Source organism: Crinia signifera, chromosome 4 (genome assembly GCF_055691185.1).
Source record: "Crinia signifera chromosome 4, ASM5569118v1, whole genome shotgun sequence".
Classification (NCBI taxonomy): domain Eukaryota; kingdom Metazoa; phylum Chordata; class Amphibia; order Anura; family Myobatrachidae; genus Crinia; species Crinia signifera.
In genome coordinates, this window is record NC_139220.1 from 46,357,445 (window position 1) to 46,645,802 (window position 288,358).

At 45.7% G+C, this 288,358-nt stretch overlaps 5 protein-coding genes, 2 non-coding genes and 3 pseudogenes across 10 annotated transcripts in view; 3 read left to right on the forward strand and 7 right to left on the reverse strand.

Moving 5' to 3' along the window:
- The window catches only part of LOC146072307 (uncharacterized), a 2,111-nt gene extending 107 nt beyond the window's left edge, over positions 1–2,004 (forward strand). The window contains exons 2-6 of the mRNA XM_083179609.1: positions 32–79; positions 568–621; positions 1,240–1,396; positions 1,478–1,506; positions 1,601–2,004. Coding sequence (XP_083035735.1) covers positions 32–79; positions 568–621; positions 1,240–1,396; positions 1,478–1,506; positions 1,601–1,635 — 323 coding nt within the window. The 3' untranslated portion in view covers positions 1,636–2,004. The remainder of the gene's footprint in view (positions 1–31; positions 80–567; positions 622–1,239; positions 1,397–1,477; positions 1,507–1,600) is intronic.
- A 13,861-nt stretch (positions 2,005–15,865) lies between these two features.
- On the reverse strand, positions 15,866–34,340 carry NIPAL4 (NIPA like domain containing 4). The gene is made up of 6 exons (XM_083181709.1): positions 34,132–34,340; positions 23,257–23,505; positions 22,552–22,608; positions 22,322–22,412; positions 19,946–20,106; positions 15,866–17,564 (listed from the first exon to the last, which is right to left on the reverse strand). Exons 1-6 carry the CDS (start codon positions 34,163–34,165, stop codon positions 16,951–16,953), a joined length of 1,206 nt encoding a protein of 401 aa, XP_083037835.1. The 5' UTR covers positions 34,166–34,340; the 3' UTR covers positions 15,866–16,950.
- Positions 34,341–48,524: 14,184 nt separating this feature from the next.
- CYFIP2 (cytoplasmic FMR1 interacting protein 2) lies at positions 48,525–129,122 on the reverse strand. Of its 3 annotated transcripts, none has more exons than XM_083181710.1 (32): positions 128,867–129,122; positions 118,319–118,387; positions 108,011–108,178; positions 105,599–105,688; positions 103,524–103,601; positions 102,404–102,505; positions 98,104–98,285; positions 96,563–96,659; positions 94,356–94,484; positions 92,894–92,998; positions 90,739–90,830; positions 83,265–83,382; positions 82,022–82,141; positions 69,541–69,666; positions 68,936–69,102; positions 68,385–68,532; positions 67,759–67,912; positions 66,293–66,449; positions 63,455–63,551; positions 62,132–62,208; positions 61,855–61,963; positions 59,889–60,008; positions 57,838–58,037; positions 57,039–57,126; positions 56,492–56,635; positions 55,941–56,031; positions 54,872–55,002; positions 54,600–54,672; positions 53,498–53,592; positions 52,553–52,821; positions 50,028–50,175; positions 48,525–49,782 (listed from the first exon to the last, which is right to left on the reverse strand). In XM_083181710.1, the coding sequence occupies exons 3-32, from the start codon at positions 108,125–108,127 to the stop codon at positions 49,615–49,617; spliced, it is 3,792 nt and encodes a 1,263-aa protein (XP_083037836.1). In that variant the 5' UTR covers positions 108,128–108,178; positions 118,319–118,387; positions 128,867–129,122; the 3' UTR covers positions 48,525–49,614. The 3 variants fall into 3 exon arrangements, with proteins under 3 accessions (XP_083037836.1, XP_083037838.1, XP_083037837.1); XM_083181712.1 differs by having other exon boundaries at positions 52,553–52,791; positions 128,867–129,120; XM_083181711.1 differs by lacking the exon at positions 128,867–129,122 and adding an exon at positions 127,785–127,857.
- A 7,713-nt stretch (positions 129,123–136,835) lies between these two features.
- Positions 136,836–196,181, reverse strand: ITK (IL2 inducible T cell kinase). 2 transcript variants are annotated; one of them, XM_083181713.1, is made up of 17 exons: positions 195,932–196,181; positions 190,626–190,730; positions 187,243–187,324; positions 181,379–181,507; positions 175,902–175,936; positions 174,354–174,499; positions 173,037–173,102; positions 170,861–170,915; positions 168,651–168,730; positions 167,130–167,263; positions 157,288–157,362; positions 147,991–148,162; positions 146,326–146,542; positions 146,134–146,198; positions 144,934–145,052; positions 143,983–144,140; positions 136,836–139,257 (listed from the first exon to the last, which is right to left on the reverse strand). In XM_083181713.1, the coding sequence occupies exons 1-17, from the start codon at positions 196,067–196,069 to the stop codon at positions 139,186–139,188; spliced, it is 1,848 nt and encodes a 615-aa protein (XP_083037839.1). In that variant the 5' UTR covers positions 196,070–196,181; the 3' UTR covers positions 136,836–139,185. The 2 variants fall into 2 exon arrangements, with proteins under 2 accessions (XP_083037839.1, XP_083037840.1); XM_083181714.1 differs by having other exon boundaries at positions 190,626–190,726; positions 195,932–196,032.
- LOC146077303 (5S ribosomal RNA) lies at positions 154,744–154,861 on the reverse strand (annotated as a pseudogene).
- Positions 155,780–155,898, reverse strand: LOC146076234 (5S ribosomal RNA). Its single transcript, XR_014473712.1, has one exon. It is a non-coding gene; the product is annotated as a 5S ribosomal RNA (ribosomal RNA).
- Positions 196,182–203,089: 6,908 nt separating the features above from the next.
- On the forward strand, positions 203,090–206,024 carry MED7 (mediator complex subunit 7). Its single transcript, XM_083181715.1, has 2 exons — positions 203,090–203,241; positions 204,756–206,024. Exon 2 carries the CDS (start codon positions 204,776–204,778, stop codon positions 205,457–205,459), a length of 684 nt encoding a protein of 227 aa, XP_083037841.1. The 5' UTR covers positions 203,090–203,241; positions 204,756–204,775; the 3' UTR covers positions 205,460–206,024.
- A 4,892-nt stretch (positions 206,025–210,916) lies between these two features.
- Positions 210,917–210,998, reverse strand: TRNAS-UGA (transfer RNA serine (anticodon UGA)). The gene has a single exon. It is a non-coding gene; the product is annotated as a tRNA-Ser (tRNA).
- A 31,564-nt stretch (positions 210,999–242,562) lies between these two features.
- Positions 242,563–242,681, reverse strand: LOC146077305 (5S ribosomal RNA; annotated as a pseudogene).
- A 15,348-nt stretch (positions 242,682–258,029) lies between these two features.
- LOC146077307 (5S ribosomal RNA) lies at positions 258,030–258,148 on the forward strand (annotated as a pseudogene).
- Positions 258,149–288,358: the final 30,210 nt, after the last annotated feature.

A 288,358-nucleotide genomic window follows, 5' to 3' on the forward strand; every position in this document is an offset into this window, starting at 1 on the left:
CAATTGTTGGTGTTTTCTTATTTTGCTCCAGATTCATCCGCGGACGGCACAGTGGAGGACTATCTCCCATCACAACAGAGTAAGTTATTCAAATAATCCCTCTTACTGAGTATAACACATCATACAGTACAATGGTGGTTATGCCCATTTCTATAATAAGAATATGATAGCGCTACAGACTGCAGAGCTGTAATAGTGCAGGCGATAAATATTGGGAATGATTGAAAGTAATGGCCTGAAGCAGATTGCGCAATAGAGCCCTCCAGCTGTATTGGAACTATACATCCCAGCATGCCCAGCCATAATTGTGCTATTAGTGGTATGATGAAACATTGACAGGACATGCTGGGATGTGTAGTTCCACAACAGCTGGAGAGTCACATGTTGAACACCCCTGGCCTAAATGAAAGTCCAGAGAGCGGCTCCTCAGCGGATTACCTCAGCCCATGTTACAGAGGTGACAGGAAATGGAGCCGCTTCTGTGTTACACCCATGGCTGTACAGTTCTTATGTTGCAGATATGGGATAACAAAATTACTTTAATGTATTTCTTCTTATGTGTTTCAGAGCGTCCCGGTGATACAAGGTCATCAGCGATATTAGTCATGGACATCGCGCCAGGTAAATAATCAAATGGTTAATAAGAAAATAAGAGAACCTGATGGATTGTGTTCTGTTGTGTGTTGCACATATCAGTCATATAACATATGTGGCAGGTCTGTGCGCTATGCAGAATGAATGTACGTACACAGTGGCTGATATAATGTACATGGGTGGGTGATACAATGTGCAGGAGCAGCACGGATGGTGTAATGGTTAGCATTACTGCCTCACAGTGCTGAAATCATGGGTTCAATTCCCACCATGGCCCTAACTGTGCGGAATTTGTATATTCTCCCTGTGCTTGCGTGGGTTTACTCCGGGTACTCCGGTTTCCTCCCAGATTCCAACAATATACTGGTAGGTTAGTTGGCTTCCAACAAAAAATAACCTTAGGCTGTCTGTGTGCGCATGTACATGTGGTAGGGAATATAGATTGTAAGCTCCACTGGGGCAGGGATTGATGCGACTATGATGTGTTAATAAAGTATATGGGATCAGTTTTAATTTATAAGCCCCATTGCAGTGAGAAAGGGTTAATGGCAGTGGTTCCCAAACTGTGTAATTAAAGAATTTCAGCCTTTATTTAAAGTACCATTTTTATGAATTAACGAGAGTCATCTTTTTGTACCATTTCAGTAATAAAAGGCCTGGAAAAAAGACTCATCCACCTCGAGGAAGAACTCAAGAAGCAGGAAAAATTAAACTTATATACACTCTTAAGTTTAATTATCATCATCATCCTGTTCTTCGTAGCAGGCCTGCTGTTCTTCCTCTGCTACCGGGCATGCTTAAGGTAGGGATTGTGTTATATCTTTTATTGTCCATTTATAAATGTTCAACCTGAAAATTCATTTATCTCTCTATTTATTAACAGATCAGAGGACAGAGATATAGACATCGAAGGTGAGAAAACCTACAGTTATCTATATGTGCCGTACAATTGCAAAAAATGCAGACATCCAGAAATATAATGTTATTTATTTATCTTTCTATCTAGATCCTTCTCGTGGCGCCGATTCAACTGGCAACTAAGAGGATGCAGGCCGTGTGTGCGCTGTCTGGTTCTAGTTGTGAGGAACTGCTGTAAGAATGTGTTCTTGTATGAGCTATTAGCTGTAGCATATGCAAGAACCCATACTCACAGCAGTTCCTTACAGTACATCTAGACCAATAGTGCTTCATCTGAGGTTCTAGTTGTGAGGTATTACTGTAAGAAATTGCTCCTGTATTTGCTATTAGCTGTAGCTATTGCAAGAACCCTTTCCTACAGCAATTCCTTACTTGTAGAGCCATAGCACTTAATATACAGAGTATTCTCCGGCGCACACTTCTACCAACGGCGTATTATCAACATCAAAAGCATCAAGTAACATCCGCTCTTATAACATCAATTAAGATCTGCAGTTGAATAATAAAAAAAAAAAAAAAATATGATTGTGTTATTTGTTGATCTAGTACTCGGTATTATAGAATAATATAAATGTACACAGTGGTGCCTGGATAGTGGCCCACAATGGTTCAGAAGCGCTCTAACACCTTATGAGCAATTCTTGGGATCCTATTCTACAATTGCTAGAGATTCTCACCATGGGACTGATTCACACCCAGTTGTAGTGTGGTGAGAATTCAGTGGGGTAGTGCTGCAGCTTCACCTATCTGCCAATGTGACAATGATTAATAGTGCTGACCATAGGAAGCCCAGGCACACTGACTGCACAAGTGTGCAGTGCATTACTGGGAGTTGACTTAAGGTGCGTACACACGGGGCAATATGATCGCTAGCAATATATTGCTCAGCAATCATATTGCCCCGTGTCCCGTTTTCATCTGCGACCAGAGATGGTCGCAGATGAAAATTTAAACACTGCTGGGTGAAGAGGCAGGGGATGTCGCTGGTCGGAGGAGCATGGAAGGTTTGTAATCAGAGGCAGCGTTGAGCCTGTGAGGTCTCCTACAGTCCTACAGAGTAAGGTACAGAGGGACACGCCAATAATAATAATAATGGCGTGCAAGAGGACTCCTCTGTCTATAGTGGCCTGGGCCCCCCCGAAGGCTTATTCCAGCCCTGCTCCCAACTATACCAATTTAAGTGGGAGAGGAGCTTTTTGGGAGGCAGAGGGAGGTTGGAGTAGGGATGACCATTGACACATCCTACATCGATGGTTGCCATCGATAGTTTTTAAGGCAGGAACCATCGATGGCTATAAAACATTCTATCGCCTGCCATTGATGGTTCCCGCCATCACTTATCCGTGCATGCGCAGAATCATGAGTGACAGACTCATTAACTAGCGGCAGCCAGCAGCAGCGCGACTTCAGACCACTGCAGTTCACTCCACGACGCGACCCGCTCGGCAGCAGTGCACGAACGCGCACATGTCCTCACAGTTCAGCCGCAGCACAGCAGGCACGTCATACGCACACACGTCCGGGCGGCCAATTAAAATGCGTTGTCACTGAGTCGACCAAGACCACCCTGTGAGTGCCGATCATCACTGGCCCTGGCAATAGAAGACCAGATGCCGCGGCGCAAACTGCAGTGACAGAGAGTGAGATGATAAGTGGTAGTAGGGCAGCAGCAGACAGTGGCAGGGGAAAAAATAAAAAATAATCACCATCGGTTGCCTTCCATCGATGGAATAAAACTATTCAACCCTCGCCTATCGATGCCCAAAACATTGAGCACTAGGTCCCGACCATCAATGTTTTGTGAACATCGATAGTTGATGGCCATCCCTAGGTGGGAGGGGAAACTCTGACATCACTATGGAAATGTGACAGCTCTGGGATAGGATGGAGGCTGTCTTGAACCTCCTGCAGCAATGGTCAAGCCCCCACAGCATTATAAAAACGGATGTGGCCTACTGTATCCTAATTCCCTGTGAGGCCACGCCCATTACCACTTCGGTTTCAACTTCATAGAAGTTGACAGGTGTGGCATAAACTAGTAATATGTATGAAGGTAATGTTTAGACATTAAGGAGTAAAAATAGGTGATATCTGATCGCAGTACAATTTTGTTCTCAAAATGATCACTGCAGGTGGGACACATATTCCACAGCACCTTTCACAGAATATTCGAACATTCAGTCTCTGGCCCTGTGGAGTTTACAATCTATAATTCCTACCACATGTACAAACACACACAGACATTCTAGGGTTAATTAACCTACCAGTATATTTTTGGATTGTGGGAGAAAACCGGAGTACCCGGAGGAAACCCACGCAAGCACAGGGAGAATATACATACTCCACACAGGGCCATGGTGGGAATTGAACCCATGACCTCAGCGCTGTGAGGCAGTAATGCTAACCATTACACCATCCGTGCTGCCACAAGCAGAGTAGGAATAAGAGTGATCACAGAATAGATCAGATGGTGCAGTAAGTGCCATACATTCACCGATTACCATCAGAGCAATAGTCATGCTGATTTGTGGCAATTACACCCTGCAGAGTCCAATGCTTCTTGCAGCCAAGATGGTGAATCAATGCTAAGGATACAAGTTATAGAGAAGGGGGGTCAGGTGATTGCCCAGGTGACGGATGCCCTGGTGCGGATGGAAGGTAGTAGAGCGAAGTTTGTGGTTTCTTTTCATTCTGTCTATCCGGTGGTGTAACTTCATTAAAGTTGCCCAGAGGCAAGATAGGGTATCCGGACTGATCATAGCCTGACTCATGTTAGACAGCCATATGGTCGACCACTAATGGTCGACAACCAAAAAGTCGACAGGGTCAAAAGGTATACAGTCAAAAGGTCAACAGGGTTTAAAGGTCGACACACAATAGGTTGACAGGGTCTAAAGGTCGACATGGTCAAAATGTCGACATGAATTACAAAGTTTTCAGCCGACATGTGCGGACAGGCGGTATTTCATGCCCTACCATCCACTAGGGCATGGAGGGAGAATAAAATAGTGTACCAAGAGCAGCGAGGGGAGGCGGTACACTTAGACAGTGCCCATGTCGACCAATGTCGACATAGACACCCTAAAAACATTAAAAACTAATCTTGACCTTTTTCCATGTCGACCTTTTGTCTGTCGACCTGTAGACCCTGTCGACCTTGTGACTGTCGTCGACCATTAGTGGTCAACCATATGACTGTCTATCATGAGTCAGTCTATGTTTTATACCATAACTGAATATAGATAGCAACACCAGCTCAGGCAATGCGGAGGCCATTTTGAAATGTTGACCGCAACCTGACTACTTCCCTCCGTGCACTCAGATGACTGCTGAGAACATAGAAAAATCAAATCTTTTACCAGGCACACAGACACGGTTGCTGAGTGTGGTGTGCTATCGATCCTTGCAAGTGGCACCTGGGGCGGAAGGGCAGGTTTGTACTGGGGGGGGGTTCTATCAGGAAGGAAACACTAGCATTACCTGCCCCACAGCAGCAGCAGTGGTGGTCTCCAGCAATCCCCTAATTAATAAATTCTCCTCCGGCTCAGTCTATAGCCAAAGCAAGGTGGATAGTGCACGTTCCCTCGTCAGAGCTTGGTGCCCGACCGAGGAGTTCCGCCACTGTGTCAGATTCAACCAGTGGCTACTATCATTTTAACAGGCCACTGGTTGGCCAAGAGACAGCCATTCTCAGCCAATCGGTTGTCTGTTACCATGGTAGCGGCTGCTGATTGAATTCGACACAGAGAAGCGAGACAACTTTCAGGACCAAAACATCATATAGTAAATCTTGTTTTTGGATCCTAGACTAGATCCACACATAAATGAATAAAAAGTAGATTCTGAATGGTTGTCCATAGCAACACCCCATGTGATATAGGACTCCCGTCTTAGTAAATTCCCCCCCCTAGAGTTCCCAGTGGTGGGGGAAACTGAACCCACTGAGCAGCTGCTGGAGTGGGAGAGGGAGGAAACGATAAACTGGAGCTTGAATTAAATAATTTTATTGATAAACTTGAGGCAAAACTGGAATTCATCTGGATATAACAGTGCCTATAAGTGGAGGTAAAACTAGTGATAAACTAGAGCTATAACAGACACATAAACTAAAGGCAATAGTCCTGCTAATCTGTCATAAACTTACGTAAAACCGGTGATACATTGAAGATAATTCTTGAGCCATACAGAGCCAACCATTACAAATTTGATGCCCTAGGCAAGATTGTTGTTGATGCCCCCTAGCAGATAATCCCACCACCTTCATTGTGACGGACCCTGGAGCAATGCATCACTAGTTCAGCCTCTGACTCATTACCCAAAACCCATTAATCCATAACCCAATACAACCCCCAAATACACAACTAACTCCCGGCGGCCTGATTTCCGTCTGACAGTAGTCCGACATCGGAATCCTGACTGTTTAACTGCCCGACAGTTGGGATCCTTACTGACAAAGATAATTCTCCCTAGTGGGGTTCCACAAACCCTATAGAGCACGGGTGTCAAACACAAGGCCCGCGGGCCAAATCCGGCCCGCCAGACCTCGTCATGTGGCCCGCGCAGCCGCCACCCACCCCCGCCTGGCGCCGATTACATTACTGTGGGAAGACATCACAGTGTGAGTGTCACATCACATTCAGTGACACTCACATGACGACTCGAGACTGAGAGACATACCTAACAACGTGAGGAAGCCGGGTGACACAGTCACTCCGCCGCGGCGCTCGCTGGGAGGAGGAGGGAGGCAGGACAGTGGACACAGACTTGTTAGTGTCACTGTGTGACGTGCCCGACTCCTCCCCGGCTCCTCCTGCGGGCAGCGGCTACGGCGCTGCCATGTGTGACACACGCCCGCCTGACAGCAGTGCCAGTGACACCGTGACGTGCATGCTGCTGCTGCTGCTGCCTGTCGGACTTGGACGCTGGCCCGGCGGTGAGCTGCCTCCTGCCTGTGGTGCCGCGCTGCGGAGCAGTGGCATCAGTTGGTTCAGTATATTTACTGTAAGTTCGGCAGTGGGGTGGGCACAGTTGTGTTGTCTCTTGTTGTCCAGACCAGTCTGTCCAGTCCAGAGTCCGTGGCCGGGCAGGCAGAGAGCCAGGCCAGCAGCAAACAGCCGCAGCCTGAGCCCACAAATCTGCAGTGCGGCTGCCTGTGTCCAGGGTCATTATCATTATCTGTCCCACTGTCACCACCAGTCCAGAACTCTAGCGAGAGTCCTGCGAACCCAGAGGCCCAGGTCACCTGCTGGGCGATCTGACGTCATGTCACTGTGCCCTGTCCCAGGCCCCCAGCCAATCTCCCTGCTAGTTATTACTTACATTATTACAAAAAACAGTAATAATTGAATGCAGTGACAATTTATGATAATAAAGAGTGGACACATAGTTCTACAGATACAACCGGCCCTTTGAGGGTGACCAAACTGCTGATGCAGCCCCCGATGAATTTGAGTTTGACACCCCTGCTATAGAGGGAGAATAGAACCAGTGGTGAGCGAAGCAAGCCACCGAGCCCGCAAGGGGCTTCATTGCGCTGTCGGAGTACTGGCAGTCTGGATTCTGATGTCAGTATAATGACCATCGGAATCCTGACTGTCGGTCCACCTTACCACAACCGTTCCCCAAATAATTCCCATATCCATCTACCCTCCAACACACCCTGCACTCCCTGTCAGTTTACTGATATTGGTATTTCCAGCAAACCAAAACTCATTCTCCCCACTTATTTATTTTATTTACAATTTCTTATATATCACAGCATATTCCGTTGCGCTTTACAATTGTAAACAACAGGGATTAAACAAACTGGGTAGATACAGACCGACATGGAGGTAGGAGGGCCCTGCTCGCAAGCTTACAATCTATAGGAATAATAGGAGGGATACATAAGGATAGAATTCCATAGCATGGCAGTCCCATCAGATTACAAGACAGTCCTGATGGGATGCAATTAGATATAAATGCTACTGGAGGTTGTGTGGGGTTCCTGAGTATGATAAGCTTGCCAGTAACTGGGAGCAAGTAATGAGTGTGGATGAGAGACGCAGATCGTGTGCAGAGCGGAGAGGTCGGTGGGGATATATTTTGAGAATTTTGTGTAGTCAGAGTAATGGCTTTGTATGTAAGTAGAAGTATTTTATAATGAATGTGGTAATATACAGGCAACCAATGGAGGGACTGACAGAGCGGATCAGCAGACGATGAGCGTCTAGCCAGGAAGATCAGCCTTGCAGCATTCAACATGAAATGTAGTGGTGAGGGTTTTTTCTTAGGAAAACCAGTAAGGAGGCTATTGCAATAGTCAATGCGTTCTATAATGAGTGCATGGATTACAGTTTTTGCAGTAACATGATTTAGAGACAGATTGAATGTAAGGAATGAAGGAGAGTTCAGTCGAGAATGACCCCTAGGCAGCGAGCTTGTGGAGTAGGATTAATTGTAATCCTAACGGGTGTTTTCAGGGGTTTAGCCGCAAATATGGTTTGATAAATGGGCCCCTCTGAGCGGCTCTTTATCACAGGCACGCCAGTTTGTAGTCTGAGGCTCCCATTGCTAGCGGTGGAGCTTCTGGACTACAAACTACGAGTGGGTCCCCAACAGTGAGTTGCCTACTTAATAATCAGAATTTGCCTATTGGAGAACTTATTTCTATCTACAAGAATCAAGGACATACAGGTTATATATGCCATTCATTTAATTTTTTTATGTTTCTGTTGGTCCTTCACGGATGTATTATATGCTAGCATAACCAATTAATACCTTATACATTATCTTATGTACTATTGTATTTGATTATACACATTTTATATACTTTTCTTTGCTTCTGTCTTAATAAATGTTAAAAGGATCATGCATAGTTTTAATTATAATACTAATAACAAATAGTAATCAATACCTGTCTTCCCAGATGCAGTGCGCACATAATTTACATTAAAATAGCACCTTAAATACTGTAGTTCAATGAGGGGACAAATAATTTGTGAGTGCTAGCGGCCTCTGGCATCCCAACCACATGAACTGAGAAACATTCTTGTGTGAAAAGCATTTCTGCCATCTAGTCCTCCTCGGAGAGACACGAACAGCTGCTCACAAAAGGAAACAGACCCAGCTGCCAACACTAAATATAGGGGCCAACTTCTATAAAGGCAAGAGTCGGTCTTTGTGAATGAGATGATTAAGATCAGTTAGTTCACAACTGAGGTGCCTTTAAAAAAATTTGTATGTGTCTGTGTCTGTGTCGGGATCTCTACAGTCTATCGGGGTGATTCTGGTTTATTTGCTCGGATGCAAATTCGCACCCTTGCGAATCCACCAAACACCTCCTTGCAAATGGTTGGCTGCCACCACCCATTCGCAAGGGCGACTCACTCGCAGTAACATCCATTCGCAGGCCAGGGGGAACCTCCCACATTTTTTGATGGTCGCTGACCATCTAAAAGATATGTAAGGTTGACATCCGAGCGCTCGGATTTTGATATCGCCGGGAGACTAGATTAATAAACCCATCACCAATCCCGAATGCTTTCATTGCCCCCCATAAAAACTTCCATTCCACACAATCAAACGCTTTATGCGCATCAAAAGAGGCAATCACTGCGTCCAATTTCTTCTGCTCTATACATTGAATATATGTGAAGACCCTACGCAGGTTGATCATGGTGGACTTGCCCGCCATAAAACCCGTCTGATCGGGATGGATAATCTGACTGATCACCCGGCTCAGTCTATTCGCAAGGATCTTCGCATATATTTTTACATCTGTTATTATGAGCGAGATTGGTCTGAATGAATCAACCCGGGCTAGATCTTTACCACCCTTTGGAATCATGATTATTGTGGCCTCTGTCATTGAGGGGGGGATTGTTCCCACTGCTAACATGTCCTGAAAAACCTCCAGCAATTGGGGTCCTAATGTTTTTATATACTTCTGGTACACTTCTCCAGGGATCCCATCCAGCCAAGTACCCAAGTAATCCTCTATTTCCTCGTCACTACAGCTTAATTTAGATTGATAAATTTCTTTGAAATATGCCACAAATTCTGCTACTATTTTAGGGGGTTCTGTCAGTGTTTCACCGGATTCATTCCTAATTATGGGGATAATATTAGAGGGCTTATCCTGCTTGATTAGGTAGGACATAAATTTCCCCGCCCGATCAGCTTCCGAGTACCATTTATGAGCCCCAATTGCCATCTTGCGGCAGGCTATTTCTTGCAGATACTCCAACCATTCACTCTGTGCCCTTAACCATTCGGACCTGGCCTCGTCAGATTTGCTTACAAGAAAAACATTTTCTAGTGCTGTCATCCTTCCCTCAAGTTCTAGTGCCCTAGCTCTATGTGTTTCTTTTAAAAAAGCGATTTTTTTTTATAAAGACCCCTCGTATAAAGGCTTTACAGGCATCCCAAACATACCCTGCTTGTGTTGAGCCCTTGTTATCCATCATAAAACCTTCTATCATTCTTTCCAGCTCTTCCTGTTCTCCCATCTGAGCCAGCCAGAAGGGCTGAAGTTTCCAATACCGGAAGCCTACAGGGGTTACCAGGTCTAGTTGGATAACAAGGGGGGAATGATCTGAGATCCCACGGGGTTTATATTCAACATGGGTAATTTTATTAAGAAGTCCATCAGAGACCATAACCATGTCTATTCTAGAAAATACTTTATGCGCAGAAGAATAACATGAGAATTGTTGAAGCTCTGGGTTTCTAAGCCGCCACGGTTCCCTCCATCCCACCTACCTCATAAATTCTGCAAATCTATTTCCCTCCCTGGATATATCCTCCTCCGATCTATTCCACCTGTCTAGTCTGGGTGCCAGTACTTTATTGAAATCTCCTAAACATAATACCATATTATCAGGGTACTGTCCCGCGAACTCTACAGCTGCTTTTATCACTTCATAGGAAAAAGGGGGGGGGGGGGATATACACAGCCAGTAGACATATACGAGTTTGTTCTATGCTACATTCCAAAAATATATATCTTCCCCCTGTGTCAATCTTCACCCTTCTACATTCAAATACCAAAACTTTCTTCACCATAATTGTTACCCCTCTCGAACTTGAGGAGAAGGGAGCATGATATGAAGGACCAATCCAAGGCCGTTTTAAGGAGACCAACCGTTCTTTACTTAGATGGGTTTCTTGCAGGCAAATAATGTCTGCCTCCATTGTTTTACACTGTTTGAGTACCAGAGCTCTTTTTACTTTTTCGTTCAACCCCCTGACGTTCCAGGTCATTATCTTAACCATAATAATCTATTACTATATATACACACCACAATGTTTTAATTCATGAACACTTATTTTTAGGCATGTAGGGGAACCTAGGGTTTTTTTTTTTTTTGAAGGGGATCACATGTTTTTTCTTTTCCCAGCATAGGTACTTCATGAACATATATACGTTATTTTCAAACTTATAAAGGATCATATGGTACTTTTTAAGCATGTAGGGATTCATAGGACCCATTAGGGGCCTTGGTCCGGGCATGGATACTTCAGGAACATACATAGACTTACACTTACACATACACTTACCCCACCCCCTCCCCCACCCTGTATAACCTATCCCCCTAGGCATACCTGTCCCCCCACCCCACCACCTTATACCGTTATTGTGACACCAGAGGCAATAAACTAATGGCCACCACCGAGGCCCGCTCTTGCCCCCCCATGCCTGTTTTCCTGCTTTGAATTATACCATTTTCATTACTTTTCCCCGCCCACCCACCCCCCCCACCCCCCACCCCCCAAACCAAGTTCCCCAGCCTTTCACTATCACATATATCGAAATTTAGGCATGTATATCAGACATTATTTCACACAATATTTGCCTCCTGGCCAATATACATAAAGCCCCATCAATATTCTATCTGATCACGTTAGTTAATACTTGTTTTCTGCCTGGATATGTGCTATCCAACCACTGCGCTGCCTCTTCTGGATAAAAGAAAAACTTTGTAGCACCCTCCGCAATGACCCGTAGTTTTGATGGATATAACATTGAATATTTAAGATCAAGTTCTCTGAGGCGGATTTTAATGTCTCTGAACTTAGCTCGATCTTTTTGCACTTCAATAGGAAAGTCTGGATAAGTCGAGATCTTCTAGCCATTAAATTCAAGGTCTGCTTTGTCCCTCGCCATCCTAAGGATTGAGTCCCGATCTTTAAAGTGCAAGAGTTTTGCTATCAGGGTACGTAGGGGACCCCCTGGGGGAGACGGCCGACCTGGGATACGATGTGCTCTTTCTATTGCAAATTGTGCCGAAAAGGCCTTGTCCCCAAAATTTTGTAACAGCCATCCCTCCAGAAATTTCTCTGGGGCATTCGCCTCTGCTTTTTCTTCAAACCCAATGAAGCGCACATTGTTGCGCCTAAGCCTTCCTTCAATATCGGACATTTTGTGGCGCATATCAGACATTTGTCCGGTTAGGGCTTTAACTTGAGTCTGCAAAGGCGCAACAGTGTCTTCCAGCGCCCCTATCCTGGTTTCCACCTCCGTGACTCTCTCGCGAATTTTTTGTGCATCATTCCTTAGGAGCATGATATCGCTTTGCACTTTATTAATTTGTTCTAAAAGACGAGACTCACAGGTGTTTATGGCCTCCAACACCTGTTGCAGAGTCACCTCAGGGGGCTGCTGGGTTTTGCTCTCTTTCACAGGAGTGGTGAGTGGGGTACTGGTTTGTGAGCTACTGCCTGCTTGCTGTCTAGCATATTTCTCTAGCCGTGTGGCCACAGCACTTTGTCCCGTTTTCCCCATCTTCAGGTGTTCCAGTCACAATTTTACAGGAGAGCTGCCTGCACGTGCCCCACTAATGATTCCAATAAACACCCACACAGTTAGAGTTTGTGCGGGGCACAGATATTTCACCTTGCTACCTGCAGCGTCCAGGGCCAGATAGTATTCCCACCTGGCGCTACACAGCAGTCCACTTTATGGAGTATACGACTTTTTATATATGCAGTCAGTGTAATTTGAAAAAACGGTATTTTGCTTTACCTTCTCCAGCCGTCTCTCACATAAATGTATATGAGGCAAGGGATATCCAGCTAAGTACCTTAGCGGTGAGATAGACTGCTGTCCTCTTTCCCACCTGCTTTGTATTGCAGGTGCTGTAGTGAGGGTGCTTGGCGCCTTATCCGTTTGCCCAACAGCTTGCTGGGTCGTTGCCTGTGTCACATGGCCACGTCTCACACCCGTGCCCGGGCTATCAGGAGATGGCGGAGGGGGAGGGAGTATTCCAACTCTCTACACCCAATGTCCTCCGGCTGCTGGGGCTGCGCTGTGTTACGGCGTAGTAGCCCTCTTCCTCCCACCAGACGCTCCTGGGTCTCCGACTGTGCTGTATTGCCCGGCGCCGCGTCACTCACCCGCGCCCGGGCTGACAGGAAGCAGGGGAGCTGGAGGGGATCGCTCCGTCACTACCGGTCCATACGTCCAACGGCCACCGGTGCCGCAGTCTCTCTCGGACCTCAGCACGCCTCACCGCTCTCCCGGCGGTCGCTCGCCTCCCAACTCACTGCGGGTAAGATTTCTCCAAGGGGCTCAGGGGGGGGTAAAGACAATGTTCCCCAGGCTAGGTCACTTGTATTCGAGCATAGGGGAAGGCTCCATAAGCAGCTGCAGACACAGGGGAGCTCGAACTCGCGCCCTTACTCACGTCCTGCCGTGGCCACGCCCCTACTAAGATCGGTAACTGACCGGGTCTGCATGTTGTAAACGTTATATTACTGGTTAATTACCGTTTTTGTGCCTTTCACATTGAACCCATTGTGAAAAGGTACAAATACGGTAAATACTGAAAGCCAAAACTTGGTAGACAACATTTCAGCACCTTTCTTGTGGTCACCTAATGTAAGTTTACCACACCATAAAAAAGGGCCAGTGCAAGAATTATAGGCACCCTAGGCAAACAAACCAACCCCCACCCCCGGTCATCCGCAGCGGCAATCTGCGGGTAGCGCCCGCGTACAGCCCCCCAGCAGCGTGGGTGGCGCCCGCTGTCCACCCCTAACTTGAAAAAGCATTCTTAAATTATTATGGTGTGGGGCAGATTAACCTTGACTAGCTGGGGGAGGGGGGTTTGCAGATTGCCACTGCCAGCAGGGTGGAAGGCAGCGGGCGCCAGCCGCGGATTGCCTTTACCAGCACAGGGGGGGCAGCAGGCAGCCGCTGATTACCGATGTCCAGGGGGGGGGGGGGGGGGGGTCGCTACCCGCCGATTATATCTACGGCTGGCTCCAGGGTGGGTGGGTGCTGGCGCAGATGACCAGGAGGGTGGGGAGCAGCGGGTGCCACAGATTAACACTGATCCATGGGCGGGCTCAAGGGAGGGGAGGAGGTACGCTCACCTGCTCCCTGCTAGAATAGCTGCTGGCTTGGTACTTGGCTGGAGCTTTTCTGCTGCAGACCAGTACCGCCCTCCAGTGGCCAGCACCCTAGGCAAATGACTAAAGCTGCCTAGTGGTGGCACCGGCCCTGACCATATACAAATCATGCAACACAATAGTAACCTCCTTATACTGTACTGCAAAAATTCACACCAAACGAGCCAAAATTCAAACTATGGCACACAGATGGAGTCAAAATTTACGTTATTCCAAACAGATGAAGGCAAAATTAACATGTTGCCCCATGGATTGAGCCAAAATTCACAATACGCTTTACAAACAGGGACATTGCGCACCAAAGGCGCACATTAAAAATGTACACCATAATGGCCATTACATGTTAAGCCACACACATTATTTCCATTATGTATTATGCCAAACACCAAAATGCCTATTAAAAATTATGCTACATAAGTGCTGCTTACCTACGTGCTCATTGCCAGGGGTTCCATACTCATTGACAGGGCTTCCATGCCAGTTGACATGTGGGATTACATGCTTGCGGTAACTGGGGGACAGCCGCCGCTGGGCAGAAGTGACAGCCATTGACAGCTGGGCAGAGAGCAGGGGGGCTGCCCGGCTGTATTCAGAGCACTGCTGGTGCCGGCTATTTGAAATAATACAGGAATATGGTCCCAGGATCATGCAGAGACATTCCCGGGCTGGCCCCTTTCACACCAGCCTAGTCCCTGCAGAACCGCCCCTTAACCGGCTATATCTTCAGAACCAACTGATTCATTTGCATGTAAAGTATCAGTATCATATTGAGGAACTGCCCTCAAAGAACATGAACAGCCATGAAATTACATTTCAGCAAGAACAAAAAAAATAAAAATAAAATTGGGCCTATCCGCAATATCTCTAGAACCAATTAACAGAGTTTTGGGTTCAAATGAGATCAACCAATGGGATCGTTGGAAAGCCCCAGTCCCAGTCCTCATCTGCAAAATGGGCCTATTTGGAGAGTGGGCCTGGAGCTGCAGCTCCATCAGGCCCATTATTAATCTGGCCCTGCCACCAGGTACACGATTGAAGAAAAGCATGCTATTTCATCTTGGATTTTATCAACCAGTGACTTGCTTACTTCCTTTCCGGAGCCCTTTGCCACTTTCTCCTTATTTGACCCGACAAGTGAGGATAAAGTATCACTCTTCTCATCCTCCTACTCCACTACCTCTCTTCTTGATCCTATACTCTTACAAGTCAGTAAGGCTTGGTCTCCCGTGCTTATCTAAAATCTGCAATCTCTCTACCGGTATCTTTCCTTCTCTGTTCAAGCATGCACTTATTACTCCCATTCTGAAGAAACACAATTCTGATCAAAACTGTCTCTCCAACTACCGTCCTATCTCTCAGCTCCCATGCTTCTCCAAGGTACTTGAGAGACTTGCCTACACTCGCCTCACACACACACACACACTTTCTTAAAGGTGCCCATACACGTGCTGATTCCGGCGCCGCGATGTGTGCGTTGAGATGCGCGCTCCCACGGCATCTCATCATACAGTACAAAAAGTATGTGCTGCACATCCTTTTTGTACTTGCTTTTTATCGCATCGCATGCAAAACGCATGCACAAGGCATGCAATGCTATTTAAGCTCAAAACACACGGCCGTATCGGCACGTGTATGGGCACCTTAACTCCTACAACTTATTGGACCCACTTCAGTCAGGCTTTCGCTCTCAACACTCCACAGAGACAGCACTGACTAAAGTAGTCAATGATCTGGCCACTGCTAAATCGAAAGGCCATTTCTCACTTATTATTCTTCTAGATCTCAGTGGCAGCCTCCTCCCTCCTACCATAAGGTACGAGCCGCCACTGGTGATTTATAATGTTGTAATGGCACAAGTGTCCTCCATATTAGTGTGACAAAAACAGCAATTAAGGGGTGATGTTCCACTAAGATTATTTGTGTTTACACCAGGTCATTGAATCAAGTTTCTAGGCTGCAGTCATAAAAGGTTTCCACCTTATATAGGAACGTTTATTTTGTACAGCAATATAAACACAAAGCTACGTTACACATACAGGTTGTTTTTTTCTCGTTAGTGCAATTAGTGATGAACGTGTGAAACTAGTCAGTGCTTGATTAAACATTATACAACCTGTTCAGGTACTAATAAGAGTTGTAATGCATTATAATAGCCATACACAAGGGGGCACTGTTCTATTATATCCCATAGTACGCTAAAAAAATACAGTTCTATCAATACTGACCTTTTTTTTTTTTTTTTGTACGTTCCTTAAATGGCCAGTTCTGACTTGTTACTTTTAGGCAACGAGGTCGTGCAATGCTATAATGCAGGATTTCAGGAAGGAAATGTATATTTTGCGCATTCCCCATGGGAGTTATAAGCAATGGTAACAACTCCACAATTAAACACAAAATGAGACATCTCTTTTGCTTATTTAAATCTCCACATTAAGGGAGGGAATTTGAATAAAACTATCCGTAGTCACTACCTTTACTGACATACAGTGGCAACAACAGAACAGTCCTAGGAATATACTTATCTGCCTTATTACAAAGCAATTTGAACGTACTCCAAAAATCAATACACCAATGAACTGCAATGTGCATCTTAAAAAAAAAAACACACTTTAAAATAGAACAAAAAAACATTTCTAAAATATTCACAGATTAGCCAACACTTGTGAAAATAGTCAAAAATAATAAATTAAAGGGACATCCTAATGTCATTACATTATTGTTAGGTAGGTACTCTCCAGCTCCAGAAGGCAGCCACAAGACCATTCCAATATCATAATGGAAAATTCACTGACATGTAACAAGTCCAGTCCCATCTAAAACCATTCCATCTCTATTCTCTCTGATTACTTCTATCCCAACATCGTAGATGGTCAGAAGAGAAAAGGGAAGTTTAATCAACAATAAAATTCCCCCGAGACCACCTTCTATAGACTTCTGATCCATCGTTCATGAAGGGCCTTGTTCGTTGACCAGATGAGTTGAGTTTGGAGAAGAGACATTGTTTAGATTTCTTTCATGCCCCCTCCAGTTAGAACCATGTACAGTTTATGTATAAATCACAAACACTTTGGGAATACTGCCAGTGATCTCAGCCTCCATGTTGTCTATTAAAGTTATCTTGTCCTCTTTTTTGGCTTTTTTTTGGGTGGGCACCGGTGTTGGGTTTTGCAATTGATCCTGAAGACTTTTAAGACTTACGTCAAGGTTATTGAAAGCATGGAGCATGAAAACACCCAAGATGATAATGAGAAATCCGCAGACAGCTCCCACGGCATCCAGCGGGGACATAGATACCCATTCCTTAAAAAGGATGAGAGATGTAGCAATGACGACTGTTGTGAACAGGACATAGTAAATGGGAAAGACCAGGGAAGTGTTGAACACGTCCAGCGATTTGTTGAGGTAGTTAACCTGGGTAACGACTGATAAAACCAGGATAAATATGAGAATCCAAGGCAGAGGATTCTGGACAACAGGAAGGCCGGCGAGGAGGCCCTTTATCGCAATGCCCAATCCTTTCACAGAAGACACAGAGAAGGCACCCAAGAGGGAACATATTGCCAGGTAGACAAGGATGTTTGTGTGGCCAAAACGAGGAGAAATAATGAATATTAGGACTAAGCAGCAGAGGAGCAGCACACTAATGTAGATGATGAAGCCTGTGGAAGAAACAAAAACAGCTTTTAGATTTGTATCTAAAAATCTGGTACTTGTGTAGTTTCAAGGCGCCAGCATGGCGCCGTGCTACTTCCGGGTTCTACGCTCACCACAACTATCTAAAATAAACTAACTTAACTCCATGCCAACATGGATAGTTCATACCCCCACTATCTATGTTGGCATGGAGTTGATTTTAAATAGCGTGGCGTCATGCTGGCGCCGTGAAACTACACAAGTACCAAAAATCTTGTTATATTATTGACAAACAAGATAGGGGTAGTATAGGGAGGATAATATATAGAGGAGGTAGATTAGGGATAAGGGGCAATGGACTCTCATATGGAGGGGAGGGAGGAATGGCAGGAACTTGTATGTTAGGTTTTGTTTCGTTATGTCATACAGATAAAGTATATGTTATTTTTTATACATTTACTGAAATATTTGATATTATTGTCTATTGAATGTTATGAAATTATAAATAAAGACTCAATTTAAAAAAAATCTTGTTATTAAAAAAAAAAAAAAAAAAGGCATACTTTATGCAGATTCTTTAATCTAAAAGCATGAACTCAGAGAGCACTGCAAGGTCCCTACGTTTGGAAATGGGGATATTCTCAGCTCTTATAAACAAGTTGAAAAAAAAAAATACCCCTTCCACAAAGAAAAGCAAAATGATTGGGTTAAAACAATCCTAGCTGGTAATCTGCGGTTTAACACGGGTCCTTTTCTTGTGTGAAAGGGCCAACCCGGTTCTGCATCCAAGGAATTTCAACTAGTACTGAGTCCTAGCACAGAAGAAATACCCAATTAGCAAATTACTGGGTAGAAATGTTAAAACCGAAAATGTGCTTTTCAGCATGGGAGCACTCAAATGCTAGGTAAAAGACAGAATTTACAGACTGTTCTTTGTGAATTTGTCAAAATAAGTCTGAAAATTGGCAAGAACTTTTGTACTCATCCTAGGTACCTGTAATGTTACCTTACCTTATGGATATACCTATTCTTACACAACAGGTATTATTTGCATTTATGTAACAAATGTGAGCGATGCTGACATTTGTAGCTGATATTTTGTGCAATGTTCCTACCCTAAATAAGGCCTTATCTAAACATACTGTATGCAGGGCCTCATTTATTAACAATGCATAACCCCTATAGTACTTATGTAATTTTATCAGCAGTATTCAGCAAACAGTGGTAAAATTTAAAGCTTTTAGCCCATGTACTGCTCTCAACAGCTATAGATAGCTAGAGCGATATGTTCCCCATTGCGGCAATAGATACCTGGTGCTACCTTTAGGCTTCAGCAAAGTCTTCTGGGTATTGCCAGGAACCTGCTGAGTAAAGTTTTCATGCAGATGTGCAGGCTGGAGGTTGTGCATGACAGAAGAAGATTCAAGGACCTCGCTGGAGGGGTAAGTATCGCCAAATATCAGTTGCATTTTTGTTTGTACAGATGGAGCGCCTCTCAGCTAGCGCTGGGAATCACCAGATTCTTTAGCTGGCGGAGAGGCTCCATCTGATGGGGACACAGGAGCATCTTACACGCACATGCGTCCCCGTCAACATGGGGAGCTCTTTCCCTGACCATCTCCGCTTCATTTTTGTTGTTGCATGTTGACTTGTATTGTAGAACATTGCATCCTGAACCACCCCCCTTCCTTTAGAAAAGAGAAAAAAAATTAAGTTACCAGTAGGGATGCATTGCCAGTCCCAGGGCATTTTATCAATAGCCCAATAAAATCAACTCCACGCCGACGTGAATAGTTAGGGTATGAACCGGTCGGGAGGATGCGTACCACATCTCCGCGATGGCCTCGCGGGCCGACGAGGATAGTGTGGGTTTGAAATGGAGGCATTTGCCAGTATGTGACATGGAGCACTGGCAAATAGCGTAGCCAACGGTATTCTCAGCGAACCCGGATGTAGCGCAGCACAGTGCCGCCATGAAACTACAAAAGTAGTAGCTACAAAATGGTTTCACTACATAGCCGTCCATACGCACAGTGCGAGCCGATGTACGCACAGTGCGAATAGACGGCTTACACTGACAGCGTAGCCAACAGTTTTCTCTGAGAACACATCAAAACGCACACGAGGATATCATTAAACCCATTTATTTAAAAGGGAAAATGGCTCATCATTTTTGTCCATAGTTTCATGGGCTACAATAAGAAAATATCCTTGACTAAGTTCAGAGGCTCTGTTGTTTTCTGGGGTGGAATCTATGATAGATTTGCCAAAATGTGCTATTGAGGAGCATTAAAACACTCAAATCGTAAAATGTAAATAAATAAATTATAGAACAACATGGTAGCCAAATCCATCTCCGGGCACACAATATGAGCCATGGATATATCTTCACGTTAACCTTTCTTACCTGCATCTTTAAGCTTTGAAGTCATGTCTTCTAATGTGTTCACTTCTTGTTCCTCAGGGGAGTGGATTACTAGGACAGTGCTCCCTAACACGCTGAGTGTACACCCTAACTTCCCCAAGATGTTTAAGCGCTCCCCCAGCAGATAAGATGACATCACAGCACTGCATGAGAGAACAGAAATATAGCCATGGTTTTAATTCTTGTTTCACATCTAGGGATGGCCAACAGTGCAGTCGCCATTGATGGTTTCTATCGATGGAAATTCTGAAACCAGCTTTCGATAGTCGTAAACTATCTGATGGATAACCATCGATAGTTTTAGCTATTGACGGTCATCCATTATCTTTGACTGAATGGCCTGTGGGCCAATTAGAACTCGGGGGCGGGACTTCCAGGTGCCGGAGACAGCGCTATGCTCCGTGTCCCGGCACCTTGAGAGAAAAAAAAAAAAGGGAAGAGGAAACATTGGTTCTCCTTTGACATCAATGTAGGGAAACCATCTGGTTCGCCCACAGATGGCAAAAGTATTCAACATTGGTCATAAACCATCAATGATTTCAAATCATCAATGGTCGATGGCCATCCCTATTCACAACAAACTTTGCTATGTCAAGGAAATAACCAACACATCAGGAGTTGTTGTTCAATCAGATATATGCCCAAAAGTTAGCTAAAAAGGGAACCAGCATAGACTGTTTTACCACTTTATACAATCAAGCCATGTTTTCTCTCTTCACGATTAAAAAAAATCTCTCTCCAACTGTTTGGACCTGCCTTTTAAGATCACATCAGGAACAATTTAGGGTACTTGTGTATTATAACGGGCCCCGATTTAATCCAAATCGCATCAGATTTATCGGCCGATTTGATCTGCGATGCGATTTTGCGTCCGATTTGCGTCCGATTTTCGGCCATTTCCTGATGATTTGCATGTTATTCCATCCTTGCACACCCCCAGGTACTATGCGATGGTATGTGATGTGATTTTCGGGAAAATGACCCTGATTGTACAATTAAATATCGCATAGCAACGCATGCCAGCAAGTGGCATGCGATGCGATTTGCAATGTTAAATGCACCCCCATTGTTAACGCCACCCCCACTATCAACGCCAACCCGAAGCGTGGCGAGCGCGCGAGGGGCGGCGGCACGCGTCCTCCGACCTTTTCATACCCCCACTATCCACGTCGGCGTGGAGTTGATTTTAGATAGTGTGGCGAGCGCAGCGAGCCCCGCGGATTACTTTACATGTATTCCGCGTCCCCTCGCCACGCTTCGGGCTCGATGGCTCGCTACGCTCGCCACGCTTCGGGTTGGCGTGGATAGTGGGGGTGGCGTTAACAATGGCGGTGCATTTAACATTGTAAGCACCCATCAGGGTGATTGTACAATTACAAATCGAATCGCATGGCATGCATCACATGCCACTATATTGCATGCGATGCACTACGATGGAAATTGGGGGTGTGCAAGGTGTGCAATAATGGAACAGCATGCAAATTGGCCGGAAAAAGTGAAAAATCGGTCGAAAATCGCCCGCAAAATCGCATCCGATTTTTCCATGCGATTTGCGGTCGATTTCGTGGGCGCCGTCATAATACACAAGTACCCAATTTAGTTTAAAATGGGCAATTTCTAGAATGGGAGCAATATGAACAAGTCAAGCTTTTAGGATTTATATCTGTGGTAACAGGTGGAATAATGGCTAACCCAGCCATATAGATCAGCTCGCCTACACTATATGGGATATGGTCATTGGGTCTACAGCAAGTTGGTCGACAAGCATTGGGTCAACATGGGTCAAGGTCGACACAAGCATTATGTCGACAGGGTCTAGGTCGACAGTCAAAAGGTCGACATGGGGTTTTTCATTGTTTTCTGAGCCGACAGGCGGTATTTTCATGCCCTACCATCCACTAGGGCAGGCATGTCCAACGTTGGCCCTCCAGATGTTGTGAAACTACACATCCCAGCATGCTTTGCCACAGTTTTGCTATTAGAGAATGCTAAAACTATTGCAAAGCATGCTGGGATGTGTAGTTTCACAACATCTGGAGGGCCAACGTTGGACATGCCTGCACTAGGGCGAGATGGGAGAATAAAGTAGTGTGCCCCAAGCATTGCAATCGATGCAAGGGGATGCAGTGCACTGGAAACTGTGTCCATGTCGACTGTGTCGACATTCGGGTAAAAAAAAAGTGAAAAACCCTATGTCGACCAACTTGCTGGAGACCCAACGATCCCAACCCCACTATACATGAATAAATAAGTCCAAAAAACAACCTGTTGAAAGCATATTGGGGACTGGAGCGGAGAACTACTGAGTTATACAGTGGTCAGTATGACATATCAATCATTCTGTGTGTAGGACGATACCTGATTAGGACACTGAGAGCCCCCAGCGGTGTGACAATGGTAGCTGGCGCAAAGGCATAGGCAGCAAAATTTGCACCTTCTCCACCTCCCACTGAAATTAGACAATAAAATGAACTTAACATTAAAAAAGGATAGAAAAAGGAGAAAATGAGCTGGAGCACGTAACACATGTAGCCAACATTACAGATATTGCATTATACTGTAAGAAGAGTTATGGAATTGTAGCTTACTTGTTAGAAGACCAGCCCACCACAACCAGTCCTTCAAGTAGCCATGTCCACCAGCACCTAAAAGGGAGAGAATAACCAGGTGACAAATATGCAACAAGGGATGGCATTGAAAATATTATACTACATAGGACCGAGGGAACAGCGTGTGGCACTCCACCTGCTGTGGAACTACAAATATCAGCATGTCCTGCCACAGCTGCACTGTTAGGGCAGGCTGGGATGTGTAGTTCCATGGGTCAAATGCACTAAGCTTCAAAGTGATCAAATGGAGAGTGATAAACAACCAACCAATCAGCTCCTGCCTGAGATTTTTCTAACAGTCTGTGACATGTCAGGCAGAAGCTGATTAGCTGGCTGATTATCACTCTCTATTTCATCACTTTTGAAGACTAGTGCTTCTGGCCCAGGACTGCTGGAGTACTGGACAATGAAGGAATATTAAATCTGGAATTCCCAGTTCAGGTTTAAGGTTATTGATTCTTCTGTAAATGGGAATCAAACAGCGTGTATAGTGTTTCACCATAGTATAGTCCATTTGTCATACAGGATTATATATTCAGCTGAAATATTACCTTGGCATCGGATATGCACACAGGCCTCCCAACCCAAAAATACACACAGACCTGTTTGTACACATTCTATTTATAAAACTTATTTTCATGGAATTTAGAGAAGAAGAACATGCTCTTCCCAGTTCAGTCATACCTGCACGTGTTCTTCCCTGCCCAGACAGGCGCAGGAGTCCTTTCTTTTTCAGTATGACACTGCTGCCTATGAGTATGCTGGAGAACACAGCCAGGGCCAAACCAACAAGGAAATTATAATTGGTGTTTGCTGCGGAGGACCAGCTGGTATCAAGAGTCAGATTGTTGTAAATCAAGCTGTTCAGATCAGCCCCACTCAGTATCTGACAGATCACCTGGTGTGAAGGGCAGGTGAGGGTAACCAGGGTGCCTGCAGAGAAGAAGGACAATGGTGTTAGCCCACGGTGAGAGGTGAAGAGCTGTAAACCAGAAAATAGCGATGACAGAATATATATAACCCATGCAGTGAGGAACATGCCAAATTCAAGGAGTTTCCCTTAAATCAGAGCTAACTAAAATCAGTGAAGGTAATAAGCATGGATCCTTTACAGGAGGATAGCCAGAATGTTTTGTTTTATCATCTAACTAATACATTTGTATGGGGTAGCTTTACCATACCTTCCAACTGTCCGATTTTCAAAGGATAGTCACGATTTTTCGTGTCTGTCCCGCAACTCACCCGAGTAGGGGGTGTGCATTGGCAATCCCCGTCACCCGCAGTGAATAGACCCTTTTCTGACTGAGTGAATGGGGGCATGGCCAGCAGCTCTCAGGAGCACTCGCCATGCCCACATAGTGATGAAAATGGGGCTTAGCTCACCATCTAGGTAGACATGCAGGAAAGATGAGGGTAAAAAGGTCGACAGGGGGTTTTTCACCCGAATGTCGACACAGTAGACATGGACACAGGTTAAAGTGCACCGCGTCCCCTCGCATGGCAAACTGCGCTCACCATGCTTCTGGTTCGGTGCACTATTTTATTCTCCTGCCACGCCCTAGTGGATGGTAGGGCATGAAATGGCACATGTCGGCTAAAAAAACAGTGAAAAACCTAATGTCAACCTTTTGACTGTCGACCCAATGACCGTATCCCATGTAAAATATCAACTAATGTGTACAATCTTTACACCATGGCTCTATCTGTGCAGAGTTTGTATATTCTCCCTGTACTTGCGTGGGTTTCCTCCCAAAACCAAAAAACCCAAAAATATACTGGTTGGTTATTTGGCTTCCAACAAATGAACCCTAGAATGTCTATGTGCGCGTGTACATGTGGTAGGGAATATAGAGTGCAATCTCCACTGGGACAAGAAAGAGAGGAACACTACTATTTCTTCCTCACACCTTATAGACTGCTATTGGTAATACAAGTTAATGGGGTGCAAATGAACTCTCCCCCATATCCGTAAAGTGGTACCCTTTATTTTCAGTTTACATGCATACAGTGTTCTAGCCATTCCCACCAATGCAGTGCATACAGTTCATTTATTGCAGGTTACATATATTTAGATATTGTCATTGTGGCAGTGAGAGATCCTCAAAATATCCACTAAAAATGCCAGCATCGCTCACAGCCACTGTTCTTATTTTTAGTATCAAATACAAATACAGCCAAGTCAATTAATTGAAGTTTAGTTAAATAATGCACACAAAAAAAAACAACAAACACAGCCGCTTTGAGCGGAACTGGCCGATGTTTACCGATAATCGACCGAAAATCGGTCGATTTTGGTCCGATGCGCGCTCCCGTGGATCTTTAGCTGAATCTTCTGATCTTACGTGCTGCACGAAAGATCAGAAGATTTAACAAAAGATCCATAGGAATGCACACGGGATTTTAAGAAAAATCTTTGGTAAAGACGTGCGCTTGCCTGAAATCTTTTGTCCAGGACTGAAAAAAGATTTCAAGGCTAATTTATGCGCACATCTTACGATCGCAGATCTTTCTAGTGTGTGGGCACCTAGAGCCTTCTCCATCAGTGTGCCAATGAAGCATATGTATTTGGGAACAAGCCCTCTTATTTATTGTGCTTGATGTAAGATGCAGGGCCGGCGCTGGCCGCTCAGCAGCTCCTGCAAAGCAGGGAGGCGCCATGGTGAAAAGGTGCACTCTCCCTGCTCTGCTGCTAAAGCTGCCAGCCCGGCCCCTCGCCTTCACTGTCTGCCTGCATGCCGCCCGCAGCGCTTGTCTGACAGCGCCGGGCGACAGTATGGAGAGTAGATGACTGAGAGATCATGGATGCTGCTCCCTGCGCCGGGTGCGCCCCGCTGTGTGCGCACACAAACCCTCCAAGTCCGACTTCTACAAAGTCCGCCTCCTCCTCCTGCCTCCTATGTATAACAACAGCAGAGACAAGTGCAGTCACGTGACGTGACTCACGGCGGTGCCTGGCTGTTTCCCCCCTGCACCAGTCTCCTAGTACAGCCTGCGCAGTGCGACGCGCTCACTCGGATATCATTCAATATTTATAATAAATGCTACTACTCTCTGACTGTGCTAGTTAGGTACTGGCTGCCGCAGCCTGTCAAATATTATGACAGGCAGCCAGCGGCACCAGCTACTCCCCTCACTCACCGACACAATGCCTGATGACGTCATCATGTCAGCCCCCTACCCATTGCTCCCCAGGCTGTCAATCAAGTGAGCAGCACTGCAGAGCCTTCTGGGTCTATGTGTGGAGTGGCCAGTGTCAGCCATCTACACTCTGCCCCCTCTATCTCCTCCTTCTCTCCCCTCCTTTCCCCCTCAGTCACGAGAGGGGTGAAATGGCGTCCTGGTCCTGCCTACGCAGATAGAAGAGGAGGGACTGGTCTGCACAAGATTTAAACAACAGTGAGTCTTTTATAATACATGTTATAACATATTTTTAATAATTGCATATTTTTTTAACCCCTTCATGACAGAGCCAGTTTGTGCCTTCATGACAGAGCCCTTTTTTTCAAATCTGACATGTCTCACTTAAGTGGGGATAACTTTTTTTTGCTTTTACTTATCCCAGTGATTTTGAGATTGTTTTCTCGTGACACATTGTACTTCAAGTTAGTGGTAAATTTTGGTCGATACAGTCTGTGTTTTTTTGTGAAAAATACCAAAATATCGTGAAAAAATGGAAAATTTAGCAATATGCAAAATGTCACATTTTCTGCTTGTGAGACAAATAATCATACCACTCAAAATAGTTAATAACTAACAAAGACCATATGTCTACTTTATGTTGCAATCATTATTTCAACCTCCTTTTCATTTTTTTGGACACTAGGAGGCTTCAAATATGACTAGCAAATTCTCAAATTTTCAAGAAAATTTCAAACACTGATTTTTTTTAGGGACCAGTTCAGTTCTGATGTGACTTTGAGGGACTTGTATGTGAGACACCCCCATAAATGATGCCATTTCAAAAACTGCACCCCTCACAGTATTCAAAACAGCATTTTGGAAGTTTGTTAACCCTTTAGGTGTTTCACAGGAATTAAAACAAAGTGTAGGTGAAATTTCAAAATTTCTTTTTTTTTGCAGAGTTTCAATTTTAATACATTTTTCTAACGAATACAGTAGATTTTACTAGAGAAATGTGACTAAAAATTGATTCCCCCAATTCTTTTGTTTTCAAAAATATCCTATATGTGGCCCTAGTGTGCACGTTGACCAAACCACAGGCTTCATAATAGAAGGAGCACCTACTTAATTTTGGAGCCTCCTTTTTATGAGATTTTTTTTTAGGCACCATGTAGGTTTCTAGGCACCATAAGTGCTAAAAGTTAGGAACCTCCCCCACAAGTCACCCCATTTTGCAATCTACACCCCTCAGGGAATTCATCTAGGGGTATAGTGTACATTTCAAACCCCCAGGGGTTTCACCAATTTTGGTACAACTGGGATGTGAAAATGGAAAATTACATTTTTTTACACAAACATGCAGTTCTGGCTCAAAATTTTTCATTTTCACAAGGAATGAAGGAGACAAAGCACCCCAAAATATGTGCCCCAATTTCTCCCGAGTACGGCAATGCCTCACATGTGACCAAAAAATACCAGTTGGGCGCATGGCAGGACTCAGAAGGGAAGGAGTGATTTTTGGATTTTGCAGCACAGATTTTGGTGGAATAAATGGTGGGTGCTATGTTGCACCAATACAGTGGAACCCCCCCACAAGTCACCCCATTTTGCAAAGTACACCCCTCAGGGAATTCATCTAGGGGTATAGTGTACATTTCAAACCCCCAGGGGTTTCACCAATTTTGGTACAACTGGGCAGTGAAAATGAAAAATTACATTTTTTTACACAAAAATGCAGTTCTGGCTCAAAATTTTTCATTTTCACAAGGAATGAAGGAGACAAAGCACCCCAAAATCTGTGCCCCAATTTCTCCCGAGTACGGCAATGCCTCACATGTGACCAAAAAATACCAGTTGGGCGCATGGCAGGACTCAGAAGGGAAGGAGTGATTTTTGGATTTGGCAGCACAGATTTTGGTGGAATGAATGGTGGGTGCCATGTTGCATTAGCAAGACTCCCAAAGCACCAATACAGTGGAACCCCCCCACAAGTCACCCCATTTTGCAAAGTACACCCCTCAGGGAATTCATCTAGGTGTATAGTGTACATTTCAAACCCCCAGGGGTTTCACCAATTTTGATACAACTGGGCAGTGAAAATGAAAAATTACATTTTGTTACACAAAAATGCAGTTCTGGCTCAAAATTTTTCATTTTCACAAGGAATGAAGGAGACAAAGCACCCCAAAATCTGTGCCCCAATTTCTCCCGAGTACGGCAATGCCTCACATGTGACCAAAAAATACCAGTTGGGCGCATGGCAGGACTCAGAAGGGAAGGAGTGATTTTTGGATTTGGCAGCACAGATTTTGGTGGAATGAATGGTGGGTGCCATGTTGCATTAGCAAGACTCCCAAAGCACCAATACAGTGGAACCCCCCCACAAGTCACCCCATTTTGCAAAGTACACCCCTCAGGGAATTCATCTAGGGGTATAGTGTACATTTCAAACCCCCAGGGGTTTCACCAATTTTGATACAACTGGGCAGTGAAAATGAAAAATTACATTTTTTTACACAAAAATGCAGTTCTGGCTCAAAATTTTTCATTTTCACAAGGAATGAAGGAGACAAAGCACCCCAAAATCTGTGCCCCAATTTCTCCCGAGTACGGCAATGCCTCACATGTGACCAAAAAATACCAGTTGGGCGCATGGCAGGACTCAGAAGGGAAGGAGTGATTTTTGGATTTGGCAGCACAGATTTTGGTGGAATGAATGGTGGGTGCCATGTTGCATTAGCAAGACTCCCAAAGCACCAATACAGTGGAACCCCCCCACAAGTCACCCCATTTTGCAAAGTACACCCCTCAGGGAATTCATCTAGGGGTATAGTGTACATTTCAAACCCCCAGGGGTTTCACCAATTTTGATACAACTGGGCAGTGAAAATGAAAAATTACATTTTTTTACACAAAAATGCAGTTCTGGCTCAAAATTTTTCATTTTCACAAGGAATGAAGGAGACAAAGCACCCCAAAATCTGTGCCCCAATTTCTCCCGAGTACGGCAATGCCTCACATGTGACCAAAAAATACCAGTTGGGCGCATGGCAGGACTCAGAAGGGAAGGAGTGATTTTTGGATTTGGCAGCACAGATTTTGGTGGAATGAATGGTGGGTGCCATGTTGCATTAGCGAGACTCCCAAAGCACCAATACAGTGGAACCCCCCCACAAGTCACCCCATTTTGCAAAGTACACCCCTCAGGGAATTCATCTAGGGGTATAGTGTACATTTCAAACCCCCAGGGGTTTCACCAATTTTGATACAACTGGGCAGTGAAAATGAAAAATTACATTTTTTTACACAAAAATGTACTTCTGGCTCAAAATTTTTCATTTTCACAAGGAATGAAGGAGACAAAGCACCCCAAAATCTGTGCCCCCATTTCTCCAGAGTACGGCAATGCCTCACATGTGACCAAAAAATACCAGTTGGGTGCATGGCAGGACTCAGAAGGGAAGGAGTGATTTTTGGATTTTGGAGCACAGATTTTGGTGGAATGAATGGTGGGTGCTATGTTGCATTACCAATACAGTGGAACCCCCCCACAAGTGACCCCATTTTGCAAACTACACTCCTCAGGGAATTCATCTAGGGGTATAGTGTACATTTCAAACCCCCAGGGGTTTCACCAATTTTGATACAACTGGGCAGTGAAAATGAAAAATTACATTTTTTTACACAAAAATGCAGTTCTGGCTCAAAATTTTTCATTTTCACAAGGAATGAAGGAGACAAAGCACCCCAAAATCTGTGCCCCCATTTCTCCAGAGTACGGCAATGCCTCACATGTGACCAAATAATACCAGTTGGGTGCATGGCAGGACTCAGAAGGGAAGGAGTGATTTTTGGATTTTGCAGCTCAGATTCTGGTGGAATGAATGGTGGGTGCTATGTGGCATTAGCAAGACCCCCGAAGCACGGTGAAATGATGAACCTAATAATCCATAGATGTGTGGTATATTTTGAAACACTCCTTTATACATAGGCCGGGTTTGTCGGGGCAAGTTTCACAGTGGAAAATAGTTTCCTTTCTTATTCCCTTTTTATAGCAAACTTTGCACCTTTTTTGTGTCCTGCCCTTTCTTGCAGTGGAGGGGATTTCGTTGGGAAAATGCTGCCCTGGTACAATACGGGGGCCAGTACTAGAAGTACTGGGGCCCTCTGCCTGCTGGTTCCCAAATATTAGGCCCTTTATGACTTCCTCTTGAAGGTGCATAAATGTCCCCCTCTGGCCGGTAGAACGGAATAGCACGTAAGCGTTATACAGTGCCATCTGGATGATATACACGACCAGCTTCTTGTACCAGATATTTGTTTTCCGCAGGGCACTGTACGGCTTCAGTACCTGATCTGAAAGATCCACTCCGCCCATGTACTTATTGTAATCTAGGATACAATTTGGTTTTGAGGTGTGGGTACTGGTACCTCGTACAGGGATGGAGGTGGTACTGTCTCCATGAATTGTTGTCAGTATAAGGACATCCCTCTTGTCCTTATATTTGACCAACAACATATTTTCGGTGCATATTCCCCTGCTTTCACCCCTTCTCATTACTTGGGCAATGTGCGTTTTTGGGAGGCCTCTTTGGTTCTTACGCACAGTACCGCAAGCTGCTGTACCTCTTGAACCAAGGGCCTTAAACAGGGGGATGCTGGTGTAAAAGTTATCCACATAGAGGTGATAACCCTTATCCAGGAAGGGGTGCATTAAATCCCAGACAATTTTTCCACTAACACCTACGAGGGAGGGGGGGCATTCTGGCGGTTCAATTCTTGAATCCTTCCCTTCATATACCCTAAACTTGTGGGTGTACCCTGTGGTGCTTTCACACAGCTTATACATTTTTATGCCATACCTTGCCCTCTTACTGGGAAGGTACTGGCGGAATTTAACCCTTCCTTTAAAATGTATAAGGGACTCGTCGATGCTAATACATTTATCAGGGATGTATAGCTCTGCAAATTTGGCACTGAAATGATCAATGACCGGCCTGACTTTGAAAAGCCTGTCAAAGGTGGGATCATCTCTGGGTGGGCACTGTGCATTATCGGTGTAATGTATAAATTTATGGATTGCCTCAAAACGAGTCCGAGTCATGGCCATACGGTAAAATGGGGTGCTGTACAGAACATCTGTACTCCAATATTGCCTAATTTGTGGCTTTTTTACTATGCCCATATGAAACACCAGACCCCAAAACGTCATCATCTCTACTGCATCTACAGGGGTCCACCTAGCAAATGATGACGTGGGGTTTTGAGCAATAAACTGCTGGGCATATAAATTAGTTTGGTCCACCATTAAATTTATAAAATCATCAGAGAAAAATAATTTGAAAAAGTCAATTTCTCTGAGACCTGTGGAATCAAATTGGATTCCTGGGATGGCCAAAAACTCAGGAACCTGGGGCTCAAAATTGTCTGGTGGTGGGGTCCATACGAGATCAATTATTGTGGGGGGGGGGGTCTCAGCTGCTCTACGGGGGCGTCTTTGAGGGGGTCCCTCATCACCAGAGGAGGAAGAGGAGCTTGAGACGAATCCTTCAAATTCCCCGCTTGCCTCACTGGCTGTGTCAGAATCAGAAGCAAGCATGGCATATGCCTCCTCCACTGAATACATTCTTCTGGATGACTGGGATGACATTTGGGATGACATTTGGGATGACATTTTTATTTTTGTGTTACTGGTAGTGAAATGTTTCAACACGTGTATAGTGTAGGGGGGGGGGTACAAACTTTATTTCAACCCGGGGGGTATGTAGTGTGTAGTGTGTATGTAGTGCAGAAAAAAAAAATACTTTATACAAAAAAAAAAAAAAAAAAAAATTGAAGGGGTTAAAAAAAAATAAAAATTGAAGGGGTTAAAAAAACAGAAAAAAAAGGTCCTGCGCCAAAAATTGAGCACAGATGTTGGTCAGTAACGTCCGTCACTGAACAGCGCTCAAAGGCAACAGGAATTTGATCAAAAAAAAAAAAAAAAAATAGATCAACCCTGTGCCGAAAAAGCTGATCAGTGATGTACGTCACTGATCAGCGCACAGTGGCCACAGGACACCCACAAAATCACAATGTGTGTATAAAAAAAATTAAAAAAAGACCACACAGCACCCACAAAAAAAAAAAAAAAGGTGATCAGTGATGCGACACTGATTACCAGTGAGGGGCAGCAGGTGCACAACCTTTGGTGCAACTGGCAGCAACTGACAGGTATATATAAAAAAAAAAAACCTCTGCGCCCCCAAAAAGTTGCTGATCACCTCAGATATAGTGATCAGCACAAAAGGTGGGGGTAGCAGACACAAAATATACACTCTCTATCACTCTCTGTCACTATCTCTCTCTATCTCTCACTATCTCTCACTATCTATCACTATCTATCACTATCTATCACTATCTATCACTATCTATCACACTGCAGCAGCAGCACTGACAGTTATATGTATAAAAAAAAACCTGCACCCCCAAAAAGGGGGGGTAGCAGACACAAATCTCTCTATCTCTCACTATCTCTCACTATCTCTCACTATCTCTCACTATCTCTCACTATCTATCACTATGACACTGCAGCAGCAGCAGTGACAGTTATTTATATATAAAAAACCCCTGCACCCCCAAAAAGGGGGGGTAGCAGACACACAATATAGCTCTCTCTGTCACTATCTCTCTATCTCTCTCTATCTCTCTCTCTCTATCTCTCTGCAGCAGCAGCAGGAAGTCTCAGGAAGTCAGATCCAGGAAGCGTCCAGCACGCTACAAGCAGTGATCAAGTGATCAGGTAAGGTATTTGCAAGGATCAGGTAAGTATTAGCAAGGATCAGGTCAGTATCACGGCAGATAGGCACGATGACCGCTCTGCACGCTATTCCAGACCGGAATGGCGTCTGCAGCGCAGTCACCGTTAGTTTAAATGTCGCGCCTTGGCTGTGATTGGTCCGTGGGTCCCACGGACCAATCACAGCCTTGGGGGCAGGTGGGGTGAGGGTGGGGTGAGGTGTCATCGTCACCGATGACCCCCTCATGCCCCCTGACGCCCGGCGGTGATTGACACCTGTGTTACCAAGCGTCTGATTCGCTGGTAACACAGGAAAACGCTGTGAATGGCTGTTCACACTGAACAGCCAATCACAGCGATCGCCGACGGGGGGGCGACATCGCAGCCCCCCCTGGGCATGCAGGGACATGTCTGCTGTCAGGGACAGCAGACATCGTCCCTCTGTCACTGCGTCTCGAGACGCAGTGACAGTTTAAAGTCATGACGTATATATACGTCATGTGTCGGGAAGTACTTCCCGGCCATGACGTATATATACGTCAAATGTCGTGAAGGGGTTAATATTAATTTAGACAGATAATGTACTTAAATCATACTTGTCTACCTGAAAATACTCTGCTCCTGGACTTGCCATCACCGAATGTCAGCTGCCAGCCCATTTCCTGCCAGCGTGCACGCATATGTAAGTGACTTAAAAGTCACTTTTATAGGTGTGTACCTTCCACATCTTTCGATGGTTGCTGACAGGATATACATATGTGTCCTTAAAGGCTTATTGGCCTTAAACTTAAAGGCTTATTGTGGCAAACTTACAATTAGTGTGCAAGCAGGTGTATGTATACATGCACCAAAGATCCTTCATAGGATCCCATGGTGCATACGCTCGCACAAACGGGAGGCAGCTTGTTGCAATGGCAATATGAAAGGGCGCAAAATTTATGGTTTGCAGGAGGGTGCCGGACACCCTAGCACCGGCCCTGGTAAGATGTTCACTATCTGCAGGTATCATGTTGCAATTAGCATAACACAAATGCACCATAGTCTGCTTCTAAAAACACAGGGTTTCCCACTGATGAAGTAAAAGGTAAACCGTACACAATTGTAGACGAGAAACAAGCTACTGTATGTTCATATAATGTTAAAGTTGGCAAAAACAAGAAAAAGTCACTCTGGAAAGTACATCATCCCAACTCAGACACAGGCACCTAGATCACATTTACATTAATATAGAACCCATATATAACACTTCCTCCCCATCATCACAAGCCAATTCTATTACATATCCCAAAGACTAATCACTACACAAACTAGTCAGGTATACTCCTGTTTTCTCTGGTCAGTGGTCAGGTGAAACAGGATTGTTGTACTAAAATCATTGTCCAGACTGTGTAACCACATTATTTGGAAATAAACTGGAGAACATGAAGATGCAAACAAACATTTTCTGTGGGATGAATAGAAGCTTGATTTTAGCACATTGGAAGAAGTTACTTACTAAAATAATATACAAAGTTTTAAAGTAACAAAAAAATAAAGTCCCTATAAATAAATATGAAGCAAAACAAACCCAAATCCTAACTAAAAAGATTTTAAAGGAAATTGTGTGCACTGAGGGAATTGCTCATTCAATATGTGGCTCAGTGGCCTGTAGTAATACTCACCATTGGCACATTTGTGGTTCGGAAGAGTAGCCATGTAGCAATGCCAATCACTGTGTTATCATCAGACTGTGTACATCCCAGGTGCAATCCTCTCAGAGCCTAGATTTCAGTGTGAACATGCTGCTCCCTCACCTGATAAGGGGGAAGTCCCACTTACACAGTCTGTAGTATCAGCTGACTCCTCCCTGTAAGTAGGTTGCACACACCTTCTATTCAAAGGAGTATCGCTCACTTCTCACTCTTGTTTCAGTGCTGAATGTCCCATCATGCTTCCAAACCAGTCACTTTTATTCACTGGAGGTCATCTACAGGGAATCGGTACATCTGTCAGAATGAACTTAGGTCTACAGTCATTAGGTCGACCCCACTAGGTCGACTGGCAGGAAGGTCGAACTGATTTAAGGTCGACATGGGCCAAGGTCGACATGACTTAAGGTCGAATTTGCATAAAGGTCGACATGAGGAAGGTCGACTGGTCATAAGGTCGACATGGGTTTTTCACTGTTTTTTAATCCGACTGTCGACACAGTCGACATGGACACAGTTGGCAATGAGAATCGGACCCTCGCATCGCTCGCTTCGCTCGCAATGCTTCGGGCACGGTGGCTCGCTTCGCTCGCCACAGCTTTAATAACCTCCTCCACGCCCTAGTGGATGGTAGGGCATGAAATACCGCCTGTCGGCACATGTCGGCTCAAAAAACAGTGAAAAACCGCATGTCGACATTATGACCAGTCGACCTTCCTCATGTCGACCTTTATGCAAATTCGACCTTAAGTCAGGACGACCTTGGCCCATGTCAACCTTAAGTCAGGTCGACCTTCCTGCCAGTTGACCTAGTGGGGTTGACCTAATGACTGTAGACCTAAGTTCATTCTAATAGATGACCGCTTCCATCTACAGAGCATACACAGTGCAGGTTGTGCAATACCTTGGTTTTGCACCCAATTGCCTCAATGGTTTATCCAATGAACATCAACATACAGGATTACTATCGGCCTTAGGAGTCTTCTTTGTACACAATAAGTGGGCATCAATGAGGGGAGAGAAAGAAAAGTCCTTTGGCATAAATGTGTCCCCAAATGATGAATACAGCACTGTAAAGGTATCCTATGAGCCAGGTGCAGGGGCATATGCAAATTGCTGAATACATCTCAGAACGTAACAGGGGGGGGCACTTACACAAATAATGCCCCCTGTAGTGCTGCTTATACACATAATGCTCCTTGTACTGCCTCTTACACAAATCATGTCACAGTGTTTGTGATAGCTACAGTTGGTGCGTCCAGTTCATACACTATATTGTCTGTCTCCTTTTAAATGAGTCTTGTTCATGTACTCTGTGTTTTACTTTGGTCTCATTCTTTGGATTTCTTATACCCTTTTACACCGCCACAAAAACCCGGGTCAGCGGCGGTATAAATGGGTCAAGCTGTGTCCCTTTATGCGGACTGCTACCCAGGTCCTGACCTGGGTAGAACACAGCTAGGACCTGGGTAGAGGGCAGTGTAAACGGGAACGGCGGGTCATCCGACCCGGCTCCCGTTTACATCAATGAGGGGCGTCCAACCTGCGGACCGCAGCGTCCGCAGGTTGGACGGGGGGGGGGGCACAGCCTCTGCTGCTGTCTGCTGTACTCTGCAGACAGCATTGGCGGCAGCAGAGGAGGTAAATGGATGTCTGTGTGCGGCATCCACTCGCCTCGCCTTGAGGATGGGAGGATGCACAGGGGCTAGGGGCATCCCAGCAGTTTACCTTGGTGCACAGCACAGAGATCGGCGGTCCCAGTGGGGATGATCGCGGTCTGGCGCTTGGAGATAATGTCATTTTCAAGTGCCGCCTCCGTCTAAACTGCCGGTAGGCACCACAGTGTAAACGGTGAAAATCCCGTATCCAACCTATTTTGGATCCGTGTTCCAGATGCAGGGTTGGATCCGGGATTTATGGTGTAAATGGGGTATAAGATTTAACTATCAGTTGTAGGAAGACTTGCATGGCCAAGGAAACGCAATTTCAATGCAGTCCCTGGCCTTGCCAGGTCCAGGAAACAGGGGTATCATGTCCCTGTGTTCCCGAACGCGGACCATACCTATTGCACATATCAATGAAATAATGTAACTAGGCCACAGCAGCTGCACTTATTACATCATCTATATTCCTGGGAGGGAACAAAATGCACTCAGCCAATCAGAGCTGGCTGCCTTTTATAATCTGTATTCCATGTTCTGCTTCTCTAGGCATAAAGAGGTGCAAGTGCAAAATGTTTCCAAATCCATACCGGTAACTCAGTATTATGGCCTTGAGCTGAATTCCCAGTTATGGGACAATCTGTGTGGGGTTTGGATGTGTTCCCCATGCTTCTGTGGAATTCCTGTGGGCACTCTGGTTTCCATCCACGCTCCACAAATACACTGGCAAGATAATTAGCTTCTGACAAATAGACTAAAGTTGCATACACACTGTACAATTTTTTTGACCAATTTCGTTCATTTCTGCCATCCTGAACGAATGGCCATTTCTGCCATTCCAGCGTGAATGTGAGGAACGACAAATGATGATGCGCATACCCGCCAGTTGTTCATCAAGGTTGTTTGTCAACTGTGCATGCAGCTCAATTTGGATATCTTTCAAAGAGCTAGATCTTTCGTCTGTCGTCAACATCTTTCGTCCTGGACACCAGGTTCAAGGGAAATTGGTCATCAATGTCTTTCAACAAAATTGGTCAAAAAATTGTACAGTGTGGATGCACCTTTACAATTAAATAAAAAATGATTAATATATTTTTTTCAGTGGTCTCTTCTGCAAATACCACCCTGAGATAGCGACGGGAGTACAGGTAATACAATGATAATAAGCAGGCTCCATCATGGGGAACCCTTCCCTGGAAGGAATACGGTCGCTAGGTCCACACGGGATGCGGTCATCTATTAGAATGAACTTAGGTCTACAGTCATTAGGTCGACTGGCAGGAAGGTCGACCTGACTTAAGGTCGACATGGGCCAAGGTCGACATGACTTAAGGTCGAATTTGCATAAAGGTCGACATGAGGAAGGTCGACTGTTCATAAGGTCGACATGGGTTTTTCACTGTTTTTTGAGCCGACATGTGCTGACAGGCGGTATTTCATGCCCTACCATCCACTAGGGCGTGGTGGGAGAATAAAATAGTGTGCCGAGCGCAGCGAGGCACCGTGCCCGAAGCATGGCGAGCGAAGCGAGCGATGCGAGGGTCCGATTCTCATTGCCAACTGTGTCCATGTCGACTGTGTCGACATTCGGATAAAAAAACAGTGAAAAACCCATGTCGACCTTATGACTAGTCGACCTTCCTCATGTCGACCTTTATGCAAATTCGACCTTAAGTCATGTCGACCTTGGCCCATGTCGACCTTAAGTCAGGTCGACCTTCCTGCCAGTCGACCTAGTGGGGTCGACCTAATGACTGTAGACCTAAATGCAGTCTGACGAATGATCCCATTCCGTCCACACTATGATGGTTGACCACTAATGGTGGACATGGCTTAGGTCGACAGAGTTGGAAGGTCGACACAAGCATTAGGACGACAATGTCGACAATCAAAAGGTCGAGATGAGTTTTTTTACATTTTTTTTCCAAAAATTCAGTATTTCATACCCTACCATCCACTAGGGCGTGGAGGGAGAATGTAATAGTGTGACGAGTGCAGCGAACACAAAGCATGGCGAGAGCAGCGAGGCACCATGCCTGAAGCATGGCGAGTGGACGCGATACACTGATAGGTGTCCATGTTGACTTACATCGACATAGATGTGAAAAAAAACATGTTGACCTTCTGTGGACCTTCCCATTGTTGACCTAATGCTTGCGTCGATCTTCCAACCCTGTCAACCTATTTCATGTGTGGACCTTTAGTGGTCGAATGGCAGATGTTGTAAATGAGAAGTCACATCTGCGATGTAAGGCTTGTTACAGAGTCTTGTTCAGAGTCTATGACAAGCATGTTTGGACAGTTTTTATGGAGTGTACAATTAAAAAAATACCCGCCCATTAGCAATTAACACCTCTAACCTGTTCTGTATCACAATACTACGTGCTACTACTAGGTATAGTCTGTGGTAATGGAAAAACACGTCATTCTTATAGAGAACAAATGTCGGCTTTTGCTGAGTTTTGAAGCGGAGATGTATTTCCATTTGTTACACATGAGAGGGGTCTGTTTATCTGGCTCCAGGTCCTTTGTCTTCTATTGTCTTCACACAATGGCCGGTTCAGCAGGGTTTTCAGGTTGTACCACATGGAAACGATGGTCATTCCCCAGGTGAGAGGGAGTGCAATAAATTCCCAGGCAGCAATAGCCGCCTACCCCCCAGGAAACCAGGACTACACACATTTAACGCATAAGCATACAGAAATGGTTCTATTATTAGCACAATTTACCTAAGAGCAGTGCTCAAGCATAGATATCCTGTTAGGACTGTTAGTGTGCCTTAAAGGCAGTATCTGATGATAGGTCAACACCAAAAGGTTGACATTCATTAGGTTGACATTGACAAAAGGCATGCTTGCCTACTTTTGAGAACTACTTTCAGGGAGATTATAGTTGGTAGTAGAATTTTGCACAGAGCCCCTTTGAGGGGGCGTGTCATGCTCCACCCAAAGGGCGTGTCTAGTTCCGTATATGGAAGATTGTGAAAAAGAGATTGTGAACATGGCACCTAGAAGCGTGGGTGTGTACTGCTACATCTGAGAGGAAAATTTTAAAATGACTTATATCCAAATGTAGATGATCCCCAAAGCAGTTAGTAAGAGATACTATACTTGGTAAAGTGCTGGGAAATGGCGCTGATGATTCAATGTAAATGTATCTGTCTCTCATTCATTTCCCCCCAAAAATGTAATGAGGGAGATTGCTAGACTAATGAGGGAGAGAGGGAGATTGCTGCTATGTCAGGGAGTCTCCTGCAGAATGCAGGAGGGTAGGCAACTATGACAAAAGGTCGATATGAGTTTTTTTTCTTCATTTTTTTGGACTTTTTCGTGCTTTACGTTCCACGTGGACTTTGACAGGGAGCGACAAAGTCCCAAGCATAATGGATGAAGCGAGCCATGAGAGGGTACGCGCTATTCTAATTGGGGTTCCGCGTGACAAGGTGTCTACATTGACACCAAAAACCGCGTCAACCTTTTCATGTGTCAAACTTTTGCTTATGTTGACATTTTGCCAATGTCCACCTATGGCATGTCGTCCTTTTGATTCACACCCATATTATTTTCCATAGACTTGAATAGAACAGTATAGCACAGCATCGCAGGTATAGGAAAAGCTTTAACATAGATATACTACATAAATCTAAAGATCTAACCATAGGTAAATCTAGGGGGTTGTCTGGGGGTGCACCGGAACACCCATTAGCTCATTTTGTAGCTTTCCAACGAGCCCAGCCCCGTTTCTCTAGCCCCCTGGGAACCAGAGATACTGCCAGGCAAAGCTGGAACGTTTTCCCTATAGGATAACATGGAACCTGCTAATTCCGACCCCCACCCAGTTCAACGGCTGCCAGTTTCCCCTTCGGCATCACTGAAGCTCGAGGTTGATCTCAGTCGAACCCAAATCGCAGGGCCTTCAATTTGATACTAGGCTGGATCCATATGGGTTAATTGGTTCCAGGGATATTGAGGTTAAACCATTTTTTTCATTTCTTAATTGTAATTTCATGACTGTTTATGTCAGGGTTGCCGACCCTATACATGTTACATCTACCCCCCTGCAGTGCACATGATTTTACCCATTTTGAGAACAAATTTGTACTGCGATCAGATCTGAATAAGGGCCAGATTACCCCGATTCCTGACCGCACACTACTCCTCCGCTACTCCTTAATATAAAGACATGCATACTAATCAGGGCCGGTGCTAGTGACCACAACGCCCCAGGCGGGGGGAGCGCTCCGACGCTAACCCGCCCCCCACCCGCCGCTCACCGGCTGGGGGGGGGAGTGATGCGTCCACCGCCGCTGCCGGGTCAATTGACAGCGGGGGCTCAGGAAGCGCTGCTCTGCTATGATGGTGCTTGTGCTGATAGTGAGACAGCGCAAGTTCAGTGTCCCCACGCGCTGTGTGTCCGATGGCACCATCATAGCACAGCAGCGCTTCCTGAGCCCCCGCTGTCAATCACCGCCCAGGAGAGTTCCTGCACAAAGCTGCCGGTCATAACCATCGCTCACCTGCTGTACGGTAGGGGTGGGGTAGTGGTGCGGGCGCTGCTGCAGCTCACCTCACCTGGGTCCAGGGTGGGAAGGGGGGTGGACTGTGACCTGCTCCATCCAAAGTGCCGCCCTCCAGTGGCCGGCGCCCTAGGCAAATGCCTAGAGCTGCCTAGTGGTGGCGCCGGCCCTGATACTACTCACTTCCACTCCACTCATTAGTAATGTGGATATTTCAAATTGAGACGAGGGGTACTCATATATTTTTTGCCTAATGAAGGGGTAAGGAAGAGGAACGTTGGTTGGGAACCTCTGATCTAGAAAAATGGCTACAATATGATTGGTTGCTATAGATACAACTTTGCTTTTCCTAACAGAAGTAAATTACCCCCTATCTCTGCCATTATATATCCTGTTTTTTAAACACTCTTCATTTTACTCCTGGTAAAGATGACTGACAAAGGGAGTGAAAGCTCCCGCACATTCGGGACAAAAAAAGGTGAAAAATTCATGGAGACATTTTGAATGTCGACCTTTCCATTGTCGACCTAATGCTTGTGTCGATCTTCTGACCTTAGCCATGTCTACCTATTTCAGTGTCGGTCTAAGCCCTGTTGACCTTCAGTGGTTGACCTAATGTATGTCGTCCTTCATTGAGTCGTTCCTATGAACCATACCCCCCTCTATATGGGGGAAGTTCTCTTTTGTGACGGCTATATTCTTTGTAAACATGGTTAAAGCATAGAGAATGTGTTACACAGCATCTGCTGGTTCTATTCTGTCGTTGTTGTATACTCTCTCATTAAGGGCCAGATGTGTCAAGCTTCAAAAAGTGATAACATGTAGAGTGGTAACAGCCAGCCAATCAGCTCCTACCTGACATGTCACAGTCTGGCTGGATTGAAAAATGGCAGTTGGGAGCTGATTGGCTGGTTGTTTATCACTCTCCACTTTATTATTATTTTTTTACGCTTGATACATCTGGCCTTAATCTTTTATTAAACCATTTGTATTATCCTTTGTGACTAAAGGGCCGTATTATCACACTCCCCATCTGAAGATGAGCATGTGATGAGAAAATAACCCCCCCCAAATTGCTTACAGGTGTAATATTAGCCTTTATTGCTTATGCTTACTGATACAGACACCCCTTACTGACACAGATTACAATTACTGACACAAACACACTGAAACACTCCTTACTGACACAGACACACTTACTGACAGACACCAATTATTATTGCACGAATATTTAATGACAGACACCCCTTATGTGAACCTGGCGATATAGGCAACGGAAATATTGGCACACTCGCTGGCGGAGATCTGCGGCATCACGCGCGAGTGGGGGAAGGGGGGTGTCAAGCAGGCACTCACTGATGTGCTCCATCATCTGTACATGCAGGACGACTGAGGACATCATTAACGACTCGAGTGAGTGCACATCGCTGACGATATTGAGCATACACACTAAGCGATATTATAAACAATATCGCTCTGAGAGGGCAAAATTAGTGGTATTTAAAATATGGCTTAAGCTCTGTACACACAGAGCAATATGAATGCCAAGGGGGCCTATTTAGGGGCCTATTTTAGAGGATACCCAGGAATATTAAGTATCCCCTTAATGTACCATAGAGGGAGTAAAGCTGATATCTCCATATCTGCTGCGGACCCTCCGATTATGACAGCAGGCCGCAACCACTATAGGTTTCTATGAAAGATGTGATGCGGTCAGATTTACCAAGCTCATCATCTGAGGGACGTGCAGAGAGGTAAATCTCTGAGGAGACACTGTCTAGTGCCAGAGCCAGGTTTTCACACAGTGGGGCCGATCCTATTAACCCCGAAGGGTGCGAGTTGCCATTCGGGTGCCGTTTTCACGCTGAAAACGGCTCCCGAATTAACCCTAACTCGCACCCTTCGCAGGGCCAAATTCACTGAAAATTGCTCACACCCTACGGAGGTGCGAGCACTTTTCAGCTGATTCGCCCCGCTGTAAAGTGCACCCGGTGTCGTGATGATTCACACTCGGTGAATCATCTGCAGGGTTAATAGGATAGACCCCATTATATGAGCCCAAGGTTTCATGTCAGCAGCAGTGTACACTGCTGGAAGTTTGGGGAGTTTTGATAAGATATATGCGGAAAAGGTAGCCAGGTGAGGCACTGCCTCACCTGCCATAGACTTTTTTACTCCAGTTTTGATAATAAAAATTATTAATCATACAAATAAGACATTTTTAACATATTCTTTGTATTTTCCATAAACTTTATATATTCAAAACTCCAGCATATACATGAGTATGCCAGGAAAAGTTCTGCCTCACCCCACTGCCGCCACGGCTAAAGATGGCGCTAGATGCTGTTGCTTTCTCTACACTCTCAACATATATAATTTCTTATTGAATAGCGCTGGTATGAAATGACAATTATAAGGTCTAAAACCCCCCCAAAAAATCATAAATATGCCCCCTGGTGTTGGCGGAGAGCTCTCCACAACTGGAAACATATAGAACTTTAGAGTAATAGAAGAAATGTTATAAAAAATAAAATAGTAAACAATTATGCAGGATTTTAACATCTTGAAATTTGCCTGGTTGAGACTCATGCATGTTTGCATTGGGCTAGTTCATACATACGGACTTGTTACAGTCACTTTATTTACTAAACAGGGCGTAATGTAATGCCACCCGAATTCGGCGGCAGTACGTGATGGCGGATGATCTTGGACGTTTTTTTTTTAAGGGGCAATAACATACTTATAAAAACGTACCTGTAAGCGATAGCCCCCTTAAATAAAGTCAGAGTTCGGGCGGAATTCAGCACTGCCACCGAACTTGGGCGGCATTACATTCCGCCCATAATTTTCGTATTTTTTTTTACCTGGCACAATAGTATGGAATCTAAAAACAGGAGATGGGATGATTTCTCATCTCTCCTAGCTCACACTCACAAGTTCGACACAAGTTTTTCATGTTTTTTTTTGGTGGTACTTATGAGTTATCTGGGCGCCCGATTTTTTGATTGTATGCCTTAAGTTAAGGCATACAATCAGATGCGATGCGATGCGATATCTCATCGCATGCGACCATCGGATGCGATGACCCGATTTTTCCATAGGAATCAATGTTAAAATGGACTGAGTCCATTTTAACATGGAATTCAATGGGAAAAAGGGGTCCTTTTCATACCCCTACTATCCAAGTGGGCATGGAGTTGGATATAAACCTGTGGCGAGCGTAGCGAGCCACCGAGCCCGAAGCGTGGCGAGCGAAGCGAGCCCCGCGAGGGGACGGTATTCTGTGTCCCCTCGCGGGGCTCGCTACGCTCGCCACGCTTCGGGCTCGGTGGCTCGCTACGCTCGCCACAGGTTTATATCCAACTCCATGCCCACTTGGATAGTAGGGGTATGAAAAGGACCCCTTTTTCCCATTGAATTCCATGTTAAAATGGACTCAGTCCATTTTAACATTGATTCCTATGGAAAAATCGGGTCATCGCATCGCATCGCATCGCATCCGATGGTCGCATGCGATGCGATGCGATGTGCCCGATCCGACACGATTTAGAAATCGGGCGCCCAGATAACTCACAAGTACCTTTTTGGTAATACCAACTTGGTTCATACTTTACTATCCAAGTGGACATAGAGTCAGATTATAATAGTGTGCCGAGCGCAGTGAGCCACCGTCACAAAGGGGATGAGGTACACTTATACAGTAACCATATGGACATAGACACCAAAAAAACGTGAAAAACTTGACCTTTTGAGTGTCGACCATGTACGTGAACTTTAAGCTTGTGTCGAACTATCATTGTCGACTATTCTTAGGGGTCGACCACTAGTGATCGACCTAGTGACTGTTGACTAAGACAGCGTACACCCATTATCCCAGAACCACCCAGATGCAGGTGAGAACAGTATGGCCATATATGGGACAATACACTATAGGACACTGTATGCAACTAGCTCGTCTCTTTACACTTGAATGACAACACCTAAAGGTTGCAACCTCTCATTCATTCGGATCTGCACAACACCAGGTAAATCTGAATGGCAACAGGATGTTGACTGAGTTTTTGTTACCTAGCAAGTAACATGTCCAAAGGCCCTTATTCTGATTGAGTCGGATGGCTCCGCATGCGGACAGACGGCCGATGGTTGGTGTTTGCGCATGTGCAGAGGCGTATCTGCGCATGTGCGAACGCCGCGCACGTCCGAATACGGCGTAAATTCTGTACAGAAAACGATCGGTTGGAACAATCCGAAAGGGGGTGGAGGGGCGTGAAGGGCTGTGTGGGCAGATTACCATATGCGTACGCCCCACGTTTCACGGGCTTTCCCATGAAAACGCTGGGCGTACGTATGGTAATGCGGCTGTGACACACGTGTGGGGGCCGGACATATGACATAGCCGGATGCCAGCTGCCCGAGTGAGAAATGCCCGAGTGGTCTGGAGCACTCGGTGCTGCCTGACCACTTGGTCCAGCATTCGATGGTCGTGACCATCAAATGATGGGGGAGGTTCCCACAGATGGAGGAGGTGTGCACATGAAAAATCCACTTGTGGTCCGTTCGGTCGGCATTTTACCGCATTCGGTGTGAGCGATCCGTACGGAAGGCGGGGCAAGAACACTCGGTTCCTGTCTGAAAATACACATCCAACCGAATCAACTAGAATAAGGGCCAAAAAGTTGGGATGGGGAGAATGGGCCTTCATAAGGATAGAGCAGGACTTGAGCAATGAGCAATGTAACAAGTCTGTACTAGTTGCATGAGCAGGTTATCTCTCATCTGCCTGCACTGTGTATTGGTTACGCGCGGGTCTTTACCTCTAGTTTCCTTATGCGGAATTGCTGGCTGCCGACAATTGCAAAGAACGACATTTGGAATATTTGTCCCAGAATGTTTCTGAGTTTTGTAGTAATCTCTTTTCTCCTACCAAAGGAGCTTCTATTCTACGACATGTGCAGCAGTTAGAGGTCAGTGGCCTGAGTGCCCCCCACTACCACTGTGATCCAAGGGGGGTGTGATCTCAATCCCCTTACTCAGCAGCATCCTCACCAAGTGATACTCTCTCCAGTCACTAGGGCCGGACCCTAAGCTTAGAACTCTTGGGGCCCTTCTGGCTTAGACAAAGTATTATAAAATGGTACTAGAAAAGGCTTTACTTCTGCCTTTAAATGATTGTAGATTCAAAAAATATATAGTTGTTGTACTATACTGCTATAGGCTGTATCAGGATACATATGGATGACAGCGGTCAGAATACCGACACCAGCCTCACGAAGAAGGGAATCCTCCCCCCTAGTTCTCTCTCACCACAGCCTAACATCCCTTCCACATATCCTGACCCAATCCCCCCTGCACAGTGACTAATCATACCCCCCTGTACCGCAATGCTTTAACCTAACCCCCCAATGGTGCAAGTAAGGGGGTACAGCATACCAGTAAGAAATAAATTGCGGGTACGCCTTATCACCCCGACCCACAGCTACTACTTTTGCACGCCGTCTCCCCGGGCAGAACGGAAGCGATGTTACAGCCGGCCAGAGAGCGGTGGGCTACCCGGCTGTTTTCTGAGCAGGCCCAAGGCTATTTGAAATATTGCGCCGGATCGCCAGCAAATAGGAGCTTGCGGCCCGGCAGCCAATCAGGAGCGGCTACAACCCAGCGCGATATTTCAAATAGCCGTGGACCTGCTCAGAATATAGCCAGGCAGCCCACCACTCTCTGCCGGGCTGTAACATCGCCGGCTAATTAGTTCTGCCGGCTAATCAGGGGGAAGTGGTACGTCGTACCTGCAATATATTTCTTACAGGTTGCCGTACCATGCCGTACCCCCTAAGTGTGTAATCCTTCCTCCTTGCAGCCTAACCCTGGACTTTTTTTTTAACGCTTTACCATCCATGTGGACACTGAATGAGAACAGTAAGCATGGTGTGCGAAGCAAGCCATGTGAGGGTACGCACTACACTAATTGGGGGTGCTGTGGTGTTATTAACACCATTTAAAAAGTTTTTGATTATCTACCTTTTTGTCAACGTTGATTTTTTGAGTGTCAATACTGTATTTTGGTGTTGAGCTATTGTCTGGGAGCTGTATCACACCCTGTAAGAACAGACTCTTCATTCAGCAACAGACAGTGCCAGCCACTAGCACTTAAGAGGGGCAAAGTGAGGAGCCAAGTATAATTGGTGCCAGAACATTTAGCAATCTAGGACACCAATAGCAGAGCTGCCTGTCCGCAGAGAGAGGAGCAGCAGTGCCCTGATTAACACTGCAATGGGGGGGTGGGGGGGGTGGGGGGGGGGGTGTGGGTGGTGTCACACTGCAATGGGGGGGACGGGACAGTCACATCATTCATCATCATTCAGTGATTCACAGGAAGAGGATAATGAAAAGTCAATTGTTGGGGTACATTGAAAATTTAAAGAACCCACTGGTTCGCAATAAAATTATTGTTTGTGTGTCAATACAAATCTGGGTACTTGTGTATTTTGGCGGCGCCCATCGCATACCATAACGCATACGATGGTATGCGATGCGACGCGATATCGTACGATAGTGCACGATGGCATACAATTTTCAAATTGTATGCCATTGTACATGGCATACAATGCCATACGATGCGATGCGATTAAGCATTGTATAAGCACCCTAATGGGTGCTTACAATGTTAAATGCACCCCCACGCCACCCCCCACTATAAACGTGAACCCGAAGCGTGGCGAGCGCAGCGAGCCCGCGAGGGGTGGCAGTACGCGTCCTACGACCTTTTCATACCCCCACTATCTACGTCGGCGTGGAGTTGAGAATAGAATAGTGTGGCGAGCGGACGCGGATACCTGTGAAGCCCGCGAAGGGACGCGTTTACCTGTGAAGGTATCCGCGTCCGCTCGCCACGCTTCGGGCTCGGTGGCTCGCTGCGCTCGCCACACTATTCTATTCTCAACTCCACGCTGACGTGGATAGTGGGGGTATGAAAAGGTCGTAGGACGCGTACCGCCGCCGCTCGCCACGCTTCGGGTTCACGTTTATAGTGGGGGGGGTGGCGTGGGGGTGCATTTAACATTGTAAGCACCCATTAGGGTGCTCAAAAGCACCCTTTAGGGTGCTTATACGATTTTTTATCGTATAGGGGGTCAAAATCGCGTCGCATCTCATCGCATGCCATCGGGTACATGGCATGCGATGCGATACGTTCATCGTACGATGGACATCGGGGGCGCCGCCAAAATACACAAGTACCCAAATCTGTTGACATTTTGGGTGGTTGAAGACTTTTATAAGCCACTGTATATTCCAATATACAGTAGGTGTTAACTTGAACTCACTGCTGCCCAATAATAAGCTTTGATTGGTCCTGTAGAAAATGCTTAATAAATAAAGAAAAGCTATAGGCTGGAGCCACACAAAACAGTGCTGTAGAAGAGCCTGCACACCGTGCCGCACTGTGTAACACTAGAAATCCGGTTAGCAGTGGCCGGATCCTGTTGTGCATGATCCGGCCACAGCGATGTATGTGACCCCACACAGCCTCCTTGTGGCCAAGCGGGTCCATTGGCCGTTATGTGTGGTCCAGCACTTAATGTAACATATGCAAGGACTGATTCAACCAAATATATAGAAGCTTCTGTTGCACTTGATTACCTGACATGTAGGGCCTCTTCCAAATGTTTTTCAGAGGATACATACACAAATCATTATGTTAATGAGAGAATGCCGACACAGTTGTAATGTTATTAACCCTTTGAGTTTCACGTGAATTTGCCAAAATTGGTGTGGAAATTGCCAAACATTTTTATTCATCGCGATGGCCTGTAATGTTCACCTTACAAAGGAACCATAAGCTTTTTTTTTTTTACACATTTTTTTATTTGAATGGATATAACAAATGTGAGCGGCGCTGGCATTTTCAGCAGATGATGTTGGCACTCAAAGTGTTAAGAGCATTTTAACTGTGTCTGCATTCTAACGTTAAACATTAGACACGTTTAAAGTAGTAAAACCGACAAGGTAAGAATGCTCAGAATAGCAATACAACCCTGCCGGCATTCCTCTGTCGGCATAACACTAATGTCTACCACATAACTACGTCCCATCCGGTGGTGATCTTTTTCAGACTTGGATAAAAGAACACTCAATCAGTAACATGGGTGATGGTGTAAATAACATCAGTCAGGGATCTATATACCAGAATTTAATTTTTTTTATTCACTGGCAAAAAAAAAAAGCAAAATAATTTAACATAATGTTTTTTTTGGGGGGGCTAAAACAAATAAGGGGAAAAAAAACCTATAAAAACATTTCAAAATGTCGCCACGGTACATGAATATATAAATCTGTTATAATGAGAAAAAATGAGCAATACAGGGCGTAATTCACAGGTGGACGCTATGTCAATGTTAGCGCAGTTGGACTGTTTTGCACTGGGTGACGGTTTACCAATGGCAGTCGCAGTGATAATTTAGACACGGAGTGATTGGCAGTCAGTGTGCATTTATGGGAGGCGATGGGGGAGTGGCTAGTCAAACATCAGTATGTTGCAAGCATTTTGTGGATGCGTCGACTCGAAACCAGAGACTGCATCTGGCCCCGTCAACTAAGTTCTGACGGACATCCTAAGCAGCCATAGGGTTTCTCAGGCATTTATTGGTACGTCTTTGCACCACACGTGGTGGATTATAAACGCAGCCATTGGGCATCTCTATATCAATGAAAGCGGCAAAGATGCAGTCGTGAATGAATTAGCGTCCACCTCTGAATCCGGGCCCCAGGGTGAGGCTGTATGAACAGCAGTCAGAGAAAACATATGGTCGGCTTCCTGTCCACACTAGTAAGCAGAGCTGGTCGGTCACATGTATAACTAGATAACACGGCCAAACATTCTCCAAGCAGATGAGATTACCACAACACTGTACAATAAATAGATTGATAGAACAAATCTGTGACCACACACACACTAGCCCTGGGCTAATGTCTGTTTTATTACAGTAGATCAAAAAAATACTTAAAAGTAGGTTCAGACCAGTATAAAACCATTGATACTGCACTCTCTTCACCAGACTTTAGCAAACACTGGTGGTGATTTCATCATTAGTAATGAGTCACCGCAGACAGATCCCGGCAGGGGTGGGGGTCAGCCTACACCCACTGACATGGCTACATCCTTGTACAGTCCTGCTGTTTCCATAGTGTCATGGAGGTGTACGGTGAAAACAGGACAATCATGCACCACAACATTACGGAATTAGTCTGAATTGTCCGTGAGATCTTCCAGCGGTTTCCGTTTCCTCAGCAGGTGGTGGCCAATGACTGGTGGATAGGAGGCTGGAAGCATCGGACATGTTCCACCGTGGAACTGTCACTCTCTACTGACTTCATGTATTTATTGAGGACAGCAAATATCTCATTGTTCAGTATTTGATACTTTCGAATACGATCTGCCATCTTCTTCAGGGGCTGTAAGAATTAGAGACGAAGAAAGTTACACATAGGCGTCTATCAGAGGAATCTAGAACTTTAAGCATCTCATAAATATGGACTAAATTTCATTTGTTTTCAACTGTAACTCCTATCAGTCTAGACTGGGCGGTGCTGTACAGGGACTGGGTGGTGCGGTTCTGTATACTGTATATCGAGAGTGAAGAATTTTCTGTAATGATAGAAAAGCTCTGCTCTGATTGGCCGGAGGAGGCCACACTCACCACATTCTTTATAATTTCATCCTTCCCGTCCTGTCTCTGCACTTTCAGAAGGTGATAGCAGAAGTCAAAGAGATCAAACCGGCGCTGTTGGCCCAGTAGCACAATGATGGCGCATCCCGCCCAATTTAAGCCATCTCCAAAGCACTGTCTGCAGAAGGAAGCACAAGGGAATTGGGGAATGTGGAAAAGAGCGTAATATAATTATTGATAATAAAACATAGAAAGGAAAAGAGTATGGGCCAGATGCAGAACTCTGGGAGGCAATGGAGTCATCTGCCGCCAGGCTCCTGCTCCCAAGGGGGCACCTCTCCTCCCCTGCAAGTTTAAATTAGGTAATTGAAAGCCAACAATATTGCTTCTGTTTCTGAGTTCTGAGAAATATGTGTGTTCTCTCCTCTCTCTCTCTATAGAGAGCGATATAGATATATATTGAACACATATATTTCAGAACAGACATATATTAGGTGGTGGGGGGGCACAATATATATATCTTGCCTCCGGGCAACTGGAGCGAACTTACGCCACTGGCCAGATGCACTAAGTTTCAAAAGGGATAAAATGGAGAGGGATAAACAACCAACCAATCAGCTCTTGTCTGACATTTTTCAAACACAGTCTGTGACATGGCAGGTAGGAGCTGATTGGTTGGCTGTTTATCAGTCTCCATTTTGTCACTTTTGAAGCTTAGTGCATCTGGCCCTAAACTAGTAAAAATCTTTCAGTTTTAGCTTTTCGAAATGTATGTACAGTAGTATCTGAATGATATTTATTAACAGTATCTTATATAGCGCAGCAAATTTTTGTTGCACTTTACAATTGAAACCAGTGAACAAACAAGGAAGTTACAATCAACACGGTAGGAGGGCCCTGCTCGCAAGCTTACAATCTATAGAGAAAAAGGTATTAATACACAGGGACAGGTGGGTGCTATCTATTGTAAAGGTTCTTAGTGGACTGAATGATACGGTGTCGCAGCGATGTTGGCCAGGAGGATTTGGAAACTGAGAGAGAAAGTAAATGGGGGTGTGGTTGGACTGTACAGTGGGGATATAGTTGGATGGGCAGCACGGATGGTGTAATGGTTAGCATTACTGCCTCACAGCACTGAGGTCATGGGTTCGATCCCCACCATGGCTCTAACTGTGTGGAGTTTGTATATTCTCCCTGTGCTTGCGTGGGTTTCCTCTGGGTACTCTGGTTTCCTCCCACAATCCAAAAATATACAGGTAGGTTAATTGGCTTCCAACAAAAAAAATAACCCTAGAATGTCTGTGTGTGTGTGTACATGTGGTAGGGAATATAGATTGTAAGCTCCTCTGGGGCAGGGACTGTGAATGTTAAAATATTCTCTGTAAAGCGCTGCGGAATATGTGTGCGCTATATAAGAAACTGTTAATAAATAATAAATAAATAATAGGAAAGGTTTATGACGGTTGTGCGGGTGGTTTCTAGAATTTGATAAGCTGCCTGAAGAGGTGAGTTTTCTGGGAACGTTTAAAGGTCTGGAAACTGGAGGAGACTCTTATTGTGCATGGGAGGGTATTCCACAGCCCAAAGAAGTCCTGAAATCTTGAATGGGTGTGGATGAGAGAAATAGATACCGTGAAGAATTTGGGTTGGGGGATATTTTGAGATAAGAGAAGAGATGTACATTGGTGTAGTTTGGTTTATGGCCTTCTGTGTACGTAAAAGTATTTTACATTAAATATAGTAGAATACAGGTATCCAATGGAGGGACTGATAGAGTAATTTTGCAGATGATGAATGTCTGGCTAGGAAGATTAGGCTTGTAGCTGCATATACAATGGATTGTAGTAGTAAGAGTTTGTATTGTGAAAGAGCAGTAAGGAGACTATTGCAATAATCAATGCCAGAGATGATGAGATCATGGATTAGCAGTGGCGTAACAATAGGGTTATTGTTACGCTGCACTGCTCGGGACCAGCAGCCTGCCTTAGCCCCCAAATGTGACACCACCGCTGGGACCCGCAAATCTCTTTGTCTACAGTTCGGGTCCCGGCGCTCCTCCTGGCTGCTGCTTGAAAATGACCATCACAAAATGTACGCCACCTCCTCTCAAAAAGAGTTTGTTGTAAGGGGGCAGCCATTATGTGATGGTCATTTTTTCAAGCAACAGCCAGGAGGAGCGCCAGTACCCAGACTGTAGACAAGGAGATTTGCGGGTCCCAGCGGCGCTGGCACATTTGAGGGGTAAGGCAGGGTTGGGGGGAATATTTATTTTACGGAAGGGGATGATTTTTCACCCGTGCAGCCGCATCCGAGGGGATGTGCAAGCGTACACATCCCCTCACTTGCTGCAAATGCGGGGATTCATGCTGCGGTGGTGGTGGTGGGGGGCGGGCTTCGGGTGGCATTTACTGTTAGCTAGGCTGCGAACATACGCAGCTTAGCAAACAGATCTGAATCAGGCCCCGGTTTGGGGTTTGGAAACAGCACCTGTTGCTTTACATTTGATGGTCACCTCCTACTAGTGAGTCTATATGATGCATTGCCCAGGTACTCACTCTGCTGTAAATTCATTGGTCCCCACGGGAATACAGTAGACAAACTGCATGGCGCTCCAGAGCCGATGGAACTCCACACATTCATCCACATGCATTACTCCGTTGGTGGGAGGTGGCCCGCGCCAGATGGGATCTTGCAGGTAGCTACGGATCCGAGTCAGGATGACCTCAAACATGGAGAGACCACAGCACAGCCGCTCTTTGGTAAGGAGGTCTCCCTCCCGGGCAATGGCAATTTGCTGTACGAAAACATGTGAATGAGCATATCTCTAAAATGCAATACAAAGATCGTTAGCTGCTCAGGTGTCTCATAAGTAAGAGCACCATGACGTTCAGAAAAACACGCATTAGAGTATACTTCATTCTGACCCAATAAATTGAAATGATTTACTCGCTGTCCTAAATGTAATAATCCATCCCAAATACCTAGCATATCACATTAATCTATGAGACTGGGGCGGCGGTAGGGGGTGTGACTGCGTGGTACACCTGTCAGACTAACGCAGGTGCCCTAAAGCTGGGCTCAGGGAGAACAGAAACCTCCCGTGAAGCAGAAGGGACAGTAATAGCCAGCAGATTACAGTAGGAAATAATCCACAACACATCACATTGTTTATAATGAACCGAGTAATAAAACCAAAAAGTTACAATATAGTTCAATGTCTGTCCATAATTTATTACAATTATTTTATATTGTGTATTTATTGTTAGTATGATTCTTATTACTCACATACAAAATACACATTCATTTAATTACAGGCCAATTAGCCTACCAGTGCTGTGGGATAAAATGCCCAGGGGTAACCCAGCAGGGGAGGACTAAGAACCCTGCCCGTATTGGAACTGGACCCTGGGCATCCCTGCCAATCTCTCTGTAACATTCTTCTAAAACCTTTATAGTACATCTTATAACCCACTGCAGAACACTTATTTCTAGGTCCGTACCTGTGGTGTGCCAAGCCTCTCTATTAGAGGGACAAGGTGGAGTGGAGCGTATTTGGCCTCAAGACGTTTCATCCTCACCTCCAGGCGTTCCCCCTCTGAGTGACAAAACACCAAGGACAATAAGTTAGTTGGACTGGCACAAAATGGAACATTGTAACCAGTGGCGTAACTATAGTCCCGCAGCCTCCTTGGTGGCGGGGAGGCGCTGAGAATGTGTGGGCGCCAGGGGGGTCTGCGGGGCTATAGTTACCCGCTGCCATTCTGCCCCTGCCGCCGGCGCTTCTGTCGGGTCCCGGCTCCTGCAGCTAATAAAAAGTGACAATCAGAAAATGGCTGCCCCCATACAGCAGACTGTTTTTAAGGTTGCTAGAGGAGGCCGCCGGCTATTCTAGCATCCTCAAAAACTGTCTGCATTATGGAGGCAGCCATTTTCTGAGTGTCACTTTTTATATGCTGCAGCCGGGAGACTGAGAGCCGGGACCTGACAGAAGCGCCGGTGGCAGGAGGTACCGGCTGCACAGGGAGGGGTGTTTGGTAACCATAAAGAGGGGGTGCTGCCCGAATTGCGGCAGGGGGACGCAAATTGAATAGTTACGCTACTACGCTCGTAGTACTTATGCGCAAGGCCATGCTCTGAGAAAATCCTGCTTTCTTTTTTTTGTTAATCGCTGGCCATACGCAAGTTGATGACAGGAAGGAGTGTCAGGGGAAACGCAGGCGTCCACAGGCAGTTTAAGGGAAGCCATGTGACGTCAGCGCCAGCCGGGATCAGCCTGTTTCTATGGCAAAAGCCGAGTAAGTCCCGGGCTACACACAGACGGCACACACTGGAAACAATCATTTGATGCTGAGCGTCTTGTGTATGGATTTGCTGCTAATCGCCGATCGGCGTAATTTGCACTTGGATTAACAGCATTGCACAGGGCGGAATTTCACTCTTGCTGGTCAGTGATTACCTCATCGCAGGGTTCTGCAAATTAGCAGCCCAGCGACCAGGTCTGAGTAACCCCCTAAGTCACAGACGGGACTGCCACAAAAGATGCAAGGAAGGCCTCGGTTATGTCTGACCCAGAATCAGGCACTATGTGTTCCCCAAAATCACCTTTGATGTAGACGCGCGGTAATATATTCTGGAAGGGTGCAGCATGAAGGAGATCACACACCTCCTCTTGGGACTAGAACCGGAAAGAAGAGAGAGGGGATGTCAGATATACATAAAAAACACACAAAACAGATAGAGAACAACATAAAACTAATTGAAGATGGAAATGGTGATTTGTGGTCATAATGCTACTGAAACTGGAAGTTCCCAGAATCTTTAGACAAGACATTTCCAAAAATGGAGTTTTTTTCTATTAGACATTAGATTCTTACCAGAGCCTGTTCAATAAGCAGACAGAAGAGCACTGCGTTTCCTACTTCCCGCAGGCTCTGGAACACATCCGTCTTTAGCTCAGCGTACTCAATGATGTCCTTTAGCTGGTGGTGGAAGAACTCTAGGATCCCTGAAAGTGATCACAAATGGAACAGTTAGTCCCCACTACACTCTGCTCTTTCACATATACTCACACATTCCCTTGCTAGATTCCTCCTCTATTACATAGTGCTGCTGAAGAGGGGAGGTACTGTATAAAGGGGGAGCAAAGAGAGGAGGTACTGTATAAAGGGGGAGCAAAGAGAGCAGATACTGTATAAAGGGGGAGCAAAGAGGGGAGGTACTGTATAAAGGGGGGAGCAAAGAGGGGAGGTACTGTATAAAGGGGGGAGCAAAGAGGGGAGGTACTGTATAAAGGGGGGAGCAAAGAGGGGAGGTACTGTATAAAGGGGGGAGCAAAGAGGGGAGGTACTATATAAAGGGGGGAGGAAAGAGGGGAGGTACTGTATAAAGCGGTAGCAAAGAGAGGAGGTACTGTATAAAGGGGGAGCAAAGAGGGGAGGTATTGTATAAAAGGAGAGGAAAGAGGGGAGGTACTGTATAAAGCGGTAGCAAAGAGAGGAGGTACTGTATAAAGGGGGAGCAAAGAGGGGAGGTATTGTATAAAAGGAGAGGAAAGAGGGGAGGTACTGTATAAAGCGGTAGCAAAGAGAGGAGGTACTGTATAAAGCGGTATCAAAGAGGGGAGGTACTGTATAAAGAGGGAGCAAAGAGGGGAGGTACTGTATAAAGAGGGAGCAAAGAGGGGAGGTACTGTATAAAGGGGGCGCAAAGAGAGGAGGTACTGTATAAAGTGGTATCAAAGAGGAGGTACTGTATAAAGGGGGAGCAAAGAGGGGAGGTACAGTACTGTATAAAGGGGGGCGCAAATAGTGAAAAACTACAGTCCTATCACCACAATACTAATAGAGAAGGTGCGCACTTTACAATGTTAGCAGAATAAGTAAAGTGGCTCTGGTCTGGTAAAGTCTGCTGAGCTTGATACGTGTGCCAAGTCTTGTACCTTACCTGGAGATCCGTACTCATGTCGAGGCAGGCGACAGATTTTTGGCATGACCTCGATAAGAGTTTTCACATACTGCAGTATAGTTCCCTGAAGCTGTTGAAGACAAGACCCAGAATGATGAACAGGTCCTAGACTGTGCACACTGCAAAGATGGAATGTAGGACCAACCTGTGGGGTCATGCGGGATTGTAGGATAGCTAGGTGCCCTTATTGGTTACACAATGACACATGTGAATCGGAGGCAGGACTTGACCAGATTTTCATTTGGTCTAATAAAACTCTACTGCAGTGATAGGCCAAACCTCCAAAACTGTTCTTCCACACATACATGTCTATCATTACACAACTGTATAGTAGTAATCATTTAGATAATGTCTCCTCTTTTCAAAGACTGTACTTTTATGTGTTTATGTGCAGCCTTGTACTTATTATTCATTCATTGCGCATGATAATTGTCATCCCAGTGTGCTATCGGTTACCCCTGCGCTGAACAGCATCTGCCTCCCCAGTCTGTGAGAGGACCCTTCTTCCCCCACAGCATTCTCCCTCTCACCAGGCTCTTGACGATTTTCAGCAGTTCCTCCATCACCACAGCAATCCCCTGATAACCCAGCAAGCGGCAGATGGTCTTGAAGTGGGGTGGGCCCACAAAGTTGCGATACGAGCTGTATATGTGGCTGTAGGCAATATTGAGGGGCTGCAGACCAGGTTCACAGGCAAAAAAAAAAAAAAACAATAAATATAAATTGTTAAATTTAAAATAATTAGAACCGAAAACACAGATGACTCAGAGATGTCCTATATTAATTCTAGGTTCTCTTCCACAGCAGTAACTTATGCATGTGTAACCGGAATGTGCCATCTCGTAATTTAGAAATAGCCTACTGACTACCATCACAACATAGCCCCTTCTGGGAACCACTCTGGTGCCAAAAGTTCTCTTTTCCTGTCCAACTAATTAGCAGAATTTGGAAACGTACATCTCAGTGTCGAAATCTTGAGGAATGCATACAATGCATTCCTTTTTTATATTACATACCCCTCGGCCATTATCCCACTGTTATTTATTATTGTCCCTCCTTAGTTCACTCCTCACTGACCTTTGACCCATACAGATAATATGGCTGAACATTTGCTGGCTTGTCCCTCTGTGGCTCCTGGGTAAAAGGGATTGCCGTACGGACAAACCTGCCAAAAATATGACATCAGTAAAAATAGAAAAAAAAACACCCAGTGAAATAAATAAATGAACTGATCTATACAAATGAATGAACAAACACCCAAGAAAAAAATCAATGAATGTTACTTTGTAGAATGTTTGGTAACATATAGGGTGGTATTTAATTGTTTTTCAACAGCATATCAGCTCGCTATACCCGGGGGGTGGGAGCTGAAATGCGCGAATGCATGGCTAAACCTGACCATAATGAGCACGGTATGCACACAAAAATTGAATATTGCCCTACAATCTCCCGTCAATTTAGACAGGAGACCAGGCATGATATAACAATTGAATACCACCCAAAGACTGATTCAGAGTTGGGAGCAAATCATATTAAAGGATCAGCTTTAAACAGTGGACAAACCATGTTGCAATGTCAGGGGTGCAAACACATTTTTGCATATATAATGCCGGCTGCTATTGAATGTAGTCTACTAATATGAACATCTCTATATATTTCCACTGGAATTTAGAATTCAGCTGGGACGCTCTCCTTCCAACTGTTAATCTTTGCCCATCTTGGGCCTGATTTAAAGATGTACACTACGAAGGCATGCTCAGCTGAGATCCCACAAGCAGTGGATGTGTGAAAATATGCTACTGCTGTAGCCGCCTGTACAGAAAAACTCACTGCTAATTGAATATCCATCAAACTCCACCACAGGATGAAAACTCACCGGTTGGTTGAGCCATTGTAACAATAGTTGGGTAAGAAGTCAAAATTGAGCTCCCAGAAAACGTGTAGGGTATTTCTCCCATAAGGAGCAGACACGTTGTGATTGGCTTCTCGGAACATGGCATCAAAACTGTCCAGGGTCAGGTGCTTGCAGAGGAGCCGGTGGGTGAGGCGGTTAATGTCAAGCAGCCACTCCAGCTCCTGAGGCAACAAGAGTAACAGAAGAGTGAGATGGGTTACTACAAAGGGCAATTCGGAAACTAGTGCAAGGAAAAATGTGACTTTTTTTTTTGTAAAGTGTTTCAATAAATGTCCTCACTCTGATCTGCTCTGTTTTACTGTTTATATGGATTTCATAACCGCATGTTAGTGCAGATGTGATCCTATACACGTTTCCATGCTATGACAGAATGACTTGATGTGAGCTGTGTTCTCTGTTATCAGTGTCGCACAGGCCCATTTATCAAGCAATATTTGCGGTTAAACCCCCGAAAACATCAGTTTTCGGGGGTCAACCGCAAATATTAAGTATCAACTAAATGTATTAAAGGGGACCGCAGCAGGAATCTCCGATCTCCGATGCAGCGCCGCCGGCCGCATCCCCCATAGGTTTCTATGGGGGATGCGAAGCTGCCCGATGTATCAACATCGGGCAGCCCGGCATCGAAGCCCTGGGCTATCGCCATTCTGATATGGCGATAGCCCATTGTAGCCTATGGCTACATATCGCACTCTGCCGGAGCGGCAGTGCAGTTAGCGGGGTCGCGCGGGGGGGGGGTGTGTGTGTGTGTGTGTGTCAGCGCATAACCGCGCATGCGCTGACCTCCCGGCTTCCGGCATCGCAGGGACTGTCCCTGCGTCCTGGCAGGTCATACATCCCGGGGATATGATCGCATTTTACAATGCGATCCTGGGCTGTAATATATCGCCCAGATCGCATTGTAAATGCAATCAATGATAAATGGGGGCCTTAGTCAGAGATGCCTACTGTCTGAATGCTGCAAACTAGCGGGTGGGTGCTCTACCAGCCAATACAACTCTCTTCTCACAATCATAACTTTATGGAACTTTTACATGTATGTTATTAGTAGCTCTACTACATGACATCTTCTTCATTTACCTCGTCGTGCCAACCATCCTCTCCTTCCAATTGTCCCACCTTATGCTCTTTCCACCCCACCAGACAAGGAAGTTCACTACCTCATCTTATCCTCTCCCCCCTCCATCTGCACACTTGACCATCCCCCTCCCACCTTCTCCTCTCCCTCTTCCCAAGTGCCTGCTCCAACCTTGCTCACCTCTTCAACCTATCACTCTCTACCGGCATCTATCCCTTCCACTCACACATGCTCTTATCTCACCTATTCCATAACCCTTACTACTCAGCGACTATAGCCAAATCTCCTCTTGCTCAAAACCATACATCTCATCCAATGGCTGCCTGCCCCTAGCAGTACGCCAACTCATTTTTTTCTTCCCTACATCTCTATGATGTATTGTGTACTGAGAATTGTGGTGCTAATAGTTCACTATGCTCTGTTTTTAGTATTTAGTACGGATGGTGTAATGGTTAGCATTACTGCCTCACAGCGCTGAGGTCATGGGTTCGATTCCCACCATGGCGCTAACTGTGTTGAGTTTGTATATTCTCCCTGTACTTGCGTGGGTTTTCTCCGGGTGCTCCGGTTTCCTCCCACAATCCAAAAATATACTGGTAGGTTATTTGGCTCCTAACAAAATTAACCCTTGAATGAATGTGTGTGCGTGTACATGTGGTAGGGAATATAGATTGTAAGCTCCACTGGGGCAGGGACTGAAAAGCGCTGCAGAATATGTGTGCGCTATATAAGAAACTGTTAATAAATAAATAATAATGTTAAGTTGTGTGTATCCTGTATGGTTCTAATGTGCCCAATATACAGCGCTGTAAACCTCTTGTGGCGTCTAATAAATAAAATATAATAATAATATATAATGAGACATGGTTTGTTTTACATTATGTGATTCTTTACAGGCTGCCAACTAATATGACTGTTGGAGGGACACACTCACCACAATCGAGGTCAGATCCTCACTCTCGAAGCGACTGATCGCCTGGTCCAAGGATTTGTACATAGCAGCTGAGATCCGCTGAGTGATCAGCCTGTTCAAGTCGATGGATCTGCCTAACAGCTGTGCGGACGGTGAATGGTAAAACAAACATTAATGAATGTGACGTATCTTGGATTTACTTCAATGATTACTTTATCTTATCATATTCATAACAGCATTTAATAAGTATGGAAGGAATAAACGCAATATCCGGTAACTGAATTTCCGGTAAATGAAGATTTAGGGGTCTATTTTTAAGCATTTAGTTTATTTTGCTTATTCTTCATGTCGCTGACAGGTGAATGCAGCACGGGCCGCTTACTGTACATTACCAACATAACAGCGGGTCAGTAAGAGGGATGCACAAGCAATGCTTACTTCAGCCATCACACAAGCTGCATTCCTCTTCTCTGCTCTGTATCAAAGATATGAGTCATGCATTGGGTCGAACAATGAAAGTCGACATGGCTTATGCCAATGCATGAAATAGGTCGACATGGCTAAGGTCGACAGAGGTGGACAGTCGACACAGGCATTAGGTCGACAATGGGAAAATCGACAGTCAAAAGGTCTACAAGTTTTTTAATTTTTTTACCTGAATGTCAACATAGTCGACATGGACATCGTCTAAGCGCACTGCGTCCCCTTGCATGACTCACTGCGCTCGCCATGCTTCGGGCATGGTGCCTTGCTGTGCTTGGCACACTTACTCTCCCACCACGCCATAGTGAATGGTAGGGCATGAAATACCGCCTGTCTGCGCATGTTGGCTCCAAAAACTGTGAGACTCATGTTGACCTTCCCATTGTTGACCTAATGCTTGGTTGACCCGATTCAAATATATATAACAAGGTACAGGTTGGAGACATTCTTCACAGGAAGAGGAACACCAGAACACGAGGACATGCACTGACACTAGAGGGAGGAAGGTACAGGTGGGAGACATTCTTCACAGGAAGAGGAGCAGCAGAACACGGGGACATGCACTGACACTAGAGGGAGGAAGGTACAGGTGGGAGACATTCTTCACAGGAAGAGGAGCAGCAGAACACGAGGACATGCACTGAAACTAGAGGGAGGAAGGTACAGGTGGGAGACATTCTTCACAGGAAGAGGAGCAGCAGAACACAAGGACATGCACTGACACTAGAGGGAGGAGGGTACAGGTGGGAGACATTCTTCACAGGAAGAGGAGCAACAGAACACGAGGACATGCACTGACACTAGAGGGAGGAAGGTACAGGTGGGAGACATTCTTCACAGCAAGAGGAGCAGCAGAACACGAGGACATGCACTGAAACTAGAGGGAGGAAGGTACAGGTGGGAGACATTCTTCACAGGAAGAGGAGCAACAGAACATGAGGACATGCACTGACACTAGAGGGAGGAAGGTACAGGTGGGAGACATTCTTCACAGGAAGAGGAGCAGCAGAACACGGGGACATGCACTGAAACTAGAGGGAGGAAGGTACAGGTGGGAGACATTCTTCACAGGAAGAGGAGCAGCAGAACATGAGGACATGCACTGACACTAGAGGGAGGAAGATTCAGGGGAAATCTGAGGTGGAATTACTTCACAGAAAGAGTAGTAGATAAGTGGAATAGCCTCCCATCAGAGGTGGTAGAGGCAAATACAGTAGTACAATTTAAACATGCTTGGGATAGGCATATTGCTATCCTTACAAAGAAATAAGGATCAAATATGGTTTGAGGTAACATGTTTAAAAAAGGGGCAGACTAGATGGGCAAAGTGGTTCTTATCTGCCATCAAATTCTATGTTTCTATGTCCTAAATAAGGTCTGCCTATTGATCGTATCCCGCACTAGCATGTGGTCCTCACAGTGATCACCCGGTGAATGCAGCATTCGGTAACACACACGGGAGGTTTTACAAACAGGAGTGAGTACATGAAAAAAGAGAACTGACCTGGACGTGTCGCTGTTTGAGCAGTGTTTCATAGCGATTGGATGGTGGGTATGGAATGATGACGCCATAGTTCTTACACTCTGCTCGGAAGCGTTTATCCAGCAGAACACTGCAACAAGGGGGAGACTCAGTCAGGCTTGTGTTTATAGGAATAAGGACCTTGTGCAAACACCCAACACCTCTCTTCTCTGCATCAACCAAAGCCACCTTTATTCTACGCTCCTTTTCAAGTACAACAATAAACACATCCAATCCACGTGTAGGGATTTGTTCATACCTGCCAGACATAGCTTTGTAATAGGCAAAGATCTGATCAGAGAGCTTATACACAAATTGGTCAAAGCACAAATTCACCTGCAAGAAAATAAATTCAAATTCACAATTAAAAAGGAGAAATGCAGAAGATAACTGCCAAATGGTTTAATAGAAAAAAAAATATTGACAAGAGTTTACAAGCATAACAAAGTGTCCACAAGGTGGCAGTATATTACAGAACATTTGAAGGAATTGGGTTTGATTTAGCGGTAGACTTATGCTTAACTTATGGCATGTGTTCCAATGGTCAGCACTGGCAAACATGTATCGGAACCACATGAAGATACATTCTTGTGCCCTAGGTATAGAGTTCTGGTCACATCCCATTTTATACTCTGTCACCTGCTGCCTTGTGCAATGCATTACCACCCAAGACTATGACCAATTTGTTGTTATTATGAATTATTATTATATTTAGATTGTACGCTCCCAGTGGAAAATGTTACTCAGACCATAACCCCCACCCATCTGTACTTATTCATAGATCCCACTGATATTATCTATGTCTTTTTCTATTGTACTGTGCATTTTTAGGAGTTTAAACGCTGGGAAAAGACGTGAGATGTTAAGGTGCCCACACACTAAAACGATTTTTTGGCCGATTGTCCGATTTTCGATAATATATCGTACGATATTTACCGATAATCGGTCGAAAATCGGCCGATATCGGTCCGATGCGCGCTCCCGTGGATCTTTAGCTGAATCTTCTGATCTTACGTGCTGCACAAAAGATCAGAAGATTTAACAAAAGATCCATAGGAACGCACACGGGATCTTAAGAAAAATCTTTGGTAAAGATATGCGCTTGCCTGAAATCTTTGGTCCAGGGCGGACCAAAGATTTTTGGGACAAGAAGAGAAAAGGGACTGCTTTGGGGGGAACGCACTAAAGGAATGGAGTCATAAAATGTAACTTTTAATTTATTAATGTTAATAATAAATTAAAAGTTACATTTTATGACTCCATTCCTTTAGTGCGTTCCCCCCAAAGCAGTCCCTTTTCTCTTCTTGTCCCAAAAATGCTATATGCTTGACTGCTGGGAACAGCACCCCCTCCTGTTTATATATGAAAATTTGGGGTTCCTCTTTAAAAATACTGTAATTTTTGGTGTGCAGGTGTACAACAGGCTTCCTAGTGGAGCCACAATACGGACCAAAGATTTGAAGGCTAATTTATGCGCACATCTTAAGATTGCAGATCTTTCTAGTGTGTGGGCACCTTTACCCTATTGCAATTTTCTTGTTTATGGCAAATGTAAAAATGGAGACTTTGACAAACCACTCACCTCTGCTTCAATCTCGTCATAGAGAAACTGCTTTTTAAACTTTGTCAAAGCATAGTAGGCACTATCGTTATATAGGTCGAGGGGATACAGCACATACCTGTGGGAGGAGCAGAAATGATAAGGAACTGTCTTTTATTTTATATTTATTTCTAGAGTTAAAATATATATTGTAAAAATTTGCACAGGTAAATTATATAGCAAAATTCAGCACTTTTTCGGGACTAAAACAGGAAGAAAACAGATGGAAATGTTCTCCCTTACTGGAAATCTTCATGAATAGGAAACTACTGTACCACAAACATCCTGCCTTTCACCTGTATATTTAAACGTGTGTACAGATTTGTCATTCTGAAACCTTGCGGCCAAAAACTATGCAGCCAATTTGTACATATGATGCAGCAATCATATCATGATTTGCTTGCATATTGTTACAACCTTTGTTTCTCTGTTTGCAAATTCAGTCAGTGAGGCCTTGTTAATTAAAGCCATAATAGCCTGGTGTTTGCTTAGCAAAATACAGGGTAACTTTGCACTTTAAATCATTGAAACATTTTTTCCTCATTGCAAGCTATAGCATTGTATGCAAACTAGAGTCAGCTGTGCTAGTAAATGTGCATTCACATATATGAAGTGTTTGCAAATGACCATATGAACAACTGCAGTAAGCAGGTATTAACAGTTGTTACTCATTGCGCTCTAAGCCAACTTTACTCTTTATTTCAAATACACTATGTCCAACAAAATACGGTACTTGTGTATTAGCTGGTACGTAGTAGCGTTGCTGTCAGAATCAGCGTTGTGTTCCCGCAGCCAGCGTAGTTAGCGTAGTCAGTCAGAGCCAGCGTAGTTAACGTAGTCAGTCAGAAGTAGCGTAGTGTTCCTGCGAGTGTCCCTGTCAGACTCAGCGTAGTGTTCCCGCGGCCGCGTAGCCAGCGTCTATGTCAGAATCAGCGTAGTGTTCCCGCATAATTATTAGCATGTGCGCCTCATGCATAAAAGGGGTATGCGGACGCAAGTGCGTCCTATGCACAATAAAGGAGGCATCCAACTATCCACACCAGCCCGAAGCGCGGCGAGCGCGGCGAGCGCAGCGAGCCCCACGAGGGTATGCGTTATGCATCCTCCCGACCTGTTCATACCCCTACTATCCACGTTGGTGCGGAGTTGATTTAAAAAAGTGTGGCGAACGCAGCAAGCCACCGAGCCCGAAGCGTGGCGAACGCAGCGGGCCCCGCGAGGGAATGCGGATTACTGCGCTCGCCACACTTTTTGAAATCAACTCCACACCGACGTGGATAGTCGGGGTATGAACAAGTGGGGAGGACGCGTAACGTTTGCGTGGATAGTGGGGGTTTGAAAATGCCTCCTTTATTGTGAATAGGATGCACTTGCACCCGCATACCCCCTTTATGCATAAGGCGCACTAGCTAATAATTACTGAGACGCAGGAGCGTCCGCCAGGCGCAGGGGATCTGGCTGTGTGAGAGGCGCTCACTAGGCTTGCCATGGACGCCGGGGACAGAGCCATGGACGCCGGGCTGCCGTGGAGTCACTACGCTAATCCACACATATTTTCTTGGTACTTGTTTCCTAGCACGGCGCCCATCGTGACCCATCGCATACCTTAAGTTAAGGTATGCGATGGACCCGACCGACGTGATTTTGTGCTATTTTTAGCCTTTTCCCGACAATTACAAAATCGGGTTCATCGCATGACATTATAATGGCATGCGATGCGACCAACGTGATTTAACATTGAATGCATTGTACTCAATGTTAAATTCCTATGTAAAATCGCCTCCATTGTATGCCATTATAATGGCATACAATCCGACCAATGCGATGGACCCGATTTTACATAGGGAACAATGTTAAATGGCCCACCATACCCGATTTTTGATTGTATACCCACCCTGATGGGTAATTTGTATGTGAAATGACCCCCCCCCCCATTGTTAACACCACCCCACGATGAACGCCAAACCAAAGCGTGGTGAGCGCAGCGAGCCCGCGAGGGGCGGCGGTACACGTCCTCCGACCTTTTCATACCCCCACTATCCACATCGGCGTGGAGTTCATTTTATATAGTGTGGCGAGCGCAGCGAGCCACCGAGCCCAAAGCGTGGCGAGCGCGAGGGGACGCGTAATACCTGTGAAGTAATGCGGGTCCACTCACCACGCTTCGGGCTCCGTGGCTCACTGCGCTCACCACACTATATAAATTCAACTCCACGCCGACGTGGATAGTGGGGGTATGAAAAGGAGGACACGTACCGCTGCGCTCGCCATGCTTCGGGTTGGCGTCGATCGTGGGGTGGCGTTAACAATTGGGGGGGGGGCATTTGACCCATCAGGGTGGGTATACAATGAAAATTGGGGTCTAGGGGTGCATTTTACATTGGGCCAAATGTAAAATCGGGTCTCAGGGACCATTTTACATTGGTTCCAAAAATCGGGTCGATCGCATCGCATGCGATTTGGTTGCATGCGATGCGATCGAAGCGATTTTTGCGAACCTGATGGATACAAATAAAATCGTTGGCGCCGTGCTAGGAAACAAGTACCCTTTTCTCTTTCTCTTTTACACTGCTCATCTTCCTGATCCATAGCCAAAATTGCTGGGTCACCGTATGATACAGCCCACCAAGAACCTTTGCAATCCGGTGGACTTTATGCAATAGCGAATACCTAACCGTATCAATGCCTATTTCCCTATAGACTGTAACCTTGCCACTTTTGACGGTCTGTAAATACCCAGTTTGTTGTATCACGGTTTCCATATGTAAAGTGCAACGGAATTTGCATGTTGGACCAAAAAATGTGTGTCCAGTCTCTTACTCCATCATAGAGGGCTCCTTGGTCTCCAGGATGTGGTCAGTGAGGATCCAGGGCATGGACATCTCAATGGGGAACTGGATGCGTCGTCCCATAGTGAGCTCCAAGAAGAACTCCCGGAACCAGAGCTGGGATAGGTCACAGCACTGCTGTAGCGCCTCTGCAATGAGTCAGGGGTACAAGACAAGGATTAAAGTCATTAGGTGTGACCAGCATAGGGGGAAATATACTATTTTACAAACAAAACAGATGGAATAAGGCCCTCATGTAGCTTGGTATATAAGCACATTAAATGTTATGCACCTAGGAAATTAGTGGGAGACCTCTAGGACTTCCGGCAAGTGGGCAATACTTCCTCAATGACGCTTATCTGCCTGCATTGTGGGTGTGCACATGCCGTGATGACCCACTTTACCAAGCTCTGTATGCCTCAGTGGCTACCAAGGGGGCTTGATAAAGCCATCAGCAGAATGACTGGCCTAGTCTCAGTGCCATTAAGTCACATTCATCTCTTCCTTTCATACCTCCGCTCCACACTAGAGATGGGCAAAGTGACTCACTAATTGATCGCTCAGTGAATAGAGCCATTCTTTAGGACATCTCACTAGCTCACTTTGAATATAAAGAATAGTTATTTACGGTTTGAGTGTACTAAGTGTAGTATCTATTCCTTTTATTTACATTTCAACTGCTTCTAGTAATGTAAAGCGAATTTCGAACATTAATCTCACAGGTGGATATTTTCACTTATTTTTCTATTTATCCTGATACTTTTTTTTAAAGCAATGCAATACTCTCCGGAGTTAGTACATCTCAGCTGCCACAGGTGGCAGTGCTGAGCTCAGACATGGGGTGGAGTGGACTCTGCGGAGCTGGATGAACTACAATACCCTGATGACTCCTTAATCCTTGCAAGTAGTTCAGTTCAGTGAGTTCAGCAGTTCACTGATTCATACAGATCACTGACTCATACTGTCCAAATGAGTCAGTCAGTACAGGTCCTCTAAGCTACCATGTGTATCACTGCTGTGCTCGGGCAAATGCATTTTATGAAAACGAAACTGAACATATTAACAATAGGCCTCCAAGAAGAACTGAAGAATGACCGTTCACCTTTTAGTTAGCAACAGCTCACTCGCTCTTTTAAAAGAACCGTTCAAAAGAGCCGGTTCACTCACGGAGGTCCCGTCTCTACTCCGCACCTCCCAAAGGGGAGGTATGAAAACCAGGCAGATAACTACTAGTTTTACTAGCTGCAATCTGCAATGGGACATAGACTGAGAACTGCAATACACTATTGTCTGAAACCAATAAAGACTTGTTTTCGGGATCCTTGTCAGGGCATACAGACATATTAAGTGTACTCACACATTTCACTCATAGAGAATTCAAATCCCGCATTCTTGGGAAAACAAAATGGCTACCTATGTATTGTGTATACACGCATTAACCCCCCATGCAGTACGTACCACTGAAGTTGAGCAGGTGAGTGAAGAAAAATGAATGTTTGTGGAACTCCTCTATAGCCTGCACAATCGGGCCATCCAGGCTGCTGCGTAACGTCTTTTTAGAACCACTCTTATCAGCAATTAATGATTCCAGCATTGTACGGACCATGTATAGCTGCAAGGGGAAGAGAAGACAAGTCAAAAGGGTAGAAAAATTGTAAATGCTTGAAAACAAAAGAGCAAATTGGGGTGTGGGATTCTGCAGACTCAATGCAGAATCCCCTACTCAGACTCATGCAGGTTTTATATTGTATTTTCCTGCATTGAACTTTTTTTTCCCATATTCCTCCCTGGGGTTTGCAATACTGTCAATAAAAATGCAACAATTAAAAAAACAGAAACATGTGAAATGTTGTTTGCTGCACACTGCCATATCTTGGTGAAAATCTACCTGAATTCTAAAACTCTGTTTACCGAATGCACACACCGAACAAAATCACATCAAATGAAATATAAATGTTAAACACTTATGCTTTAATTAATGATTTTATTGCTCTGATATGTTCCGGGTTACCGTTTTACATTAGATTACTAGGAAAACCTACATTTAAATCTACAGGAGATATTAAAAGGGCATTGATACAGACCTGAGTGCTGGAGGGTCCCACAGCTCTCCGAGGAACTTTAATGTCAAAGCCTCCTTTGGGGTCCTTCTCCCCTCGCAGACATGGGTCATTGGGGGGCTCTCGGCCTGCTTCCCAATCACAGATAGTCTTCCGTATTGCCTGCAGAACACTGAGCAAACACAAAGCAGAAACATCTCACAAACAGATGGCATGGCTACACGCCACTCTTCACGTGTGTGTGTACAGTATGTGTGTGTGTGTGTGTGCCTCTAGATCAGTGGTTCCCAACCCTGGTACTCAAGTACCCCCAACAGTGCACGTTTTCCAGGTCACCCGGCAGGTGCACTCATTATTCAGGCACATTTGAAAAGATCCACAGGTGGAGCTAATTATAGCACTTGTGATTCTGTGTGGAGACCTGCAAAACATGCACTGTTTGGGGTACTTGAGGACCAGGGTTGGGAACCACTGCTCTAGGGGAAGGGCTATCGCTTAAGTACTGTGGAGCAGAATGCAAAGTGGATGACTGATCCTAAGTGGACACCTACAGTATATGTCCTTATTTCACTCACCTTATCAACACGTTCTTCTTCTTGCGCACGGCCTGGCGCAGTGGCTCCCGCAGGGCGCTCTGGGCAAAGTCCTGCAGAGCTGCGTATATGGTATTACGTATGGCTTGATTAAACACACTTTCCATGCGGCCCATGAGAACCTGCAGACCCTTCACCATGGCAATCACCTGAATAAAAGCGATTGAGAACACAAAAGCAAAAATAAACACCATTATGTTCATAAAGTTAAGGCAGGCGACAACAAGCCTCAATGTCAGTTACTTTTACAAATTACAGGATATGTGCGCTGATCCTTGCACATATCTTGCTGTAGCCACCCAATAGGAAACCTCCAGAGTCTCTCTCCGCCAATCAGGACATGGCAGGATGGTTAAAATGAATCTCCTGAGCTCAGGCATGACCCCTAGTTGGATTCATAAACTACCCATAGCGTGACAATATGAAAGTATGGCCATCAATTAGTCTACTATCAATGGTGCCATTAGGGGTTTATTCCGATGGCAGGAAACCATTACTGAGAAACCATCAATGGTCTACTCAGTGACCACATACCTTGCTAATGTACATGGATATGTAGTGCTGACATGTAGGCAGACTTCTCTCACCTCTACAAAGGCAAATTTTTCCTCGCTGGTGTAGTTATATCGCGTAGCCCGCTCATACTCCTCCGCCGTGCCTGGGCAATCTTTGTTACAGAACTTGTCTGTAGGATGCACCAGCTTCCAGGAATACTGAAAGAGGAAGTGCACAGTGTCACAGGCCTCATGTAAGTGGTGCAGAAACAGCCATAGTGTGACTGGCCTCATGTAAGTGGTGCAGAGACAGCGATAGTGTGACTGGCCTCATGTAAGTGGTGCAGAGACAGCCATAGTGTGACAGGCCTCATGTAAGTGGTGCAGAGACAGCCATAGTGTGACAGGCCTCATGTAAGTGGTGCAGAAACAGCCATAGCGTAACAAGCCTCATATAAGTGGTGCAGACACAGCCATAGCGTAACAAGTCTCATGTAAGTGGTGCAGAGACAGCCATAGTGTGACAGGCCTCATGTAAGTGGTGCAGAAACAGCCATAGCGTAACAAGCCTCATGTTAGTGGTGCAGAGACAGCCATAGCATAACAAGCTTCATGTAAGTGGTGCAGAGACAGCCATAGTGTGACAGGCCTCATGTAAGTGGTGCAGAGACAGCCATAGTGTGACAGGCCTCATGTAAGTGGTGCAGAGACAGCCATAGTGTGACAGGCCTCATGTAAGTGGTGCAGAGACAGCCATAGTGTGACAAGCCTCATGTAAGTGGTGCAGAGACAGCCATAGCGTGACAAGCCTCATGTAAGTGGTGCAGAGACAGCCATAGTGTGACAGGCCTCATGTAAGTGGTGCAGAGACAGCCATAGCGTAACAAGCCTCATGTAAGTGGTGCAGAGACAGCCATAGTGTGACAAGCCTCATGTAAGTGGTGCAGAGACAGCCATAGTGTGACAGGCCTCATGTAAGTGGTGCAGAGACAGCCATAGCGTAACAAGCCTCATGTAAGTGGTGCAGAGACAGCCATAGCGTGACAAGCCTCATGTAAGTGGTGCAGAGACAGCCATAGCGTAACAAGCCTCATATAAGTGGTGCAGACACAGCCATAGCGTAACAAGTCTCATGTAAGTGGTGCAGAGACAGTCATAGTGTAACAAGCCTCATGTAAGTGGTGCAGAGACAGCCATAGTGTGACAAGCCTCATGTAAGTGGTGCAGAGACAGCCATAGCGTGACAAGCCTCATGTAAGTGGTGCAGAGCCAGCCATAGCGTAACAAGCCTCGTGTAAGTGGTGCAGAGACAGCCATAGTGTGACAGGCCTCATGTAAGTGGTGCAGAGACAGCCATAGCGTAACAAGCCTCATGTAAGTGGTGCAGAGACAGCCATAGTGTGACAAGCCTCATGTAAGTGGTGCAGAGACAGCCATAGTGTGACAGGCCTCATGTAAGTGGTGCAGAGACAGCCATAGCGTAACAAGCCTCATGTAAGTGGTGAAGAGACAGCCATAGCGTGACAAGCCTCATGTAAGTGGTGCAGAGACAGCCATAGCGTAACAAGCCTCATATAAGTGGTGCAGACACAGCCATAGCGTAACAAGTCTCATGTAAGTGGTGCAGAGACAGTCATAGTGTAACAAGCCTCATGTAAGTGGTGCAGAGACAGCCATAGTGTGACAAGCCTCATGTAAGTGGTGCAGAGACAGCCATAGTGTGACAGGCCTCATGTAAGTGGTGCAGAGACAGCCATAGCTTGACAAGCCTCATGTAAGTGTTGCAGAGACAGCCATAGCGTAACAAGCCTCATGTAAGTGTTGCAGAGACAGCCATAGCGTAACAAGCCTCATGTAAGTGGTGCAGAGACAGCCATAGTGTGACAAGCCTCATGTAAGTGGTGCAGAGACAGCCATAGCGTAACAAGCCTCATGTAAGTGGTGAAGAGACAGCCATAGCGTGACAAGCCTCATGTAAATGGTGCAGAGACAGCCATAGTGTGACAAGCCTCATGTAAATGGTGCAGAGACAGCCATAGTGTGACAAGCCTCATGTAAGTGGTGCAGAGACAGTCATAGTGTAACTAGCCTCATGTAAGTGGCGAAGAGACAGTCATAGTGTAACAAGCCTCATGTAAGTGGTGCAGAGACAGCCATAGCGTGACAAGCCTCATGTAAGTGGTGCAGAGACAGCCATAGCGTGACAAGCCTCATGTAAGTGGTGCAGAGACAGCCATAGCGTGACAAGCCTCATGTAAATGGTGCAGAGACAGCCATAGTGTGACAAGCCTCATGTAAGTGGTGCAGAGACAGTCATAGCGTAACTAGCCTCATGTAAGTGGCGAAAAGACAGTCATAGTGTAACAAGCCTCATGTAAGTGGTGCAGACACAGCCATAGTGTGACAAGCCTTGCAGAGACGGCCATAGCTTGACAAGCCTCATGTAAGTGTTGCAGAGACAGCCATAGCGTAACAAGCCTCATGTAAGTGGTGCAGAGACAGCCATAGCGTAACAAGCCTCATGTAAGTGGTGCAGAGACAGCCATAGTGTGACAAGCCTCATGTAAGTGGTGCAGAGACAGCCATAGCGTAACAAGCCTCATGTAAGTGGTGCAGAGACAGCCATAGTGTAACAAGCCTCATGTAAGTGGTGAAGAGACAGCCATAGTGTGACAAGCCTCATGTAAGTGGTGCAGAGACAGCCATAGCGTGACAAGCCTCATGTAAGTGGTGCAGAGACAGCCATAGCGTGACAAGCCTCATGTAAGTGGTGCAGAGACAGCCATAGTGTGACAAGCCTCATGTAAGTGGTGCAGAGACAGTCATAGCGTAACTAGCCTCATGTAAGTGGTGCAGAGACAGCCATAGCGTAACAAGCCTCATGTAAGTGGTGCAGAGACAGCCATAGTGTGACCGGCCTCATGTAAGTGTTGCAGAGACAGCCATAGCGTGACATAGTGTGACAAGCCTCATGTAAGTGGTGCAGAGACAGCCATAGTGTAACAAGCCTCATGTAAGTGGTGCAGAGACAGCTATAGTGTGACAAGCCTCATGTAAGTGGTGCAGAGACAGCCATAGCGTGACAAGCCTCATGTAAGTGGTGTAGAGACAGCCATAGCATGATAAGCCTCATGTAAGTGGTGCAGAGACAGCCATAGCGTAACTAGCCTCATGTAAGTGGTGAAGAGACAGTCATAGTGTAACAAGCCTCATGTAAGTGGTGCAGAGAAAGCCATAGTGTGACAAGCCTTGCAGAGACAGCAATAGCTTGACAAGCCTCATGTAAGTGTTGCAGAGACAGCCATAGCTTGACAAGCCTCATGTAAGTGTTGCAGAGACAGCCATAGCGTAACAAGCCTCATGTAAGTGGTGCAGAGACAGCCATAGCGTAACAAGCCTCATGTAAGTGGTGCAGAGACAGCCATAGTGTGACAAGCCTCATGTAAGTGGTGCAGAGACAGCCATAGCGTAAGAAGCCTCATGTAAGTGGTGAAGAGACAGCCATAGTGTGACAAGCCTCATGTAAGTGGTGCAGAGACAGCCATAGCGTGACAAGCCTCATGTAAGTGGTGCAGAGACAGCCATAGCGTGACAAGCCTCATGTAAGTGATGCAGAGACAGCCATAGTGTGACAAGCCTCATGTAAGTGGTGCAGAGACAGTCATAGCGTAACTAGCCTCATGTAAGTGGTGCAGAGACAGCCATAGCGTAACAAGCCTCATGTAAGTGGTGCAGAGACAGCCATAGCGTGACATAGTGTGACAGGCCTCATGTAAGTGGTGCAGAGACAGCCATAGTGTGACAAGCCTCATGTAAGTGGTGCAGAGACAGCCATAGCGTGACAAGCCTCATGTGAGTGGTGCAGAGACAGCCATAGTGTGAAAAGCCTCATGTAAGTGGTGCAGAGACAGCCATAGTGTGACAGGCCTCATGTAAGTGGTGCAGAGACAGCCATAGCGTGACAAGCCTCATGTAAGTGGTGCAGAGACAGCCATAGCGTAACAAGCCTCATGTAAGTGGTGCAGAGACAGCCATAGCGTGACAAGCCTCATGTAAGTGGTGCAGAGAAAGCCATAGTGTGACAAGCCTTGCAGAGACAGCAATAGCTTGACAAGCCTCATGTAAGTGTTGCAGAGACAGCCATAGCTTGACAAGCCTCATGTAAGTGTTGCAGAGACAGCCATAGCGTAACAAGCCTCATGTAAGTGGTGCAGAGACAGCCATAGCGTAACAAGCCTCATGTAAGTGGTGCAGAGACAGCCATAGTGTGACAAGCCTCATGTAAGTGGTGAAGAGACAGCCATAGTGTGACAAGCCTCATGTAAGTGGTGCAGAGACAGCCATAGCGTGACAAGCCTCATGTAAGTGGTGCAGAGACAGCCATAGCGTGACAAGCCTCATGCAAGTGATGCAGAGACAGCCATAGTGTGACAAGCCTCATGTAAGTGGTGCAGAGACAGTCATAGCGTAACTAGCCTCATGTAAGTGGTGCAGAGACAGCCATAGCGTAACAAGCCTCATGTAAGTGGTGCAGAGACAGCCATAGCGTGACATAGTGTGACAGGCCTCATGTAAGTGGTGCAGAGACAGCCATAGTGTGACAGGCCTCATGTAAGTGGTGCAGAGACAGCCATAGCGTGACAAGCCTCATGTAAGTGGTGCAGAGACAGCCATAGCGTAACAAGCCTCATGTAAGTGGTGCAGAGACAGCCATAGCGTGACAAGCCTCATGTAAGTGGTGCAGAGAAAGCCATAGTGTGACAAGCCTCATGTAAGTAGTGCAGAGACAGCCATAGTGTGACAAGCCTCATGTAAGTGGTGCAGAGACAGCCATAGCGTAACAAGCCTCATGTAAGTGGTCCAGAGACAGCCATAGCGTGACAAGCCTCATGTAAGTGGTGCAGAGACAGCCATAGCGTAAGAAGCCTCATATAAGTGGTGCAGACACAGCTATAGCGTAACAAGCCTCATATAAGTGGTGCAGACACAGCCATAGCGTGACAAGCCTCATGTAAGTGGTGCAGAGACAGCCATAGTGTGACAGGCCTCATATAAGTGGTGCAGAGACAGCCATAGCGTGACAAGCCTCATGTAAGTGGTGCAGAGACAGCCATAGCGTAACAAGCCTCATGTAAGTGGTGCAGAGACAGCCATAGCGTAACAAGCCTCATGTAAGTGGTGCAGAGACAGCCATAGTGTGACAAGCCTCATGTAAGTGGTGCAGAGACAGCCATAGCGTGACAAGCCTCATGTAAGTGGTGCAGAGAAAGCCATAGTGTGACAAGCCTCATGTAAGTAGTGCAGAGACAGCCATAGTGTGACAAGCCTCATGTAAGTGGTGCAGAGACAGTCATAGCGTAACAAGCCTCATGTAAGTGGTGCAGAGACAGCCATAGCGTGACAAGCCTCATGTAAGTGGTGCAGAGACAGCCATAGCGTAACAAGCCTCATGTAAGTGGTGAAGAGACAGCCATAGTGTGACAAGCCTCATGTAAGTGGTGCAGAGACAGCCATAGCGTGACAAGCCTCATGTAAGTGGTGCAGAGACAGCCATAGCGTGACAAGCCTCATGTAAGTGGTGCAGAGACAGCCATAGTGTGACAAGCCTCATGTAAGTGGTGCAGAGACAGTCATAGCATAACTAGCCTCATGTAAGTGGTGCAGAGACAGCCATAGCGTAACAAGCCTCATGTAAGTGGTGCAGAGACAGCCATAGTGTGACCGGCCTCATGTAAGTGTTGCAGAGACAGCCATAGTGTGACAAGCCTCATGTAAGTGGTGCAGAGACAGCCATAGCGTGACAAGCCTCATGTAAGTGGTGCAGAGACAGCCATAGTGTGACAAGCCTCATGTAAGTGGTGCAGAGACAGCCATAGCGTGACAAGCCTCATGTAAGTGGTGCAGAGAAAGCCATAGTGTGACAAGCCTCATGTAAGTAGTGCAGAGACAGCCATAGTGTGACAAGCCTCATGTAAGTAGTGCAGAGACAGCCATAGCGTGACAAGCCTCATGTAAGTGGTGCAGAGACAGCCATAGCGTAACAAGCCTCATGTAAGTGGTGCAGAGACAGCCATAGCGTGACAAGCCTCATGTAAGTGGTGCAGAGACAGCCATAGCGTGACAGGCCTCATGTAAGTGGTGCAGAGACAGCCATAGCGTGACATAGTGTGACAGGCCTCATGTAAGTGGTGCAGAGACAGCCATAGTGTGACAGGCCTCATGTAAGTGGTGCAGAGACAGCCATAGCGTGACAAGCCTCATGTAAGTGGTGCAGAGACAGCCATAGCGTAACAAGCCTCATGTAAGTGGTGCAGAGACAGCCATAGCGTGACAAGCCTCATGTAAGTGGTGCAGAGAAAGCCATAGTGTGACAAGCCTCATGTAAGTAGTGCAGAGACAGCCATAGTGTGACAAGCCTCATGTAAGTGGTGCAGAGACAGCCATAGCGTAACAAGCCTCATGTAAGTGGTGCAGAGACAGCCATAGCGTGACAAGCCTCATGTAAGTGGTGCAGAGACAGCCATAGCGTAAGAAGCCTCATATAAGTGGTGCAGACACAGCCATAGCGTAACAAGCCTCATATAAGTGGTGCAGACACAGCCATAGCGTGACAAGCCTCATGTAAGTGGTGCAGAGACAGCCATAGTGTGACAGGCCTCATATAAGTGGTGCAGAGACAGCCATAGCGTGACAAGCCTCATGTAAGTGGTGCAGAGACAGCCATAGCGTAACAAGCCTCATGTAAGTGGTGCAGAGACAGCCATAGCGTAACAAGCCTCATGTAAGTGGTGCAGAGACAGCCATAGTGTGACAAGCCTCATGTAAGTGGTGCAGAGACAGCCATAGCGTGACAAGCCTCATGTAAGTGGTGCAGAGAAAGCCATAGTGTGACAAGCCTCATGTAAGTAGTGCAGAGACAGCCATAGTGTGACAAGCCTCATGTAAGTGGTGCAGAGACAGCCATAGCGTAACAAGCCTCATGTAAGTGGTGCAGAGACAGCCATAGCGTAACAAGCCTCATGTAAGTGGTGCAGAGACAGCCATAGTGTGACCGGCCTCATGTAAGTGTTGCAGAGACAGCCATAGTGTGACAAGCCTCATGTAAGTGGTGCAGAGACAGCCATAGCGTGACAAGCCTCATGTAAGTGGTGCAGAGAAAGCCATAGTGTGACAAGCCTCATGTAAGTAGTGCAGAGACAGCCATAGTGTGACAAGCCTCATGTAAGTGGTGCAGAGACAGCCATAGCGTGACAAGCCTCATGTAAGTGGTGCAGAGAAAGCCATAGTGTGACAAGCCTCATGTAAGTAGTGCAGAGACAGCCATAGTGTGACAAGCCTCATGTAAGTAGTGCAGAGACAGCCATAGCGTGACAAGCCTCATGTAAGTGGTGCAGAGACAGCCATAGCGTAACAAGCCTCATGTAAGTGGTGCAGAGACAGCCATAGCGTGACAAGCCTCATGTAAGTGGTGCAGAGACAGCCATAGCGTGACAGGCCTCATGTAAGTGGTGCAGACACAGCCATAGCGTAACAAGCCTCATGTAAGTGGTGAAGAGACAGCCATAGTGTGACAAGCCTCATGTAAGTGGTGCAGAGACAGCCATAGCGTGACAAGCCTCATGTAAGTGGTGCAGAGACAGCCATAGCGTGACAAGCCTCATGTAAGTGGTGCAGAGACAGCCATAGTGTGACAAGCCTCATGTAAGTGGTGCAGAGACAGTCATAGCATAACTAGCCTCATGTAAGTGGTGCAGAGACAGCCATAGTGTGACCGGCCTCATGTAAGTGTTGCAGAGACAGCCATAGCGTGACATAGTGTGACAGGCCTCATGTAAGTGGTGCAGAGACAGCCATAGTTTAACAAGCCTCATGTAAGTGGTGCAGAGACAGCCATAGTGTGACAAGCCTCATGTAAGTGGTGCAGAGACAGCCATAGTGTGAAAAGTCTCATGTAAGTGGTGCAGACACAGCCATAGCGTAACAAGCCTCATATAAGTGGTGCAGACACAGCCATAGCGTGACAAGCCTCATGTAAGTGGTGCAGAGACAGCCATAGTGTGACAAGCCTCATGTAAGTGGTGCAGAGACAGCCATAGCGTGACAAGCAAACAGTTATACAATGTAAACACACAAAATAGAGTTATATGAGCTAACAGTTAGAAGTTTCTAGAGCTTATCTATGTAACAAGCGAGAAAATGTGTGTGTGTGTGTGTGTGTGTGTGTGTGTTAGGCATGGCATGGTGGTGTGGTTTGATCAGGATTAGTCACACCCTCATATATGATGTACACACACTGTCATGCTCTAATACATAATATACACACACTGTCACACTATCATATATAGTATACACACCCACTGTCATTCTCTCATACTGTATATAATATACACACACACACTGTCCCACTATTATATATAGGGGGTATTCAATCCGGGCTGTTTTGTCTAGCTTCCAACACTAATTTTGCAATCAGAATTCAATGAATTCAACTGTCGAGTTTTGGAAAGTCCGTAGATCGCTGCGGATTGTCAAAAACTGTCCACGGATTATCAGAAAACGGACACAGATTCAACAATCCACGGCCGTTTCCGTCAAAACAGATTTGTTTGATTTTGCCGTGTAACTTATTGCCACTTTAAAAAAATGGGAAAACCCTCCCAAAAACTCTCAGCCTATTACATTTGGCCCAAAATCTTTATATAATAAGCGAGAAAGTTTGTACTTTCCGGTTGTACTTTACGCACAGTTTTGTACCTAGCTACACCAAATTTGGCATGGTGGTTTGTAGTTTGACCAGGATTAGGTTTTAGCCCAGGCTTGAAGTTTGTCAGGGTCACATACTGTCACACTCTTATATATAATATACACACACTGTCACACTCTCAGACCTAATACACACACACTGTCACACTCTCATACCTATTATACACACTGTCACACTCTCAGACCTAATATACACACTGTCACAGTCTCAGACCTAATATACACACGGTCACACTCTCATACATAATATACACACACTGTTACACTCTCATACATAATATACATACACTGTCACACTCTCTGACCTAATATACGCACTGTTACACTCTCATACATAATATACACTGACACACTCTCATACATAATATACACACACTGTTACACTCTCATACATAATATACATACACTGTCACACTCTCATACATAATATACACACTGTTACACTCTCAGACCTAATATACATACACTGTCACACTCTCATACATAATATACACACACTGTTACACTCTCATACATAATATACACACACTGTTACACTCTCATACATAATATACATACACTGTCACACTCTCATACATAATATACACACTGTTACACTCTCAGACCTAATATACATACACTGTCACACTCTCATACATAATATACACACACTGTTACACTCTCAGACCTAATATACACACTGTCACACTCTCATACATAATATACACACACTGTTACACTCTCATACATAATATACACAAACTGTTACACTCTCATACATAATATACATACACTGTCACACTCTCTGACCTAATATACACACTGTCACACTCTCATACATAATATACACACACTGTCAGTCTTAGACCTAATATACACACTGTCACAGTCTTAGACGTAATATACACACTGTCACACGCTCAGACCTAATATACACACTGTTACACTCTCATACATAATATACACACACTGTTACACTCTCATACATAATATACATACACTGTCACACTCTCATACATAATATACACACTGTTACACTCTCAGACCTAATATACATACACTGTCACACTCTCATACATAATATACACACACTGCTACACTTTCAGACCTAATATACATACTGTCACACTCTCATACATAATATACACACACTGTTACACTCTCATACATAAAATACATACACTGTCACACTCTCTGACCTAATATACGCACTGTCACAGTCTTAGACGTAATATACACACTGTCACACTCTCATACATAATATACACACACTGTCACACTCCCATACATAATTTACACACCCACTGTCACAGTCTCAGACCTAATATACACACTGTCACACTCTCATACATAATATACACACACTGTCAGTCTTAGACCTAATATACACACTGTCACAGTCTTAGACGTAATATACACACTGTCACACGCTCAGACCTAATATACACACTGTTACACTCTCATACATAATATACACACACTGTTACACTCTCATACATAATATACATACACTGTCACACTCTCATACATAATATACACACTGTTACACTCTCAGACCTAATATACACACACTGTCACACTCTCATACATAATATACACTGTCACACTCTCATACATAATATACACACACACTGTTACACTCTCATACATAATATACATACACTGTCACACTCTCATACATAATATACACACTGTTACACTCTCAGACCTAATATACATACACTGTCACACTCTCATACATAATATACACACTGTTACACTCTCAGACCTAATATACATACACTGTCACACTCTCATACATAATATACACACACTGTTACACTCTCAGACCTAATATACACACTGTCACACTCTCATACATAATATACACACACTGTTACACTCTCATACATAATATACACAAACTGTTACACTCTCATACATAATATACATACACTGTCACACTCTCTGACCTAATATACACACTGTCACACTCTCATACATAATATACACACACTGTCACACTCCCATACATAATTTACACACCCACTGTCACAGTCTCAGACCTAATATACACACTGTCACACTCTCATACATAATATACACACACTGTCAGTCTTAGACCTAATATACACACTGTCACAGTCTTAGACGTAATATACACACTGTCACACGCTCAGACCTAATATACACACTGTTACACTCTCATACATAATATACACACACTGTTACACTCTCATACATAATATACATACACTGTCACACTCTCATACATAATATACACACTGTTACACTCTCAGACCTAATATACACACACTGTCACACTCTCATACATAATATACACTGTCACACTCTCATACATAATATACACACACACTGTTACACTCTCATACATAATATACATAAACTGTCACACTCTCATACATAATATACACACTGTTACACTCTCAGACCTAATATACATACACTGTCACACTCTCATACATAATATACACACTGTTACACTCTCAGACCTAATATACATACACTGTCACACTCTCATACATAATATACACACTGTTACATACATAATATACACACACTGTTACACTCTCATACATAATATACACACACTGTTACACTCTCATACATAATATACATACACTGTCACACTCTCATACATAATATACACACACTGCTACACTTTCAGACCTAATATACACACACTGTCACACTCTCATACATAATATACACACACTGTCACACTCTCATACATAATATACACACACTGTCACACTCTCATACATAATATACACACACTGTCACACTCTCATACATAATATACACACACTGTCAGTCTTAGACCTAATATACACACTGTCACAGTCTTAGACGTAATATACACACTGTCACACGCTCAGACCTAATATACACACACTGTTACACTCTCATACATAATATACACACACTGTTACAGTCTTAGACGTAATATACACACTGTCACACTCTCATACATAATATAGGGGGTTATTCTAGTCCATTCTTTCTGACAAAATCCTTCTTAAATGGACAAAACCATGTGCACTGCGGGTGGGGCAGATGTAACTTGTGCAGAGAGAATTAGATTTGGGTGGGGTTTTTCTTCAAAGTGAGATCTATATTGAAGTGTAAAATCATGCAGTCAGTATTTTCCCTGCACAGAAACAAAATAACTCACCCAAATCTAATTCTCTCTGCACATGTTGCATCTGCCCCCCTGCAGTGCACGTGGTTTTGTCCATCTAAGAAGGATTTTGTCAGAAAGAATGAACTAGAATAAACCCCATACACACACTGTCACACTCTCAGACCTAATGAAGTAAAACCCCACCCAAATCTAACTCTCTCTGACCCACCTGCAGTGCACATGGTTTTGTCCATTTGTGAAGGAATTTGCCTTTGTAAATGAACCAGAATAACCCCCAAAGTGTGTGTTTGTCTGATTGTCCTTTACGCAAGGCCTTGATGGGATGTTGCCCATAGGAACCAATCATATTCTACCTAATCTGATTGGTTGCTATGGGCAACACCCCATCTTCGATAGAACTCCCATCTAAGTAAATTTACCCCAATAAATCTAATGTTATGTGGGCTGAGTAAATGCATTCTGAGTGACCTACATGCCCACCTGTCCAACACATAGCCAGGTTTGTGCTGTACATTAGACAAACACTGGCAGACACCACAATGCTTTGCATCACAATATGTATAACACTGTGATCTGACCGCAACCTTAACCTGCACCCTGCACGTCCGTCACTGGGAGGTGCACAGACAGCTTAGCCATAGTAAATCTCTACAGATAACCCTAGAACCTGTATTACAGTAAACTTACCACTTCCATGACATGGGCGCTCCACTTAGACAGGAGCTGGAGTCCCCGGAGAGCCAGGTCAAATAGCTCCCTGTACTCCTCATCGGATTTCTGGCTGTCCAGGCCGGATCCAGTGACAACCTGCCAATGACAAGACTCACTTGTAACGCCTTTAAGTTTTGCAGTTTCAATATCTATGGGATGATGACAGTAGAAAATGAGTTTGTCTAGGGTACAAGTGACCTCTTATTTATTCTTCCTTGCATGCTCTTTTGGGATGTCCTCAGGGTTGAACAGGAGAATGTCAGAATATCAGGTTGTGGCATTGTAAAAGTGCCACGGCAGGTAATAGCTATGGATGTATATGATATATGTAGTACAAGGGTAGTTGCTATATTCTAGTGGGCTAATGGACCTCTCCTACTTCGGACCTTGCCCCCCCGTCACATGAGAGGTCCTTTCTCTCACTATGAAATGGACCTGACTGTAGTACAAGCTCCCCCTTCCACAACAGAAGCACAGGAATGGATTTTTTTTATGTGGTGCCTACAAATGTACCTGTGACCACACATTAGAGAGGTCACCATTTGTCTTGAATCTGCTCTCATCAGTAACATACAAATAGACTCTGGGGGACTTGATCCCAGGTCCTGTGAATAGATGAGCAACCTTGATTGGCTGACTTTACTCACCACATATATAAGATACTGACCCTTGGTTTTGTCTCAGAACAGCTCCGGCTCTGATTTCCCTGACTTTGTCCATGGATCCCCCCATTGGCTACCAACAACTGTCTTATAATTCACACAGTGGCATACCCTGTGCTGTACTACCTATGACACAGTGGGGTTTATTTTCTAAGATGGGAATTCTATCTATTATGTTCTAGAAGGTGCTAAATAAATAGGAACTCAGTTCTGATTGGTTGCCCATAGCAACATCACATCTTCAATAGAACTCCCATCTAAGTAAATAAACCCCAGTGTGTATGTATGAGATGAGTACACAGTATGGAAACACATTACAAACTCTTATAAGCACATCTCTCAATAGTACAGAAGTCCAATCGCCAATGTGGCACATAATAAACAAATAATGCCAACTGAAATCTTGTGCATGTATATGTTAGTCACTCCACAACGTGTCTTGTGCCTCAATAGTTTTAGTTTGTGCCTCATGACTTAACGGTGATATACCCCCTATGAGAAAAGCACCAACGTCAAAGTTCTGCGGTACAAAAGCATAAGTAAATAGATTTCCTTACCTCACTGTTGCTGTAGCGAGCCAGCTCGGAGATGAAACGTATGTGGTCGTCTCGTATCTGTACCATCTGTTCACAAATATTGTACTGGGGGCTGATACTGCTCTGGGTGCAGGTCCACCTGGGCAGGAAACAGCTGCTTAAGCCTGCGGATCGGCCTCAGTTGGTTGGTACTCAGGGGTAAATGTATGAAGCTTGGAGAAGTGGCATCTAACCCCATAAAAAATATGTGCTAGGTGATTATGCTCCAGCCAATCAGCTGCTAACTGTCAATTTACATATTCGAGCTGATTGGCTGGTGCTTTATCACTTTGCACAGAACACATTTTTTATGGGGATAAATACCACTTCTCCAAGCTTCATACATTTACCCCTCAGTAGGTTGGTATAGTACAACTCACATTGCAATTCTGGCCATTTTTTAGGTCTTTTTTTTTTGAATAAACAGTTTTTATTGATTTTCAATAAGGAAATTATACAACATACTTTGTGGTATAACAGTAAGAGTAATTTCTCATAGCATTAACAATAAACACGCTCTGTATTCAAACACTGAGAGGTGTGGATCTGGCCATGGACCTCCAGAATGCAGTAGAAGATATGTCATAGGGAAGAGCTCACGCCTAGAGCTAGAGTTTCCTTGGGTCAACACGGCCGTTTCCCTATAGTTCTATAAAGTATACATACATGAAATACTATTATATGCTTTATAGCCTATCTATCTAATAGGTAATAAACTAATAACAAATCAACTAAACATAGAGAAGAGGTAAAGAATAGTTAGAGAGATAGAAGGGGGGGGGGGGGGTGTCAGCTATTATGTATTGCTGGTATCATGCTACGACGTTGCATCCATTTATTTGCCCTCTTTCGAGCTACTCTTGGCCTCCGTAAGGTAGAGTACCTATTATGGAATGACAATCCAATGGTGGCAACGCTACACATGACATGAGTACAAATTCTGTCAATGTGAGATCTCAATTTGGTCTATCTAGAATTTAGTAGCTGGTGTGTGGTATCTCTAAGTAGAGACCATGACTGGTGTTCGGAGAACAGATACATTTTGGATTGTGTTTCGGCGTCCAGGGTGGAGATGTAACATCCCCACTTCTTACGAAATCTGAAATCTCCCTTGTTAGAAGATGTATAAAGGTACTTGCGGTCATAATACATTTGTTGTAAAGTCATCCTATGTAGATCACTGATCAAAGGACCAGTCCTGACCGTCCAATACTTAAGGATCAGCTTTTTAGAAATAGTAAAAAGTATGGTAAGTAACGGACCATAGTCCAAGTTGAGGCCCATCTAACCAGCCCGTAAAACTCAAGCACACACACGCTGCAGGTGTAGGAACTAAGCTGAGATGCATTTGGGAGTTTAAAAAGGCAAACAATTTGTTCCAATACCTTCTAATTTTGTAGCAATCCCAAAAGCAGTGCATGAGGGATGCCGACACTTTCCCACATTTTATGCATCTCCCCTCGTCCCCTGGGATGAAGTGAGCCCTGATGCTGGGAGGCATATTTTTTAGGTCTTAAGCCATAATTTAAAAGAGGATTAAATCTTTAGATAACATACATTTATTGGTGTATACGTAATATCATAATGTTTTACCTAAAGGTGTAATTCACTTTTTTTTTTATTACCCTTGGTTACTATGCATATCAGCTTTTTACTGAGCTACAGTAACAGTATTACCTGAGGTCACCAAACATAAATATAATTGACTAGCTGATATAATGGACTTGGGGGTTTAACTACTAAGCAAGCCATTGCTTTCTGATGTGTTAAAGCCCAATATGTAGAAAGGCAATGCTTTTTGCTATTGAAATCATTGGCCTTTAACATTTCAGGCCTAAATACGACAAGCAGATGCTTGCTTAGTAAATAAGCCACATGCTGAACAACACAAAAGAAAACCGAGACGATAAGCCCTAAATGTACTTACTAATGTCTCAAGAATGTGGTTCCAAACCAATCAACTACAGATGTCTGAGAGTGAAAAACCACCGTATGTATCCAAAGGTGCGGAAGGTTACTAAATTTGCTGGCATTCCCCTGTACCCCTGGAAGAGTAGAATGACCTCCCACATCCTGGAAGTGGACACCATGTAGACAGGAAAATGCCAAAAATTGGGTTAGGGGTGGGGCAAATATATTGTATTTCTATGAAAAACACATATTGACCTCTCCTGAGTGACCTACGGTTTGTGGAATTCCCCGCGAGTGGGCGGGGCCTAATGATGCATATAGCTGGGCCCTGCCCACATATCCAGCCGGTTTCATCTTTTCTATGGGCTTCTCTTGTAGGAGAAAGATATAAATTATGTAAGTATGCTGCATGGCTCACCCCAGCCCTATCTGAAGACTTGGTTTGACACTCATCATCATTATCATTTTCAAGCACTTACACCACCCTATACTAGGTACAAAAGAAACATCTGACAAAAGATGTATTAATGCCTACTCGGAATTTGCCAACACCATTACAAATAAATTGTGACTGTCTGTGGCACACTGGGAAAGGGATCTGGGGGTGGGATCCCAGGGTCCCATGAAGACCAACAGATGTGTTAACTTACCAGTGAGCCCTTTGCTGGCATTATTCCCAATGGAGCCAGTTGCAGGTCACCATGCCTTCGCTCTGTACATTTGAGAGAAGATAGCAGGGGCAGGAAGATGGCAGGATTAAAAAAGAAGCAGCGAGAATCAAGCTGCGAATCGGATACTGAAGGGGGCCTGCAGTGCAGGAAGTCAAAAGAACTATATGGAACTCACTCCGCAAACTCAGCGAAGTTAGATGTCTTTGGCTCCGTGTTACCTACTTATAGTGGGCATTAGGTGCTAGGTCCATTTAGTATTCCTTGCCCTGGCATTAGGCACAAAAGCTGCCTAAAGATTTCTCATTGGCCATTACGCCCTGATTTCTGCTTACTGTGCATAGTGGTATTAGGCCCATATTCTCTTTCCAGGCCTACTCTGCATATTGAATATTGTCCCCGATTATCCTACCAGGAGTACACTGCATATAAGTTATTGTCCCTGATTCTCCTACCAGGCCTATTCTGAATATTGGTAATTGCCCGTGATTCTCCTTCCAGGAGTACCCTGCATATTGGGTATTGTCCCTGATTCTCCTACCCGGCCTATTCTGCATATTGGGTATTATCCCTTATTCTCCTACCAGGCCTATTCTGAATATTGTTAATTGCCCCTGATCCTCCTACCAGGCCTACTCTGCATATTGGGCATTGTCCCTGATTCTCCTTCCATACCCACTCTGCATATTGGGCATTGCTTAGTGAGCCATATAACGCCACCCACCGGGCAAGCGATTGACTGCCCCCCGCTGCCGTCCACACATCCCTGCCACTTTGCGAGTGGATGTTTAGCATAAACATCCATTTGCAGGGTAGAATACGGGTGCAAAATCATTCGATGGTCGCCCCTAATCATATGATGGTCTTGACTTGACCTATAATTGCACCGTCCAGTCTGAGAATAGGGCAGGCGGCTGACATCCTGTAACGCCAGCCGCCCACCCCTGCAGGCAGCTGCACACCGGGCATGGGGATGCCCATCGTTTTCCTGGGTGCACCCAGCATTTTTGTGGTTATGCCCAGGAAATGCTGGGTGTCCCCATGTGAACGCCCCCTGCCCGCCTCCATATGACCCCCCTATGTGAACACACAGCAGCCCTGCACTTATGCAAATATGCGCAGAGCGCAAACATTGGTCCCCGTTGCAAATATGCTGTGGCCCAAACAGATTGGAATGAGGGTCATTGTCCTTAATTCTCCCAAGCCTATTCTGCATTATGAGCATTGTCCCTGATTCTCCTAACAGGACTATTCTGCACATCGGGCATTAAACCCCGTGTCTATGACCTACCCAAGAAAACCTATGCCCAGGTTCCCATTAACTTCACATTAGTATAATTAGGCCTATTACTATTTCACGTCACCTAGTTACCCCACAAAGAAGTTTATATAAGGATGCTGTGAGAGCACTGTGCCCACAGTAAAAGACGTGTAGCTAAGCGATAACGGGCCCTAAGTTGTATGTGTCCCTACCTGGGGGTTATTCTTCTAACATTCCTCACTTTCTTGAGGGAAGGAGTCCAGGAGGCACAAGCTATAGGTACTTGCTCCTCCTTCTCCTCACCAGGATCTAGCTTGTGAGAGTAACCTGTGGAGTGTATTATTTGTCTCTTATTTTACTGTATCTGTTCTGCAGTTGTGTTTCAGATAATCTATTTAGGATTCATATTAGACACAGTTGCTATACACCAGGTAGTGCAGCACACCCAGGCTAGGAGTTATTGATTATACACTAGGCCAGTTGATAGGCTAGGGTTATTGTTTATACACTAGGCCAGTTGATAGCTAGTGGGTTATTGTTTATACACTAGGCCAGTTGATAGGCTAGGGGTTATTGTTTATACACTAGGCCAGTTCATAGGCTAGGGGTTAATGTTTAAACACTAGGCCAGTTGATAGGCTAGGCGTTACTGTTTACACACTAGGCCAGTTGATAGGCTAGGCGTTACTGTTTACACACTAGGCCAGTTGATAGGCTAGGCGTTACTGTTTACACACTAGGCCAGTTGATAGGCTAGGCGTTACTGTTTATACACTAGGCCAGTTGATAGGCTAGGCGTTACTGTTTATATACTAGGCCAGTTGATAGGCTAGGGGTTATTGTTTATACACTAGGCCAGTTCATAGGCTAGGGGTTAATGTTTAAACACTAGGCCAGTTGATAGGCTAGGGTTATTGTTTATACACTAGGCCAGTTGATAGGCTAGGGTTATTGTTTATACACTAGGCCAGTTGATAGGCTAGGGTTATTGTTTATGCACTAGGCCAGTTGATAGGCTAGGGTTCTTGTTTATACACTAGGCCAGTTGATAGGCTAGGGTTATTGTTTATACACTAGGCCAGTTGATAGGCTAGGGTTATTGTTTATACACTAGGCCAGTTGATAGGCTAGGGTTATTGTTTATACACTAGGCCAGTTGATAGTGTAGGGCCAGTGGCCTTAATTAGTTGGCTGACTAGAAGGATTGGCACAGTGCTGTAGGGGAAGATTAGCTGTGCAGGATGGACAGTACTGCACTTCCATGCAGCTGTGATGTACATGGGAAGCAGCAAGCAGGGTGACAAGTGCAACACCAGTGTGTATCTACTTCTACTCTGTGTGGAACTGTATCTTTCCATCGCCACTACAGAAGTGCAATACAAACTAATAGCTAATTAATCAATTTAGCAATGTCACTCAGGTGCATAAAAGTGTGGGGTTATTCTAAACAAGAAACATCAACAAGTTTTCCCAGCACACCAAGGGGAAATAGCAATAAGATGTGGACACTACATGGTGACGTTGGTCTGGAGGCTTACCATATCTTTGAAAATATATGTAACTAAGATCCCTGAATTATCTACCACCATGTAGTGTTCACGGCTTATTGCTGATATCATTCTGTGTGCTGGGGATTCCTTTTTGCTTTTTCTTGCCACTACACAAGTAGGTGTGCTTGGGAGTGAGTGCTGGCCCTATGGAACCCCCAACTTACAATGTAACCGAACAAAGGGGTTATTCTGATTCACTCGGAAAGGCACAATTACCCTCTAATGGACAAAACCGGATGCACTGCAGGTGGGGCTGATATAACATGTGCAGAGAGAGTTAGATTTGGGGGAGTTATTTTGTTTCTGTGCAGGGTAAATACTGGCTGCTTTATTTTTACACTGCAATATAGATGCTATAGAAGCTTCTTTCCATTAGCCGTCCATCACCTGAACAATCCAATCAAAGCGAATGCAATCACAATATCAACAGCCAAACAACGTGTCCCTACTTGGCGACCTGACCTGACCTGACCACCATAGTCGTAGCTAGAAATTAAATTCTTGTAATTCTGTCTTAATGTAATATATACAGGGGTGGGGTCCTGGGGTGCACACCAATTGAGAGGTGCGACCCTGCGGAGACCTTTCAGTAGAACTGCATACAAAGTCAAAGGTGCAGGTGCACAAATTAAACTCCCAATTTCAAAATTTTTGCAATAAAATTTTTTGCATTTTTAGCGAGGTTCTTCGCTTAGTTATGGCCATAAGTAACGGCTTGCCCACCGCGACCAGGTGACCTCATTAGTCGGGCAAGTCCCTAACATTTTGCGGGGTACAAATCTCTCCCCCCCTTTTCATCCCTGCTTGATGCTGCACTGTAATCCACAAAAAAATCCTAGTGCGCGCAAGCATACATGGTCAATAAAGTTGATTCTATTCTATTCTAGACATCAGTTTGAAGTACACCCCCCACCCCCGGCCCCCATCCACAAGGTGAATGGATGCCGCGCACAGGCATCCATTCACCTCCTCCCTGCCTCCGCTGCTGTCTGCAGAGTACAGCAGACAGCAGCGGAGGCTGTGTCCACACCCCCCTTCCCCCGTCCAACTTCCATGCTGAATGCAGGACGCTGCGGTCCGGAGGTTGGGCTTCCCCCTGTAAACGGGAGCCAGGTCGGACGACCCGGCATACCCGTTTACACTGCCCTCTACCCAGGTCCTGCCTATGTTCCACAAGGGAAAAACCCAGGTGTTTGAGGCGGTGTAAAAGGGGTCTAACTCTCATGAAGTACATAAAATCATAATGGACAACTTCTCCATCCTTCCTCTTTAATAGGTTTGACACATTTCCCCTATTGTTATTGAGCCATTATGTAAGGAAGTCTGCACAATACATTAGTATCATCAAAGGCCAATGATGTATCCAACACACAAGGGAAGGAATATACCCTGCTCCTGAATTGAAGGATAAGGCCTTGTTCTAGCAATCACTTTGTTCTGCTCTCTATGATGCTTCCTCTTCTTCACTTGGATGTGGATCTACCCAACTACCTAGAAATGATCTGATTGGTATAAAACATTATTCTGAAATAAAGGAATATATATGTAAATCTAATATTAAAAGAATATAGTGATGGTGACAAAAAAACACCTGTGGCTCCTTGAGAGGGAAACCTCTTATATAGACAGTAATAATACACCCGGTCCGTATGATACAAGTCACTGCTCCTGCTCATATTAGCATAAAAAAGCCCCTAAACCTGGCATCTACTGGACATACCCCAAAAAGAGATGGAAACACTGTGAAGCTACAAACGTTCCTTGGTTTCCAAGTCTCTGTGAAATCTGCCCGGACAAGTAACAGAATTCAGGCAGCCAATGCTAAAACATTCAGGAGCAGTGCGGCTAGTACTGGGGCCAGGCGGGCTCTATGTTACATTATGACAGCACTAAGCAGCTTTTGGCAGCAAAGCCTGAGACACAGTAAGTACAATTTCCAACCACAAGCTGCTTACTACTGCGGTCAGTGACTCACTCTCCAGGATAATTGGTTCAGAAAGTTCCGCTGTGGTCACCCATGGTCCTATCACTGCTCAGAGCCAAGAGACATTACGGCTTGTACTCACTTGGACTTGTTCTCCTCATAGTGAGCACTGGTCTCAATGTATCTGGCCAGCTCTATCTGCATGTCCCCAAAGAGCGGAACCACCTGTAGCTGCTGCAAGAGAGAACAGAGACGGACTGCACAGTTAGACACACAAGAACTGCATCCAGGAGGCTCTGTACGTGGGCACAGTACAGGAAATGTATTATTATACCCAGGCTGTGATGGGTTTTTTGTGTTGAACTAAATTCTGTTCTTACCAAAAGGAACGCACGGGTATATGTTTTGCATGTACCCTGCCATGAGCCTTCTAATTGTCCAGAAAGATGGCGCTTCATCGTAGTCGTGGTAACAGAATAACCTATATGGGATCAATTAACATCCCACTGTACTTATGGATGTGTATATTAAAGGCTAGGCTAGCCCAGTTGCCCATGGAAATATGACTGAACGACTAGGGTTGATTGTGGCCGATAGAGATTCTGAAATGGTATACAATATATGCCGTGGTATATTATCGTTACTGTAGTGCCCTGCGGTGGCACAATGCCATATCATAGTGGTTTGAGTGATGTTTACTTGATTTTGTAGAATGGATTATTGGGTACAATGGAGTGGGATGCGGGATACATGGAAACATAGAAAGAAAAGCATGTTTTCTCCCTTTCAGGTGACTGGCAACCTCTACGCCATCATACTGCTAACGTCAATAGATCTAAGTGTTGCTCTTGAAAATATATGTCTGCAGCAAAAGTTTTAAAACTGCTCAGAGATCTCAAAATACGGCAAAAAAAATAGACTGTGTAAGCATTAAGGGGTGTACACACGGGCCAACCTGGCTGCTGGAACCGGCAGGGTGTTGGCATTAGCTGGCTTGTGGGGGGGGGAGTTTGGGGGTCAGGGTGCAGATTTAGCAGATCAAAGCAGAAATACTCCTGCCATAGATTTCAATGCAGATTGAAGCACCTGCTACCTGCACTTCGTGTCAAATATACACAAATCACTGGTTCCTAGCGCACTGAGGTGAATGTGTAACTCTTCTACTAAAGAGAAGAAGTGGAGACACCACCCATAGCAACCAATCAGCTTATGCCATTTTATAGACCTTGCTAGATACATGATAGCTAGAAACTTATTGGCTTCTATGGGCAACTTCACACGTTTAGAAGGTATGATACTTCTCCTCCTGATAGGCTGCCGGTTGCTGTCATGGTTACACAGCCGGCCCATAGTGCAGAGTAGGATCTGATACTATGCCCTAGGATGGAGACTGGATTAGTAATGGAGGCTGGGGGATCTGGTGGATCTGGTGCCTGGAGAAGCCGTGTCTCACCAGCACATCGGTTGTAAAGTTAGCCAAGCTGTACCTATACACTTCCGTTTTCTATTAAGGTGCATACAAACGGCCATTACATTGATGGAACATCGGCCAGTGTGTACCAGAAATCGGCTGTGCAACACATTGGGCCCAATTGAAACCTGCTCGCTGGGGTGCAAGTGTTCGTGTCAGCAGGTAGCTTCCATCCTGCTAAACGCACTCTGCACACACGGCTGCGAATGCGTACGCAGTCGTGCACACAGGGGAGAAATAATTCACTATTGAATGATGTTTCCCCTGCTCGCTGCGCTGTGAGCCAGGAATCATCAGCGATGCGAAGGCAGTGGGGATAAGGAGGCCGCTGATGACGTCTGCATTTTTGGGGGACACAGATAACGCAGTCAGCACGCCCCCAAACGCCTGCAGGCTAGCCTTCACTTGCTTCCTTCGCGCGGTTGTTTGATAATCGCTCGTCTGAATGACCCCCATACAGTATATTGGCGCATCCGTCTGTATGTATGTGCGATCCGCCGACCGCCTGTACAGCCGCTTCAGGAGCCACCAGTGAGTGACAGCTCAATGGGCGGGCGCACGCAGATGCACACACCCAGTTGTGATGTCAGTCCCAATGGAACGGGCAGTATCTATGGGGAACATGCTGCTCGATCCATCTGTAGCTATATCTGCAGATCAATGAATCTGCCGATATATCTTCTAGTGTGTACCCAGACTGGTCCTTTTCATATGCCAGCTGATACAACATTCTAATTACTGTGCAGATATCTGGTGTATATGTTTATTCCATAGGAGCAGTGAATGACCTGGACGTAAGTGTATAAGGGTGAATTTTACACATCACCTTAAAGAATTTGTCAATTTTACTTAGGTTTATCCTCTTCTTAGCATCCAGCTTATAAATGTTGCTGACATTTCCATCCATCAGGTACAGCCCGAAACCCATCACCTGCAATAAAGAGATCCCATCCATTGTGAGTCTGGAGATATTCAGCTTTTGTGTGGCACAGTATGACCTGGTAATGTATGCCCACCATCACTGCACTGCATGCACACAGAATATTTACTAATACTTCTACAGTTGTTTTGTAGGAACTTATTCTGCAGAGCTTCTGCATTCACTGCACACGATGCAGGCAGCCATTTTGTGAGCCAAAGAAATGATTGTAAGAATGCAAACCATCAATGTACTAAGTCCCCAGCGACACCGCTGAGGTAAGAGGCAGATGTGTGCAGGCTACGGGTACGCTGTAAATCTACATTATGGCAAATGTACAGATAATAATAAACATTAGGAAATACTGTTTTCTGACCAAAAGTTAGACGGAAGCTCGGGTCTTATTTATCTAAATTGGTTATTATCCTTTAACCTTTTTGAAGTTCAATTTTTTTTTTTGCAAATCAAACAGTCTGGTTTAAATGTTTAAATGAATTGTAATTTTTTTTTTTTTTTTTTCAAAAATGGTCTACATTGAATGTTCTTATTTTAAAGTGGCTCACCACTGGATCTGCTACTAGCGCTAGGGCTGTTGAGCCTGACTAGACATTAGACTTGAAAGGGTTAAGGAGGGCAGAGATATTTGTTCCATGACAAATTCTTATGGACTTTGTAGCACAGCTCTCAATTTGTATGCTTATATTTATACTTGTCAGCCTCATTTTCAGGGTACACAAGCCCTATACTACGTGCAAATGATGCCCCTCGAAACAGGTGTATTTCCAGAAGGTCGTCGAATAATAATCACACCGATGGTCAATTGTTTTGACCTCAATGTCCAACATTGGCAAAACCATTGTCCATCGATGGTTAATCAATGGTTCTCAGCTATTGATGGCAAAAAAGCCCTGCCATGTTTTCTTTTCTTTCTAGGCACTGGCAGATGGAGACTAGCCCCACCCCCTCCTCTGATTGGCCCAATGTCCAATGAGTAGAGGAACAGTGATGACCACCGGTGGGTGAAGCCATCAATGGCTTCCTGCCAATGGTTTCATAATCACAAAGTTAGCCACTAATGATACCATCAATGGTCCCATCGACAGCTAACTCAACAGTGGACATCCCTTGGTGTAATTACTTTACACATAGCTATCATTTCCATCACTGAAGTTTGCCTAAATACGGGCACAGTTACACTTATGTTCCATCACAAGTATAATTGGACAGCGTATGACTGCATTGTTGTACTACTGTGTCTATAGTTTGCAGTAAATTGTAAATATGGTCATTCGGCAATAGGACCTTGTAAGCAATGATAAGCAGCCTTATAATCAGATTTCCCCACCATTGCTCGCCTGGTATCACGTACCTTCAGCAGCATGTGCTTCTCACTTGGCGTTAGGTACATTTTATTCTCATAGTAATCCACACAGATATTCACAATGTCAGCCAGCAGCTCCTCATAACCGGGGATCACCTCAAGCTGTTGGTGCAGGCACTGTTGGGACGGCACAAAGAAGACATAATCTAAACTTCCCCGGAGTTGTCATCAATGTAGAAGCTTTGGGCCTTATTCAGATTGCATCGGTACTGCACGCATTCGCACGCAGTACCGATGATGTGCGTCTGCGCATGCGCAGGTGTGTTTCTGCGCATGTGCAGGCGCATGGTGCGTGCACCCACGGCGACCTTTCGGGTCGCCGGGTGCACGCACCCATGGCAGCGAGGGGGGGGGGGGGGGGGGGAGATGGGCGGGGAGCGCCGGGCTGCCCCATTACCATATGGGAACGCCCAGCGTTCCATAGGCGTTTCCATGAGAATGCTGGGCGTTCTCATGGTAATGAGGCAGTGACGCGGGTGTGTTGGCCGGGTAGCTGACATCACCGGATGTCTGCTGCCCGCCCATATCACGCCAGCGTGCACGCATATATACGCAACTGAAAAGTCACTTATATATGCGTGCACGCTAAACATCATTCGATGGTCGGTGACCATCGAATGATGTGGGCGGACACCCCAGCAAAGCGAATGGATGTTTATGCAAAACATCCATTCGCTGCTGTGCGGGCGAAGCCGCACTTTGCTGGGGCGGCGGGGGGGCGTGCGTTCGCCGGGCGGGGTTTGGTGGACTGAATCAACCTGAATAACCCCCTTTGTGCCTAATTCAGCAAATCAAGTGATTATTGAGGAACTGTGCAGGTCTATTGTTCAGGGAAATAGTGACTGAAAATGCGTATGGATCATAAACCCAATGTAGTCGCAGTTTGAGTGTCAGGAAGGTTTTGGGTGGAATCCTGCCATTTTCTAGGTGTGTCAGAGGGAACGCATGCCTGGCCAGGTGTTTTAGCGAAGCTCTCTCACGTCAGTGCTGGCCACTTCCAGCCTGTCTCAGTCGCAGATTAATGGCAGCCTCAGACTAGGAATGGCCATCGTTGCCTTTGCCATAGATGGTTGCCATCAATGGCAAAAATGCAACTGGCCATTGCTAGTGTATTACTATTCAATAGATGACCATCAATGTTTTTACATATCGATGGTCATCCATTTTCTTTGATTGATTGGCCTGTGGGCCAATCAAAATATGGGGTGGGCCTTCGCGGGTGTCGGGGCTATGCTCCGTGTCCCGGCCCCTTGGGGGAAAAGCAAAAACGAAACTATTCGTTTAAGCTTGACATTGATGGTGGGAAACCATCTGGTTCTCCCCCATTGATGGCAAAACTAATTGACATCGGCCATAAACCATCGATGATTTCTAATCATCAATTGTCGATGGCCATCCCTACCTCAGAGCTACTCACATTAGCTCAGACTGCAAAGTATCTGTGATTTGCGGATGATTCTGCGAGTGGGTAGCTATGATCCATTCACAAATGTGCGCGGGGAATTTTCTCTTTCTGTCAGGGTTGCGGATTTCTGCTCGCAGTCACCTGCAACTTCTTAGATTAGTGACCCATGCTGAATTAGGCCCTTTATTCAATGAAATACAATATTAATATATTAATCAGCTCCCGCACTTCTTATACTTGTTGTTCACTGGTTATAAGATGGCCGTGCAGAAGTACATGTGGTCAGTGGTTGGGTGAGCAGCTGGATAGCACTGAGGAGCTTATTGTGGTCTGTTCGCAGCAGGGCCGCGTTCGCACGGGGTCCGATGTTTTTGTTCTGCGCATGTGCATACAGACTGTTTGCCGGGAGTACGCACCCAGGACAGCGGGCGGGAGGTGGAGAGGGGGGTGGGGCAGCTCCATTAGCATATGGTAATGCCAGCGCTTTCTGGGTGTTCCCATGAGAATGCTGGGCGTTCCCATGCTAATGAGGCCATGACGCAAGGCAGGGGGCAGGCAGCTGACATCAACGGATGTCAGCTGCCCGCCCATTTCCTTCCCAGCATGCACGCATATGTAAGTGACTTGAAAGTCACTTTTATATGCGCGCAGTAAAAGTAAAAATAAATGATGGCGTGTATGGGTGAATGGCTGGAGAGGTGAGAGGAATAGGAGGATTAAACGCCATTGGGGGTAAAAGCTAGGGAACGCTAGCACCTATGGTAAATCCCATACACATAAAAGCGGCTACCTGAGTGATCCTGTTATGGTTGGCTAAGAACATGGAGAGATTCTGAGACTCTTGGATGGACTGGGGGTCAGCCATCTTTCTGAGAAACTGGGCAGCACTGAAAGGAAAAGGGAGTAAATACAATATTATGTCATAGCCGTCTATCAATGCACTCACACACCCAGCTAGCACCGCAATTTACTTATAATACATAACAAAACCAGGATTATGGCAGGCCTCTCTTCCGCCCAATCATTTTCTGCTACACTAATATATATATAAATATATATATATATATATATATATGACTCACTAATGTATTTACATTCTTATATGTTTTGAAATATCGTTATAATAGCATGCACCTTTATTTGTAAATGCTGAAAAATTAATTAGACAAATCACTAATGTGTTACCATAGCAACCAATCAAAGATGAGCTATCATACCTTACATTACATGGAGAAAGGTGATTGTTGATTGGTTGCTATGGGTTACAGCCGAGTTGTGTTACATATATGATGTCATGCCTCAGTGATATCATTGTTCCCTACTGAATTTATCGGGTACATTACCAGCAATGTTGGTTAGTCTCACAACATGATCACATATATGCTTTGTGGGCCTGATACAGAGGTGGCTGCTGCTTCCTCTGCTGAAGAATCGGTAACAATAATATGCAAATGTTAGTATCAGCCTTCTGTTGTAGCCAGCGTCTGACTGTACCGGGACCCCACTTCCTGCATCTCTGCATGCTGTTACACCATCAGCACTTGAACCAGGCCCAGTTGCCCGGAGGCAAGATAAATATTGGTGCCCCCCCCCCACACACACACACACAGCACCTTATATAAATATATGTATGCATTTGTGTATGTACTGTATGTATGTTATGTATATAATAAAGAGACTGTGATGTCTATAGTCCTACTAGGACGGGAAGTCACCCACAGAAGCGATATCGACATGCTCTCAATTAACTGATTCAAACCTGCAGGGGATGAGAGGTGTCCCGTTGGGAGCAGGAGCCCAGCGGCAGATGACTCCATTGCCTCCCAGAGTTACGCCTCTGACCAGGCCCATGGAAGGTGCAGTTTTACCATCTGACTTGCTCCACTATGTGGCTGCCGCTGTGCGCCTGGGAATGCAGCATCTTTCACAGACACACTCATAACATAATAATAATAATACCAAGTACAGCTTCTTGTATATTCTTATTCTTGCCATGCAGCTACCAGCAAGTCTTAACTTTCACAGTGCTAAGTGAAGACAAGCCGTCCGGAGCTGCGCCTGTCATTACTGCTGCCCCATGGACCACAGGCTGAGACTGCACTTATGTCCAAAAGCATGCGGAACGGTCCTAAAGACCCCGATGCCAACTGCAGCACTGCTAACATCCGAAGCATAAAGAGGGGCCACACTGGGAGGGAGAGTGGCAGCAGTTAGAGTAAGATAGGGAGCGTTACCTGCATTCTAGCTTCGGATGAGCAGGCACATATAGAACAGCTACTGACAATAATGACCGGTCAGATTACTGTATAACATCCCATTACGGTTCCTCACCGTTTATACGCAGAGTGGTCATTCTTCACACTGCACTTCATGTTCTTTAGCTCGTCCAGTACAGCAAACATGTTGATGAACTTCCCCAGCGTGAGCAGGTATGCCTCCGATACAAAGTCCTTCCTGCGCTCAGCGTGACACAGCCTCTTCACTTCATTGCAGAACCGCTCAATCGCTTTACGCTACAAGAGAACACAACAATGACAGATTCTAGCAGCAGAGTCAGACTATGGGGGACAGTGGCCGAGGGGTGACACCACAATGCCGGCTCATACTCAGTAACATTACATGCGCATTCAGCTCCTGTCACAGGGTAGGCGCCGGCATTGCAGGCGATCAGTCTCCGGGGGCAGTGCAAGATCTGCGGATCCCCCGGAGTGATGCAAATGGGTATGGGCCGTAAAGCCACGCCCCTTCCCTTGAGGCCATTCCCCTTTATAAGCAGCACGTGCACAGGGTCAACAAGTGACACCACTGATTGGGGCTAAGATTATTATCTTTTATTTATATGGTGCCACACAGTATCCGCAGAGCTGAATGCAATACAACTGAACATGGGTATGGGTCATAGGGTCGACAGCACTAAGGTCGACATGCATTGTATCAACCACTGAAGGTCAACATAAGCTTAGGTTGACATGTCATTAGGTCGCCATGGTTCGGCACACTATTTTCTTCTCCCACCACGCCCTAGTGGATGGCAGGGCATGCAATACCGCCTGTCGGCACGTCGGCTGAAAAACCCCATGTCAACCTTTTGAATGTAGACCTAGTCCATGTCGGCCTAATGCTTGTGTCAAACTAATGACATGTGGACCTAAGCACGTGTCAACCTTCCCACGTGTCGACCTTGGCTCATGTCGACTTTCAGGAATCGACCCAATGCAGATTGATCAACCTAACAATCGTAGTATTGTATTTACTGCAGGCTCTGCCGATCGCAGTCCCACCCTCCTTCTTTAAAGAACTGCAAGGCACCGTCGGAAAATTTATATGGGGTAATCGAAGGCCGCGAATCTCTCAAAGAATCCTCATACAAAGCCGGGATAGAGGGGGCCTCCAGCTTCCCCATTTTCTCAGCTATTATCACTCGGTACACCTTTCTAGGATTGTGGAGATGTCGAGACCCCTACAACATAAACAATGGCCCGCCATTGAGGGACATGCAGTGGGTATATCCCCGAGGGCTGCTCCCTGGCTTAGGAAAATACCCACAACACGACATCCAACACTGACCCCCACACTACAATGCTGGCGTGGCTATAGGAACCTCCCCTTTTTTAAATCGGGTACATCACTTCTTACCCCCTTGATAAACAACCCAGAGTTTCCTCCAGGAGAAATCCTCCGGACACTCCCCATACGTAATTCGATGGATGTTTCCTATCTAGGGCAGTTAGTAGATAAAACGGGACTGAGATCCTTTTCGGACCTGCGATCGGAGGCTGGTCTTCCGGCAAACCTGTTCTGGCTTTATCTCCAGATCCGACATTATGTTTCCTCCCTCCCCACTAGGATTCAGGGATGGGACCCTACTCCTTTTGAATCATTGATCCTCTCACAAGAGCCCCCGAGGCACTTAATATCTAAACTATATCAGATATGCCTGAGTAACCGGGCAGATGACATGCCAGCATACTCAGTAGCTTGGAATAGGGAGTTGAATGGGGCCTTGTCGGGAGACCAGTGGTCCAAAATTTTTAAATATATTTTTGCCTCCTCATCCTCAATACAGACGCTAGAAACCCAATATAAGATTGTCTCGCGTTGGTACAGATGTCCGCAGACACTGCACCAAATGAATAGGACATTACCCAATCTCTGCTGGCGGTGCAGTCAATCCCAGGGCTCACACATACATATTTGGTGGTCCTGTCCATATATCCAAACGTACTGGCGCCAGATCCATAACCTGACAGAAAAAATAACTGGTACTTCTTTACCTTTTTGTCCGGAGCTCTGGTTGTTTAACCTCATAGACCTACCAATATCCACGTTCAAAAAGTCATTGATTAGACATCTACTGAATGCAGCAAGGGCGGTTATTCCGTGCTATTGGAGGTCCCCAGACCCCCCTCCCGTCTCCCGCTGGCTCCGCAGAATTGATCTATATATGGCCATGGAGGACCTGACCTCCTTCCTGAGAGATAATGCACAGACCTTCGCAGCCACATGGATGAGCTGGCTTACCTTCAAAGAATCCCCAGAGTACTCCAATATAATTTCAACAGAGCAAGCCTCTGCCCCAATGTGAACCTGAGACGGACCCCACACACCCACCCCAATACCCTCTCACTGTCCCCCTCTCTCATCTTTACTCTGTCCTTTTCACTTTATAAACATTCTATTCTTTCTTTGATCATTGTATGTTATAATATATACTCAGTCTTCAGTGGTCTGGTTGGCCATAGGATCTTTACTCGGAATGATTCATGGTACGGCATTCTGGGAATGTAAACGTTTGTGTACTATAATTGAATTCCACATGGGAACATTCTGCTGTTTCACACTGCGCCTGATTGAAAATTTCTGTTACATACTAAAGACTGTTTGTATGACCTTTTGTATTTTCTTAATAAAAATTGATTGCATAAAAAAAAACCCTAACAATCGTATACCACTGAACATCAATACATAGGATAAATGTATCTATATGATGCAAATTGGTGAAGTTATGGGAAGGTAGAGAATCTCATTGTGACTAGTGCATGTACAGTAAGCAATGAAGAAGTAGGAAGTAAATCAGCGTTCAATGATCCTGTACCCAGCGAGTGAGTGGACACAGGTGATCAGAGTCTCTGCTGGGGGATAGGATACAGGCAGGGCCGGACTGGGACCAAAAATCGGCCCTGGCATTTTCAGCACACAGGCCCACCTGCTATGGCCACACAGGCCCACCTGATTGTGACCTTCATTCATGATAGTGTGGCACGCTGATGGGGCAGTGTGGGTACAGTCACTGGTGAATCTAAAAATGGTAATGGGTGGTCCCAGATCCAACCACTCCAGGCGGCGGGACCCTTGCGCGGCGTAGCCGCGCAGCAAAAAGGTGGACATGGCCTCATGGAAAGGAGGCATGGCATTGCAAAAAGGGGACATGATATTACACATTATACCACTACAAGTCCCTTCAGCGGGGCCAGAGTCTGCCTAACAATGTAACAGATCCCTAGCACAAGAAGAAGCAGCCTGGTACTGTGGTTTAACTAAATACATTAACTTATGGCAATCATTCCTGGCTGGGTGACACTGTCAACCAACCAGGAATGATTGCCATTAGTTAATTTGGTTAAACCACAGTACCAGACTGCTTCTTCTTGTGCTAGGGAACTTTTAAACAGAGTTGGTGTAAAACTGTAAATGTACCTCATGTGCTGCCTGAGGCCTTCTCTCCTCAGCAGTCTGCAGTGCAGGCTGCAGCCGCCAGAGCCAGCTAGTCAAGATGGGAGTCAGTCACTGGGTCACTCCAAGGCATCCATGCTGCACTTGATGGCGCCCACCCGCCGCCCGGCCACTCAGCTCTTCCTACACAGTTAAGGTACTTGGAAGGCAGGCGGGCTTGCGCCATGACGTCAGACGTCAGACAGTAGGTCTAACGTCCACAGATTCCTCTCAGGTCTGCCTTTCCTTTCCCCCACGCCAATCAGCCTGCCTCTACGCCTCCCTGCTCAAGCCGGAGCTACTCAAACTGGAAGCCGCCGAAGAGGGGCTCAGTACGGTCGCATCATGATGCCATATGCAAATGAAGGCAACGTCCGCTCAGCACAGTGATGCCCAGGAAGCGGTGCACACTGCTGCTGAGCGCTCAGTACACACTACCACTTTAAGTAAGCAAAATCGGCCCAGCTGGTCATCGGCCCTTCTGGCATTTGCCAGAAGTGCCAGATGGCCAGTCCGGCCCTGGATACAGGGGAAACAGAACACACTGGTGACAGGAATAGACCTAGGAGGAGAGAACTTCAAAGGGGAGGGGCTTTGACAACACTGCTGATTGTCAGAGACAACTGCAAATTGGTAACATAAGAAAGTCCTGCTGAATCACTGAAGCATTTTGGGGGATATGCCAGACATGAGAAACTATGAATGCCATCTAGAAGAACTGTATGTTTGAACAGACATTCCATGCTCTTGGGGGAATTTTAGCTTTATCTGTTATTGGGTTTGGCTAACCGAGGAAGAAATGGAAAGGTCAATATTAACATCACTTTAAGGCCATATAATTTAGCATGTACAGGATTTGCCGAGAACAAATACATCAACCAGATTTACTTTCCCAGACTTCAGGTGGAAAGTATCTCACCTGGAAATACATGAACTTCATCAGTTTTGTGACCTCAGGTTCCAGGACTTCCACCGTCTTCTCATAAATCTCTACGCGGTTTGGCTGCTCGTTACACTTCACCTGTAAAGACATGTACGCTGATTTTAATTCCTTTGTGCATGCCTCAGAATTTTCTAATGAAAAAAGTTTCAAAAGACCGATTTATATGAATGGGACTTTCATTAATGATCACCCAAGGGCTACACTTAATATAGTGAGCAAAATCTGTATTTATATGATGCAGATACATCAGTAAGTACCATCCCAACTAAACGGATGTTGGGTATATTCACAGGAGTATTTTCTGGGTGGAAAATCCCTGCCTCCACTGTGTAGGTGCTTCAGCAGCCATTGGCTAGAAAGACAGAACTTGTTGGGGCAGATGTATTAAGCTTTAACAAGAGATATATCCAAGGGTGATAAGGAGAGATAAACATCCAGCCAATCACCTGCTAACTGCCATGTTACAGGCTGTGTTTGAAAAAAGTCAGTAAGGAGCTGATTGGCTGGACATTTATCTCTCCTTATCACCCTTGCATTTATCTCTTGTTAAGGCTTAATACATCTGCCCCACAATGATGTAATCATTGTGGGTCAAACATCTGAAGAGGCCTGACCTCCAGTAGAACGCAGCACTGTGGGGTTGCTTCAGAGGTGGATGATATTTCAATGTTTTCGCTAACATCGATGTTTTGGAGTTCTATGCATGCACAGAAGCCACACTGCACATGTGCAGAACTTGGAATGTAATGTCCCACGCAGTGCCCCAAAAGTTACAGCATAATTGACATGCTGTTGGCATTGGAGGTGCAGCGACAGCCAACTTCCAAAGAACGTGGGCGTGTATATCGAAGCTTACTTAGATGTGTGATGTCTATGCAGATGATCGTGTGTCTTCGGCCAGCAGTGGGTGTCTTATTACATAACTCTTACGGCTTCTGCATAATTTCACACAGCTAAAGGCGCAGCAGCTGTGCTAAAACGTCCACCTCTGAATCAGCTCTGCTATAACAATGCAGTGCATGAATAGGAGTGAGAGAATGAATGCGCGGCCTTTATAGGCTAGTCCTAAAGAAGCATAGATTTTGCCTGAACTCACCTGTGGAATGGCTCGAGAACAGCTCCGCCAGGTATACAGCATGACAGCATACTCCTGTCCCTCTTCCAGCATCTCATTCTGTAACATTGCCACCAGTATGTCATTAATAGGCTCACATATATAATAATAATACAGTCTCTACCATTCCTACTGATCTACATATTGTCCAAGGTCACAGGGGAACGCCCAGTGTTTTTACGGGGACGTTGAGCGTTCCCCTGCTCCAGCCCCCTGCCCGCCCCCCTTCCCTCCCAATATGGAGCGAACGGCTCAGCGAGTGTGAAACTTGCTGAAGCCGTTTGCTCTTGGAGTTTGCGCATGCGCATACTGTATTTGCACATGTGCAAACTTCGACCATCAGAGACGAAATCGGGCCGTAATGAACAGGTATGAAACAGTCCCACAGTGCAGCAAACTCCGTTGCACTTTACAATTGGAAATAACAATGATAACAGAAATGAGTAATTACTGACAGATACAGAGGTAGGAGGGCCCTGCTTGCAAGCTTACAATCTATAGGGAAATAGACATTGACAGACAAGGATAGATGTTATCCATTGCATAATGGTCCAGCCAGAAAGGTATTTGGGGGGCTGTGTGATATGGTCGCACAGCATTTTAAGGGGCCCATTTATTAATGATCGCATTGGCGGAATATTACTGCCCAGGATCGCATTGTACCATGAGATCCTATCACAGGGATGAAAGGAGCTGGTCCCTGCAATGTGCTGAGCCGGGTGCCGGGGAGGGGGGGGGTGTCTGCGCATGCGCAATTAGCACTGACCGCCGCCGACCTCGCTGACCGCACTGCCCCAGCACCCCAGCAGCAGTGCAGTGTACAGCCCATAGGCTAGAATGGGCTATTGCCATCTCAGAATGGTGGTAGCCCAGGGATGCGATGCTTGGGGGAAGCGGCCTGCTGCGGTCTCTCCTGATACATTCAGGGGATACTTAATATTTGGGGCTAAATATTGTTTGATAAATGGGCCCCTTAGTCTGGAGTCAGGAGTATGTTAAGTGAAGAAACAGAAAATGTTCGAGGATATGTCTACACCGCACATTCAGTGGGGATGTAATTGGATAGGGTAGCTTATTAAACCTATGTGGGCAGTTCCAGAATTTGATAAGCTGCCTAAAGAGGTGACTTTTCAGGGAACCCCTGAAGCTTTGGAGACTAGAGGACAGTCTTAATGTGCGTGGGAAGAATTCCACAGAGTGGATGCAGACAAAGGAAAGATTAATTAATGCATGAATCTTGTGAAGAGTGAAGACGTCGGGTTTGGGGGGGATATTTTGAGATACGTGAACGAATGTACGTTGGCTTGGTTTATGGCCTTCTGTGTAAGAAAAAGTATTTTGTATAGAATATGGTAGAATACAGGTAACCAATGAAGGGACTGACTAAGCAGATCTGCAGATGATGAGCGTCTGGCAAGGAAAATTAACCCCGCAGCCGAATTTGTGATGTATTGTAGCGGTGAGAGTCTGTATTGGGGAAGGCCAATAAGGAGGCTATTGCAATAATCAGCCACCCACTTCAACAGGTATTCCCTCCCCTCCCCTCAAGCCCTTGTACAGGGGATTTGCACATGCGCATTTTCATGCAGGCACAGACACCCACCATCGAGAACGGGGCCGAATTCGGGCATGACCAAACAGGTGTGAATGGACCCCTAAGTTTTAGGTGACACGATGACATCCAAGATAAAACTACAGAAAGGCATTCAGCGACACAGACCAATACAGATGGTAAGGATAGATAGATTTGAGTATAATCCATGTACAGATGATAAGGAAGTACAATTAGAGACACAAGAGCAGATAATCCATGTTTGAAATGGATTACCAGAAAGAGTCTACCAAAATATCTCTATTACTTTACTATGATGTGGAACGGAACAAGTGCACACTATATAAGGCTAATTTCAACAATGCAAAGGATGCTATTAAGAACAAGTCCTTCGGTGTCTGTTCTTATTTATATAAAGCCATATCAGTCTGCAATAAAGAATGCAATGTTCTAAAATGTTACATTTGGCGCATTAGAACATAACCTGTATATTACAACAACTCACCATGCTGGAGTGGACAGTAGCCTGTTCAATGTACCTGGCTATACCAGTTACAAAGGCATTCCGATCCTCAAAGTTGGTATCAAAGTTGGCCTGTGAAAACATGGCACAGGTGATAACGGGGAAATCAAATCCAAATTCCCCTTCCAGTACTACATGCAACACAGACACATATTTCTATAGAAATAATAAATACAGTATAAGTATTGATTTTGCTTAATGCTTTGAGTGCCAACGATGCTGTGAGATATGTGCAAAATATCCGCTAAAAATGGCAGCGCAGCTCACAGAGCCTCGTCTTTTTTTTTTGCAGAATATTTAACAAAACTTCAATTAATTGACTTCAGATCATTTGCCGGCATTTCCTCGACTTTGACTCTGGCATTTTTAGCGGATATTTTGCACATCTCTCACAGCAACGCTGGCACTCAAAGGTTTAACCCCTTCGATGGCACTCCCAAGAATTTTCCAGGCTATGCGCCAGTGCCCAAACTGGCAAACCCAGAAGATCCTCGGGAGTGCCACTGTCTGCACTCCCTTCTTCCGGCAGCGCCGCTGAATGCAGCGCTGAGATCAGTGCTGCTCTCAGCTTCCGCCGCTGCCCAGTTCCGCCTCCTTCCCTCCCCTGGCTGTATGCGGCGTGACCTTGCTAACGTCACGCCGCACACAGCCAGGCTGCCGGTGTGGCGCTGCCCCTGGAAACACAGTGGGGAGGGGGTTAGGGAGCGCTCCCCATTGCAAAGGTTTAGGGAGCGTTCCCTAAAAAAAAAAAAAGAACGCCACTAAATGGGTTAATAATAGTCATTTACGTACTCTTAAATGACTAAAGTAGAAATAATTGTTTTATTCTGTGGATAATAAAATTCTGTAAAGCCCCATGTACACTACGAGATGCTAACTGTGGCCGATAGTTAACAATATTGGCCGTGGGATGATGATAATGGGTAGTATTCAATGCCGCAGCGAGCAGACGGCGAGGGGGTTAAACAGTGAGGATCGCAGAAAACCAGCGATCCTCGCTGTTTAACCCCCTCGTCAGCTGCTCGCCCTATTCAACGTTCCGGGGGAATCCTCGCCGTCACAGGAGACCAGTGGCTAATGCAGCGAACCCACTGTATTTAGCCGCGAGTGTCGCTGCTTCTGCAGCCGCATACGCCGAATTGGCGTATGAGGGGGTGAGTTGAATACTGACAGGGCGAGTGGTGACAGCGAGCAGGAAGCCCTGCTCGCTGTCGCCACTTGCCCACGGCATTGAATACACCCCATTGAGTGTACAAATCGGTACACGATATCATGCAGGGACCTGCGGAACATGGCTATTTACTCAAATTGACCTGCATGTTCAGCCAACAGCAGGTGAAGTTAACGATAGTGTACACACTAGAAGATATTTTAAAAGAGATATCGTTCAGAAAGAGGCTCCTGAGCGATATCTTTTACAATATCTATTGTGTATGGGGCTTTACTGGGGTTACAAAAGTGATAATAAGTCAAACATTGAAATGGCAATGACTGACTGCAGATTTATGACCTATCTGACATTATTGGCACAGTTATATACATTTCAATAAAATGTTCCTTTAACCGTCTCCAAAATAGTTTTGTTTTTGCAGTGAGGAAATAATTGAAACTAATGCTGCTTTCACATTGCCTAAACGTTTGAGACCCGGTATTTTGAAACGGTATTTAAAACGGTATATTACCGTTTTAAACCCCTTTCACATGGCACATAAATACCGAGTCTCAAGCAGGTTTGCAGTGTGAAAGCAGGACAGACAGTAGCTATAAGACAGCGTAGTGCATATGTAATTAGCTGCTCATTACATATGTGCATATGAAATGAGCGTCTCATTACATATGTAAATCGGCAATATACCAGTGTGAAAGGGGTATGTTATGGCTGCTGATAATGAAGGTTCCACCGTGGAGCTGACTGTATCAGCTGATATGACTGTGCTAGAAATAGCTTTTACAAATAAACAGAAATGTGGGTCACTGCAGCGGTATGAGGGGGGGGGGGGGGATTTCCAAACTATGCAGGACAGAAGACATTCAATAAGGTCAAAATACAAAATATTTACACTTATTATACTTTGTTATTTGTCAATATTAACATTATTACTAATTTATGTAAAGTGTGGTGAGAGCGTGCGGAATAACGACATGATTTAGTAAATGGGCCCATACACGCTGCGATTTGCGGGTGCGATTCGCAGCACGCTCCCGTGCACATTCCATTGCACAGTTCAAGCAGTATGTGCTGCACATATTTTTTGAACTAGGTTCCGATCACATCGCATTGCACGCAAATAGCTTGCCATTTACGTGCAATGCGATCAGGACCATGCAATTACCGTAGTGTGGATGAGCACCTTAAGCCTGTGATCATTACATCAACAAACAACAAGAACCTACCTGGTACATTATGGAGGACGGCGGAGGCTCGATACATGGCTGCTGATCAGGGAGGGGCAGCTCCTCCAGTAGGTCCACGTTAGACAACGCATCTTCCAGCGTCACATGGGTGGTCATGGTGAGTAAGTCCGGTAGCACCAGTCTCCAGGGAGTTTATGACAAAATTATCTATTTAAGATGGTAGAGAAATAACAATCAAATGCACGCAAAACATTTTATGTTATTGTAATATATGTCTAACAAAGATATGAGATGGATAACAGTCCTGCGGCACGACTGTACTGACGTTCAACATACAGTAGCTGCTAGGCCAGCTTATAGCTACCCGTACAGAACCATTGTTTTTGTTTCTGTCCCATAATCCTCTTATACTGTACCTTTCTGACAGTGGGGTCTATACACGTGTTTTCCTGCTGGAGTTTGTTAAAAGTCATTTATAAGGGAAATTACTTACCAAATTGTCATTTATTTTCAAGTATTTGTTCGTTAACCTATTCTAAGCAGCTTTGACGTATATACTGAATGGATGCCGGATCCATTCCGAAATTCTTTTGCCGGAAAGGATCCGGCATCCCTTATTCAATGCAGCGGCCAAATCCGACGTCGGATTTGGCCGCTGATTGATGCTCACCCAGCCGGCGTGGGGACCGGGTGAATGCGGCGGCGGGAGGTAGCGGGAGCTGGTATGGAGCTTGGACGGGGACAGGTGAGCTGCTCTCACCCGGCCCGGAGTCGGAGGGTGGGTACGGAATGTGGCAGGAGGGTGCGGGCGGACAGCTCTGTTTAAACTGCTGCTCACCCGGTGCCATCCTCCCTGCCTCAATCTGACATTTTTTTTATGTTGGATTGAGATTGACGAAAACACAACCAAAACCTTTGGGTTTTGGCTGTGTTTCCGTCAAAAGCAGGTGGATTAGCGGCTATTCCGTCAATCCACCTGGTTTGACGGAAATGTTCCAACCTGCCGGAAAAAAAAACAGCCAGCACTGAATAGGTTGGAACCCCTTCCGATCTATTCATGTCGAAAACTGCCATATTTTTCGGCAAGAAGGCAGTTTCGACAGTGATTGAATATACCCCTTGGTGTATAAACCTGGGTTATACTACAAAGAGACAAGTCCCTAGAGACAGAAGACACAATTGTCAGAGAAAGATTCTACAAATAAGCTTCTCAGACTTTCCAGTGTAACGTGATCGGAAATTGTAACTTTAATACAGGTTGAGTTGATGACTAATCTCACAGGACACTTGTACCGTAGACAGGAAATACAATAAATAACTATTACAGTTCCTCCTACAGGTCTGTTAATTACTTCCTTTAAAATAACAACTAGCCAAGACTCCAAAGTTTGTCAATTACTTACTGAAGGCTTCATGTTGAATATTTCTGGAACACAGTGTTGTCCAGTTGATAAACTACTGTATATTATGTGGCTCAGTCAGTTTAAATGGCATATTTATACCAACCAACTGCACCTGTCCAAATGTAGAACAAAGGCTCCCACTGCAAAAGGAAGGGTGAGGCTTTTTTAAGCTGTTTTGGTTGAAGCTGGCAGATGAATGTATTGTGAGAATACCCTCAGCTAAAATGTAATTATATACTAGAATTATCGTTTCAAGACAAAATGTTTTACATGTGTATACTGCTTTCTATATATCTGCTTTAAAGGCATGATGGTAAAATATAACACCACAGATTTATATATATATATATATATATATATATATATATACATATATATGACCCCTGATGAAAACCAGCAGTGGCTGGGGTTGAAACAGCTGTGGGTTGGCTGTCTGAAATGTTTTTATAACATGCCTGCATCGTAAATACATTTTTTCTTCACTTCAAACGTGTGCTGGTCCTTCTTTGCTCCTTCTGCTGCTCCGTGGATTGGGTGAGTGTGATCCTATAACCCAGGGGTCCTCAAACTATTTTGCTCTGAGACCCCATTAGACAATAAAAATAATTACGGGACCCCAGCAAGTTACTGCTGAAGGTCATCACATCACATGTGTAGTCAGCAGACATGGCAGCATTGTGGAGGCACAGAATGATGGGAGGAGTCTAAAATAATAGACAATTCAACAGATCTTTCAGACTCCTTGAATCACTGACTGAGATTAGAAAAGTCATCAGCCTGATGGTCAGCAGCATGGAATCGTGACCCCATGCTGAGAAGGCCGGGACCCACTTTGGGGTCAGGACCCACAGTTTGAGAACCGCTGCTATCAGGGCTATTTTTGTGCAGGCTCCAGCAGGAACTGTGGCCCTTATTCTAGTTCACTCTTTCTGACAAAATATTTGTTAGATGGACAAAACCATTTGCACTGCAGGTGAGGCAGGTGTAAAACCCCACCCAAATCTAATTATCTCTGCACAAGTAACACCTGCCTCACCTGCAGTGCACATGGTTTTGTCCATCTAACAAATATTTTGTCAGAAAGAGTGAACTAGAATAAGGGCCACAGTTCCTGCTAGAGCCTGCACAAAAATAGCCCTGGCTGCTATAACCTAATGTATGGACCCTGCATCTGCCACATCATAACAAGTGAGTGCCTTCCTATCTACTTTATAAATATATATATATATATATACAAAAATAATGCGGCACTAGGAGGCTGGTTTGAAAAGTCCAACGTTAGGGGGTGAACTATATAAAACTACCCCTCACTTCTATGAGGTGAAGTACCACCAGTGAACCACTAGAGGCCACTTGATAGACCAAATAACGCCTTTGTGTGCTAAACAATATCATAACTGGAAGTGAAAGCAAATTCTGCAGGGACAATTATCTGTTTCAAATTTGCTGGATATAGAGAGAGGGAGTAGTGAAGACAGAGTTTGGAGGTGGGAGCAGATAGGGACTGGGGTTGCGGAGGTCAAAGCGGTCACAGTTCAAAGTGAAAGTAAAAACTGTCGCAGCTCAGAGTTAAAGTACATTGCAGAAGCCGTCATTTTGATAGGCTTTTAACTAGCAGCCAATAAATCCACAACCCTGTGCAGTGCAGTTCTTATCTGCAAGGCTGCTAACCAGCATATTCAGCTAAGGGGTGTATGTACTATGCCTCGGAGAGAAATAAAGCGGAGAGATAAAGTACCATCCAATTAGCTCCTAACTGCCTCAGTGCCACTAGTTTGACGTTAAGGCTTGCGTTCTCATAGTTACACAGCTTCTTATCTGGCTGTCACCAGTGGGAGTTAGGGGAACTGGTACGCTTTAATCAAGAGTAGAACACTTTAATCACTTCTCTTTAGCACACGATACATTATGTACACAATACACTAAACGGATAAAACAGAGCAAATTACATAACAAATAAGTGACACAATATCCACCAGCTGCCTTCCCTCGCATTGTTCTATGAATGGCTGGGTGATTGCACACCTTCATCTTACTGCATTTCACGGCTACTGTACAGAAACTCCTCTATTTAGCAACTGACCATAAACCTTACTGGTGCAGAAACCCCTTCCTCATTAAACTGGCTCATTAGGTCAACTCATATTACGTCGACATGCATTGGTGTCGACATAGTCGACACCGGCAAAGTGTACCGTGAAAGACCCCTCACACCATCAAAGTCCCCTTGCATGGCCATGCTTCGGGCACACTATTGTATTCCCCCCTGTTGAGCCTGACTAGATGTTGGACTGGAATGGGTTTAACTGCCCTGCATCAGCCCCAATATATTTGCATCGTTAACTACCCCTCACATTACCATTCATGTAACAGTCCTAGTTTACACCTTGAGAGACAGAGACAAATTTGATGATGCAAGTAAAAATCAAATGAATTCCACTAGTATGTGCAATATTGGTAAGTGCTAATCATGTGCTTAGAAAGTGGAACAAGATAAAATAACGAGTCGTGTCTACAGCTCTGTATTTAAAACAACAAAGGAAAACAGAAAGCTCTTGTAAAAACTTCCACCGTGTCTAAAATAAATATATGCATTGCAGCGTACCCTGCCAGCCATGTACAAGCACATACAAGCAGACTGACAGTACAACTCATGCGAACAGTGCAGAATGGTAAGATGAGCTCATCCAAATATATAGGCCCTTATTCTGATCGGTGCGGCCGGAGCCGAATATGCGGCCAGGACCGTGCTTGCGAAACCCCGCCTTCCATACGGATCGCCAACTCCGTCCGTATGCGGTAAGAAGCTGTCCGAACGGACCGCACGTGTATTTTTCACGGAATACGCCTCCTCCATCTAAGGGAACCTCCCCCATCATTCGATGGTCGCAGACCATCGAATGCAGGACCGAGTGCTCCACCAGCACCCGCAACCTCAGACCACACGGACATTTCTCCGTGCAAAAGCAGGGATCTGGGCGGGCGGCTGACATCCGGCGATGTCATATGTCCGCCCCCTACACGTGCGTCACAGCCGCATTACCATACGTACGCCCAGCGTTTGCATGGGAACGCCCATGAAACGCGGGGCGTATGCATATGGTAATGAGCCCAAATAGCCCTTCACGCCCCTCTCCACCCCCTGTTCGGAGTGTTCACATATCATGCGGGATTTGGCCGTACGCCCCGCTCGCACATGCGCAGAGACGCCTCTGCACATGCGCAGACACAAAACATCGGCGGGACGAACGCACGTGGATATTACCGCACCAACCAGAATAAGGGCCATAGAGACTTATTAGCTTACTTCTTTTTTATGTTCATTGTCCACATAGCTTTATTGATAATGTGCTGGTATAATGGCATTAGTGTAACAAGTAGTAATGTCAGCATAAACATAAATCACCGATGAACAGAACAAATAATGAGCTAGTAAATACTGCCATGTCTCCAAGCTTGCCAACATATTATTAGATGAACAAGCACGGGTGCATTGGGAGTGGTGCTGTAACTCCGGTCATTGAGACTCCAGAAAACAGCATTTTTCAGGGTTTAGGATTCACCATGAATTGTTTAATCACTATGGGGTTTATTCTGGTTCAAGGCTTGACAAAGGTCCCAAAATGTATGGCATACGATGCAATGCAATATTTTATTGTACAACATCGCGACGCATCGCATACCATCGAAAACCTTATTTAGTGTTATGGTATACGATGCGCGCCATGCTAGGAAACAAGTACCAAAACTATTCTTTGGTATTTTAACTACAGTGCCAAATGTATGGTATAGTTAAGCCTCCGGAGTCCTGCCAGCTGATATCCGTTAGATCGGCTTCAATATCAGAGAGGATCTAAATATGGGTGCCAGATAACCTCCCGACATTCGGGATTCAGATGGTCCCTATACCGACATTGGAATCCTGACTGTTAAATGCCCAAGGTTCAGAATCCCGACATCGGGGGGTTTTCAATCTCCCGCCGCTATTCTCGACAGGGGAAATAGTGGTGGGGCCCTATTCAATGCTGTCTTTCCCAACAGCATTGAACAGGGATCTCGGCAGAACAGGCCCAGATTTACAAGCAGTCGGGCCTGTTCTGCTGAGAACAGCCGTGGATTGTCGAGCTCCCAGCCGCAGCTCGACTATCCATGGCCGTATCTTGCGACCACGCCCCCTTTTCGGAGTTCGACATTGAATCCCGCCTGCCGATTCTTCGTCGAGCCAGCTGAGAACAGGACAGGGTCACAGCTGTCGGGATTGAATATCCCCCTTAGAGGGAGAATAGAACCTGTAACAGGCATGTCCAAACTATGGCCCTCCAGCTGTTTTGAAACAACAAGTCCCATCATGCCTTGCCACAGTTTTGCTATTAGGGAATGCTAAAACTATGCCAAGGCATGCTGGGATGTGTAGTTTCACAACAGCTGGAGGGCCATAGTTTGGACATGCCTGCTTGTAGCAAGTGCAGGGAGCCCACAAGGGACTTAGATGCACTTGTATCTCGTTGGAGTACCGGCAGTTGGGATTCCGATGTCAGTATACTAACCATCAGAATCCTAACTGTCGGCCCGCTATACCACACTAAATATACAAGTGTCCCACTCTCCACACAATACAGCACAACATGGCTTTTTTCTATTACTATAATATACTGTTTATCAGTAACTTGTAAACCTTTCATCAATTTCTGAAATGGGATAATCAAAATGTCAAGTTTAAATATGTAGTATAAATCTTTGGTACTTGTTTCCTATCTGGGCGCCCAGGTTTTCTACGTACGGCACCGTACTGAAATCGGATCGCATCGCATCGTACACATACACGATATTGAACGATGCGATGCGATGCGATCCGATTCGATTTCCCATAGGAAACAATGTGAAATGGCTCAATTTAGCCAAATTATAATAGGAACAATAGTAAATGGGCCAAAAACACCCCTGAACATTGAAATGTCCCCCCAAAAGTAGTTGACGCCAACCCGCCATCAACGTGAACCCGAAGCGTGGCGAGCGCAGCGAGCCCGCGAGGGGCGGCGGTACGCGTCCTCCGACCTTTTCATGCCCTACTATCCACTAGGGCGTGGAGTGAGAATAGAATAGTGTGGCGAGCGCAGCGAGCCACCGAGCCCGAAGCGTGGCGAGCGGACGCGGATACCTTCACAGTTATACGCGTCCCCTCGCGGTCTTCCCAGGTGTCCATGGCGACGCGGACACCTGGGAAGCCCGCGAAGGGACGCGTTTACCTGTGAAGGTATCCGCGTCCGCTCGCCACGCTTCGGGCTCGGTGGCTCGCTGCGCTCGCCACACTATTCTATTCTCACTCCACGCCCTAGTGGATAGTAGGGCATGAAAAGGTCGGAGGACGCGTACCGCCGCCCCTCGCGGGCTCGCTGCGCTCGCCACGCTTCGGGTTCACGTTGATGGCGGGGTGGCGTCAACTACTTTTGGGGGGACATTCCACTGCTCTGTGGGTTTTTTGGGGGTTTCTGGCCCATTTACCATTCTTCCCTATGCTGATTTGGGTAAATTGATCCATTTAACATTGTTTCCTATGGGAAATCGAATCGGATCGCATCGCATCGCATCGTTCAATATCGTGTATGTGTACGATGCGATGCGATCAGATTTCACTACGGAGAATAGCATGGTGCGCAATTAACTTAGTGGGCGCCCAGATAGGAAACAAGTACCAAATCTTTTAATAAAAATAGCAATTTACCATAATATAGCTTAGACCAACACAGTCCATAATATATTGTTAACAAAATCATATAGTATATTCTACAATGTACCCATATTCGCAAATCTAGAGACTGTACAAATAGATAAACCCCACCATAATTTTTGCCTGGGAGGTGAGAAAAAAGTATAAATTAATACATAAATCATAGAAAATAAATGAAACGGCTACACATCTTGATAGCGATCAAAATAATGATCCCTCAATTATAGACCTAGGATCTACTAAATAAATCCCTAAAATCTAAACCGTGCTATTCCACCCAACGATCTACACTAGCTTAAATCCAATTGTCTCATTTATGCATCTTAAAGTATATACACCAATATATCTCAAATTGATACCTTTGATAAAGCTGCTTGTGAGGACGCAGCGAAACGCGTCAGTCCCCAAACGCCTTGCACCTGCGCTCTTAGAATACAAATATTGCAGACTGAACCAGCCCCGGAACCCAATTCAATATTTCATTGAACGTCCATCTAAAGCAGGCATGTCCAAACTACGGCCCTCCAGCTGTTGTGAAACTACAAGTTCCAGCATGCCTTGCCACAGTTTTGCTATAAAAAAATGCTAAACCTATGGCAAGGCATGCTGGGATGTGTCGTTTCACAACAGCTGGAGGGCCGTAGTTTGGACATGCAGGATCTAAAGGCAACCAGGCTTCAAGTGGATTGAGGACACCATCCACCAGCACCAACTCCCTCTAGTGGTACATACTAGGATCCAAATTAGACACACTGAGGATCTAAATAGCTGGATTTGGATTCTGCTGCCATTGATGGTAAACGGTTAACGGGGCAATATAGGAATAGACTGCCGTTTTCTAACAGCATTATTGGGTGTCATGTGATTTTAATTTGTTATTTTTTGATACAGCAGTTATGAATTTATGTTACTAAATAATTTTTTATTGTAAAGACAATCCAATTTATCATATATATATATTTTTATGCATCATTAGCGCAGCTTTTTTGTATATGTGCCTATAACTCAAATTATATATATATATACTATTACCTCAAAGAAAATTAATAAAATGGATAAAAGTCAAGTACAGTATGTTATTATTGTCATCCTTGCTGGCGGGTCGCCAGAACGTACGCGCTGGCGACCCGCCAGCAGCCACGCCAGCGAGGAGACTGAGACGCGCGTGCGTCTCACGCGCGTCTCAGTCTCCGTCGCTAGCGCGACGGAAACCCTGTCCGTCTCCGCCTCAGGGAGACGGACAGGGTTAGGGGGGGGGTGCGGGCAGGCGGCGGGGACCCCGGGTTACCGCCGGCAAGCCGGCGGGGACCCGGGGAACGGATGGAAGCGCCGTCGGAAGGGGACGCGCGCGCCTCTCGTGCGCGCGCGTCCCCTTCTCACCATCGCCATGGCGCTGGCGGGGGATGGCGGCTGGCGACGCCAGCGCCATCCCCTGCAAAGATGGGACCTGACCCATCTGTATGATAGAAAACAAGATGAAGGGAGGGGACTGGGAAATAAAACTGAAAAACGGAGAGATAAAGTCGTACTGTATCCATAAGTTATAACAATTATTAAACCAAAAAAAGCATACATATAAGCAAAAGGAAATTATGTAATATGGTGGATGTCTAAGATAAAGTATTAATCACACGACAAACACTCATGCAAAAAACACTAATTCTAGTAATCTCTAGAAATGAGGGGTGAAATGTGATATGGGGCCTTATTCTGATCGGTGCGGCCGGATCCGAATATGCGGCCAGGACCGTGCGTGCGAAGCCCCGCCTTCCGTACGGATCGCCAACTCCGTCCGTACGCGGTAAGAAGCTGGCCGAACGGACCGCACGTGTATTTTTCATGGAATACGCCTCCTCCATCTCAGGGAACCTCCCCCATCATTCGATGGTCGCAGACCATCGAATGCAGGACCGAGTGGTCCACCAGCTCCCGCAACCTCAGACCACACGGACATTTTTCCGTGCAAAAGCAGAGATCTGGGCGGGCAGCTGACATCCAGCGATGTCATATGTCCGCCCCCTACACGTGCGTCACAGCCGCATTACCATGCGTACGCCCAGCGTTTGCATGGGAACGCCCATGAAATGCGGGGCGTATGCATATGGTAATGATCCCAAATAGCCTTTCACGCCCCTCTCCACCCCCTGTTCGGAGTGTTCACATTTCATGCGGGATTTGGCCGTACGCCCCGCTCGCACATGCGCAGAGACGCCTCTGCACATGCGCAGACACAAAACATCGGCGGCACGAACGCACGCGGATATTACCGCACCAACCAGAATAAGGGCCATAGTGAGAGAATCAGAAAGTGAGAGATTTGGTAAAATCAAACTGGCTTAGCAGTGTAGATGATTGCCGCTTTAAAAAAAAAAATGGAGATTTCTTACCAAATCTCTCACTTTTTGATTCTCTCACTCTGTAACATTTCACCTGAGTTGTCAACGGTTCCCAAACTGTTTTGAATCATAGCACCCTAGAGTATTAGAAAGTTTCTTATTGAGAATAGAAAAAACCTCAGAAGGGTGAAGTCACAGCCGACCCTCTTGAACCGCCTGAGAGCTTCTCAGATAGCAAAATCGCAAGCTATATATCGCATTTCACCATATCCTGAGCAGTGCATATGCCTCGAGGACCCCTATTGCATTTGTCTCTACCATGATTGGTGTTTTTGATGATAATATAGATAACGGCTGATCTAGTGAATGGTGGGCTTGGGGCAATGCAGCCAGAGAGATACACGTGACTCAGAATATGGGAAGATACTCACATTAGACTTCTAGATATGGTATTTCACTAAATTGCATCGAGCTATGGCTGCCAGTATATTTAAAACTGGATACACCTAAAATACACGTTGTATGCAAATGCATGGTGCATTCCTGCAATTCTGACTGCGTAGCAAACTCTTATGCATTTTGTGAATACCGCTGAATGGATGACATGGCAATTCTAAGGATAATATGTCTTTAATGTGTCTTTTCAATCACTGACTAAATCGCTCTTATGTGACTAAGCTCCATCCCACTGGTAACCAGGAAAGTGCCTCAGTGTGTGAGGTCCTTTCAGCGAAAGACATTATTTCACGTTGCCATAACAATGAGCTGAACAGATGGTTTAAAAGCCTGAACAAAAAACCCTATTTATACATTTGTGCGTTTCCATGTATTGTTACCAGCTAATGATCTTTAATGATTTAATGCTTAGCGTGAACATTACCTGAAGAAATAGTAATAGATACAGGGTAGACCTTCAGTTTTCTTCACAATTGAAGGAGCATCAGTTTCTCTGAAAAGGTACAAAACAAGTGATTTACTGTAGACTCTTCTACATCTTGCAAGATATACTACAGATACTATTGCTTTAAATATCAGATATTTCCTGACATTTTATTTTTTCTCATTTAAGAGCTGTTTTTTCAAGTGAAAGGCAAAGTTTGTTGCGTGCCGTGTACAAATAGCTACCTTATGGTAGAGGGATGCCGCCCTCAATAGAATGCAAGAACAAGGGAAAAACCACTAGGTGCCATGCGTATACCAAAAAAACACAATTTAATAACAAATTAATAGCAAATCACAATAAAATCAATTATTTGCATGCATGCAAGCTAAAGGAAGAGGGTACATTTACATTACCACAACAAAGAGCACATGTAATTGAGCATTCATAATAAAGGCAGTCCGTCGCCGATAATTGTAGCCAACCAGTCAATCACTGCGTGCACGCGAAGCCGCTAGCACCTTGCGGCGCCTGTCTGTCTCCAAGCTAATACATCGTTCAGCGGGCCGAGTGCTGGCTGGGGCTGGCTGTTCTCATCGGTTGCGTCCTCTATTGGAGGGTAAGCTGTAACGGTGCACTCCTGTTACAGCGATGACTGAGTGGCTGAGCTGTTCGTACACTCCTCCAGTACTCCACCAAGGCTGGCGGGACCGTAATAGATGGACCGTGGCTGGCGGGACCGTGATAGATGGACCGTGATAGACTTGCCATTTGCAATTTCCATCTATCACGGTCCCGCCAGCCTTGGTGGAGTACTGGAGGAGTGTACGAACAGCTCAGCCACTCAGTCATCGCTGTAACAGGAGTGCACCGTTACAGCTTACCCTCCAATAGAGGACGCAACCGCTGAGAACAGCCAGCCCCAGCCAGCACTCGGCACGCTGACCGGTGTCTTAGCTTGGAGACGGACAGACGCCGCACGGTGCCAGCGGCTTCATGTGCACGCAGTGATTGACTGGTTGGCTACAATTATCAGCGACGGACTGACACGTTCATCTACCATTCAGTGAGTACTGTTCCTGTGCCCCCTTGTTTTGGACTCTACCCACCAACGGAGTGCCACAGTTGCCCCAATAATTACCGACAGGGGATTACAGGTGTAAATTTAAAACACATACTTATCAGATTCACTGGGAGGACTAAACCACCCCCGCCAATTGTTGGGACACCTACCCCCTACTTGGGACTAACAGCAATCTGCTGTAAAATCTGTGCAATTTTATCTGCATTTTCAGGACCTAGATTACCGGTAATTATTATGAATGCTCAATTACGTGTGCTCATCGTTGTGGTAATGTAAATGTACCCTCTTCCTTTAGCTTGCATGCATGCAAATAATTGATTTTATTGTGATTTGCTATTCATTTGTTATTAAATTGTGTTTTGTTTGTGTACGCACGGCGCCTAGTGGTTTTTCCCTTGTTCCTGTTTTTTCAAGTGACTTCTCTTTCATTTCACTGGGAACACTTCCCAGTGTTTGAAACAAGGAACCCTCTCTTGAACGTTATTACCTGCCTAGTATTACTATTAATTTTTCAATACCACTAAAGGCTCTGGCGTCCAAGGTACCCCTATATTTAACATATTTTTACTAAAGGTTGCAAATAAAAATCGACCATTGCCGAGAGGTTTGAGGAGAAGCTATATATAGAAGAGTATATATAGTTGGGGTGGATGGATATTTAATATTAATATATTCAAATTCCTTTTGAGTTATCGATCCACTATCCAATGCTTTATATGTAAGATCGATTAAGGCTTTTGTAACCTTTTCTGTTGGGTCTGTTTTTAATTTTTGGTATGTTTCTCCCTCATTCAAAATGTTTTCTATGCTTTTTATATACTCTTCCTTGTCCATAAGGACCACCCCTCCACACTTATCTGTGGGTTTGATAATTAATTAATCATCTTCGTTAAGCGATTTAAGGGCTAACCATTCTTTCCTCATTAGGTTGCAGTTAGTTTCCTTACATAAACGAGTCAATATTACTTGTGGGGGCATATTTTAAGCCTCGTTTTAGTACTTGTTCTTCGTCTTTTGATAATATCCTTTTACTTAAATTGAACATTTTTGAGGTATTCTCGTCTTTACGAGACGATGGTAGTTTGGGTTTTTTAATTGTGGATTTCTTTTTTTAAATTGTGAGTGCATTTGATGAATACATTTTGTGTGTTGATATGAAATAGTATTGCACTATTTGTCTGTATTTGGAGTTCTCTACAGTGCTACCGTGAAGGATTTCAAGGGTTAAAGATGTCTGACTTCCACTCATGTGGAGTGATATGCTTATTGAATTGAAGGCACATGTGAGTGTGAATTCTAACTAATAAAAAATTCCATCTGGTACAGACAATATTGCACCATCTTTGATTTCTTTGAAGGTTTTTCAGACTAAAGACGAAGAAATCAGAAAGAATACAAATCCCTGAGAGGAAAGTGTGATATAAGATATACTTTCACGTGTATGATTTACATTTGGGTGGCGCTAATGTTTAGAACACATTGTCAGTTGTCTGTGAATGTTTGCTGGTACTTGGTGAAAGTTCCATGTGTTTCTAGATAGCTGCAACCCATAGGTGAAGCGCATTGAGAAGACAAAACCTTTTTGTATTTACATCTGTTACACTACTTGCCAATGCTTATTAACAGGATTCAACTGGCCCTAAAAACGTTAAGGCCTATTTTTAAGATCAGTTGAATGCCTGCGACCAGAGAGCTGGACTGAGGGAGCAGGGGGTGGGGCGCAGGGAACTGAGCCAGCCAGGCAGGGGAAGCCACTGCCAGGCAGCACATCAGTGGCGAGAGCAGTGATGCACTTTTAAAAAAAAAAAGCGCCCGTACAAATGAATGGGCAGCCGCTGATTGGCTGAGACCTCTCTCAATCAATGGCTGCCTATTCATTTGTATGGGCTTTTTTTTAAATGCTCCTCTGCTCCTGCCGCTGCTTGGCTCCCTGCAGCGCCCCCCCCCCCTGCTCCCTCCGCCCGGCTGGTAGCCGGCATCCCCCACCCGCTGCCGTCCCCTGCCCGGCTCTGGGCTGCACGTAAGATTTAGCAAATCTTATGTGCAGCCCGTCCGACCTCCCGACTCCAATGCGCATGGGACCGATGCATCGGGTCGGAGCGGATGTCTGCATGTGCCATTTGGCCCGATTTCACGGCCCGATTCATCAGTATCGGGTGAAATAGTGCCCAAATCACATAGTGTACGGGGGCCTTTACACCCTCACTGATAAGCATTCCTCAGAGTATCTATTGTCCCACCACCGGGAGGTACCAGGGTTCGCAAAAACGCGCTATAGCGCGTATTTTACCCTAAAACGGTCCCCGGGGACTCAGTTTTTAAAACTAAAGGGGTCCCCGAGGACGCGCTGTACTGATCCTGTCAGCCGCCGCTGCGAGCCAATCACTGTGACTGCAGCGGCCGCCGGGACCCAATCACTGGATGGGATGCTGTAACAGCCGCTCTCAGCAGAGTAGATGAGCGCGCTGTCAGGGTGGCGGGGGACTGGATGTGGCTAATGCAACTCAGAGCAGCGTGTCAGCTATTCCAGCCACATCCAGTCCCCCGCCGCGCTGATAGCCCGCTCACCTACTCTGCTGAGCGGCATGTTTTCCAGCCCCCCCCCCCCCCCCACTGTGACAACAAACCGATATGCGCCCCCCCTCCCAATGGCAACCAGCATAAAACGTCCCCTCCCCATGTGGCAACCAGCATAAAATGCCCCCATCCCCCCCAGCATGTGACCCCTGCAAGGAGCATGTAACCCCTAGCAACAAGCATGTAAGTAAGCAGCACTTATGTGCTATAATGTGTACTGGGCATATTGGTGTGTGCTATAATATATACTGGGCATTACAGTGTGTGCTTTAATGTGTACTGGGCATTACGGGGTGTGTGCTTTAATGTGTACTGGGCATTACGGGGTGTGTGCTTTAATGTGTACTGGGCATTACGGGGTGTGTGCTTTAATGTGTACTGGGCATTACGGGGTGTGTGCTTTAATGTGTACTGGGCATTACGGGGTGTGTGCTTTAATGTGTACTGGGCATTACGGGGTGTGTGCTTTAATGTGTACTGGGCATTACGGGGTGTGTGCTTTAATGTGTACTGGGCATTACGGGGTGTGTGCTGTAATGTGTACTGGGCATTACGGGGTGTGCTGTAATGTGTACTGGGCATTACGGGGTGTGCTGTAATGTGTACTGGGCATTACGGGGTGTGTGCTTTAATGTGTACTGGGCATTACGGGGTGTGTGCTTTAATGTGTACTGGGCATTACGGGGTGTGTGCTTTAATGTGTACTGGGCATTACGGGGTGTGTGCTTTAATGTGTACTGGGCATTACGGGGTGTGTGCTTTAATGTGTACTGGGCATTACGGGGTGTGTGCTGTAATGTGTACTGGGCATTACGGGGTGTGCTGTAATGTGTACTGGGCATTACGGGGTGTGCTGTAATGTGTACTGGGCATTACGGGGTGTGTGCTTTAATGTGTACTGGGCATTACGGGGTGTGTGCTGTAATGTGTACTGGGCATTACGGGGTGTGCTGTAATGTGTACTGGGCATTACGGGGTGTGCTGTAATGTGTACTGGGCATTACGGGGTGTGCTGTAATGTGTACTGGGCATTACGGGGTGTGCTGTAATGTGTACTGGGCATTACGGGGTGTGCTGTAATGTGTACTACTATGTGACACCACTTCCCCCCCAAAAAACATGCCATAAATTTTTAGCGCGCGCCTTCGGCGCGCACTGTCCCTGTTTTCAGGTTTAGTTAGTTTCTAGTATATGTGTACCTTTCTCCCCCCCCCCCCCCCCCTGACCCACATGTGTTATGCTAGGGAGAAGGGGAGAGGAGGATTTATTCCGTTGGGGCCCAGAAAAGGTCCGGTAGGACCCCAATTTTTAGAAGTGAAGGGTCCCCGGGACCCACTTTTTTGGGTGGTTTTCGCGAACACTGGGTACCCTGAGATCTATTCTCCCACCACCTCCCGGTACCTCCCACGATATATCTGACATTATTACACAGTATGTCGGTGACTACCAACAGGATCCGATTATTTATTCCTATCAGCGGAATCATTTTTTAATCCATAATCTGCATGTCTGGGACCCTTTTGACCCATGTACTCTTAATGATCTCTTTAACCCTTTGAGTGCCAAGCGGATTTGTCAAAATATGTGTGAAATTAGCAAGCAAACATTTGTATTCATCATAATGACCTGTAATTTGTAGCTGTATATTAATGTTTTTACTATAACATAAGAACATCGGATTCAGTATGAAATCCCGGCGGTCGGGATCCCGGCGTTCAAAATCCCGACGCCAGAATCCCGACCGCCGAAATCCCGACAAGGGGGGGGGACGTGGATCGCCCCCCCCTTACGGGCTCGCTGCGCTCGCCACGCAGCGGGCTCGGTGCCTCGCTACGCTCGGCACGCTAATTTATTCTCCCTCCAGGGGTGTCGTGGACACCCACGGAGGGAGAAAGTGTCGGGATTTCGGCGGTCGGGATTCTGAACGCTGGGATCCCGACCGCCGGGATTTTAACTGCATCCCAGAACATCAAAGTCTATTTCATAATATTAGGATTGTTATGGTATTTGTTTTTTTTTAGCAGCAACCCAGCAATCCGACCCAGGATAAAAGAAGTGTTATTCCCGGATCGGGCCCGGGTTGCAGGGCAATGTGAAGGGGTAACCCAGGTCTAGCGACCCAGGTCCCGTTCAGGAGGAGGCAGCACCATCCCCTCAGTGCTGCCTCCTCCCCTAACCACGCCTGACGCACCGTCCCACCCCCAGATGATGTCAGCAACCCGGCAATAAGCCTGCTCACTGTGATCAGCTAAACACTGCAAATACCTCAGGGGTATATGAGCTATTGAGCACATTGCAATTTGATCCTACCCACTTTGTAAAATGTCTTCTTGACAGTATACTTTTGTACATCTGATGTTCTTGAATGTTATTTGCTCTGTTGCATTTGACCCATGTTTAAGATTTATATGTATGGCATGTCCGTATCTTATATCTGTATTATACCTTGGCTTCATAAATATCATTTTTGAAAAAAAAAGTCATATATTTAAGCAAATACACACTGCATGTCTCTAAGAAAAGTGTTTGATATCCATTGTCCATTGCTGTTTCTTTCTCCTATTTATCACAGTGGGAGCAATAGCAAGCGACTCCTATGTCCTATGACTCCTCTCATGGTTCAAGGTCAGCCTTGCTCATTAGTGCTCAGTGGCAGATTGACCACAGAGCCCCCAGTGGGCCACTATACTTTAGAGGCCTGTTTTGTTTTGTATCTATATGATAGACAGTCCACCTGACTCATGTGCACTGCACTGTCCCCATTCATTCTGCTATTCCATCTCTGCAGTACAGAAACTCTGCTATCCAGTGACGTTGCCATGGCTACACAGCATGTTATACAGCTCATGTGTGGCCACTACTCCAAAAATTTCCAGGGCCCTTTTCTGTTCCCGATCCACCTCTGTTAGTGTCTCACATTTTAATATATTGTAGGATGTAATCTCAATCCTCTTTATTATATATATCAATTATCACATTATAACTTCTCTATGGACTATCAATTATTTTTCTTTAAGCAAGTAGTATTTATTAGAGATTTTGCATATAAACCATAAACCCATACATGTTCTGTGTTATAAAGCGTACAAGTATATATAAAACAACAAAACAACATGACGGACATGTATATCCAAACATTGAAAAGAAAACGTAACATAAAATAGGTATTGTGTGCCAATGAGATTAAAAGTACACAGAATATCAAGTAAAAGGTCAAATATATTTATATAGTCTCTAAATAAGAAAAAGAGAAAAGAAAACAGAAAGAGAGGAAAAAAGAGTAACAAAGAAAAGGTACGAGAATACAGGAAAGTATGTGAGTGTAGGGGGGGGGGGGGGAGGATCACCCCTAGGGTTCCAATAGAACACCTGGGCATATTCAAGCTAAACCGGATTCACAGAATGCCGGCGATTGGAACCGGATCAGTGAGTAATTCTGGTATTTATCGGTAGACTACGTTATAATATCGTCCATTTATTTATAATTTCTGAAACCAGTCAGGAAGTGACGATGGGGTAGGAGAAACATCATCCCAAAAAGTTTGCAAAAGTGGGCAGGAACGACCACATGTGGACTGGGGATGCAAAATCTATGTCAAATCTCCAACAACTCACAGGTATCCCAGGGTACATCTTGAATAAGGTGGACGGACACAGGTACCAATTGGACATGACCTTAAAATAAGCCTCTAGAGCATGTATGGAGTATCAATACACTTTACAGGATTCAATGCCAAATCTCGCTCCTGTGTTTCACCCTGTATCATTATGGGGCTCATTTATCAATCAATATTTGCAGCTAAATTCCTGAAAACACCCGTTTTCGGGGTTAGCAGCAATTATTATGTATCACCCAAATGTATGTAGGAGGAACCGCAGCAGGAATCTCGGACCCCTGCTGCGATCCCTCCTGCATCGCCGCAGGCCGCATCCCCCCATAGGTTTTCTATGGGGGAGCCGAAGCTGCCTGATGCAGACCCCCGGCACCCGGCTCTGCATATAGCAGGGACGGGCTCCTTTCAGAGCCCTGTTCCTGCATGCACGGAATCATACATTCAGGCGATAGGTAATATACTGCCCTGATCGCATTGTAAATTCGATCCTTGATAAATGGGCCCCTATATTACTTGGGATACAGTGCCAGATCTCACCTCTGTGTATTACATCACATTAGCACAGAGTACAGTGACAAGTCTACCCCCTGTATCATCTTATCATAAGGGAAAAGCTGCCAAATCTCACTTCTGTGTATCACATTATCGCATATAGTATAGTGGGAAATCAAACCCCCAGTCTTGTGTTATTTCATAGGGAAAGGTGTATATATCACTTTTGTGCTGGGGTTAAAGTGAGGTGGAACAAGTTGGAACAGAGTTTCACCATCTGTAATGGTAGGGCGAACTAGTTCCACCTCCACCACAGCAATTCCAATATAAAAGCCGTATCCAATGGCTTTCGTGTCTGGCACAGCATTTGTGATGTCATGCTGTCACCGCCACTGAAGTAAAGAAGTGCCACTAAGAGGAGCAGGCTATGTGCATGCGGAAAACAAGAGAGATGGGGAAGTTGCTGGATGGACACCGTTGGTGATCTGCTGGAATGTCAGAGGCAGATATGTGTATAAGGGGCTCTACAGTGGGAATTATGTGTATAAGAGGCACTACTGTGGGCATTATGTATATAAGATCATTACTACTGTGGCTATCATGTGTATAAGTGGCATTACTGTGGGCATTATGTGTAAGGGGCACTATTACGGTGGACATTTTGTGTAAGGGGTACTACTGTTGTGGACATTATGTGCAAGGGGCACTAGTACTGTGGGCAGGGAAACTGAGTTCCACCATGTCTCCAGGACCAATTTAACCCTTTGAGTGCCAAGTTAATTTGTCAACATAGGTGTAAAAATTGGCAAGCAACCATTTGTATTCATCATAATGTTTACCTTATGTAGGAAATATATATGTATATTTTTTTTTACACAACATTTTTTATTTTAATTTATATAACAAATGTGAGTGACGCTGGCATTTGTTAGCGGACATTTGGAACATCTCTCACAAAGACGTGGATAGTGGGGGTATGAAAAGGTCGGAGGACGCGTACCGCCACCCCACGCGGGCTCGCTGCTCTCGCCACGCTTCGGGTTCACGTTTATACTGGGGGGGTGGCGTGGGGGTGCATTTAACATTGTAAGCACCCTGTAGGGTGCTTATACAAGTTATAATCACATCCCATCGCATTGTATGGCATTGTATGCCATATACAATACCATACAATTTTAAAATTGTATGACATTGTAGAACATTGCGCGATATCGCATCACATCGCATACCATCGCATGCCTTATGGTATGCGATGCGATGGGCGCCGTGATACTACACAAGTACCGAATTGATCCTAGCCCACCAACCCAGGGCACCCCTGCAAGTGTCCTGAAGCACCCAAGGGTGCCTAGGCACACAGTTTGGGAACCACTGGGTTAAGCCCTGGTTACAGTGTATGGTGGTACAGTGTATGGTATAATAGCCAGACTATGCAACAGAGGTATTAGTGACATATTTACAGGGGATTAAGGGGTGTCCTGTAAGAGGGAAGGGTGTAAAAAGATGGAGGCTGGCAGGAGCAATGTATGTGTTGCCAGCCAGCCTCTCAGTACCAGCAACAGGAATGATGAATAGAGAGGAAGCACAGCTTATGGGTACACAGACTGACAGCCATGATCAGCAGTCACCAGGTGTCTGTATTTCTCACAGATCAGTGTCTGCCTTACATATAGATGTATTATTTCAGGCCTGTGCTTACCTCTCCCCCTGGAGTGCACAGTGCAGGAGCCCGGCCGGTGGGTGGATGTCAGATGCTGCGGATGTGAGAGGGGAGATCAGTCAGCAGCAGCAGAGCTAAGCCCGGCCCTTCCTGTAGAAGCACCTGCTGCTGCTGCTGCTGCGCGGCCCATCTGATGCACTGACTGTAGTTATCATCATCACACAAATACATACTACTATACCGGCTGAGCCGGGAGCTGCCAACGCAATACACGTAACACTGGGCCAGGGGCACACACCGGCCTGGCATAGAGACAACACTTGGGAAAATGGCATTGGCCTGCTGTCAGACAAATAACACTGGGGAAGGGGATAGGTACAAGTCGCCCTGGTAAACTGGGGCAGGGGGCACTGGCCTGCTGGTACGCAGATAACACTGGGGCAGGGGATAGGCACACTGCCCTGGTACACAGATAACAGTCCCCAGATAACATGGTACAAATAACATTGGGACAGGGGGCACTAGCCTGGTACACAGATTGCACTGAGGCAGGGGCACTGGCCTGGTGGTACACAGATAACACTAGGGCAGGGGGGCACTGGCCTACTAGTACACAGAAAACACTAGGGCAGGGGATGGGTAAACACAGGCCTGGCACACAGAGAAAATGGCACAGTGACTGAGCAAACTCTGGCCTGGTACACAGACAGATAATACTGAGCCAGATTTTGGCTTGCTTGGTAGCTGGTGTTGGGCAGAGGCAGCTGTCACAGACATGTAATGGGTTAATAATTACTGGCAACAGAGGGTTTTTCATGTACTCAGTGGGCAGCAGATGCCACACTGAAATCATCAGCAGTGCCCATCGGCTTGATGTTAAATTGCAATAATCTGTTTCAGGCACTACTGATGGCACAGGGAGGAACGTAATGAGTAATATCCAGTCTGTATAACGTCTGTGGTGAGGGGTATCCGGTGCATTGGTCTGGGATGAGGCAGTCCTCTCCTATACAAGGCATATATAATACAGCGCACACATGAGAAAATATGAATAATGCCAGTGGGAGGGTTAGGATCCGGTTAGCAAAATACAGCAGCAGCACCATGATGTCACCACTTACCAGGTTCAGCAGCAGCATCTCATCATGGTCCTTGTGCTCTGTGCAGGAGGATGCTGAGGGCTCTGGTGCAGGTGGCTGCTGTTGCTGCTGCTGCTGCTTGTCCTCTCTGCATTTATTTATTCTCTGATAATTTCCTGGTGGGTATTCAGTGGCTGCTGTGTCCCATCACCCAGCACTCTCCTCTGATCGTCTTGTCTGTCTCTTTCTCTCCTCCCCTCTCTCCCACCCCCTCACAAAGAGTTCAACATGGCTGCAGCAGATGGGAAGTGCTGTACGGAATAGATGCTTCCCCCCACACAGCCCTCACAGTCACCAGCATCCTCTAGCACTGTGCACAGGTCCTGGGCAATGTAACGCTTCCAGTGCTGGATTTTGTCTATGTACAGCAGATTAGATATATAAGGGGAAATGTAATAAGATGGGCATTCTATTGAAGATGAGTGTTGTTGTCCATAGCAACTTATCAGATTCTATTATCTTCTAGATGGTGCTAAAAAAATAAGAAGTGGAGTCTGATTGGTTGCTATGGGCAACATTCCATCTCAGTACATTTACATGTTTATGCCCCAGTATTTCTAGGGTAGTCCCCATTTTTTTCAATGTACATATCATACGGCTATGTCTAACAGGGTGTTGTAAATGCACAGGGCTAGATGCTTCAAACATTCAAGAGAAGTTGCTCCTAGCAACCTATCAACTTGTAACTCATTTTAAAGACGGCTAGGTAAATGATAGCGAGAAGGCGATTGGTTGCTATGGGCAACTTCTCCATTCGATCTGTCTCTCAAAGGTTTGATAAATCTCCTCTGGCTCTAGCAGCCTGCAGATCTTCATACATACAGCCCAGGCCTAGCTCAGTGCACCCAGCTTATGCAAGTGTAATAACAAGTGTAGTTTAAGAATTAGGGGCCATGTAATATTTGTTGCCAATCCCCATAAAATGGTTAAACCGCAAATATTAAGTATCCCCCGAATGTATCTAGGAGGGACCTTATCAGGAATCTCCGATCCATGCTGTCATCCCTCCTGCCCTGCTCACAGCCGCATCCCCCATAGGTTTCTATCATGGATGCGATGCTGTCTGATTCGCCAATATCGGACAGCAACGCATTGGGTCCTGGGGCTGCCGCCTTTATGAGATGGCGGTAGCCCATTATAGACTATGGGCTACTTACCAGTCGGTGCAGGTCCCCCAGGGGCAGCACTGACCGTGCGTGTGCAGATCCCTGGCACAGTAGATTACAGGGACGGGCTCCTTTCAGAGGGTATGGGTGATTGGGTCACATATTCGGTTGACACGCATTAGGTCGACTACTGACGGTCCACTTAGCTTAGGTCGACACATTTTATCACTTGTCGCAATCTGAATTCAGCCCCAGCCCCGATGGTCAGGTTTGCGTATGTGTATGTGCCTTTCTGCGTATGTGCAAACTCCGTCAGCGAGCGGCTTTGGCGAGTCACACACTCGCTAAGCCATTCGCTGCGGGGAGGGAGGGGGGACACCGGGCCGGAGTAGGGGTATGTCCAGTGTTTTATGGGAATCCACATGATAATGCTGGGCATTCCCTTGGATACGCTTGCGATCTGCGGAGGAAATAAAAGTCAGATTTTACTGACTTTTATTTTCGAAGGCAGGAGAAAACGTTTGATGGTCGGTGACCATCGAATGATTTCCCCTGTTAGCTGCCACATGCAAGGCATACCTCCCAACTGTCCCGATTTTCGGGTCCTGTCCCGCTGTCCCACCCGCGTCAGGCATTGTCCCGCTGCGGGGGGTGGCAGTTGGGAGACCCCCCAATCTAATAGAATAGACGCTGTGCGCATGCGCACAGCGTCTATTCTCGTATGAAAATTAGGCCGCGGCTAATTAGCATAAGCCACGCCCTCATTTGCATAAGCCCCGCCCCTTTTCCGCCGCGCGAGTGTCCCTATTTCGTCAGCTCAGAAGTTGGGAGGTATGCAAGGGATGTGTTAGCGAACACAACCCCTTGCATGGCAGTGAAGGGTTTTGGGAGCCGGGGGTGGGGGGGCGGCACCATTTGGCGGGGTGGTGTTAAGGTGCTTGCTAAGCAGCGAACAACCACTGCTTAGCAAGCCAACGTTACATATTCATAAATGATATAGGGGTGGGTATACTCAAGCCTGTTTTAAAACCTAAAATCCACCCCCCCCCCCCCCAAAAAAAAAAAGGGGGGTGGGAAATAAAACCTCGTCAACTTTATATGTGTCGACCATAGCTTCATCAACCTTTTGATCATGCCGACCATATATATGCCTACTATATGGTGTGGACCTTTTGACGGTCGACCTAGACATTGTCAGCCATCCGGGTACTGCACGCTGTTGTGTACAATGTTGAAATTACACTGCTGTTACTGTATACTCTCTTTTATGCTTTGTTTTTATAATAATTTTTTTTAATAAGGATTGAGCATTACAAACATGTAAATATCAAGTTACATTTGTACATGATGATGGTATATAGATGCATTAGAAATGTTTCTCAAAAGAACAAATGAAGGCCATTATGACTATAAAGTATCATATGGACGATGCAAGTTTGGATGGACATGGCTGGAAGACCGTACCTGTTCAGACCAGTGACCGATGCACAGGGAGATGGATCGGGACATCCCCGGAGATGGTTTGGGTTTCATACCACTGAGTGGAACGGAAACATTTGTAAATCTATGTTTTCGGGATCAATTTATAATGAATCAATAAAACCTTCCCATATATTTAAAAAAAAAAAATCTGTGCGTTCTTCTTTTTGGAGAGAAGTCTCTACCCATTCCATATGAAATACATGAAAAAGTTTTGCTCTAAATAACTAGGGTGTGGTATATTTCCCCGACAGTCGGGATTCCAACGGTCATTACTCAGATGTCGGAATTCCAACTGCACAGCGTGGGGAGCGCAATGAAGCCCCTTGCAGGCTCGCTGCGCTCGCCACACTGCGGGCAAGGTGGCGAGCTGCGCTCGCCACCTATTTTATTCTCCCTCTATGGGGGTCGTGGACCCCCACAAGTGAGCAGTCGGGATTCCGACGTTGGAGGAATGACTGTCGGAATCCTGACTGTCCGGGAGCCGTCCGGCACCCAATAACTGAATAGTGGGAGGTTCCGCATGGATCCACTGGTGTAGAAAACATTTGCGGGTAACTGCTGAGATAATTAACATACCTTTCTTACTATCATGCAAAATTGGTGTTAGGAGGGAATCATTGAATGTTTAAACGTGTCGCCTGGGTTGCCACATTTTGGGCATGTGTCTGTATCAGAGATACCCATGACAAAGCGTCTATGTGGGGAATGATATCTGTTGTGGTAAATATGTACATGGAAGAAGGTAATGTTCTCCATGAATCTAAAGGCCCCCATACATAGAGCCGACTTGTCCTAAGGACAAGTCGGACCCAATTCTCCTCTGAGCCGCCCGGCAGCTCCCCGGTAGGCTCACATACAATTAGGACTTTGATGGGCCATTTTTTTTATGTGATAAATCGGAATGGGATCATACGGTCGGTGCGGCGCTGAAGAGTGGCAGGTCATTCTGGCACTTGTGGTGCCACAGTGATGATAGGCGCCGGCAATGAGCTAGAGTGGAGGTAGGCGACTGAATGTAGGCGGGAGGCTGTGTGACTGTATGGGGAGGCTTGGGGAGTCTGCATTTAGCCGGGAATGGGGGTGGGGTATTTTAGGGGTGCAGCTAGGGAGATGGAGGGATCCCAGGGGAGGAGCCCTTCCTGGGTGAGGGTTTAATGGGCATGTGCGGCGCTGAAGAGTGGCAGGTCATTCTGGCACTTGTGGTGCCACAGTGATGATAGGCGCCGGCAATGAGCTAGAGTGGAGGTAGGCGACTGAATGTAGGCGGGAGGCTGTGTGACTGTATGGGGAGGCTTGGAAAGTCTGCATTTAGCCGGGAATGGGGGTGCCGTATTTTATGGGTGCAGCTAGGGAGATGGAGGGATCCCAGGGGTGGAGCCCTTACTGGGTGAGGGTGTAATTTGGGTATGCAGCGCTGAGCAGTGAGAAGTCATTGTAGCACTTGTAGTGCCGCGTTAGAATAGTGCTTTACAACGGGAGTATAGCGGCGTGTAGATTTAGACAGATATGGGTGGATTTAGGAGTGGTGCAGCGTTGACAGAGTGGTTATGTAGGGTATTGAGCAGGGTCTCATTACCATCATGAATGGGTGCAAGTACAGTACAGTAAGATGTTAAGCTATAAACGGTCGACCTTGTGTACGGCGACCTAAATAAGTTCGACTTATAAACGGCCGACCTTTCACTCGTCGATGAAATAGCGTTCGATGTAATGCGGGTCGATGTTATGTTATTCGACCTAGTTGTTGTCGATCAAAGAACTGTCGATACTTTGGTTTTCGATGTTTTGAGTTTCGACCTAATAGTTATCGATGTTAGTATGTTCGACGTTTTGCGGTTCGAACTTCGTTGTATCGACCAAGTACTTATCGATATAAGGACTGTCTATGTATTATGAGTTCGATGTCCAGTGTTTTGACCTAGGTGGATTCGATGTAAGTGTGTTCGATGTAATGCATTTTGATCGTCCGTTAGTCGACCTAGATGAATTCGATGTAAGCTTGGTCGATATAAGGTATGTTCGGCGTTGTTAGTTTGGCGATCATGTTAATATCGATGTTATGTTAAATTCGACCTAAAATGTTTCGATGTAAAGTAACCGTCGACCAATGGAGTGTCTGTGCAGTGGTGTCGATCAAAGTAGGTTCGATCTACCCGTGTTCGACCATATGACCGTATACCGATAAATCGCATGCGATTTATCACATGTAAAAAAAATAACAGGGAGCTGCAGGGCGGTGAGGAGCAGTGGGGGTGGGCGGCTGGGGAGGAAGCAGCAGGGCGCAGCAGCGCGTTACCAGATCAGTGCTGGGGCGGGCGGCGGTGACAGTCAGTCTCCACTGTCTACTTTAGCACTGTACCGGGCATGCAGCCGCGGCAATTACAACTTTAAAATAACATGTCAAATGACTGCCCGGCTAATGATTGGCTGAGATAGAGCACTCTCAGCCAATCAATGGCCTCCCTCCGCGGCCGCTGATTGGTTGATTGGCTCTATCTCAGCCAATCAAATGCTGGAGAGTCATTTGACACATTATTTTAAAGCTACAGCGCTATAGTAGACAGTGGAGACTGACTGTCACCGCCGCCCGCCCCAGCACTGATCTGGTGACGCGCTGCTGCGCCCCGCTGCTTCCTCCCCAGCCGCCCGCCCCCACTGCTCCTCACCGCTACGGCGCTGGACAGTGGAGAGAGACTGACTGTCCAGCGCCGACTGATCTTATTAAACATCGTATGTCCCGCCGGTCCGACCCCTGGGGCCGGGTCCGATACGCACGGGACCGCGCATCGGACCCGACCCCATGTCATGAAGAACCGATTTGGTCCGATTTATCGGGCCGATTGATCGCAATCGGCCGAAATCGGCTCGATGTATGCCCACCTTAAGGGCCAGATGTATCAAGCTTCAAAAAGTGATAAAATGGAGAATAATCAACAGCCAGCCAATCAGCTCCTAACTACCATGTTACAGGCTGTGTTTGAAAAATAACAGGTAGGAGATGATTGGCTGTCTTTTTATCACTCTCCATTTTATCACTTTTAAAGCTTGATGCATCTGGCCCTAGGCTTTTATATGTATATATGTGCTTCCTGTTTCCCCTGACTTCCCCCACTTCTTTTGCACTGATGCCTTGCATTTCACACACAATTATGGGTACTTGTTTCCTATCACGGCGCCCATCGCATACCGTATTTAGTGGTATGCGATGCAATATTCACGTTAAATTAACAGGAGTGCTTGTACAATAAAAATCGCATCGCATCACATGACATTTCCTGACATGCATAGCATCGCATGTCAGGAAATGTCATGTGATGCAATGCGATTTTTAATTGTACAAGCACCCTGTAAAGTAATCCTGCGATGCAATGCGATTTTTAATTGTACAAGCACCCATGTAAAGTAATGCTTGTCCAATCGCAGGGCTTGCTGCGCTCGCCACGCTTCGGCTCGGTGGCTCGCCACACTATCTAAAGTCAACTCCACGCTGACGTGGATAGTGGGGGTATGAAAAGGTCGGACAATGCGTACCGCCGCCCCACGCGGGCTCGCTGCACTCGCCACGCTTCGGGTTGGCATTGATAGTGGGGGTGGCGTTGACAATGGGGGTGTATTTAACATTGTAAGCACCCATTAAGGTGCTTGTATAATTAAAAATCGCATCGCATCACATGCCGCTATATTGCATGTGATGCCATGCGATTTGTATAATATGTACTACGATCAAAATCGGGGGCGCCGTGCTAGGAAACAAGTACCCAATTATGTCATCTTCATACACGGTAGCCGTGGATGGTGCTCTGCTCCCGTAATGTTGCTCTGTTTGTTTGTCTGTGTGGTTATGCATTAGGACACCTGTGCACTAATTGGGCTGAAACCAATGAAAGGTGGTGCAGTTGGATCCAAGCTAGGTTTAGGGCAGGGTTTAGGAACCTTTGGCTCCCAGATGTGTTAAACTACACATCCCGGCATGCCTTGCTACAGTTTCGCTATTTGGCCATGCTAAAAACGGTTGCAGGGCATGCTGGGATGTGTAGTTTAACAACAGCTGGAAGCCAAAGGTTCCCCATCCCTGGTTTAGGGAATAAAGCCCCAGTTGGAATTCACAACAGAATGCTCAGGGCAGATATTTGACCCATGGAGGCTGTTCTGGGCCTTTGGAAGAAACTTCACAGCTTAGTAATATTGGATCTCAGAAGACATAATATTGGGTTGTGGTCACAGTCGGACACTGGGAAGAACTTTGAAGCAGGGAGTCTATTCAGGGACTTCCACAGTGGCGGAACTTGTGAGTATTTGGCCCAGGTGCAAAAACAGAATTTGGGCTCCCCTCCTCCACAAGTTCACAATATTCTACATAAACGTGGGCCCTTTAATCCTCATGGGCCCTGGTGCAATGCACCTGCTGCACCAATGGTAGTTCCGCCTCTGGACTTCCACATGCTCTTGTCAGAAGGTGCTGGTGGTACAACATTTTCTACAGATCCTCATGATCACCTATATTGCAGGTTTTTCCTGACACCCCATTGAGGTGTGAAGGAAAATCTATGATAAGCGGTTATGGGCAAATCTGCATATCACATTGGGCCTGATTCAGAGTTGATCACTAATTAGTAGCATACTATGCAATGGATGACCATAAATATTTTTACCTATCGACGGACATCCATTTTCTTTAACTGATTGGCCTGTGGGCCAATCAAAACATGGCAGTGGGGCTTCACAGGTGTCAGGGGTGGAGCTATGCTCCATGTCCTGGCCCCTTGAGTGAAAAAAAGAAAACTATTCATTTATGCTTGACATAGATGTAGGGAAACCGTCTTTTCAGAATGCCTCTATGGGCTGCTTTGGATGCAGCCCATAGCTTCCGGGGTCTGCGCATACACAGTGCTGAGGCCGATACTGTGCATGCGCTGGTCCCGATGCCTGCCATCTGCAGTGTATATAGCTTCTATGGGCTGCTGCCGAAGCAGCCCATAGAAGCTGGGTGCCAGCGTATGCACAGTACTGCATGCACAACCGTGTTTGGGACTGATGGCAGTGGCAGCAGGGATCAGCAGCGGCGGGGACCAGCAGCAGCGGCAGCAGCAGAGGGAGGAGGCGGCATCCCTTCCGACACAGAGTTAGATGCCGCCACTGACGGCGTATATATACTCAAAGTCATCTGCAACTTTGCAAATTAACAATCAAGTATGAATCAGGCCATACTACAATGACAGAGAATAGCCCTTATTATTTACAATAGTTGTTAGATATATTGGATATGTTAAATCTTCCAGTAACACATACTGTAAATAAATCAGGACGAGATGGCATTTTTTAATAGCAAACCATATCATTTATATATAATGACAACTCCTGAACCCCATTTATTTTATGACTTTATCACATGATTTGACCTGTTTAAAGTTTAATTAGGCTGAGCCGTTCATGTCCATAGAGGCAGCCATTTTGTGCGCTGAACTAATTTGTAGCCTCAGACAGTCATGCAACTGGTTCCTTGCCGATTTATAAACTGCAGTCTCAAGAATATTTGGCCATCCCACAAAATGGCTGCAATGTAAGCTACAGTAAATGATCTCTACCTTAAAACAGGTACGTATGAAGCAGAACAGCCGACGATTCTGACAGTTACTAACATGAACTTAAACAAACTAAACAAGTAAAAATGCAAATACAGTATATGTACTTCAAAAGAAGAAAACATATAGAAAGTGTAATATCCATCCATTTTCGTTGGCTATAATTCATATTTCAGAAATGATGTTGCTTAATTGGACAGATGGTTCCAAATAATTTTCTATCCAAAAATATAGCCTAGATTTCATGCTGACTGCAAGAGATGCAATATCACCACAAAATCCATGCCCATAGGTGTTGTCACATCAGCTTTCACAGGAATGGTACACTGCGTCACATTTATATATCACGTCCTATTTATGCTCAGGCCATTTCTCTTCTACAAAACAAACGGATTGCTTATATTGTTTCATTTAAAACAAAGAAAACTTTATACATAATTACAAATAAAATGTCACGTTTTTGCAATATAGTTTAAAATGCAGATAAATACTGTACAAAGGGCCTGATTCAAAGAAGTAGGCAAAGCCGATGTTCCACGAAATTGAGCGACCAATGTCAGACTGTGCATGTGCTGCGTTCGCATTGTGCACGTGTCAAGGTGCCGCTGCATGCCTGCATACAATAAGGATACCTCTGCAAAGTGGCCGTTTGGGGGTGTTAACATTGTATTAGCGGGAATGATTGTAAAGCAAGCAAGTCATGGCCATTTTCGGAGCATATTTTCAGTGCATATCCCTGACCTATCAGCTCTACATAAACATAGCGCCTACATTACTACTGCCGCGTCCAGTCATGCAATTGTGAATGAATGATGTCAGCTTTGGTGTGTGTCTCTCATACTGATATCAGCAGGTGTGTTGCTGAGAAAACCGCACTTGCAGTTGCATTAGCATCAGTCTCTGAGTTATGTGAGTGATTTTACCACCGCATTGCAGCGTGTGATCCCATCGGTGGGATGTATGATTTAGCACATGCAGGCATACCTCCCAACTTTAGAAGACTTGGAGGAGGGAAACTCCGCACGACGGAGGTGCATGCCCCAAATTTTGGGGTCATGGCCTAGTTGCAAGCGGCGTGGCCTATACTCACACCATTCCTCAAAGCCACGCCCCAGTTTTCACCGCTGTGGGCTGCTGGCTATGTCCCCAGCCCCTCAGGCTGCAGGAATAGACGCACAGCATCTATTCAAGGGTTACAGGGGTGGACTCCCAGCTGCCCCCCCCCCCCACCCCGGAACACTGCCAGACCTGGGCGGGACACGGGAGCGTCCCAGAAAAGCGGGACAGTTGGGAGGTATGCAAGCAGGGACAGTGGCTCCGTGATTAGTGCTTCCCTGCTATATGATCTGCTGGTTGCTAAGGGAGCTGGCATGCACAGGTAGCAATGATCACATTGCACATCAGCCACTTACGGGGGGAACCCTCTGCCCTGTCGGCAATGTGGTGGTAGCTACGGCGGAGAATATTCGGAATGCTTCACATTACGAATATTGGTAAATCGGGCAGAATTGTATCCCCAATAGATACCTGCTGTGGCCCTTCCTTCATATATACGGGGTATACTTACTATTGTTGGCTAACCCATGAAAACAGGTGCAAATATGTCATGATAAATGGGCCACTTTATAGCCTCAAAGATGATAGAGGGTCTTATTCTTGAGATGTAGCAAAGGTTAGATTGGCAAGAGAGCCCATAGGGCCCGATTCAGATCTGAACGCAAGTCTGCGAATTCACAGCCCTGACAATAAATCGCAAGACAGCGCATGCTCACTGTACGAGCCATCCGTGTGAAGACAGCCAGCAATGGATAGCCACCGCTGGCTGTTTGCTGAGAGATTGATACCCTGTGGCTGTTTGGGGGCAGTAGGCCAGGGTTTTCTATGAGTGCCCCAGAAAATGCAGGCATGCAGTGGCCTCCGTCTCCCCACGGCCATCGCAGTGCCGAAAAGTCTTGATTTACTTGCCGATAAGAAGGGAAAATCATTTGATGGTGAGTGAGTGCAAAGATTCGCAGCACAGTGATCAGGTCTGAATAGGGGCCCATAGTGCTAGTAGGTGAAAGTGAGGTGGGAGGGAAGGGGAAAGACTTTCATTTTTTTTAATTTAAATTGTCCATTGTCTTCATTCATGTCACATTTCAGATTCAACTATATCTGTGATCTCTTTCATCAAACAGCAGAAAGTCGGACGCTTTTCTGGCAACTGTTGAAGAATGGAGAGAAACAGCTTTCAGTTACGATAAAACAAAACATACATATATAAAAAGCAGTGCGAACTATCACCGACTTTCCTGTTTAATATTTACCCTCCTCATACTGACCAATAGCATGCCTGCATGCCTCCTTTTGAGAACTCGCGCAGCAGGGTTACATGTGCATTGTGATTCTCAATGCTCTAATGTTGGGAGTTATGCAATAGTATCATATCAGATGGAGCCTCTTTGTATTGTGTTATTTTAGTGGTCCACTAAATTGTGGAGGTTTCCAGAAGTGTGATCACCTGAGATAGTGAGGGGGATATGGTCTCTTAAGGCCCCCATACACTATGCGATTTTGGGACGATTTCATCCGATTTCGGCACTTTCCGATAATCGGATGAAATCGGCCCAAAATCGTAGGTATGTGACATTTGATCCGATCCGATGCGCGGTCCCGTGCGCATCGGACCGGATCAGGGAGGTCGGACGGTCTGTACATACGATCACGTCCGACCTCCCTGTATGCATATGCCTGCCACCTGACAGGCATATGCATACAGACACCGGGGGAGTAGTGGGGGCGGCCAGCGGCAGCGGTGGTGGGGGCGGCCAGCGGCAGCAGTGGTGGGGGCGGGCAGCGGCGGTGGGGACGGGCGGCGTGTGCGGTGAGCGCAGTGTACTTACACATAGCAGCAGCGGCGGGGACGGGACGCGCAGTGGCGGCTATTATATTTTTAAAATACTTGTCAAATGACCGGCCGCTCTCTGATTGGCCGGAGAGCTCTCAGCCAATCAGAGAGCGGCCGGTCATTTGACAAGTATTTTAAAAATATAATAGCCGCCACTGCGCGTCCCGTCCCCGCCGCTGCTGCTATGTGTAAGTACACTGCGCTCACCGCAAACGCCGCCCGCCCCCACTACCGCCGCTGGCCGCCCCCACAACCGCCGCTGGCCGCCCCCACCACCGCTGCCCGTCCCCACTACTGCCGCTGCCCGCCCCCACTACTGCTCACCGCCCTGCAGCTCCCCGGGTTTTTTTTTACATAGGATAAATCGCATGCGATTTATCCCAGGTAAAAATGGCACATCAAGTGCCAAATTGTATGTGAGCCTCCCGGGGAGCTGCCGGGCGGCTCGCAGGTAAATTGGGTCCGACTTGTCCCTAGGACAAGTCGGCCTAATGTATGGGGGCCTTTAGCAGCTGGTACCCGAACCCACATATGGGGTTTATATACTAACATGGGAGTTGTATTGAAGATGGGATGGCAACCAATCAGAATCTACTTCTTATTTATTTAGCTTCTTCTCGAAGATAATAAATAGAATCTGATTGGTTGCCCATAGCAACATCCATCTTAGTAAAAATTTACTAAGAATAGGAATACGACTCAGTCGTATTCCTATTCTTAATATGAATGAATATGACTGAAAACAGCCGTATTCTTGCTGAAATACAATTCGTAAATAGGGCAGATTTACTAATATTGACATATTCTTATTTGGCCAATGGCGTAGGCTGGCGTATTCTGCCGGATTCATATTAAGCGGCCGCTAAATACAAATACGAGATCAGTTAGACCCGTGCAGGCTGCTGTGTAAAAAAAATAATAATAATAATTTTAGAAAACCAGCGTGGGGTTCTCCCCCCATGGCCATAACAAGCCCCAGGTACAATGAGCTATTCCTAGTTTTAATAAAATCAGGGAACAAAAGATGTAGGGGTCCCCTGGATTTTTTAAAACCAGCACCAGGCTCAAGGGTCCTGGTTCCCAAAATATGGGGGACAAAATGAGTAGGGGTTCCCACCCATATTTCGAGAACCAGCCAGCAGGGTAATGCTAGAGCTGGGAGGAGACGTTTTATACAAGTCCCCCCCAGCCAAAGTATTTACCCCCTGGCTGGTCACCCTAGGCAGGGATCTTGTGAAAGTCTCAGCTGGAACTTGTAGTTCACAGGTCTGTTTTGGCCTGTTTTTATCCTATTCCGAGGGATCCAGCCGACGGATTGTGTGGCCCCATGCGCATCGAATCAGATCCAGAGATCATATGTGCTTCCCCAGTGTATGGCCACCTTTATGATACCTTAACCATTGCACAAAGCAAAATGAATTGGCACAGTTGTTGTTCCAACACTATTACAGATACTGAATTCTGTGTCTCCGAAGAACTGTGTTCTGTGCTTCAGCTGCACTGATGTAGGGCGAGTGTCAATATATTTTATGCATATTTTGCTACTTTGTTATTTTTTTACTAATTAGGGCAGTGTTCAATGCTCCCAATTCACCGTTTTTTTCCGGCGAATCAGGCTGTTTTCACACCTTGCAGTGAATATTTTTCACTGAAAATCTGATTCCCCCTATTTAATGTTCACTGTTCGCCGAAAGCAATGCTGTGGGCGACTGGTGACAGCGAGCAGAGTTTCCTGCTCGCTGTCACCACTCACCCTGCCAGTATTCAACGCAGCCCCCTCATACGCCAATTCCCCCTCGCTCCTGAACCAGAGACTCGCGGCTAAATACAGCGAGTTTCCTGCATTAGCCCCGGGTCTCGCTGTTATGGGGAATTCTTGCCGTCCTGTGACGGCAAGAATTTCCCCAGAACATTGAATAGAGCGAGCGGCCGGCGCGGGGGTTAAACAGCTTAACCCCCTCGCTGGCCGCTCGCCGCGGCATTGAATACACCCCTATGCCGGCCAGTTCTCCATTTCATGCTCGCTGCAATTCGCTGGTGTATTTCAATGGGGTTTTCACTGGGATTCGCCGAGATGGTATTCAATGCTAGGATGGAGAACTGCTTTCAGCATGATTTTCGTCATGATTCACTGTTTTGCATTCGACATCTTTTTAAGGTGAACTGGAATGTGATCTTTTAAAATAAAAGGGGTTTTTTTTGGGTGTTAAAAAAAATCTGTAATTTTTTTTTTGAGAAGGGGCATGCTATTTTTATTCATGTGCTTGAAGCGGGTTGGGATCGTTTGGTCGAATGCATTATGGTCGAATGTCATTACATCGAATCCATTAGGTCGAATTGCTAAAATGATTCTAGGTCGACATGGGAAAAGGTCGAAATGATTCTAGGTCGAAAGGTCATTAGTTCGACAGGTCATTAGGTCGACAAGGTCATAAGTTCGACATTGTCTAGGTCGACATTCACAAAGTCGACATGGGGTTTTTCACTGTTTTTTTACCTGAATGTCAACACAGTCGACATGGACACAGTTTAAAGTGCACTGCATCCCCTCGCATCGCTCGCTGCGCTCGCAATGCGTCGGGCACGGTGCCTCGCTACGCTCGGCACACTATTTTATTCTCCCACCACGCCCTAGTGGATGGTAGGGCATGAAATACCGCCTGTCAGCACATGTCGGCTCAAAAAACAGTGAAAAACCCCATGTCGACTTTGTGAATGTCGACCTAGACAATGTCGAACTAATGACCTTGTCGACCTAATGACCTGTCGAACTAATGACCTTTCGACCTAGAATCATTTCGACCTTTTCCCATGTCGACCTAGAATCATGTCGACCTTTTAGCAATTCGACCTAATGGATTCGATGTAATGACATTCGACCATAATGCATTCGACCAAATGACCGCATCCCGCTTGAAGCACATGAATATATATATATATTTTTAACACATTTGCCAGCAGGGGGCAGGGAGCCCCTCATTAAATATTCACTTCACACTGGTTATTACATATGCACAAGCAGGACCAGTGCGGCGGCTCCCTACCAGCGTCTCCTACCAGCTCTCCCGGGGCTGCCTGTGTCCCCGGGAGCCCCCCCCCCCACATTCCGGCGCAGGCAGGGAGGCCTCCATCTCCCTGCCTGTCGCCTCCCCCCGTCTCCCTGCGGCATTCGCCCCAGGAGTAAATCGCCCTCAGGGGCAGCGAGCCCCTGCGGCACTGAATAGGGTGAGAGGGAGGGCTGGCGAATGTGCAGCGAATCCTAAACAGGATTTGCTGCACATAGCATACTTTAACATTGAATACTGGCCTTAGACTTTGCCATCTACCTATAGTGGGTTTCCAATTAGCTTAGGACACACGTGCTCAAGGTGCTTAAGTCAATATTAACCTTAAGTACTGGCCCTGGTATTGCCATAGGCAAACGCTTCTGGTTACCTGGAAACCTCTCTCCTCTTGGCAAGTGCCTTAAATTATGACAACAATAGCACTGGTGTATACTGTATAATATGATCAATAAAGCTGTCACTACACCATGCAGTGTAAGGGACAGAGCAGAGCTGCTGCACATGCCTAGTGTACCACTTCTACCACATTTATGTATGTGTGGATCTGAGCCCTCACACCGCACTGGACAAGAGAGTAGCTGCCAGGAGGAAGAGACAGGAGCCTCACCATGAAGTGGGAGATTGTGAGCTTAGAAAGTGCAGTACTGGTTCTATTCTGTTTATTTATGATATTGTTAAACATTTCCTGACAAATTTTTTTTATTTAAATCAGCCTATACTATAGACCATATGTACTGTAAAATATTCATACTGTATTCCATACATTATCCAGTGTATACAAAAAAGACCAATTTTCAGTGCTGTTACCACTCCCCCAGACTCCTGTACTTACTCCAATGGGCTGCAGAGTGGGAGATTTTGGATTACATTCGGAAACTCCCCCCTAAAAATCCTGCGTTTGCCACTGATTGCACTCCAGTTTCCTAACATAAAACTGCCCTGTGAATTGTAAATACATTTTATAGATGATCCTTACCTCCTGCCAGCAGCTGTTCATGAGCTTATAGATCTTCTCTGATGCCAGCTTGGGTTTTAAGAGCCTCAGTCCAGCTGATATTTCTTCCACAGCATCTGAATTACTAAGGTGTTCAAAGGGCGTCTTTCCCTCACTAAATATCTCCCACACCAGCACTCCTGCCAGGTACACAGAGATATAGCATGTAAGTGCAATGTACGACTGTAACAGATTACATTACAACACTGTTTCTTCTACATCCACTTGCAGAAATATTACAATGAAAGGTAACATGTTTGAGGGGTAGATGTATGAAGCAGTGATAAGGGAGGAGAAGTGAGCCATAGGAGAAGTGGCCCATGGCAACCAATCAGCATTGAAGTAACATCTATAATTTGCATTATAGAAAATTACACAGAGCAGCTGATTGGTTGTCATGGGCCACCTCGCCTCTGGCTCACTTCTCCTCCCTTATCACTGCTTTATACATCTACCCCAAAGTCTGTCACTTAGAGGTCATTACTCAAATCGTTTGACATTTTAAACATTTGAACTAGTAAGCCTGCTCAAAGCAAATGCTTCGAAAGCTAGTCTGCTACCTTGTAATTGTCTCTGTGTTTGTGTATGTGTGAGAGAGAAAGAGATGTAGTTTCACTTGCTGCCAACAGATGGCAGTGTTTCGGAGACACACAATCAGATACTAGACATAAATTTATAGATGAAGTAAATGGTGCTATGTTCATTCCCGCTGCCTGTTTGTTAATAACATATATAATGCTGTAGCCCAGAGTTGGTGACATCACACTTACTGACAGTAGCAACAAAATAATTGTTTCACACATTAAAATTGAAAAAAAGTTGTGAACAAGTTTGATGCAGCATAATAATGTGTCTGAAATAACGGTAGGTGTCAGTTATTTTTATTTAAATATAATTGTCAGTAAAAATATTTCCAATGCTGGTGGTCCATACCAAAAGCCCATACATCGGACTTGCTGCTGTAGCGGCCATAACGAAAGACCTCTGGAGCGGACCATTTAATGGGAAATTTAGTTCCTGCCGAGCTTGTATATTGGTCGTCAAGAACAAACCTGGAAAGAAGCAGGGATGGATAAGGGTCTACACCATAGGAACGTCTTTGGCTTTTATTTAAACCTAGGGCTTAATTCAGGCCTGATCGCAGGACAAATTTGTTCACAAACTGGCCAAAACCATGTGCACTGCAAGTGGGGTACATGGAACATGTGCAGAGAGTTAGCATTCATGGAAAGTGGCCTGGATTTACAGACCAAAGCCCAGTTTTTGGGACTCCAGGGGTCAGTGATATGCGGGCTGACCCGGGGAGTGCTGTGGCTGCTGTGACAGGAGCTGGATGTAACGTTACATGCAGCATGCGGCTGCTATCGCTGGACAGGAGCTGGCATGATGATGTCACCGCTCTTTTTTTACTTTACTTCCAAACCAGAATCAGGAACATTAGGATTCAGCCACTGTGTGAACAAGTCTCTCCGACCCTGTCCCTGAGAATGCGAATGGATGTGTACTCCATTACGGCTAGCTAGAAGAAAAATCATCCGCCCTCCCCCAGCAGGCATAAACACGCCTTCATTTTCATGGACACTCCCAGCATTTTGTTGGGCGTGTCCACTGTTTTTGCGAGCACGCCCATGAAACGATTGGGTTCCACCCCCACATGCCCACTCACCATAAATCACGTTGCGATCAGCAGCAGTGGCACCCCTCCCCCCCCCAGATCCTGGCACCCTAGGCATCTGCCTACAGCTGCCTACTGGTAGACCCGGCCCTGGATCTGAGCCAGGTACAAAGTGGAGATTATACTTCCAGAAACACCACTTGGTGCAATCTGGGGTTTATTTACCGAGAGGGTAGTTGTATTTAAGATGGGATGTTGCTATGGGCAACTAATCACATTATATCTATTATCTTCTAGAAGGTGCTTAATAAATAAGCAGTAGTTTCTGATTGGTTGCTATGGGCAACATCTCATCTTAAATAGAACTCCCATCTTAGTAAATTAACCCCTCTAAGATGGGAGTAATAATCAACTAAACAACTTTAAAGTGTTATTATGAAAAAAAATGACAACCTATTTATTTGAAACTAAGCAGTCTAAAAACAAAGGTTTTAGATACAATTTACACATCTGCTTACCTGGTCATACCAAAATCGGATACTTTAATCACCAAAGACTCTCCGACCAGACAGTTGCGAGCAGCCTGTTGGACCAGAGAATGTGACATTCTAGTGGAACTATAAAACTCAATACAGTTGTAGACCAGTTACAAGGTATGTGATAATCCGGGGTAAATGTAGAGGTTTGTGTCATTGAAAAGTGTTACATACCAGATCTCGGTGAATGAAATTAGAGGCCTCCAGGTATTGCATCCCCTCGCAGACATCCTGACACATGCCCATAGCTATGCTCCGAGGCAACATCCCGCGGTTCCTGCGTAGGTAGTCAATCAGGCTGCCATGCTCCATGTACTCAAACACAAGGAAGATGGGCATTTGTTGGGTATAAACTCCCAGTAGTTGTACCAGTTTGGGGTGGGACATCTTCCTAATAGACAGAACAAGAGCAAATATGATACAATGGAACAAAAAGAAAAGAATACATCCAGTAACTCAGGGGGAAGAACAACACTCTCCATTTCTTATTCAGGGCTGATGCAGAGTTGAATGTACAGGTGTCAGTGGAGCATACTATAGATCTGGGGTGGCCAAACTGGTCCTCCAGATCTGCCAACTGTCCACGTTTTACAAATCACCTAGCTGGTGCACCGCTGTAATCCTTGCTAACAGTTTTCAAACCTGCTGCATCATTCCTACTATAGATCCACAAGTTGCCTGGAAAACATGAACTGTTGGTAGATCTTGAGGACAGGTTTGGCCACCCCTGCTTTAGATGTTGCTGTTTTCCTACTGCACATGTGCAAGTACAGACAATGCGGGGTCTTTCATATTTCAACAGGGCCTGATTAAAGGGTCCAGGCACCCCCTTTCTCCACCACCAATTTTTTCAGCTCATATTCAGCGTAAAATCTTTAAGAGGATCGGGTCTTATCGGCGTCAGTGGCATCAATTACTGTGCTGCCTCTTCCTGGTGTCCCTACCGCTGTGACCTTCATGTTGCCAATTACCACGCTAGCAGTGCTGGCAATGGTGGCAGTGGTATCAATTACAGCCTCGGCAGCTGTACACAGGATCTCCTGTTCCAGCGTTCCTACCTCAGCAACACTGGCTATCCCAGCAGGCACTGCTGCTCCCACAGTTCCCTTGGGAGATTGCTCGGACCCAACTCCAGCAGCACCAGGAAGCACTCCCATCCCAATACAATCTATTGTTCTGGGCCCGCCCCTCCCCAGTACCCAGCGCTCCAGGTCTCAGCCTAATTAGCCTATTCGTTAATCAGGCCTTGCATTTCAATCGCATCTACAGAGACATCTGAAGAGGAGTCTTTGGATGCAGCTTCTGTGCAAAAATATGCAATTGTTGCAGGAGTTATCTTGTGTAAGAAGACGCCTCCTGCTGACTTTTGTGATCCATTGCTGCATTGGAGTAATGGCCATCGGCCACCTAAGTAACCACACTGCTGGGGCCAAGGGAAGCTTCATCAGAAGACACAGCCACTAGCCTCAGCACATACAGATAAGTGTACGTCATGCAACATATTGTGGAATACTGTCACCACTCCTTCTCCTCCCTCAAAAGGCTGCATCATGTCAAGCCCACTGTGCTCCCCTATTTATAATTTAGAACATTTCCTCAAAAGACGTCAGGAGTCAGAAATACCACATTGGTTTGGATAGGCCCTCCTATGTCATCTCTCCACCATTAAATGGACTGAATATATGACTCTAATGATATGAAAGAATGTCACAATTAATATTCAGATACCAAAACTTAATTAGGGTTCTATCTATAGGAATTTAAAGCAGGTGGTAGGTAGCAATTACTTGTGGTCAAGCATGCGAAGGCTGTCCTAAATATTACCAAAATCATCCTTACATTAACACCTGGGCTTCCTCCACAAAGTCTTCCTGTGACATCATTCCTTCCCGGATCATCTTTACTGCAACTTTTTTTGTCCCTTGCCAAGATGCCAGCTTCACCACCCCAAACTGGCCACTGCCAATCTCTTGAATGAATGTCAAATGTGTTGGGTCAATTTCCCATTTTCCTGAAGAGAGAACAAATGCATAGTTTTGGGGTAACTGTAATTGTAGTTGTGAAACCTTATATGAAGAACCTAAGTAGCAGTGTAGCCCTACAGCCAAACCCAGGGGCAGATTGGCCCGCTGGGAAACATGGCCATTTTTCGATTGGTCGGTACTGATTTCTTCCTGGCGTCCCTACCTCTGTGACTTTCATGTTGCCAATAACCACGCTAGCAGTGCTGGCAATGGTGGCAGTGGTATCAATTACAGCCTCTGCAGCTGTACACAGGATCTCCTGTTCCGGCGTTCCTGCCTCGGCAACACTGGCAGTGTAGCCCTACAGCCAAACCCAGGGGCGGATTGGCCCGCTGGGAAACATGGCCATTTTTCGATTGGTCGGTACTGATTTCTTCCCCCGGCTGGGCCGCGGACCGTGCTATCACAGCGGTTAGTGCCTGCGACCGCAGCCACCAACTCCTGGCTTCCCACAGTCAATATGGCCGTGGCTGTATTAAAGTGTTGCTATGGTTGCTGGTCACTTTCACCCAGGACTGAGCAGCTTCAGCGTGTGTGGCGGTGGGCGTAAGTGGCCACAGGCAGCCTGGCACTGAGTCACCAAAGCCGGGTAAGTGGTGGTGTCTCCCCCTCCCAAAGCCGGGAGTCAGGTCATTAGAGTTAGCACTATTATTGCATTTTAATTATTTTGATCTCATCTATACAAGGACCTGGCCATGGTTTACACACAAGGGAAAACCTTTCAATCAGTTGCCACACAAACTCAATATCACTTTAGACTTAGTAACAAGGAAATCTATGCCCATTAGGATGCTTGGGAGTGGTGCTGATATAGAGGGTTTGGGGTTAAAAAGAAGTGGAAGGATGTAAAGAAAGAGAAAGAGAGAGAGAGAGTGAGTGAGAGTGATGAAGATAAGTTTGGGGAAGCACGTAGAGAAAACAGGAATTTTGGTCTTACCTGTTAATTCTGTTTTTCTGAAGCCATGGTGGATCACTGGTACCATGGGATATTCTAGGTCCTCCAGACCGGGCACCAAGGAGTTAAACTTCTGAGAGTGCAGCTGGGCTGGCCTCCTTAATACCCTGCCCTGCCCCAGGCTAATCAGTTTACTTACTACCAAAGCCCAAGGAACAGGAAAAGGCGAAGCCGACCCACACACACATACACCCCAACACCAGAGTCTTGAAGAAACAAGACAGAGAGACACTCAAACACAGTAGATAAGAGCGAAGGGTGGGCGCCCAGTGATCCACCATGGCTTCAGAAAAACAGAATTAACAGGTAAGACCAAAATTCCTGTTTTTTCCTTCAGCCTATGGTGGACCACTGGTACCATGGGACGTCCTAAAGCAGTCCCTCAAGGGTGGGAACGCTCCCTAACTGCACTGAGGACTCCTCTGCCAAATGCTGCATCAGCAGTGGCGAAGGAATCAAACCTGTAAAAACAGATAAACGTATGTACAGAAAACCAGGTAGCTGCTCTGCAAATCTGCACAGCAGAAGCACCCCGGCCCGCCGCCCAGGACAATACTACCGAGCTGAGTAGAATGGGCTCTAACGGAGACCGGAACTGGCTTACACGAGAAAGATAGGCTTGACGAATGGCCGTTATAAACAGTCCATTGCAAGATGGATCAGAGGCTGGCCAGCCTCTCTTACGCCCATCATAAAGAATAAAAAAAAGAATACGTTTTTCGGAGAGCCTTGGTTCTCCGAACATAAAGGCGTAATGCACGCACAACATCTAAAGTAACTAAATCCGAATCCTCGGAAGAAGAATTAGAAGGCAAAAAAAAGCCGGGACAACAATCTCCTGGTTCAAGTGGAAACTGGATACCACTTTTAGGAAGATAGTCCAAACGAGTACGGAGTACTGCCCGGTCTTCGTGGATAACTAGAAAAGGTGTCTTAACTGATAAAACACCTAGGTCCGAAACCCTCCGAGCCGAAGCGATGGCCAGGAGAAAAACAGTCTTCCACGTCAACCAATGCAAAGTGGCCTCCGCCAAAGGCTCATACAGAGCATTCTGTAAAGCCTTGAGAACAATTATCATATCCCAAGGGTGAACTGGGGAAACATAAGGAGGCTGCAAGTGTAAAACACCCTGCAGGAAAGTCTTAACCACAGAAGACTGAGCAATCCTCTTATGAAATAAAACAGAAAAGGCGGATACCTGGACCTTTAAGGATGCCAGACGCAATCCTGTATCCAGTCCCTCTTGTAAAAAAGTCAATAACCTCGACAAAGAATATTGCCTAGGAGGCAAATAACGCGTTAAACACCGGGCAAAATAAGTCCGCCACACCCTGTGGTAAACTCTAACTGTAGACGGTTTACGAGCAGAAATCATAGTATGAATAACTTGGTCTGAAATACTCTAGCCTTTAAGACCGGCCGCTCAACCGCCATGCCATCAAATTTAGACGGGGAAGGTCTGGATGAAGACAGGGGCCTTGCGTGAGTAAGTCTGGCCGTAGAGGTAGACGCCACGGGGGTGTACTGGAGAGATCCTTGAGATCTGTGAACCACGCTCGCTTTGGCCAGTTGGGTGCAACCAGAATGACTATTACCCTTTCCACCTGAATCTTCTCTGAAACAGGGCAATCGGAGGAAAGAGATACACCACGGAACCACCAGTGCGCCTATTAGAAATGCACCGGGTCTCTTGTGGGTGCTCGTAACAAAGAACCTTGTGGTTTTGCCGTGAGGCCAACAGGTCGATCTGAGGCCAAACCCACCGCACCACCAACTGGTGAAATACCTCTGAATGGAGGGAAGGCGCATGCAAGGTGAATTGAGACTGTCCTAAGATATAGGAACGTCCGCACTAAGTCCTGAACAGACTCTCTCTCTTGTCCTGGGGAGGAAAACCTGTTGCGACGAGGTATCCAGAAGGGTACCCAGGAGAATCATGTGCTGGGAGGGAATCATGCTGGACTTACGCCAGTTGATGAACCATCTGTATCCCTGTAAGATTGACATGTTCCTGGAGACTGGCCTGAGAGTTTACCATTGGAGAATATCGCCCAGTTATGTCAGGATTCAAATCCCTTGCAGTCGCAAATGGGCTGTCATCACTGTCATCTCCCTAGTGATCACACAAATTGTGATGAAGTGACCAAAAAGGCAAAACTCGGAACTGGAAGAGATTTCTCTGAACAGTGCACCTGAGGAATTTGTGATGGTCCTCATGAATGGCGATATGCAGGTATGCATCCTGCACATGCAAGGAGGCCATTACCAGGAACAGGGTGTAATAGAACCTGGTGCCCTGTTGATATAAAGGGACCGAGATTACAACCCCCGCCGTGAAGAGGGAGCGAACGGCCCTGAGGAGAGCAGTAGCCCTGTCAATGTCTACAGACAGACTTGTTGAAAAAGAATTGCCTGGGAATGTACCCTTTGAAAACAGAAGAGTAGATTCTGTTGATCGATGTGTCCGATGCGGTTTGCTGTTAAGCCCCATGGTGAGAACAAACCCAGTCAGGCAGATGGTTTGTACTTCTGCTCTGGGGCCTGCCCAGTCTAGCAAAATTACCTCATCCTAGGCTTTGGGACCGCTGAGGGTAATAAGGCAGTTTTTGGAAGCTGTCCTATTTAGGTATTGGCCACACGAGTACTATCCACGAGGACTATAAGATCTGAACATTTTGCTCTTCAGACAAGGTACAGTTGGAGCCTCTCTCAACTTTGTTGCTTAGGTCATGGCACACCATGGCCAGCCCTGGCTATCCTATTGTTCTCAGCAGAAATACAATAAATAGAACAATACAGTAGGGGATTAGCATAGTAATCCCATTACTCACTTAATCCTATTAACAGGTTAAATGAGGAGGGCTGCATCTGTATGTCAAAAGTAAGGCCAATGACACTCATGCAGAAGCAAATGCAGGGCATATAACTGCTCCTGAATTTGCATAGATAGAAAATTGGAACAATTCCATAAATCTATCCGTAGGTTCCTTAAGGGACTTTACCAGACGTGCAACATGGGCATTGACTGGTGGTAAGTTTTTAAACCTTTCCTTTTCCTTCCTCACAAGGTTAAAAGGAAAAAACACCTAGTCAAGAGAAAGTTCTTGGTACAGTAGGATGTGCCCAGGTCTCCTCCCTAAAGAGCTTTCCTAGCTGTGGAGACGTGAAAACGGACAGGTCCTTCCTTTGAATAAAGGAGGCTGTACTGTAGGCTGCGGGTCTGGCTTAGGTAAGGACAAGCCCATACTAACGCAGCCACGCTGGTCAGGGACATTTTTCAGTGTCTGACTTTGGAGAAATTTCTGATGCAAAGCAGAAATCCTCTGATTGTGAGTCGTCAGACTGCAAAATTTGGCAAGCTAAGGATTTACGCTTAGCAGATTAGCTCAGATTGTTGCATGGATGCAGAAACCTGCACTAAATCCTGCACACCAGGATAAGCCATGAATTCATGCTGTTTTTCCCTTGCTTTAAAACCACAAGCCCCAACATGCTGAGACATGTAGTTACACAGTGGCTGGAGAGCCATGGTTAGGTCAGGACTGTGCTAGAGGGTGGTTCCGATCCGTGGAACTCACAATCAATGCCAGTAATGAGAGCAGATACTAAACCACCAGGCTACGCATCTGATTGTTGTGTTACAGCAACATGAGGCGCTGTAGAGGCCACTGTGAAGCAGCTCCACTTTGGCTCAGCTGAACCTTTTACAGTAGCAAGTGGCAGTAGAGCCACAGAGCAGCTGTCACACATGCCTGTGTAATCCTGTACTGCACAGGTAAAAAACCTGGCACTCTGTGCAGGTATAAATATGCTGCATCCTTTTGGGGGATGGGGCCTTTAGAAGACATAGTGACCCTTGTAGAACAAGAGGGCCGATATGTACATTCACACCGAGAAAATGCACGCACACACTTACAAGTAAGTGAACAGTGGGGCAACAAGACACTGAAAAGGATAACTATCTATATGAAATAAATAGTTAAAACTACTGCACTGTGAGCCCACCACAGAAGTAGCTGCTGTTTAGGTAAACAGAGGTACTTAACATGGAATGTGTATAATACAATGAAACACCTTAAATTGACATGGAGTATAAACTGGCAGCCAATATATATACCAAAAGTGGCAGAAGTAAAAAATTTTTTTTTTTTTTTTTTTTAATATAAGATGAAAAATCGTCCGATTTCTATTGATAATCGGATGATATCGATCTGATGCGTGTCCCATGGATCCTCTGATCTTAAGCAATAAAACACATTCTAGAGCAGTAATCCTAGATAGTGTCTGGAAAACAGAAAGTGAAACTAACACTCTGTTCCCAGCTACCAAACACCATGAGGTGAGGTAGGGGACATGTACCCCGACACTAGGACAGTGTTGGTATTGGGTAGTAGTAACCTTCCTCTATCACTCTCTCTCTATCACACTAATCACCCTGAGGTGAGGTAGCTGTGCATGACATAGGCATACCCTCCAACATCTCATGGGTAGAAATCGGTACAAATCTGGAAAGGGGTGTGGCCACTGCTAAAGGGGGCGTGGCCAGAATACACACACTCATTCTACAACATCGATACACATAACACATTTTTTTTAATGATGATCATGATCCAATGTTACCTACATTATTTCCACAAAGTACTGTAGGTGGTCACCAATGGCACGTTACTGATGGCAGTGTGCCCCATGAATAAAGCATGGCCAGCGTTCTGTGCAATGGGCTCTCCCTGCCCCGGGCACCGCTAGGACATGCTCTAGTACAGCTTCTCCCCTGAGGTGACACGAGGAGCTTCCTTACCGTGACCTCGGATTGTCCATGGCACCGGAGAACAGCTCTTGCACTGGGACAGAGCAGGAGATGCTCTGGGCAGCGGCCGCCGTCCTGCAGATAGCTGCTGGGGAGATGCCGTAGGTGAAAGAGTTCAGGCGACCCCAGCGCTGACAGATGTGAGGGGAGCACCGGTGAGCGCATCCTCTGCTTCTGCCAGTTCCTGTCCCAGCACATGCATCTCCTCATCCCCCGTAGGACGGCCATAGGACACACCGCCAGCAGAGGTGGCGAGGCCCGGCTGCTGCTGTGCTGGAGCTGCAGCAAGCGCATGGGAGAGAGAGCAGGAGACGGTGAGCCCGGGGCATGCTGTGTGTGGGCATGCTGCTACACCTGCAGGGCTCTGCTCCCGCACACTCCAGCAGGGGTCGCCCGTCCAGACGAGAGATGCTGGTGAGGAATGAGAGAGCTGCTGCCTCCTTACGTGCTCCAGGCTGTGGCCACCTGGGGACTGCATGGGACCCGCATTCATTATCCCATTGTGCGCCGTGTTGCACCTTGGGAGTTGTAGTCTTGTTTGGCAGCTCCTTTTCAAGCTTCCTGCGGAATAGCCGGTTGTCGGAAACTACAACACCCAGAGTCCCCGTGGCCTCTGAGAAGTGAAGGAAGAATGTGCCTGTCAAGCGCTGGCTGGGCTGAAGGCTAGAAAACCGGTACAATCGGTACAGGGGAATTTATCCGGTACAGGCCGTTAGAAAACGGTACTGTACCGGGTAAAACGGTACAGTTGGAGGGTATGCATAGGCTGAGACAGGCAGCTCCACAATCCTCTGCTATAATGCCTAACCCACAGCACCTGGTGTGCACATGTGGTCTCCCACTCAGTACTAACCAGGCCCCACACTGCTCAGCTGCCAAGATCAGATGAAATTAGGTCTATCCAGTGTGGTATGGCTGTAGGTCTGGGAGAATGAGAGGAGAGAGGGAGAAAATGGGAGCCCTGTGGCAGAAAGCCCCTGAAGGGAACTGTCTACTGGGTTGTGGAGACAAAAATCACACACAGCCTTAATTAGGACAGTGGGTAATGACAGGCACTACACTAATTGGAAGAGACACAAACATAAGATAAGTGTCTCTGTTATCTGCTTCTGTGAGCCTACCACAGTAGTAATAAACTGTAAAGTAACAGAGTATACTAAATAAAAAACACAGATAACCTCAATTAGTGAGAAAAAATAGGGTAAAAATTAACCCCTATATAGGCATCTATTCTCAACAACCAGCACCATGAGGTGAGGAAGGAGGAATATGCAACCTGACACCAGGACAGTGCAGGACAGGGAGGCATAACACTCAGCGCCAGCAGTCTCTCCTTCAAGTCTCCCTCCGTGCAGCATGCAGGATAGGCAGTGTCTGACTAACATTCTGGCACACCTGTTTGAAACAGGCACCAGAAGGAAGGAGAGAGGCGGGAGTGATGTCAACCAGGCAGGAAATTTGAAACAAAGGACCTGCACTGGGGCTGGGGGTGGAGCTATGGGCTGCTCAAAAAATAACCCCCTCCCGGAGCCTAACCAGGGCTATATGCCCATATAGGACCTGCAACAGGTCAGCCCTGGTGGCCTAGAGGGGAGACCGAAAGAACGGGACCCCGCTGCCGGGACCGCCGGCGTTGCCTCCTCCGCCAGCGGTGGTCGCCGCTATAGGTATGCCGGAGCCCCACACCGGGACTCCGCTTACCTGACTGAAGCTTCCAGACGCTGCAGCGGCTCCCCCGATGCCTTGTGGAGATGCTGAGGCATCTGGCCATGGAGGTCAGAGACCCAGCACAGCGTGCTTCCTTCTGTTGCAGTGCACTGTGCACAGTGCCTGCAGCAGGCAACCTACAGCACCTGGTGTTCCCATGAGGTCTCCCACAAAAGTACTAACCAGGCCCAACACTGCTTAGCTGCCAAGTTCGGATGAGATTGGGCCTATTCAGTGTGGTATGGCTGTAGGTTGAAATAAAATAAAAAATCAAGTTTAAAACCAGGGCTGAAACAGCCCTACTCCTACAAATGTGCCTGTTCCTGAGGCACCAAGAAAAAAACTGATTAGCCTGGGGCAGGGCAGGGTATTAAGGAGGCCAGCCCAGCTGCACTCTCAGAAGTTTAACTCCTTGGTGCCCGGTCTGGAGGACCTAGAATATCCCATGGTACCAGTGGTCCACCATAGGCTGAAGGAAAAATTTGGGAATAATCCTATAAGTGCTCTCAGTTAGCCACCGCCCCCTGCACTGGCCCAGCCCCTGTCCGAGTGAGCCAGGATTCCCTCTGCGTTGTGATGGCCATGGGTGAAGGAGGCTGCTGATGACAGTGGCACGCCACAAACGCCCGCAGGGTGTCAAATCACCCTGCAAGCAGCGAGTGAAGGCCTTCGCTCGCTGCCCTTGGGTGGAAGGCTCAAGCACACTGCGAAACGCGTGCAAGCGCAGTTGTTCGATAATCGTTTGGTTTATAATTACCAGTCCTGACCTACAGTTACAACCAGTGGAGTGGTAGCGGAGTCAGCTGTTTCAAGTTAAGTTGAAGCCTAGGATATGGTGGGACCTTGCTGTGTGGCTGATGGGAGTTATGACCCAAAGATGATTAGATTATCTGTGTACAGACCAAGCAGCCGGGGACTTAGGTTAAGGCCGGATAGGAGCTGTACAGGCTTTGAGTCCATTGGAAAATTTACTAAGATGGGAGTTGGTGGGATGTTGCTATGGACAACCAACCTATTATAACATATAAAATATTGAAGAACCTGAGAATAAAGTGTCGCTCAAAAAAAAAATTGCCTGGCCGTGAAAGGTCCTTTAGCCCACTTGGCTTTAGTAACTACCCTGAGGATCAGAGGCAGCTTTTCCAAATAGCAACCTAGGTGCCTGCCTAGGGCCCAGCATGTCCCAAGGGGCTCCTAAAGTTGTCCTGACCATCCAAAAAGTTTCCAGAGGAGCGACTAACATACTGTATGACATCATGACATCCCATAGACCTGGCCACACTCCCAAAGACTCTTTGATGTACTTTGATAGGATAAAATAACCGGTATCTTGCCTAGGGCCCCATGAAGTCTAATGGTGCCCATACACTAGTAAGGTTTATCTTCAGATCTGGCTGGTTGGAACAAAAACATGGTTATGGATGAGTGACAGATCTGCAGATAAATCTGCATGTGTATGGCCACCTTAAATCCGCCTCTGATGTATCCAAACTGAAGCTATTGCTCTGTATGTCAGATAATTGATCAGTCTGTCTGAAGCAATGCAAGCAAGAAATCACTAGGTAACTCTAGTTATTTGTGTTGGGAACTCCGGTGACATTACCAATGACATGACTCTCAGCAGCACTGGTGCTGGCCTTACCATAGCTCAGTCCAGCTGTTATAGGGGTCATCTCCTTCCAGCAACACACCGGAGAGCGAAGCCGCGTCACCAGACCTGAGTAAGAGACAATCAGAATGAACAATACTGACCGCAAAATAACACTATAGATAGTAATAGCCATCATATTACACAAATGGGCAGATATACAGTACCTACCCACTACAATTTTTTGCTATATATACTGTCTAACAGATTGTATCTAACATCTTTACTGTGGTGTATCCATTATTTATTTATTTACTGTTTCCTATATAGTGCAGCAGATTCCGTTGCGCTTTACAATAGTAGACAGTGATAAAACAAACTGGGTAACAACAGACAGACTTGGAGGTAGGAGGGCCCTGCTGCAAGCTTACAATCTATAGGGACATAGGAGGGAAACACAAGGACATGCACCAGTAATACAGTAGCATAGCTTGTAGGTCCAGAATGGAAGCTATTTAATACATAAGTGCCCCAGAGGGTTATGCGTATGGAACTTAAATATGATAGGCTTGCTTGAAGAGGTGAGTTTTCAGGGAACGCTTGAAAGTTTGGGGGCTAGTAGAGAGTCTTATTGTGCGTGGAAGGGCATTCCATAGGATGGGAGCAGCCCTATGAAAGTCCTGTAATAGTGAATGGAAGTTAGTGATCCGTGCAGAAAAGAGACGCAGATCTTGTGTAGAGCGTAGTGGTCGGGATGGGAGATATTTTGTGATAAGTGCAGAGATATATGCTGGTGCAGTATTGTTAATAGCTTTATATGCGAGTAGAAGTGTTTTATATTGAATACGGTAAAACACAGATAACCAATGGAGGGACTGGCAGAGCGGATCAGCAGACGATGAGCGTCTTGCTAGGAAGATCAGCCTAGCAGCAGCATTTAAAATGGATTGCAGTGGCGAAAGTCTGTTCTTGGGAAGATCCATTATGAATTATATAAAGCAAATGCTTGGACCAAAGGGGGACATTTTCTGTGGTGTAACTGCAGACCCCACATATGCGCAGTCAGAGGAGGGAGTGGGGATTCCAGAGTACCTGGAAACCACCACCCACCTGCCCACTGATCAATCAGTGCAGTTTTTTTTTTTTTTCATAATGGTTTTTATTAATTCAGTACAAAAGTAACATAATGTGCCTCACATGAGGCCTCACCATGAAATGTCAAAGTCAAACAGACAACGGAAGGCACAAGCAAGCCAATGTAACACAAACAAAAAAATGTACTGATAAATTTACTAAATTAGTGAATAGGGAAACATGGAAAACATAAGACATAGGAGCACAAAGGACAGACACACGGAGGGACGAACAAGTGTGTGGGGGGGAGGGGGGTTAAGGGAAAAGAGTGAGCCCGGGGTATTAGGGTATTCAACCATGTCCCATATATTGTCTTACTCAGTGGATAATATCTGGGTAGAGTCGGTTTGACAGGATATTCCGAGCGGAAGATTGTTTTTCTCTCTGTAGGTACACCACTTAAGCCACTTGAGATGTATAGAGTTGGCGGAAGAGGAGTACATGCAATCAGTCGTTTCGAATAGATAGTGTTTATGGATTTTACCTATGATGTGATGTATATCAGGGGTCTCCGGGGATTTCCAGTACTGGCCAATCGCTGCTTTAGTAGCTATTAGGATCTGGCCTAGCAAATAGCGATCGTGTTCTGGAATGGAGGGGGAGAAATGAAACAGGGCCAAGACAGGGTCCATAGAGAAAGGGGTACCTATAGCCTCTTTCAAAAGGGCAAACACTTCCTCCCATAGTGGCCGTAATTTTGGGCAATCCCAGAAAATGTGCAAAAGAGACCCAACACTTCCGCATCTCCTCCAACAAAGATTGGAGACCGACGGCCAAATGGTATGCAGTCGACGAGGAGTAAAATAGGCTCTATGATACAGCTTATAAAACATTTCCGAATGGCTTAAGCATTTAGAAATCCTAAAGCAGGAGAGAGTGATACAATCCCAGTCTTCCCTAGTAAGAGTTCTACCCAAGTCAGACTCCCATCTGGTTTGTGATATTAATTTATCCGGCTGTAGTCTACTGATCAGTTCAGCATACCATCTCGAGATACCTCCTTTGTTATTCTGTGAGGTCAGAATCATCGTCAGTCTTTTAGGAAAGGAGAGTGATACTCCAGACTTACCAGTACATGAAGTCAACCAGTGCCTTAACAGTAGGTACTTGTAAAAATCATGTCTTGGGATATTGAATTTCTCTGAGATTTCTGTGAATGACATAAGACCACCAGCCGGACAAATGTCTCTAAGTGTGGATATGCCATTGTTTACCCAGTTATCCAATTTCATATTGGGAATTAGAGATGCAATAGTTACCATGGCCAGGTCTGGGTTGGGCAGGGAGGCCTCTGAGTCTTTAACTATTGAGTCATACCAGATTGTTAGGGTGTCCCTTATTGCTGCGCCTGGTCCTATCCATAAGGGAATCTCCCTCCTAGGCAACCAGAATAGCTCTGACAAGCGGACTCTAGGTAAGAAGGACTGTTCCAAAGAGACCCAAGTTTTTACTTTGCCTGTTGCAAACCAGTCTCTTGCTTGATTCAGCAGGCATGCTGAAAAGTACACCCATAGGTCTGGGTAAGCTACCCCACCCAGCTGTTTGGGTAGGATAAGTACCTTCTTAGCTATGCGGGGCCTAGATCCCTTCCAAATATACCTGGCAAATAGTTTATTAAAGTCAGAAAAGAACGATTTAGGAGGAATTCTAGGTATTGCCCTAAACAAATACAATATTTTCGGGAGCAGCACCATCTTGGCTGCTGCGATGCGGCCCAGCCACGAGATTTCATGGAGGCTCCATTCTCCTATCACTTTTTCCATCGCCCCCAGTAGAGGCTTGTAGTTGCAAAGAAAAACATCGGCGGATCTAGCTATATGGATACCTAAATATTTAATTGAGGATAGTTGCCAGGCATATCGGTATTGATCTTTCAATCTCCTAACTCTCTCTAGAGGGATGTTAATGGGAAGAGCTTCTGTCTTGGCGGTGTTTAACTTGTAATATGAAACCCTAGAGTATGTAGCCAGAACTTTATGGAGCTCACTTAAAGAGGCCTCTGGATTAACTAAGCACAATAAAACATCATCTGCAAATAAACTAATTTTATGGTTCATCCCCCCCAATTTGGGTCCCTCTATGAGGGTGGAGCTCCGGATTTTCTCCGCTAACGGCTCCATTGCTAAGGCAAATATGAGGGGCGAAAGGGGACAACCTTGTCTAGTGCCATTTGTTATATTAAACGAATCGGATAAACAACCATTATTAAACACCCTCGCAGATGGGAAAGAGTAAAGTGCAAAAATGGAGTCCAAAAATCTGCCGGAGAGACCGAATTTAAGAAGCACACTTTTAAGGAAACCCCAATGTAATCTGTCGAATGCTTTCTCAGCATCCAGGGAAAGAATTAACAGAGGGGTCTTCCTAAATTCGCAGCTCTCTACAATATTATATACTCTCCGGGTATTGTCCGGAGCCTGCCTACCTGGAACAAAACCGACTTGGTCAGCTGCTATAAGTGATGGCAAGAGGGGGCCTAATCTATTTGTTATGAGTTTTGCATATAATTTAAGGTCTGTATTCAAAAGGGCTATTGGCCTAAAGTTTTGGACAGCTGTGGGGGGCTTGCCCGGTTTGGGTATAGTGATAACCCGTGCCTCTAGCATCTCTTTGGGAAAGCTACCTGTCTCTGAGGCCTTATTAAATACTGTAAGGAGAATGGGCGCTAGAATAGATTTAAAATGTTTATAAAAATTAGAAGGGTACCCGTCCGGGCCTGGAGCCTTATCTCTAGGCAGAGAATCAATAGCTGCTTCTACCTCCGCTAAACTCCACGGGGAACATAGAGCATCAGCTGTGCCAGGCTCCAAGCTCGGAAGGGAGATATCAGCCAAAAAGTTCTCAATCTCCAAGGCAGAGGGCTGGGGGGTCTTGGTGTCAAGTTTCAAGTTGTAAAGCCCAGAGTAATATTCAGCAAAAGTATTAGCTATTTCAAATGGGTCAGAGATTTTTATTCCGGCTGCATTATAAACACCATGGATTCTAGCTTTAGCTTGGCGGCCCCTAAGTTTCCTAGCCAGAAGGCGACCCGCCTTGTTGCCTAACACATAAAACTTCTGGTTTAATTTAAAAAGATTCCTCGAGACTGATCTAAGGGAACAAGCATTCAGTTTTCCCCGAGCGTTAAGGAGAAAGTTAAGGATTTGTGTATTTCCCGGATTAGATTTATGCTCCTCCTCTAGCCTGATCACTTCAGACTCACATTGCCTAGCTTCTGCATTTTGAGCTCTTTTAATTCTAGAAGCGACTTGAATGGCTGACCCTCTAATTACTGCTTTTAATGTGCACCAATGGTTAAAGGTACTAGTGTCCCCCGGGTCATTGGCGGCCAAGTAATCCAGTAAAGCGGTCTTAATAGATTTACAAGCTTCTGGGTTATTCAAAGTATGGAGACCCAGCCGCCAGGGGCTCGGGGAGACTCTGCGGGAGTTCGCCACATATTTAATCAGTAGGGGGGAGTGATCGGACCACGTCATTGGTAAGATGCGGGCCTTGATAATAGACTGTAGAGTCCACTTGTCAGTTAAGATTAAGTCTATTCTAGAGTATGTGCGATGGGGGTTAGAGAAGAAAGTGTAGTCTCGCACCGATGGATTTCTGGCTCTCCAAGCATCAAATAATCCATATTCCCCTAAAAGATTACGAAACCCTAAAGATTGGAAGGAAGGGGAGGCAGACTGGGAGCGACCACCCACAGGGTGAGATTTATCAATTTTAGCATCAATCACCATATTAAAATCACCCATTATAATAACAGAACCTCTGGCGTGTTGCTTAACTAAGGCACAAAGCTTCCTGCAAAACTTAAGTTGCCCTGAGTTAGGGGCATAACATGAGACCAACGTTACAGTAGAATCTTCCAATTTGCCAGTCAAAATTAAGTATCTACCTTCCGGATCTACAATCTGGGACTCGACAGTAAGGGGGATTTTAGCGGATACTAATATAGCCACACCCGCCTTTTTAAGAGGCCCATTCGCCATATAGCACTGTGGGAATCTGTTGTCAAAGAATTTGGGTGGCGCAGATTTAATAAAGTGCGTCTCCTGTAATGCTACAATATCTGCTTTCATTTTAAAGAAAGAAGTTAAGGCAAGCCTCCGTTTCTGGGGGGAGTTCAGCCCCTTAGCATTTAGGGAAATTAGATTCACCATGGAGCAGACCGGAAGGTAGATAAAGACTCAGCGCATAATGAGTAACCCGGGGTAGGGTGGAGGGTAGGGAAACGAGAGGGAAGACACCAAACACATGGGCGGGGAACACAAAGACATGACAGAACGGCTCTATACAGAGTCGAAGTGAAGCGCCCAGAACGAGGCGCCACACCAGGCATTCTAGGGGGGGTAGTGGCAGCCCACCCCACGGTGTCGGTGCACCAACATAACAGAGATCATATATTAGTAACATGTGAGACAAAGTAGAAACAGTCAAGATAAGCATTCAGGCAAGTACGTTAAGGCCTAGAAGGCCAAGCCAGGGGCATAGGCAGTGGTACTCTAGACATGCCACTGCTGATCAGGAGCGTCTACAGAAATGTCCAGAGACCACTGTGCTGTGGGTAAACTCCCAAATAGGGCACCAGCATGTCGCATATCAACACTTGCTTCCTATAAGTCACTAGTATAGACAGGCCTAGAGAGCAAGCTACAGATGGGTCATTGTACATCCTTGCTGGCGGGTCGCCAGAACGTACGCGCTGGCGACCCGCCAGCAGCCTCGCCAGCGAGGAGACTGAGACGCGCGTGCGTCTCACGCGCACGCGCGTCTCAGTCTCCGTCGCTAGCGTGGCGGAAACCCTGTCCGTCTCCGCCTCAGGGAGACGGACGGGGTTAGGGGGGGGTTAGGGGGGATGCGGGCAGGCGGCGGGGACCCCGGGTTACCGCCGGCAAGCCGGCGGGGACCCGGGGAAACGTTTGGAAGCGCCGTCGGAAGGGGGCGCGCGCGCCTCTCGTGCGCGCGCGCCCCCTTCTCACGATCGCCATGGCGCTGGCGGGGGATGGCGGCTGGCGACGCCAGCGCCATCCCCAGCAAAGATGGACCGTGACCCATCTGTAAGTGCAACATGAGAGCCTAGATATTAGGCTAAAACTTGAAAGAAGACTGAATCTCGTAACATAAAACAAATAGTACGCAAGGCGCTGCAAATCTCTCACTTCTCCACCACCGACCAGTCCTGCTGGAGTCGGTGTTCAGGAGAGGGGGAGGATGGAGACTCCAACAATTTCCACTTCTGAAGCAGTTTCATTCCTTCATCAACCTCAGATACGGCAACCGTGGAGCCATCTCTGGAAATGAGTAGCTTTGTGGGGAATCCCCATCTGTACAAGATATTGGCTTTACGGAGCACACTTGTTATTGGGTGGAAAGAGCGACGCTTAGTGAGCGTGTCTCTGGAAAGGTCACCGAAGAGTTGTAAGGAGCCCAGAGCTTCAGCGGTGTCAGAGGAGGGTCTAGCAGCTTTTAAGAGGGCTTCTTTTATATGGAAGAAATGGACGCGCATCAAGACGTCTCTAGGGGCATCCTCGGGGGCCCCCCTGGATTTGGGTAGTCTGTGAATTCTGTCAAGAAGGAGGTCTGAGCTAGCAGCCGAAGGGAGGAGTTTCCTGAAGACGTCCATAGTGAAGTCATGGAGACTGCTGTTGGACACATTCTCGGGGACTCCTCTTAGTTTCAGGTTATTCCGTCGAGATCTGTCCTCCAAGTCGCTGACTTTGTCTCGCAGAGCCGCCACTTCATTCTCCAGGGCCGCATGGGCATCTATAAGAGTGTTGTGAGAGCCGACCACCTCACACATTTTGGTCTCTAGGGAGTGTGTGCGGTCGCCCAAATCGTCAATTGACCTTTGACACGCTTGGAATGAAGTCCGGAATTCCGCCGTCATGTCTTCTTTAAACTGGTATAGAAGCTGCTTTAGGGTTCCTACTGTCAGAGCGGCAGTGTCCTCAGTCCCCGGGGTCTCCAAAGGATTTGTAAGGGAAGAACAGGAGGAGGCACCAGTACTCAGGGGCTGAGGGCTGACTGTAGAAGATTCAGCGATTGAAGGTCCCTGATTCGTCGCGCGACGCGGTGACGGTTTGAAGAAGGGCACCTGTGAGACAGTCTTTGGCATTTTACTCTTCTTGGGTGGCATAACTTGATAACAGTGGGACTCAGATGGGGAGAGTACCGCTCCTGTGTGCAGTGAAAACTATAGTATCCAAGTGAGTCCTCCGCTGGAAGCTGTTATATAAGGAAGGCCTTGCCGTATTTAAGTAGACACCGTGGGGTGGTACGGATTAGGGGGCTAGCATAGTGGGTATATCCCTGCAGCCATTGTCATAGTTTAATGGATCTGCAGCAGATTGACAGGCAGAGAAAAGGGACAGGAGCCTGCAGTGTGAAACAATTTAAAGGACCTCTGACCAGCCTGTCAGCAATACTTTGAGGCATATACAGTACTGCAGTGGGACAGGAGCCTGCAGTGTGAAACAATTTAAAGGTCCTCAGACCAGCCTGTCAGTACTACTTTGAGGCATATACTGCAGTGGCCTTCTCCCACAGCTCTCCCAGGGGTATAGCAGACGATCAGATGCCACATCCAATATGGCCGCCGCTCTTTGTTGCGCTATTTGGCTGGGGACAGGGGCACTTTAATGGGGCTAGGGGCCCTGTGTGGGTGAGGTGGGTAGCGCCCACTCCGCAGGTGGTCCGGGTGGGCTCCCTGGGTGAAATAGGGGGTGGTAGGAGGCGCAGCTCCGGCGTCTCCGGATACCAAGATGGCCGCCGTCCGGGGAGACGGAGGCCTAGGCAGCTCCTACCTTCAATATGGGGCTGGTACAGGCTCTCGCAGGGGTTCGGCGGCACCAGGGGACCACACGGAGGGTCACCAGATAAGCGATGCCGCCTCCAGGGTTGTATCGCCGCACTTCTCTGAGCGGGAGCTCAGCGGCGGTCCAGGCGGCAACTCGAGGTCCCGGCTTCTGGATGTGTTAGGCCGCAGTCCGCAGGGACCCGAAAACGGGACCCCCGACTCCGCAGCGCTTCCCAGCAGGCTCTCCAGAGGTGAGAGGGAGCCCACCTCTAATGAATAGGGACACAGGGACGGGTAGAGTAGGTTTTAGGGGTGCTTTTAAGTCTCCCCAGTCGGAGCTCCGTCGACAAGCCCAATCAGTGCAGTTTTAACTTTTTCAAACTGGTGAGCGCTGTAGCACGAGCAATTCTTCTCATGCACAAAGATACCACTCTCAATCTTTGCCTCTCCGTCTCCCCTTTCCTCCATCCTCCCACCGCTCTGCATGTAGTTGTTCCATGGCAGTCTGCCATGTAGAAGAATGTAGCTTTTGCAATAAACTCTGAATCAGGCCCTTTGTTCTGCAGTGCTGCGTTACGGTCAGTATACTTACTGCATTGTTGCATCATGTTCAGTATATGTACTGCATTGCTGCATCATGGCCATTGTATGTACTACATTGCTGCGTTATGATCAGAATACGTACTGCATTGTTGCGTCATGTTCAGTATATGTACTGCATCATGTTAGGTATACTGTACGTACTACACTGCTCAAAAAAATAAAGGGAACACTTAAACAACACAATGTAACTCCAAATCAATCACACTTCTGTGAAATCAAACTGTCCACTTAGGAAGCAACACTGATTGGCAATCAATTTTGCATGCTGTTGTGCAAATGGAATAGACAGGTGGAAAATTATAGGCAATTAGCAAGACACCCCCAATAAAGGAGTTCCGCAGGTGGTGACCACAGACCACTACTCAGCTCCTATGCTTTCTGGCTGATGTTTTGGTCACTTTTGAAAGCTGGTGATGCTTTCACTCTAGTGGTAGCATGAGACGGAGTCTACAACCCATACAAGTGGCTCAGGTACTGCAGCTCATCCAGAATGGCACATCAATGCGAGCTGTGGCAAGGTTTGCTGTGTCTGTCAGCGTAGTGTCCAGATAATGGAGGCGCTACCAGGAGACAGGCCAGTACATTAGGAGACGTGGAGGAGGCCGTAGGAGGGCAACAACCCAGCAGCAGGACCGCTACATCCACCTTTGTGCAAGGAGGAACAGGAGGAGCACTGCCAGAGCCCTGCAAAATGACCTCCAGCAGGCCACAAATGTGCATGTGTCAGCACAAACGGTCAGAAACAGATTCCATGAGGGTGGTATGAGGGCCCGACGTCCACAGGTGGGGGTTGTGCTTACAGCCCAACACTGTGCAGGACGTTTGGCATTTGCCAGAGAACGTCCTGTGTTCTTCACAGAGGAAAGCAGAAAATAAAGTGAACCAGAATAAGGCCCTATGTACTTAACCTACAATACTGGCTGCTTTATTTTTACACTGCAATGTAGATATCAGTTTGAAGTATGAACCCCACCCAAATGTAACTCTCTCTACACATGGTACATCTGCCCCACCTGCAGTGCACATGGTTTTGTCCATTAAAGAGAGAATTTGCTTTTGCAAGGGAACCAGAATCAGGCCCTATATGTACTGCATTGCCGCATCATGGCCAGTATATGTACTGCATTGCCGCATCATGGTCACTATGCAGACTGCATTGCTGCATCATGGTCACTATACCTACTGCATTGCTGCATCATGGTCACTATACCTACTGCATTCCTGCATAATGATGTATCGCATGGCTTTGTTCAGATTTATATATGAAACACTAAGAAACTGATGCAGAGTGAAATGCTAATCACTATTGTGCATATACCATGTGTATTGTCATACTGGACACACATAACATGACATCAACTACAATTACCTGCACAGTTATGCTGGTGGTAATTAATAAGCTGGGGAATGGTGGTGAACACAAACTTCTCAGCCAGGTAGTATTTCCGCGATGAATCATTTGTTTGCCGAATGTGATAATGTTTCACTGTGGGAATGCCGTCACTGCAGAGAAAGCCGCAGCACAATTCAGTCATGAAAAATAAAACCTTATACTCTTACTGTGTAGGGTGAAACGTAATTCTCCACAGTGGCCATGAATTGCCTTCTATAATATCTGGGTAAATGCACTTTATGACTAGCTGGGAGCACAAACAATTTGCAATGAGTAGCTACTATGGTTATTCAGACCTGATCGCTGGGCTGTGTATTCAGCGGGAAGCCAGCGTTTCGGAGTGGTAACCGGCTGTTTACTGGGAGTGTCAGGGAATTAAGCCTTAACAAGAGATAAATGTAAGGGTGATAAAGAGAGATAAACATCCAGCCAATCACCTCCTTACTGACTTTTGACAAACACAGCCTGTGACATGGCAGGTAGGATGTAATTGGCTGGACGTTTATCTCTATCACCCTTGCATTTATCTCTTGTTAAGGCTTAATACATCTGCCCCAATGTTACTTGTATTGCAGGGAGGATAGATGCATCCCTAGTGCAGAAGTTCAACGAGTACTGAGTTCAGTTGACACCCAGAGTTCTATATGTACTGTAAGTGTTTTTTTTTTTTATCTGCCATCAAATTCTATATTTCTATAAAGGGCTGAAATTATACCTAAGGGACAAAAAAGAAACAGACTAGATGGACCAAGTGGTTCTCATCTGCTGTAAAATTCTATATGTGTGGAGACCGAATGTATAAATGCGTACCACTAATTTATATCAGGGTTGCCTACTCTACCGGAATGGCCGTGAGGGTCCCGAGAAAATCCCCTTCCCGGCCCCGCGAAAAGGTGGGCAACCCTCCCGGAGTGGCTCTGACAGAGATGACACTAAGCTTGGATTTGAATGAAATATTCAAAAACTGTAAGTTGGGCACAATAGAAACTGAATGTGTAGGCATCTCTAGTTGCCAATGCAAAAAACACTTTAAATGTTAGCATTAATCAGATATTCCATACAACACTTTTTTGTAGAGATGTGCAGGTTCGGATTTACCAGGATCATAAAACGGGATCTTATTGGCTATCCGGCTGTCACATGTTTTAGAGCCAAAACATGTGACAGCCAATAGCCAATAAGATCCCGTTTTACGATCCTGCTAAATCAGGGTAAATCCATTTTGAGATCCCAGTAAATCTGGACCTGCGCACACTTTGATTTATTATAACTTGTTCCAGAAATAGGAAAATATTTGATGAAATAATTATGTTATGAATAAATTAAATCAGCAGAATTTGGGAGCCACTACACATCTTGCACCATCTTGTACTCTAGGCGATACTGTAGGTGGCTCCCAGCACCAATATTAATACAGAAAATGGTTCTGCGTGTAACTCTATCGTCCAGATAACTGAATGCCACAAAAATATAGCGGCAAGGAAACATGATAATTACCCTAACGATTTTGTGAAGATGGATACAGTGTACATCCCAGGCTGCTTTGAATCCCGGACCATGAATGCGCCTTCCTTTCCCTGTATAAGCAAACCAAAATAGGAAGTCAGAGGAGGTAAGGGGTAAATCTGGAGATTAAAAAAATGTACCTGACCTTTAACATTAACAGAAATATGCACAATAAAAATAAGAAAATCCTATATAATGAAGATGTTGAAGATATAAATAAACGGATTCAGTATTAAATCCCGGCGGTCGGGATCCCGGCGTTCAGAATCCCGGTGCTGGAATCCCGATCGCCGAAATCCTGACAAGGGGGGGACGTGGATCGCCCCCCCTTGCGGGCTCGCTGCGCTCGCCACTAATTTATTCTCCCTCCAGGGGTGTCGTGGACACCCACGGAGGGAGAAAGTGTCGGGATTTCGGCGATCGGGATTTCGGCGGTCGGGATTCTGAACGCCGGGATCCCGACCGCCGGGATTTACACTGCATCCCAAATAAACCTATTTCTAATCATTAGCAGCAGGGCAGGATTTCTTGCTTACTCGCAACTATTAGAATTTGATGGACTCTACTATATTGGAATACACCACAGGAACGTGCTATAACTCCTTGTGAGTATACTGGTGGTCCATTGTCAGTTCTTTACAACTTACTTAATCTGCTTGTCTGATACAAATGCGAGATTTAATTAACTTAGATTCACATTGCAATAAATATGTGTATATTGAATATTGTTTTCATCTATCTAATTCTTTGTATCGGACCCATACACTACTCACTTGCCTGCGCAGTTATTCCCCCCCCCCCCCATTGCACATGATTGCGAGTAGATAACCGCCGCCCAACAGAAAGAAAACCCACCCCGTGTAAAAAGACACAATTCCCGAACCACCAGCGCTGATGTCACCCTCCTTTAAAACACTTGGGCACACCTGCTTTTTTTTTTCGAAACACACCCGGAAAAAATCCAATTTCTACAACCAACTGCCGGCTTCCTGTCTGTCAAGATCCAAGTACTTTGCCATACAATCTGTACGCATTTCCTTTCACTAGCCACCCTCATGTACATGCGTGATGCGTATGGTACACATGCGGAGTTGTTCGACAAGTGCTCAATTTTCTGATAAGCGATCAATACTGAATTAGACCCAGTAGCCGCTGCATAGTCCTGGAACCCAGAGTCTTGGAAGTGTTAATCTGCCGTGGGATTGGCTTGCAAAGTGCTCCATTCTGAAGTGCATCATTATTGTATATACATTTCATGGTAGTACCGGAGGCTGAGAATGACTTCTCTGGCCTTCATCATTGTTGAGGATCTTAAGAAATGAGCACTGCAACAGCCCAAAAAAATCCTATTCTTAGATCTCATCTTTGTTTCCGAAAACAGACCCAATTCCCATTCTGCGAATGAATGTGAACATGATCCAACTTCACAATGTAGAAACCTAGTATCCAGCAATTTTGCCTGACTACAGAATGACCTCTGTTTTCCAGTTTGTCCGAACACATGGGCCCTTATTCTGGTTCACTCTCAAAGGCAATTCCTTCTTAAATTGGGCAAAACCATGTGCACTGCATGTGGAGCAGATGTAACATGTGCAGAGAGAATTCGATTTGGGTAGGGTTTTACTTCAAAGTGATATCTATATTGCAGTGTATAAAAAATAAAGCAGTCAGTATTTACTCTGCACAGAAACAAAAGAACTCACCCAAATCGAACTCTCTCTGGCTGCACATGTTACATCTACCTCACCTGCAGTGCACATGGTTTTGTCCATTTGAAATGGAATTTGCCTTTGAGAGTGAACCAGAATAAGGGCCATGATGTCATTTTTATCGGCCAATGAAAAACTCTTCCACTTCTCATTATAATTTAGTTACTATACAAAATGTCGGATTAGGGACTATGTTTGAACTTTAATCATTCTACGCTAACTCATCAGAACAAATAAAAATGAAGAACAATAAGACTTCCTGTTCCGGTCATGGAAAATGCAAGCAAATGTGTATTACTATTACTATTATCGTAATAGTAGAACAATAAAGTAACATTTCAATGACACTGTACAAATCAGTGCACGCAGCCATTTTCTTAGCTGGACACCAATGGAGAAATGACAACATTTTGGTGACAGATGCCCAAACAATGTCTGTGTGTTGCCATCGAATGCATTGTAGCCTAGGTATGAAAAGAAAACATGAATTACCTTATCAATTAGAAGCTTTTCAGCTTGGTTTCTGCCAATGTTCCTGTTGTACCATCTAAAAAAATGCAAAATAGCAAAGCTAAAAAATAGTCTGACGCAGTGCACTACAAATAAAATAACGATCATGATTGTTGTCACCATTACTTTTCTGCTCTGTATAACTGTAGTTGCAAGCCCTAATTTTGCAAGCATGGCTGATAAAAACAAAAACAAAACAAAAAAACAACTAGGCGGCAACTCAGTGGGGCAGTATTATTATTATTATTATTATTATTTTATTTATAAGGCGCCACAAGTGTTTCGCAGCGCCGTACAAAGGAACAATACAGGGAGACAAAACTTGGCATAACATTGAAAAAATAACAAACATAGAGTACAAATAAAGAGCGCCACAGATCAATACACATTACAGCTTAAATGTAAGTAGTGAGGACTCAATCACCATACTATAAGAGGCTTGAGGCCAATGAAGGAGGTGAGTATGCAGACGAAGATGGTCACTGAGTGTTGGAGTAAAGGAGAGCTGTGTGTGAAATGTGAAGAGAAGTGGGCTTTGACAACAGGAGGGAAGAGGGCCCTGCTCGGAGGAGCTTACAATCTAGTAGGAAGGGGAGACAGACAGATTACAAGAGGTGCAAGCGAGGGGGTGGTGGTTAGATAGCAGGATGTAAACAGGCAAGGGGTCGGAGAACCAGCTGGTTTATGCAGTGGAAGGGTACGCTTTGATGAAGAGGTGAGTTTTCAGTGTCCGTTTGAAGCTTTACAAGGTCCGGGAGAGTCTAATGGAGCGAGGGACTGCGTTCCACTGAAGGGGTGCAGCACGGGCAAAGTCCTGTACTCTAGCATAGGAAGCAGTGATCAGGGTGGAGGAGAAATGACAGTCGTCAGCCGACCGTAGAGGGCGGGAGGGTGTATGAATGGAGATGAGGTTAGAGATATATGGAGCAATGGAATTAGAGATGGCCCTGTATGTGAGTGTGAGGTGTTTGAAGAGGATTCTGTAGGGAAATGGGAGCCAGTAGTTAGCAATGCTGAGTCATGGGCTCAGTTCCAACTTGGGACCTATAAATGTTTGGATATTCTTATCATGTTTAGGTGTATTACCCCCAGGTGTTCCAGTTTCTTCCTGCATCCCAAAGACCTACTGGTAGGTTTATTTGGTTCTGAACCATTGGGTTTGCATACAGAAATAAAGTTCCAGTTGGTGTATAATGGGAATGTTGGGGGCCTCTAAATGAAAGTGGCTGCATTCCCAGACAAAAACATTGGTCAGAGAAACTGCACCTACAGTATGACCTAGGGCTGGTGAAAAGTTTATAGTGCGACCAATGGCAGTGTCTAAGAAGGAACTAATCAGTACAAATGCTGTAAGTGGGCGTTTCAGTCACATTGTACCTTCATCAAATAAAGGAAAATTCTCTCCATACAAACTGCTTTATGGGAACATGGTTTGGAACAATGAAAAGCTATGATGGTGATGGTGATGGTTGTGGTTGTGTGGTGGTGTTTTTGGGGTTATTCATCAAATGGTCTAAAGCTAAGAACATACTACTATGTTATAAAACAGGCCAATCATCCGATTAGTGTGAACCTAGTTTAAGAGACCAAACTATAAACCTGTCCTTCCTTACAGATGTCCTGCATATGTGTCATGCTGCCCATACACTTATGAGATATTGCATGCAATCATTCGATTTCGACCACATCTGTTCAATAAATCGAATGATTGTATGCACATTTTAGGGACTATGCGACGAGATGCACGGGACGCCTGACGAATATCGTGCTGCACATAATATCTATCGAATTTCAGAACAATTGCATGTGGTTTTTAACCACATGTGATGCAATCTGCGGGTGGGGGGGCGGAGGTAACATTTTTGTGATGCTGGGGTGGGGAGAGGGGGCCAGAGGGGGCGCTTCACAGTGCTACCTTACTCCACCGCCCTCTGCCTGCCTTCTTGAAGCACCCAATGTGCCATCACAAGATGGCTTGTGACATCGGGTGCTGAAAGAGGGCACTTTTTTTCACCATAAGATGCGATCGGATGTGATGCGACATTGCATTGTGATGTCGCATAAGTGTATGGGCAGCACTACAGATTATATGGAACACAGATAGGATGCATTTTTATATGCAGTAATATAATTTATTTACCCAGCATCATACACTTACTCGTATGTAAGGAGGCTGTATTCGCTCTGCCTCGCTAGATAGCTGCTCGGGGCATAGCCAACATGCCTGAAACAATGGAAATCAACAAATGAAAAGTTACTTTGGAAATGTATCAAACCACCTAAAGATGACAATTTTAAGGGGTCCATTTAACATGATCCCTGACCCCCAGCCAACCTCGCTGACCACACTGCCGTGGCAGCAGTGCGGTGTGTAGCCCATAGGCTACAATGGGCTACCGCCATCTCAGAATGGCGGTAGCCTGGGGATGCGATACTAATGTATACATTATATATTATTATATAAAGGGCCCCTAAGGGCTGTTTCACACGCTCCGGCTGATGTTGTGCGGTGAAACACCGCACGGTCAAAAGCCGTGCCGTCAGTGGCCGCTTGTACCTTCTTGGGGGAGGGGGGCTGCCTCTGGCCGCAGTGGGGGTACCGCGATTCAGGCACCCCTGTCACCGCTGCCGCCTCCTCTTCTTCTTCCAGTTCCCCAGCGCCTGTGCTTTGATGACAGGCGCTGGGACCGGGGCATGCACAGTACAAACATCTGCGGCCAGCTTCTATGAGCTGCTTCAGCAATAGCTCATAGAAGGAATCTTGGTCCCGGCGCTTGTACAATACAAATGACAGGCACCGCGACCAGCGCGTGCACAGTACCGATATAGGTACCACCCCCTCCCCGAAGAGCTGCGAATCACACCATTTAGAGGAATGGGGCGGGGCCTAATGACAGCAAAGCACGCCCCCAGAAAAGCTGTAAAAATGTCTAATCACGCCACTGCTGCTGATCCAACTATCACTGCTAGTAATAGGAGGTACTTGCCTACACTCCTGGAATGGCCGGGATATTGCGGGTCCGCAATAAAGCAAGAATGACGCATTATTCTGTGTAATTTTAGCCCCTACCCAAATCCACGGACCCACAAATTGCAGAGTTTAAGTTGCATCGGGGCAGGCATGCTTACATCAGCCTTGTCCCGTCCCTCCTGGCAGCAGTATCTGGTCTCCTCTCTGGGCTTCTCCCAGAGAGGAAAAAATAAACGTCAGTAAGTATGTAAGTCAGTGTCAGGACTCGCAGGACAGGTACTTTTCAGCGCAGCTGTCCCGTACCTGTAGTAATTTAAAGGGCACACCTCCCCAAATTTGGAAATATAACAGTTGAACTATGAATGATCCCAGATTTTTATCAGTTCAGATCCATTCTTTTTATGTGTCAAAATAGATTATTTAGCAAAATGATTATGACAATACAGAGGTCTCTATGTAAAAGTGAACAATCCTGCAAAGCTATGTAAACCATTATCCACACACCCATTCTTATCCTGCACTTTCCACCAGTGTGGTTCCGAGGTGTCCAGTGGCAGATACTCGTCCCCTCTGCGGAGTACCAGCTCTTCAGCATTTTCAGTCGTATAGTCATACAATGCCAAGGCCCAGCCTGGTTCTAACTGACTTATCTGGATGGCAAGGAAGGAAACAGAATTAGCAGAGATTCAGGACTTTATAGCTAAAACAAAAAAGGTTTACTTGCTTTCATTTGGAAATGTTACATGTCCAACGTTCTACACACATAAAATACAGAGGTGAATGTCCAGTCATTCTATTGTAAGAAACCAAAGTGTTTGCCAGGTTCTGTACTGAAAGCTAGTGCCCCAGGCTAGGGCAAGCCGTTATAGATCCTGTCCAAACCTTGACCCTGCCTATATACCTAATCTGCCTGTCTTGACCTTGACTTTGCCCATTTGTGTCTCAAAATGTCCTGTACTGACGGTGACAAGAGTGGCATTTGCAAAGAAGTATGCAGCTGCATACAAATTCACAGCTGCAAATGCATCTCTGAATCAAAATGAGCTAAGGTGTATACACACTGGGCGCTTTTGTCCAGCATGCATGCAGTGCCGGTGCAAGGCGCCGGAGCGCCCCAGGCGCTCACCCGCTCCACGGGTGGAGGTGGGGAGGAATAAGCCGCCGTGCTGCTCCAGGAGGGGGGGGGGGGGAAATCCGGTGTATATATTACTCACCCTTCAGGAGGTGAGGCGCTCGGGTCTAGCTCAGCGGGCGGGAGGGCTGGTGAGCTTAGCAGGCAGGAGGGAGGCCTCTCAGTTCAGTCCCGGCGCAGTGTGACTGACATCTTCCTGACTTCCTCCACCCGCACTGTGTACAGCCGCTCAGCCGGGCAGCGCTGAGCACTTGGCTCACCCTCAGACGCTGCCCGGCTGAGCGGCTGTACGCGGTGCGGGTGAAGGAAAATGTCAGTTAACATGCACCGGGGTCCGGGACTGAACTGCACACAGCGCAGCAAGCCCTCCCTCCTGTCCGCTAAGCCAGACCTCCAGCACTCCCTCCTGCCCTGCTCCCAACTACCGCCCCCAGTGGCCGGGGGTGGCGCCGGCCCTGCATGCATGCACAGTGTTGATGCTGAAAATCGCTTAGTACATATACACTGAGCGATTTTCACCCATAAAAGCAATTTTCCCGGGGGTGGATGGCTTTCCATAGCAGGACGCTATAAAAAAGCCGTCCACCCCACCACTCATTTGCTGGTAAAACCAGCAGATGGGCGTCGGCGGGCGGCGATGATGCGGGTCTATACACACTGTGCAGCTTTTGAGCTGAAAGAAGCTCAAACGGTAAAAGTGAGCTTCTTGCAGCTCCAAATTGCCCGGTGTGTATGGGCCTTTATCAAGAGTTGCTGCAAGTTTTAAGAAAGATCAGTACCTGTTTCTCACCACCAGAGAGAGTCCATGAGTATTATCTATAAATAATAATGCTGCATTTGGTTAGATCTCAGCCCCCTTATACTTTTTTATGTTTTGCTAGAGAATTATTGGAAAAAAATATCTATGCAAGTAAACTCACCCGATTGTCATCTGGAGTGGGTGGCAGGGGTTTCCCTGTAAGAGAAAAGACATCTTATATACTGTATATTGGGATAGATCGCACAAACAAGGCAAAAATCAATTGTTTATATTTTTCCGTCTTTCAATAAAAACAGCCTTTTAGTATGGAAAAAAACACCATGGGTTATCTATAGTAAATTCTTGCCCTTGCTATGACTGTATATGTTCTGGTAACTTTCAAAGGATTGTACATCCCCTCCTACAAACTGCAGTATGGCTATAGAGGTATGCAATGCAGAATATGTTCCCAAAGGTGTTACTACGATGATATGATTCCGTGTGAATCGCATCATTGCCTGATGGATCCTCCAGTTCATTCAGTAAGTGGGTGGCTGGAAGCCAGCTCTGGGATACTTTCTCATTCAAAACCAGAGAGCACCACCCAATTTTTCCACCCATTCTGGGCAGGTACACGGGTATGTCATGCAGTAACTGCAGTTTTTTAGCTGCACATGCATGCTGCACATCTTCTGTTCCCTCATATTGTGTATCCACAAAAACGGTCTGCTATTAGGGGCAGCCATTTTGTGAGGGTCATTTTTCATTAGCAGAAGCCAGGAGGAGCCAGGAGGAGCACCGGGAAAGCTGAACTTTTTTGGGGAGGGCCCCCAAATTTTGTAATTACGCCGCTGGCTGCAGCACAGTTAAAAATTCAAATAGGGGAACCACATCAACTGCCACTCCAAACTGACTCACTGGCAGTTGGTGTTTCTGCCCTTTATGAATTTTGAACTCGGTTGCAGCCCCATCCTTGGAGCCGCCACTGGACTCAGCAACAACAAGACATCCACATGGTAGGTCAACACTGTCTAGTTTAATGGTCAATAGGACGACACCATATGGTCTGCATACATAGCGGTTAACGCCGGCAAAATGTTGCCATGGCTATGGTCGACACAGGAAAAGGCCATCATTATTTTTTTTTGCACTGAACTGTACTAACAGGCTATTTTAGCAATTTTTGTGAAAATCTATTCCAAACCCTTTCAGTTTTACTAATAAGATCATATTTCGGTACTTATGTATTATCTGGGCTGCCGATTTTTTGATTGTATGCCTCAACTTAAGGCATACAATCAGATGCGATGCGATGCGATCGACCCGATTTTCCATAGGATTCATTGTAAAAATGGTCTTGATCATTTCCCTACTATCCAAGTGGGCATGGAGTTGGGTATAAACCTGTGGCGAGCGAAGCGAGCCACCGAGCCCGAAGCGTGGCGAGCGCAGCGCGCCCCGCGAGGGGACGCAGATTATTTAAAATGTATTCCATGTCACCAAAATAATCTGCGTCCCCTCGCGGGGCGCGCTGCGCTCGCCACGCTTCGGGCTCGGTGGCTCGCTTCGCTCGCCACAGGTTTATATCCGACTCCATGCCCACTTGGATAGTAGGGAAATGAACAAGACCATTTTTACAATGAATCCTATGGAAAATCGGGTCGATCGCATCGCATCTGATTGTATGCCTTAAGTTAAGGCATACAATCAAAAAATCGGGCGTCCATATACTACATAAGTACCCATATTTCTAATAAGGCTGGTCACCATTAAAACAAATAATAAAGCAAATAATATTTTTTTCTTTTTAAAATTTACCTTCACTCTCCCACTCACCTGATAACTGGTTTTCTGCATTATAACTCCAGTCATCTGATGTGTACAGTAAACTGGCATCTCCTTTTACAGCAGACATCAGATGGCGGTATCCCTGAGCTGAAAGTCAGTGATCACATGACTGGTGATCACCAGAGGGTATACGTCAGCGGTGGTAGTGTTGACAGTGGAGCATGGGCAGATTGTACTTGGTTTTTTTTTTTGTGAGGATATTTGCTTTCAGTGTCAAACGCAGGACTTTCATGTAGGGGGTTTCTGTATGTATGGATAGATAGAGATATATATACTGTATATATACAAAAAGAAGAAAAGGAGGCGCACCATAGTGTAGTATTTAAGTTTTAAAACGATGATTCTTTACTGATAAAACAATAACACTCACAAAGGTACAGGTGTTATAACAAAATAACACAATTGCGCATAAGAACAGGTATATCCCCAAGTGATGTTTTCCAAATGGCAAACGCACTGTACTGCAGCCTGGCTCCTGGACCTCACCGCGTCACCCCGTCACAGCTTACGTCCTCACAGCTCCGCCCAAACACGTTTCGTCCTACGGGACTTCATCAGTGGAAAACATCACTTGGTGATATACCTGTTCTTATGCGCAATTGTGTTATTTTGTTATAACACCTGTACCTTTGTAAGTGTTATTGTTTTATCAGTAAAGAATCATCGTTTTAAAAAAACTTAAATACTACACTATGGTGCGCCTCCTTTTCTTCTTCTTTTTTTTTTTTTTACATGCTTTACAGTTTGGGCTAACTGGAAGGGCCCTAAATAGGAGTGCAGCACAAGCCTGATTATAAGTATTGGCTGGACACTATTCCCTACAGAAGATCAGCGCTATAAGGATATCTGTTGTTGGAGATTATATATATATATATATATATATATATATATATATATATATATATATATATATATATATATATATATATACATACACACACACACACATACACACACACGTATATACATACACACACTAACACACACTGTGCCCCCCCCCCCCCCCCCCCATGTGCGCCACTGGCTTTATCGCAAACCCTTTCCTTGCATGGGATCATTTAGCATCCCAGAAGTGCTCGAAGTAAGACGGTATGCACAGGTATCTCGGATACCGCCGGACGGGGAGGGTCGGCCACTTTTCCGGGGTGGGGGCTGGGGGGGGTGCTGGGAGGGGGACCTGATTCCAGGAGCCTCCCGGCCTTTTTCCCGGGAGAGTAGGCAACCCTGGTACAGTATAGTGTTGTGCTGCTGGCTGAATATGAAGGTATTGATGGCCTTTGTACAGCCCAGGCAGTTCCCCTTCTAACATATGCTCTAGGTGCTGCAGGGAGTCAGATATAGTTTATAAATAGTGAAAGGTGAAGTGACACAGGAGAGAGAAATGGAAGGAGGGAGTGAGAAGTTTAACTGGATCAGAAAGTAACAGACAGAGAAGATGGATCGCATATTCAATGTGATATGGGCGGGATCTTACAGCCAAGGATCAAATTGCATTATGGGATCCTAGATTGCTCAGCAAGGACAGTGAACTCGCCACATGTGTATGGGGCATAACTCTTTCTGCACATGTTACATCTGCCCCACCTGCAGTGCACATGGTTTTGTCCATTAGATACAAAACTTGCCTTGCGGTCCATTCTGAATTAGTCCCTAAATCCGCTAACAAGGTTATTTTGAGTACAGGGGTGTTATAAGAGAGGAGAAGACTTGTGTGCACCCTCCTCTGGCTGAGCCCCCTCTTCTCTACCGGGGGCAGTAGGGTCTGATCACTAGACCACTCAGACGGTGACCCTACTGCGCATGAGCGAATATCCGGAAAATGCAGCCATTTTTCCGGTGACCAGACTACATTAATATAACATGTGCGGAGACAGTTATATTTGGGTGAGTTATTTTGTTTTTTTGTGCAGGGTAAATACTGGCTGCTTTCTTTTTTGCAATGTAGATTTCAGTTTCAACACACCCGACCCAAATCTAAACACACACACGGTATGTTTTGGCCTCGGTATAGGATGCATGCTCCAATGCAAACCACATTGCAAAGTAAAAAAATAAAAAAAGTATGTGTAGCACGTCCTTTTTTAACTAGATTGCATCACATTTAGTTCAAAACGCACGCTGTTGTAGCATTTCACATGGCTTTTGAACTAGATCAGTGGCGTAACTATAGCACCGCAGCCCCCGTGGTCGCGCGGGGGCGCTGTGCATATGGGGGCGCCGGGGGGGCTGCGGTGCTATAGTAATCCCCCCGCCCCCCATCCCCCGCATGCTTACCTGTCCGTGCGTCCCGGCTCCCCTCCTGGCTTCAATCAATGCTGTGGAGACGGACCACGATAAAACGGCCGCCCCATAAAGCAGACTGTTCTTTGAAACGGTCTGCTGTATGGGGGCGGCCATTTTATCGTGGTCCGTCTGCATAGGATTTATTGAAGCCAGGAGAGGAGCCGGGACAGGTAAGCATGGGGCAATGGGGGGAGGGGGCACGGGGGGCCGGACGGACAGACGGACGGACGGGCGGGGAGCGCCCCCCTTCATTAATGGTGGGGGGGCGCCCCCAAACAAAGCTACGCCGCTGAACTAGATGCAATCTAGTACAAAACGCACAGAGCACATTGCACCGTGCGTGGGCACCTTCACATGTTACATCAGCCCCACCTGCGATCAGGCCTCACTTAGGCCCACTCTATGCCCTGCTTTTACACTGGGGGTTGGTGGCCGGTAAAAGTTTTTATTGTTCTGTAAATAGTATGTTGTATCTTTTCACACTAGGGGCGTAACTTTAGGAGGCAATGGAGTCATCTGCCGTCGGGCTCCTGCTCTCAAGGGGGCACCTTTCCTCTCCTGTGAGTTTGAATCAGTTCATTGAAAGCCGTTTATATCACTTCTATAACTGACTTCCCTCCTAACATCATTTTTTGCAGGTGTCACACTCTGTATTAGAACCCAAGACTTGTCCTACTGGAGACAGACACCTTACTGATTGATCTATTTGGGGGGCACCAATATATTATCTTGCCTCTGGGCAACTGGGACAAACTTACGCCACCGCTTCACACAAATGAATCCCAAGTATAAATTGTACAACACTACAGCCACTCCTTTGGGTATTACAACATTAATACACAATTTGGCAATGACCATAATTATATGGACAATAGTTGCCACAGTATAACTATACATAGGGGTTCAGTATGATGTCCCGACATTCAAAATACAGACGGTCAAAATACGGCAAGCATTGGCAGACAGTCAAAATATCGAAATGTTCAAAATGTCGTTATGCCTACATGGTGAAAATGCCAACATAGATCCGACATTTAAAATTTTGACATGTCAAAAAGTCAAAATGTGTTTTTTTTGTGTGTCTCTGTCAACATAGGTCAACATGGACTCCATATGTGTACCACAGCCCCTTGCATGGCTCGCTGCTTCCTCAATGCTCTGTCAACATAGGTCAACATGGACTCCATATGTGTACCACAGCCCCTTGCATGGCTCGCTGCTTCCTCAATGCTTCGGGCATGATGCCTTGCTGTGCTTGGCACACTTTTAAAAAATATCTATTTAAAAGGTATCAGTTTTAATGAAAAAATCATGAAAAAACTCATGTCGACTTTTTGACGCGTTGACATTTTAATTTTTTTTTTTTCCATTTTAACCATGTCAGCATTTTGACCATGCCGGCATAATGCATAATGAATGTCCGCATTTTGAACGTGCCGGTATTATGACTGTCTGCCAATGTTTGTCTGTATTGTGACCATCGGTTGTCGGTTAATTGACTGCATCCAATACAATGGTATTACTTACAGCCAAAAGTCGGATCATATAGAGTACATCCAGCTGCCATCTTCTCTGTCTGGCAGCAACATCTCCACCGTCCCTCTACCCAGAAGTTGGGGTGATACTTGGGTACGAGACAGTCATTTTCCTTGGTCACTGTACAACGATTGAAAATGCCCATTAGATTCTGTTGTCCGTACATGAAACTCAACATCAATATCAGTATCACACAATATCAAAAACATTTATCTAAAAAAAATCTGCTAAATATTAAAATGAAGAAATACAATAATCAGAAATTAAAATGTGTGTATATAGATTCCTAAAATCGCTGTGTGCCTGTTATTTATCGTATTGATAATTTATTGATAACTTCTGTGTCTTTACATGAAGCATACAAATCAGTATGAGTTTACTGTGCATTAGAATAATCCATCACCATAGTGATCTAATACTTTATTATGACATATATGTGTCAATGAATTATTGGAAGATAATGCATAGTAATATTCAGATTGAGTATAGCAGGTTGTACACATTGATGTGATGATCACAAGTGTATTCCTGTAATCATCACTGTTCATCAAAGCATAAGTTACGTATGGATTGTGTTCTTGCGGTGCCCGTATGAGGTGAATACTTGCACCATGACCCGCACCTCCCACCTTTATCTGATCTCCAAATATAGGGCCTTATTGAGACCTGATCAGTGGGCTGCGAATTCACGCTGTGTAGACTTCAGGCTTGCATTAAAGAGACCTCAATACCCTCCTGTATCTACTGCATACTACAAGGATACGATAAGTACCTGTACTATACACCTGTGTATACCTGCCTGTAATTACCTGCTACATCTGTACCAGAATGCTATTCTGCATATCTGCAAGTTAAGCCTTTGATGCCTGTTAACTCTGTGCTCATTAATACAATAAATGCACATTCCTGCTTAATCTTCCAAAAACGTGTGTCGTCTAACAACACCACAAGCACCGCTATATGCTCTGCCAACAGACCCATTGTCAGCACTGGGGCTTTCTGTGTTCCCGGTTGTGACCGTGGTGGGCCAGTGGAGGGCGCTGGATAGCAGAACGCTGGTGCTTTAAGTATGGACATGCACTGGGGTGCAGAGCACAGTGAACCAGAGTGTTGACGGAGACCAGGAACAGGGGCGCGGAGTCTAACCTGCCAGCGGTATTCACCAGGGAGTCCCGCAAGGAACTTTGGACTTCGCTGCGTCTGACAGGCAGGTCGCGGCCCCCTGCCCTGGTCCTCTGGACACAGGCCCGCTAGGGATATCGCACTGAAGAGATACAGGTAGCTGTGCAATCTGAGAACTGCAGGAGGTGTCGACTTGTAGTGTCAACCGTGGTGTTGACAGGTGAGGGAGAGCCCCAGGGTACTTGCTGGAAGTATAGGACGTAGATGGTGTAGTCACTATATGCGCAGCAGGGAGTAGTCAACCCCGGAGTCGACAGAGCCTGACGGCAGTTTACAGGACCAGGTGGAAAAGTCACTGAATGCTGAAAAGCCAAACGATGTTTGTAATGAACACTGGCTACTCAACTGCAGGGATGGAATCACAGGAGTCTTCTGGAGATGGTGAGAACCAGGTAAGTATTGCAGATGCACACTGGAGAAAAGAGACACAGGGGAGCCTGGAGATCTCGGAGCCTTGGAACTTCTCTGACACGAGGAACAGGTAAGCAATTGTTCAAGGCAAGGAATGAAGGCCCAGGGCCTGAGTTATATCCCCCTTGCCTTTCTGTGATTGGCTGCCAGCCGCAGCACTAATCAACACTGGGGAAAGACAGACACACCTGATTACTGCACAGGTGTGTGTGGGTCAGGGATCAGGCTGCAGAACTCAGGGAAGTTCACTGGAGACTTAATCACTGGGAATGCAGGGCAGCTGCAACAGCAGCAGCTAGGAGCAAACAGGCATAGAAACCTCAGAAACTGACTGAACCAAGTCAGGTTTATGACAGTACCCCCTCCTTTAGGGGTGGACTCCGAACACCCCAACGAACTTGGTAGGGACGGGAGGATCGGGCCCTTGAGGCTAGGACTCCACTATCGCTTAAGTTGCATCTAGTAAGATAGCCAGAGGCTTTTGGATAGCAACTTGTAGAATTCAATTTAATTTTTTCCTGAGGCAAAACATAGTTTTCATCTTCGGAACAGGTGGACCATCCATCATCGATGGAAACTGAATTTATCGGAGTATCATCCTGGAGAAAAACATGGTCGTGGAGGATAGGACCTCCTTGGAAAGGAATTTTATGCTGTGTACCCTCTGGACAGGATGTCACACATTCTTTGATATCTTCTCTGATCTGTGGCCATCCATCGGAGCGTTGCAGAGTCTCGAGGGTGTTTTGGGCACCAGGACGCCTGGGGAACAAAGATTTATGAACCCCTGACAACTGTCTTGGGCGGAGCTCAGGGGGCACAAATGTCTTACCAGAAGGAGGTGTAGGAGATACTTGCGTAGGAGCAATTGCGATGGAATCAGGAATGGGGTAGTCTTCCTTCATGGAGCAAGATAGGACATCAGTTTTTACACTCAGAGTACCAGAACGGCACATAATCCTATCATAGGGCTTGTTTTGTCTGAGCTGACGTGGAACCTCTTTTACTGGAGAGCGATGGAATTCTACGTCTCTGGAATCAATACAAGATCGGAGACCACCTTTTTTCTTTGCAGGGCAAACACCTATACCAGCAGGAGGATTAGAAGGTCGGACGAATCTCTTTTGAAGATTCTTTCTATTACCAGATTGCATGGCCTGATTCTTAGGGACTGATACCGGGTAGGTACGGCCTTGAGGAGGAATTTTTCCTGGGCGCAAATTGATGGAGCAATCCCACTCCTGAGGTGGTGGCAGGGTATCGGCAGCATGCTTATCCATAAGGTCTCTGTAGGTGTCAGGCCAACCAGGAAATGGTGCGACATTCGTGGAACCGGTTGGCAGCGCCGGAACAGTACAATGCTGACGACAATATGGACTCCAATGTTCCAACTGTAAAGTGGACCAGTTGATACTGGGGTTATGGAGTCGGAGCCATGGAAGCCCCAGCACAATGTCATAGGATGCTTTGGGAATCACAAAGAATTTTATTAACTCTTGATGCAAAGTACCAACTTTTAAAAGGACAGGTTCAGTACGGAAATGAACCTCACTGCCAGGAATCTTGCTGCCATCCATCACGGTAACAGAGATAGGCGGAGATATGGGTTCCAGAGGAATTTTCAACTTGGAGACAAGGTCATAAGAGATGAAGTTTCCACCTGACCCGGAATCTGCTAGGGCAGAACTGGGTATGGGTCCGGCTGGAGTCTCGAGGGACACTGAAAGGACAAAGTCATTATCGTGAGGAGATTTCACAAGTTGACCCAACCTGACTTCTCCATTGCAGGTCAGGCCTTGGCGTTCTCCTGAACGCTCAGGACAGGCATCAATGAAATGATTGGAAGCAGCACAATATATACACAATCTATTGCGCTGCCTGCGGGCACGTTCGACAGGAGTCAGGCGTGATCTACCAATTTGCATGGGTTCTTCACGGTCAGGAGACACAGAACGTGATTCAGGAATCTCTCTAGGAATTAACTTCTTTTGTTTTTCAAGACCTCTCTCACGGAGGCGTAAATCAATCTTGACACATTGGGAGATAAGGTCTTCCAACCGATCTGGAAGATCCCGGGTTGCCAGCTCATCCTTGATGCGATCTGATACTCCTAACCAGAACGCAGCTGTCAAGGCTTCATTGTTCCACAGTAACTCGGATGCCAAAGTCTGAAAGTGGACCACATATTGCCCCATGGGCCGAGATCCTTGTTTGACCTGAAGGATATCTGTGGAAGCAGAGGCTGAGCGACCTGGTCTATCAAAAATACGGCGAAAAGTCTGGATAAACATGTCATAGTCTGCAAGGAGAGGATCGGATCAGACTTCTCCCACAGCGGTGATACCCATTCGAGGGCAGTTCCGGAAAGCAATGAGACGATATATGCAATCTTTATTCTAGCTGTGGGGAAGTTGTGAGGTAACAGTTCAAATTGAATTTGACACTGATTAATGAATCCCCTGCAGGTTTTGGAATCACCGTCGTATTTGCTTGGTACCGGCAATTGGAGACTGGAATGAGAAGTGGGTGGTAAAAAATTTTGGACAGTCGACACATGAGTTGACAATGACTGCTGCATTGTATCCAATCGACTGGATACCTCTTGAAGATATTTTATCACTCGCTGCTGAGTGGCTTCTTGAGTCTCTATCCGAGCGGTAACATTTTGGATGACCGCTGGTCCCACACTGGGGTCTTGAACCGAGTCCATCGGCCTTGAACAAACTGTCAGCACTGGGGCTTTCTGTGTTCCCGGTTGTGACCGTGGTGGGCCAGTGGAGGGCGCTGGATAGCAGAACGCTGGTGCTTTAAGTATGGACATGCACTGGGGTGCAGAGCACAGTGAACCAGAGTGTTGACGGAGACCAGGAACAGGGGCGCGGAGTCTAACCTGCCAGCGGTATTCACCAGGGAGTCCCGCAAGGAACTTTGGACTTCGCTGCGTCTGACAGGCAGGTCGCGGCCCCCTGCCCTGGTCCTCTGGACACAGGCCCGCTAGGGATATCGCACTGAAGAGATACAGGTAGCTGTGCAATCTGAGAACTGCAGGAGGTGTCGACTTGTAGTGTCAACCGTGGTGTTGACAGGTGAGGGAGAGCCCCAGGGTACTTGCTGGAAGTATAGGACGTAGATGGTGTAGTCACTATATGCGCAGCAGGGAGTAGTCAACCCTGGAGTCGACAGAGCCTGACGGCAGTTTACAGGACCAGGTGGAAAAGTCACTGAATGCTGAAAAGCCAAACGATGTTTGTAATGAACACTGGCTACTCAACTGCAGGGATGGAATCACAGGAGTCTTCTGGAGATGGTGAGAACCAGGTAAGTATTGCAGATGCACACTGGAAAAAAGAGACACAGGGGAGCCTGGAGATCTCGGAGCCTTGGAACTTCTCTGACACGAGGAACAGGTAAGCAATTGTTCAAGGCAAGGAATGAAGGCCCAGGGCCTGAGTTATATCCCCCTTGCCTTTCTGTGATTGGCTGCCAGCCGCAGCACTAATCAACACTGGGGAAAGACAGACACACCTGATTACTGCACAGGTGTGTGTGGGTCAGGGATCAGGCTGCAGAACTCAGGGAAGTTCACTGGAGACTTAGGGGTGAATTTATGAAGCTTGGAGAAGTGTTATCTATCCCCATAAAGAACGTTATGAGCAAGGTGATAATGGTTCAGCCAATCAGCTCTTACCTGTCAATTTACATATTGTAGCTGATTGGCTGAACCATTATCACCTTGCTCATAACGTTCTTTATGGGGATAGATAACACTTCTCCAAGCTTCATAAATTCACCCCTTAATCACTGGGAATGCAGGGCAGCTGCAACAGCAGCAGCTAGGAGCAAACAGGCATAGAAACCTCAGAAACTGACTGAACCAAGTCAGGTTTATGACACCCATCTTGTGGATAATTGAATTATCTCATTACAGTATAATTACATTTTGTGTTACTACTCGGTACATGTCTACACGTTTATACTGCAAAACTAGAGGGTATAGTATATGTCGGCATGTTCACAGTGTCGACGTGCTAGTAATTCTGACATTGAACATGTCAATATATTCATAATGTCAACAGTGTTGAAATATGGACAAGATCAGTTTTACATAGTCCTCTCTCTAACCTTCACACTAACCCTTATGTCAACATTAATAATATAAACAGTTTAACTACGTCAACATTATCAATGTTGACCTGCTGTTGACAATATTAATGTTAGCATACTGATTGTTGACATGTAAATTATACTAGTTTATCACTCACCTTCTTTTAGAGCTAGCACCCACTGCTGGCGACTCTCTCTGTCTGGGGCGAAGATGTACAGAAAATAGTTATCGTGAAGGACCTACGGGGGAACGGGAGAGTCATTTATTTACACACTGTTAGGCAATAATAAATACAGACATAGAAAGTGTGACCAAATACATTCATTATCATACATTGCATGTGACTAGCAATAAGTGACATTTGCACAACTTTTTTTTCAAAATATACAGCATTTGTGTCATCTGTCCATCCTTTACATTTTTCATCTCTGGGATACTATCTGCACAGTTTGGCCCCTCTACACATCTGGGCCCTTATTCTGGTTGGTGCGGTAATATCCGCGTGCGTTCGTGCCGCCAATGTTTTGTGTCTGCGCATGTGCAGAGGCGTCTCTGCGCATGTGCGAGCGGGGCGTACGGCCAAATCCCGCATGAAATGTGAACACTCCGAACAGGGGGTGGAGAGGGGCGTGAAGGGCTATTTGGGCTCATTACCATATGCATACGCCCCGCGTTTCATGGGCGTTCCCATGCAAACACTGGGCGTACGTATGGTAATGCAGTCGTGACGCACGTGTAGGGGGCAGACATATGACATCGCCGGATGTCAGCTGCCCGCCCAGATCCCTGCTTTTGCACGGAAAAATGTCCGTGTGGTCTGAGGTTGCGGGAGCTGGTGGACCACTCGGTCCTGCATTCGATGGTCTGCGACCATCGAATGATGGGGGAGGTTCCCTGAGATGGAGGAGGCGTATTCCATGAAAAATACACGTGCAGTCCGTTCGGCCAGCTTCTTACCGCGTACGGACGGAGTTGGCGATCCGTATGGAAGGCGGGGTTTCGCACGCACACTCCTGGCCGCATATTCGGATCCGGCCGCACCGATCAGAATAAGGGGCCTGGTACTTTGAAATACTGGGAAACTTCTCCCTAACCCATTGCCATTTGGAACATTGTACACCAGGACTGGATCCTCCCATCCGCATACTACTGAGGACTCATACCATCCTTCAATCTATCTGCTCCAGCGGCAAACTTCCAACTGTGCAAGGTTGTGGAATCCAGTGGTGAGAAAACCATCTTGAAATTGCACCAAACTGTTTCCCATACATCCAGGACAGGATTTGAGTAACTGCTGTGTGTGTCCCCACTATTGATTTAATACCATTTTATATATGTTTTTGTGTTAATTTTGCTAAAATGAATATTTTATAGACAGTACGTATGTACAACTGATCCAAACTTTTTATAATTTTTAGTGCTATCCCCTTTTTCTTTTTGCTATAGTCCAAAAGGGAGATGAAATTGAGAAGGTTTTACTATCCTTAGAAGGCTGAAGGGACTCCCCAACAATTACTGATAGTAGGAGATAGATCTTGGATTACATAGAGCTGGTGTTGCACAAATTTTGCCAGTGCAAATTTTCTTGTATCTGACTATTCGGTTTTAGTGATGTAAAAGGACCATGATGTTAGGTGGATTGTCTGGATCATGTAAGTCTGCAAGGCTTATGCTGTGTACACACAGTGCAATTGGCGGTGCTGATATCGATATCAATATTGGGTGGCCATTGGGACCCAGCGAGGTGCCGGCATTAGCTGTCAGGGTGGGGGGCAGCACTTATGATCTATGAGAATAGACTGTGCTGCACAGTATATTTGTACTTGCAATACTGACGCAGCGCATTGGTATCACATCGGTATCGAAAGGCCCGTTGCACAGTGTGATTTTGGCTAACTGTCCTTATGATTTTGACTCTGTAAAATTGTAAGGAAAAAAGTCCCAAAATCACATCATATGTACACACTCATCTGTCCATGACCAATTCAGGGTCTTAAGGTGCATACACACGGGGGCGATTTTGTGTAATATCGCGGGAAATATGGTCGCTGACCGACCATATTGCCCACGATGGGAGTGATATATCGCCAGGTGCGCGCTCCTGTTTTTACCCCTGTAGTGATCGCTAGTCGGAGGAACATGCTCCTGCGACCAGCTGATTTCCACTGACGGGCTCCCCCGGCAGTTTCTTTTTCATCAGCGACCATCTCTGGTCGCTGATGAACAGGAGACACAGAGCAATATATTGCTGAGCAATATATTGCTGAGCAATATATCTCCCCCGTGTGTACGGGGCTTTAGAAAATGGAACTAGTGAAATAAACATGTCTTTAAAGAAGGGTCCTGCTCAGTTTGCCCTACTGATTCGGAATGCTCTTAATCCATAGTTAGGTAGGTCATTTCTATTCACCCTCTTTTCCATATATTCACATTTTTAAGTCCAAGTTCCTAATGGAACAATTTCAGCTTTTTCTGTGAATGTTTATGTTTTTCATAATTTACCATATGATTTCCTGAATAGGCCAGCAGGAGAACATAATCTAGACATCTTCCTCCATATAGTCAAGGCTGTGGTCCCATCTATGCTGATTCTAATGAGGTTTTTCACTTCTGTAGGGTCTAGAATCTAACTGCTAACTGGTGCACTAGGGAGATTTATGGTGTGTACACACGTTATGCTGTGTACACACGGTCCGATTTCCTTTCCGATGTTGACGATATAGTCAACCTCGGATCGGCATCGGATGCAGATCGCAAGGGTTTAAACCCTTAAGGCACATCTAACGTGTGTATACACCATTAGATGTGCCTTAAGATCCTATCCACGATCTGATCAGATAGGATCGTGGATAGGATCTTAAAGGTGCCCATACACGTTACAATTATTGTATACAATATTGTATACAATATCGCATCTCATCCGATCTCAGTTTTGCGATGACATCAGATGAAATGAGATCTAGTACAAAAAGTATGTGCAGCACGTACTTTTTGTACTAGATCTCATCTCATCTGATGTCATCGCAAAACCGAGATCGGATGAGATGCGATATTGTATACAATATTGTATACAATAATTGTAACGTGTATGGGCACCTTTAGGCACATCCGATTTGCATCCTATCTTGACTATATAGTGCAGATCTGCACTATATAGACAAGGCAGCCAAGACTTTCTGGCTTCCGATACGTGAACGCGCATCGGGATCTGATCGGGATCGCAAGGGTTAAAACCCTTGCAATCTGCATCCGATTCAGATCCGATGCCGATCCGATGTTGACTATATCGTCAACATCGGAAAGGAAATCGGACCGTGTGTACACAGCATTAGATTGTATGATTTTAATAAGCTTCTGTTGCCACCCCCTTTAACCATTTGTTGCTAAATTCCACATTTCAAAATGTACAGAGACATATAAGGGACACATCAGTGTGATTTGTCCAAGGTGATAAGAAGGACAAAAACATCTCTGTAGAGTCTTGTCATCAAATCAAAATCATTAGCAATTAAAGCATTCTATTCAAATTAAACTATTTACCTGGAAAGCATACTTATTTCTGCAGGGGATGCTGACATCAGTCATCACAATTTCTACGCATTTTATTCGGGGCACATCAACAAATCCACGAAGATTCCGCACTTTCTACGGATAAAGAGAATATTAATGAGTATATAGTCGTTGTAGGTAGTTATTGCCAGAGCAGTATAGAGCATGGCTGGGCCCAGATATTTCTTTGGCAGCGTGGCCTAATCCCGGGTGGTGTGGCCATGCACCCTTAAAATAATACACTTAAGGTGCGTACACACGGGGCAATATGATCGCTGGCAATATATTGCTCAGTGTCCCGTTTTCATCTGCGACTAGAGATGGTCGCAGATGAAAATGTCACACTGCCGGGAGAAGAGGCAGTGGAAGTCGCTGGTCACAATGCACCAAAGCACACAGCTGCATGTGCTGGGTTGAGAAGAGCTGCTTCAGATCCTGCTTTCAGGTAACAGGGGGATGGGGGGACGGGGACCAATGATTGGTGAGTTCTGGTCATCTGATCACTGTGTAATCCCAGTAATCTGGTCTTTAAAGTGAACTGAGATGCTGTGAAGTCCTGGCCAGGTAGGTGATTGCTTAAGGAAATAGTGAAGGTGGTTTAGCCACCAATCGCGTTGCATGCACAGGCAAAATGCAACGAGAATATTTGCATGCAATACTTGCTACATCTTTGCTATATATTAAAAAATCGCATTGTGAACTTGGTCGATTTTATAACCTCCCATTTGCATCTGAGATGCGGATTGTGATAAATATGCCCCTTTGTATCCTATTAGCTGTCACTGATAGCTGTCATAAAAAGTACAAGCTAGGCAGGACCAGACAGGACTCTTTTTGCTTCTGTCAACCCTATATATATTTTGTCCTGCAACATTACCCTTACAAGCTAGAGCATACTTGCCAACCCTTCTGGAATGGCTGTGTGGATCCCAAAAAATCGTGTCCCCCTCCCACCCCACCCCCTTGCCCAGGGAAGGTGGGCAAGTCTCCCACATCCCCCACAACCTCCTCCCCGCTGAAAATTAGATTTTGCGGCGGGAGGGTGGGGCTAAAAGCTAAAATTACACGAATACCATCATTTTGCAACATTTTAGCCCTGCCCCCAATCCACGGATCTGCAAATTGATGCGTTTGAGTGACATGGGGGTGGGGCTTGGTGATGTCAGCCTCCCGGAGAGGAAAATACAAAAGTAGTCAAGTATGAGCTAAAACAGGCAGAAGATGAGTGACTGGTGTGCACAGGACATTGGGACACTAGATAGCCAGACACCATGTAGCCAGTCACCAGGTATACAAAGGTAGATAGTCAGACACCAGCTACTTGCACACAGGAAGACACTATATACTGTAGATAGACACCCAGTATATACAGGACTCTAGATAGTCATACACATATACCGGTGCACAGGACACTAGATAGCCAAACACCAGGTATACCTCAGCACCTGTGTACTTTGAAAGGTGCTGATACTCAGGGCTGATATAAGGCAGTTTGGTCAGTGGTGCAGTAACTTATTGCGTCCTCATCATACAATAAATTCCATGCATGGCCATGGAAAAATGACTAAAAGTGGCCTCACGAGAGCAGCACCAAATGTAGGCGGAGCCAACAACAAAATAGGCGGGATCAATACTTCACTAAACCATTGGTTTCAATGTGCTTTGTAGCCTAATGACCCACAGACTGATAAGCTGCTGTGACCAACCACAAACCTTTCATATAATACCTCACTCCGTACACTGAGACGGAACACAGACCCCCAAAACCTCCAACTGACAAAAGTTGTGTATGTGGGAGACATGAGAGGAACGGGGCTACTACTCAGGGCAGGGCCAGATCATAAAAATAAGTGACTGACCTGGAATCCTTCCTGTAAGGTCTATGGCCTATCTGCCCCCGGATGGAGCTCTGCCAGCTGTCCAGTAAAACTCCGAAGTTCACTTACCAGCAATTCTAACGGTTTATGTCATACCCTACATACAACCCTGCTAGCATCCAGCTTCATTCCCACAGGTTAGGAGAGTATGTAACAGCTATTAACAATAACATTGCATTATGTCTGCAAACACAACTATCTATATATTTGGTAAATACAATTCTTTCCGCTATAACATCCTCTTATTCTATATCCAGGGCCACCAAAGGAGAGTTTGGACAATGGTGTAACGACTTCTGGGCCATTCCAAGTAGTGCTGCGCCGGGGAAGATATTCTATAAAGTGCACAATTGTGTGGTGCTCAAACACCGCCATTTTTGTGCACCATCTTTTGTTTATGATTAGTAGAAGATAAGTGAAAGATATTAAACTTAGTGGTGCGAAAACGCTATACTGAAAGTTATATGAGGGAAGTGGTTTAGGTGCAGGAAGAGTCTACAATTTACCTCAAATGTGTGTTTATCCTGCACAAAACAGTTCTGAGATGATGCAGGCAGTTCCGCCGTGAGGGAGTAGGGGGAGTGGGTACTAATTACCTGGGCTTGCTGGAGGGGGAGGCTCCTCATTGTGTCCATTTTCATATAAGATTTTTGTAAAAATCTGATGGACATTTTTGGATCAATATGTAATCTGGCAAATTAAGCCCCACCCCCTGCCCCAGTGACATCACAGTGTCACCTTCTATGACTGGAATTTCCATACTTACAACATCCTACTGAGTATGGAGATTCCAAATCAGGGTGGTGTGGCTTTTCTGTGATAACATGCGAGAGAGGGTACAGATATGGCCAAAAGGTGAAGCAGATTTCATCTATCACATACAGTGCTGGTGGGACCATTTCAGCATCTTTTTGGTACACTAATCCAGACTACAACAAACCCCGCCAGTTTTTAAGGATATCCATGCTCAAGTACAGATGTTTAAATCAACTTGGTTTAGGTATTAGCTGTGTTCAGACATGGAAATCCTTCAAACCTAGACTGCAATGGTGGACTTTGGGAAACTCTGCACTAAGAGCCTGATTCGGACATGATCGCTCTTCTGCATATTTGCAGGTGACTGCGAGTAGATAGCAGCCGCCCCAACAGAGTGAAAACCTGCAAGAGAATTGCGAATGGATCGCTATTCACTATTCTTTGCAAATCCATACACAATTCACACAGCATTAAATGTTTTTGTTTTTTTCCCACAACCCTGCAGCAGAGACAGGCCGATCGAGGCCGGAGGAAAGGGTTAGAACACAAGGTCTATGGCAGCGCTAGAATTAATTGATTTAAAAAATGATACATTTTGGAAGATTGGATGATCTTTACAAACGGTTTTAATATATTATTAAACAAACTGTATATACAGTATACAGTATTTTTTTTTTTATTATTAATTGAAATAGAATACATGATAATGCACAAAAAATTAAGGAATTGTTAAAACATTCTGCTTGCTGGGCCTGTTCTTATATCTTTGGAAAGAGCAATAATAAACACACAGTTTGTTGTTTGGTATAGTTACCATGAACAATGGTATGGGATACTGATGATATGTAGTCCTCCTGCCGTTAACGAGTTGGGGTGAGCAATGTCCGGTTAATTTGAGTACTTCTCCCAAATGTCGGGGAGGCAATAATGAGCCCCAATGGGCTGGGGGGGAGGTGGAGCACCCAGCAGATGTAGAATGGATCCTCTCTAGTGCGTAGCCTGGAAGGAGATGGTTTGAATTCCACGGCCACTGGAGGTGTTTCCAAGCGGTGCTTCCCACTTTTGGGTGGATGGCAGTGGGGTAATGGTCTGTCCAATGGATTGGGACATGAGGTGCTCCCAGATGTCGGGGTAACCGGTAGTGTGCCCCAATGGGCTGGGGAGATGTATAACTCCTGGTTGCTGTAGGAATTGAATCCTCTCTAGTGGGTGGCCTGGACAGATGGGGTGAAGTCCGCAGCCACTGAAGGTAAGAAATGATTCCTACTGTTTTGTGGACGGCAGTAGGGTGGTGGTCAATCCAAAGGTTGGGACAGTGTCCAGCAAGACAGAAATGAGGGTGAGGGTGGGGTCTCGAGACCAGAGATGACATCACAGCACCTGGGAATGCCTGCCTTTTTTCCTGACACTTCCAGAAAACAGCCGGTTACCTCCCCCAAATGTCACCTTCCTGTCAGTCAAGATCCGGCCGCATTGCCTTTACAATCCATATGCTATTTCTGTTGCTGTTTGGCCTTGTGGTACGATTCGAATGCATGCGCAGCCATTCAATAATCAACAGCATTGCAAATTCATACAACAGCGATCAACTCTGAATCAGGCCTTAAACCCTAACATTATTTGCACACGGTAACTTAAAACATCAATTACTGTATATATACTGTAGACAATGTTGGTAGTGACCAAAATACTTTCATAAAAATCCTAGCATGCTTTGCATTAGCTACACATTTTATCTAAAAATACAGCACATTAATTTTTTAGCAAATATTATTCAAATCCTTTGAGAGCCAAGTGAATTTGTCAAAGTAGGTGTGAAAATTGCCAAGCAAACATTTTTATCCATCATAATCACCTGTAATGTTTACCTTATATTGGAAATATAATCTATTTTTCTATTTTTTTATTTGAATTTATATAACAAATGTGAGCAACGCTGGTATTTTTTTTTTTGCGGATATTTTGAACATCTCTGACAGAGATGTTGACACTCAAACGGTTAAAACAATTTCCCACTTTCACTTTTCAGTCCAGTATTCTATTGAAGATGCAACATATATTACTGTTGGCTCAAAGACTTTGAGTGTATACTATAAAGCTGATATCAAATTAGTCTATACAAGTACAGAAACTTTTGCTAATATATTAAATCATGAGTTATAACAGCAGATGCTTTCGTTTTTAATAGTAGAATTGAATTAGATCACATCACATCAATGGCCTTCTGAATTAAACGTATAAAAAAATGTTTTTACAAGTTTTTAAGGATGCCAATAACAGGGGACTATGTAAAAACCAGATCCGGACAAGACCCCAGACCGGACATCAAAATTTGCAGTCCAGGGCTTGTAGTGTCTGGTCCGGGGGGGATGCCTGTGATACCTTTCACCAGGGACATGGGGTAGGGGACCGTTCCGGATTTTGCTACATGCCCGGAACGTACAGACAGGCTTTACTCTTCCCCTCCTCCTCTCCCTGGTGACAGCTGTCATGTGAAGTCCCCCAGACAGGACACCCCAGGACGGGACACCCACGGACCGGACACTACAAGCTCCGCACTGCAGAATATGATGTCCGGTCCGGCGGTCTGGGTCAAGGTTTTACCCATACTCCGATAACAGTATCATACTTCCCACTCTGACCCCTGCCCCTCCACCAGCTTACCCCATTACGGTGCTCGTAGTAGTTGAGTGAGGTGGGGGTAAGTATGAAGACCCTGGACTTGAAGTTGGCCGGAGACGTCCTCCTTTTCTGCTGGGATCTCTTGATGAGCGGCTGTTGCAGTATGACTGAACTATTCATCTGGAATATCCAGCTCTGTCCCCAGGGTCACAGGGAGTCCCTGAGGTGCTCACATAGATGCAACCCAATGGGTCCAATCAAAATTGTGAAGCCATAATTCCCGTGTCAGTAACACTGATAACTGTACAGTCCCACACCTAGCACTGTGAGAGAATAAGTTATGAGGAAAGGATCTGCTGGAGACATGTAGAGTGTAGGTGGAGTTCATGAGATGCTATCTACAGATCTATAAGCTGAGTAGGTGCATTATGCGACCTCATCTATAACCACATCCTCTTTTCTACTGAGCTTCTGTAAATTTGTCGCTACAGAGAAATATACTCCCCCCCTCCACAGGTTACATAACCCTCACAGTAAGCTGCATATCCATACTGTGAAGTGACAAAACAAGACATCTGTGATCTGGGCTGATTGGATTGGAGGTATCGGAACAGTTACACATGCAGTCCATATAATCACACATTGGCCTAGTGGTTATTTCATGACAAATTGGGTTGGTCTATAAGGTTCCCAGCACATCTTCAAACAGTAAGCGTCTATGGGGCCCATTTATTATTCAATATTTGCGGCTAAGTCCTTGAAAACACCCATTTTGGGGGGTTAGCTGCAAATATTAAGTATAACCCCCAATATATTTAGGAAAGACCACAGCAGGAATCTGATACCTGCTGCGACCCCTCCTATACCACCGCATAGGTTTCTATGGGGGATCGGCTGCCCGATGTATCAACATCGGGCAGCAGCGCATCGCATCCCCGGGCTACCTCCATTCTGAGATAGCGATAGCCCATTATAACCTATGTGGTCAGCGGGGGATCAGAGCTAACGACCCATGAGCAGAGCCCCCGGCAGCCGGATCAGCACATCGCAGGGACAGGGCTCATTTTCGGAGCCCTGTCCCTGCGTGTTAGGGATGATACATCCCACCATTAGGATCGCATTTTACAATGCGATCCTGGGCGGTAATATTCCGCCCAGGATTGCATTGTAAATACGATCGATGTTAAATGGGCCCCTATGTCTCTGTGTAGTCAAGTAATTCAAGGAGAGATTTTTCAGACTTCCTGAAAAGGATATGTGGAGACGTTGTCTACAAAAAATGATCATATTCTTGATATAATTTATCTAGTATATTTAAGGTGATAGCTAGAAATGACTGACTGCTTTTGCAGCTGCCTCTCTCCTCAGGCAGCAAACTTATATCTTCCTGAATCAAATGGCTGGGCAAGGGGGAGGAGGGAAGGAGGCAGTGGGACTTGGGCGCCTCCGGGTCCTTTCAACAGGCCCAAACCCGAGTAAATATTGTGATGCCTGTGAGCATGGAGATCTTTTTACAAGCCAATAGTCAGGCCCGGATTAACAATGGGGAAGATGGAGCTGCAGCTCTAGATCCCTCCATTCGAAATAGGCTCACAAGCACCAGTGCAGTGCAGCCAATGTTAACAGGAAATGTGGTACTGCTTTCCTAGCACGGCGCGATGGACCCGATTTTTTAATCTCATGGATCTTATGCATCCATAAGATGCATGAGATCCATGAGATGCATGAGATAAAAAATCGTGAGCTCCCAATAACCATTGTTAACGCCACCAGCACTATCAACGCCAACCCGAAGCGTGGCGAGCGCAGCAAGCCCGCGAGGGGCGGCGGTACGCGTCCTCCGACCTTTTCATACCCCCACTATCCACGTCGGCGTGGAGCTGATTTTATATAGTGTGGCGAGCGCAGCGAGCCACCGAGCCCGAAGCGTGGCGAGGGGACGCGGACTACTTTACATGTATTCCACGTCCCCTCGCCACGCTTCGGGCTCGGTGGCTCGATGCGCTCGCCACACTATATAAAAAAACTCCACGCCGACGTGGATAGTGGGGGTATGAAAAGGTCGGAGGACGCGTACCGCCGCCCCTCGCGGGCTCGCTGTGCTCGCCACACTTCGGGTTGGCGTCAATAGTGGGGCGGCATTAACAATGGGGGGGCCATTTCACCCATGAGGGGGGGTTAGCAATTAAAATTGGGGTTTTGGGGGCTTTTTACATTGATTCCAACGTAAAAATCTCGTCGATCGCGTCGATTGCATCATCTCATGCATCTTATGCCGCACAAACACATAAGATGCATGAGATGCTTGAGATATCAGCCCCACACATACAATCTAGATCGTGGGTGCCGTGCTAGGAAAGCAGTACCGGAAATGTTGTTTTTCATGTTGCTACCACCAGCGCAGCTTACTCCCAGCCACCCAACATAACATAACCTGAATACCCCTGCCCCAGCCGACAGAAGGAGGAACAGAAATCAGAACATGATCATTTTTTGTAGACAACGTCTCCACATATCCTTTTCAGGAAGTCTGAAAAGTGTCTCTATGTCAGTCTTGGAGTCAGCCAAAGCACCTTCCGTAGAACTGACCGAAGTACTGCTTGCCCACCCTGTCTCTGCCCTCTGCCTAGTGGATCCGTCCAAAGCCCCATCACCTGTATCCGTCAGAAGCTCCACCTACATGTTGTCAGATATTCTGAAGCTTCTCTTTATGTAGCAGGGGGGTACACCTGGTGGCTAGTGGTGACGCTAGTCTACCTTGATTGCCAGGTGATTCATGATGCAATAGTTACCACGGGGTTTTCGCTCTTCCTGTGCACATGCTGCGTCTCTGACCCCATTTCTGTTCCTCCTTCTGTCCTCTGCAGCTCTTATACTGGATACCAATCAGAGAAACACTGGGCCAGTGGATGTGGAGAATGTTCCATCATGTTGCCCTAAATGCCTAGCTAGGATAGCAGATGGTGCACCACAGCTCCTAATTCACATTACACCACACTGTATTACTCATTTATCACAATCCACCACACAGTAATAGCAACCCTTATACAATTAATGCCACAAAGCAATGCGCCCCACACATTATACCATAGATTAGTAATGCCCTTATACACTTAATGCCACACAGTATTAAAACCTGCCCACCTCCCCCTCATCTCCTGTACAGCAGTCACCTGGCTTGGAATCCATAGATGTTGAAGCCAGAAAGACACTCATTGCAAGCTCATTGTACTCCACAAAGGCCAATAGGTGGAGGAACTGCTGCAGATGTTTGTCACTGTCCACTATTGCCTCCACTGTCTCTGTTCCCTGCACCGGTGTTCCTGATACTGCTACAGGCTCAGTTGTTTGAGCTGTATGTCCCTAATCCCCCAACAGGATCCCAGCTGCACCCAAACCCGGGGCCGGTGTAAGGCTTTTCAGCACCCTAGGCAAAACTTCAACCTACTGCCCCCCCCCCCCCCCCCCCCCATGCTGCCACCAATAACCACTTTCCAACCTCTTCAGGCGTACTTGCCTAACATTCTGGAATGGCTGGGAGGGTTCCAAAAACCGCTTGGTACTCCCAGCCCCATGGGGAGGTGGGCAAGTCCTCTGCTTTCCATGGAGGCCCCCAGAACCCTCCCCTTTACCACCCACAACAGAGTACAAGGAAGAGGGGGCAGCTAAGTAGGGAAGTATGCCTCAAGGTAAAGTATGGAGGTGAGGTCTTAGAAGTTCCACAGACACCACCTGCATTAAGTACAACAAGGATCCTCATAGATATCCTTGAATTTTTTGATAGGCAGACTTGATGGCGCCCCCCAGATCCTGGTGCCCTAGGCAGCTGCCTAATGGAAGAGCCGGCCCTGCCCAACCCCCCCCCCCCCACACACACACCTGCTGCAATCTCCTGCCAGTGTCCTCAGACCCTCCTCACATCCCACTGCAGCATCCCAAGCATAATTTTGCATGCAAATCCACCCTCCGCAGTACCCACGCACCCATCCACCCGCACCCACACCACCCCTGCAACTGCCCATCACTCAACCAGTCCACCCCTGCACCTCACCAACCCACACCACCCATCCGGAAAGACCCCGCATGTGTAACTCCAACACCTGCAGTATCCCCACACCTGTGACTACCCCACCTGCACCACACCGAAACACCCTCCCCCACCCACGTCACTCTCGCACCCCACCCTCCCACGCCACCACCACACCCACCCACGCCACTACCGCACCCACTCCTCAACCACCCGCAGCACCACAGCATCCACTTGCAAAACACCACAACCACACCTTCCCCACCTGCAGTACACCCACACCCGCACCTCCTCCACGACACGCCACCCTCTCCCCTATCCGCATCATGCACAAATCCCATCCCTCACCTACGCCAACCCCGCACCCGCCCCTCCAACAGCGGCGCCCCCCCCCCCCTGTCCATCCCCAACCCACCTACAGCACCCCTACCCACATGCGGCCCTGTACCTAACCAAACTACACCACGCACACGGCCCAACCCCGCAACAGCAACTCTATCACACCCCGAACCCACCACTCCCCCACCCACACCACCCCCAAGCACCTCCTCCCCATCCATACCACTCAACCCTCACCCACACAATAACTGCGTTCACAGGTTAAGGGGGCGCAGCTTATCTGTGTTCAGGATTTAATACAAATTTCACCGTGATTTAAAGACCGTGGAGTGCCGCCTCTATTTTCTACAAAGAACCTGTTAAAGGGACGTAGTAGATATCGAAGTATATTACCTGCTTGGAAGGCACCTTGGCATAGAGAAATTGGTCCAGAGTGCCAATCCCCTTCTGCTATTATATATATACAGTATATATATATATATATATATATATATATATATATATATACATATATATATATATATATATATATATACTCACACACTCAGAGGCGTAGCGAGGGCGGAGCCGGTGGAACACCACCTCCAGGCGCTGGAAGATATCATGGCGCCGGAGCCGTGCCGGCACCACCATCTCGCCCGCTTAGGTGCCAAACTCAGTGCGGCTCCCCCGCCCGCCGGATCCCCGCTGCGTCCAGGAGACGTGGTATTTGTACCTGCTGGTCTCTAGCCCGCTGCTAAGACGCTGAGGCGCCGGTGTGTTGTGGAACGATCGTGCCTGCTGGTGTTTCCCTCCCGGTATTGTGAGTTGTACACTGCACTTTCTGGGCATGCTGTTGAGCCAGTGGATTATGTGACAAATCTTGTGGTATTTTAGCCCACACCGGATAAAATATTCGGTACGGGTACTATCTTCTCCGTGGGAGAAATTTTAAATAAAGTGATTTCCACGTTTTTAATAAACGTTAATACACCATGAAGCGCCCCCTCTATCTGTTTTAGGTGGTGTGTACATTGAAGGTCCCGTGGGAATCGGGTCATTTGGAGGGGAGCTGCACCCACTACATTTGGATTGGTGTGGATTTTCAAAAGAACTTTATTGTTCCTTGAAGGAAACGGACTTTAATAGTGTCAGCGCACCTATATATTTGCATTATATATATATATATATATATATACTCACACACACACTCAGAGGCGTAGCGAGGGCGGAGCCGGTGGAGCACCACCTCCAGGCGCTGGAAGATATCATGGCGCCGGAGCCGTGCCGGCACCACCATCTCGCCCGCTTAGGTGCCAAACTCAGTGCGGCTGCCCCGCCCGCCGGATCCCCGCTGCGTCCAGGAGACGTGGTATTTGTAAAAGTCACATCTCCCGCTGGACCACGCTAGCCAATAGGCGCTCGCGGTCCAGCAGCCACCAGTTGATTGGCTGCTGGACCGCGAGCGCCTATTGGCTAGCGCGGTCCAGCGGGAGTTGTGACTTTTAAATAGCAGCACCGTGCACTGCGGGCAGGCCCGGCGACAGGGGGGAGGGGGTGCGCGGAAAGCACTGCTGCTGCTTTGCCGGCTGTGGGTGGGGTGCACTAATCTCTGCACTATCCTCTCCCACCCACCCTGCTGTGCACTATCTTCTAACACCCACCTGTGCACTATCCTCACCCACCCACCCTGCTGTGCACTATCCTCACCCACCTACCCTGCTGTGCACTATCCTCATCCACCCACCCTGCTGTGCACTATCCTCATCCACCCACCCACCCTGCTGTTCACTATCCTCACCTACCCACCCATGCACTATCCTCACCCACCCACCCTGCTGTGCACTATTCTCACCCGCCCACCCTGCTGTGCACTATCCTCACCCGCCCACCCTGCTGTGCACTATCCTCACCCACCCACCCTGCTGTGCACTATCCTCACCCACCCACCCTGCTGTGCACTATCCTCACCCACCCACCCTGCTGTGCACTATCTTGTCCAACCAACCGGCTGTGCACTATCTCGTCCAACCAACCAACCTGCTGTGCACTAATTCGTCCAACCAACCAACCTGCTGTGCACTATCTCGTCCAACCACCCACCGTGCTGTGCACTATCACTCCCACCCTCCCTGCTGTGCACTATCACTCCCACCCTCCCTGCTCTGCACTATCACTCCCACCCTCCCTCCCTGCTCTGCACTATCAATTACTCACACCTCCCTGCGAGCAAATTTCAGTCCCCCTTGGCAACGAGCAATTTCAGTCCCCCTTGGTATTAAGCATGAAGCCCCTGGCATCGAGCATGAAGCCCCTGGCATCAAGCATGTAGGTAAGTGGCACTTGTGTGTTAAATGTGTAATGGGCATTACGGTTAGTTAAATAGTATGCGATGGGCATTACGGTGTGTTCTATAGTATGCATTTGGCATCATGTGTGGCCTTATGTGTAATTGGCATTATGGCTGTGGCTTTATGTGTAATTGGTATTACAAAGTTTGCTAAAATGTGCAATGGGCATTACAGTGTGTGGTATAATGTTGGGCCGTGCCCACTTTTCACGGAGCAGGAGCCTCACCTACTACAAATTGGGGGGGCGCGAAACATGCCCTTGCTCCGGGCGCCGTGGCACCTAGCTACACCACTACACACATTTAACATAGGGATTGGCGTATGAACGTAGTTGATGCTGAGATGTATAAGTTTATGTGCTGCTGTGTGGGTGTATAGAGAGAGACTGCCTATACACCAGCAGGTGAATACTCACACATACAGACAGTAATGATGACGAATGAAACACAGTAGCACCTGGCGCCCCCTGGCGGTATAGAACGCACGTTGCTCGCTGACGTTTTCCTTGCGTCTGCCAATCAGGCCGCTCTGTAAGAGAAATCCGTCACATCCGGGAAGTGCTGCCAATGCCATTGGTACTGCGGTGGTGTGTGTGCGGGGAGCGAGCGGAGGAGTGCCCGGAGAAGTGCGTCTGAGCGTTGTTCCGGGGGCAGCAGGTACTGGCTCGGGGGATCCTTGCTGTGTATTGGTGGTGGTGATTTCTCTTAGCGCAGATCATTGGGTGCGCCTGGAACATTGCTGCTGGAACGCTATAGCTCGGGTAACCTGCAGTCGCAGCGCCATGGCTGCTGTGGAACTACATGTCCCAGCAGTATGCCCTGCATTATATAGTGGGACTGCTGCCTGCATTGTGAATGAGTACTAGCATACCAAGCTGGTGTTATTGATGCGTTTCCAAAGAGGTTCTGTAGCATCTGAGGAGAAAAATTTGCACAAGTGTATGGCCACCTTTTTAGAGCCAACATACATGGTATCCAGAATGTGCCATGTGTCACATAAGCTACAGCTGGTGGTGACTATACAGTAGTTAAATATGTACCGCTAGATCTGAACATATTTCCCACACAAGAAATGGGAGCTGATCGCTTATTTATTCCAAACTGCTGCTGAAAAAATTAGGGAATACAAGCCTCTTAAATACAGATAGAAAACACAAATATGACAGCGCTGGCTGGAAAATTAACTTTACGGAGTTAGTTTATGCATATATTAAAATGACAATTTACACAACATATATTCAACTAGTAAGCTTGCTTGAAGCAAAAGCTTCGAAAGCTAGTCTGCAACCTTGTACCTCTGTGCATGAGTGAGAGAGAAAGAGATGTAGCTTCACTCACGGCCAACAGATGGCACTGACACTATACATATATAGATGCTGGCCATACCAGCAGATGAGCGGCTTTGAGGATGGCTTTGCACAGCACTGCGCTATGCAAAGCTGTCCTCCCCCCTGCGTCAGCGCCGAGCAGGAGGAAAGCCGCTCAGTGTGTATATACTGAGCGGCTTTCCCCCCAGCGATGAATAAATGTGCTATCATCGCTGTCCATACACGCTGGGCATAGTCGCCCAGTGTGTATGGACCTTCAGACTCTGAGATATGTTCATTTTAGTACCCACCATCTTTGAAAACCCATGCAGTTCCTCTTCCCTGCCTGGGGTGTCGCTGTCTGCTGTAGTGCTTCTAGCACAGTGTGGTCTGTATATCAGCACTGATATGCAAACCAGACCTGTGTTAGAAACACCACAGCAGACAGCGACACCCCAGGCAGGGAAGAGGAACTGCATGGGTTTTCAAAGATGGCGGCTGCTAGAATGAAATGTATGTACGCACATGCAGTCATTCAGTAATTCTTGTTGTATTTGCCCTAGTGAGCTTACAATCTATGTTATCACATGGACAAACACACACTAGGGTTCATTTTGTCAGAAGCCAGTGAACTTATCAGTATACTTTTGGTTTTGTGGGGAGAATGGACAAATAGTTGCAAATATTTTCAGATAAATGGGCCCCTTAGTCCCTTCCTTCATTGTGTGGGGTTCTTCATGCAGCAAAATGAGTGACTGTGCTGCCTGTAGTTAGAACATAGCTGTCTGTTTCTGATCATATGTATTGGAATGTTGCCACTCATTTGCTCCAGGTTTGTGTTTTGATCAATCCCTTGTCTTTCAGGTTCTCCGTCACTGTTCACCATGGGTGAGCCCCAGCAAGTAAGTGCTCTCCCTCTACCTCCAGTGCAGTACATCAAAGAATACACCGATGAAAATGTACGTAAGGGTCTGGTCCTTAAACCACCAACCCCCATCAAGGACAGCTACATGATGTTTGGAAACCAGTTTCAGTGTGACGAGCTGATCATCCGCCCACTGGAGAGCCAGGGCATCGAGCGGCTCCATCCGCAGCAGTTTGACCATAAAAAGGAGTTGAGGAAACTTAACATGTCCATTCTCATCAACTTCTTGGACCTGCTGGACATCTTGATACGAAGTCCTGGCAATATACGTCGGGAGGAGAAACTGGAGGACCTCAAGCTGCTGTTCGTTCACATGCACCACCTTATTAATGAGTACCGGCCCCACCAAGCCCGCGAGACCCTGCGAGTGATGATGGAAGTGCAGAAACGGCAGCGTCTAGAGACCGCAGAAAGGTTTCAGAAACACCTGGAAAGAGTGGTGGAGATGATACAGAACTGCCTGGCTTCATTGCCAGATGATCTACCTTTGCCTGATGGCATAACCATTAAAACTGAACCTATGGAGATGCAGGATACCAGTTTAGACCAGCAGGATGTTCCTCCGGAGGAAGCTGCCTCCGTACAGGAGCCCACGGCAGATAAGGATGCCGCAATGTGTGTTCTCATTGATGAAATGACATAGACAATGTTCTGAACACTTTCCTGTGATGAACTATCCCTGGAGTCTTGAACCCAGGCAAATGATTAAGTATGTTCTGTCACATACTATGCCTTATGGGCCTGGCACCATTGCGCCATTGTGGACCTATTGATGGGTGCAATGGAAGCCATTGTATTTATGGAACCGCTGTGCTGAATTAAATGGACTTGCTCAGGCATTTATGATCACACCCATGGTGTAGAAATATTCAATTAGCATCCTAAATCCTGGCCAATACTCCCCAGTCCCCTCACACTTGGGCCAAGTGAATGTTCTGTTGCCTGATAAGTCTGTGTAAAATCTTCATTTTTCCCCTTGAGTAGAGATTACACTTTGTTATGGATTACATGTTAATTTATACAGGATTGGGAGGGAAGAAGGGAGTATTTTCAAACACCCAACTGGCAAACAGAGCATGCTAGGTTCTATACAACGGACGATCATTGGGGTTTGGTGGAGATGTATAAAACCTTGCAAAGAATAAAGAAGTTGTCTGTAGCTTCAAACGTTCTAAACTAAATAAATAATTGTCTTTTGTCAGACTCCATGGCGGACGTGCTGGATGAGTTAATAGTTGGGCAGCTGATAAGAGACCTATTGAAGGTATAGGGTTAAAATGTGATGCTGCCTGATTTCGGCAACCTTGCGGGATGCCGGCTGAACCAGATTTTTATTTTTTTTTTAAAGGGGAAAGTGCTTACAAGGCAAAACCATGCCTTGTAAGGGCTTGCCCCTTTAAAAAAAATAAAAACATCCGAGTTCGGCGGCATTACCTTCCACCCATAATGTGATCTTCTCCATTCAGTCCTTTTGATTTTTTAATTATTTCCAGAGCTGCCTTTAGGAGAAAACAAAAACGTAGCTCTTTTGTAATCTTGTACTTTTATCCACTTGGGCTTTTGTGTTCTCACCTACAAACCGCTATATGTAGTAGTCAGCAATATAGAGGCCAATTCTCACAAATTGCTGGCAATGGGCGTCCATTTTACATTTCTTGTGGTGGTTTATGAGAAACTGACATTACAAAGCCAAACATCCCCCCACCTCCCCATTGGCCTTATACTGTATAAAGATAAACGGTGACCCAGTGTCATTATATAATGTCCCCTATATCATTCTAATTACTGGGGAGGCCCTATACACTAATGTTGTATCAGTTACCATATCATTAAGTACACCACCCCTTCCCAATATATTAATAAATATTGTGGTCGCTTATTTAAATAATAGTAATTTGCCCTTTTTTAATACAAAGTAATTCTATTGTCCCACAAATCATTTTACGATTTGTCTCTCCACATGCCCTCAATTTATGTAGTGTTCGTTGTAGCACCCTGCATCTTTCAGAACCCATGCAATTACTCTTCCCTGCCTGGGGTGCTTCTAGTACAGGTCTGGTCTGAATACAAGTGCTGAAATATAGACCATACTGTGCTAGAATCACCACAGCTGAAAGTGACTCACCAGGCTGGGAAGAGCAACTGCACAGATTTTGAAAATGCAGTGTGCACTACACCAATTTATGACCCTGCTTCCCTATATCCCCAATTCAATTAGTGGATCGTCACACAACAACTGTCATCAATCCATTGGGGAGATTTAATGTGGAAAAAGTCCCTCGCTTTTAGTCCCATCCAATTTTTTAATCTCCTTGATAGCTCTCCACTATTAATGTTTGGGTTTGATAAAAAACAAACTATATTTAACCCCTTGAGTGGTGGGTGGTGGGTTTGCTGGGGCAGGAGAAACCAACCAGGGCAGCTTTGTCCTGCCCCAGCAAAACCCACCACAGAGCTGTGCCCCCCCCCCCCTGTCGCTCCCCCTCATCTCTGCTCAGGCGTATGATTATACGCCAGAGATCCCGAGCCCTAACGCTGCCCCAGACACCGTTCATAACAGGTGCAGGCTCGGGGATGTTCAGGGTGTCTCGGGAGCCTGAAATACAGAGTACCCCCCCTAAGCCACGCCGAATATCCAAGAGCCTGCCTACTAGAAATAATTGCAACGGGTGCAGCATACGACCAGCGGAGAGGAAATGGGCAGCGATGCGAGGATAGTGGAGAAGAGAGCGGCCACTGGGGGGTGCCCCTGACTGTGATCTCACAGCTGCGGGCACCACTGGTGCACACCTTGATAGTGGTAGGCCTGGACATTTTCCAGGACAGCCCGCTGCGGAAGCGCAGCTGAGCCTGGAAAATTTCCCGGCATACCACTCAAGTGGTTAAATATAGATATTTTTCTCTCTCTCTCTCCCTCCCTAATGTCACACCCTTATACAGTTCTACTTGCACACTTTGCTAAAATAGGACTGCTTTTGTTTTTGCTTATGAAATGTCTAAAACAGAAGTTCTCAAACTCGGTCCTCAGGGCCCCACACAGTTCACGTTTTCCAGGTCACCCAGTAGGTGCACAGATTACTCATTGACACATTTTAAGATCCACAGGTGGAGCCAATTATTTCACTTGTGATTCTGTGAGGAGACCTGCAAAACGTGCACTGTGTTGGGGTCCTGAGGGCCGAGTTTGAGAACCTGTGGTCTAAAATTATGGATTTGTAGTGTTTTTTTTTTTTTCTTTTTCTGAAGGTTAGATGCCTATTTGATTATGTATGGCGGGAGGAAAATAAATTTTAATAAACTGGTGAAACTGTCAGGGACCATGACCTGTCAGTGAGCCAAGAATACAAGATGGCTGCTGTCAGTGTCTAGTGCAGGGGTGGGGAACCTTTTTTGTGCCAAGGGCCGTTTGTATGGGGAAAAAATCCATCGGGGCCATATGCAAAAATTTCTCTTACAAATTGGCCTGCTGCAGCCGTCCGACGCTCCGGCGGCTGCCCCTGAATAGGACTGACAGTCTCTGGCTGCTGTTGATTAAAAGGAATGTCACGAGAACTACTGACCTCTCACGAGAATTCCCTTGTACTTGATTCCTGGCAAAGCCATCAGGTGGGTGGGAGGGCCATTAAGACCGGCCACGGGGGCCACATGCGGCCCCCGGGCCTGAGGTTCCCCACCCCTGGTCTAGTGACTAGAGGGAGATGAAGAAGGGAAACCCTGATGCTGCTTCAGATGGAAAGAGAGGAAGTCTGTAGCCTAGCGGAGGTGCGACATGAGTGCTCTGTACAGCACCTCCACGCTGGTCTCTGCTCATATTGTTTTTAATCTATTATCTCAAAACATGGTGAGGGAAGCGGTACACCTAGTGCTCAGGACTCATCACAAAAAAAGTGAAAAACTCATGTCGCCCTTTTTTCTTGTATCTACGTTTTTTCCTGTGTCAACCTTGCAGGGGTGCCTTGAGTTGGTGGACCAAGATCAATTCATATTATTTATGGTCAATGTACCAGGAAAAACCAGTGCTTGTGGCTGCCAGTCATAATATATGTGGACAAACAGAAGCAAATCCTGTCCCTCACCAGATAACTGTGACCTATAAACACAATGCACTTCATTTAATATTTATTTTTCTGAATTTCTCGTTAAGAAGCATTTGGCGTAGGGGTGCCTTAAAAATATTTGGTACTTATGTAGTATCTGGGCTGCCGATTTTTTGATTGTATGCCTTAAGTTAAGGCATACAATCAGATGCGATGCGATGCGATATCGCATCGCATCGCATGCGATATCGGATGCGATGACCCGATTTTTCCATAGGAATCAATGTTAAAATGGACTGAGTCCATTTTAACATGGAATTCAATGGGAAAAATGGGTCCTTTTCATACCCCTACTATCCAAGTGGGCATGGAGTTGGATATAAACCTGTGGCGAGCGTAGCGAGCCACCGAGCCCGAAGCGTGGCGAGCGAAGCGAGCCCCGCGAGGGGACGGTATTCGTTCGCTCGCCACGCTTCGGGCTCGGTGGCTCGCTACGCTCGCCACAGGTTTATATCCAACTCCATGCCCACTTGGATAGTAGGGGTATGAAAAGGACCCATTTTTCCCATTGAATTCCATGTTAAAATGGACTCAGTCCATTTTAACATTGATTCCTATGGAAAAATCGGGTCATCGCATCGCATCGCATCGAATCGCATGGTCGCATGCGATGCGATGCGATCTCCCGATCCGACCCGATTTAGAAATCGGCAGCCCAGATACTACATAAGTACCAAATATTTTGATGCTATAGGGTGCCGTGAATAAAAAAAAGTTTCGGAACCCCTGGCCCAGACCATGCCCTCTCTAATGGTAAGCCAAACAGCTGTGACTCCAAGCCAATCCCCCTCTGCCCGTACTCCTACATATGGGCACCTACCACTGCATCCCCCAGGTGGGCCCTTCATGCCCCAGTCCGACTGCATACATTTGTCTCTCATCTGATGGGATGCGCTTTCCTGTCTTTAATAAAGCCACACACAAATCCCCCAACACCATACTTTATACATTGGCTGATGGAATGATTGGATTGTGACCACATACCATAGCTGGTTGGTGTTTTTCACACACGCACGAAAAATTGGTGTAGAAGGGGAGGAGACAAAGGCAAACAAGTTTAATGTGGTATGAACTACACAAACCAGCCCTGGTGAGCTCTACTACCCCAATGATAGCACTGTCCCACAGATAGTATAGTCAGAAAAAAAAAAAAGAAAAAAAAAAAAATATATATATATATATATATATATAAAAATGCCAAAGGGACATGATATCTAAAATGTATATTGAAGTACTATATAACCATCTATTTCAATGGTTCACAAAAAGTGGTACCCAGGGAACGCTAAGGCACGTATTTAATGTGGCCGGCGGAAAACAAGCGATCCTCGCTGTTTAACCCCCTTCGCTGGCCACTCGCTCTTTTCTAAGTTCCGGGGGAATCCTCACTGTCACAGGACAGCAAGGATTCCCCCAAACAGTGACCTCTGCCATCAAGTCTTTTGATGCAATGGCAACTGACCATCGCATCAAGAGAATTTGACAGAAAAAAATGTAATATGATTTGTGCATGCACACCCCCCCCCCCCCTTTTTGAGCATGCACAAATATCTTCAGCATGGCCACGCATGCGCAGAATCACCTCAGCATGCCCCTGGCCAGGGTGCTGGATCATCGAGTTACCATAAAATGTATATCAGTTGATGGCAGCAAACATCAGAATGCCGTCATCGAATGGAAAAATAAAAACTACCATCAAAACCAAAATCATTGATGGTTAAGATATATTGCAATGCGATGTCCATCCTTACAGTCACAGCATCAGGTCTCCCTGGTGGGAGTGTACTCTGATATTCTGAACTCAACACATCAATTATACTGTATATCTTCAGCAATAAAACTTCTTAATGCATGATGGCTATTCATCTTAGTTTTTATATTTGGAACTGAGACCAGTCCTAAATCAAAGAGAGAGTAACATACAAGGAATACTAATCAAGGGGTAAAGAAATTGATTTTAACAGAACATTACACACAAAAATAATAATACCCATAAAAAGAATCGCTGCGAGCAGGGTTCGAACCTGCGCGGGGAGACCCCATTGGATTTCAAGTCCAACGCCTTAACCACTCGGCCATCACAGCGCCACATGTACTGCCTTTTGAGATCTCTATACACAGCCTGATTGGCCGCTGCGGCGCGCAATCCTGTCTCACACCGGGCAGGTAATGGTGTCAGTGTATACCCACACCACCCGGGCTCTGTCCCGCACCCTGCTCCCCGGTGCTATACTGAGGGCGGAAAGCAGCACGGGCGGCTTCCGTCTACGTTATTATATGCAGAAAACAGCTCTCTATCGCCCTCTGCTGGCCGCTGTGTCGAAATGCAGGCTTCCGGGATTTGTTCTCTATCGTCCTCTGCTGGTCGTTGTGACGTAATACAGGCTTCCGGTATTTGAATTGCTCCGGGTCCGTCCGTGTGGAATCGGATGGGGCAGGGGAACCTCATTCATAAATCTCCAGTCCATACACGGATGCGTATTGGTTTTGACAAGTAATAATGGCCCTGCAAGCAATACCATCATGCCCGCCTGGACTACATACTTGTGAGGATTTATTTTTCTTTGTAAAAAAAAAAAAAAAGTTTATTTTACTCATCTGTTAACTTGTCCCGTTGATGCTCCTGTCCTATAAACTAATGTAAGCACTGGTGTCTCATGCCCTGTCCATAACATAATCCCCTGCTATAACCCTGACATGTATAGAAATTACTGATGAGGGATTGCCATCGATCATCGATGATTTAAAATCATCGATGGTTTTTGGCCGATGTTGAATACTTTTGCCAGGGATGGGGGAGAACCAGATGGTTTCCCTCCATCGATGGCACAGCAAAGCCGATGTTTTGCAGTTGTTTTTTTCTCTCAAAGTGCTGGGACACACAGAGCATAGTTCAGCCCTCCGACATCGGTGAAGACCCGCCCCCGTGTTGGCCAATCAGTAAATAAAAATGGTTGACCCTCGAGAGGTAAAAATATTGATGGTCATCCATTGATAATTTAACACTGTCGATGGCCAGTTGCACTGTTGCCATCTATGGCAACAATCGATGGCCATCCCTACAATAATGTCAAAGGCACTTCAAGCAAAATAATAAACATGTTTATCTCGATCCAGATCTGAGGTTCTGGGGCAATTCTGGCCATAATAAACCGAAGTAATTTAATTATATACATATATCCTGTTTAGGATTCGCTGCACATTCGCAGGGTTCCGGAGGGTTGCAGCATTTGCTGCCAGCCCTCCCTGTCACCCTATTCAATGCCGCAGGCTCTCGCTGCCCCTAACGGCGAATTTGCCGCAGGGAGCCGGGGGACGGCTGCAGGCAGGGAGATGTAAGCCTCCCTACCTGCCCCAGAATCCAGAATTTGTGGGGAAGAAGGAGGGCTCCCGGGGACACAGGCAGCAGAAGCTGCCCCCCCCCCCCCCCCCCCGGGAGAGTTGGCAGGGGGCAGGGGTATGGAGCTGCTTCACTGGTCCCGCTCGTAATAAGTCGGGACCAGTGTGACGTGAATATATAAATATTTAATGAGCGGCTCCGGGCCCCCTGCTGGCAAAAGTGTAAAATAACACAGAAAAAAAAATTCTGATTTTTTTACACCAAAAAAAAAAAACCTTTCTTTTAAAAGATCACTTTCCAGTTCACCTTAAAAAGGGTACTTGTGTATTTTGGCGGCGCCCATCGCATCGCATACCATAACACATACGATGGTATGCGATGCGACGCGATATCGTACGATAGTGCACGATGGCATACAATTTTGAAATTGTATGCCATTGTACATGGCATACGATGCCATACGATGCGATGCGATGCGATTAAACATTGTATAAGCACCCTAATGGGTGCTTATACAATGTTAAGCACCCAAATGGGTGCTTACAATGTTAAATGCACCCCCACGCCACCCCCCACTATAAACGTGAACCCGAAGCGTGGCGAGCGCAGCGAGCCCGCGAGGGGCGGCGGTACGCGTCCTACGACCTTTTCATACCCCCACTATCCACGTCGGCGTGGAGTTGAGAATAGAATAGTGTGGCGAGCGCAGCGAGCCACCGAGCCCGAAGCGTGGCGAGCGCAGCGAGCCCCGCGAGGGGACGCGGATACCTTCACAGGTAAACGCGTCCCCTCGCGGGCTTCACAGGTGTCCGCATCGCCACGGACACCTGTGAAGCCCGCGAGGGGACGCGTATAACTGTGAAGGTATCCGCGTCCCCTCGCGGGGCTCGCTGCGCTCGCCACGCTTCGGGCTCGGTGGCTCGCTGCGCTCGCCACACTATTCTATTCTCAACTCCACGCCGACGTGGATAGTGGGGGTATGAAAAGGTCGTAGGACGCGTACCGCCGCCCCTCGCGGGCTCGCTGCGCTCGCCACGCTTCGGGTTCACGTTTATAGTGGGGGGTGGCGTGGGGGTGCATTTAACATTGTAAGCACCCATTTGGGTGCTCAAAAGCACCCTTTAGGGTGCTTATACGATTTTTGGTCGTATAGGGGGTCAAAATCGCGTCGCATCGCATCGCATGCCATCGGGTGCATGGCATGCGATGCGATGCGATCTGTTCGTCGTACGACGGACATCGGGGGCGCCGCCAAAATACACAAGTACCTTAAAAAGATGTTGAATCCAAAACGGTGAATCATGGCAAAAATCAGGGAGAAAGCAATTCACCATCCTAGCATTGAATACACTCTCGGCAAATCCCAGTGAAAACCCCATTGAAATACACCAGCGAATTGCAGCGAGAATGAAACGGAGAACTGGCCGGCATTCACTGTTTACTTTTGGCAAACAGTGAACATTGAATAGGGTGAATCAGATTTTCAGTGAAAAAGATTAACCACAAGGAGTGAAAACAGCCTGATTCGTCGAAAAGAAACGGTGAATCGGGAGGGTTGAATACTGGCCTTAGACTCTCCCACTCTATAAAGCTGCGTACACACTGGCCGATATATTGCCGGACCATCGGTCAGTGTATACTAGTGATATGTCTGTGAATGGAATGCTTAAGGACAGATGGTTTAATGAAACTGACTGAGGTACTAATTAAGACACCTAAACTTTAGAACAGTGGAAAATGTGCACTGTGTGGAGTCCTGAGGACTGAGTTTGAGAACCCCTGCTTTAGAATAAATCTCCTTAAATCCTGGACATAATGGTGTCATTTTGGAAGCAGCTTTAGACAAATAACAAAAACAAATAAAAGTTGGAGCAAATATATTATTTTGACATGGAACTGTCTTTACCGGCTTCCTGCAGCATTCTGGGGCTTGTAGTGCTTGTTCCTGTCTGAGGGATATCAACGGCTTTGGACCATTTGGATATTATCCCTCCTATATGGGGCCAAATGTGGAGGCTGCAATCTCTCCCTACCCATCTGCCAGGGGACAGCTGTCACAGAAACTCAATAACTCTGGGCGGATGTGGATGAGCACTACAAGCACCAGAAAGCAGAGTTTGTTGCAGGGAGCCAGACTCTTCCTGTTTTTACCCAATCCCCCCCACCCCCCGCCTCCATCACCACCTTTATATTTACAGCAATTTGCAGTTCAGCTAGAACTCTCCCATCCTAAATATAAACCTCTCTGCACATTTTTAATTTGTCCCACCTGCAATGCAACATGGTTTTGGTTTCAGTTTTTGACCCAAACACAGAATCAGATCCAAAATGTTATGCCAGCGTTGCCGACTTTTGGGCTGCCAGCAGCAGGAGGTAGGGGCGGGGCCGAGCGCTATGATGAAAAAGGGGGCGGAGCCAGAGGCGGATCTCAACAACAAAAAAAAAAACCCATGTCATTTTAGCAAAATCCGCTCACCGCTGCTTGCGCCACTTCTCGCGCTGCCGCTGCTCCTGCTCTCCATACTTCAGGCCACTGTGTAATGAGTAGCTGCTGTATCCAGCGCTACTCACAGAGCCCCGCTGTGGCTTTCATTTACATAATCGGGCAGGACATTGCGCTAGTAGGACCCAGCGCATCATGACTTGCGCATGCGCAGTCCGACTTTTCAGCTTGCAGGCTGAATACCCGGGAGGATCCTGGGTATTTCCGTGAGACCGGGAGAATGGGGAGGGTAGGCAACCATGTGTTATGCACACGAAGCGACACTGCTGAGCGTTCTGAGTGTATGCAGACAGCCTTACACCCCACTATTAGGTGCTGGCACTCCTGCACTGTGTACACAGACTGCCTTACACCCCACTATTAGGTGCTGGCACTCCTGCACTGTGTACACAGACTGCCTTACACCCCGCTATTAGGTGCTGGCTCTCCTGCACTGTGTACACAGACTGCCTTACACCCCGCTATTAGGTGCTGGCACTCCTGCACTGTGTACACAGACTGCCTTATACCCCGCTATTAGGTGCTGGCTCTCCTGCACTGTGTACACAGACTGCCTTACACCCCGCTATTAGGTGCTGGCACTCCTGCACTGTGTACACAGACTGCCTTATACCCCGCTATTAGGTGCTGGCTCTCCTGCACTGTGTATACAGACTGCCTTACACCCCGCTATTAGGTGCTGGCACTCCTGCACTGTGTACACAGACGGCCTTACACCCCGCTATTAGGTGCTGGCTCTCCTGCACTGTGTACACAGAGGGCCTTACACCCCGGTATTGGGTACTGGCTCTTCTGCACTGTGTATATAGAGGGCCTTACACCCCGCTATTAGGTGCTGGCTCTCCTGCACTGTGTATACAGATGGCCTGACACCCCGCTATTAGGTGCTGGCTCTCCTGCACAGTGTATACAGATGGCCTGACACCCCTCCATTAGGTGCTGGCTCTTCTGCTCCCAGTAATAATAAATATGCATATATGTCATGAATATATTGTCAAGCCTCATTCTTCTTTTATCAGATGGACCTTTTCCACAAATGACTTGCGATGTCACCAGACAAGCCAACTACATCTCTGAGCTGCTGTGAGGTCATCTTTACTACAACATGTACTGAAGATGGGATGGCAGCTGCAGCTGACCCACAACAGGTAATGACGCGCGATAGTATCTTCCTGGCATACATGCATATTTATCATATCTGTATGTTTGCTAAAGACTGTCTTTTGTTACAGTATTGTAATAACCGACCTGACACCCCACTATTAGGTGCTGGCTCTCCTGCACAGTGTATACAGATGGCCTGACGCCCTGCTATTAGGTGCTGGCTCTCCTGCACAGTGTATACAGATGGCCTGACGCCCTGCTATTAGGTGCTGGCTCTCCTGCACAGTGTTTACAGATGGCCTGACACCCCGGTATTAGGTGCTGGCTCTCCTGCACAGTGTATAGAGATGGTCTTACACCCCTCTACTGGGTGCTGTCTCTCCTGCACAGTGTATACAGACGGCCTGACACCCTGCTATTAGGTGCTGTCTCTCCTGCACTATGTATACAGACAGCCTGACACCCCACTATTAGGTGCTGGCTCTCCTACACAGTGTATACAGACGGCCTGACACCCCGTCATTAGGTGCTGGCTCTTCTGCACAGTGTTTACAGATGGCCTGACACCCCTCTATTTGGGTGCTTGCTCTTCTGCACTGTGTATACAGACGGCCTGACACCCCGGTATTGGGTGCTGGCTCTCCTGCACAGTGTTTTCAGATGGACTGACACCCCGTTATTAGGTGCTGGCTCTTCTGCACTGTGTATACAGACGGCCTGACACCCCGTCATTAGGTGCTGGCTCTCCTGAACAGTGTATACAGACGGCCTGACACCCCGGTATTGGGTGCTGGCTCTCCTGCACTGTGTATACAGGCAGCCTGACACCCCGTCATTAGGTGCTGGCTCTCCTGCACTGTGTATACAGACGGCCTGACACCCCGTCATTAGGTGCTGGCTCTCCTGCACTGTGTATACAGACGGCCTGACACCCCGTCATTAGGTGCTGGCACTCCTGCACTGTGTACAAAGACGGCCTTACACCCCTCTATTAGGTGCTGGCTCTCCTGCACTGTGTACACAGAGGGCCTTACACCCCGGTATTGGGAACTGGCTCTTCTGCACTGTGTATACAGAGGGCCTGACACCCCGCTATTAAGTGCTGGCTCTCCTGCACTGTGTATACAGATGGCCTGACACCCCGCTATTAGGTGCTGGCTCTCCTGCACTGTGTATACAGATGGCCTGACACCCCGCTATTAGGTACTGGCTCTTCTGCACAGTGTATACAGATGGCCTGACACCCCGCTATTAGGTGCTGGCTCTCCTGCACTGTGTATACAGACGGCCTGACACCCCGTCATTAGGTGCTGGCTCTCCTGCACTGTGTATACAGACGGCCTGACACCCTGTCATTAGGTGCTGGCTCTCCTGCACAGTGTTTACAGATGGCCTGACACCCCCTTATTAGGTGCTGGCTCTTCTGCACTTTGTATACAGATGGCCTGACACCCCGCTATTAGGTGCTGGCTCTCCTGCACTGTGTATACAGATGGCCTGACACCCCGCTATTAGGTGCTGGCTCTCCTGCACTGTGTATACAGACGGCCTGACACCCCGCTGTTAGGTGCTGGCTCTCCTGCACAGTGTATACAGACGGCCTGACACCCCTCCATTAGGTGCTGGCTCTTCTGCACCCAGTAATAATAAATATGCATATATGTCATGAATATATTGTCAAGCCTCATTATTCTTTTATCAGATGGACCTTTTCCACAAATGACTTGCGATGTCACCAGACAAGCCAACTACATCTCTGAGCTGCTGTTAGGTCATATTTACTACAACATGTACTGAAGATGGGATGGCAGCTGCAGCTGACCCACAACAGGTAATGACGCGCAATAGTATCTTCCTGGCATACATGCATATTTATCATATCTGTATGTTTGCTAAAGACTGTCTTTTGTTACAGTATTGTAATAACTGACCTGACACCCCGGTATTGGGTGCTGGCTCTCCTGCACTGTGTATACAGACAGCCTGACACCCCACTATTAGGTGCTGGCTCTCCTGCACAGTGTATACAGATGGCCTGACGCCCTGCTATTAGGTGCTGGCTCTCCTGCACAGTGTTTACAGATGGCCTGACACCCCGGTATTGGGTGCTGGCTCTCCTGCACTGTGTATACAGACGGCCTGACACCCCGTCATTAGGTGCTGGCTCTCCTGCACAGTGTTTTCAGATGGACTGACACCCCGTTATTAGGTGCTGGCTCTTCTGCACTGTGTATACAGACGGCCTGACACCCCGTCATTAGGTGCTGGCTCTCCTGCACAGTGTATACAGACGGCCTGACACCCCGGTATTGGGTGCTGGCTCTCCTGCACTGTGTATACAGGCAGCCTGACACCCCGTCATTAGGTGCTGGCTCTCCTGCACTGTGTATACAGACGGCCTGACACCCGTCATTAGGTGCTGGCTCTCCTGCACTGTGTATACAGACGGCCTGACACCCCGTCATTAGGTGCTGGCTCTCCTGCACAGTGTTTACAGATGGCCTGACACCCCGTTATTAGGTGCTGGCTCTTCTGCACTTTGTATACAGATGGCCTGACACCCCGCTATTAGGTGCTGGCTCTCCTGCACTGTGTATACAGATGGCCTGACACCCCGCTATTAGGTGCTGGCTCTCCTGCACTGTGTATACAGATGGCCTGACACCCCGCTGTTAGGTGCTGGCTCTTCTGCACAGTGTATACAGACGGCCTGACACCCCTCCATTAGGTGCTGGCTCTTCTGCACCCAGTAATAATAAATATGCATATATGTCATGAATATATTATCAAGCCTCATTCTTCTTTTATTAGATGGACCTTTTCCACAAATGACTTGCGATGTCACCAGACAAGCCAACTACATCTCTGAGCTGCTGTTAGGTCATCTTTACTACAACATGTACTGAAGATGGGACGGCAGCAGCAGCTGACCCACAACAGGTAATGACGCGCGATAGTATCTTCCTGGCATACATGCATATTTATCATATCTGTATGTTTGCTAAAACTGTCTTTTGTTACAGTATTGTAATAACCGACCTGACACCCCGGTATTGGGTGCTGGCTCTCCTGCACTGTGTATACAGACGGCCTGACACCCTGTCATTAGGTGCTGGCTCTCCTGCACAGTGTATAGAGATGGTCTTACACCCCTCTACTGGGTGCTGTCTCTCCTGCACAGTGTATACAGACGGCCTGACACCCCACTATTAGGTGCTGGCTCTCCTGCACAGTGTATACAGACGGCCTGACACCCTGCTATTAGGTGCTGTCTCTCCTGCACTGTGTATACAGACAGCCTGACACCCCACTATTAGGTGCTGGCTCTCCTACACAGTGTATACAGACGGCCTGACACCCTGTCATTAGGTGCTGGCTCTCCTGCACAGTGTATAGAGATGGTCTTACACCCCTCTACTGGGTGCTGTCTCTCCTGCACAGTGTATACAGACGGCCTGACACCCCACTATTAGGTGCTGGCTCTCCTGCACAGTGTATACAGATGGCCTGACGCCCTGCTATTAGGTGCTGGCTCTCCTGCACAGTGTTTACAGATGGCCTGACACCCCGGTATTGGGTGCTGGCTCTCCTGCACTGTGTATACAGACGGCCTGACACCCCGTCATTAGGTGCTGGCTCTCCTGCACAGTGTATAGAGATGGTCTTACACCCCTCTACTGGGTGCTGTCTCTCCTGCACAGTGTATACAGACGGCCTGACACCCTGCTATTAGGTGCTGTCTCTCCTGCACTGTGTATACAGACAGCCTGACACCCCACTATTAGGTGCTGGCTCTCCTACACAGTGTATACAGACGGCCTGACACCCCGTCATTAGGTGCTGGCTCTTCTGCACAGTGTTTACAGATGGCCTGACACCCCTCTATTTGGGTGCTTGCTCTTCTGCCTTGTGTAAACAGACGGCTTGACACCCCGTCATTAGGTGCTGGCTCTCCTGCACAGTGTTTACAGATGGACTGACACCCCGTTATTAGGTGCTGGCTCTTCTGCACTGTGTATACAGACGGCCTGACACCCCGTCATTAGGTGCTGGCTCTCCTGCACAGTGTTTACAGATGGCCTGACACCCCGCTATTAGGTGCTGGCTCTCCTGCACTGTGTATACAGATGGCCTGACACCCCGCTATTAGGTGCTGGCTCTCCTGCACTGTGTATACAGATGGCCTGACACCCCGCTGTTAGGTGCTGGCTCTCCTGCACAGTGTATACAGACGGCCTGACACCCCTCCATTAGGTGCTGGCTCTTCTGCACCCAGTAATAATAAATATGCATATATGTCATGAATATATTATCAAGCCTCATTCTTCTTTTATCAGATGGACCTTTTCCACAAATGACTTGCGATGTCACCAGACAAGCCAACTACATCTCTGAGCTGCTGTTAGGTCATCTTTACTACAGCATATACTGAAGATGGGATGGCAGCTGCAGCTGACCCACAACAGGTAATGACGCGCAATAGTATCTTCCTGGCATACATGCATATTTATCATATCTGTATGTTTGCTAAAGACTGTCTTTTGTTACAGTATTGTTATAACCGACCTGACACCCCGGTATTGGGTGCTGGCTCTCCTGCACTGTGTATACAGATGGCCTGACGCCCTGCTATTAGGTGCTGGCTCTCCTGCACAGTGTATACAGATGGCCTGACGCCCTGCTATTAGGTGCTGGCTCTCCTGCACAGTGTTTACAGATGGCCTGACACCCCGGTATTAGGTGCTGGCTCTCCTGCACTGTGTATACAGACGGCCTGACACCCCGTCATTAGGTGCTGGCTCTCCTGCACAGTGTTTACAGATGGCCTGACACCCCTCTATTTGGGTGCTGGGTCTCCTGCACTGTGTATACAGACGGCCTGACACCCCGTCATTAGGTGCTGGCTCTCCTGAACAGTGTATAGAGATGGTCTTACACCCCTCTACTGGGTGCTGTCTCTCCTGCACAGTGTATACAGACGGCCTGACACCCCACTATTAGGTGCTGGCTCTCCTGCACAGTGTATACAGATGGCCTGACACCCTGCTATTAGGTGCTGGCTCTCCTGCACAGTGTTTACAGATGGCCTGACACCCCTCTATTTGGGTGCTGGGTCTCCTGCACTGTGTATACAGACGGCCTGACACCCCGTCATTAGGTGCTGGCTCTCCTGAACAGTGTATAGAGATGGTCTTACACCCCTCTACTGGGTGCTGTCTCTCCTGCACAGTGTATACAGACGGCCTGACACCCTGCTATTAGGTGCTGGCTCTCCTGCACAGTGTTTACAGATGGACTGACACCCCGTTATTAGGAGGTGGCTGTTTCTGCACTGTGTATACAGGCAGCCTGACACCCCGTCATTAGGTGCTGGCTCTCCTGCACTGTGTATACAGATGGCCTGACACCCCGTCATTAGGTGCTGGCTCTCCTGCACAGTGTATACAGACGGCCTGACACCCCGTCATTAGGTGCTGGCTCTCCTGAACAGTGTATAGAGATGGTCTTACACCCCTCTACTGGGTGCTGTCTCTCCTGCACAGTGTATACAGACGGCCTGACACCCTGCTATTAGGTGCTGGCTCTCCTGCACAGTGTTTACAGATGGACTGACACCCCGTTATTAGGAGGTGGCTGTTTCTGCACTGTGTATACAGGCAGCCTGACACCCGGTCATTAGGTGCTGGCTCTCCTGCACTGTGTATACAGATGGCCTGACACCCCGTCATTAGGTGCTGGCTCTCCTGCACAGTGTATACAGACGGCCTGACACCCCGGTATTGGGTGCTGGCTCTCCTGCACTGTGTATACAGGCAGCCTGACACCCCGTCATTAGGTGCTGGCTCTCCTGCACTGTGTATACAGACAGCCTGACACCCCACTATTAGGTGCTGGCTCTCCTACACAGTGTATACAGACGGCCTGACACCCCGTCATTAGGTGCTGGCTCTTCTGCACAGTGTTTACAGATGGCCTGACACCCCTCTATTTGGGTGCTTGCTCTTCTGCACTGTGTAAACAGACGGCTTGACACCCCGTCATTAGGTGCTGGCTCTCCTGCACAGTGTTTACAGATGGACTGACACCCCGTTATTAGGTGCTGGCTCTTCTGCACTGTGTATACAGACGGCCTGACACCCCGTCATTAGGTGCTGGCTCTCCTGCACTGTGTATACAGATGGCCTGACACCCCGCTATTAGGTGCTGGCTCTCCTGCACTGTGTATACAGATGGCCTGACACCCCGCTGTTAGGTGCTGGCTCTCCTGCACAGTGTATACAGACGGCCTGACACCCCTCCATTAGGTGCTGGCTCTTCTGCACCCAGTAATAATAAATATGCATATATGTCATGAATATATTATCAAGCCTCATTCTTCTTTTATCAGATGGACCTTTTCCACAAATGACTTGCGATGTCACCAGACAAGCCAACTACATCTCTGAGCTGCTGTTAGGTCATCTTTACTACAGCATATACTGAAGATGGGACGGCAGCAGCAGCTGACCCACAACAGGTAATGACGCGCAATAGTATCTTCCTGGCATACATGCATATTTATCATATCTGTATGTTTGCTAAAGACTGTCTTTTGTTACAGTATTGTTATAACCGACCTGACACCCCGGTATTGGGTGCTGGCTCTCCTGCACTGTGTATACAGACAGCCTGACACCCCACTATTAGGTGCTGGCTCTCCTGCACAGTGTATACAGATGGCCTGACACCCTGCTATTAGGTGCTGGCTCTCCTGCACAGTGTTTACAGATGGCCTGACACCCTGCTATTAGGTGCTGGCTCTCCTGCACAGTGTTTACAGATGGCCTGACACCCCTCTATTTGGGTGCTGGCTCTCCTGCACTGTGTATACAGACGGCCTGACACCCCGTCATTAGGTGCTGGCTCTCCTGAACAGTGTATAGAGATGGTCTTACACCCCTCTACTGGGTGCTGTCTCTCCTGCACAGTGTATACAGACGGCCTGACACCCTGCTATTAGGTGCTGGCTCTCCTGCACAGTGTTTACAGATGGACTGACACCCCGTTATTAGGTGGTGGCTGTTTCTGCACTGTGTATACAGGCAGCCTGACACCCCGTCATTAGGTGCTGGCTCTCCTGCACTGTGTATACAGACGGCCTGACACCCCGTCATTAGGTGCTGGCTCTCCTGCACAGTGTATACAGACGGCCTGACACCCCGGTATTGGGTGCTGGCTCTCCTGCACTGTGTATACAGGCAGCCTGACACCCCGTCATTAGGTGCTGGCTCTCCTGCACTGTGTATACAGACAGCCTGACACCCCGTCATTAGGTGCTGGCTCTCCTGCACAGTGTATACAGATGGCCTGACACCCCGGTATTGGGTGCTGGCTCTCCTGCACTGTGTATACAGGCAGCCTGACACCCCGTCATTAGGTGCTGGCTCTCCTGCACTGTGTATACAGACGGCCTGACACCCCGTCATTAGGTGCTGGCTCTCCTGCACAGTGTTTACAGATGGTCTTACACCCTGCTATTAGGTGCTGGCTCTCCTGCACTGTGTATACAGACGGCCTGACACCCTGCTATTAGGTGCTGTCTCTCCTGCACTGTGTATACAGACAGCCTGACACCCCACTATTAGGTGCTGGCTCTACTACACAGTGTATACAGATGGCCTGACACCCCGTCATTAGGTGCTGGCTCTCCTGCACAGTGTTTACAGATGGCCTGACACCCCTCTATTTGGGTGCTTGCTCTTCTGCACTGCGTATACAGACGGCTTGACACCCCGTCATTAGGTGCTGGCTCTCCTGCACAGTGTTTACAGATGGACTGACACCCCGTTATTAGGTGGTTGCTCTTCTGCACTGTGTATACAGACGGCCTGACACCCCGTCATTAGGTGCTGGCTCTCCTGCACAGTGTATACAGACGGCCTGAAACCCCGGTATTGGGTGCTGGGGTACTTCCGGTTTTTACGCTCAGCAAACTATCTAAAATAAACTAACTTAACTCCATGCCAACATGGATAGTTCATACCCCCACTATCCATGTTGGCATGGAGTTGATATTAGATAGCGTGGCGAGCCACCGAGACCGCAGCGTGGGCGAGCAAAGCGAGCCCCGCAAGGGGACTCAGATGCACGGCACCATGCTGGCGCCGTGAAACTACACAAGTACCGGTGCTGGCTCTCCTGCACTGTGTATACATGCAGCCTGACACCCCACTATTAGGTGCTGGCTCTCCTACACAGTGTATACAGACGGCCTGACACCCTGTCATTAGGTGCTGGCTCTCCTGCACAGTGTTTACAGATGGCCTGACACCCCGTTATTAGGTGCTGGCTCTTCTGCACTGTGTATACTGATGGCCTGACACCCCGTCATTAGGTGCTGGCTCGTCTGCACTGTGTATACAGATAGCCTTACACCCCGCTATAAGGTGATGGCTCTGCTGCATCCACTAATCTATATAATAAGTTAAAGAGTGTGTGTGTGTGTGTGTGTGTGTGTGCGTGTGTGTGTGTGTCTGTTGCATTGCGGGCACACCGTGGCATTTAGAGCCGCCAAATTTGTCAACAAGGTACCTCTGGACCTGGTGGTGTGCACTTCAAAGACGTTTTTGGGAAATTTCACTTAGAAATGTAAAAAACACCAAGGTTCAATTTGCCTTAATTATTGATCGGGAAAAAAGATCGACGATCTGGGAAATCGAAGACAAAGGAACAAAACCACACCTGAGTTCATTGCTGTCATTTAGTATGAATGCATTATGGTGAAGGCTTTTAACAATTGGGAATAATTGGGAAATACACATAACACACACACGTACACATTGTACATACACCCACACAGTACACCATATACTCACACACAACACACTACACACACACATATATACTGTATACGTAGCACACCACACACACACTTACACATTGGGCAGATACACACAACACACACACATATACATAACACACCACAAGCAGTACAGCACACACCCATATACACTACAAAACACCCAAAAACAGTACAACACACACAAACACACAGAACACACACACACACACACACACACACACACTTATACCCCTTTTACACCAAAAAAAAACAGATCCAACATGGCATTTGGAACACTGATCCAAGCCAAGTTGGATCCGGGATTTGCTCCGTTTACACTGTGGTGCCTACCTGCAGTGTAGACGGAGGTGGCGCTTAAAGATGACATCATCTCCAAGCGCTGGGACCGCGATCACCCCTGCCAGGACCGCCGATCATCACCCTGGGGGCAAGCCCAGCACGGAAATTGATGAGCACCCACGGGTCTGAGTCCCACTGCTGGGCTGCCATATTAACCTGCTAATTTGCGGCTGCAGCACCCACATTGCCTGGGAAACAGTATGCCAGGAAGAGTGTATTCTGTCCGCTGAGTACCTGCACTGTGGGGGCATTTATGTACCTGCACTGTGGGGGAATTTATGTATGTGGAACTCTGTTGCCATTATTTGAATATTGGAGACAACTGCGCTCAGTAATATAAATTGGTATTATTTTTGGGCCACACCCCTTCCCCATGAAGCCACTCCTCTATATTTTTGGCTTGAGCACCCACCAGCAAAAACATAAATCGGCACCTATGGTGTGCACATAACTTCAGCCTTTAATTTCCCATACGTTACCATACCCCCACTTCAAAATTTCCACTTCGACCATTGCACACACATATTTATACGTAGTGCACCTCACACACATTGGACAGATACAACACAACACACCACACCACACAACAGTACACACACCCAAATACAGTACAACACACACAAAAACAGTACAACGCACACAAACACACAAAAATAAATGCATCATAGGTGCTAAATCTCAGGAGTGGATGTGGAATTCATCAACACCCACCAGCTATCAAGTCAGGAGAGGTGCGTTTCAAACAACAAGAACACCCCTGATTTCATTGCTGGCATTGAGTATCACTGCAAACACATTCTAACATTATGGTGGAGGTTTTAATAAATTACAATCTTGAGCCATAAATGCAGCATAAGACAGCATTTTACAGCAATTTTGGAAATTGAAAAAAAAAAAAAAAAACCCCCAAGGTTGTCCCGGGCAACGCCGGGCGGGTCAGCTAGTATAAAATATAATAGTGCTACACAGATACCCCTTTGACTACTGTACAAGTGATCCCTCTGATTGCTGCATAAGTGACACAAATTTAATGGGTACTTGTGTACTAGCACGGCGCCCATCGCATCGCAGACCATAAGGCATGCGATGCGATGTTATACAATTTTAAATTGTATACCATCGAATTGTATGGCATTGTATGCCATTCTATCGCATATACAATGGTATGTAATTTAAAATTGTATAAGCACCCTAATGGGGGCTTACAATGTTAAATGCACCCCCACTATGAACGTGAACCTGAAGCGCGGCGAGCGAAGCGTGCCCGCGAGGGGCGGCGGTACGCGTCCTACGACCTTTTCATACCCCCACTATCCACGTCGGCGTGGAGTTGATTTTATATAGTGTGGCGAGCGCAGTGAGCCACCGAGCCTGAAGCGTGGCGCGCGGAGCGTGCCCCACAAGGGGACGCGGAATACATATAAAGTAATACGCGTCCGCTCACCATGCTTCGGGCTCGGTGGCTCGCTGCGCTCGCCACACTATATAGAATCAACTCCACGCCGACGTAGATAGTGGGGGTATGAAAAGGTCGTAGGACGCGTACCGCCGCCCCTCGCGGGTTGCTGCGCTCACCGCGCTTTGGGTTCACGTTCATAGTGGGGGTGGCGTGGGGGTGCATTTAACATTGTAAGCCCCCATTAGGGTGCTTATACATTTATACATCGTATAGGGGGCTTATACAATTTTAAATCGCATCGCAGTGCATCGGGTGTATGCCATGTGATGCGATGCGATTATATGTTGTGCCACCAAATATCGTGGGCGCCGTGCTAGTACACAAGTACCATTTAATGTAATATACTCAATAATCAGCAGATATTCCATTGACTGCTACATAAATGATAAAAACTGAATGCAATACACTCAATGAATCAGCAGATGGTACTAAAAGACTGCTGTATAGATGATATAAACTGAGTGCAACTCATTTAATAAACCAGCAGATGGTACTAAAGGACTGCTGTACAAGTGATCAAAACTGAATGCAATTAATTTAGCAAACCAGCAGATGATACTAAAGATCCATCACATATACCAATAAGACAGAGGGATAATATCTGGAACTTTACAGTATATTAGACTCCTGTATCACTATATAACCAATATACACTATACTGTGTTATAAGTACTCTATATATAATCTATCACAGATACACAATTTACCAGCAAGGGGATTATCTCATCAGATCATAATATCACTGGCTGTAACTCAACAAGCATTTTTCAGCTGGGTTTTCGTGTAATTTTAATACACTCATTTTCTTTATTTTGAGCACACTAAGGGCCTTATTCTAGTTCCCTCTTTCTGACAAAATCCTTCTTAGATGGACAAAACCATGGCCCTTATTCAGATTCGAGCGGTACGGCCCGCGTGCGGCCGTACCGCCGATGTTTTCCGTCTGCACATGCGCAGAGGTCAATCTGCGCATGTGCAGGCGAATTCGCCGCACATAAATTTACTACGCCGCAAAGGGGGCGTATAGGGGAGTGAGGGGCTTCATGCCCTCATTTCCCTATGTATACGCCCCGCGTTTCATGGGCGTTCCCATGCAAACGCGGGGCGTACGCATGCTAATGAGGGCATGACGCAACTCATGGGGGCGGAAAGCTGACGTCGCCGGATGTCAGCTTTCAGCCCCCATACAAGCTACCACACGGACGATTGTCCGTGTGGTCTCAGCTTGCGGGAGCTGCCGCGGCGTGCGGACCTGCCTTCGATGGTCGACGACCATCGAATGCAGGGGGCAGCTCCCACCATGGTGGAGGCGTAGCCTCCACCATTTTTATGCGGATCGCCAGCCGTCCGTGTACGGACGGCCGTGGCGATCCGTAGGGTGGGCGGGGATTCGTCTGGTGCGGTCGGAGCCGCATATGCGGCTCGACCGCACCAACCAGAATAAGGGCCCATGTGCGCTGCAGGGGGCAGATGTAAAATGTGCAGAGAGAATTAGATTTCGGTGAGTTATTTCGTTTCTGTGCAGGGTAAATACTGGCTGCTTTATTTTTACACTGCAATATAGATATCACTTTGAAGTAAAACCCCACCCAAATCTAATTCTCTCTGCAAAAGTAACATCTGCCCCACCTGCAGTGTACATGGTTTTGTCCATCTAAGAAGGATTTTGTCAGAAAGAGGGAACTAGAATAAGGCTTTAAGTGTATATGTTTGTATGTTTGTGATTTTACCTCTATTTTTCACTGTAATTGTGATTCCCACATAGTATTACTGGGAATATTAATGATAAAACTAATAAAAGTTATATTTTATTATCTTTGACTATTAGTGCGTTCCCCACCAAACAGCCCTTTTCTCTTCATCCTAGAAATATTGTATATTTGACTGTGAGGAATAGCACCCCCACCATTGATTTATGTAAATTGGGGTTCTTCTAAACTATTGAATAAAATATAAGGTGTGCAGATATGCAATAGGCTCCCCAGTGGAGCAAATGGTACTATAGTTTCTAAATCTGTCATACAGGTTTCCACATCCGCTTGATGAGCAACTGGTTTTTATGTGGGCATCTGCCTGTATCACAGAGTCCCGGGTGACTGCTTTTAATGCACACCAAAAGGTGAATCAATGGCGTAGCTACAGCACCGCAGCCCCCACGGTCGCGGGGAGGCGCTGGGTAAGTGCGGGCGCCGGGGGGCTGCGGTGCTATTATAATGCCCCATCCCCAGCTTTACCTATGTTCGCTGCGGTGGTCCCGGCTCCCCTGGCTTCATTCTGCTATTTCGACGGGCTATCATAAAATGTCCACCCCCATATAGCAAACAGTTCTATGAAACGGTCTGCTGTATGGGGGCGGCCATTTTGTGATGGTCCGTGTTTAGCATCAGAATGAAGCCAGGAGGGGAGCCGGGACCAGCGCAGCGAATACAGATAATATGCGGGGGATGGGGGGGCACATGGGCGGCCGGGGGGGTGGAGGGGGGGGGGGGCGTGATTTATTATCGGCGGGGGGGCTCCCAAATTATAGTTACGCCGCTGAGGTGAATGGTGATGTATCTGGCGAGTTAGTTTCTAGGTATAAAGAAAGAGTCTCAGAGATAGTCTGCCGTGCCTCCAAATCTAATAAGATATACTCGCCAATGTGCTGGGGGGGGGTCTGGACGGAAGATTCCAGTGTAAACATAACGTAGCGTGGTCAGACCAAGTGACTGGCAGGATGGAGGCCTTGGTGATTTGTTGCAAGGCCCATTTATTTATCGGAAAAGACTAAATCAATGCAGGAGTAAATACCATGGAGTGGGGAATAAAATGTATAATCTCTGACATTTGGATTTTTAGCTGTCCAGACATCATAAAGATCATATTCATGTATAATCTTCCGAAATGCGAAGGACCGAGTAGGTGTAAAGCTATTACTACGTCTATTGAGTTTCACCAATTTATCTAAGGAAGGGTACAATACTAAATTAAAGTCTCCGAGAACCATAACTAATCCCTTCCGGCATGCATTGAAGGTGTTACAGAATTTCCTTATAAATGGGATTTGCTTAGAGTTAGGGGCATAGAGAACTGCAAGCGTTACTTGTTTACCATCTAATTTCCCAGTTAGAATTAGGTATCTGCCCTCCCGGTCAAAGATCTGTTGTTCTAGGACAGTGGTTCCCAACCTGGGGTACTAGTACCCCTGGGGGTACTCTGCAGACCAGTTGGGGGTACTTGAAAATAATATTGGTAATGGCGGACGATGAAAAGGTCTTTTGATGGCTGAAGATGACCCGTTGCCATGGAGACAAACCATGTTGTGTCATATGTCTGACCAGCAATGCACCGGGAGCTTCCCGCGCTGCCCTCAGACATCAGCCGTCATCTGCCCAGCACTGACAAAGGTGGAGGAAGCAGCGGCATTAATCCTACCGGTGTTAGTGGGAATCCTGGAGATAATACACAACCAGTGTCTAGACACAGAAGGGCATGATTCCTTGCTGTATACTACTCCTCCGCTCCTCCTTAATATAAGGACATGCATAAAGATCCGCATACCGCTAAGTACTGTCCATATTTCAAATTGAGAGGAGGGGGTACTTATTAATGAAAAGCCTAATCAAGGGGTACGGGAGAGAAAAAAGGTTGGGAACCACTATTCTAGGACAAAGTCGCAGGCAGGACCGGCGCCACCACTAGGCAGGTCTAGGCATTTGCCTAGGGCGCCGGCCACTGGAGGGCGGCAGTTCGCCCCTCATCCCCGTGCAAAGGGGGTACCTGCTGCGCCGTCTGGGGAGCGGGCAGGGGGGTCCATGCCGGCTTCTGACAGGAGCCTGCAGTGGTGTCCTTGCCGCACGGGTACCTGCGGCGCTGTGTATAAAACTGGCGGCGGTGGGGGGTCCCTGCAGTGAATAAGAAATAACTAGCACTATCCGCCAGGCTATGCGGTACCGCGGGAAGTGCTGCCGGGTTTGAAAACACTGGCCGCACGCTGAGATTCAGCCAATCAGCGTGCGGCCATTGTTTTCAAAACAGAAGCGCTTCCTAGTTATTTCTTATTCACTGCAGGGACCCCCCGCCGCCGCCAGCTTTATACACAGTGCCGCAGGTACCCGTGCGGCAAGGACACCACTGCAGGCTCCTGTCAGACACCAGCATGGACCCCCCTGCCCGCTCCCCAGACGGCGCAACAGGTACCCCCCGCCCACACCCCCCGGCACCCCCACCCGACTTGCCTGGGGCGCTCCGGTGCCTTGCACCGGCCCTGGTCGCAGGACCTGGAAAATAGCAGGTGCTACACCCGCCTTCTTGCAGGGGCCATTGGATTGGAAGCAATGGGGGTAAGAGGGGTTAAACATTGAGGAGGGGAGGACTGCAGGAAGTGGGTTTCATGTCGAGCGACTACATGGGTTTTCAGCTTACTAAAATATCTCAGTACTAAGCGTCTCTTGTTAGGTGAGTTGAGGCCTTTGACATTCAATGACAACACTTTAACCACTTAACCAGTGAGGCAGGCATAGTACTTCACCTCTAGTTCTTATCAGATAAAATAAACCAAATGTGTGCATTCCAAAAACAAATAAGGTAAAACTAGGGGAACGCAAAACAAACAAGGGAGTAGGACAAAAAATAGAAGGGAACATAAGGGACTGAAAAAAAACAAAATAGCTCCAAAATAGCTGTGGTGACACAGTGGTGTGAGGGGATAACTGACACCATCATCACTCCTGTAAGAACTGAGAGGAAGATAACAAAAATATGCATAAAAAATAATTACATCTCCGTCCCTATAAATCAAGGGTAATTACAACTATTGATAGAATAAAGAGTAACCGTATTTAGAAACTATAATGAAGGCAACCTGCAGTACATTAAGCAAGAATCAAAACATAATATATGGAAAAAGGAAAATTGCTGTAGGGGATTCCTGAGTAAGACAGTAGCATATATGTCAATTGGATTGTAACGACCCAGTACTAGTTTGTATTACTATATAATCATAACATAAATCAAGGTGAGGTGTGACATGAAGAACAAAAAAAAAAACAGTCATCGGACAGCAAAGTATGGGTAGAACCTGATATAGTCCAGTGTGGAAGTTGAGGAACTCTGTCCGGAGCCCAAAGAGGGGCATACAGATGGAGCATTAGCCATCCTTGCCCGGCGCTCGCTCGCGAGGGGGACCAGCGGGGGAGGCGGTGGGGCCTGGAGGCAGGCTCCGTTTTCCAAGGGGCGTGCGAGCGCCTCGTGCGCGCATGCCAGGGGCGAATTTAGGAGTCAGGCCGCCCCTAGGCACAACATTTTTGGCCGCCCCCCCTCTATTTTAATATAATCATTATTAAGGTATGTCATATATATATATATATATATATATATATATATATATATATATATAGCATGAAAGGTGTAGAGGTGCGCTTCGATATGTTTCACCAACAATACATTCAAATCGAAAATGTTTATTTCAAACAATAAAATGTATAAAATACAACAAACAGTGGTTATCCAATAATTGTCTTCACAGAGGTGTATACATTCCTGATTCGACCAATGGTAAGGATGGTCTGAGTTACCCTACGCGTTTCGTCCCTAAGGGACTTCTTCAGGGGTAATACACGTGATCTAAAATGGTGAAACAATGCCATAAATAAAATAGTGTACAATATCCTATAATCTGGAATGGATAAGATAAGAGGACGAAATGTATGGAAGGAAGAGGAGAAAACGAGGAAGAAAAAAAGGAAACGATATATATCTCTCTGATATCACCAATGCTTTTTTATCGTGGCAGGTAGGAATTAGGAGATAGCAGTGGAAAAAAAGATTTATTAAAAACACCCAGGGGCAGATGGTCTGATACACCCTGGTGAATAGAAGTAATAGATTTAGGTGAGTGGATAACATACCAATCTGTTAGGGCAGTTTTCACTCATGTGAGAGAAAAAAACTTCTCAGATGTTCAGATTCGGATAGTGGTCAGAGTAGTCGTAGGTCGTGATACAGCCGTTAATCATATATCATGACGTTTTAAGAATGTTAGAATTCTCTAAAATGGGGGGTTGATAAGGTACAAATGAGTGTACTCTAATAATGCATCAGTGTGACCCCCTGCTAACATCATATTTACTGTTAAAATAATGGCTATTACTGTGTATAACCATAATTTCATATATACATTCAATATTAAACTTTGAGCCCAATACATACAATCAAGTACTTCCCAAATACCTTTTTAAAGTTTCCGGCTACATAGCCATTCCCATTTCAGACTGTTAATCATACGTTCATATAGACATAATTTACAATGCCCCATTACAATAAAAAATGGTACTGAATGAACATTTTATCAATCATAATCTTATATACATTTCCTAGTCTGGTAGGAACCATCATTGACATACTTTCTTATCACAATTATAAGCATGCTTAGTGAGTAACGGAATGTTCATACCCACAATTTGAATAAATTTGTACATACCCAGGGTGATACAATAATAGAACAGCTCTCCGGCTGAGTCTTTTTCAGTTCTGCGATATGCACTACAAATAATAGCAATAAACAATAAATCCTAATCTATTGAGCTAATAGTGGACTACATGTACATCAATTGAAATAAGGTGGCTTTCATATAATTACATATATTCCAGTTCACAGCTTTAGGTAAGCTATTCTACAAATGCAGTTCCTCACATAGTTGCAGGATGTTACTATTATTCATTATGCCAAACATGGATTCTATAGCCTGGTTTCTACACAGTGTATATCGCAACATTGTAGCAAAACAGTTTGACAGCATCAGACTGTAACAGTACCTCTGGGTCATAATTTACACAGAGGATAAAGTCAAACAATAATCAATACATAGTGGTATCCTTTTAATAGGGTTACCTTTTAGATATATAAGACCAATCTAGTGCAACCTACCAAAATCAATATGCAGTGGGGTGTCCGCAGTCCAGGTGGAGAGATAATCCCCGTCTGGTACACAGGGTTTAAATACCCTGTGGGTGTTGACGTCATTTCCTGTATGCAGGTAATGCATACAAAGATGATCTTTAATTAATACAACGTTAATAGTTCTATTAATGGACCCCCGGGTGGGCTGTGTATGTGTCCAGAGCTCCTGTTACTGTGCGGGCACGCTATGTTAAAATTGTCCTAGAAACGGACCATGAATAGCCGGCGGGGGTTACTTCCGGGAACGCTATGCGTTCCACCCCTCGTAGTGCGTTCCAGCCCTCTCTATGGTGCCGATATGGAGCTGGCGCTGCGGCGCGCATCTGAACACGCTCAGCGTGTCAGACTGTGTTTCACCTTTAGGCGATCATGTGACAAATAGAGGTGGCTCAAATGGCGCTCCCTCAATGACATCATGCGTGTCAGTGTGCGTTCCAAAGCGCTACATTCAACAAGACTTACCTAATAGAATATTTAATAAATGACTGAAATAGTATTAACTACGCTCTTCTAAGGGTATAAAAGTGAGTTTTAATGGGGAATGTGCAAGTGTTCAAGGATCCTTTTGGCCATATGTGACTAGTGGATAAATAGAATAGTCCAATATCTATTAACTAATAATGTGCTTTGTACATAAATTTCCACTAATGTGGATGACATATTACTGTGTCTATTCTAGTATCTATATGTGTGAGTGGGTAAAAGTGTGTATTTATACTAGTGGTGAGAGTCTAATATAGACCTTTATAGGTTACTTCTCCGCTAATGGGGAATCAAAATGCATAAAACTTAGTTTATGGCTCAATAGGGATAATAGTGGGGGGGAGGGATAATCAATAATGGAAAGAAAACACTATCTTCCGGTGGTTGTATACTACTGGTGGCTACTTATATATGGAGTGTAACACTATCTATAGGTGGTAAAGTGCTCTATATGTCTCACTGAAGGTTGTTAGTAGAAGGGGTAAAATCCTACCTCTATAGGGGCACAATGGATAATCTAAATATATTATACATAATGGCTGAAGTTAGAACAGTCTGCATGGTTAATTTTAAAACATCCAATGGTTTAACCCCTTGGATGTTAAACTACCAGGTTTCTAACTAGACTGGTCTTATATGTACATATGGTTTTGCCTACCCGCATCAATCAATAAGCTATTTCGAAACTAGCCAATTCTTAATGTGTGGGTCAGTTTGACCCTACCCGGAATGTGAGTATACTGAAAAAGTGGACCAGTAGAAAGAAAAAAGGAAAAAGAAAATATTTGTAACTTTCTAGACTAGGGGGAAAAAGTGAAGGTTTAGGTGGATCTATAAAAAGGAAACAATATCGATGTTCTCATTGAGTCCATTGGGGGATAGAGAGCCTAGCGTATAAATCCAGAAGGTCTCTCGTTTGGATAATAGTAACTCTCTATTGCCTCCTCTGGGGTTCGCAAGTATATGTTCAAGGGCAGTAAAGGAGAAATTATTTTTGTCTGGATTAGATCCATGTTTTTCCAAAAAGTGACGGGGTAAATTATGAGTGATAAGTTTATTCTTAATGTTTCTTAGATGTTCTTGTATTCGAATCTTTAACATTCTTTTTGTCTTCCCTATATAGAATAGGCCACATCCACACGTGATCCTATAGATGACAAAATTGGAATTACAGGTGCATGGTTTGTTCAAAGCAAAGGATTTGTTGTCTGTAGTCTTCCATGTGAATGGTTGTTTCTCCATCAACTTGCAACAAATGCATTTGGTGCAAGGGGTGCACCTGATGGTATCATTCAAAAAGTGTTTGTCTTTTTTGGGTTTATCTACCTCGGGGCGAAACTGGCTTGGCGCGATAAGGCTCTTCAGATTGGGTGCTCGTCGGAATACAACATTGGGTCGGTGAGGCAAAGTCGGTCCCAATAGTGGATCTCTCAGTAATAGATGCCAATGTTTGTCAAGGACTTTTTTAATGAGATGGTTTTCCTTGTTGTATTGGGTTATGAACGGGCGGTATTGTGTTTTAGGTTCTCTTTCCTTAAAACGGAGCATTTCGTTCCTATCCGACTGTTCCGCCTTCGATCTTGCCTCCTCGATTTTTTTCCGGTCATATCCCCGTTCGATAAATCTCTCACTTAGTATTGTTGACTGGTGTAAAAAGTCTCCGAGGTCCGTGCAGTTCCTCCTAAGCCTAAGAAATTGGGCGTAGGGTACTCCATTCTTCCACTTGGGGTGATGACAGCTGTTATAAGGTATAAAACTGTTGGCATCTACCTCCTTAAAAAATGTTTTCGTGTTGATCAGCTCTCCGGGTATACCTTTCAGGGTGAGGTCTAGGAAATCGATTTCACTGTTGTCAACTTTAGATGTAAATTTCAGATTGTAATCGTTGACCTGAAGGTGAGCATTGAAGTCAGAAATACTGAGGAGGTCTCCTTGCCATATGAGGATCAGGTCGTCAATATATCTGTAGAAAAATTTAATATGCTGTTCAAATCTAGATCCATAGATCCACAGATATATTGACGACCTGATCCTCATATGGCAAGGAGACCTCCTCAGTATTTCTGACTTCAATGCTCACCTTCAGGTCAACGATTACAATCTGAAATTTACATCTAAAGTTGACAACAGTGAAATCGATTTCCTAGACCTCACCCTGAAAGGTATACCCGGAGAGCTGATCAACACGAAAACATTTTTTAAGGAGGTAGATGCCAACAGTTTTATACCTTATAACAGCTGTCATCACCCCAAGTGGAAGAATGGAGTACCCTACGCCCAATTTCTTAGGCTTAGGAGGAACTGCACGGACCTCGGAGACTTTTTACACCAGTCAACAATACTAAGTGAGAGATTTATCGAACGGGGATATGACCGGAAAAAAATCGAGGAGGCAAGATCGAAGGCGGAACAGTCGGATAGGAACGAAATGCTCCGTTTTAAGGAAAGAGAACCTAAAACACAATACCGCCCGTTCATAACCCAATACAACAAGGAAAACCATCTCATTAAAAAAGTCCTTGACAAACATTGGCATCTATTACTGAGAGATCCACTATTGGGACCGACTTTGCCTCACCGACCCAATGTTGTATTCCGACGAGCACCCAATCTGAAGAGCCTTATCGCGCCAAGCCAGTTTCGCCCCGAGGTAGATAAACCCAAAAAAGACAAACACTTTTTGAATGATACCATCAGGTGCACCCCTTGCACCAAATGCATTTGTTGCAAGTTGATGGAGAAACAACCATTCACATGGAAGACTACAGACAACAAATCCTTTGCTTTGAACAAACCATGCACCTGTAATTCCAATTTTGTCATCTATAGGATCACGTGTGGATGTGGCCTATTCTATATAGGGAAGACAAAAAGAATGTTAAAGATTCGAATACAAGAACATCTAAGAAACATTAAGAATAAACTTATCACTCATAATTTACCCTGTCACTTTTTGGAAAAACATGGATCTAATCCAGACAAAAATAATTTCTCCTTTACTGCCCTTGAACATATACTTGCGAACCCCAGAGGAGGCAATAGAGAGTTACTATTATCCAAACGAGAGACCTTCTGGATTTATACGCTAGGCTCTCTATCCCCCAATGGACTCAATGAGAACATCGATATTGTTTCCTTTTTATAGATCCACCTAAACCTTCACTTTTTCCCCCTAGTCTAGAAAGTTACAAATATTTTCTTTTTCCTTTTTTCTTTCTACTGGTCCACTTTTTCAGTATACTCACATTCCGGGTAGGGTCAAACTGACCCACACATTAAGAATTGGCTAGTTTCGAAATAGCTTATTGATTGATGCGGGTAGGCAAAACCATATGTACATATAAGACCAGTCTAGTTAGAAACCTGGTAGTTTAACATCCAAGGGGTTAAACCATTGGATGTTTTAAAATTAACCATGCAGACTGTTCTAACTTCAGCCATTATGTATAATATATTTAGATTATCCATTGTGCCCCTATAGAGGTAGGATTTTACCCCTTCTACTAACAACCTTCAGTGAGACATATAGAGCACTTTACCACCTATAGATAGTGTTACACTCCATATATAAGTAGCCACCAGTAGTATACAACCACCGGAAGATAGTGTTTTCTTTCCATTATTGATTATCCCTCCCCCCCACTATTATCCCTATTGAGCCATAAACTAAGTTTTATGCATTTTGATTCCCCATTAGCGGAGAAGTAACCTATAAAGGTCTATATTAGACTCTCACCACTAGTATAAATACACACTTTTACCCACTCACACATATAGATACTAGAATAGACACAGTAATATGTCATCCACATTAGTGGAAATTTATGTACAAAGCACATTATTAGTTAATAGATATTGGACTATTCTATTTATCCACTAGTCACATATGGCCAAAAGGATCCTTGAACACTTGCACATTCCCCATTAAAACTCACTTTTATACCCTTAGAAGAGCGTAGTTAATACTATTTCAGTCATTTATTAAATATTCTATTAGGTAAGTCTTGTTGAATGTAGCGCTTTGGAACGCACACTGACACGCATGATGTCATTGAGGGAGCGCCATTTGAGCCACCTCTATTTGTCACATGATCGCCTAAAGGTGAAACACAGTCTGACACGCTGAGCGTGTTCAGATGCGCGCCGCAGCGCCAGCTCCATATCGGCACCATAGAGAGGGCTGGAACGCACTACGAGGGGTGGAACGCATAGCGTTCCCGGAAGTAACCCCCGCCGGCTATTCATGGTCCGTTTCTAGGACAATTTTAACATAGCGTGCCCGCACAGTAACAGGAGCTCTGGACACATACACAGCCCACCCGGGGGTCCATTAATAGAACTATTAACGTTGTATTAATTAAAGATCATCTTTGTATGCATTACCTGCATACAGGAAATGACGTCAACACCCACAGGGTATTTAAACCCTGTGTACCAGACGGGGATTATCTCTCCACCTGGACTGCGGACACCCCACTGCATATTGATTTTGGTAGGTTGCACTAGATTGGTCTTATATATCTAAAAGGTAACCCTATTAAAAGGATACCACTATGTATTGATTATTGTTTGACTTTATCCTCTGTGTAAATTATGACCCAGAGGTACTGTTACAGTCTGATGCTGTCAAACTGTTTTGCTACAATGTTGCGATATACACTGTGTAGAAACCAGGCTATAGAATCCATGTTTGGCATAATGAATAATAGTAACATCCTGCAACTATGTGAGGAACTGCATTTGTAGAATAGCTTACCTAAAGCTGTGAACTGGAATATATGTAATTATATGAAAGCCACCTTATTTCAATTGATGTACATGTAGTCCACTATTAGCTCAATAGATTAGGATTTATTGTTTATTGCTATTATTTGTAGTGCATATCGCAGAACTGAAAAAGACTCAGCCGGAGAGCTGTTCTATTATTGTATCACCCTGGGTATGTACAAATTTATTCAAATTGTGGGTATGAACATTCCGTTACTCACTAAGCATGCTTATAATTGTGATAAGAAAGTATGTCAATGATGGTTCCTACCAGACTAGGAAATGTATATAAGATTATGATTGATAAAATGTTCATTCAGTACCATTTTTTATTGTAATGGGGCATTGTAAATTATGTCTATATGAACGTATGATTAACAGTCTGAAATGGGAATGGCTATGTAGCCGGAAACTTTAAAAAGGTATTTGGGAAGTACTTGATTGTATGTATTGGGCTCAAAGTTTAATATTGAATGTATATATGAAATTATGGTTATACACAGTAATAGCCATTATTTTAACAGTAAATATGATGTTAGCAGGGGGTCACACTGATGCATTATTAGAGTACACTCATTTGTACCTTATCAACCCCCCATTTTAGAGAATTCTAACATTCTTAAAACGTCATGATATATGATTAACGGCTGTATCACGACCTACGACTACTCTGACCACTATCCGAATCTGAACATCTGAGAAGTTTTTTTCTCTCACATGAGTGAAAACTGCCCTAACAGATTGGTATGTTATCCACTCACCTAAATCTATTACTTCTATTCACCAGGGTGTATCAGACCATCTGCCCCTGGGTGTTTTTAATAAATCTTTTTTTCCACTGCTATCTCCTAATTCCTACCTGCCACGATAAAAAAGCATTGGTGATATCAGAGAGATATATATCGTTTCCTTTTTTTCTTCCTCGTTTTCTCCTCTTCCTTCCATACATTTCGTCCTCTTATCTTATCCATTCCAGATTATAGGATATTGTACACTATTTTATTTATGGCATTGTTTCACCATTTTAGATCACGTGTATTACCCCTGAAGAAGTCCCTTAGGGACGAAACGCGTAGGGTAACTCAGACCATCCTTACCATTGGTCGAATCAGGAATGTATACACCTCTGTGAAGACAATTATTGGATAACCACTGTTTGTTGTATTTTATACATTTTATTGTTTGAAATAAACATTTTTGATTTGAATGTATTGTTGGTGAAACATATCGAAGCGCACCTCTACACCTTTCATGCTATCTCTTTCTATTGGACCTCTATTAACAGCGAGGCCCCAGAGTAGTGCTGCTTCCCAAAGAGCGCAGGATAAGGCCACAACCCCCCTTTTTTCTGAATATATATATATATATATATATATATAAAAAACACAGGGTGACCCCAAGAGCGCCCAGTACAATACAGCAGCTTCTCTACAGATCCCCCTGTTAGTGGGAGATAGGGAAAACACAGAAAAAGAGAAAGAGTAGAGAGCGCTAGAAGTTCTCAACCACCTATAAAAAAGTTGTCACCACTATGATTTATGGTGCAAATGGAATAACAAAATACAATAAAAAACTTTTATTAAAATTCCGTAATTCACATAAGGATTTCATCTTTAGGATGTAGCTTCAATAACCCTATATATATGTGCTACTGACTGCATGCCGTGCGATGCGAGTCCCGATGCGATCTGATCGCATCGGGACTCGCATAGCACGGCAAAGCTACCCGTGTGTACACACCATAATACATTATAAAACGGGGAAGTATAAACTTAAAGCCATCAGCATCTATTCTTATAGTCCTATCTACTATCCAGTTTTGTGTTGTTTGCTGATGGCTTTATTCAGCCCCGTTTTATACAGCATGCACTGGGTGTGTTTTGTGCATTTAAGGCTTGTGTTTATTGTATTTTCGTATTCCAGATGGCAATGTGTTACAAGCATTGAAACTTTGAACTAGTGATACAGTGAGCGTTGTCTATTCCTAGCCTTATTATGCTGCATGTGTGTGGGATATATATAGGGAAGCCAATCCCGGGGCATTTTTTCAATCCCGGGATTCGGGATTGAAAAATGCTCAATCCCGGGATTCCCGGGATCTCGGGATTGGCTTTCCTAATAAAAAGACCCAGTAATTACAATGTAATTTCTTACATTTGATGGTTGCCTGGTGGGGGGACTGGTCGTCCATGCCGCTGGCATGCTGGCTGGGTGAGCGGGTGGGCGTGCAGGCTGGCTGGGTGGACGCTTGTGCTGGGCAGGTGGGCACGCTGGCTGGGCAGGTGGGCGGCGCAGCATTACAATGCCGGGCGCGACCTCTGCCTGCGCAGCGTGACCTCATCTCACGCTGAGAGGTCACGCTGCACACAGTGCTGCCGGGAGAAGTCGGGCAGCGTCTGAGCGATGCTCAGACGCTGCCCGGCATTAGACTGCGCGCATGCGCAGTCTAATCCCGAAATCCCGGGATTGGAAACTCCAATCCCGGGATTGAAATCCCGGCGTTTTGGGGGCCAAATCCCGCGATCCCGCCGATCCCGATCCCGGGATTGGCCACCCTAGATAGAGATATATATATATATATATATATATATATGAAAAAAATGCTTAGAGCCTGGCGACTACAGTTTAAAATTATGTATATAAATAGGCTTAGTGTTTAAAAAATAAATACATTTATTTTACAGTACAAAATATACAATCAATAACAATCGGGGTAGGGATATCTCAATAAAAATACGGGGAAAATTCATATATAATAAAGTGCTGGAGGTGACATAAGAATTGCTAAAACGTATTTAAATTGATAAGAGGTAATAAGAGATATTTCATAAAAAGGATAAGATGCACGATGAGATAAAAGAAAATGGTGGAATCGCTTAGCTTTGGGTGTGGAGAACACAAGAGTTCAGAAGCTGCCCGACATGTTTCGTCTCAAAAGGACTTCCTCAGGGGGTGGGGACATACTGGAGGGAGCAGATATTTATGCAGAGGCAGATGTTACATCACTTCCTGTGATTATTTATTCAATCAATCAATTAAGGGCTGAAGCGAGTGTTTTTAGTGGAATGTGCTATAAATCACTCATAAACATAGGGCCGATAATGCTAGGAAATATTTCAGTTTAGTATAGTGATAATGTGCACAATAAGCACAGTATAAGATTCGGATCGTGGTGGAGTGGGGCGCAACGTCATATCCGCCCCACTTCCGCCCCGCATCCGGCATCCCAAGAGTTCAGTTGCGCATGCGTCTTTTTCATATGTTGCGCTGAAGGTCCTACATCTCCGTGGCTTCACACGCTGATTGGTTGCTGATGGGCTTCCTGCTTTTGGAACGCACCGTTAGTCGTTCGTTTCCTTGCTTTGGAACGCACTCAGGCGCCGAGTTTCACGTTCATAGTGGCTTCATATGGTTGCCATGGAGACAGATCTTCACGCAGTGTGTATTCATTTGCAATACTCGCCGGGGCTTGTCAGCGTAGTTGGTACACCCTCAGCGGGGACAGTGTTGGGATAGTCATTTATGTAAGAGGATGAGGGAAAACAAGGAAATCAATTAGTACATAAATGTAGTCATTGTGTTCCATTATACACAGTTTGAACTGTTGGTAAGGGATTTCGAATAAGCTAAAATAGCACGGCAGTTTATGATCATATATCCTGATTAATATGCTTGCAATTGCACTGGGTTGGAAAATAACTTAATATCCCAAATAGAGTTTGTTAGAGGTGAACAGAGAAATTTTTTTTTTTTTTTTACTTAGACAGGATGTAAATTATAAATATATATACAGTCATATATGAGGGAGGGGAAAAGAAACAGGTGGATGTTAGTGTGGATCACCTTTACATACATGTCATACCTTCACCATTTAGTTACAGCACCCAATATTCCTAGGAGGTTCCCCTTCCTAGTACTAGTCGGGCCCAACACTGCTTAGCTTCCAAGATCGAACGTGGTTGGGCGGTACCAGTGTGGTATGGCTGTAGTGTGGTTGGTGGTAATGCGGTTGGCATAAAAGGATTCCACAAGCTTAGAGAATACTCTGATCAAGAAGGGATGGACAAAGAGATAGCCTAGGACTAGTTAGAACATACCGGACCATTGGTGGTACGAGAATAGGGGTTCGTGTTCCCACAGTGTAGTCTGGGATCCTTTTGTTCGGGCATCGGATGGAATTCAAGATATTACAGGAAAGGTGCTATTTCGTAGCTGTCATTAAATCCTTCTGGATGGAGGGTGTTTAATTCGAAGATCCAGAACATTTCTCTTTTTGACAGTAGGTTTGACAGATCTCCACCTCGTTCTCCTAGTGCGACCAGTTCGATTCCTTTAAACATAAGCTTTTCCGGATCTGCATTATGATGTGTTGAGAAGTGCTGGGATACTGCGTGTGTCTGAACCTTGTTCTTGATGTTTCTAACATGCTCCTGAATTCTGATCTTCAATGATCTTTTTGTCTTTACCACGTATTGTAAGTTGCATGGGCACTCCAGAAGATAAATAACAGATGGTGTAGTGCAGTTTATGAAATGTTTGATCTTATACTCCTTGGATTTGTCTTTATTGTGAAAAGCTTTCCTGTTGGGATGTAGTAGGCGGCAAATGATGCAATGGCCACATTTACATAGTTACATAGTTACATAGTAGGTAAGGCTGAAAAAAGACTTGCGTCCATCTAGTTCAACCTGGTATAGATATCCATTGCTGATTTGGTAGGTTCTGGTATTTTACAGACAAATTATATTTCTTATTTGTACCCATGGATGTTTTTCTCCAGTAAATCTTTGTCCAACTTTGCCTTGAACGCATTTAATGAGCCAGCCATTACCACCTCTCTGGGAAGAGAGTTCCAGAGTTTGACTGTTCTGACCGTAAAGAAATTCTTTCTACTAGCTGAATGAAATCTTTTTTCTTCTAATCTATACTCATGCCCTCGCGTCCTAGATTCCTTTCTAGTAGAAAATAGGGTGTGTGACAGTTCCTTATATTGGCCCTTGATATACTTGTACATGTTGAGCATGTCCCCCCTTAAACGTCTCTTTTCTAATGTAAATAGTCCCAAATTGCTTAATCTCTCCCCGTAGCTTAAATTCTCCATTCCCCTAATAAGCTTTGTTGCTCGCCTTTGGACTTTTTCTAATTCTATGATGTCCTTTTTATAGTGTGGGGCCCAGAACTGTACTCCATACTCTAGGTGAGGTCTCACCAATGCTTTATATAGTGGCATAATTACCCTTGAGTCCCTAGTTTCCATTCCCCTCTTAATGCATGCCAGAATTTTGTTGGCCTTTTTTGTAGCTACATTACAATGGGCACTACATCCTAGATTGCTGTCTATTTGGACTCCTAGATCCTTTTCAAGTATGGAATTACCCAGTTCCTCTCCGCTAAGGTTGTAACTTGCACACTGGTTGTGTCTCCCAAGGTGCATAACCTTACATTTATCTACATTGAACCTCATCTTCCATTTTTTAGCCCACTCATCTAGAATTGCAAGATCATTTTGAAGCATGGTGACATCTTCTGGTGATTTGATGACTTTGCTAAGTTTTGTATCGTCCGCAAAGATGGATACATTGCTGAGTAACCCTATCCCAATATCGTTAATAAAAATGTTAAACAAAATGGGCCCCAAAACCGAGCCCTGGGGCACTCCACTTAGTACCGGTATCATATCTGATACGGCACCATTCACAACCACTCTTTGTTCTCTATTACATAGCCAATTCCCTACCCATCTGCAGATATTTTCACCCAATCCTAGGTTCTCCATTTTATTAATCAATCTCTTGTGTGGGACAGTATCAAATGCTTTAGCGAAATCTAGGAAAATCACATCTACAGCATTTCCATTATCGAGGTTTTTGCTAACCTCTTCATAGAACCCTAGTAGATTAGTTTGGCATGAACGATTTTTCACGAACCCATGTTGGTTAGTACTGAGTAGACGGTGATTATCTAAATATTCCTGGATACCATCCCTTAAAAATCCTTCAAATAGTTTACCCACAATTGATGTTAAACTAACGGGTCTGTAATTAGCGGGATCTTCCTTTTTTCCTTTTTTGAATATTGGCACTACAGAAGGGGCCGGGCTCATCTTTGCAGGGGATGGCGATGGCGACGCCATCGCCATTCCCTGCTCCCGCGCCATCTGTGTGTCGGAAGGGGACGCGCGCGCACGAGGTGCGCGCGCGTCCCCTTCCGACGGTGCTGCCGTCCCCTTCCGACGGTCGCCCGGTGCCCACACCGGGCGCCCGCACCCCCCCACAGCCTCCTCGGGTCCCCCCAGCCCCCCTCGAGCGGGAGGCGGACAGTATTGCGTCCGCCTCGCAGGCCGGCCGCCCGGATACTGAGACGCGCGTGCGTGGGGGACGCACGCGCGTCTCAGTCAGATGGCGCGCCGTGTTGCTGGCGGATCGCCAGCAGCATGCTGCTGGCGATTCGCCAGCAAGCATAAGGCCGGCGCCGTCTGTACCTCTGCTATTCTCCAATCTTTTGGTACTATACCTGACGATAGTGACTTGCTAAAAATATAATGTAGGGGGGTAGCTAGTTCATCCCTTAATTCCATTAATACCCTCGGATGAATCCCATCTGGCCCTGGTGACTTATTTGTTTTGAGTTTGCTTAGCCTCAGTATTATTTCCTTCGGCGTGAAATCCACAATGAGATCTGGCTTATTTGTCCCGTTTGTGGTAAATGTTCGTTCCACAGTCTGCTCTCCCTTAGTAAATACTGATGAGAAGAACTCATTTAACAGTTTTGCTTTTCCCTTGTCCTCAGTAACACTTTTTCCACTAGTATCAGTTAGTGGGCCTATGTTTTCCTTAATTAAACGTTTACGATTTATGTATTTAAAAAACTTCTTTGGGTTGGTTTTGCTTTCAGTGGCTATACACTCTTCATATAATATTTTAGCTGCTTTGATTACCCCTTTACAAGTTTTGTTTGATTCTTTGTATTTTGCGAATGCCTCCTCATTCAAGTTATTTTTATAGAATTTAAAGGCTCTGGTTTTATTGTTGATAGCTGACCTTACTTCTTTGTCCAACCATGGTGTTTTTTTTTGTTGAATTTACCTTTAATTACTTTAGGAATGTATTCAATAGTTAGTGAATCAAGCACCTTTTTTAGAGTATCCCACATTTCCTCTGCATTTTTTCCCTCCATAACCGTTTCCCACCCAATTCCTGTAAGGGCTTCCCTGAATAATTCAAAGTTCGCTTTTCTGAAGTTTAGTATTTTTGCAGATCCTTTTTGATGTAATTTACTGAAGTTGATTTCCAGTGAAACCATATTGTGATCACTATTCCCTAATTGTTCAATTACTTTTGTGTTTGAAACTAAGTCTGTGTTATTTGTTAATACTAAGTCCAAGAGCGCCTCATCACGAGTTGGAGTTTCTACCGTTTGTGTAATAAAATGGTCTTTAAGTAAGCTTAAGAACCCATTGCTTCTTGCTGATTTACCTGTTTCGTTTTCCCAATCAATGTCGGGTAAATTAAAATCCCCCATAATTAATACCTGACCCTGATTTGATGCTTGTTTGATTTGGTTTAAAAGAAGAGACTCTTCCCTTTCATTTATATTTGGTGGTCTATAGCATACCCCTATTATAAATTTGTTTTTTGGTTTCTTATTATTGTCGGTTATCTCTGCCCACACTGTCTCTGAGTTGTCGTCTTCCAGGTCTGTGCTCATAGTTTTCTCACATGATGTTAAGTTATTATTTACATATAGGCACACACCCCCGCCCCTTCTATTTTCCCTGTCTTTCCTGTAGAGTGTATATCCCTCCATGTTTAATGCCCAGTCATGCGACTCATTACACCATGTTTCTGTAATATCAATGATGTCGTAGTCATCCCTACTGATTACCGTTTCAAGCTCCCCGATTTTATTCACTAAGCTTCTTGCATTAGCCAGTAAGCATTTTAATTTATGTTTATTTTTAGATATGGCTCTAATATTGTGATTAGTTTCACCCCAGGACCCATTTGATTTCTTTACTAGCTTCCTCTTTCCCCTCTCCCCTTCAATAGACTCTCTACAGGCCTCCCCACCATGCACACTGCCTGCCCTCTCCATAGTTCTGGGAATTCTTCCTCTGTCATTCCCTCCTTCCCGTATACTAAGATCATCTGTACCTAAGAACTGTAATGGGGTAACGTGACTGTTACAACATAACATTTTATTACATGACATTCCTGATGCACCCTGAGAGTTACCCCCGATTATACCCTTGTTATGTCCCAGGGCTTTGTCTATGTCTCCGTCCCCCCCCCCCATCTCCTTCCCCCATATGATTCCTGATCCCAGTCCGGCTTCTCTCCCTGATGGTCCCATAATGTCTTGCTGCCCCCACCCCCCCGTCGCCTAGTTTAAAATCTCCTCCAACCCTCTAACCATCCTTCCCCCCCAGCACCGCAGCCCCCTCCTCGTTCAGGTGCAATCCATCACGGCAAAATGATGGCGCCTGACCGAGAAGTCCGCCCAGTGTTCCATGAACACGAATCCCTCTTTCCTACACCAATCCTTAAGCCACACATTTACCTCCCTGATCTCCCTCTGCCTCCCTGAGCTAGCGCGTGGCACTGGTAATATTTCCGAGAAAATTACCCTAGATGTCCTCGCCTTTAATTTCTTACCTAATTCCCTATACTCTTTCTTGAGGACATCCCACCTACCATTGACTTTGTCGTTGGTGCCGATGTGCACCAAGACCGCCGGGTTGCTCCCAGCCCCTCCCAACAATCTGAGGTTACAAGAAAAAAGACAATGGAGCTGCGCTTAGCAAAATCATATACAATTTATTAAAAAAATCAATCAAAATTAAAACATAATCAATTTCATGTATTTTGTTAGTGGCCACTGTGACAAACAAGACGAACACACATATAACAATGCTCTGTTTAGACTGTTAGTAGAATACTTTTGAACTGTGTTCAACTTGTTAGTCCATAACATTTAATAAAAAAAACGGTTAGTAAAAAACCTCCCAATTATCAGGAGTAACTGTCCCCCACTCATGTGCACATGTTAGTGGATTTAACTCACTTATTTTCTGAGGGTTTATGTCCTTTTCAGAAAGGTGGGGATCCGGCTCTTGATACTTAGGAGTACATAGGACCAAATAATTTTTAGCAGTTCACTGCGGTCGCTGAGTGTGTTAATCCTCCAAACTGTATCCAGTTGCCACAAAGTTGTCCCGTCGCCCTCTACGCGTTTCTCCGCCTTCCGATATCAGCGGCTTCCTCAGGAGGTGATTGCAGCTTCCCCATAACGCTGCTTTATTTATACCTCTTACTTCCGGTCCGCGTCTTCGCGCGGTTTGCCGGTTCAGGCCTCGTTTTCGTACTGTACTTCCGCAATCGTCATGCGTGTCATTTGACGATCTCGCGCTGTTTGCAGAGGGTTTGTTTATGCGCGGTATACATACCATTGTGCGCGTTAGGCTTCTGTTATAACCTTCTCCCGCGAGATTTCTAGAGATCTTCCTCATAGATAGATGTTGCGTGTCACAGTATTGAATTACTGCGTTCCAAAGGAATAGGAAGTTCATTATTGGCCCGATTGTAATGCGTTTTTCTCTATGGGTAGTATTTAAAGCTGCATATCCAAGTGACTAGTGCTTTCATTATTTTTGTATATATTAAGCATATTCAGAGCACTTATTATACACATATAGGACAAACATATAACATTATATAGTATTATTATATTATTTCATTATAGAGCAAGATGTGCAAAAAGAATTAAAAAGAATTATAAAAAGTTATAAAAAATTATAGATTTATAAAAATAAGAGGAAAGAGTACACAATTTATTATAATAGAAATGTCTATATACAATTGTATGGAATTCTAAGGCTTCTACATATATATATATAAAAAAAGTCATTTATTTTAACTTTAATAGATCTTTAATTATTCATATATGGAGTCCCTCTTCCTTTTAAGACTCCTCCATAATTATACTAATTTAGTTACTGCGCATATGGAAATGAGATAATTATAAATATCTATATATCTATAAGCCCTATCTGTATATATATGATATCCAATGACTATTACCAACGATAAAGCCCACAGTCATTAAATGCAAAACTCTCTTATATAGTTATTAGAGTATTCCAGGTATATTTAGCAAAAAACTCTCTGTATACATATCAATACATATCCAGTTTATGCGACAGATCTAAGATGTTACTAGGATTAAATTCCAATTATATCATATTGAATAGCTTATTTGGGTGGGAAGTATAGCATTAAGCATAAAATACAACATTAGATTCACATATAGCTTTTACCCCCCCCCCACCCCCCCCTCCTCCCTTCATACAGCAGGTCATTTAATAGCCCCCCTTATCCCTTATTCCCCCCCCCACCCCCCTAATTGATTTTAAATATGCAACATTATAGCTGAGTAGTAACGACAATGAGTCAGATTATATCATATGATCAGATCTTATTAAGTTCAATGGTGTCATTCAATCCCTTAGGCACCAAGGTACACAGGCGGAATATCCAATAGGCTTCACGGCTACATAATTTATTAAATCTATCTCCTCCCCTTTCTGTGTTCTTTATATGTTCTATTGCCTTTATTTCCACATTGTCCAACGATGTTCCCTGACACTCTGAAATATGTTTGGACAATGGGTGATTTTTCACGCCTCCCAGGATATTCCGCCTGTGTTCCAAGTACCTTACATTTAAACACCGTATGGTGCGGCCGACATATTGTAGGCCGCAACCACATTGGATAACATAAATAACATATGAGGTCCTACAATTCATGAAATCCTTTATTTGAAAAGTTTCTCCCGTATTATTGGATTTGAAATCCACCGTTTTCTTTTTCATCCCTTTGCAGGTAATGCATTTGTCATTCCCACATTTGTGGAAACCCAATGGTTTTTCTGGGATCCAGCTTTTAATATTTCCTGTTTCTGTTGAGGACCGTGTGTCCTCTGAGAAGTGGCTCTTCACCAATTTAGTTTTTATATTCTCACCTTTTCTGAAGATTACTTTCCCATTGGGCTCGATAATCTCCTTCAGGAAATTATCCTGCATTAATAGGGCTGTATTCTTTCTTATTATTTTTCTAATTTCATCTGAACACTCATTAAACTGTGTAACGAATTGTGATGATCTATCATTATTTTTCTTCTTTTTACTTGTACTCCCCATGTCCAATAGGTTCTCCCTCTCTATCGCTTCTACTTGTTCTACTGCTTTTTTTATAATTTTATCGGGATATTCTTGTTCTTTAAAGGAGGAAATCATTGTGTTCGATTGTCGCTGATAAATTTCATTAGATGAACAATTCCGTTTAACCCTCACTAGTTGTCCTTTAGGGACGTTGTCTCTCCAGACTTTCCCATTGGGCTCGATAATCTCCTTCAGGAAATTATCCTGCATTAATAGGGCTGTATTCTTTCTTATTATTTTTCAACAATTTGATGAGATTGCTGATTAAACACAGAGAACAAAAAGTGTCAGATATACAAAAAGAAATTGAAGAGGTGTATACTCTTTTAAAGACACATGAGAAATCTCAGGAATATAAAGATAGGGATACACAAGTCAACAATAACGTCAAAGAATTCGAGCAGGAATTAATTTCCAAAAAGGAATTAAAAATGAGACGAGATCAAGATGATTATGATAAAGGGGAAGTACATAATTATAATAGAATAGGGAGACAGCAGGTTATGTATAGGAGAAATAGCTCCAATGATAGGAAAAAATATGGACTTGAAAATCATAAACAAGAATGGAGAGATAGACAGGATAAGAGAGTTCAATTTAAATTGAGAGCTCCAGAGAAAAACTATAGTAGATTTGAAAATAGAAAGGGAAGTAACGATTACAATAAAAAAGGTTTTAATCATAAAAATAGATTTGACACTCTGAGAAATTATTCATCACCACATAATGATTATAAAAAGATGAGTAGAAATCCCTCTGAAACAGAGGAAGAATGGGAACAATCCCCCAGGTCGAGTTATTTTTTAGAGGGAGCTCTGGGTCCAAAACCCCCCAGAGAGACTCCGTTAAAACGCCCAAGAGGTCGAGAAAGAGGGGAAATAGAGGAGGAAGGAGACTACAGGCTCACAAAAAGTCGCTGTGTAAGGTAAAAACCTCTGGTAAAGGGATTTATAATTTGTCCTCTAAAACCCTCACAGAAAATGAAATCCATCTGTTAGAAAAAGGGCTTAATTTCGCCCCTAAGTCCAAACCAAACCTATTCAAATTATTTGTGGATCTAAATAGGTACGTGCGAACTTTGAGTCGCAAGAGATTTTTTGCGATTAAAGCTCTAAAAACCAAAAATGTAGAGGGAGAACCCATACTGTTAGACGATGATGATACCATTATGATTGATATCCTAGAGTCTTTAGAAAAAGAGTCCGGTCAAAATAGAAGCCCCGATAAAAGCATTAAAATATTTGATATGGACAGAAGGAAACCATTTAAAAATAAATCGGAATTTTATCCTTTGCAATATAAAGGGCCTTTTGTAAAATGCTTTTACAAATCAACGTTAGAAGAATTCAGATCTATGTGTGAGAAAAGTGAAAAGAATGAGGGCAAAATTTGGAACGACAATCTAAGAAAAGGCGAAAGATCAGCCCTAAGATGTCTCTACAAAAATAAAAATCTGACAATAAAATCGGCGGATAAGGGCGGTGGGATTGTGATCATGGACACTGTGGATTATATTGAAGAATCCTATAGACAGCTTAACAACAGTGAATTCTACAGTGTGCTTGGCTGCAATCCCACCGCCCAATATCAGAAAGATCTGAAAACCATGTTAGAACGAGCCTTGGAGGAGGGTGCTATATCAAGGCACACTTTTAATTTTTTATATAGTGCACATCCCGTAATCCCCACATTTTACTTTCTCCCCAAAATACACAAAACACTTCACAAACCACCAGGTCGTCCAATTGTTTCTGGTGTTGGGTCTCTTACTAATAATCTGTCCTTTTTTGTCGATTATTATTTACAAGGCCACGTAGGGAAGCTCCAATCACATATTCAGGATACAAAACATTTCCTGAATAAAATCAATCAGGTACAATGGAAGAAAAATTATATATTATTAACTTGTGATGTAGAGGCATTGTATTCTAATATACCCCAAGATCTGGGGGTGGAAACAATGAAAATGTACCTTGAAAGAGATGAGAATCTATCGGACTCCTTACGTGGCCTTATTTTGTGTTCTATCAAATTTATTTTGAATCACAATTATTTTTTATTTAATTCACGGTTTTATTTACAGACACGGGGGACTGCAATGGGGACCAGGTTTGCCCCGAGCTTTTCGAACCTATACATGGGGGCCTTTGAGGACCAACATGTGTGGGGGAGCAGGTTCGGGGACAGCCTGGTCCTCTATTGCAGATTTATTGACGATTTGTTTATAATTTGGAAAGGGGATATATCTGTTTTGCATGAATTCACTCAAAGCTTAAATAATAATGATTTCGGGTTAAAGTTCACAAGTTCACATAGTTTCACAAATATTAATTTTCTTGATATAGCACTCTCAATCAGGGAAGGAAAATTGGAGACGGAGACATATAACAAACCTGTGGATCAAAATAGATACTTAAACTATAGAAGCGCACATGATAAAGTCTGGAGAGACAACGTCCCTAAAGGACAACTAGTGAGGGTTAAACGGAATTGTTCATCTAATGAAATTTATCAGCGACAATCGAACACAATGATTTCCTCCTTTAAAGAACAAGAATATCCCGATAAAATTATAAAAAAAGCAGTAGAACAAGTAGAAGCGATAGAGAGGGAGAACCTATTGGACATGGGGAGTACAAGTAAAAAGAAGAAAAATAATGATAGATCATCACAATTCGTTACACAGTTTAATGAGTGTTCAGATGAAATTAGAAAAATAATAAGAAAGAATACAGCCCTATTAATGCAGGATAATTTCCTGAAGGAGATTATCGAGCCCAATGGGAAAGTAATCTTCAGAAAAGGTGAGAATATAAAAACTAAATTGGTGAAGAGCCACTTCTCAGAGGACACACGGTCCTCAACAGAAACAGGAAATATTAAAAGCTGGATCCCAGAAAAACCATTGGGTTTCCACAAATGTGGGAATGACAAATGCATTACCTGCAAAGGGATGAAAAAGAAAACGGTGGATTTCAAATCCAATAATACGGGAGAAACTTTTCAAATAAAGGATTTCATGAATTGTAGGACCTCATATGTTATTTATGTTATCCAATGTGGTTGCGGCCTACAATATGTCGGCCGCACCATACGGTGTTTAAATGTAAGGTACTTGGAACACAGGCGGAATATCCTGGGAGGCGTGAAAAATCACCCATTGTCCAAACATATTTCAGAGTGTCAGGGAACATCGTTGGACAATGTGGAAATAAAGGCAATAGAACATATAAAGAACACAGAAAGGGGAGGAGATAGATTTAATAAATTATGTAGCCGTGAAGCCTATTGGATATTCCGCCTGTGTACCTTGGTGCCTAAGGGATTGAATGACACCATTGAACTTAATAAGATCTGATCATATGATATAATCTGACTCATTGTCGTTACTACTCAGCTATAATGTTGCATATTTAAAATCAATTAGGGGGGGTGGGGGGGGGAATAAGGGATAAGGGGGGCTATTAAATGACCTGCTGTATGAAGGGAGGAGGGGGGGGTGGGGGGGGGGGGGGTAAAAGCTATATGTGAATCTAATGTTGTATTTTATGCTTAATGCTATACTTCCCACCCAAATAAGCTATTCAATATGATATAATTGGAATTTAATCCTAGTAACATCTTAGATCTGTCGCATAAACTGGATATGTATTGATATGTATACAGAGAGTTTTTTGCTAAATATACCTGGAATACTCTAATAACTATATAAGAGAGTTTTGCATTTAATGACTGTGGGCTTTATCGTTGGTAATAGTCATTGGATATCATATATATACAGATAGGGCTTATAGATATATAGATATTTATAATTATCTCATTTCCATATGCGCAGTAACTAAATTAGTATAATTATGGAGGAGTCTTAAAAGGAAGAGGGACTCCATATATGAATAATTAAAGATCTATTAAAGTTAAAATAAATGACTTTTTTTATATATATGTAGAAGCCTTAGAATTCCATACAATTGTATATAGACATTTCTATTATAATAAATTGTGTACTCTTTCCTCTTATTTTTATAAATCTATAATTTTTTATAACTTTTTATAATTCTTTTTAATTCTTTTTGCACATCTTGCTCTATAATGAAATAATATAATAATACTATATAATGTTATATGTTATATGTTTGTCCTATATGTGTATAATAAGTGCTCTGAATATGCTTAATATATACAAAAATAATGAAAGCACTAGTCACTTGGATATGCAGCTTTAAATACTACCCATAGAGAAAAACGCATTACAATCGGGCCAATAATGAACTTCCTATTCCTTTGGAACGCAGTAATTCAATACTGTGACACGCAACATCTATCTATGAGGAAGATCTCTAGAAATCTCGCGGGAGAAGGTTATAACAGAAGCCTAACGCGCACAATGGTATGTATACCGCGCATAAACAAACCCTCTGCAAACAGCGCGAGATCGTCAAATGACACGCATGACGATTGCGGAAGTACAGTACGAAAACGAGGCCTGAACCGGCAAACCGCGCGAAGACGCGGACCGGAAGTAAGAGGTATAAATAAAGCAGCGTTATGGGGAAGCTGCAATCACCTCCTGAGGAAGCCGCTGATATCGGAAGGCGGAGAAACGCGTAGAGGGCGACGGGACAACTTTGTGGCAACTGGATACAGTTTGGAGGATTAACACACTCAGCGACCGCAGTGAACTGCTAAAAATTATTTGGTCCTATGTACTCCTAAGTATCAAGAGCCGGATCCCCACCTTTCTGAAAAGGACATAAACCCTCAGAAAATAAGTGAGTTAAATCCACTAACATGTGCACATGAGTGGGGGACAGTTACTCCTGATAATTGGGAGGTTTTTTACTAACCGTTTTTTTTATTAAATGTTATGGACTAACAAGTTGAACACAGTTCAAAAGTATTCTACTAACAGTCTAAACAGAGCATTGTTATATGTGTGTTCGTCTTGTTTGTCACAGTGGCCACTAACAAAATACATGAAATTGATTATGTTTTAATTTTGATTGATTTTTTTAATAAATTGTATATGATTTTGCTAAGCGCAGCTCCATTGTCTTTTTTCTTGTAACCTCATATTCCAAAGGGGTTGGTAATCCCCCTTATTGGGAGCTGCTGCAGTGCAAAATTAGACAATCAGCGCTCAAACCCTTTCTCTTTTCCTCCCAACAATCTGTCGACTCGGTCCGCGATGTGCCGTACCCGAGCACCCGGGAGGCAACAGACCGTGCGGCGATCGCGGTCCCGATAGCAGATTGCCCTGTCTGTTCTCCTAATGATGGAATCCCCTACCACCACTATCTGCCTTGGTACCTCACTAACTGTCATCCCGTTTGAGCTAGAGGGACCGCTCTGGTTGCTAGAGGGAGCCGTCTCCTCCAGCTCCGTCATTTCGTCTCCATCCTCCCCCGAAACTTCGTCCAACCGGGCAAATTTGTTCGGGTGTGATAGATCCGAGATGTCGTTCCTGTCCCTCCTGTCCCTCTTGTTTCCCCTTCTAACCGTGACCCAGCTGGCTACCTGATCCTCCTCCTCTACCAGTGACCCCATCTGCAACTCCTCCACCGTTCTATTTAGGCTTTGCTCAAGATTGGAAATATCCCTCAGTCGCTGAACGGTCCGCTCTAGATCAGTGACCTGGGCTTCCAGGGCGGACGTTCGCTCACATCTCGTGCAGATGTATTCGCACTGGGACTCTTGCTCCAGGTGCGCATACATCTTGCACAACATGCACTGAGTGAGATTCTCAATCAGGGCCCCACCCATTTTATCTACCTCCCTGCGACTAACCCCCTAGTATACAGTAGAGAGTTAAATTACAATGCAATTACACACTACAAGTTAATTTTTATCAAAATATAAGAAAGTTGATACTTATCTGTTCCTGCAGCTGTGTCACACTCCTGGTGTCCTGACACCTGTATCTGTCCGCTTCCTCTGTAATTTCTTCCAGTTGCACTTTTTCCTCAGTGGCCCCACTCTCAGATCATGCAGCACACTATCTGCACTTTGTGGACCCTTTAACAGGTCAGGCACCTGGGCTTCAAGCAAGAGGAAAAAAAAAAAAACAGAAGGGACAGAAGCCTCTTGCAACCTGGTTTAACCCCTTCCTGGATGTAACTCCTTCTTGGATATAACTCTGCACTTATTTAAAATGGCACTTAGAATAAAATGGCAGTTCAAAATTCACAAGTTCATTACATTCACTTGCCCCCTGCTGTTCTTATACTGCTGGTAGTAATCAGCTACCCACCTGAGCAGATAACCACTCCCACCTTCAGCAAAATTCTGAACAAAAAAAAAAACACACAGTTTAAACACACAAAATATACAATCCCCTCAGGTTAATCCCACAAATCACCTACTAAACACACCATTTAAAACTCCCTACGCATTTGGGCATGGTAGTTGAATGGTGGGCTTCACTTTTCAGCATACTTGGTGCTATTAAGTCTTTAAGACTTTTACTTTTTCTATAAACCACCTGTGGACGTGTGGGTAAGTAGTTTCTTAGGACTGGGTCCATCATAAGAATTCCCCAGTGTTTATTTAGTGCTGCTTTTACGTTTTTCTCATGGCAGTTGTAAGTTGTAACGAACTTGATTCCTGGGTTTTGTTCTTCTTTTTTGGTATATTGTAGTAGGGACTCTCTATTCAGGGTTTTCGCCCTCTGTTCGGCGTCCCTCAGAATATGTTCAGGGTACCCCTTTTCCCGGAATCTGTCCGCATAGGTGGTGATCTGTATATCCCTCTCGGTAGTGTTTTTGCAGTTCCGTGATAGCCTGTGGAATTGTGAGAATGGCACGTTGTCCTTCCATCTCTTAAGGTGACTGCTTTCATAGTGAATGTAGCTGTTAGTATCCACTTTTTTCACGAAATTTTTTGTGATTATGCTGTTCCCACATTTCATTAACACTAGGTCGAGGAATTCCGCCTGTTCTCTGTGCACGTTGGAGGTAAAAACCAGGTTCAAGTCATTTTCGCCTATGTATTTCAGGAAGTCATCAAATTCTGCTTGGGAACCTCTCCAGATAATTAAAATGTCATCAATATAACGTTTAAAAAGGATAATATTCTCTTTAAAACGATGATTATTAAGAATGAATCTCCTCTCCCAATGGCCCATTAATAAATTAGCAAAGCTAGGGGCAAAAATAGTCCCCATAGCTGTGCCGCAAACTTGTAAGTAAACGCCGAACAGAGGGCGAAAACCCTGAATAGAGAGTCCCTACTACAATATACCAAAAAAGAAGAACAAAACCCAGGAATCAAGTTCGTTACAACTTACAACTGCCATGAGAAAAACGTAAAAGCAGCACTAAATAAACACTGGGGAATTCTTATGATGGACCCAGTCCTAAGAAACTACTTACCCACACGTCCACAGGTGGTTTATAGAAAAAGTAAAAGTCTTAAAGACTTAATAGCACCAAGTATGCTGAAAAGTGAAGCCCACCATTCAACTACCATGCCCAAATGCGTAGGGAGTTTTAAATGTGGCCATTGCATCATTTGCCGCCTACTACATCCCAACAGGAAAGCTTTTCACAATAAAGACAAATCCAAGGAGTATAAGATCAAACATTTCATAAACTGCACTACACCATCTGTTATTTATCTTCTGGAGTGCCCATGCAACTTACAATACGTGGAAAAGACGAAAAGATCATTGAAGATCAGAATTCAGGAGCATGTTAGAAACATCAAGAACAAGGTTCAGACACACGCAGTATCCCAGCACTTCTCAACACATCATAATGCAGATCCGGAAAAGCTTATGTTTAAAGGAATCGAACTGGTCGCACTAGGAGAACGAGGTGGAGATCTGTCAAACCTACTGTCAAAAAGAGAAATGTTCTGGATCTTCGAATTAAACACCCTCCATCCAGAAGGATTTAATGACAGCTACGAAATAGCACCTTTCCTGTAATATCTTGAATTCCATCCGATGCCCGAACAAAAGGATCCCAGACTACACTGTGGGAACACGAACCCCTATTCTCGTACCACCAATGGTCCGGTATGTTCTAACTAGTCCTAGGCTATCTCTTTGTCCATCCCTTCTTGATCAGAGTATTCTCTAAGCTTGTGGAATCCTTTTATGCCAACCGCATTACCACCAACCACACTACAGCCATACCACACTGGTACCGCCCAACCACGTTCGATCTTGGAAGCTAAGCAGTGTTGGGCCCGACTAGTACTAGGAAGGGGAACCTCCTAGGAATATTGGGTGCTGTAACTAAATGGTGAAGGTATGACATGTATGTAAAGGTGATCCACACTAACATCCACCTGTTTCTTTTCCCCTCCCTCATATATGACTGTATATATATTTATAATTTACATCCTGTCTAAGTAAAAAAAAAAAAAAAAAAAAAAAAATCTCTGTTCACCTCTAACAAACTCTATTTGGGATATTAAGTTATTTTCCAACCCAGTGCAATTGCAAGCATATTAATCAGGATATATGATCATAAACTGCCGTGCTATTTTAGCTTATTCGAAATCCCTTACCAACAGTTCAAACTGTGTATAATGGAACACAATGACTACATTTATATACTAATTGATTTCCTTGTTTTCCCTCATCCTCTTACATAAATGACTATCCCAACACTGTCCCCGCTGAGGGTGTACCAACTACGCTGACAAGCCACGGCAAGTATTGCAAATGAATACACACTGCGTGAAGATCCGTCTCCATGGCAACCATATGAAGCCACTATGAACGTGAAACTCGGCGCCTGAGTGCGTTCCAAAGCAAGGAAACGAACGACTAACGGTGCGTTCCAAAAGCAGGAAACCCATCAGCAACCAATCAGCGTGTGAAGCCACGGAGATGTAGGACCTTCAGCGCAACATATGAAAAAGACGCATGCGCAACTGAACTCTTGGGATGCCGGATGCGGGGCGGAAGTGGGGCGGATATGACGTTGCGCCCCACTCCACCGCGATCCGAATCTTATACTGTGCTTATTGTGCACATTATCACTATACTAAACTGAAATATTTCCTAGCATTATCGGCCCTATGTTTATGAGTGATTTATAGCACATTCCACTAAAAACACTCGCTTCAGCCCTTAATTGATTGATTGAATAAATAATCACAGGAAGTGATGTAACATCTGCCTCTGCATAAATATCTGCTCCCTCCAGTATGTCCCCACCCCCTGAGGAAGTCCTTTTGAGACGAAACATGTCGGGCAGCTTCTGAACTCTTGTGTTCTCCACACCCAAAGCTAAGCGATTCCACCATTTTCTTTTATCTCATCGTGCATCTTATCTTGCATCTTATCCTTTTTATGAAATATCTCTTATTACCTCTTATCAATTTAAATACGTTTTAGCAATTCTTATGTCACCTCCAGCACTTTATTATATATGAATTTTCCCCGTATTTTTATATACATAATTTTAAACTGTAGTCGCCAGGCTCTAAGCATTTTTTTCACAATTACCTCGTTCCAATAGTGACAGCACACCACTGTCCTTTTAGGACCTGAGCAGACACCCCTAAACCAGTAGTAGGGGGAACAGTTTTTTGAGATTAGGCACCTAGCTCCTCTCTCATCTGTTGTATTACTTGGCGCTGACCCTCCCTTCTCTCTTGTACCTATATATATATATATATATATATATATATATATATATATATATACACATATATATATATACATACATACATACATACACACACACACACACACACACACACACACCAACCACTGTTATCACAACATTGCACATAACATTATCCTCAGGCTAAGCAGACCTTGCATCAGATCCTTATGTGTTTATTTACATTGAAATGAATTCACATAATATGGTAAAATAAACCAATTATATCATATACACCTGTATCCATCCACCTCCCTTTAATGCCTCATGTCACACCTATTTCTACTTCTTCCAGCTTTCATAGCTTTTATTCTTTCATCCATCTCTCACCCATTGCACCTCTCCCTTTCTCCTTCCCCCTGACCGCCCTACACCTCTCCTCTCCTCCCCCTCCTTTACTTCTCAATTCCTCTTAATCTCTACACTGAATGTCTAACTAAAGTACCTGACTTTCAGCTACACCTTTCTGGAACACCTGTAAGAAGATCCACCTGGGCTGTACACGGGCACAATCAGCCAGCAGGGGCGAGTAATTTTTTTTTTCATGCTTTGCTCCAGGGCACCTCCGGGGGCAGGGGTGTGTGGATTGGGATGTTTGGGTGGCACCTTTTCCCCCATCTCTGCCGCTCCATGTTACGTCAGAGTTTGGCAGCAGCAGGAGGCATCCTCCACTTACATCACGGCAGTCCGCGCCTCCGTCGCGCAGCACAATGCCGCATTTTGTGTATTTAGGACACAAAGGCCCATGGGAGAAGGGACTGCTTCTGCTGCTCATGCGTAGCAGCCCTGCTCCAGCGGCCATTTAAAGCTCCCCGCTGCCGCTGACACTCTGGGCAGCTCCTGCTGCTACCGGCTCCCGACTCTGGCTGAGCTACCCAATTGGAGCTGAGAGCTCTGATCGCGGTAGCCAGCCCAAAGCTGGAACTACGCTGGCCCTAGGCAGGCATGGATACCCCCAGGCATTTCAGATGCCCTAGGCATTTGCCTATGCCTAGGGCCGGCTTTGCGTGCCACCCTTGATTGGTGCCACCCTGAGGCCCATGCCTCACGGGCCTAGGCACAAATCCGGCCCTGGCGCACGCCCCTGGCGGTAGCTGGCCGCTGGCGATAGAATCGGCAGCCTTTGCAAAGTTAAAGCCGGCTCCATCTGTAGCTTCAGGTGGACTTGCTTGTTGCCAACCAGTCCCTGGTGAGAAGCAAATCATCAGGGCTCTCCAGACTTCCAGGAGGCCAGGAGTCGCGGTGTAGAAGCCACAAATGTAGAGCCATTTTTCCGGATAAGTACTTTTGTAGGTTATCCCCATCTGTAGGGTATATCAGCTTCTCGGAGGGGCTTTGTAACTGGATAGAACGACCTGCGAAGAGTAAGGGTAGCTGCAGATATATCGCCAAAGATCTGGAGGTCTCCCAGGATAGGGGCAGAGTGGCTGGATGGTGTAGTGGCCCTGAGTATCGAGTCTTTGATATGATAGTAATGGAGACGCATCAATGTGGCCTGAGGAGCATTTTGAGGGGCATTTCGGGCTTTTGGTAAACGGTGGATGGGATCTAGAAGGAAGTCTGACCTATGCAGTCGGCATCAATTTTGTAAATACATCAGTCACGTATTCCGTTAGGTCCAAGTTAGAGACAGTTTTCGGAATGCCTCTTATTTTAATGTTGTTGCGTATTGATCTGTCCTCCAAAATCGCAAATCTTAGCTTACAAAGCCCTTACTTCATCCTGAACTCCCTCGTATAGAACAAGAAGTTCATTGTGTGATTTGACCACTTCATCCATCTTGTTTTCAAGGTGGTCAGTGCGGTGTCTATATCTCTATATCCTGTTGGCAAGAATGAAGTGTGGATTTGAATTCTGCTGACATGTCCACTTTGAATGAGGCCAATAGTTGCTTCATCAACCCAAGTGTGAGTGGAGCATCATCCCCTGATGGGGAGGTTGCGGGCTGTTGCCTGCCCTGGTGGGGTCAAAGGGTGCACTGAGAGCTGATTAATTGGGCATACCAGTGTCTTTTTTTTGAAGCAGTCTTTGGATTAGGGGACTGAGATGAGGATTTAAAAAAGCTGACTGGGGGAACTCCAGTAGGTTCCTTGGCTTTTTTAGGAGACATGTCTATAGCAGAAAGGATAGCGGTTGGAGGGATTCACAAAATGATATGTGGGTCAAGTACGAGGTGTTACTGATCCACAGGCAGGTTGAGGCTGGGTCATTAACGTATAGTCGTTTTAGTATGTAATTTCAAATCATGTCGGAGTGAAAAAGTGTGTCAGCATCCCCTAAAGCATTGAGGGTGTCATGTTTTAAGGATAGCTGGACATTGAAATCTTTGCAGCTGAAATATCAACCATGCAGGGTACAAGTTGTGTGGTCGTGCCAGCACAGGCAACATTTATCACTTGCGCTTTATTGAGAAAAAAAAAAAGAACTGCAACTCCAGGGAAGAGGCAGGATGAGGGAAGCTTTTTATGTTATGTTATCAGGGGGTTTGCAGATGAAGGCAGTTCCAGGTGGCAGAAGGAAAGGGCACAGTGTGCAGGTCCCCCCTTTTATAACAGCAGCCAGGGCAGGATCCAAGATGGCCGCCAAGGGTAGTGGGGAGAGGAGTTGCTGAGCTTCACTTGCTCCTGGAGGCTCCAGGGCAAGTATAGATAGCGGGCAGAAGACTGCGGTGGATGTGGGGTAGGTCAGCTTACCTCCAGGGCCCCAAATCCAGTCTCCAATGGTTCCGGCATTCAGACGCTGCCGTGATCTGGTTCCGGAGATCGTCCGCCAGGTGCCCGCAAAAAAATCGAGCCCGTGGCTTCTGGCAAAAAGGTAGGCCTCGACCTGCAAGGAGGAGATCCACGGTCCACCGGCCCCACTGTGACTATGCGGAGGTTCCCCCGCGGTGAGGAGGGCTATGTGTGAGGGTGCTGGTAGCTGTAGGGGCAGTCTGTGGGAGATTTTTGTGGAAATGCTGCAGGAGCTGCACAAAGAAGCATCCTGCTTCCTTCTTGGCTACGCCACACCCACTCGTAATCGTCCTTTTTTTTTATAAATCTCCACTGTACTGCTGGATTTGGTCGGTAATTCAGCAGAAAATACTCCTACATTTTCAGGTGTATTTCGCTGAAGCCTGCAGGGATCAGTCAGATCAGCCATATCAGTCAGATCCATGCAGGCTTCTCTGTGTAACAAAATAGAAAAATAAAAAATAAAAAAAAACGGTGTGGGGTCCCCCGCCTGGTTATAACCAGCCCCGGGCTCATTGAGCGAGCCGGTCTTGGTTACAGAAATACAGGGTGGGGGGAGTTGGGGTATCCCTCTATTTTTATAACCAGCATCAGGATCTTGGCCTGGTCCTGGTTCCCAAAATACAGGAGACAATAGGAGTAAGGGTCCCCCATATTTCAGAAACCAGCACCAGGCTCAAACATACATAAGGTCCCCCAGCCAAAGCATGATCACCCTGGCTGATCAGCCCGGGCCAGGTCCCTTGAGGAGTGGGGACCCCCCTCCAGGGGGAACAACAGCGGCGGGCTGATGTTATTATAATAAAATAAAACAAAATAGGTGAACAGTGGAAGCAGCAGCCTCAGATTTTCTCCTGTCTGAGGCTGCTGCTGCGCCTCTGGGTAGGAGCAGGGAGGAAGGAGAGGAGGTGGCCTTGTAGCTGCTGCTGCCGCATGGGGGGAGGAATAGGATGTGAGTCCTGTAAGCTGGCGACAGATTTCAGATCAGCGGCATGCACTCCTGATGACCTGATATTGCATGTAAATTGCCCATATTGCATGTAAATTGTCCTAGTGTATGGGCACCTTAAATGACTCATTTAGGGCGAGATTCTCTATTACAGAAATGCGGTAAAAACCCCGTTATCGGGGTTTTTACCGCATTTCTGTATTCTCTAATGTCCCTCCGCAGTGTCACCGCTGCGGAGGGAATCGCCAGCAAAAGCTGGCGGTTCCCTGCAGAAGCCTATGGGCTTCTTACCGCAGCGGTGTGTGAGGGATCCGTCACGGATCCCTCCCAGCATGCCCCGCGGCCGGCGTGTCAGTCTGCGCATGTGCAGACGGACTCCCGGGTCATAGACCCGGAAGTCCAGCAACGGCGCCGCATCGCAAGGGACAGCTCTTACCGCAAGAGCTGTCCCTTGCGTTAATGACCGCATATTTTAGAGAATATGCGGTCATTAGAAATGCGGTGGCCGGCGATACTGGGCTGCGGATTTTAGAGAATCCCGCCCTTAGACAGGCGAGATAAGCGAAACGAGTTGATAGTTGGAATGATTTTAGACTGTCTAGAAAAAATTACCTTGAATAATCTAATTCACAGGTTCACAAACTCGGTTCTAAGGACCCCACACAGTGCATGTTTTGCAGGTCTCCTCACAGAATCATAAGTGAAATAATTAGCTCCTCCTGTGGATCTTTTAAAATGTGTCAGCGAGTAATGAATGCACCTGCTGGGTGATCTGGAAAATGTGAATTGTGTGGGGTCCTGAGGACCGAGTTTGAGAACCAGTGGTTTAATTCAACACTGAATACATACCATAGTATGTATCAAGCTCAACATCTATAGATTGGCTTACCATAATATCCCATTAACTCTTTAAATGCCAACATCTCTGAGAGATGTGCAAAATATCCGCTAAAAATTACAGCTCAGTTCACATTTTTTATATAACTCAAATGTTGTTTTAAAAATATATATATATATTTCCTGTATATATTTCCTGTATAAGGTAAACATTACAGATCGTTATGATGAATTAAAAAGTTTGCTTGGAAATTTTTACACCTATTTTGTCAAATTTGCTTGGCTCACAAAGGGTTACATAGGGACACTCATCAATCACACAGGAGGAAACACTTTGGATAAAAGATAAGATGGGAGTATATGTGTTGTATTAGTATTAAAATAAATACATGTGTGTGATTATATGTTTGCTTTTTTTGATACGGCTATGTATCCTTGCTGCTCAAGGACAAAGCAAATGTGGCAGAAAGTATTGTGATGATGAAATATGTGCTTGATTATAATAATGTAAGTTGTTTTTGTATGGAAATTAAATTAAATAAAGGCTATATTTAAAAAAAAAAAAAAAAAACACACAGGTGCTATGGCTGATTAAAACCAGGTGAAACGCAGGCTTGAATTAAGCCAGCTACAGAACCTGGGGAGTTCATGATGGTCTCAGGTTAAAGGGATAGTGAGGTAAGCCTACCTATAGAACAGTGGTCAGGGAACTCGGTCCTCATTACCACACGCAGCGCATGTTTTGCAGGTCTCCTCACAGAATCACAAGTGATATCATTAACTCCACCTGCGGACCTTATAAAATGTGTCTGTGAGTACTTAGTACACCTGTGCACCTGCTGGGTTACCAGCAAAACATGCACTGTGTGGGGTTCCCTGACCACTGCTATAGAGCAACGGACTGATAACCAACTGCACATTTTCTCCTGTTTTATTGCCACATGTGACAAGATGCAATGTATGCTGTATATCTGTTCTATATAGAATAGGTGTGTGGTAGTGCACAATGCTTTATTTTGTTTTATATTACCGATTTGGGTTTTGTGACCAACCTCTGATTGTGGCTCCTCTACTCATCCTAGAATCCATCCTTTAGCACAGGGGTGGCCAAGCCGGTCCTCGAGTTCTACCAACGGTCCATATTTTCCAATTCACCTAGCTGGTGCACAGCTGTCGTCATTACTAACTGTCACATTTTCAAACATGCTGCATTCATTCCTAATATAGATCCACGGGTTTCCTGACCAACATGGACTGTTGGTAGATCTTGAGGACAGGTTTGGCCACTCCTGGTGTAGCAGGTGGTTCAGTAGATCTAGGCTGCCTGTGCTGAGGAAGTACTCGCTGTGAAGGTAAGACATAACCCATGTGATCATGTGCAGATTTATATCTAGTGCAGTGCTGGCTGCACCCAAGGGGAAGACCTGGGTAGCAGAACATTTTGTAGTCTTATATATGTTGTGGCATGGTATCTTATAAAGGGGCTAGTTCAGATCTGGGAACAAAGAAATACAAGCAGTAACTTTACACTTAGAACAAACTATTTTATAATGGGTGGGGAAGCAAATATATTGTTTTTAGATGCAGAGTAAATACTGGCAGCTTTTGCATGTAGCCCACAAATGGGAATTAGGTATACTCTGCAATTCTGGAGCTTGTAGTGCTTATCCTCATTCCGGGAGATGTCTTCGGGGAGGAAGGGACTACTGCCTACCCATGTAATCTGTCCCGGAATCCAATCCAGACATAACATTGTGCGGGTGTGGATAAGCCCTGCAAGGAACCAGATCGTCAGTATCTCTTGTTTAATTTGTGTACAAATGGATTCTTATGCTGGCCACACATCAGACCAACTTTCATCCAACCAGTTGGTTGGATGGAATAAAAATCTTGTACTGGATGGGAGCAAATAGAATTTGTAATTCAGTAATTTGCTCCGAAAATCTGGAAACGGACAAAACCCATCCCTCAGACAAAGTAATGTAGTTGTATCTGTTTGATTTAAATGATTTCACTGAATGTTATTGTCCATTTTCCTGGGTTTGTGAGAAAATTGCTCCTTGTCATTTGCTCCCATCCAGTATCAGATTTTTATTCCATCCACCCAACTAGTTGGATGAAAGTTGGTCTGATGTGTGGCCAGCATTACTTTGCTAGCTTACATCTCCATGATTCAAAGGACAAAACTGTGCTCAGACACCGTACTGTAGTTGAACCTGTTTGATTTAAACAAAACCGGTTCAACTACAGTACCGTGTCTGAGCGACAGTTTTTGTCCTTTTCCAGATTGTAGGATCAAATTTCTGAAGTATATATTATTTCTCCCATCCAGTACCATATTTTTATTCCATCCAAGCAACTAGTTGGATGGTTGGAGGAAAGTTGGTCTGATTTGTAGCCAGCATTCGTCAACTCCCAGTAATGCACTGCACACTTGTACAGTCAGTGTGCCTTGGCTCCCGATGCTCAACACCATTAATTATCATCAATTGCTTCCAGACTGTGTACAGTACTAGCAGGATACAATATATTATGAATTTCTGGTGGTACAGTGTGTATTACAATTGTATGATTTACTTCCTTTTAAATCAAGGGGGTAACGTCGGCGTATCTAAATATATTTTGGGGTAAAATGTAAAAAATTGCATAGAAGGCCCTTTCTGAGCGATGTCTTTTCAAATATCCTCTAGCGTTTGCACTCAATATTGTTAACAATGCCTCCTATCTGGTGAACATGTGGGTCAATTTGGCTATATAGCCGATGACCCACATGTCCAGCGGATCCCGGTTACATCAATGAACTATATCGCTTACTGATATCGAATAGTGTGTACATTTATATTGGCCACACGCGGCCAAAATGGCGGTACTCTTTACTTAGCACGGCGCCCATCGCGGGCATTGAATGCACTAAAAAATCGGGTGCGACGCGATGCCCGCGATTTCCCATAGGGAACAATGTTAAATGTCTCAGTTGACCCGATTTTCCTGTTCAATGCCTCAATTGACCCGATTTTTCCATAGGAAACAATGTTAAATGGCCCACAGAGGCCAAATAGGCACCCTGAAGTGTGAAATGGCCCCCACAATTGTTAACGCCACCCCACGATCAACGTGAACCCGAAGCGTGGCGAGCGGCAGCGGTACGCGTCCTACGTCCTTTTCATACCCCCACTATCCACGTCGGCGTGGAGTTGAGAATAGAATAGTGTGGCGAGCCACCGAGCCCGAAGCGTGGCGAGCGGACGCGGATACCTGTGAAGGCCGCAAAGGGACGCGTTTACCTGTGAAGGTATCCGCGTCCCCTCGCGGGGCTCGCCACGCTTCGGGCTCGGTGGCTCGCCACACTATTCTATTCTCAACTCCACGCCGACGTGGATAGTGGTTGTATGAAAAGGTCGTAGGACGCGTACCGCTGCGCTCGCCACGCTTCGGGTTCACGTTGATCGTGGGGTGGCGTTAACAATTGTGGGGGACTTCACACTTCAGGGTCACTCTCTTTTCTCTCAGTATTATTGGCTCAATTATTTAAGTTATACTAATATTGTCCCCTTTTTTTTAAAATGTATTAAATATGAATAAAATAAATAGATTTATTAAATGTATTTATTTATTAAATAAATGAATGCTCCCATTCATTCAATATTAACTAGTAATAATAAAATACATACATTTAATGTGCCTCCAATATATTCTGGTCATACAGGAAGCTCAAGCTGCATAGAGTGTGTCTCCTCAGCCAGAACTTTTTTCTGGGAGTTTTTGCTCACATTAGCCTGTTACTGGAGCTGCAAATTAGGCAAGAGCAGTGGCGTAACTATAAATTTTGCCGCCCCCCCCTCCAGCGTGCGACGTGATGACATCACACACATAACGGAGAAGCTGAAGCAGGATAGAGGAAGAGAGACTAGCACACTGCTGCTTCCCTTAGCTCAGACGCATCCCAGGCTGCCCTAGCACACCCATCCGCCCGCCCATCCTGTACACAGTAGCCAATAGCTGGCTCTAAGTACAGTCGAATCAGTGGGGGGGATTTGTCGTCTCTGCCTTAGCCGCACCCCCAATGTGGCTGACTCACCTCCGGCGCTCAGCCAGTGGGCAGCAGCATGTCAGTGCATCGAGCGGGTGCCAGCGCCCACATAGACCCCACTGCGGCTTGCTCCCCCAGGCGGCAGCTGGGGCTGCCTTACAGTAGTTATGCCACTGGGTAAGAGGAAGGAGACTTCTCTAAAGCTGTTTACACACTAATCCATATATCTGCAGATCATTTGATGGATTTACATGCACCCGCCCACTGAGTGGTCATCATTGGCGGCTGTGCAGGCGAATGGCGGATCGCCCATTAAACACAGCATGATGCACCAATATATCTTTAGATATATCGGGCATTGGCTGTGGTGCACAGCTGACGCAATATATATGTGGATGACGCCGATGGTGCATCGATATATCGTCCGCTCAATCGACCTTAAATAAAGCAAAAAATAAAAAAAATGTAATGACCAATGATTATTTGGTAGGGGTTAGCCAGTAATTTTCTATTTTGCTGGATTAAGGTGTATAGAGGCCCCATCAATTTTTTGCAACTTCATTAGACATTTATAAATGTGTGTTTGTGAGACTTAATTATTTCCGAGACCACATTTATTAAGAATCGATTGAGGACTGTTGTTTTAATTTCCAGGTTTTAAACTTCCCAAGAGTTGAAAGCAGCTTATAAATGATTGTCGCTGTCTCTGGCTTTCTAAATACTCCTTGAATTGGAATTCAGGACTTTTAAACAATGTTTTTAAGTTAACACTGTGCTGCGTAAAGATTCAATGGAAATGGGTCTGGCTGCATATATACCAAAATATGTATTGGGCCATAAATGAGTCCTATTTTCTCTTAACAGCAGCTATTTTCTGCCATACATTCTATAACCAGATTATTTCCTTCAGCCTCCACGGTCCAGAGCGCACACCGTACAGTGCAGCCTGATGAGCCCCTCTGTGTTCTAGGCTTGGCGCTTTGCAGGCTGCACTGTGTATTGTGCATGCCGGTGCCGGCGCAGGGGGAGGCTGTGTACAGGGGGGGGGGGGGTGGGGCTGTGGGCAGCGGGCAGCTGCCTGGGCCCCTCCAGAGGCCGGGGCCCGGGACAGCTGTACCCAGGGCACCCCCCTGTTGGCGGCCCTGACCAGGGATGGTCTCCACTGATGAGGCTGTTGGAATTTTACAGCAATGGTTGGAAATCATCAACATAAAATGTTTATTGGTTTGGACCATTGATGGGCATCGTTACTGTGCATAATGGGAATGCAGTGGGCCAATCAGCCAAGGGTGTGGGCTAAGCACAGTGCGCCAAAAATAAGACCAATATCTGCATCTTTGCCATCACTGGCAAAACCTGTCACTCTCAAGGCCAAATGGTGCTTTTTCACTGTCCGATCTGCCAGTTAACTGTTATAGTTAATACCCAACCTGTATCATGGCAGTTAGGAGCTGATTGGCTGGTACTTTCACTACTTTATCATTCTACAATGCTTAGAACATCCCCCATAGATTAATAACTAAAACCCTGTACACACGCTCAGGGGGGAAACGGTCATCTGTCAGACCACACTTCGACAGTCATTAGGTCGACCCCGGAAGGTCGACTGGCCCCAAGGTCGACAGGGTTAAAGGTCGACATGACTTAAGGTCGACATGGGATTAGGTCGACATACGTCTTTCACTGTTTTTTTTGAGCCGACATGTGCCCACAGGTGGTATTTTATGCCCTACCATCCACTAGGCCATGGTGGGAGAATAAAATAGTGTGCCGAGCGTAGCGAGGCACCGTGCCCGAAGCATCGCGAGCTGCTGCGGTTCAACTCCAACTGTGTCCATGTCGACTGTGTCCACATTCGGGTAAAAAAACAGTGAAAAACTCATGTCGACCTAATGACTGTCGACCTAAACCCATGTCGACCTTGGGGCCAGTCGACCTTCCGGGGTCGACCTAATGACTGTAGACCTAAGTCTGGTCTGACAGATGTACCGATTCCGCTCAGGGATATATCGCTCAGTGTCTTGTTTTCATCAGTGACCAGCTGATGAAAACAAGACACTGCTGGGGGAAGCTGCTCCTGCGACCACTTCAGTGCTGGTCGCGGAAGCGCACTCCCAGAGACCTGTACACATGGGGATATGGTCACTCAGCAACCATATCCCGGGCGATATTGGCTAGAATCAACCCATGTGTATGGGCATACCTCCCAAAATGACACATTCCAGGAAGGACAAAATGCTCTGCCCCTGGACATACTTGCCAGTTGCAGATTCAAATAGGGGAGCTACACCTGCCAGTGATTCCAGACTGTTGTTTAGGGTGGCAGTTGGTGGGGCTCCCTATCTGAATTTTGGACTGTGTTGCAGCCCTGCAATTCTGCAACTGCCACTAGCATGGATGTCCAGAAACAGAGCATCTTGTCCCTCCTGGAATAGGTCATGTTGAGAAGTATGGTATGGGGCTTTAGGAAGTGGATAGGATGAGTATAATAGTACAGTGGTTCCCAACCCTGGTCCTCAAGTACCCCCAACAGTGCACATTTTCCAGGTCACCCAGCAGGTGCACAGATTATTCAGACACATTTTAAAAGATCCACAGGTGGAGCTAATTATTTCACTTGTGATTCTGTGTGGAGACCTGGAAAACATGCACTGTTGGGGGTACTTGAGGACCAGGGTGGGGAACCACTGGAATAGTACCATAATTTTCTGGTGTGTATGTAGCAGACAGGACCAGTATGATGCCGTACTAAAAGCGTTGCATCATTTTAGCCCCTCCACCATGATGTGCTGCATTGTACCACTGTGTGGTGGAGGAGTTGGTGTAAAGTCACAGTATTGGCACAACTATGTGTGACACTAAAAATATGGTTTAACCCAGGTTAGCGTTTGGGTCGCATACGGCAGCTGCATGTAATGGCAGCACCAGTGTTCAAGGCACCCGTGCATTGTACTTTTGTTGCATTAGTGATCCTTTTTTTTTGCAGTTTCTATTATTAAACTTTGCCAGACCTGTTTATGTTTTCTCAAATTCAATTGGCATCACCCATAGCAGAAAACTTTCCAGCGTCTAAGACAACCGTTTTCCCTACCCTGGCATAACATTTATTTTGCCCATAGCTGGCAGCACATAGAGCCCAGCAATCAGTATAGAGGTCTCTCTATCATGAGTCGCCATGTTTTTACATCGGGTTACAGAAGGTATCCTTCACTGGGATTGCACAAAGCAATCTAAACAGCAGTGCCCCCAGCTGACTGCTCACCAGGCTCACCATAGCTGTTTCCATTAAGAGTGAGGGGTATCACACAATGCTAAAATATTAAGTGCCTGGTTTAACTAGAAACAAGCACCGTAGCTTCAGCTAAAGCGGGGGTGTCACATAGGCACTTGATAAAAAGTCCATGGGTGGAGGATACCCTAGATCTCACCGGAGGGTTGTGTAATGTTAATTACCTATAGCATATTCCTTAATATCACTGTGATCCTAAACAATATACAGTATGCTGTTGGTAATATTATTATAATTTTATTTATAAGGTGCCACAAGTGTTTCGCAGCGCCGTACAATGAGTATTGCACTCTGCTTTCTGTTATCTCCTGCGTATGACTTACCGCCCACACTAATTTACTAGACTGTGCTTTCCTTTTACCCCTCTATTTTACCCTTCCCCTCCTGTCTATGACTTATACTGCTTTCACATCGCAAAATGCAGGTTCACACCGGGACTTTGAAATGGTTAAGTCCAGGTGCGAACCTGCTTTTTGGGATGCCCAGCACCAAGGTAGGCTGCTGAGCTGCACCCCGCCCCTGTGCACCAATCCAGCCGTTGTCCGGGAGGTGAATGGATGCCACATTCTTGCATCCATTCACCTCCTCCGCTGCCACCACTGCTGTCTGCAGAGTATAGCAGACAGCAGCGCAGGCTGTCTGTGCCCCCCGTCCAATCTGCGGACGCTGTAGTCTGCGGGTTGCACGTCCCCCATTGATGTAAATGGGAGCCGGGTCGGATGACCTGGCGTACCCATTTACACCGCCCTCTACCCAGATCCTAGCCGTGTTCTACCCAGGTCAGGGCCTGAGTTGAAGTCCCGTGTAAAGGAACACAGCGTGTCCCATTTACACCACCGCTGGCCTGGGTCTGACCTGCCGAAGACCCGGGGTTTTGCGGGGTATTAATCTGCCTTTAAAGATGGAAGCACACATGAAAAGGAAAACGTTTATGATGGAAGTGCTGGTTTAGTTCTGCCCAAAAATGCATTTACCTCTTTGCTGGACAGACTATGGCTCCTTTTCTGGCTCACTCCTTCTCAAATGGACAAAACCATGTGCAGGGCAAATACTGACTGCTTTATTTTTACACTGCAATATAGATCTCACTTTGAAGTAAAAACCCCACCCAAATCTAAAGGCCCATACACACTAGACGACTTTCAGCTGAAAATCGGTCAAAACAGCCGTTTTGAGCGATTTTCACCTGAAAGTCGCCTGGTGTGTATGCCCCCCCGACTGCCGACTGGCGATGATGCGCGCTCCCGCATCATCGCCAACGAGGTGGGCAGTCTGCTGGTTTTACCAGCACATCTAGCGATGATGGCTGGTTTTTCAGCCATCATCGCCAGGTGTGTACGCAGCGCGGACTGAAAGATGATACACTTTCAGCCCGGCTGACCGCCCCGCTCCCTCCCCCTGCTCCCCCGCCGGCTGCAGATCATACTCACCGCCGCTGAAGGACCGCCCCGCTCGTCTGCCCGGCTCCATAGAACTTCTCCAGGCTGCAGCTGCTCCCGCCCGGCCACAGCACAGACTGTCAGCTGACGCCCCGCCCCTCCCGGCTTCTATCCGTCCTGCTCCCTCCGACTTGCTCCACACGGAGCACAGCATACTGTACACTGGCCACCAATGTTATTAGCCAGTAATATATACATTGCTGGCACATGCCAGCAATGTATATATTACTGGCACCACTACCCACCAATGAATATTTATGTATTGGCCAGTATAATATATATATTGCTGGCACATGCCAGAAATGGGTACTTGTGAGTTATCCGGGCGTCCGATTTTTTGATTGTATGCCTTAAGTTAAGGCATACAATCAGATGCGATGCGATGCGATATCGCATCGCATCGCATCGCATGCGACCATCGGATGCGATGACCCGATTTTTCCATAGGAATCAATGTTAAAATGATTCCTATGGAAAAAGGGGTCCTTTTCATACCCCTACTATCCAAGTGGGCATGGAGTTGGATATAAACCTGTGGCGAGCGTAGCGAGCCACCGAGCCCGAAGCGTGGCGAGCGAAGCGAGCCCCGCGAGGGGACGGTATTCTGTGTCCCCTCGCGGGGCTCGCTACGCTCGCCACGCTTCGGGCTCGGTGGCTCGCTACGCTTGCCACAGGTTTATATCCAACTCCATGCCCACTTGGATAGTAGGGGTATGAAAAGGACCCTTTTTCCCATTGAATTCCATGTTAAAATGGACTCAGTCCATTTTAACATTGATTCCTATGGAAAAATCGGGTCATCGCATCGCATCGCATCCGATGGTCGCATGCGATGCGATGCGATATCCCGATCCGACCCGATTTAAAAATCGGACGCCCGGATAACTCACAAGTACCCAGAAATGTATATATTAATGGCTCCACTACCCACCAATGAAAATGTATGTATTGGCCAGTAATAATATATACATTGCTGGCACATGCCAGCAATGTATATATTACTGGCACCACTACCCACCAATGAATATTTATGTATTGGCCAGTAATAATATATACATTGCTGGCACATGCCAGCAATGTATATATTACTGGCACCACTACCCACCAATGAATATTTATGTATTGTCCAGTAATAATATATACATTGCTGGCACATGCCAGCAATGTATATATTAATGGCTCCACTACATATATACATATATACACACATACACACATACACACATACACACATACACACACAATTACAGATGGAGCGGGTCTCTTCTTTGCAGGGGATGGCGATGGCGACGCCATCCCCCGCCACCTGTATCTGCGAAAGGGGACGTGCGCGCATGAGATGCGCGCGCGTCCCCTTCCGACGGCGCTTCTTCCACCGGGTCCCCGCTGGCTTGTCGGCGGTCAACCCGGGGTCCTCACCACCTCCCTGCACCCCCCCCCCCCCCAACCCTGTCCGTCTCCCTGAAGCGGAGACGGACAGGGTTCCCGTCGCCCTGCCGCCCCGGAAACTGAGACGCGCGTGCACGTCTCAGTCAGATGGAGAGCCGGGCTGCTGGCGGATCGCCAGTGGTGACGTTCTGGCGATTCGCCAGAAAGAGGGAGCCGGGCTCCATCTGTATGGAAGAAATAAAGTCACTCAAGGCTCTTGAAAATATAGTACTTTTTAATGCGCTTCCAATGGCGTTTCGGGATTTTACCTGATCACTGGGCTCCGAATATACACAGCCCAGCGATCAGTTCTGAATCAGGCCCCAAGAGCAGACATGCACTGAATAAAATGGCCCCTGCTCCCACCCTTGGAATTCTAACCCCGCCCATTATGTAAATAGCCTTTTATATGAAAGATTTTCAGCAAAGTCTTTTGCCTCCTGAAAATCTTTTGCTCTTTGGGGAAAATAGTTCAGTGTGTACGCACTACTTTGGTGAAAGATAAATCTATCAGAGATTTTGGCAAAGTCTTTTGAAATGAAAGTCTACAAGTGTGTATGGGCCTTAAGTCAGAAGGACTTTGTCTTTACGAGTGAAACAGAACAAACCCCTATGTTTCAGTGGATGGTGATGGCGTTCTCTCAAGTTGCACCTAACATCGTGGCCAGGGCTTGGCCTGCATTGCATTTGAAGGATTTAATTGCAAGGATGCTTTTAGATCCAAGGTTTGAAGAGATTTTTGACTACTTTAAACGCAAAAGAAACAAGTTTCACAAGCACTATAGCTCAGGATCAGTATGCAACCTCTCCTTACCTCTGCCATGAAAATATCAGGTCAACACCTACTGCCACTCTGCGAAAATCAGGGTTCCTAAAGGTGGAAGCTGTGGGGAGAGAGCACTAGGACCATGACTTCTGATCGTGTTTATGCCTAGTGTTTTAAAAGGGCAACACTTAGCAAGACGTAGCTCTTTTAAATATCCGTTCTAAACATGACTAGAAGTGCCAGGTCTTACAACCTGATGCTTCATAAATAAATCTCCAAGAGTGGGGTTAATGAGGACCGTTTGAAGGCACAATCAGAATGTGGATAATCATTTGGGAACTTCTAGAATGATGGGAATATCAAAAAATAAAAAAAATGATCTAAAAGGATTGATCATAAGAACACAGAGAAAAGTAGTTGATGCACCAGATAGCATATACTTCATAAAATGAGATTGGAAGTGACTTATCATTTAGTAGAATTATCCATGAGCAGCAATGGAAAATGAGGGGTGCCGGATGACCTCCTGACAGTCAGGATTCCGACTTACAGGGGCTATTCTTCCTCGTGGGGGTCTACGACCCCGATAGAGGCAGAAAAGAATCTGTGGCGAGCCACCAAGCCCGCAAGAGGCTTCTTTGCGCTCACCCTGCTGTTTGAGTACCGGCAGTATGGATTCCGACGTCTGTCTAATGTTGGTCAGGATCCCATATGACACCAGAAAATGAGGAGTCCAACCCAACTTCCTTTCGTTAGTCCACGTCTGGATATCTGGGATGCAGAGTGGGTGGGATGGGGCTTCAGGTGAGGCAGAATTATTTGGCCATGTTTCTGTTCTGGTCAGAAGGTTACGGTTGTTTGAGAAGGATTATTATAGTCCATGACCCATTATTACATATACAGTACATAAAAAAAATGCAGACGTTGCAGGCAAATGAGGGTCCGATGCACCAGAACTTCTATAGTAGTCACTGTATGTAACATGGGATTGAAGAGTGACCTTTTAATAATATATTCATTATTATCTTATAAACTTGCATCCGTTTTCTTAACTGTCATACAGCAGATAAATAGAATTACCATAACGATTGCAAACGTACAAATTGAAACACATTCTAACAGTTCTTCACCTTTTCTACGAGACCTACAGTTAATTAAGTTACTTTTGGATATTGCTACGCACCAAACTGTATTTTTGGCTCCTGAAATAAATGAAGTGTTGAATCTGCCCACCATGCTACATGTCCCATCCCTTTGCTGACATTTGACATCTTTCAAAAGATACTTAAGACTATGGAGCTAATCTTTATTGCTTAAGGGCAGCCCAGGGACCTGAATGACAGGCTTGCAGTCTGAGGTGACAGAATTTCTCTGTATAGATTAGTAGGTGAGTACATATGGCATAGTAGGTGAGTACATATGGCAAAGCTGGTTATATCACTTCACCTTGCAAAAGCAAATACCTGGTATATCAGCTATTTGCAGTATTTTGGTCATTTACTTAGCTGTGGTCTATGGGGGTGATTCTGATTGGTTTACAAAAGCAAACCCCTTTAATGGGCAAAGCCATGTGCACAGCAGTTATTTTGTTTCTGTGCAGAATAAATACTGGTACTGGTGATATATGTGTACAGTTGTAAAAGTGTTGGCTGATGACTGGTGTCAAGAGTGTGGCACTGTCAGGGCCAGATTATAATGGAGGCACAAGGGGTCAGTACCCCTGGGCCCCCCTCTAGCTAGGTGCCCCCTGTGCTTGGCATGTATTTAAAAAATATATATATTTTTTTTTTTTTTAAGCTAAAGATTTTCTGCATGGGAGTGGGGTAGTGCTGCAGCTTCACCTATCTGCCAATGTGACAATGATTAATGGTGCTGAGCATCGGGAGCCAAGGCACACTGACTGCACAAGTGTACTGTGCATTACTGGGAGTTGACTAAGTCCCATAACACTTTGCACCAGAGGGCAGAGGCTGAGAGGTTTGTGCTGAGCACTGATTGGTGGAGCTCATTACATGCTTTTCAGGCCCATGGAGAACAGCAGCAGCAGCTTAGTCACGGGAGGGTTTTTAATCAGAGGCAGCACTAGGACTGTGAGGTCTCCTACAGAGTAAGGTGCAGAGGGACAAACAGGATTTTCATGTGGTATGTGTGTGTGTGTGTGTGTGTGTATATATGTGTGTGTGTGTGTGTGTGTGTGTGTATATATGTATGTATGTATGAATGATATATATATAATGCTGCACAAGGTCCGGCACTCCCTATGATTCCAAAAACACTTTTGCCCAGGTGCCCATCAACGGGGGAACGATTGCTCGCCAACACATGCATGTCCTGAAGATGGGCGAGTGACATCTCTTCTTTGCATGATATATATATATATATATATATATATATATATATATATATATATACACGCACTGGTAGCGGCACTCACGGAAATAAATACAAACGCAAGGGTTAGCTTAACGTTTCAATTCTATTACGAATTTTCATCAGAAGCACCATATCACAAATAACAAAAAGTTTAAATACCTTCACCCACACCTCAACGTTACGTGCAGACGCCGGCTCCAGGTTCCCGCTTCCGCCCTCGTGCAGCCGGGCGCAGTGTCGCATCACCGGTGACGTCACAGGCGTCAGCTGGTTGCCTGGATACCGATGTCATCTAAAAGGGAGAACAAAATAGAGTGTACATGTTACAACATAATACTTTGTATACATTATTAAATATTGTACAACACGGCACTGGTGGTCTCTTGATCCATAATTTATAAATAGCAATTAAGGTTTAACTGCTCATTCAGTCCGTGTGGACTGACTGTGTCCAACCTATAAATCCACCGTGCCTCTCTCTGTAACAGGGCTTTGGCACGATCACCACCTCTTATATTATGTGGAACACTATCAATTATTTTATATCTGACAGTTGATTCGCCATGTTTCATCATCCTAAAATGCCTGGCAACGGGTTGTTCTGTATCTCTCCCACCCAGAGCCAAACGAATGGCACTTCTATGTTGTCCCATTCTTTCTTTAAATTTACAGGTGGTCTTGCCGACATATGCAAGACCACACGGGCATTTTAAAATGTAAAAGACATATGATGAATTGCAGGTATAGATTTTATTAATTTTGTACACCTTACCAGATCTTGGATGAGTAAATGTATCTCCTGTCTCCAGGAAATTACAGGTTGTGCAACCTAAGCAACGGTAGTTGCCAGGCTTTTTTGTAAGGAAATGTGGTTTATGTTCCATTTTAGGTTTTACTGGGTTAGTATTAACCACCCAGTCTCGGATACTCTTGCCGCGTTTATAACACGGTATCAATACATTATCCTTAAGTAAGGGCAAATCAAGGTCTGTATTAATGATAGGCCACATTCTCTTTGCTGTACCTGTAATCTTTTTACTGGCAGTAGAATACTGCGCCCGGCTGCACGAGGGCGGAAGCGGGAACCTGGAGCCGGCGTCTGCACGTAACGTTGAGGTGTGGGTGAAGGTATTTAAACTTTTTGTTATTTGTGATATGGTGCTTCTGATGAAAATTCGTAATAGAATTGAAACGTTAAGCTAACCCTTGCGTTTGTATTTATTTCCGTGAGTGCCGCTACCAGTGCGTGTATCTTTGATTGGTTTATCCAGGAAGGCACCCGGAGCATTATATAACTACTGAAGTACGAGTGCCGATCTCTTGGAGGATTGTTTGAAGTGTACCTACACTATTATGGCACCCCCAGCATACGAATAACCAACATCTGAAGCCTTGGTGTTGGTGCACAGCGGGTATCGAGGATTCACTGGAGGTGCTTTTTCTATCTTTTGCACGTACGGGAGCAACATGACTTCACAGGGAGCAGCAGCTGCCACAGGCTTTTTGGAAGTCGAATTACAAGTGGGGGACACTTTTACATTCTCGGAGGCACAAATTGCTGGCATTCTGAGAAAAGACAAATGCATATTAGCAGCGGATGTCTCAACACCACACATTTACCAGAACCTTTTACGTTTGAAAAAACGAGAAGTGGACTTTGATTTGCATGCCATAACCTTGTCCGAGTACTATGGCGAGAAAAAAATACCCAGGGGGTTTAGAATAAAAAATGCGCCCACAATTGGCAGAAATAATGCCGAATTCTGCAGGAAATGGGCTGCTATACTGAATCGAGCCTCCTTTGACTTAATCCTCCTCGTGATAGAGGAGTCGACACGAGAATACCATGTCGCCCAGGACAAAATAGCAGCATATGAAAGAGTCCACTTGGAAAGCCTCAAAGCGGATACAACCACTAATCACCTGGAGAAACTTGAAAGTCAGGTTATCAAATACCGACAAGAACTGATTACATTTAAAAAGAAAAAAACTGTTCCAGGTGAACAAAGATTATGAGGATAAAAAAGTTTATCAATGGACAAGTGGGGTGCCTCGTGACAACCGTCAAATGAAATTCCGACAGAGAATGAATAAAAGATATCCTCTTGATACGGATACATCAGATAATCCTTCATCCAACAGTGAGGGAGAAAATCAAAGAGGAAGAGCTGCTCCTAATACAGCTAGACTCCCTTTAGGAGTCTCCACAAGGGCAAAAGGAGGTCCCTTAATAGATCCAATACAAGAAGAGCGGGACAGAATGTCCGCCTTGCAAAAGCAGAAAGCAATAGACAAAGGGAAAAAGTGATCTATAATATATCTGATTATGAACTCGCAAATGATGAATTGGCGGTACTTAAACGTGGTCTTGGTTTTGTGCCTACTAACAATTTTGATGCCTTTCAAAGCAGGGTCGACTTGTGTCGTTTAATCGACAATTAAGATTGAAAGAGTTCTATGGTAACCAGGAAAACATAATCGCGGAGAATACAGATACACCCAAGCCGACTTTAAAATCCAAATATCTCTTTGACCCTCCATCTACTAGCCCTTCCATCCGTGCATTCACCACGTCCATGGTCAATGCAATTGAGAATACAGCAAAAAAGGGTAATAAAACACGTCAAAATCTTACCTATGCTGAGAGACAAGCCCTTAAGGGGTTATCAAAAAGGGAAGAAATTACTGTGCGCCCCGCCGATAAGGGGGGTGGCATAGTGGTTTTAAATACCAAAGATTATTTGGAAGAGGCGCATGTACAATTGAGTGATACTTCAGTCTATCGCAAACTACCCAGCGATCCCACTGCTCAATTTGTATCAGAATTAGACAACATTCTGAAGGAGGCAATGGACAAAGGGTATATTCTAAAGAAAGAGTATTTGGCTTTGGTGAACAGAACTCCGATGATTCCTGTATTATACTTAATTCCAAAACTGCATAAAAATCCATTAAAGCCACCGGGGAGACCGATTGTATCGGGTCGAGGTTCTTTCCTTTATGATGTAGCGAAATATTTAGATACATTTCTGCAGCCTGTGATCCAGGCACAAAGCACTTATTTACAGGACACAACGATGTTTCTGAATAAGTTAAACCTGACAGATGGCGATTATCAACTATGCACCATCGATGTGGTGAGCTTGTATACAAGCATACCACATGACCGTGGTATACAAGCAATGAAATGCCTTCTGCAGGATAATGAAAGCTACAAAGGCCCCAGGGTGGAACTTATATTGCAGTTATTACAGTTGATCCTTACCAGGAACTACTTCATTTTTCAAGATGATTTTTACATTCAAGTGCGTGGGTGTGCAATGGGTGCGTGTGTCGCACCCACGTACGCGAATGGTTTTATGTTCCAGCTAGAACAAGACTTATTTTTTGGAAACCCTGACTTTGCTACAAACTGCATTTTTTACAAACGCTTTATCGACGATATTTTTGTCGTGTGGAGGGGCACAGCAACCGAGTTCACGAATACCATGGAGAGTATTAATACTCAGGACGATAATATCAAATTAACTTATGATGTTAATGACACCAGCATCGCATTTCTGGATGTAAAAGTGACATTGGATGGTGGGCATGTAGCTACTACATTATTTAGTAAACCAACGGACTGCAATTCTTTATTATTGGCTTCAAGTTTTCATCCTGACTCTTTAAAGGAAGCATTGCCATTTTCTCAAATGTGTAGAGTCCGTAGGATATGTAACACTGAAGAGGAAGAAACTGTACAACTGGACAAAATGTCAAAAAGATTCCTAGATCGGGGATATTCCCCTAATACAGTCTCAAATGCAGTAGCGAGAGTTAAAAATATTCCCAAAGGGAATTTATTATCCACTAAACCCAAAAAAAGTCTGAGTAATAGTACAATTTTTGTAACACAGTATTCTACTGCCAGTAAAAAGATTACAGGTACAGCAAAGAGAATGTGGCCTATCATACAGACCTTGATTTGCCCTTACTTAAGGATAATGTATTGATACCGTGTTATAAACGCGGCAAGAGTATCCGAGACTGGGTGGTTAATACTAACCCAGTAAAACCTAAAATGGAACATAAACCACATTTCCTTACAAAAAAGCCTGGCAACTACCGTTGCTTAGGTTGCACAACCTGTAATTTCCTGGAGACAGGAGATACATTTACTCATCCAAGATCTGGTAAGGTGTACAAAATTAATGAAATCTATACCTGCAATTCATCATATGTCATTTACATTTTAAAATGCCCGTGTGGTCTTGCATATGTCGGCAAGACCACCTGTAAATTTAAAGAAAGAATGGGACAACATAGAAGTGCCATTCGTTTGGCTCTGGGTGGGAGAGATACAGAACAACCCGTTGCCAGGCATTTTAGGATGATGAAACATGGCGAATCAACTGTCAGATATAAAATAATTGATAGTGTTCCACATAATATAAGAGGTGGTGATCGTGCCAAAGCCCTGTTACAGAGAGAGGCACGGTGGATTTATAGGTTGGACACAGTCAGTCCACACGGACTGAATGAGCAGTTAAACCTTAATTGGTATTTATAAATTATGGATCAAGAGACCACCAGTGCCGTGTTGTACAATATTTAATAATGTATACAAAGTATTATGTTGTAACATGTACACTCTATTTTGTTCTCCCTTTTAGATGACATCGGTATCCAGGCAACCAGCTGACGCCTGTGACGTCACCGGTGATGCGACACTGCGCCCGGCTGCACGAGGGCGGAAGCGGGAACCTGGAGCCGGCGTCTGCACGTAACGTTGAGGTGTGGGTGAAGGTATTTAAACTTTTTGTTATTTGTGATATGGTGCTTCTGATGAAAATTCGTAATAGAATTGAAACGTTAAGCTAACCCTTGCGTTTGTATTTATTTCCGTGAGTGCCGCTACCAGTGCGTGTATCTTTGATTGGTTTATCCAGGAAGGCACCCGGAGCATTATATAACTACTGGAGTACGAGTGCCGATCTCTTGGAGGATTATATATATATATATATATATATATATATATATATATATATATATATATATATATATATATATATATATATATATATATAAATAAACTTTGGCACTCTGGATGATCAAACAGCTTCCGTGGTGCCGTACCAGGTAGATAAATAAACAGCAATTTTTTGTCCAGGGAGACAAAGTGAGTCGGCACTCAACGTTTTTTTCAAAAATCAATTGTATTCAATAGAAGAGATACATTACAAAGTGCTCCAGCAATGTCATCAACGTTTCATGGCCCCTGCGGCCATTTTGCCAGGATGTGGGCTGCAGAATAAAGTGTACCAGTGCCAGGACAGTGTGGTGTGTGTGCAGTCTTACCTGACTTAAGTAGTGTGGGTCCTAGAGGTGTGTCTCCTGTGCTGCTCCGTTCCCCACCACGATCCCGCCGGCGTGTGCTCAACTTCCGGGTTCCGGCGCGTCACTGGGTTGCCGTCGCGTCACTTCCGCTCAGCGTCTGGCTCAGTGACACGCACTGGTTTCCGTGTTTGCGGTTCACCAGGCGGCGTTACAGTGGGGGCGGGTTTGCAGCTCCTGTTAGGTGATAGGGCAAAGAAGAAAACCTTAAGCATTTCTACAGGTGAGCACATGTCGGATCTCAAAAGGTTTGTCCATGTGAGGATGCTTAAAGTTTTTACATGGCATCATATATTTGCAAGTGGTACAGCTGTGAAAGCAGTAGCAGCCCGGCGGCTTGGTATAGACATTAGGGGGCCTAGGTACATTTAGTCCCGTAATGTCAGTACGAACCAGCCTGTCGCGTAGATTGCGACCTCTTTTGAATGCTGCTAACGGGCGTGTAGATTTAAATACAGGTAAATCAGGATCATGTTTGACCATAGGCCACAGGGCCTTAGAAGCATATTGCAATATAGGACTAGCAACTGAATACGTGCTGGTCCAAGGCAGTACATTCCCAGAATCAGGCTTCCTGGGTTTCAACAAGTCAGAGCGCGGGATAGACATCACCTGTAATTTCTGCTGGCTCAAAATAACAGGATCATAACCTCTAATGATAAATTTGTTAATGAGATGATCTAATCTGCTTGACAACAATGCTGGATCACTAATTAATCTAGCTACCCTCATCATCTGAGAACGGGGCAATCCCAGTTTGAGGGCAGGGGGGTGATGGCTCGAACAAAAAGGTATTTCTACCTACATCCTTGTAATACGCATGTTACGCTGCCCACTGGGGCACAGGGAGTAACTGTTGGCAGATGAAGGCAGGAAGTCAGGCGTGAGCCCGTAGCCGGGACCGCCGGTTAGGACGCCCACAGTGGATGCTACACTAACTCTGTTGAGTCCCCGAGGCAGACGGTAAACCCCTGCAGAGCTAGGCTTCACCTGTACCCGCCTTGTCCGAAGGAGCGAGTTAGGCCCGCTCCGACCCCGATGCAGCTAGGTCTTAGGAATAGACAAGGGGTAGACGATCGCCAAAGGGTACCCAAGAGGACCACTAACTACCGGGCCTAGCTGAGGGTTGACCCCTGAATGCCGGCACCTGGCCAAACCGGGATGCGACCAAGTCGCAGACACAAGTGAACCAGAAGAGGAGTCCCCAGCAGGATACGCCACAGGGACAGCGACTCCCCAAAACAAGGATAATGAAAGAGGGCACTCCCTGCCTAAGAATACTACTAATGACGAAAGAAAGAACCAGAGCAAAAAGAGAGATAAAATTACAGGGCTCATTATTCTCTTTCCTTCATAACCCTGTGGCCCACGGCGGACCACAGGGTTAGGAAGGAAAGAGAATAATGAGCCCACGGAGGGGCACGGCCACGGCGGGCCACAGAGTATAGAAATAAAGACCAAGGCTCCACTGGAGCACTTACGTGACCCACGAGAAGATGGAGACTGTGGGCCAAACGCAGGCTCAGGCTGAAGCAGGTCTCTGGCAGTAGCAGGACTCTGGCTGAAGCAGGACTCCGGACAGGACACACCAAGGAAGGCTGGGAGAAGAAGTAAATAAGGCAACAAGTAGCAGGACAAGAAAGGACCGAGGACTTGGAAGCCACGGGGACCGGAATTAAAAGCTGAACTGCTAAGGGGGCAGAAAGCTATAACCGGCGTCTGTGCCCAGCAGACGCCGGCTATTTATTTGAATTTTGCGCCGCCTGACTAACGTCAGGCGCGCGCGTTTGCGGAAGCTCGGGAACATTGCCTGGCAACGTCCCCACGCTCCGTCTCAGAGTGAGGCTTGGGACGCTGCCCGGCAATGTCCCCAGCCACGTCACTCAGTGCCGCATCCGCCGTCCGTCCGGGTGCATTGCAGCCCGGACGGCGGCGTGCAACAACGCATCAGTTACAATTTTATTGTCAACCAGGGCTACTGCTACATCTAGAAATTGAGCACAGCTCTCAGTTCAAGAAAACGTGAACTTAATCGCCGATTCACTTGAGTTCACCTCAGAAATCAGCGACTCAAACAGCTCCTGTCCACCCGTCCACAGGACAAAGATGTAATCTATGTAACGGGTGTACAGGAGCAGGTGCTTGTTCACCTCAGGTCTGTGCAAGAACATATGGTCTTCTTCACGAAACATATAGATGTTAGCATACGAGGGTGACACCGCCGACCCCATGGCACACCCTCGTAGCTGGAGGTAGTAACTACCATCAAACAGGAAGAAGTTCCTTTCCAGGGTCAATTGCAACAGCCTGAGGAATAACTGGTGGTCAAAAACCGCAGTGTCCAACTGTTGATTCAGGAATAACTGTACCGCCTCCAAACCCCCAACATGGGGTATGGACGTATACAGGCTAGATACATCTAGGCAACACATCAGGGTGCCAGTTGGGACCACAGGAATGTCCAATAGAAGATTCAAGAAGCTTGTAGTGTCCTTTAAGAACGATGGCTTGGAGCAAAGTAATGGTTGTAGAATGTAATCGAGCAGCTGTGACACAGGCTGGTAGAGGGAATTTCTGGCAGCAATAATCGGACGGCCCGGTGGATTCCTGGCATCCTTGTGTAATTTAGGTAACGTGTATAACACAGGAACCACCGGGGCCGCCGTCAATATCCGATCACGGACTTAAGTTGGTAATAAGCCCTCAGATACTGCAATTGAAAGTATAGAAGAGAGTTCTTTCTGGTATTTTTGAGTAGGGTTACCCGGGAGCTTCAGGTATACAGCAGGATCTGCTAGTTGATTGTAGATTTCATTGCGATAATCTTCGATATTTTGTATCACAATGGCCCCGCCTTTGTCGGCGGGCCTAATTGTGACATCCTCATAACTGCAAAGCTGCCTGAGGGCCGAAGATTCATCTACAGACAGATTCTTGGTTACCTTGCCCGGGGCTGCCACAAACCGATGTATGGAATCATCCAATAATCGACCAAACGTTTTGATTGACGAATTGGTAGATATTGGATCAAATTTTGAACTAGAGTTGCTACGAAGGAACTCATCAAAACACCAGTAGAGACTTGTGGGGGTTTAGACTGAAAGAACTCCTTTAAACGCAGTTTCCTCATCAACTTGTGGTGATCACAGCGCCAATCGAATTCATCTAGGAAATTGGTGGGCACAAAAGAGAGTCCCTTGGAAATGACAGATGTTTCAGTGAGAGACAAGGTACGGTTGGAGAGGTTAAATATGAGGGTTTCTTGTTCAACACCTGGCGAGTTGGATTTCTTCTTACCTCGCTGGTTTTGCCCGCCCCTGCGGGTGGCCTGCCTCTTGGACGTTGGCTTGAAGATGTCCCCTGGCCTAAAGGGCCACTTTGTTGGTCAGAGGCATCATCGGATTCCGATACGGCAAATTCACTGTCACTAGCCCTGTTGGCATTGGCCTGTCGGTTCCGATACTTATGTTGCCACGGTTTACGTCGGCGATAGCCACCATCGGAGCGACTTGATTGTTGTTCCCCCCCCCCCCCCCCGTTAACCATCCATAAACTTTATTTTCATCATAATCGGCATCGACTGTGTGCCGCTTGTTCCTCTTGAATTTGAGTAACTCTATTTTGTAATTCTCACATTGCTGCTCCAATTTAGTCAAGCTGGCTGCGTTGATGAGGTTATTCAGGAATCTTAGATTTGGAGATCTGTAGCTACCGACCTGACTCCTCGATCACTAAGACCATCAGGTCTAGGGAAGCCCTATTTAAGATCCCAACCCACTTGCGGACGAAATCCGGATTGTGCCGGCCAATAGTGGGGATATTCCGGATCCGGAATCCCCTGGGGATTTTGTGGGCACGGAAGTAATCGGACAGGTATGCCCCATGCAAGTGGAAGTCGATCTCCCTTCTCCGAAGTTTAAACAAGTGATGTTGTAGTTCATCAATGTTCTCTTCCGCTTGAGATCCGACATGTGCTCACCTGTAGAACAGAGTTTGTGGTTTACATTTTAGTGTGCCCTTGTGGCCTGTATTATGTGGGCCAGACCACGCAGTCTGCCATTGATCTTGCCCAATCTGGCAGATCGGTGGATCAGCCTGTGGCACGCCATTTTAAAAGTATGGGTCATCCGCTATCTTCTTTAAAGTATTTTTATCATTGATCACATTAGGGATTCCATGCGTGGCGGTGATAGGGCAAAGCGCCTGTTAATCACAGAGTCTCGCTGCATCTTTAGATTAAATACTATTGCCCCCAAAGGGCTTAATGATAAAATTAGCTGGAATGCGATTACTTGAAATGCATGACCTGCCGCCGCACAGTGTTTATGAAATCTCCTGAGTGCCATCTGCTTTGTTTGGAGATTATATATATATATATAGATTCTGTGGAAGACCGCACTCGCACGGGGTGTGTAATAGTAGCAGCGGGCGGGGTGCCTAAAGGGAGTTCATTTCAAGTATGAACACCTTAGTACAATCCGAGGGTTTCTCCGGGGAGAAAATAGGCACTCTCCTAAGTAAAGTCATAAACTTGTTGTAATCCAAGTATTTTGATTTATTAGTCATCCAATAAGTTGGTACAATATATTGTGCTCAATGATACTCCGACGTTTCGGTCCAATATAGGCGGACCTTTATCAAGGAGCATGAGTCAGCAAAGTACACATAATCATCGATGGGGCAACATGAAGTATGTTGGAAAACCTCCTACTGCAGGAGGACACCTGCAGTAGGAGGTTTTCCAACATACTTCATGTTGCCCCATCGATGATTATGTGTACTTTGCTGACTCATGCTCCTTGATAAAGGTCCGCCTATATTGGACCGAAACGTCGGAGTATCATTGAGCACAATATATTGTACCAACTTATTGGATGACTAATAAATCAAAATACTTGGATTACAACAAGTTTATGACTTTACTTAGGAGAGTGCCTATTTTCTCCCCGGAGAAACCCTCGGAATATATATATATATATATATATATATATATATATATATATATATATATATATATATATATATATATATATATATATATATATATATATATATATATATATATATATATATATATATATATATATATATTTTTAGTCTTTCTAGCAATTTGGCCCTAGGCCAAATACATTCTACAGGTGACATAGTCAAGATACTGTAGACTTGTTTGCACAGTCTATTTTTCTATGTGATACTGACTAAATGGGAGTGCGCATCTGCATCAAATGTGGCTGAACACTGTGCATTTCAGAGTAACTTTCTATTAGATTTTGACTATATAGTAAAATCGATAGCCAGAATCGCACTATGTGTACACAGCTTAACAATATGTCAGATATATGCAAAAATTCCCTTTATGTTCATATGTCCATCTGGCCACTTCTGATTGGCTGGTTGTGTACTGACTCTCAAGGTGGGCTTTATTCAGTGCTTGTCTATTAGGTATATGATTGTGTTAGAGTAGTTTTAGCTTGAACTATTTGGTAATATCGTTCCCTGCAGTGCCGAGTGGTCTAGAGGGTGTTTTTTAATTTTATTCTGCACCTGTTACAGAAGTTTATATTTGTTATGGATTTAATTAGTAATCCGAGGCAAAGACATATTTTATAAGCA

Excerpts from the sequence above, each read along its gene's own strand:
- MED7 (XM_083181715.1), top strand. The coding sequence starts at position 204,776 with ATGGGTGAGCCCCAGCAAGTAAGTGCTCTCCCTCTACCTCCAGTGCAG.
- CYFIP2 (XM_083181710.1), bottom strand. The coding sequence starts at position 108,127 with ATGACCACCCATGTGACGCTGGAAGATGCGTTGTCTAACGTGGACCTA. Across the intron at positions 63,552-66,292 it reads AAGGAGCCCTCTATGATGGA|GTATGTGCTGTATCCCCTCG; the intron begins GTAAGAGACTGG and ends CTCCTCCCACAG. Across the intron at positions 53,593-54,599 it reads ACCGCGCGTCTACATCAAAG|AGGGGGAACGCCTGGAGGTG; the intron begins GTGATTTTGGGG and ends TTTGTCACTCAG.
- ITK (XM_083181713.1), bottom strand. The coding sequence starts at position 196,069 with ATGAATAGTTCAGTCATACTGCAACAGCCGCTCATCAAGAGATCCCAG. Across the intron at positions 181,508-187,242 it reads GGTGCTAGCTCTAAAAGAAG|TGACCAAGGAAAATGACTGT; the intron begins GTGAGTGATAAA and ends ATCGTTGTACAG. Across the intron at positions 174,500-175,901 it reads CCACTCCAGATGACAATCGG|ATAAGTCAGTTAGAACCAGG; the intron begins GTGAGTTTACTT and ends CTTGCCATCCAG.
- NIPAL4 (XM_083181709.1), bottom strand. The coding sequence starts at position 34,165 with ATGGCTACTCTTCCGAACCACAAATGTGCCAATG. Across the intron at positions 22,413-22,551 it reads GTGGGCTGGTCTTCTAACAA|TGGGAGGTGGAGAAGGTGCA; the intron begins GTAAGCTACAAT and ends GTCTAATTTCAG. Across the intron at positions 20,107-22,321 it reads GCTCTCAGTGTCCTAATCAG|TGCTGTGATGTCATCTTATC; the intron begins GTATCGTCCTAC and ends TCTCTCATGCAG.